The sequence below is a fragment of the Amblyomma americanum genome, chromosome 1 (genome assembly GCF_052857255.1).
Source record: "Amblyomma americanum isolate KBUSLIRL-KWMA chromosome 1, ASM5285725v1, whole genome shotgun sequence".
In the NCBI taxonomy this organism is placed as follows: domain Eukaryota; kingdom Metazoa; phylum Arthropoda; class Arachnida; order Ixodida; family Ixodidae; genus Amblyomma; species Amblyomma americanum.
Window position 1 is genome coordinate 221,173,266 of NC_135497.1, and position 213,376 is coordinate 221,386,641.

The 213,376-nt window shown below is 46.6% G+C and overlaps 4 protein-coding genes across 5 annotated transcripts in view; 3 read left to right on the forward strand and 1 right to left on the reverse strand.

Moving 5' to 3' along the window:
* The first annotated feature begins 18,043 nt into the window (after window positions 1–18,043).
* Window positions 18,044–65,344, forward strand: tyn (trynity). 2 transcript variants are annotated; one of them, XM_077648534.1, is made up of 14 exons: window positions 18,044–18,267; window positions 21,696–21,798; window positions 32,404–32,673; window positions 33,379–33,645; window positions 35,478–35,590; window positions 40,149–40,383; window positions 41,973–42,107; window positions 56,615–56,790; window positions 57,800–57,933; window positions 58,022–58,176; window positions 58,957–59,038; window positions 59,118–59,262; window positions 59,951–60,125; window positions 62,223–65,344. In XM_077648534.1, exons 2-14 carry the CDS (start codon window positions 21,738–21,740, stop codon window positions 62,378–62,380), a joined length of 2,106 nt encoding a protein of 701 aa, XP_077504660.1. In that variant the 5' UTR covers window positions 18,044–18,267; window positions 21,696–21,737; the 3' UTR covers window positions 62,381–65,344. The 2 variants fall into 2 exon arrangements, with proteins under 2 accessions (XP_077504660.1, XP_077504661.1); XM_077648535.1 differs by having other exon boundaries at window positions 18,137–18,267; window positions 58,037–58,176; window positions 62,223–62,508.
* A 19,967-nt stretch (window positions 65,345–85,311) lies between these two features.
* Trmt112 (tRNA methyltransferase subunit 11-2) lies at window positions 85,312–87,893 on the forward strand. The gene is made up of 4 exons (XM_077648537.1): window positions 85,312–85,818; window positions 85,897–85,998; window positions 86,347–86,439; window positions 86,972–87,893. Exons 1-4 carry the CDS (start codon window positions 85,741–85,743, stop codon window positions 87,071–87,073), a joined length of 375 nt encoding a protein of 124 aa, XP_077504663.1. The 5' UTR covers window positions 85,312–85,740; the 3' UTR covers window positions 87,074–87,893.
* A 2,899-nt stretch (window positions 87,894–90,792) lies between these two features.
* LOC144114656 (uncharacterized) lies at window positions 90,793–153,434 on the reverse strand. Its single transcript, XM_077648536.1, has 18 exons — window positions 153,277–153,434; window positions 152,553–152,625; window positions 149,509–149,574; window positions 144,406–144,435; window positions 144,251–144,325; window positions 140,023–140,067; window positions 134,070–134,120; window positions 126,128–126,225; window positions 124,429–124,537; window positions 123,863–123,942; window positions 123,101–123,268; window positions 118,364–118,539; window positions 114,190–114,316; window positions 112,050–112,192; window positions 111,135–111,174; window positions 108,712–108,789; window positions 106,591–106,704; window positions 90,793–101,534 (listed from the first exon to the last, which is right to left on the reverse strand). Exons 1-18 carry the CDS (start codon window positions 153,354–153,356, stop codon window positions 101,276–101,278), a joined length of 1,812 nt encoding a protein of 603 aa, XP_077504662.1. The 5' UTR covers window positions 153,357–153,434; the 3' UTR covers window positions 90,793–101,275.
* Window positions 153,435–189,282: 35,848 nt separating this feature from the next.
* The window catches only part of LOC144114660 (lysosomal alpha-mannosidase-like), a 346,286-nt gene continuing 322,192 nt past the window's right edge, over window positions 189,283–213,376 (forward strand). Inside the window, exon 1 of the mRNA XM_077648538.1 lies at window positions 189,283–189,524. Within this exon, the coding sequence (XP_077504664.1) occupies window positions 189,375–189,524 (150 nt within the window). The 5' untranslated portion in view covers window positions 189,283–189,374. The remainder of the gene's footprint in view (window positions 189,525–213,376) is intronic.

Here is a 213,376-nt window from a genome sequence, read left to right on the forward strand (position 1 = left end):
CTGTAAAGATTTGCCTCGTGATTTGAAGCAATATAACAAGGTTCGTTGTAGGATTTACGCATCGGCCACTTGAAAAACGAGTAGAAACCCGTATATTCTGAGGCCGAAGTGCTTTTGTCGTCGACGCCTGCAGGTTGTCTGCTTTATTGCGGCCGTGCCTGTATATCAGGACGGTTTTCCGGCGTTTTGCGGCACCATCTTGGTTCGTTTGCGTCGTATAGTATTCCTGGCGGACCGAGAACACAATGACGTCAGCTCTCCGGACCACGTGATTTTGCTCCGACCAACGAGGAGAATGGAACGTTGCTTCTTTCACCCCCTGGCATTACCCCAAGTGAGTGCTGGTCCTTGCGGGCATGGCAGGGACGGTCTTTTCGGGTAAATGCGAAGGCGACGGAGAAGGGGGCGAGCACGGTCATTACTGTCACTTTCTCGCTTACCCTATCGGAGGTCGACCACGAGTTTCTACGCATACGCCAATTTCGCCGCTTATCACGACGTTCACTCTTGGCAAGTTGTATACCGGCTTCACATTAGCCAGAAATAACGCGGCAATTCAACCGCGCGTTTCACGCGGGGAGCGGGCTTCTGTTTTCTGAGCATTAAAGCGACTCTCCGCTTCCGCCGTGCTTCTGCGCAAGGCTTTATCCGAAAAAGCCCCGTGTCATTTCCCCTCGTATGTGGAACGCGCCAAGACGGGGTCGCGTCGTATAGTTTCGGGACCTGAGCGGGTCGTCCTAATATTTCACTTTGTGCTCGCCGGAGAATGAAACGACGTCCACCATGACAATCCTGGTTGCGTCACAGGTCGCTCGGGGCACGCCTTTGTTCTCCATTAGTGCCAGAGCAAAGAGGCGAGGAGAGAGAAAGAAGCAGGCACAGACACAGCAGCGGCTACGGGAGCGTTGTCACCGGAGAGCAAACGGGGGATGGCGGCGCGGAGAATGCAGAGCAAGGATGCCGGGCGCACCGAGCACGTACCACGTCTCGTCCCGCGGGCGCCCAGCGTATACCGCCAGAGAGACAATGCGGGGCAGAAAAAGGGGAGGGACAAAAGAAACAGCGGCCCCTCGGAACGCGGCGGGCACCTTGCGGATCGGGCCATGTGCAGTCGCCGGGTATAAAGTCATCACCGTATAGCGGCCAGCTGGCGATGGCACACTGGAGCGGCCAGCTGGGCCACTGTGTCTTATGCGACGAGGAAGCCGAGACGATTTGCCTAAGAACGTCCTGCCCCCCCCCTCCCCCCCCCCCCCCCCCCTCTCTCTGCCGCGTTGCTGCCCACACCAAGAGACTGGCTGCGGCTCCGTGCAATGCGTGGGCGCTCGGCAGAATTTGGTAGTTTCTAAGCCAAAGCGAGATTACGGCGACCTATAAGTTAGCAATAATATAAGCAGAGTGTGCAAGTCCTCCAGTCTGATCCAGCAGGTGTTGATGAGCGACGTGCAGACAGAGAACGCGAGAGGCCGCACTTTGGACAGGGTGCTGTGTTCCGCAAAGAGCGCTTGCATACACCTTAAACGCTCTCTCTCTCGTTGTTCACACTGCTGTTCTTCGCTCTGCGCGTTTTCGTGCCACCGACGGAAACATTCGAGCTCGAAAGTGTGCCTCATATCGTGCACTACTCTGATGCCCTGCATTCCTTGTGCATCCCCTCCATCCCATGTGCGATGTCGAAAAACTGGCAGCTCAAAAACTAGAGCATTTTTTTTTTGTCTGGATTCACGCGAATTAACGCTAGTGATCGCTTCAGAACAATAGCGGCAAATTATTTGTTTTATTTTCTCCCCTTGTAATTTATTGCCCCTATATACTTAGCAGATGAAGTCATCGACAGCCATGTGCGCCATACTGTGCTAGATAACATATGCATACTTGCGCGTGCCAAGCACTCGCGCCTCACTTTTATTTATTTTTACATTTTTGTACTTTTTTGTCACTGCTTTCAGCACACATCCCGCGGAAAACGAACGCGAGCTGCAGGGGTCGAGGCCCTTCGAGCTGCGACTCAACCTCCCTCTTGCATACTGTTGCACCGGGAGTCCAGCGGCGCAGCTCTGAATGAGAAGCACCCCTCCCCCTCGCCACTCCCCCGGAGCACGGCGGCGAAGCGCAACCGCCATGGGGGTGTGCGAGCGAGGAGGAAGGCGAAGACGAGGAGGCCCGTCTCGCGCGCAAGGGGGAAGCGGCGAGCTGACCCGTGCGATTTAAAGAGAAGCGGCGGCCGGAGAAGGGCTCCATTTGCTCTCCCGAGGAGGAGCGGTCCGCCGTAGCAGACAGTACCACCACCGTACGCCGGCGTCGTCCCGAGTGCACCCATCAGCTGGCCGCCCCGAGCCATCAGCGCCGCGCGGGCGTGCGTGCTCGGCCTGCTCCGCGGCCCACAGATCTTCCCGTCGAGTGCCGAACCTCGGTCGACCGCTGCGCTCCTTCCTCGGACTGTTCTGCTGCGGCCGCGCGTCCGAGCGCGGATCCTTCCCACGTCGGTGCGGACCGAACTGTGCCCACGAACCGACCGACTGCCAAGGTGAGTGATTTCAGCCTGGGACATTTTAGACCCTGATGAGAGGCCGACCTATGACTGCTGGCTCGTGGTTCGTGGATAAGCTCTGTGAAAGCCACAGCGGAGGATCTGTTTTGTGTCTCACCGTGCGCAGGCGATTACAAATGCCGAGAGAGCCTTGCACTTGCATGTGCTCGAAGCGCGGCTGCGGTGCAGTGGCGGAAGCTGCATCTTTTGGAAAATAAAGCGTCCACGAGACGCAGCTTCTGCGATGTGAGAGACTGGCTGTTTGACTCTGCAGGGTGCTCTGTTGCGAAGGGGCTTCTTGCTAACAGCCATAAGGATTTACAACTTTTTGCAATAACTGCGATGCGTTGGGCTCCGAACGGAAGCGTGAAATTTTGGCGACTAGCCTTTTGGGAAGTTTTTGACCACAGGTTCCTTTCAAGCATTGTGTCCCACCCCTTGCGGAAGTCTCCTATACCAGCAGACGCACGTATATAGCGCTGAAGGCGACAGATGACCCCCCCCCCCCCCCCCCCATTTTTTTTCTTTTTCGGTGCCGTAAGTGTGGAGCCGCGAGGAAACGAGCCGCGCCAACGTCATTTTTCTTCACTGGACAAAAATTATTGTGGGACGATAAAAAGAATGAAAAAGAAAGTGTCCCTTGTCCGTGCCACTGAGTATAACGGCTTTCTATCAGTGTACAACAAACTTGCCGCGGAACGCTCCTAACTTTAAAAGATTGCACGCTCGTGCCGCCTCAGAGTGAACTCACGGCATCCGTTTTGCGGTCACACTTCTTCCGACGCAACTGGGTCTTGTAAAATATTGCCTTCAGTCTTCCAGTACGCAGGAATGTCCGCACCGACGACTTGCATTAAAAAAAAAATCTATTGGCAGTTTTCCGTTAAATAGAGGATATTTCTGCGTTGCTTTATATTTATGGCATATATCCACCAGAGATTTCTTGTCGTGCCTTACTGCCGACTTCAGTACATTTATGTTTGCACCGGAGCAACATCTCTTGCCATAAGCAGTTTAATGCATGCCGGATTAATATATTGTCCTCAGTGCAGGCTTTATTTCGTCTGAAGGTCGCAAAATGGGTTAGGGTCGCGCTCAGAGGCGTAGTTCACTTTCCGCAAGATTCGGTGCTATATCAATCATGCTACTTTAAAAAAATGAACACCCGCGATTGTGAAGCCAACATAGGATATGAAATCTGGGTGTCAGTTATACCCTGAAAACATGCGCAATTCTTTTTTACATTCATCATTGAATCTATAGTTAGTTTCGAGGTAAACGCAACCCACAGGCGTCTTTAATTTGTGACGGAGTGGCGTTTTGTTTCACACAGCCGGATAACTACTCTTTTCTTGTTATGAAAACTTTTCACCATGTTGCATTTTTCCTTGGTCCGGGTTGGTGCAGAGGTACCGGTCGGTGTTATTTTTAGCATGGTGTAATTCTCCGATTTCTTTGGTATTTGCGGCCATTTATTAGCTGGTTCTTAGTTGTTTTTTCTTTTCATTCTCGGTTCGCTCAGATATGAAAGTTCTGTTGTATACACACGCTTACCTGCATGACAGCCGAGTTTACGCAAGCGCGTTTTGAACCGCTACATCTTTGTGCCATCGTTGAGAAAACATAGCACATGGGAACTGTGAATTGTTGAAGAAAAAACGCACCAATCACCAGGTCTTGTCTGCGCGAAGCCCTCCTTAACTCGTCTCGACACGTGGCTGTCGACTCTCTCTGTTTTGCTTAATCCACCGATCTTAATCACTTCACAGTGATCAAGAAAGTGAACAAAATTTAGTTCGGGAGGGGGGAGAGTTGTCTTGCATTCAGTGCGATTCCGCGAGCGCGCTTCATTACGGACGATGGCGCAAGTGAGAGGAACCAGTACGGTCTGTTTATTTCCCAAAGCCGTTGTTGTCCCTGCTTCATATATCTGTCGCTACACTTTTGTGTCTTTGAGCCGGACGTGTGCCTGCATGTGTTCAAGGATTCTCCAGTCTTCTTTCTTTTTTCTTCTTTGTACAACTATATAGCTCCGCTCAGCCTTTTGCATGGGGGCCCTGTGCACAGCGGAGCTTTGCTGCTCAACGGCCGTTAAAGCGCACGCGTATTCTTCTCTGTCTTCTTTTTCGCCAGTTTTTTTTTTTTATGACACGCGAACTTTCCCCCCTGTCAAAACGCACACTGAACCGGTGCGCGGGCGCTTGCAATTTCAGGCTTTTCCTTTTGTCGAGCCGCATCATTTTGACCACTCCGACTTGGTTCTCTGTCAAGATAATTGGCACATTTTTATCACTTCTGCATTGTTATAGTCCGTCGCCGTCGTTTCGTGTCATACAGAGCAATTACTGTCAGAAATGTCACCGTACGCATGCAGCAGCGGGCAGTGTAGGAGAATTCGCCATCTGGATCCTACATGAGTCCGCGTTTATACGTGCATTTCAGCCAACTGGAAGGAAAAGAAAAACTAAGGACCCCTGGCAGCTGTACAGTTATCACGCCATGGAAATAACGTGCCTAGAGCAAGCCGCCGCACTCTGCAAGGCGTCCCATGCCTGTCACCTTTGACCTTGAACAACGTGCGCCCTTCACAGGAATGTCCGCGAGGCCGGGACTCGTCACCGGGCACCGTTCGCAGGCCCAAGAGGGCACATCGCGGCCATGGAGACTCTACAGCACGCTGAAACCGCGACGATTTTGTCACGGGCCTATAGCTGTACTGTTGTTACTGGTAGCGACTGGCGGCTCTGCTGCGGCTTCTCACGCGTACGTGTCAGACTTGCGTACCTTGTCTGATTTAACGGGTGCGGGGCGATAATTTCGCAGCACCGTAAGTGGCGAGTTTCTTGAGGAAAGGTCGCTCCCCCGCCTCTTCCCGCTCGCTGTCAGCGCCTTTCTTCCGGTCTTCTAGTCGTGCTGCACGCCAACGGCACGCTCACCCAATCGCCCGCGGCATGTGCCGTACGCATCGCGATCAAATGAGTGCGCTCGCGTCACCCGCGTGGCGTATAGAAGTCCCAATGACATATCGACCCAATTCTTCCAGCCTGTCAGCAAATTAGTACCCTCGAGAAGCTGCTCTTACGAAGCACCCTTTTTGTTGACCGCTCGCCGTTGCTATTGTGCGTCGCTCGCTCTCGCCATTCGCCCGTATTCCCCGGCACGTAATCATGGGCTGCCCCCCCTTACGGTTCGCGCGCTATAGCTCGCGCTGCGCAAACACAGCGCGGAGGGTTGCCGTGCCTCCAAGCCCGGGAGCTGGCACCGCTGATGGACAGGCGCCGACGCCCCCACGGGCGCCTCCGATGATGCCGAGAACGGCCAGCAGCGCACCGGCAGCGCTACGCCTGACTGCGAAACGCCCGCGGCGGGCGCGTGTGTGTGTAAGCGCGGCTGACAAGCGTCCGTATACTTGGGAGCCGGGGAACCCCTATATCGAGCTTCTCAGGGAACTGCCACCCCTCCGCACGCACGCTGGGCTGACCTTGACCAGATGCCGCCGTTCCTTTCGCGCACAGCGGTGTCGGCCTCTGTGGCGTGATTTATCTGCTGACTCCGCTTCTGGAGGGGGGGGGGGGGGGGGGATATTAAATGGCTACCGGCTCTCTCTCTCTTCTTCTTCGCTCTGACTCTCGCGGGTTCTTACACATTTATCGCTTTTTCGACGGTCTGTTCCAGGAGACCCCGCCCCTCCGCTTCTGCCGTTGATTACTGGGTGTCACTTCGTCTCTGGTCAACCGTTTTACGATCGACGAGCATGTTCGTTGCGGGACGGCTACCTCTTCTACGTACGCATCCGAATGTCGGGGCACCCAGCGCATCGCGTGAGGGGCCTGCCACCGTATCTCGAGCGGTCTATGTGCCATGTCCCATGCAGTGCACCGTGAAGAGGCATTAAAGTTTTCATGGCCGGTCTATTTCCCTGCCCGACAATGTAGGTGTAGTGTGTGTAGCTAACCTCGCGTGCGACGAAGCGTGTTGCTACCGGTCCGAAGCGGCTGTTTGCAATGAAAAAGCAGGATTTGAAAAGACGGTTTCGAGATGGATAATTCTTTTTATTTTACTACTCCGCAGTGCGCAACACATTTTCTTCGAACGTCGCTGCTTCTCACTATCGACCCCCCCCCCCCCCCCCTCTTCTTCTCTCTCCCTGTCCTCTCCCTGCCCTTTTATTCCCGCTAGTCGCAGCTCAGGTGCCTCAGGTTCCGATGGCAGATGCCGCGGCTAGCAACATCTTTTCCTTCAATTGTTATTTTATTAACAAATAGCCACTAAAAACAGCTGCTTCGTGGCACATTTGGAAGATGTCACTTCGCCAGGCGTCCATACGCTTAAGTTAGCGCAGGTTATTTAATAGCAGTGTGTCGCATCCCTCCTTTGGCACTTTGACAACTTGTCCTCTTCAACAAGACTTCCGGTTAAAATACTAGCCTAATGCTACGTAGCATCGGGCTATAAGGGGGGGGGGGGGGTGAGAGGATATTCGCATGTACCGAAAAAGGAAGTGGGGACGGGGGTTACTATGGCAGGACACAGCGGCGGAATTTCTGGGTTTTTCGTCCACGGGAATGGCGAAGAATGAGAACGTCTGCGCAGCCTTGGCACACATCGGGACGGTGGCTCAGTTTTCTTCAAAGGAAGAATCGCCGCAGTTTAGACGTCCGGTAAGCAACGCGCGGTAAAAACAAACACTCCTCCCGATTCGTTGTTCCACTTCGGACGAGAACAAAACGCACTGCACGCCGGAAAGAACAAGACGCAGAGCCTCTCATCGCACTATTTCTCGAATAAAGCGTTGCCTTATTAGAACAGCGCGTGCCAGGCGCTAGCGCAATTACGCGCGGCGGCACACTGCCCGTTATAGTAGCTTCCGAAGGCGCGCGCTTCGAAGACTGCTCTGCGGCGCATGCAGCCGCGGGATGCCCGAGAGCGGATGCACTTTTACGTGGCCGGGCGCATTGTGCCATTAAAAGGGGGTCCGCCATTACCGCTTCCTCGAGTCACGGCCGCGTAATTTATAGCGCTCACGAAGCCTCGCGCCGCTTGCGTAAGAAGGGGAGGAGGCGTTTCTCGCCGGCCTGGCCCGAAAGGGCGGTAAAGGGTGCGAGGCCCGTTCACTAAGGCAGCGCCGAGGCGCGCCTGCAGCACCGGTCCTGTCCTTGACTGAGTTCCGCGGCCGCCGTAGGGCATGGCCCGCATGCGGCACGAACGCGGGCACAATTAGCCCGCGTAATGCACCCGCCGGCGCAGCCACTGTGTACGCAGTCCCTCCTTTCCTGTGCTTCCGCACTCCCGGAGGTCTTTATACGCTCTGCACGCTGATCGCACAGCACGTTCGGTGCGCCTCCGTACACGATGTGCACTACTGTTTCACGCTGGAGGCTGCCACTGTGTGTAACGTTCCGGCTGCGACAACCGGACTCGGCTGAGCGCGGCGATGTCGATCCGACGGTACGACGAGCTGGCCGTAAAGATTTAATGGCGCTGATACTCGCTTTTATGGCGCAGCCGCCCCAGTTCCTTCCGGATTTCCCAGACTGCTTGTTGGAAGTGTGTGGGGGATCGAGTAACAGTGCACAGCTCCGATCGCGAACGGGAAGGGTGGGGGAAGCGGGGGTGGGGGGGGGGGGGGGCAGTGGCCGGGCGAAGCCTCATGCGTGCAAATTCGAATGCGCGACGTCAACAGGTCAAGGCGTTCAGTAATTGTTGCCGCACGCATTACAGCGAGAGGCTTAATCTCACCTTCCCCTGTGCGCTTGTAACGCCTAGGCAAGCCCAGCTCAATTTCTAATAATTGTAAACTTGCGGTTGAGGTGGACGCGTTTTTGATGCTCTGTTCTGAAGCGCATATATGTCGAAAGGCTTTCAAACTCCCCTTTCAGCGATACCTTTCAGCGATACCTTGTACATATTACTTCTCCCCCTATCCTCTCTTCCTGTTCCCCTCACCTCATTCATTTCATTCTCCATTCTGCCTGATATCCTTTATTTCCGATGCCCCATCTCAGTTGCTTCAGTGCCGATGGCAGATGCCGGGGCTAGCAAAAATCTTTTCCGTCCTTCTTACTATTATTTTAATAAACAACCACTACCACCACCACCTGTCGGCACCTTCGATGCAGTATCGAACGCCACATCACTGGTGCTGATCCTCTGTTATCACATTCACTGATGCCCCAACGGTTCGTCGCAGTCCGTAACGGGCAAAGAGAGGAAGAGGACATGCGACTCACGGGCGCGCGTCACGCGCCCGCGGGCGCAATTTCTTGACGTTGGCAAGAGGCCCGCTTCTTGACAGGTGCGAGCGACAGTGTTGAAGGAGGGCCGATTCGGCGGATCTACCGCCTCGCTGCTCACGTGTCAATTGCACAACGCCGGGCCGCGACGCGCGCACGCAGCGTGCACCGCTAACGGGTGTAGCGCGAGTTGGCTCGCATGCGAAGAAGATCCGCCAGCAGCAGTTTCCGGCGTGCGTTCTGGAGCGAAGACGTTACCCAACGCGACCCCGTCGTCTCGCCAGGGGGGATTCCGAAAACACGCTCCACGATGGGGTGCGCCCGCCCTCAGCGACGCCTCCGTGCGTCGCGCGCATACGGGGCCGCTCGTTGTGAACCGCGCGCGGGTCGCAACCATGTTCGGCGACGCGTTCTAGACCGAATAGCGGCCGCTGCATACGTGCTCCGTGCTTCAGCGCGATGCACTGCGCCTGTAACGCAGACGCCGCCGTGTGCCTCCTTGTTCATTCATTCATTCATTCACCCCCCCCCCCCCCCCCCAACCCCTGTTTCCGTCCTTGTTCTCCGGCTTCCTTTTCTTCTTCTTTCGCTCTCTTGCACTCCTTCGGTAGGGTTTTTTTTTTTATGTTTGCTTGCTCACATGCGCCAACACCATTTCTCTGGTATCGCAACTGGAGAGCGCGGTCAGGAATCTGGGTCTGGCGGGGATAACAAGGTCAGTAATTTTGCGACTATCATGAAAGGCTATTTACGGGGTATAGCGAGAATAAGAAGCGAGAACGTTGGCAAGCGTCATCTTGCTGTCTATATTCGCGCGTTCGCTTTGCGCATGTGCATTGCACTAGACCATTTGTCAGACGGACGCGTAACCTTTATATTGTCGAGGTCTGGACTTGAAATGTTCATTGTGCAAGTCTGAGCTCATTTATTGCTGTTTCAGTTTTGTGCGCGAGAAAATCGCATTATCAGAGTCCCGCTTGCGTAAATGGAATTGGAGAATGCGACTGGACGTACAACTTCATAATTGAGGTCTGTCTTGGCTACCAAATCACAGGCGTGAAAAGGGAACTACATATCATGCGGTGAAATAAAATATAGAAAACGGGCGCAATCGCTGCGAAAGAACAAGCTCTATAAGCGAAATAATTAAATAAGAACCACACCGAAGGTTTTATAGTGCTCTTCCGGACACTTTCTTCGCGCGCGCAGCCAAGGTCATCTCGCCCAGAAATCTAACAGGCGAAAATAGAGAAAATTAAGGTCAGCTTTGAAAAAAAAAAAGTTCGCTAAACATGGATGCATCAAAAACTAAAAAAATTACCCTTGCAGTGGAGACGTGCTGTGTATACGCATGTATACGTAAAAAAAAAAAATAGAAAGAAACTAGGAATTACTCGTTTCTTCACTTTCGGGCGTTTGCCTAATATCCCGATATAAACGCAATTACAGCGGAACTTCCTGACTGCTAAGTATACACCTTCCATAGCTGGTTTATTGATCGCACGCTTTTACACAAGCCACATGTCTGATTTTTTTTTTTCCATCATTAGACGCAGCACCGCAACTGATGATCTGCTTTGCACGCCCCGGCAGCGGCGGCAATGGATGGCTGCTGGAAACGCGCCGGCCGCAATCCTCATTAGACGCGCGCACGTAGGTCCATTTGTTTGGCGGCAGGACCTATTTATCTATGGTAGGATCTATTTAGCGGGCTTCTTTGCTCTTCTTTATTCTTTGTTTTCGAAGCTTGGGCGAGAGAGCGAACTGTTTCTTAAGAAACGGGTGTGAAGAGCCTTTTCTAACGCGCCCATTGGCAGTGGGGACAAAGGAGCCTATTATCCGCGGGATGAACTTTAGCCGTTGCGAATGTGATCGACGGCGCGTCTTGGCTTTCCGCGTTCCGGTGACTCTTGTGAGCCGCAATTAACTGCCTGGTCTTTCTACATTTTGCATTGCGATGTTTCAAGAAACAGTTATCGGGGGAATCATTTTTGACGTCCTTCCTTGAGGAATTAAAAAAAGTTAATGCGAAGGGAAAAGGCTAGCGATCCGCGACAGCGCACAATCTCTGAGGTCTTAGCCTTGCATTAAAGGGGCTCTGAATCACCTTCCGAGGAAAGCACATCAAATCGCTTAATCACTGCATTGTGTTGCCATGAAAACCGGAGCCAAATAATACTCTTCTACACGCAGCAGAGGACCCACAATCACGCGCGAAAGTTGGCGAGCCCTTCCCGGAGACTTTTTCATGCTCGCACCCTCCTCCATCGCTCGCATCTACGTATACATGTTGAGAGGTAGCGACTGGTTAGATTCTTTCAGACGTCAGGCAGCTACCAAGGCCGCGGCCAATAAGCCGCGTAGCTCCGGCGGGTCGGGAAGCTCTCCCCCGGAGGTGGGGCCGGTGGAGGAGCGCCGACCTTCCAGCGTGCAAGAAGTGACGAGAGGAGAGGGAAAAGCGCGAAGACGCGGAAATTCGAATTTTGACTGCAGATAACTCAGCTTCTACGAAGCGCATTAGAAAATTTCTTGCTGGTCAGTATTCGTGAAGAGGCGTGCTTTCACATGCAAGGCATACTGGAGCTTTATTAGAGTCCCTTTCAGAGCCTCTTAAAGCTTTAACTGCTGATTTTTAACTGGATACGGCATCTATGTAATTTAGTATATCGTAGCCTAGCTGTATCCACGTACTGCAACATGTTATGAGAGCGTTACGGGCGGCGTCAATGAAAGCACTTGTTTTCTGCGTAAAGTGACGCCTGTATTCACATGGTAATTACAAAGACACATTGACGTCCCCCTAAAGTCTCATTCCACTTTGTCTGCCAAACAGTCCAAACTCACTGAAACCAAGCAAAGCATAGGGGGATGCAACTACGCTTATCTTGGTCTCAGTGACTGTTGCATTCTTTCTCACATACATCCTAATGAACTTTTCATCTCCCGGTCCTTGTTCACTCCACCTGTTGGTTCTCACTAAATTGATCGTAAGTCGGCATGTGTTTCTCCGCGGGAAGGCAGTGAGCATGCTACTATGCAACCAGTGCATGCGATCTACAGTCGGGAAGTGGGCGCAGCTCTTTAATTTTCTTCCTGGCTCAGTTCGCGTAGTCAGTGGCACAAGGTCACCGCGTTTGTGGCTCAGTAAGTGATTACCCGACGCGCCTGCTCGGCACAGCTGCGCAGCGCGTGCTTATACGATGCGCCTTGGCCGTGGCCCCGCTTCTATTTTAATCCCCGCCGGGGTTCGACCCCTCCCGCTACGCCACGGACGCGAGAAATATGCCACGCCGAGCGACACGCGTGCATGCGCACACCACACGCGTCTTAGAGAACGGGAGGGGGGGGGGGGGGGGTAGACCGCGGACGTGCTGCATGCCTTGTGCGCTTTGCTTTGTGCGACTGCTTGCTTGGCGCGGTCGACCCCGAGACCGGAAGACCGACCTGGAGGCCCTCGGCGGCCGAGCTGCTGCCACCGCCGGACGCATGCGCGTCAGCAGGGAAGGGAGGGGGGCTTCATTCTTTGTCCCCTCAACGGGGGCCGCCTGCAGAAGAGAAACAAATGAGCCGACTCATCCCGGGAGGCGCTCATGTGTGCGCACGGCAGCCGTTTCCAATCACACGCACGCAAGCACCTCGGACGCCGCTCCCCCGGGAAAACGCTTTGCATCGGGAATAAGCAGAAGGCCCATCTATCAACGCAACGGACACGCGCGCGTTCAACTGGGAAAACGGCCCGTTGTGTTCCCTCCGCCGCAAGACGCGAGGCAAATGCGGCACGGCACGCAAAAACAACTGCGCGCCGACGGCGGCCACCGCTGGCCCTGGCCGCGCAGTGTGTGTGTGCGCGCGCGCATTTTCCTTTGCGGTGGGGGATTCCGATCGTGGGACGGGCGCCTTCGTCTTCGCCGAGTCCGTTCCTCTGTTCTTTTCCTTCTTCCTTCGGATTTGGCCCGTGCGATTTGGATCGGCGTTCGCTGGCTCCTGCGCGATTTACGAGGGCTGACGGACGGGCGGCCTCACGCATCCGCTCGAGAGCCGGGCTGGAGACACGCCGGGATTTATGCGCAGCGTTCCTGCTGCAGTGTTCGCACGGTGCGATCGTTAGCTCGAAAGTCCGAGTGGTTCCCGCAAACGCGATCATGTGCGAGCTGTTACGCCACGGGCGTCGCTGCTGGCGCACTCGCCGTGCGTGGACGCCGTACAGCTCGCGCGGCCACTCGGCGGCAAAAACCGGGAAGGCGCTTCCGCGTTCACGCGCCCGCTGAGATGCAGAAACGCGTGGGCCCATGTGAGCGATGTGGACAGCAGGACCAGCACTGCCCGTGGACAGCGCGCCGAAGTAAGCGTGAATGTTATTTCAGCGAGACGGGGTTGCTCGCCCATAGCAATGGGACGACGCCAAGTTGTCAGGACTGCTCAACGCTGTCATCAGCGCGTCCTTCTGAATACACGTGCTTTGCTTCCCCTGTGTGTGTTAGCTCTTGCTCGGAAATCGGTCATTTCTATCTCGAGCGACGAGGCCAGGACGTTGTGATGCCAGCACCACGCTTACTGCATTCCCTTTCTTGACGTCCGCAGTTTCGGCTTTAATTCCTGCGGCTGCAGGCAGTGCACTTGTTAAGCAAATGCTATACTGCTAGCATCAAAGTCAAGGCGGCGAGGGTTGCTGCTGTCCAACTAGAACAGAAGCAAACGGAGCGGTGCGTTCTGAACGGCCGTGCTTGCACGGAAAAACTAGACTAGCCAAGACGCAGGAACGCGAATATCATGCAGTTGAACATGGGAGATCTCGACGCCAGTCAGTGTTATTGTGATTAATTTTATATTTTAAGGAATTCAAACATAAAAACGAAGTCAGTGCTCTTTCCGAGGCTTGACTCAAACGTAGCAGTTAAACAGATAACATTCGCAGCTAACTGATATTACTTGGATAAAAGGTTAAGGGCAGCAGACATTAAAGAGCAGAGGCTGCACTGCACAGCTATGTACATGTACTCTGGCGAAGAAAGCATAAAAAAATCCAGAACGCAATCGTGGAAGTTAATTTTTGTTTTCTATTCTGAACATCTTCACACGTGGGATATGCAGCGTGCGTGCTGTTTCTGCATGTGTTGCCTCAATTCTCCGACTCAGTCGATAACTCGTAACAGAGGATGCTACTCGGTAAAAACTTCAAGAAAATAATTTCAGCTCCCAGTGCATCGTCACCCGCAAATACCGCCAAAAGCGACAACGTCGAGCGTGTTTATGATCACCCCGTGTTACCATGCACGTTTCCTTAAACAGCAGCCCCAAAGTTCGTCTCTTTATTTTTGTTGTGTTTTTAGCACAGCAGTGTACGCCAATTCAACAGGTCCAATGGATGCAAACTTGTTGGAGCGTTCCGTGCAAGTGTCAACGAATAACAAAAATTCTTTACACTTCTTCGGCAGCTGCGATCTTCGGACAAACGCTGTCGTCGTACCCAGCGATATCCCCCGCCATCCGAGTTTAACGCCGACTCACCATCGTGAGATCGGTACTCATGGATGGACACTCTGGTTTAATCCCTGCCATCATGCGTCCGCATCTCTGGACACTAGGCATATGGGGTTTTGACGTGCTCAGTCGCCTGTCAGCCTGCCTGCTGAAGATAGTGCCCTGTGTACATTGTAGAACGCGTGGCCGCTTATTACGTGTCACCTCCGTGCTCTCACTCTGACGGATGCACCGCTTGCGGTGTCCTCTATAGGCACCCTGCATCCGCCAGGCGCCACCACCTTCGGTTGTCGTGAAGCGCCACCGCGTAGCCGCTTTTGCGTTCGCCGGGGGATAGCTGCAGCAGACGACGCGCCTCACGCGGTGCAGCGGTATGGCGGTAAACGGCGTGCCCCTTGTTTTATCGACGGGTTTCCTTGAACTTCAAGACGTTGACGCTTTTTTTCGTGGTGCAAACCTAAAAAAGGGTCAACTACTACTGCAAGCGGGCCACGTCTATGACGTCAGTGAAGCTGTGCTTGCTGCTGGCTCCGAAATCGTGGGAAAATGCATACCGCAGACAAGAATAAACGCAGCGACAAAACGCGTGACGCTTGAGGTAAGTTTAGTTTCTTCGAAAGCACTGTACAAGTGCTCTAAGCAAATGTGAGATTCCAGATGCCGACTTACAAGCGCAGTGGCGTGGAAACACGCACATAGTTCACGATGCTAGCGTCGTTGTGAGAGCGCCGCGGTTTCGTGTAAACGATGCTAGGAGAGACGTGAATATCGCACTCTATATTTACGTTAGAGCTCGTTCACGACACGACGATAGCAACCTGAGCTTCTTTCTTTATGCAGTTGTTTCAAAACGATATATAAAAACACCTCTGAGCGCCGATTTCTTGAGTATATTGTCAGTGAGATTAATAAGAACCGGAATCTTACTTCTGACGACGAACTAGCTGTATCCAACGCTGGCGCCGTTCTCTCTCCCAGGGTCTCGATGGGAAGGAGAAAAACTTGACGCCTGGTGAGTTGCTGTACTTGCTGTTACACCCTACAACACAGCAATTTTTGTTGTTGGGACGCGGACCCATGTAATCGCTAGCGCAAAAAGCAAGGCTTCCCGACGAAACAGCGGCGGCGATGCTACTCGGTCGGCGCGCTTGCTCGCTGCGGCCCCCAAGGGACGCTCGGGCCGCCGCTAGAGGCGCCCGCGTCGGCGCCGGAGTTACATCTGCAGGGTGCCTATACGGTAGCAGTGCGTGGCCACAGATCCAGACGGCATTCCAAACGATCTTCTGCTCAGCCTACCTGTCTTGTGTGTGTTGTGGCAAAGCGGCTGGACGCACAAGGATTTGCACCATTGAGGAAGTTGCAGCAACTGCCGTTAATGCAGCACAGCGCAGCGATAACGCTGCAATCTGGACAGCTTGGTTCACCATAGGACTTGCACGTTCAATCACGGCACCGTTGCGTCGGGAGCGGACTTGCGAGGCAGCGTTGGAGTATGTTGCCACGTTCATCGGTCTTGAATCTTTCTTTTTTGTCACTGGGCTTGAACGCGCAGTTGCCGGGCTGCCGCTTTCCTCTCATATTTTACGTTGCAACGTAATACTTGCATGCAAGACAGCATAATAATACAGAAATAGGTTGTAAGGCATCTTTAGGTACACGTTAGGCTTTGCCTCTGCTTGCATCTGGCCACTAGCCATTTACTTGCAATGCGCATCCACATGAAGCAGCCACTTTCGTTGCATCGGCTCATTGTTGCCTGTTGGCTTGTCGAATGGCTGCGGATACTCTTAATTTTTTTCTCTCCGCGTTACGGCAGTATGCATTTCGTCCTTTAGAGTGTATACAAGCTACGAAACGTCTCGTGCGCACCCGTTGCACTTTTGCAACGTTGATCACGCACTCTGTGCCCCATGGAAAGGCCTGGCCTGGTGTGTGGCAGTTAAGAGCTCCCGACTCGTCGGTGCTCTCCGGCCAAGGGAATAAGCCGTAGCATGCAGCCGATGCTCAGCTTGGCTCGCGCCTCTGCTGGAGTCACGTACCAGTTGATCCGGGTCATCCCCATCTCCCGGCAAAAAATAAGAAGGCCAAAAGAGTTCTCGGCAGCTCCAGAATAAATGGACTCCGTCAGTCTGCCAGACAGGTGACTGGCCAAGCCTCCAACCGTCTGTATTCCTCAGAGTCTACAAAGGCGCCCTCAGTCCGTGGGGGCTCGCGCTGTGTTGCGACAGTTCGCGTCATTTGTCTGCATAGACGAGGAAAGTGAAAAACCGCGAGTCACGACTCTTCGCTGTCTGCATTGAGAAAGAACGCTCCTTCGCCCATCTTACGCCGCAAGATTCAGGGTCTGGGCCTATCCTTGGCCACTGCTGACCCAAAGTGTGAACACTGATCACCGTGGTTCGTTAACGACCCACAACTTGAACACTGACCCCTGTATGCATGCTCTGATGACTCGCGAACTTTCGCTGCATATGCTGAGATAATTAGCGGCGAGAATGCCGTGAGACTACGGCTGGCGCAACGTGCCGCGAAAGCGTCACTTTTCTTCCCGCCTTCACGAAGCTAAAATTTTAAAAAAACGCTAAGGCGCCCGTGTGCTGTGCGATGTCAGTGCACGTTAAAGATCCCCAGGTGGTTGAAATTATTCCGGAGCCCTCCACTACGGTACCTAATTCTTCCTTTCTTCTTTCACTCCCTCCTTTATCCCTTCCCTTACGGCGCGGTTCAGGTGTCCAACGATATATGAGACAGATACTGCGCCATTTCCTTTCCCCAAAAAACCAATTATTACCCACAGCTCTGACAGAATAACGGAATAACGTGATGCTGTGACACCCAGGCTGGTCGTCGGCAGTCCAGCGAAGTCGGCTCGGTCCACTAACTGTAATACTAACAAGTTGCAATAAGGAAAGGAGAGGCGCAGTAATTGTCTCACTCCCAGTGGACACCTCAACCACGCCGGGAGAGAAGGGGTGAAGCATGGAGTCAAAGAAGGAAGAGAGAAAGGTGCGCCGTATGGAGGTCTCCGGATTATTTTCTACCAGCAGTGGTTCTTTATAACGTGCGCTGACATCGCACAACAAACGGGCGTGTTCCGCATTTCTCCTCCATCGGAACGCGGCCGCCGCAAGTTTTGATCCTATGCGATCGCGGGCTGTGGAGCCGAACGCACTAATTACTGAGTCAAGGCGGCGGGTGCAGTCCGGTTTGGATTCGGAGCTGGAACAGTCGGCGGATGTGTAGACCGCGGAGCATGGTTAACTCGGTCTTTCTTGTGGAGCAGCGGCAGCAGCGTGCAGGAAGCCGGCCATGGTAGACGAGGCGAGGAGGCACACCGTGTCGAAAAGGATCGACATGATGTCGGTCCCGCGCAGCGCGCTGCTGGGCCTCCGGGGCGGAAGGCGGAGGAACGGCCGCGCAGGTCAGCAAGCGGGGCGCACCGCGGCGTCTCCCGAGTCATTCACCGAAATCTCCCAGAGCACGCCGCAAGACACGCCGAGTGGACACGGGCTCCCATCGGCGGCGCCCGCGTGCGCTCGCGTTTCCGCCGGCCGCCGTGATTCGCGGTTTTCGGGCGCCGCGCGGAAGCCGACGGAAGCCCCCATTGCGGAGGTCGTTTTCTCTCGTTGTGTTTCGTGTCGTTTCCGCCCCTTTGTACTTTTACCTGTCTTTAACGGCCTTCTCGGGCATTCCAGGCGCGGCAAGTAAAACGCGACGCTCAGGCAGAAGTAGGAAAGAAACCCCGCCGGTGCCAAGGGAACGTGCAGCTTCGGCTGCTGTTTCGTGGCCGCGGTCCCGCAGTCACCGCGAAGCCAGGCGTCAGGCCAACGGAGAGTGATGACTCAAGGAAGACAGAAACGGCCGTGTGCTTCCTTCGTTGTTGGGACCCAACTCAAAACGTCCGTTGCCCGCGACGCAGTTGTCCCGATGCCGCGTGTCAACAGAAAGGATGGGGAGCTGTTCACACGAAGCATTATTTCGATCATCTTCGAAGGTGCCGGAGGATGACGAAAGTAACCTCAAGTACGTAGCTTCCGCGTCGTCTTTGGTGATGCAATAGCTACTGTACTTTTATGAATAGCACTCAACTACAGCAATGCGTGCAATTATTAGGAGGTGCGTTTGCCAACATGTCTTCACTCTTATCGTATAATTCGTCATGTGAGGCGAGGCTGCGCATTAAAATCTGTTGGCTGAAAATAGTAATTGCAGGACTTTTACTGGAGGAGCACCGCTTCCGTTTTCTCTTTTTTTTTGTTCACTAAAACACTGTTAAATGATGTCAGAAACCGTTGTCTATTTCAGCGGTGTGCGCAAAACATGCTGCACGGAGCGCGAAGCTGTGAAACGTTTCCGAGCTTGTGTCGCTTTTGTTAGGCATTTCTTGAGCGCAGTACTTGCTCATATCACAGCGCCAGTTGTTATAGGAAGTCCCGTCAGAATCGCACAGTCGGCGTCGGCATCCGAGCGTGGAAGACGAGGGGAGTGGTGGGTAGGGAGCACAGGTGCGGCATGGAGAGGAGCGCGCGAGGGAGAGAGCACAAGCTCGTGCCTTGCGCCTCGTGCTAGCTTCGTCGTTGACGGGTGGTACGCTCGGTCGCAGCCAGGCGTCTCCCAATTGACTCGAAGCGCCTGTGAGGAAATCACCCCGAAATTCATCAGGTCCTCCCTCGCCAGTTTCGACCGCGTTTCGCCAGTCGTCCTCGCTACTTCATCGTCGATGGCATGCAGCACAAGCAATGCGTCGTCGACGTGGCATCAGAGGACTTCACTCCCGAAACCAATTTAGCGCAGTCGTCAGCATCGCAAAACGCGTTCATCGATCTTATTTTCAGTAGGCAGTGCATTGTGAAAGCGATTGCACGCACCGATACGCATTTCCCTTACCGCAAAATAGGCATAATCAGGATGCAAGAGGCGGAAAAGGAACAGAGCCAATAAACGCAATGGCTAAACACAATAATACGTGTTCTCGTCATTTAATAATTAACCACGAAGCCACCATAAAAAAAAAAAAGAAAACAGCATTGGGAATTTTCCTGTTCCATATAAACCGCGTTGCTCTAGACGAAGTTTCCTGTCACAGAACTCCGAGTGTGCAATATTTCACCCTCCTTTTGACAGACCGCTAATAAGCAAGCAAGTGGCTCGGAACCGAGGCGCTGGCCAAGCTTGCTGTACCGTGGCCCAAGGTGACCGGCATGCAACCCCCCCCCCCCCCCACCCCCCCCTCCCACTGCTTTCTTTAGTTTCGCTTCGTTTTCGCCTTTAAACGATTTGCCGGTGGTGAGTGGCCGAACTCGAGTTCCGCTACGACAAGCCACGTACGCGACTGGTCGCCACAGTGGAAAAGGCAAGCGGCGTCGCGGGTCTCGCAGCGGTGCGCGCTTCGTCTGCCGGTGGAAATAGTTTTTTTGAGCCGGAAATGCGAGCGATGCTCGGCCGTCACGGCTCAGGGGTCTGCCAGCCGAACCAGAAAAATGACGCCCAGCGTTGCTGTCCGCGCCTCACGGCAATGGACACAAACGAGACCCTCTCTTTCTCTTGTCCCCCTCTCCGCAGTCGTAAAACGCTGCGTGAAGCGGGGCAGCGGCTGCACGGCTGGAGAGCGAGCTTTCCGCATATATGTGCACACACGGTGCGTCTGTCTGTTTTTTTTTTCCTCCGCGAACATTCCGTTTCTGTGTGCATAAGATATTAGAGGAGCAAGGTGCATCCATCGCCGCACGGAGCGAGCCCGCTGTATCTATTATGTAATTCCCCGCAGCGTTCTGAAAGAAAAATAGGAGCATGAAGCGGGGGGGGGGGGGGGGGGGTATAGCGGAGAAGTGTCTGACAATGGCGTCCTTCTTCGTAATACCGTAGCATACACTAGGTTCTTCGCGCGCACCACGTGTGTTTACTGGCGAATCGAGGGCCGAGAGGAATTATACCCGCAACAGTTGAATTCTCAGCTCCTCGGTTGGCTCGGCCAGCTGAGCGCTAATCACACACGGTGGCCCGAGGCCCAAATTGCAAGTCACGCTACTACGCGCAGAAGCGCCGTAGCAGCGTGAGGCCGAGGCTCCTCCGCGCGTCCCCCGCATTTAGAGCTGCGCCGCTTTTATAGCCTGCGCGGAGGAGGGACTCGCTAACACAGATTCTAGCGCGCGTCAGGCAGCTGGCAAAGAAAACAAAGCAGAAGGCGGAGGCGCCAGAGGCGGTCAAGTTTGCGTTTTGTATTTCGACTTCTCGAGTTCCGCGCGAAGCTTTCACTGTGCGCCTCTTGTTTCGCTTACTTCTGAAAGTTTATGCGTATACATGCGTGTTTGCCCACTTTGTATCTCGGTGGTAGCGCAAACGAGCGATAAAAGCAAGCACAATGGATACTTTAGTAGCCCCGGAGCGATTACGAAAAGTCATGCGCCGTTATTTTTTGTTATGGAGGCAAAACGCTAAGGCGCCCATGTGCTGTGCGATGTCAGTGCACGTTAACGATCCCCAGGTGGTTGAAATTATTCCGGAGCCCTCCAATACGGCACCTCTTTCTTCCTTTCTTCTTTCACTCCCTCATTTATCCCTTCCCTTATGGCGCGGCTACGTCTCCAACGATATGTGAGACAGATATTGCGCCATTTCCTTTCCCCAAAAACCAATTATTATTTTTTGTTTGTCCGTTATAGGTAAGGGATCGAAGTAAATGGCTGCTGTTTTAATCAATTAATATGCCCTGAAGGCGCCAGAAGCTAAGAAACGAACGATACCGCCTGCATTCTGTACAGCAGGGCAGCCCATAGTTTCTCATGAGTCGCTGTTACTAGAACGCGGGCTGGCGCAAGACGTTGTCAATGGGAGCTGCGGATCAGAAGGCAGAAGCCGTAAGATGTGGTGTTATTTTTTTTGTTACCATTGTATTGTACCCCTCATCATGCTATCGATTCTGGTGACTGTTGCGCTAAAAAAAGCAACAAAAAAACTTGTCACACTCACGGGAGGGTCAAGCTTCCTGCAGATGCATTTACAGACGCTGATGCTTTCTCGCATGAAGATTTCATAAAGCGCATGCATTCGCACGCTGTTTCCGGCTTGCCGAGCTTTGACCAGTCCGGGCATTAGCCAAATGCTCTGCGGGAATGCACCTCAGCGCAGTGAAATAAGAGAATGGCGGCCCGGAGGTCCCTGGGCGTTCCACGGTGAAGCTTTGTGCACCAGTTTGAGTTACATGTTCCAGCTCAGAGAGAGAAAAAAAAAGAGATAAGAAGGCAAGATAAAATAAAAGGATGCGCCTCACGAGCCTGTCCATTTGGGAGCGAGCGACCGCTCAGCGAGCGCGCTGAGGCAGGCGAGCGCATTTTCTCGCCTGCAGCGGCGGCTTCCGGTTGCGTAGTCAAGCCCCGAAGCACGCGCGCGGGCCTCGCACGCGAAAAGAGTACAAACCGCCGTGTTGAGACGAAGCATGTGTTCTCACGCAGGAATTCCGGACTCCGGGAGAGCGAGCGCAGATCGCCATCAGCATGGGGAGGCGGCACTGTGTCACGTTACTCGTACTGGCCCACGTCACGACGCTCGTATCGGGTGAGTGCCGGCCACGGCGCCGCTTTTTTCAGATCGGCCGGTGGGCAGCCCCGTCCCGTGTTGTTCCTCCTCTGAACCGGGTGACAAGAAGCGCCGAAAGCGCACGCACAGGCGAGGACAGGTGTAGCGCTGCACGGAGCACGTATACCTTTGTTCTAAACGCATTCACATTCATCAGAAATAAAGAAATGTGTGCCCGTGCGGAGCTGCACCAGCGCTACTACTCGCGGGCGCATTCCACAGCCCTTATCTTTCAACCGGCAGCCTCTAAGCAGGATTAACAGGAGGGTGCTTCGAATTACTTCCGTCCGCGCCTGTGCTGCTTTGTAGTATTCTTGTTTCACCCACTTCTAAACGCGACGCGAGGCCGCATTGCACGTTGGACGTCCCGTGTGCCCGCTGCTGCAATTCGCAGCTTCTTGTCTCGCATTCCCCGGAGGAGCTGCGCCAGTCATCGGGCTTGTTGCTACGTGCCGCCACTGTAGCGGTCAAAGATGTGCATGGTTCGCAACGTAGTTTATTACTCTTACGCTCGCAAAATTTTAATTATGTTGAGGATTTTGTCTGTGTTGTGCACGTCTAAGGCACGATAACAGTACATCACATTCTTAATATAAGCAAAAGGAAGAGTGACAAAAGAAACGATTCTAAAGAGGAGCAAGTTTCGCGTAGCGACTAAGAGCGAAGTTGTCGAATAAAATGAGCGAAAAAGCTTCGTCTGTATTTCAGACCAACAAGTAACTTGTCCAGGGTACGCAAGGTGAAATAGAACTTTCTGAATAGCGATGTAGTTAAGACATTGGTCGACTAATTATCGCCAATCAATGCAAGTCGAAAGCTGTGTTCCGAAACGCCTTGTGTTGCTGCAGTGTGCATGCGGACAGGTAGCAGCTTGGCGAAAAAAAAAAAAACATCATATTGCACAACTTTGCAATCGGTTAAAATTCAGTGCGGTGAATAACTGAGAGGATCGGAGCAGGGGCGGATTTATCGGTCACTGCTGGAGGGGGCAGTTGGGGGGGGGGGGGGGGGGGGGGAGGCAGTCCCAGCGGTCACTTGCGCTTAGTGAAGCATACTTCTGTAACCCTGACTTAAGAGCTCAGCTCAAGTAAGCAGCGGGTGATAACATAAAAAGAGCTAACAGCCGCGCCTGTCTTTCACCATGTATTTCTTCTATTTTTGGGGGCGAAAATGGGAGTTTAGATCGCTTTCCTAAGTAGAATTTCTCGCTTGGGGGGGGGGGGGGGGGAGGGTTGCAACCGCCCCCACCGCATCCACCCCCTCACCTCCCCACCCTCTAAATCTGCCCCTGGGTCGGAGGGCATTGATTGCAAGTTTGTGTAAGACCTCACGGGTTTCGTACTCAGCGTTACTGGTGACGCTGTAGGACCTGTATGGCTATCTCTATCTATATGGACTCTATATAGCAATCCACTCGCTTACTCGCGCCCAGGAACTGAGATGTGGAGTGCCATACGCCAATATGTTTGTGCACGTGTGGACCCTGCAGAGAACGGCCGGTCAGGGAGAGTCGTCCACTCAGTGCACATGACTTCACTTTAGGCGGTCGCTACGGCCAAGGCGTTCTCCTTTCCATCACGAGATCACAGGCTGGGGTACGTGGGCGGTACGGCTCTGGGGGAATGTTTAAAGCAATAACAGAGCTTGCTGCCACGCGGCGTCCCATGTAGGCCCAGGGGACACATCGGCGCCATAAACTGCAAAAAAAAAAAAAAACGCGTTTCTGACTAATTTGAGTAATAGCCGAGAGCCTAACAAATTATAGTGATAGCAGAAAATAATGGCGACGATAATAAATAATCGCTTCACTCCGTGGAGTGGAGGCCTCATTTTCTTCATTGTTCGTCAAGGTCAACTCGAAAATAGTTCTGCCTTGTTCGAGACAAACGCTAGTCACGCTGACTACGAATTGCAGCGGCCACTGGGCAAGCGGCATTAATTAGTCATCGAAATTAATTAATGGCACTGCTCAGGAAGGTTTCACCCCAAAGAGAAGGAAAAACACTGCGCAGGTACAGCGTAGCGCGTGATGCAATATAGGTATAGTACAACAATCCCTCCAGCGGTCACTTGCGCTTAGTGAAGCATACTTCTGTAACCCTGACTTAAGAGCTCAGCTCAAGTAAGCAGCGGGTGATAACATAAAAAGAGCTAACAGCCGAGCCTGTCCTTCACCATCAAGGGTAGGCTGAAGGCTCGCGACGGCCTTTCCGGACGTACGCACGCCGACATGTTTCAGGAAATGCGGCTTACGGGCAGAAAGATAGCGACCTCGATCTTTCTCCGGGTAAGCCGTGTTTAGAACTTGTGTTTCATGAAGTTTTAGGCGGTCCATATTATTCGCAAATTTTCTCTTACGTAATAGTGCTGTGTGAGTGACCAGCGCGCAAGTGTTGTATCGACGACTGTCAACGAGACGCTACAGATGCGGGGCAATCAGATACGCTTAAGAGAGAGAGAGAGAGGTTCTGTGAACGTTGTCACTGGAACATTAATTTTGCGTTCAAGAAGGAATTTGCTTTGCTTCCTCAAACTATTCAGCGGATCGCATCTCAATCATCGGCGCCTTTTTTTTTTCTTTTGTGCGTGTGTGCCATTGGAGCGGGAACGGTGTTTTTTGCGCCGAAATGGGCATCGTTACTAAAGCCGAAACCAAGACCTCATAAATTGGTAACGGTGATCATGAAGACTTCGGCGAACGAAAGTAAGATGGCAAACACGGAGAGATTTGTAGCTCCGAAAGACAAAGACAGGACCAATAGAGGCGCACCAGTGGGCACCTGAGACTAACATACATCGACATCGGGTTCTTTAAAGTCTATTTTAAAGCAAAGTCGAGACTCCTTGCGATTAGTTCTCGCTTCAGAAGAAAAAAATAACAATCTCCTTGGTCTTTGGCCTCACCGAAGACAAAAAAGGTGACCCTTGCGCACGCCCGAACGATCCCACTTCGACTGCAAGCCCCATACACGACCACATACGAGCATTGCTCAGGAAATGAACACAGCGACGCCCCATTCTTATTGGTGGAAAGGTAATCACGTGGTTCCAGGGTGACGACGATATTAGACCGTAAACCACGGACAACAATACCCCTGACACAGCCGTAGGTGATAATATGGCGCGCCCTACCGCATGCATGCAGGCTGGGACTGTCCCACCAAGGCCAGCCTTCGGAGTAGCTGCGATTCGCCACCAGCAGTACCGCAGCTCGCATCGCGCGATAACAGGGAAGTGCGAAGACGCTTAGGGGCGCCAATTTACGCCCGCGTCGTTGTTTGTCGAGGGCTATCCGTGCATGCATTGTTTGCCGCGGGAGGGAAGGGACGCGTGGCGAGAGGCCGATCGAGGAGAGACACCCGCGAGCACGGGCAGCCTCGGAAGAAAATGATTCGCGTGCCTAGGCGCCGTCGCTTGCGAGAACGGTCGCGGGTCATTGCGTCCCCTCCGGAGCCAGTCAAGCGGGCCTCCGTTCCGAGCCAGTACGGACCAAAGACGCCCCCCACGCGGAAATGAATGTCTCCGATTCCGGAACTGCCCGCTGCTACGCTTATCTCGCCGAGGGGCGCATAAGTGCCAAATAATGAGGGGCTAACTGCGCGTCTCGGGCCAGATGAGCGGCCCGCGTCCCCAAACTGCCGGGTCGACACCGCGTTGACAGTCACGCTCGTCCTCACGGGGCGGGCAAACCGCTGTCGAAGCGTTTAGGAGCGCGGTCTGCCGGGGCAGCTGGAACACGGCTAGAAGGGAAAGGGCGGCTTTTTTTACACGCGGCGACAGCGTCGCTGGACGACTGTCGGCGCACTTAGAACTGCGGCAGCTCTCTCCGTGGTCCATGCGCTCACAAGGTTCGTAGACAAGTGAAATTAAGAGACCTCACCCCTGAGCTTAGTGGCGCGGCTCACCTTTCCGAGTCCTGAGATAATTGCCTGTTTATCCTGCGGCGAGTGTGACCTCCTCTCTCGGTCCCTAGGCCAAGGGTGCGCGAATTTAAAGCTCTATTATTATTATTATTATTATTTTTTGTACGAGCCTGCGAATAGTATTTTCTCGAAAACGAATCGAATATGAACAGGCAGACTTTTCTACCGAATCGAGTACGAATCGAGTAGTAAAAGAACCGAATCGGATACGAATCGAATATTTGTGTGATTATTCGCTACGTGTCCGAATAATCGTACAAAACGAATATTCGATCGAAACAGCAAAGCGCTCGGAATGGCGCTATAAGTGGTAGGGCTAAAGCTGTAAGTGTCCAATGACGCAGCACCCATCTGCACTTGTGGAGGTGCAACATGAAGTCAAAATAATAACTGTATAACCGTTATGTCATACGCATAGGAAAAAATACCTTTTGTTACGCATGACAGCGAACGTCTGGCTACTGAGGGCAGCGAATAAATTACCGGTTCATGAGAGGCACGAGAGATCGAGCCATTGCCTCCGATATCGAGCATAAAGGCAGGGTTTGCTAGGACTGCCTGAACCCTGCCGCATCGCCCAGCCTTGGAAGCGATATGTTTGAACGTTTGAACATCATGAACGCCCCTGCACAAATGGACTGCGTGGGGGCGCCGTACCCTCCAACGCGCACAGACCGATTGTGGCAGCATGTTGTGCGGCGTCGGAGTGGGCCCCGTTTTTGAAACGGTCGTCAGAAAAAATAAAAAAAACATGACGTGCCCTAAACGAACCTCATGCCAGTTATTCCAAAACTATTCGAGATCTCGAGAACGGATTCGATTCGTTTCGAGTAATTTTGAGCGTGCACAATTTTATTCGTCCAGCGAATCACATTTGGCTCGCTATAAAAAATGTTAAGTATTCGCGCGCCTGTAATTTTTTACCTTCCCATGTCGTTAACCCCAAATTCGTCTATTTATTAAAATAGGCCTAGTCTAAAAATAAGGCTCGCCACTATGCAAGAAAAGCCAGTACAATCGATTTGCGAGGTCGTAGCGTTTGTTTTGCACCTGGTTCCATTTCTCCTCGAAAAATAAAATCGCGCACCAACATGTTTATAGCGTGTGCTTGTGTGTTTGTGCGAGCTATTGTTACCGGAAATCCACATTGACACGAGGAAAGTTTAAAAATGCATCGTAGAAATAAAATCGCCTATCTCCCCAACCACTACCTTCAAGGAATGCCTGTAAATCCGCTCTCTTTTCGCCCGATTGGTCCTATTTCTGTAGCGAAAATTTGTTTTTTCACCTGTAAAAACTCGTTCCCAACAGTAGCCACCAGTTGTAAGAAATATTAGAAGGGGTTAACAGTAGTAGATGTTTGAACGGTGGGTTCTGCTTGTCCATAATTGTCGTCGGCTGTGCTTGTCATTCTTCGTCCCTTATCACTCGTTAACTATTACGGCCTAGTTGCCGACCATTTCATTAGACGCGCAACAAGCATTGTATGTGCACAGTTAGACAGCAGTCCGTATGTGGTCAACATACCCTAGACAGAGGAGGGGATATCGGCTTTAACTGACAATGTAGCGAGCGCATAGTGTGCTACGTAGTGAGCTTGTGCGCAAAACGTGGCGGGGGTGGAAACTACTAACGCGCAAAATGTTGCAGACAGAGGTAAGTCATGGCAAGAGTATGAGAGCGAACGCCTAAGTATTTTACCAGCAAGTAAGCGATATCCCTGCATCGGTGAATTCATCACTGCAATCCAGCGTGGCGCCAACAAATATGCTGTTTCGGTGTTCGCCCTTTTCTTGCAGACTGAGCTCCCATTTGTGATAGGGCAAAATCCACCATTGCAGTTTTCGACCGAATTTTGCTGCATGGCCCTTAATTATGTCGGCCAAGGTGTCGGGTAAATTCCTGACAGTACGCGGCGCAAGTTTTTTTTTTCTGTTAAATTCAGTCGCTCACGAGGAAAATGACATCACCTTCAGGGTGAGGTACGGGAGCGTCGGACTGTAGCAGTGTGTCGATTTGTGGGTGCTCATGCACCCCTGCACAAAATACCCGCAGGTGACATTGTAGTTACACTGTAGAGGAAAGGGCCTCAGCTGTGATTATCCGAAGACGCCTGCATTGTGCAGCGCCAGACGTCCAGAGTTGCTGGGTATATGCTTCACATTGCCTCTCGCCGCAAGAAGATAGACGCAATTTGAATATTGTCACTTACCTAACATTCTCACAGTTTGATGAAAACTACGCGTGGAAGTTTTGGAAAGGACAGGCGTTTTGGTGCCGCCATTCCCATTCTTTGGTGACGGCATAAAATTGACCTTGAATTTTCTCTTGACTTTAAAAGGAGGTTGAGTGACACAAAACATACCCTGCTTGTTATGCATACTGTGCGCATGTAAAGGTGAGCGAAAAGTTTCCAAGAAAAAAAAACAAAAACCGACAAGCCATGCACTTAACTGCGCTTCTGTATAGTTCAAAGGTATACCGGCCAGCACCGTACTTGATCGGAATGTACTCGAGGCCTTGCGGCGCAGCTTCTGTGTATTCTCGTACCTTTTGACGGACCGTAATCGCGTTATAGTATCACAACTTCCCGGATCGCGATAAGCAGGCAACGGCAAGAAATGTGTGTTTGTGTTAACCGTGGGCTAATTAATCGTCCCCTAATTCGTCGCTAGCCAAGTGTGACAGTCATGTCGGACAGCCTTGTCATTGTAGGCGATATGGAACAGCACTCGAGCCGGCGAGATGCTGTCCATTAATTTGCCGTGATGGTTAATATCGTGCAACCAGCCGGTTCACGGGCCCGAATTGTTTTTTGATCCAGCGGTCGTGCAAGCGGCGAACAGCATTAACGAACCGCGGAACGTAATGCGCACGCGAAGCTTCCAAGACTCTAATTAACGTTGCTGATGACAAAGGGCGTGGCGAATAACTAGCTTACTGCGCTAAGACACGAGTAAAGACAGAGAAGGCACTCAACTACATACGCATACGAGCTATGTGTCTTCGTCACTTTGCGCAGTCAATTATTCATCATGTAAGACCAACTCGCTCAGCTACAAGTATCCCGACAAATGAAGGCAGTCTTGCTCCTTCGCGGTAATGTGGCGCCTACGCCGCCAACAACGAACGACATATCGTGACCTCACGCCTTCGAATAGCGCGTTGACCGGTGGCACATTCAGCGGCCCTACGCAACACCACTGCGAACACCGCGTTGTGCTCGCTCTCGTAGGCACGGCTAGAAAGGTGAGAGCTTCGCGTGACGCTAAACGCCGTGGCACACGAGAGAAAAAAGCTCACGAAACCAAGTCATTGTTTTCTGTAGCTGCGTTTTAGCGTCTCGAGCAGTGCGCACGAAAAGTAAAAGTACAAATGCCGCATTAATGGTTCCGCAGTGAAAATGCGGATAGGCTCCAAGCAAAAAGGTGAAAATGTAAGCAGTCGGCAGTAGCTATTTTACTGTGACATTAACAAGCAAGGACGCTGGCGTGTGAACTCAATGTCGAAGATATGCATAAAAGGAGATTCGCGTTATTTTTGCCTTTGCAGAGTGCATCGGAAAGTTAGTAGGTAAATGAGCCCCTTTACATGTCGTCTATCGCGTGGCACAGTGAGGTAATCGGAGCCGCATAATAAGCGTCAGCGGAAAGGGTCCCCTTCATTGGGATTTCAGCCGCGGCTCAACGGCCGCAATTCGTTTCCCTTCTACCGGTGGCCTCTTACGCAACACCCCGGAAATATGTGCCTAAATCTACGCCCAGTCAAATCCGTCGCTGCGGTCCGGCATTCCATTGAGACTTGCCGTTATTGCTCCCTTTCGTCTGGGACGCAAATGCAAACGGCGCGAATTCGTAAAACCACGACGGCAGTATCCTTGTCTGCTGACAGCCGCGAAAAGTAATTCGGACAGCTGCACGGACCAGTGTTTTCCGAAGGAAAGCGATCAAGAAGGAACGTTCTGCGCTCAGGAGACCACACGAAACAAAATCGACCCACCGCGCTGTCTGCGGCAGCTGCCCAGAGTAATCGATCACGGTAAGTGGCCGTCAGGGGCCGCGGGCGTGAGCGCGGTCGCCGCCGAGGCGAGCTAGTGGGCGGCGCCGGACTGACCCTGACTCGGCGAGAAGCAGTGGCCGTCGCCTGCTGACCCGGCGGCCCTCCCCCGCCGACCTTGCCTCGTCACCCACGACCGGCCGCCGAGACGTAGCAGCGCCCATTGTTTCCGGCTGGCTCCGTTTCACTCCTCGTTCCATTCACACGACCACGGGGGGAGTCCTCTCCCAGCACTGGGTGTGTGGGCCACCCGGAACTTTCTCAGGCTTGTCGGCGTCATTTGCACTCGCGGAGAACACGGGCGTTGAAATGCTCATTACGAGCAGCGGCGCGGCCCGCGCGTGGTGCCGAGATGCACCAACCTGCTGATGTGAGTGCGCGCTGTCACTGCACGGTGATGTACGCGCGCGGGGCCCTCCTCCGGCCGGGGGTCGGCCAGTTAGGGGCGCCGCGTGGGGCAGCGTAATGACGACGCAGCGCCGGAAACACTGGCCGCGGCCGCCACCACAGAGAAAGACTTCGCGTGCCGTGCCCGGCGGTTAAAATAAGCCATGAAAGCCATGGCGTGCGTGAAACTCGCCGGTGGTGCGCGAATCGCTGTCGTCCATCATTCTCGAGAGAGAGAGAGGCTGCGCTGGGCTCCGAATATAGAGAATGTGGAGAATGGGCCTAATTTTGCAGCCCCGACGGCAACTCTTGACGGACAGCGCTTGATCACCGAGATAGGTGTTCATCGCATTGCAGGCTTCACTGTTGCTTTTAACACGCAGCGCTCCTGGACATTTATCGGGTCATATATGCGGTGCGTTTTTGGTCACTCGTCCTGAACATGAGATGACCCGGAACGTCGTGTCGGGCGCCCGCTGCGCTCAACATTCACAACTGTGAGAATAAGTGCTCCAGCTGAGAACACATTTCTGAAGGTTTGCTTCGCCGGTTACGAATTTACCTCCGCTGTTTAATTAGTTTCTGACCTCTCTCGCTCTTGTTTGTTATGCCAAACATCCGAAAGTAACGTCCTTCTTTTTTTTTGTTTCTCAAGGACAACTATACATCCCCGTGCTTTTGATATTGCAAAGTACACAAAACAGTCTGGAAGCTCAAATCCGGAAATACACGGTTTGAATGAAACCCCAAGCTGCGACATTATGCTTTATGCGATTTAGCAATATCGTGTACTCGCCATTGTTGTATTTGTCGCGGTCTCCTCTTTTATCGCTATCTTTCAGAGGCGATGTAACATTGCTGATCACGTTGAGAATGGCCATAAGGCTGAATATATCTACTAACAGAAAGCAGCCTCCATTGTTTAGAGGCATGTTTTTCGTCCACAGCATTAAAAATAAACGTAGAATGAAAACGAGCAACCAGCTCGCTTTCATGCATACATTGTGCAGTACAGCCAACTCCGCCTCAAATGCAGTTCGGTCAGCCCGCGCTCCCAGAAGAGAAAAAAGTGCGCCGTGCGTACACTGCCTCAAGGCACTCCTGCCATGCGTAAAGCACCAGCCAGACTCTGTCTCTGTGTTCCAGTGATTTGACAGATCCGTTCGCTTCGTACAAGTCTCTATTCGCAAGGCGGACCTTTAGAAGTGTCGCACGCACAAATCAATGACCAAAGCAAAAAGCAAAGGCGGTGACCAGAGGTTGGTCTCCTAGAGACATATAGCAACATGATTCAGGTGGGGGATTCTGAAGTATTGTGTCCTCCGTTCTTCGTAATGTCGAAGTTTGATGTACTGCTTTTTTAAAAATATTCTTCGTATTCTTTCCCTCGCACAGCATTGCAAATAGGCCATTGGGGCGTCATGTTTGCGTGCTCCTTGCAGCGACAGATTTGCTAATATCCGACGTTGCCTTGTGGAATGTCCCTCTGTTCTGTGGGATGGAATCGACTGAAAACATTGATGATAGCGTGTCACTTCACATGTTAATTAAGGAAATAAATAGAGGGTGTGTGGCACGTATAATCTTATCCACACAAGCGCAGAAATGAGTTGATACTGCCCTAGGTTACCGTACGTGTCAACAATAAATGCCTACTAAGAGTTCTGGTGGCCAGACGCAAGCTGAAACGCATCTTCTCAGGGTTCGGAAAGTGTTAGTTCGATTCATAGCAAATCAAAGCGCTTTGATATAACACACTAAATAGGAGAGAAAACTGAGGAGAATTCGCTCCTTTCAATTTTCAGCTTGACTGATCACTTGTAAGCACCAGTGAGCCTGCACTGGCTCTTTAGGTGAACTCTGATCACAACTCGTGTGCTGTATGCTGTATTTAACGCGACCCCACTTTCCCAAAATAAAGGGCGGCCCATCTACTTGCACACTCACACGCGACAGTGAAGAGTTATTTCGCGTGTTGTGAGCGTACCTTACGCAGAACTTCACGCTCAGCCGCGAAGAACCGGCATATGGGCATTGGACGCGGTGTCGACATTTCTCAGGAATACACCTGAAAACGCCATACTCTGTTCGTTCATGGTCGTAAGGGCTGTTGGGCTTAATTATAACGCTATAGTTGTCATTCATTCATTCATTCATTCATTCATGGTGTGGGCGTGGCCATTGCGCACAGCTGACCGCGGACTCCCAACTGGCGCAGGCAAGGTGAGCTTCGAGAAGCTGACCAACCTGGACTTCGCGGGCACAGCGTACTACACGATCCGCAACCTGTCGCTGTACGAGTGCCAGGGCTGGTGCCGCGACGAGAAGGAGTGCGCGGCCGCCGCCTTCAGCTTCGTGCTCAACCCGCTGGCGCCCCAGCAGGAGACCACCTGCCTGCTCCAGAACAGCACGCAGGCACGCAAGCCCACCGCCAGGCCCCAGCGGGCCGTCAACCTGTACTACCTCGTCAAGAACCACATACGCTCCGGTGAGTTTTTTTCCGGCAGCACCAGGGGACGCTGCGGCTTGCCGAGCGCTTTACACTGCTATCAGTTCAAGACCAGTTTAACACTCGATGCCGCTAACCTGACGAAGTTGTCCTGCGTCGAAGGAGTTCTGGGCAAAAATGTCGACACGCATAATACTGTGCACCGTTCTCTAATTACCCGGACTGACTTTTTGGCGACCAACCTTTATTGCATCCGATTTGTCCCTCGCAGGAAGCCGCCGCGGTGGCTGAGTGGTTATGGCGCTCGGCTGCCGGCCCGAAAGACGCGGGTTGATCCCGGCCGCGGCGGTCGAATTTCGATGGAGGCGAAATTGGAGGCCCGTGTGCTGTGCGATGTCAGTGCACGTTAAAGAACCCCAGGTGGTCCAAATTTCCGGAGCCCTTCACTACGGCGTGTCTCATAGCCTGAGTCGCTTTGGGACGTTAAACCCCCATAAACCAACCGACCGATTTGTCCCTCGCCTTTAATTTGCGGCACATTTTTAACGTTTCTTCCCTGGAGCCATGTGCACCTACTTAACCTGCACGCGATTGCAGCCGAATGAGTAACCGTAGCGATGCGTACAAAGCAGCAGGAGGCAAATCGCTACAGCGGAATTGACGTGGACGGCGCAGGGCGGACAGTCGACCTACTTCCCCCGATCCATAACTGTCTGAGTGTACGCGCTCGATTTACGCACGCAGAGAAAATCTGCGACCGGCTATGGTCGTTCGAGCGCTTCCCGAACAAGATGGTGCGTGGCCACGACACGGCCGTGCTGTTCACGGCCAGCAAGGACTCGTGCCTGGCGGCCTGCCTCAACGAGGACCGCTTCGTGTGCCGCTCGGCAGAGTTCAACTACGTCACTCTGCAGTGCCATCTGAGCGACGTGGACCGGCGCTACGCGGGAGTCCAGGAGAAGTACGGGGACGCCATCGGCGTCGACTACTTCGAGAACGCCTGCCTCGAAGGTATTCGCATCAGCTCAGCAACAACTGCGACCCCGGCATTGCCGCCCTTGTACCGGCGCTAGAGTAGAATCGCTGAATCTACGCTAGATATCGCTGTCGCGACCTCTCTTGAGCATGCATTGAATGCTGACGCTCGCTAGAAATTTTCGCTTACACTATGGACTTTCCTTTCTCGTAGTCGTTGTGTCCCCATGTGAACACGGTTTGGTAAGCGGTAATCAGATACTTGCCTACAAATGTGGACATTTTCATTAAGGACACCCTAGTGTGTGCAAGTTTTCTCATTAGCGTCTAAATGTACAGCGGGCAGCTTTCTAAATATTTGTTTATTTTTTTCTCAGTCATACAGCTTGTTACTAAGTAGCCATAATTTAAGGGCTGAACCTAAACAAAAATGGTCTTCTAAGCTCGGCAATAATGGAGGCATTTTTTGCCTGGTAAGAGCTATACCTACCGCAATATCACACCTGTGTAATCGAATGCAGCGCGGCGGGGTAGAAAAACAGACAGCGCTGTCAGATTACCACACGCAAGAGTGCCTGCACTATACTACCAGGTTAGCACGCATAGGAGTGCCCTTAATGCTTCACTAACTCAGTATTGCGTAGTACTAACGGTGCCCCATTAGTTTCGTTCCTCTGCATTAGACTGTCCTAACAGAGGGTATAACGGCCAGCGACGATAGTTAAACTAAGCAGTCCAAGCGTCAGGTTCTAAATGGAATGTTTCTTCACGTTTAGGATTTGAAGAACTCCGGAGCCCTCCACTACGGCACCTCTTTCTTCCTTCAATCCCTCCTTTATCCCTTCCCTTAAAGCGCGGTTCGGGTGTCCGCCGATATATGAGACAAATACTGCGCCATTTTTTTTCCAAAAAACCAATTATAATAATTATAATATAATAAGAACACCACCTGGCCAGGGTGAAGCACCCTGACGAATGGCAGTAGCGGTGGCTGAAGAAAGTCAGTGAAAACGTTTTATACCGTAAACAATGATTTCACATGGAACCCGAATATTAACTGTTTTCTTACCGTTATCGCCATTTTTTATTCACCCTGACGATGTTGTGTTCCGTCGTATGTTGACTGTATTCGACTATGTACCTAAACCAACTAGCCCGGATTTCCGTTCTACTGTCCAGACTTGTGTAAGCTCGATGGTGTACCATTTGTCTAGATGGCTTGTTTACTAGCCATGAAGCACGGATTCATCTTGTGAGATCATTTTCTAAATACTGCATCTTTCCTTTTGATTCACATATTAGAGAACATATTATTCGTGGCGCGCTGCGAAAGCCCTGACTACTGCGTGAATATTCTTTTTTTTTTATGCGAGGTACGTCCTGTATGACTATCAGCACACCTTTTGTGGTACTCATGATTGTTGCTTTAGACACACCAAAACCATTTTTTACAAAATAAGGCATCTTCCCTTTTGCTTTATTTTTTAATTTTTGCTGTGGATCCATGCTTTCGGACGTTCTAAATGATCACTTACGCCCTTCGTTCCGTCCGATGCCCCTCAAATTTTCTTTTCCTTAACTGCCTGGATGAGAATGTGTTCACATTTGAAAGGTCACCAGGAAGAACCAGCTGCTCTCGATGACCTATCATTGTCGTACTACCGTCAGATTATTAAGACTAACAATCTTCACTGCTTCGAACCGCTGGGCAATCATGTTAGCTCTCTGATGGCTGATCGTAGCTTCTCTTCTCAAGAGGCTGGCTGAAACGCGAGCGCAATCTAAGCAGTCGGCGCCACGTCCAGGCAGCTTCGCGCGTCAAGCCCCTAATGTGTTCATACGTAATTCCTCCCCTTTTGCCTGAACAGCGAGCGCTGTCTGCTCGGGGATGAGGACTTACGACTTCGCCCAAGTAGGAGTATCGCAAGACGTGGTGACGCATTATGTGGACCTCAACTTCTACCCGGATAAGGAGTTACTGGTGAGTCACCCTGCGATATTACACACTTCGAATTTAAAAGCATCGTTCACTTTTGCAGAAGCAGACTAAAGCAGCGTATAACAGAAATACAGTAACTGGGATTCTGCATCAGTAACATTACAAGCTGCATCTGAACTAACTAACTAACGCACTAATTTTTCGAAAGGCACTTGGCGAGAATTTTTAAAAATTACTTGCGATGTACAGTCTTTGTCAAAAGTAAATAGTCCACGGGGTTTGCTTGTGAGCCTTGCCAGGTGGCTCGCTGCGTGGTGCCAGCGTTTGAAATCCCTGGAAGGTGAGAGGAACTCTCGTCCCCACCACTCCGAAACTTCCACAAGGGTCCTATTGCACGGCTTAGAAGCTAACCTCTTGGGCTGTTTGTTTTTAGCAAAGACTGAAGATAGCAGGCCTATTAAGAGCGCTTCACTTGCGTGGTTATGAGGAGAAAGTATAGTTATCAACATTCAGAAAGAATAGAGGCACAAATCAACAAAGGAGCTGATCCTTGCAGCCCTCTGAGTGTCCTTTACATTGCATGCATGCATGAAATATCAAGCTGTCAGCCGTGGGAACATTTTTTGAGAGCGTTTTATGTCAAAGTGTGGTTTCCCTACAAGAAACGTTGTTGACAAACCGAGCACACCCGGCCACATCTCTAACAGTGTCGAACTGTACGTACAGCGGCCTATGACGAAGCAGCGAAGCAGCCGAGAAAAGTGTTTGCCGTTTTCAACCTGTTTTGCCGCTCCGTTTTGTCACAGAGCGTTGCACGGCCGCTTGTTCGGGCGACACTGCTCAAGAACTGACCGGGTGTACCTATAGTAAAGGCGCTGTCGAACAGGCCACGACTTACACTCTTGGTCAGAAATCCCCAGGCTACGGCGTGTTCTGGTGAGGCACTTCCAGCATGCCTGACACTGCTGATCTGTGAAAGGGGAAGACTTTCGTCCGGGCTCTCCAGAAGCTTTTGGCGGGTGTCAGCGGTGCGGCAAGTGCCCCAATGCACGGCTCAACAGCCAGCCCTGTGAGCTGAGGAACTTTCGAAAGAGTATGTGCCCGCGTATTCTCCTGTAATGCGTTGTAGCGAAACGTAGACAAAAGGCGACACGCGTAAGCATGTGCACTGTGGAGATGATGGTGCCAGCTTTGCCTAAGTTAGGCGCTTCAAAGGCAGGCTGTGCAGCGACACTGCGCCATAACATATAGGGTACCCGTGGAGGCGCACGGCACTGCCCTCTGCGCGCTGCACTTTGTCTCACAATTTGGTGGCACTCAAGTGGAAGTCGCAACTGGCACCACCAGAGAATCTGGCGCCGAGCTCGCAAAAGCAGCTCGTTACATCGTCGGCCATTGCAGCAGCTCGGTGAATGATAAGCCAGGCACTGTTCGATCACAGACCTTTCCTAATGTGCGAAACAGTTTGGAGCTTGTATAGACTCCGATTTGGCGGATGGCGGATGTAGCTTCTACCTCTGCGCCGACGAATTTTGAGATATAGTATAGAAATACAAGCACTTTTTGACGGCTTTGTCCTTCGGAAGAAGATTCGCATATTCCAGAAAGCACGCTTTTCACCTGCATGCGTGAAGAGCAGCTAGCTACCGCGCAGATTTGAGTTAAGCATGTTGCACTTGGGGGAGGAACAAAAACAAAAACTGATTAGTATAGCGGCTGACGGAAGCAGACGTTTTTGTTAGGACAGCAACATTTTATTTGAAGATGCTGAGCATTACGATCTGATTAAGGGTTCAAGCGGCAAGTTTTCAAGACAGCAACTGGGCAGAAAAATTGCGCAAGAACTACTGATATAGCTGAAAACGTTTTTTCCTTGAAAAGCTCGCAATTGTGACGTAATTTTGACACAACTACCGATCATTTCACGATGACTTATGAGCAATAAAGTTTCAGATTTAAACTCTATTATAGGCGCTTCGACAACTGTTCCTCCTTAATCTCAGCACATTTTCCCGCTCTCGTTGCTGTCGGGAGCCACAATGTCTTAAATTTGTAACTTTTTAAATTTGTCGAGCATCTGCGATTATCAGTGTTCTTTTTTTTTAAAAATAAGCCCTACATAAAACTTCTGCTCTCAACAAAACCCATATTTTAGACCTTTTAATTAAGTTCAGTAAATTCGTACAGCTGTTACTGAATGTTGCAGTTTTGCGCGTTGGCCTTGTATTTACGTAGAAGGGGCAGATGTTGACGTATTAATGCAACAGTATTAGAGGCCCCGTCTACGAGAAAAGACGGCGTCCGCCCATCCGTGCCACGAAAAAGCAGGCGGAGCACTTGCCACCTGCCCATCGTGGCAGGTGCAGCGTCAAACAGCGCCGTCAACCAGCAGAGCCATCGGGATAAGAATTTCGCGTCGTATTTTGCCGTCGCTTATTGGACTGCCCTAAATATAGCCCTTCAGCCATGTCTGAGTGATCACTGTACAAGTCACGTAGCGGCGAGATAAGCTAAAATCTTCGTCGTCCTGAAGATGAACGCCGCTCGCCAGACCAGGTACATGCTGGAGATACACGAGGGACGCCGGCATGCAGTGTTCCTTTCATCTCGTCAGGTTCGAGCGCGTACTACCTGCGGCACAAAGCAAGTTGGCTGAAGCGAACCAAGGCGCCATCAGAAAGCTGCAGACTCGCCTCGGTGTCCGGCGAGTGTAGGCACGTGTGTTTCCGGATCGGACACCGGCGGGACAACGGACGATCTTGACCGTCAGGGGCGGCTGGACAAGACCGCTTCTTGCCCCTCGCGCCGCCTCAGTTCACCGCACACCTCTTTCAGGGACCGCGCACAAAGAGCGGCGTCTGGGCACGCCGCGTCCGACCGAACCGATCAACGCCGCGACCGGCGTTTAGGTCCAGCGAGAGCGTGAAATAACGGTGCGAACCGTCCAGCCGGGCGCGTCGAGCGCGCGTGGCCCCACGGAAAGAAGAGGCGTCGCATCGGCGCCAGTTGGCCGTGTCAAGCCGCTTTCTTCCTCCCCCCACTCCCGTGCAGCGACGCTGCCACGCGTTGTAATTGCTGCATCTTCCCCCCTCCGCCCCAACGTTTTGATACAACAGCTGCTACACAACAATCCCTTCCCATCACTTTGCACTCGCGAGCGGCACTTTCTTCTGGCGCGTTAGAACGTGCAGCGCTGGCGCTCGCCAGTAGTAGTACACAGGCCGTCGTCTCGTCTACAGCTCGGAACTGTCGGCGACCGCGAAACAGGTGACGCCGCCAGCGGCCCATTGTAATGCGTAACGGTGCACCGATAGCACAAAGTTCGAGCCGTGCATCTCTCCCCTTGCTTAAGAATGTGGGAACGGTCGTCGCTGCGGATAACGTACGTGCTGGAAGGGCCCAGACGTGGGTACTGGGATACGTGTTTCGTTCTACCAGTTTATCCGAATAGACGCGGCACGCAGCACGACACCAGGCGTTCGGTTCGTGGACGCCTCTAACCGGTACTGATTACGATTTTCGCCGACGGCTTCTTCTTTGGTCTTCGAACAGAGCGGTGCCTCTGACTGTACTCGGGATGGACAGAGAGAGAGATCCGTTTGACCCAAAAAGCGGGCAAAAGGAGAAGTGCAGTGATTCTGGCGGAACATCTCAATGCTTTGTTTCGCTATCGTGCCATACATCTAGGGCGACATTGAATTGGGTAATACGCAATTCGACATTTTCGGGCGACAAAAGTACCATGTGGCTAACTTCTACTTATTATGCAAGAACATGCCCTGAACAGCGAGGAAGTTCATCACGCAAGCCATTTTTTTTTCTTTTCTAACTGTCACCACAAGCAGTGTCGTTGTCTCTCTTCACAGAGTTGTTCCAACACTATAGTGTGCCTCTTTTGCCTGCAAAATAACTTTGTTGCACTGCTTTTTCTGCGTAAGAAAAGGCATTCGTATGGCGAATGCTGATTTGCGCCGCCCTAAGTGAAGCGAGCATAGTGCGAAGGCTGTCATAACTAAGGTAGACGCTTACTTATGGGGATTCGGTGGACCATATATTTCGGTCAGATTTTAAATGTCGAACCGGTACCGCTTTAAGACGCGTTAATAACAAGACGCGTCTTCATTTTAAAGTATTCAGAGACGCGATGCTTCAGAACATGCGCTTAGATTAAATTCAGCCCTAGTAGTCATCTGAGGTTGTACGTTGAATCATGGCTCACGTGTTCACTTTGTATGCCGGAATATGCTAGCTCGAATCGTTACGATGCTGGTGATCGCAAAGAAGAGGATGCAAAACAGGAGGCCGACAAAACACAGCGCTCTGTCCCGTCGATTGCCCTTCTTGCGTCTTTCTCGTACACACCTTAACAATGCGAGGTATTCAACCGTCCCGCTCACGAATTACACTCGTGTCATGGAATACTATCTGAAATCTGCAGGTGTACGCGTTAAGTGGTACACTTGTTTTCCACACTCCACCTCTTTCACTTCCCTTCTTTCCGTTGACTCCGCGTTGGTGAACCTGTGACTTCCCTCCCCATGGAGAAGCAGAGGCGCTTTCTTTTTTGCTCTCTCTCTCACTGCCGCATCGTCGACCGCAGGTGAACAGCAAGTCGGAGTGCCTGCGCGCCTGCACGGTGGACAACGACTTCGTGTGTCGCTCGGTGCTGTACAAGCCGAGCCAGGACGGCACGCTGCAGGGCTCGTGCTCCGTCTTCCACGTCGACCACCTCATGCTGCCTGACGGGCCGGCCACCTTCGCGGGCTCCACCCCGCCCCTGCCGCTGCTCGACTCCGGAGAGACCAAGGGCATCTACCTGGAATCCCGATGCACCAGTGAGCGCCGCGGCTGCAGCGAACAGCTTGGCGGCCTGAGTGGCCTCGCGACCGAAGGGCCCGTGATGTGCAGGCCCGATGTGCAGTAATTCGCAAGCGCAGTCCGTTGCCGGAACACATGACCACGAGCGATTGGCTAGCAGAGTATACAGTCGATAACTACAACACGAAGAGAACCGAAAAGTCGCTGGAATTAAGGAGAGCAGGATGTTGACGGGACCAATTCGTCAGTTGGCCGCCGCGGTGGCTGAGTGGCTATGGCGCTCGGCTGCCGGCCCGAAAGATGCGGGTTCGATCCCGGCCGCGGCGGTCGAATTTCGATGGAGGCGAAATTAGAGAGGCCCGTGTACTGTGCGATGTCAGTGCACGTTAAAGAACCCCAGGTGGTCGAAATTTCCGGAGCCCTTCACTACGGCGTCCCTCATAGCCTGAGTCGTTTTGGGACGTTAAGATCCCCATAAATCATAAACCAATTCGTCAGTTGGAATAAACCGAAAATTCGAATTTAGCGAGTTCGAATAAACGACATTTCACTGTATTTGCCATAGGTGCGGCAGATCACATTGCGAAGTGAGAAAAAAAAAAGGTTATGAGAAAATTTGATGAAGCTGGTCTGCCTGAAAATAACGAACCTGCTGCAAAGTTCGCGCCTTGGGCTGAGCTATTTGTGAGCTTGCACAAGCAATGAGTGGTAGGCCGAACGCTGGAAGAGCAGCATAAACGAGGCAGCTGGAAGCGTACTCGGCTCGACTTAACTTCGGCAATTGCTTGACAAGATACACTTCATAGAAAAACTGCTAGCGTAGACGAGTGGAAGACAAGTGTTTTTACCTTGGCCACTTACTTGAAGTACCAATGCCTGCATTCGGTGCCGAGGCTGAATCAGTGTGTGAAAATGCAATCACGAGATACTCTACTGCCATGGTAATTTCATCACTATTTAATGCCAAATATATTTTTTTGCACATTTTGTGAAAAGAAGAAACTAGCTTTTATAATATTAATAATATTATTAGTTATCTCATACATTTGTGCACGTACTGAGGGGTTCGCAGCACACAAATGGTGCAACGTGCTGCTTCCGACGTAATGTACTGATTGTCATACTGGCTCTCACAGCACCGAGGGAAGCTTGCACAGCGCGAGTGAAAGAAAGAAAACATGAAACGGCTACCGTCGGACGCGGACGAAATGCAAATTCCTCCGCCTGGGATGAGTTTTTGGTTCCCGCATTTAGGAACCTCGAAACCGGTCTAAATTAAGCCACACAGCTCAGCACTATGACCGTTGCCTTGTAACGTTGCCTTGTAACTTGTAACGTTTTGTCACAGCTCTCGCTGCAAAACTAAACTAACCACCGCGGCTTTCCGGGCCGTTGTTAAACGCAGACGAGAGGGCGGGGGGATAAAGAAAAAATAAAGAAGAATAAAGCACCTGGCACGAGTTTATGGCGCAGTTCAAGTGCGCATGGGAGGGGGACAATCGCCGCGGGTGTAACGTCGCTGCTGACCCCGTGCGAGTCGAGAAGTGGCTGCTTTATGTGCGCCTCGGCTGACGCGATGCATGTCCCCCTTGCGTGTTGCCCGCAGACAGCACGAGGCAGTACACGGCCAAGCCCGGCACGCTCAAGAGCCCGCCAAGCGAAACGAGGACGTCAACCAAGTCGCCCGTCTTCGCCGACTCGCCTGACCCCTCGTGCGACGCGTACGGCGTCTGCTACGACGGTGAGCGGCTGCTTTTCTTCTGCCATCGCGCCGGCAATTAGTGGCGCTCCTCCGCCGACGAGCTTGTTTAGCGCGTCCAAAAGGAGCGTGTCAAGCACGCACGTGCAAACAGGGGGCGCCCCCTTTGGTCGCGTCCAGAAGTGGCCGGTGGAAGCAGACGCCGCCACGCACCTTGTTGAGGCGGGATTAGACGGAAGCGACAGCTTCTCCCTCTCTCTGTTTTGTTGAGCATTTTTGGGCGCATGCATTTGTTCACGTGTATTGCCTAAATTATTACTCTGCTGACGTTAGTCAGATATTAGAAGATGCACAGAACTATCGAGGGTTAAGACTGTGATGTGTGATCTGATGTATTCACCACGAAGCCAACTGTCCTTGTGAATAGTGGCTAAATTTTCGAGCCGCCTGTCCTCTCCCGGCAGGGTGCCAGCAACGCTAGGGGGCAATTTGAACCTTCTGTAGCAGACGGTTGCGTGTAGCAATCAGTCAGTCAATCTCTAATAATAATAATAATAATAATAATAATAATAATAATAATAATAATAATAATAATAATAATAATAATAATAATAATAATAATAATAATAATAATAATAATAATGATAATAATAATTTATTTTCTCACCATCAGTAGCAAATACAGGAGAGACAGGCCGGTCTAAGCCTTTAGATGGCTTGTAGGACCGTGCCTAAAAAAACAGTGACAGAAAAGCATGACTCATGCGTATATAGACGAAGAAAGCAAAATAACAATAAACATGAAAAAAGCACACTAAAAATTAGTAACTCCATTCAAACAACAACAACAATAATAATAATTTATTTTGTCACCGTCAGTAGCAATACAGGAGAGACAGGCCGGTCTACGCCTTTAGATGGCTAGTAGGACCGTGCCTAAAAAAAATACATAATGACTGAAAAGCATGACTCATGCGTATATAGACGAAGGAAACAAAATAAGAATATACATGAAAAAGAGCACACTAAAAATTTGTAAGTCCATTCAAAACAAAACTGAAAGAGCATACAGGCGCAAAATCTAACAAGGCGAAACAGATTGCACTAATCCTAAAACTAACTTTTCCATTCATTCTTCAATAATTCTTACAGCTTGCCTCTAGAGCTAGCCGTAAAGATATCACCCGGCAGTTTGTTGAGAGTAGCCGGAACGTAAGCGCAACGCCTGGCCGCACCATACCTCGTGTTTGACCGAGGAACAATGTAACGGTTATGTTTTCTAAGTTGTCTCGCCGGGGTAGTTTCCTGTTTAAATTCACTGTACCAATTGTGCTTAAGGACAACTGTATCAATGAATAAGGATTTGAAGTTTGGGAGCCCTAGTTCACGGAAGATATTTTCAGCTGACAAAATGGGTGTGTTATAAGCAACGTTTTCAAGAATATTCTTTAAAATGCTATCGATCCTGCATACCCAACGATCCGAGCAAAAGGCAAAGATGGTAATACCGTATCTTAACACTGTACGCCAAAGCAAGTACAATCGTTTTTTTACAGATAAAGGCACAAAACTTTTGATATTAAACCACAACCATGCCACTGACCCCAATTTGCAACAAACATTAGATAAATGGTAATGCCAGGTTAAGCTACTGTCGAAAGACACTCCTAGATACTTAACACATTCCACATATTCAATAGGTGAACATTTACAAGAAACACACTTTGAAATATGCAAGTAAATAGGAATGTTAATAACAGTTGTCTTTAGTGGAGAACGAAAACAGGCGAGCTGTGTTTTTTGGGCGTTGACAGAAATTCCATTATTACCAGTGCATTGCATTGTAAATGTCATTTTGCAACAAATCAGGGGCAAATTTCGCGTACATGGAGTCCAGGCTTTAAGCGGCAATTTACGACTGAAAACGCCCTCATCACCAGTAGCGACCACTTGATAACGATTGCTGAGGTAGTCTTCGAGAATGTGGTAAAAAGAGCCACGGAATCCTGAAAAATACAGCTTGCCTAAGAAGACGATGGTTCAGGGAGTCGAATGCTTCCGCTACATGTAAGAAGAGAGCACACGTGAAAAGATTCTGATCAAACGCTGAAAACAGTTCATCCGGAAATTCCTCAAGAAAGGCAACGGTACCGCGCCCAGAAACAAAGCCAAACTGGCGATCATTCAGGACAGAAAATTTGTTAAGAAAAGAAGACATAGTGCCAAAAAGAAATTTTTCCAAGACCTGGGTTGCCCCAGCTCAGGTGCCGCCGACACAGTGATGGCAGATGCCGGGGTCAGCAAAAATCTTTTAACTTCCTTTTTGATTATTTTTTATCAATAAACACTTACTACTTACTACTACTACTACCTGGGCAATTACAGGTAGGATAGAAATTGGCCGCTAGTTTTCAGTCTTATCTTTATGTCTTGACTTGTCCTGACTCGAATAATAATAATAATAATAATAATAATAATAATAATAATAATAATAATAATAATAATAATAATAATAATAATAATAATAATAATAATAATAATAATAATAATAATAATAATAATAATAATAATAATAATAATAAATGTTTATTTATAGCGCCCAGGAGCAATGAGAGCCGTGTGCTGGCGTACATACTCGGCCCATGTACAGTGCGATGCCAGTGCACGTTAAAGAACCCGAGGTGGTCGAAATTGTCCGGAGCCCTCCACTAAGGCGTCCCTCATAGCCTTAGTCGTTTTGGGGTATCCTATAAAAGAAAAGAAAGAAGAAATATGATACATACAGGTACACATTAGATTACGAAAAATGAACCGGAGAAATACAACATGGAAGTTAGCAGACAAGGGAATGGAAAGAGGGGAGTTAGCTCAGACAAATAGTACAATTTCGTCTCCGCGACGCCGTCCAGTATTCTGTGAATAAAGTGCACTTTATTCATTACAGATACAAATACATGTTTCAAGGGCTCATTTTTGGCAGCACGTCTTAATTTTTGGTGCCACGCAGTGATGTGCTCACATCATGTCGGACAAGTGCAGATAAAAATCATCCTGCTTTCTGTTTCGCACACGCTTGCTACTGGTGTTTTATTTTGATTCGTCAGTATTGATGCACGCAACAGCCAATAACATTTCACTTCGTTCCTTTAGAACACGAAAAACGAGCCCCAAGAAACAAACTCGACATTTAATCCTATTTCCTGGTGACGATGCTGACACTTGCGGTCAGCACGGAACTCACGAGCGCATGGTGTGAGCTCGTCAGAAGAGTTACGTGCATAGGAGCCGAATTTTCAGTCTTCCGAGGAGGGGGGTGGGGGGATTAGTACCCTCTTTCTTTTTAATTCGTTTCTCTTGAAAGGTACGCTCATAGTCGATGTTCCGGGTCAAGACATAATTTGGGTGTCCGGGGAGGGTTCGAAGTCTTAGAAAAGAGTGTGCACCAACGAAAAACCTGCACTTATCAAGTCACCATTCATTTGATTCCTCATAGATACTTGCACAGGAGACGTTCGGAAATTAAGCTCCCGTTGCCTGTCGGATCCCTTAATGTGTGAACTTGATCTGAGACTTAGTGTTGTCATCTTCTGACCCTATCGCTTAATCCCCCCTGGAGATTAAGCGATAGGGTCAGGGATAGGGTCCTTTGCAGTCGGCACCATTGATTACGTGTTTTATTTAACCTAATTATTATCGAGGGCGGCTCTGCATACTGAGCGTACTACTGCCGCCTGGTGTACGACTGTGCTGAAGCGACGAGCCAGATGCCTTGCTTCGGTGCTGCTGACGCAAGCATGGATAAATTAGAAACGGGCGCTCGCGCTGACGGAGCAGCGTTGGAGTCGCTGCAGCTCTGCGCGCGTCTAGAAGAGCCGGCGGCAGCCTCATCGCCGGTGGCCGCCTCGCGTAGCATGTCTCGCCACCGCAACTCCGGTGCTCCGTCTTGATTATGCGTAATCACGTCGGTCGGCGAGGGAAGCACGCCGTCGTTGTGCGCGGGTTTCGCGTGTTGCGTCGCGAGCCGCGGCCACCGGAGACGACGCCGCGATCAGCAAAGCGCGCCGACCGGAACAGGCCGGCCCCCGAGCGAAAGAAAGAGTACCGTTCGATTGCTTTGTCGCTGTCCAGAGGCCGGCGCCGTGGACAATGCGCGCAGTCCGAGTGTGTGTGCGCCAGCGTAGCAGGGCAGGCTGCAGCGAGCGTAGCAAACCGCTGCGAGTTGCCCGACCATCCATCATGACGCTCTGAACGAGAGCGGCTGCATACGGAAGCAGTCCACAAAGGCCGGCCGTTTACGCGCTTGACCGACATCACATTGGAGGGCAGTGGCGCGGCGCGGCCGCTTCCAGAGAAGGTCCAGGAAACCGCCGCGCATCCGAGACGCTCCTGGCCATTCTCGAGCCGGCTCTATGGCGCCCCCGCCGGAGAAAGGTGAAACCCGCCGACCCTAACGTCGCCCATTGTTCGCCGCTGGGTGCTACTCTTCCGCCTCGGGCGCACCAGCCTCCGCTTTCCGCCGGGGGATCCCCCTTTCCACGTCTTTCTCTCTCCCTCTCTTTTTTTGTTCTTTTCAATTTGGCCGGCCATAAGCTGAAGCTGCGAAGCGCTTAAGTTACGATCCTGGCGCAGTAAAGCCTCATGGCCCGCTGTTGTCGATGTTCTGCTTGGCTCTATTTTTCTTTTCTTTTTTTTTATTGGGCCGCGGTGGTCCTGCCAGTGTAGTGTGCGCTGCTGCAGGTCACGTCAATACTGCGAAATGTATCCCTTTCCCGCCTTCGACCTGGGGTGGAAGCAACACGATTCTGACTAGTACAGAAAACGCTCGCTTCTCCCATGGTTCAACCCATACGTATACAACGCACGAGAACCGATTGATATACGCTCACGCAGGTAGGCTATGAGTCGCCTACAAGTCGCTCGCTCCGTCCGGTACGCCCGCCAGTACGAACTACCTTCTCGTTCGATACATTTCACGACGATAAAATTGCGATTCGTCAACTTTATTTTAGTGGAGCGCCATGACGATGAGAACTTCTGATGAAGTTCTTTTGTTGGGGGAACCCCAACGCTGTTCGTCTACCTCTTCGCACTGAGGTCGTTCGTAGTCGTCCGGCGCAATATCGACTAGTAGTCTGCGATGAGCAGTCAGCAGCACACCAGGCAGCCACGACACTTGCCTTGGCTATCGTCAGGTTGGTAATCGTGACAGGCTATCACGGCCTTCAGCAGCGCTGTGTTAGTCATTTTCTCCGCAGAAAACATTCGGCGCCTCATTCGCGATCGCAACGCGTATACTTGCCAAACATTTACCTTCTAAGGCATTCGTTGTATCAGACAGCAGCGACAAACTTTTTTTTTTATTCGAGAAATGTGCCATGAGGCATAAGTTGAAAAAGGAAAGGGGGTGAAGGAATGCACGGGATTGAAAGTTAAAAGAAGGAGTGAAGAACCGTTGCGCTGAGGTATTCGCAGAGGTTGTTAATGAAACGGTTGTCCATAGTCCACTTACCCATAAGGCTACGTGCTAGGAAAAGGGATGTCACTTTAAATCCAGTTTCTGCGTTTATTCAGTCAGGATACACTTCTCAATGAAAACAGAGGAAACAAGCACGTTTCAGAAACCCAGTATGCTTAGCTCCTTAATGACGCTTTGCTTTCCATATTCACGAGTAAAAACATCTCCTCAGATCCTCGCATAAATAATCTTTTGAACATATCCGTGTCGGAAATAATTATTAGTCAAAGGGGTATTTTATCCTTACTAAATAGCCTTAAGATTTCTACGAGTTCGGATTCGCATGGTTTTAATAACAAGTTACTCAAAAGCACATCACACTCCATTAGTGCAATCACAACCACCCTGTTTTCTCAATCATTATCAACTGGTCGTATACCTCATGACTGGCGTGTTGCCAAAGGGGTACCCATCTTCAAACCCGGTGATCGGTCTTCTCCGCTTAATTATCGCTCCATCTTGCTAACAAACACTTTCCGCAAACTTCTTGAGCACGTCATTTATAATCAAGTCTTTAACTACCTAGAAACCAGCAATGTTGTTTTCAAAGTAGTAAGTGTCTATTGAAAAATAATAATAAAAAAATGGAAGTTAAAAGATTTTTGCTAACCCCGGCATCTGCCATCACTGTGGCGGCGGCACCTGAGCTGGGGCAGCGGAAATAAAGGATAGCAGGCTGTATGAAGTGAAATGAAAGAGGTGAGGGGACAGTAAGAAAGGACATAGGGAGTGGTCATATATACACTGCTTACAAAGGGTAACAATAAAGCTGTCCAGGTTGTGCGCGTGTACAGTCAAGAAGGAAAAATAAAAATAAAAACACACGCGCACAACACTTTGCACACAGCAGCTGGGGTGGGGCGCCCAGCTGTTAATCGTCCTAGGTAGTGCACGCGGAACGTTCGGTCACTGTGCGTCACTATCTGGCGCAAAACAGACGGGACGTCAAGCCGGTCTGCTCGAGAAATGCGCAGAGGCTCACCGTGGTTCGCTCACTGGTGCGCGCACTGCCCTGCGGCCACAATAGCGTCTTGAGCGAGTCTGGGAGTATGCCCAGCGCCCTGCAGGCCGCGAGCATATCACGACTAGCGTCAGCGAACGCGGCACAGCGAAGGAGCAGGTTGTTTGTTTTCAAATACCAGCACGGTTTTCGCAAGGGATTTTCTTGTGGCACTCAGCTCGCCGAATTCCTTTATGATTCACACTCATCCATCGATCCCAGTATCAAGTTGACGCCATTTTTTTTTTCAATTTTTCCAGAGCACTTGATCGTGTCCCTCATCACAGGCTTACATTCAAACTAACTCAGTGGAACAGTCACCTTGCTATTAGTACTTGGACTAACGACTTCTTCTCCGCTAGAGTCCAGTTTACCTCACGACTGTAACTCTTGTTATCCGAAAGTCATCTCTGGAGTACCACAAGGAAGCGTTCTTGGCCGCCTCCTTTTTTTTAATATATATATATATATATATATATATATATATATATATATATATATATATATATATATATATATATATATATATATATATATATATATATATATATATATATATATATATATATATATATATATATATATATATATATATATTATTTATCCAAGTCTGTGTCGTCTCGAGTTATGCCATTTGCTGATGACTGCGTAATATGCCGTAGCATCAATTCTATCACGGACAAGTAATGTTTTTAATCCGACCTGGATACCGTAAATAAATGGCGTTCATCTTGGCTTATGCCGCTTAATGCTTCTAAAACAACGCTTATGTCTCTCACTCGCCGTTCTTCTCGCATGCCCACAAGTTACTTCCTAAATAACGATTATGTCTAACTTACCACTACTTATAAATACCTCGGGATTCACCTCCAATCAGACTTGGCGTGGCATCGTCACATTAATTTGACTTTCGCATCCGCTAATCGCAAACTTCGCCTTCTAAAGCATAACCTCAAACATGCTTCACCGCATCTGAAGAAACTTGACTACATAACACTCATTCGCCCGAAAATCGAATATGCGTCAGCCCTTTGGGAGCCTGACCAAGCCTATCACATAGCTAATATTGAGTCCTCGCAAAATCGTGCTGCGCGTTTTATTTTTTTCTGAATACTCGCCTAAGTGACACTGCCTTAAAAAATCGTGCAGAATTAGAACCCTTGTCTTACCGCCGGAAACTTCCATGACTAGCGCTCTTTCATTAACCTTATCATCATCCATTGCTTCACCACGATTTCTTTCACTCATCGTCAGCCTTCTTTCCGCGTCTCGACCATCCATTCAAAGTTAAACGCATCGCATGCCGTTCATTTGCATTTGCAAAGTCTTTCATACCGCGCACTATAATCGAGTGGAACAACCTGCCAGCACACATAGCCATCGAACCTAATGTATCTAACTTTCATGACCTAATACGCAGTGGCAAAACAAAATTTAAGAACAAAATTTTCAGTTTTTTGTTAGCCTTGTACCGTTCCAATTGTTTCTTGCACTTTTTGTGTTCATTGGTTTCTCACTGGTTGTCGTGCCCTAATAATGTATCGCCTACCTAAGATTTTTATTATACTGCTAATAATGTTTTTCTGCCTCGTTTTGTTTGTATTCCTGTTCTTAGGTATTTGAATGTTACTACCATGTTATCACTAGCCTGTCAGTTGCACTTTCTTCATGTTCTTGGCGTTTGTTGTATTGCAGTGTACATTAAACCTCCACTCCCTATGTAATACCCTCAGTGAGGGCCTTTAGGGGTATCTTGAAATAAATAAATAAATGAAATAAAATGTATAGCACGACTTCATGTCTCCTACATGCCTTGTGCTACTCAGACTAGGGTCAGCTCAGCACGACCAACGTAAATACTCTGAAACTGGTTCATGTGTCCTCTAGGTCGGCACCCTAACTTTCAGACTTGAAAAAAAAATAGAAATCAAGTTGAGGTTTTAATGTCGTACATAGGTTGCCAAAAAAAAAAAAGCTTGAGCCCACAACGTTCGATTAACGTGACCCACAGAGCTATCGCAATGCTATGCCGCAGCGCAATGAGAAGCGCGTCAATCGCTGTCTCCTTATTTACTGAGAGGCATGCAGGTCACAGTAACTAATATCCATATCAGTTTTTAGAATTTCGAAAACTCAATTACCCTCGGCGCTGTGGCCCAACAGATTCTGCGAACATAGCCCCAAAATACACGCGCTTTCGAAAAGCTCGCAGGCGAAATAACCCCGCCATTGCACGTAACTCGTCGAAATGGCCAAAGTTTCTTGGGCCACAGCTCCAAAGGTAGCTACGTTTTCGAAATTCTAAAAAAATGATATGGATATTACTTATGTTGGGCTACACGCCTTTACATAAATAGGCAACTAACAGTAATAGCTAAAAAATTCAACTACTCAATGTTACTTAACCATCCTACTGGTTAGCACGTCTTAGCTGTATTCTGATGCGCTACACTGCTGACACAGTTGTGCTGAAAAAAGCGCTCTTCTAACCCAAATAACTTAGTTTTGAAAATTGAAGAACGTCTTAGGTGAAACACCCGGTATAGGAGGGCGCGAGAGAAGACGCGAGATGGAGCCGCCTTTTTTTACTGCTCTTTTTGTTCTTTTAATTTTCGGCAGACCACCGAAAAGAACTCAGTTTCAACGATGTTTCACATTAATGGCAGCAATTTAGCCAAGGACTTAGCATTGATAGTGCGAACGCGGCAGTAAAAAAAAATAAGCACCTAGGATTATAATTACTCCGTCACCTGATAGAGCATAATTCTCTAAACTTATCGCAGTATTTGAAGTGTAAATAGGGGTTTAATTTCTATTCTTCAGTTTTTGATTGTCAAAAATACAGAAATTGATAGTCGTGCCAATAGGGTTGAGTGACCAGCTACAGAAAACTGTGTAGCTGTATGTGGTGCCTACAAAATGAACCAGGATAAAAGTAACGTGATAAATACTAAGGACGCAACTTTAAAAAAACAGACTAAACAAAAGTAAAAAAGAAGCAGAGACTAGACTGATTACACCTGCTCTGGACCCGCAGTCGAAAAAAGCGCGCTTCCTGCCAGCGCAGAGACTGGAGTGTTAAGTCAAACCTATCGCATTTATTTTATCTGTCTTTATTCACGGCCTATAATTGCATGTGATGAATGACAGCACATAATTTAAGTGCAAATTATTAATTGAGGAAAGTTATCGTTGTTTCCGTAGCACGAAGTTGTGCAAAATCCTCATTTCAGAAGAACAGAAATAAAGACTTTAACCCATGTCAACTATATAAAAATCAATAAATACATGTCCAAAATGAACCAGGATCATATCTGAGGCCCCCTTGAGACACAGCATACTCTCCCTTAGCCCTTGTAGCTCCTCGTTTTTTTTTTCTTTCTGACTGCGATTGACGCAGTCCTCTCTTTACGTTGGTGGTCTTCGGCAATGGAAGACCTTCAGCTGTAGCAGGCTGGTTTTATACCATCCTACCTCAGGTCATTCAGGGTACTTCTACTTAAATTATCTCTTTGCGGCACGGCGCGTATACGATTGTGCACGCGACTTTTCAAACTTTTTTTTCAAAACGTCTAGAGCAGTTTTCACGAAGCCAATGGTGCCTGCTACATAACAAATCCCTGCTCAACGGAATGGTAGAGCCATTTTGTGCCTTAAGAAAGGATCGATTTAAAAAAAAATAATTAAGATGGACATCGCGGTGTTCTACGGTGCGCCCAGGAAATGCTGTCTGGTGGTGCGACTTTTTCCTTCTCTCGCGCGGTCGAATGTTTTACTACAAGGACACTGTAGTTAAGTTTTGGTTGCGAAAACAGCTTCAGATAATAAACTAATCAAATGGTCATAAATGTGTCTTTTTGGAGAATAGGGCAGCAGTCCCGTGAGCGTGGAAGTGTGCGCCGGGGGTGAATTATTAAAGTTTTTTAATCTTTCGAGTTAGTTTTGTGAATCAGGTTGTTCCAAATACAGTCTAGCCCACGTATAACGGCCGCAGTTTAAAACGAACACTGGCTTATTACTAACGAGAATGGAGCTACCGGCAATATATATATATATATATATATATATATATATATATATATATATATATATATATATATATATATATATATATATATATATATATATATATATATATATATATATATATATATATATATATATATAAAGTTTGTCAAACGGGCCCCTCATTTTCTTTACCTTGTCTGCTATATATATATATGCCACGTGCAGGCAGCGCGCAGACAGCGGACAGTCTGCGTCATTCTGGTGCATAGTGGTCGAGCTGTGCGCTCCAATAAATGCAAACTGAAATGAGACTGTTGGCTTTCGGGCAAAGTACAAGTTTCGACCGTGTTTATAGGCTTACGTGAATTTACTTCTGCGCAGAGATTGTTTCAAGTACCTAGTAGCAGAGACGAGCTGTCGCTTTATTTGGAGCCCAGAGGATCTCGAGAGCTTTACAAAAGAGTGACGCATACTGTATGTTCGGCGCGCATGAGTGCTGCCGTAGCTTCGTCGCTGCGAGCTTACAATTTTGCCGACGACCGAAGGCGAGGATGCCATCTTACCACCAGTTGCAGTTAACGCCTTAATCCCTATTGGTGTAATCCCGTCTCTAAAGTGGCTCGTCTGCAGTCCGGGTTTCGGACAGGAACACGGGACCGCACTGAAGAGCTTAGAAAGTGGCTGGATACAGTCTGATTTGAAGGTACAGACGTGCACAAATTACTCTTTAAAGACATAAACGCCACGTTTATCGTTCTTTGTGTTTTATTTTTGCTTTAATAGGGCCAGTTTACATACTACGAACTTCGGATACAGTGAACGCAATCCGCGTGGCCGTCAGGCTCGTTATAATTGGCCTCGACTGTAGTACGCACACGAATTTTCATATTTTTCGCGATCGTAGAACTAATGCGCGTCTGAAAGGGCTATTAAAGTGAGCCGAAGCATCATACATGGCAAGCAGTGTTGTAAGCAAGCATGTATATCTCTTGGGAAACCCACTGCTATATGGGTCTTTTGAAATACTAATTTGCATTTTTGTGCTTTACGACTGAGACACTTCGACTGCAGTTCTTCTGAGCACAGAACGCAGTACTCAGCTTTCACTTTATTCAGCACGTTATTTGTAAGACCTCCTTGGTGAACATTGCTCCCTTGGCCCAGTGGTTGCACTCTTTTGTATCCACGCCAGCTGATCGGTGTGAGCGGACACGTGTCGTGCTTTGGATGCTCGGACTACTGTGGAATAGACTGGCAAGTGTGACTTGTTTAATTCCCAAAAGATACGCCATGTTAACTCTCATAGAGATGTCATAGTAGTTCAACTTTCCTTCACCTCTAAGCGTCGCACTTATGGCCATTCCTGGATAGTTTATGTACCTAATCAAGCATAAGGATAGCAGATAACATCAAATAATGCAAAACTAGGAAAACACTCACCGTATTTAACTAAAATGAGCAACATCAGAAACAAAAGCTACTTCGCTTCGGATTCAAAATATAAATATAGGGGTTTTATAACTTCGAAATTATGCAAGGTAGGAACGCATTTCCTTTTGCATCTTATTTAATAATCTGTGAGAATGTTAATATTGTAAAAAGTATCAAATGGAATTTTTATTTTTTAAAAGTTAAGATTTTTGTGTAGCAGTGATAGAAACTGTCGTACTTTGAGAAGGCGCGAAGGATGCCGTAAGGAAAGGCTTTCCGCACTGCCATCGCTTCCGCCATCTCTCCCTTTTTTGGGGGGCTTGTAGCCTATGTATAATAATAATAATAATAATAATAATAATAATAATAATAATAATAATAATAATAATAATAATAATAATAATAATAATAATAATAATAATAATAATAATAATGATAATAATAATAATGATAATAATAATAATAATAATAATAATAATAATAATAATAATAATAATAATAATAATAATAATAATAATAATAATAATAATCAATCAATCTATTTTTTCGGTGCCCAGGAACAACCCAAAGGTCTTGGTGCTGGTACACCATTCACACGCACAAAATGTACATTTATTTCACTACACTAATAATAATAACAATAACATATTATTATTATTACTATTATTATTATTATTATTATTATTATTATTATTATTATTATTATTATTATTATTATTATTATTATTATTTATCTTTAGTCGAAAAAACTGTGACCTAGAAAATCCTGCTCATTTTCCTCATTCTGAAAATTCCCTGGAATCTTCTCAACATTCTCCTTTCTCTCTAGAGCCAATTTTAGGCCGCAAATTCTCTGAAGATGGAAAAACTTCTCCGAAGGAAACATGGCTGATACAAATGCACACATGGAACTTTGCACACGCACTCACTATCACACATTTTCAAAAACCGCGGTCACGTACTGGCCTTAACTGCAAGAGTGCTCAGCAGTGCTGAGCAAGAATGCTCAGTTCAGCAGCACTGCCGCTCAAAAGTCTGCGGATCATTAAATGCAGCGAGAGGGATGCTAGCGTGGACTGTTTAGCAAATTAACCGACCGGAGAAGGCCGACCTTTGCGTCGCGTGCCTGCCCTCTGCCGGAATCACACAAACGCTCGTTGCACGCACGTTCGCGCTCACGCAAGGACGGTATAGACAGACAGTGCAATGGTGTCAACGAAAGGTGTCATCGTTACGTACCCTCAGCACGCGGCATTCCTCCTTGTGCCGAACTGCTGCGCTGGCTTCACCGCAGTACTAAAAGTGATGCCGTGAAATCAGCTTTAGCGAAAACTATAAGCGACATGGGGGAACAGGAAAACATGCATATGCGGAAAACAAACAGAGTAAAACGAGAGACTGCGTTAAGGAATCTTCTGTTTTGCGAGCCTCTTTATCTGTATGGCCCAAGTTAATGCCCCTGTAACATAAGTTTTGTTTAAAAGTACAATGGAAATGAAATTGTGTTCATACTGTAGGCTCCTTCCACAGCACGAAGCAAGCTTTTTGTGCGGAGAATTTCGTTTTATGTGCATTAGAGCAAATTACATCTTTGTTGCTCTGGCGTACTTTTGCATTTAATTGATGACTGGGGTAATGTTAATTTCTGAGCATCTCACTGATAAATCTAGTTCAGAAATTTCGATTAAAACAGCCAAAAAAGCCAGAACAACAGAATTAACCCCATTCGCACTTTCTAGAAACGTTTCGTTATTGTGGAAGTCTCTGGAAGTATTGTGGAAGTATTCTGGAAGACGCTTGTCACTGGCAATATTAATGGCACGCGTGCCCTGCTGGGCCGCGTTCATGGTGCGCCAAAGTACAGTCAGCTGCAAAAGTTTACGGGATGTGACTATGAAAATAAAAGTAGAAGAAAAATCTACGAATTCAAGCAAGTATTTCGTTTAAAACAGGTCAGCGCTAAAAAAGACAAACACGGCGAGAGAACGACGACACAAGGGATGTTTGTCTTTTTTAGCGCTGACCTGTTTCAAACGAAATGCTTAACCAACTAGCCCAGCACCAAGTTTTGCCAAGCAAGTAAATCGCTCGAAATGTCTGCAGGTATGTGAGCACAGGCATGTTCTATTCCATGGTATCAATACTGGGCAAATGGGTAGCGGGACAACGCTGCCATAAATTATGTTCCCGAGGACATGCATCCCGTAAACTTTTGCTGCCGGCTGAACTTGCGTCTGACAGTTTAAAACTGTACCGGAAGCCTGGGCGATTTTTAATGCGCACAGTGTCTCAACGCGCACGACGCCCCATACGACCCTATGTGCATGGGGACCCGCCTCGCAAAATAGTGGACCAGGTTCCCTGTGCTGAAACGGTATGAGGAAAATGCTTATTCTGCCATTGCTCTTGGTTTATAAATTAGCTTACCCCGTTTCTTCACATCTGTGTACCACAGAGCAGCACATTTTTTGTCGAAAAATTTGGTCATTGAGAAGCTGCTCATCGAGAACAGCGGTGAATGGGGTATTGTTCTTGGCCGTCCGTTTATGCCGAAACGTAAGGTGTTCCTTGCTCACCAAGGTCTGTCGTTTGCAGTGTCCATTCAGTGCACGGACGCCAAGATTGTGGTGTACGTGAAGACAAGTCGGCCGTTCCACGGTCGCATTTACGCCATGGGACGCAGCGAGACGTGCAACACTAGCGTTCGCAACAGCCAGGCTTTCCGGCTAGACCTGTCGCTCACTGGACAAGACTGCAACACACAGTCGATGGTGCGTATGCATTCTTAATAACTGCATGCTATGGCACACTGTTACGAACCTCATTCTGTACGTGATTCGCGCTTTGTAACTGTCGCTAAAGCTCCGCAAGCTTAAGCTGCTCGCAAAGGCATTGCGGGCAAATGGTCATGTCCAACCCCTCGGCCCCGGCCGGCATTGTTCCCAAACCCAGCTACATCATCATTGTGCACCCTGCGTGAAAAACTAAAGCGATAACACTGCTCTATAGGCACCTGGGTGCATATGAATACTAACCATTGCCCACTTCTCAATCTTCTCAGTTCATAATTTAAGGCGCGTACCTTGTCCTTTGTTTACGCGCAGCTTGTACGGTGCCAGGAGGCGTATTTGAAGCACGCCTTTGAAATGCCTTTGAAAATTTTCGGCGACCCTTACGCAAAGACTGATGCTTTCCAGAGCCTTGAGTGGTAGCTTGTGCGGCCTGTGATGGATAACTTGGTCTTGTCAGTGACGACAGCTCTTGCGTGCATCAAGTGATGCACAGTCTTCGCTTAGTGCGTAAGGTAACTGGTGGAAGAGGGCAGTGTCGGGGCCTGGCGTACACAAGTAGAGTGCTCTCAGCACAACCACTGCTATTTTGTACTTGTAAATGTCGGCGGTGTCTTATACTATCGCAAAGGAGCTAAAGGAACGCAATAAGCGCTGACTTGCAGCTGACGCGATCTTTATTTCTGAACCAATAAGTAAGATAGCTATTAAGAAGGCACGGACGTCAAGCTTTTGTCGAGGACTAATGAAAAATTCTAGATGGCTATGATGGAAAAAAGAAATAACTAAAGCCTAAAACGCGTCAAGGTTCAGACCAAAAATAGACAAAGAAATAAAGATGTGCAAAAAGAAGAAAAAACATTTTCCCATCGCACTGCTTTACCTTTTCCAACGATAGCTGCTCTTTATCGCGTAGCTCCATCCAATCGCGCTGATGGACCCTAAGTCCATGCGATTTATTTGATTGTTTCCCTCCCCCTTTTTTTACTAGGGCGGCGTGTACACGAACACGGTTGTGCTGCAGCACCATAACGTGGTGCTCACCAAGGCTGACAAGGTGTACAACGTGCGCTGCACCTACGAGACGTCGTCCAAGAACATCTCGTTCGGCATGATGCCCGTGAGGTAGGCGACCCAGCGCGCGCTGCTTTCTGCAGCCCTGCCCCTTTCTTTCGGCGTCCCCTTAGCAGGCCTCTGGCGGTAACTGGAGCAGTGATCTCGATTTCAGAGACCCCGACACCACCCAGATAACGGCCTCGCCGGAGGCGCCGCTCCCCAAGATCGTCATCTTCGGCGTCGACGGACGGGAAGCGTCCACCGTCAGGATCGGCGACCGGCTCACCTTCAGGATCGAAATACCCGAGACCAGTGAGTGTGCGAAGCATCATTTCTTCCTAGGCCTTAGGGGCCACGGAAAGCATCGACCCTTCTGGAATGGCACGAGGAAAAAAAAACTTTTCGTGCTATTCACCACCGTCAGACTGCATTCACTCTTCTTTGAAATTGAGGGCGACGTTGCAAACTTTTCGTGATATATTTTTGCGGCGACTCTGCAGTCAGAGTCGTGGTCCTCGAAGTTCAAAGGAAATTAAGCGCGTTGGAAGGAACGAGGAAGGCAGCTGCCGATCCCTGCTCACAGCAGATGACCTGCCATTCCTGCAAAGACGGTAGGCTGCGTGGAAGAATTTCCAGTGCCCTGGGCAGTTCCTTTAGTTCACAAAACCATGTTCGTTTAAGCCTTGACGCAGCTGGTACCACTTTAAAATCTGGTGATTCAAAACGCAAAAGCTATGACAGAGAGAGAAAAAGATAAATAATCAGAAATTATATAGAACTGCCCTGCACAGCGAAATTCTTTTTGTGCGGCCACATAAAACAAGGACTCGACTGGGGAGTAAATTCGGACGTACTAGACTTGGCTCAATAAAGAGAAACTTGACGCAAGGCACAGAAAATATGAAAAAAAACGGCGTTGACAATAGTACAAAGTAAATATAAATCATGAAAATAACTGTCCGTAGGGCCTGCTGTCGGATGTATAGGCGCCCTTCCCTATCGTCAAAAGGCAACTAACACAAGGAATTTAAAAAGAATGGAGAAAACGCAATGCGATAACCGCCCGTTTTCTTTTTCATTTTTACTCTGCAGCTCCCTACGGCATCTTCGCGCGGAGTTGCATCGCCATGGCGAAGGATGCGAGGAGCACGTTTGAAATCATTGACGAAAGAGGGTACGAACGCTTTCTCTCGCTCGCTTTGCTGCAGTTCGCTTAGAACACTGTGTCAATTCGCGTCGCATCCTCCTTGCAGCTGTCCCGTGGACCCTACAATCTTCCCCGGTTTCATCCAGATTGAAAGCAGCCTTCAAAGTTCCTACGAAGCATTCAGGTTCACCGAATCCTACGGCGTTATTTTCCAGTGCAACGTGAAGTACTGCGTCGGCAGGTGTGAACCGGTAAGTTGTGGTTGTTTTTTGCTCTCCACAATGTCCACAATTTCGGGGCAAGGAAAGATACGCGAATACAAGTTTGGTCATGATCCTTGCAGAGACCTCTTTTGTTTTTCGTAGAATGACTGTGCCCTTGCTCTCCGACTTCTTTCCTACGGTAGCGGGCGCCCCTTCATTTCCTCTGTGAACATTGCTGGTTATCGCTGTTCGAGGGAAGAGCTCCAACAATAATATCACCATGAAAATTAAGTGCAGATAGCGACACTATAATGATGCGTCCACGCCTCTATCACTTTTTGCGCCCCACTGATTCCAACAACTCCTGTCTTCACAGCCTACTATAGGCTTTACATCTTGCGCCTTCTCGGATCAACCCGCCAGTCAACTCACGCTGCATTGGAAAGTGGCGTGTATGTAGCTCGACATTGCTGGCACTGCAGCGGCGTAAACAATAAAGGGGACTTGTCGCGAAAAGTCTGACTGTGCCGTTGCTGCCCGCGCTTGTACCGGAGCAGACTGTTGAAATTCCTGATTAGTCAGTTTCTTCATTGTATGAATTAAAAATTACATGCGCGCTTTCTTTTATCCGCTCGCAACATGGAGGCGTTACGACGCGTTGACATTTCAGCCGTTGAGGGCAAACAACAGGGAAGTGCACGTGCAGAGGCGGTAGATGCATGTCGTCGTCTTCCAGGTTGTCTGCACGCACGGCCGGGAGAACATCGAGTCGTGGGGACGTCGAAAGCGGTCTGCCCGCAGCGGGAAGAGGACCTCCGAGGAGATGACGCTGAGCCAAGAGATCCTCGTCTTAGACATCGGCGACGAGCCGATCGCCAGGTCCATGACCGAGAGGCCGCCAACAGTCAATGGTAAGCAGAAAGCGCCTTACTGAACCACCGTTTTGACCTTCCGGGTGGCCTGGACACTTCTCTCCTCAGAAGCACAACGTATCCGTGGTAGGAGTTCCGCGGTGCCACTCTTGCTACTGTCACGGCCAAGGACCCTCGGACGAGAGCCGCCGACTCTTCGGCGCGTTAGCTTTCCGCGAACTCTTCGACACGAGCGCTCTTGTGGCGCAGTCATAACCCTCCGCAGCATGTTGCGCCTGACAAAAGCTATGCCAAATATTGAATGCAGCATAGTCGGGGCAGTTGGAGCTTACCAATCACCGCTATACGCCAACCACTCCTGCTGCCGGTATAATACACGTAGCGTCACACCTAATGAGGCAACAGTCGAAGCAATCTTGGTGCAAAGTGTACCTCGATTCGTTTACAAGAATGGAGAGAGCTCGTGAAGTTTCACCAGGAAAGTAACAGGTTATTGGTATCTGAAAGCAGGACAAGCGACTCAATTAGCTCTGCTTGATTTTCTGTACTTGCTTTACTAGTTTGTATGCTACTTTCACCGTCGCGGTGGCTCAGTGCTCGGCTGCTGGCTCGAAAGACGTGAGTTCGATCCCGGCCACGGCGGTCGCATCTCGAAGTAGGCGAACTGCTGGAGGACCTTCTACTGTGCGACGTCAGTGCAGGTTAAACACCAGGTGGTCGAAGTTATCTGGAGCCCTCCACTACGGCGTGCCTCATAGCCTGAGTCGCTTTGGGACCTTAAACTCCATAAACCAAGCCATAAACCAAACTGCATTACTTTCACAATAACTGTTGGAGCTTGTGATTTTTGGAAGTGTTCACTTACTCGTGCATACGCGTCGCACATTTCGTCGTCCGGAGCAACTTCGCAAGACTAGCTGCTAGACGCTGGAGGTAAGCTGGCATAACTGATGGAGCTCAACAAAGTCACGAGTACTTCCATAATACAGGGTCTAGTTGCAGTGAAAACTATTTGAAAAGGTTAATATCTGTCAAATCCTAGCCTCAGTGCCGTCTATAAAGTTGGAAAGAATTCGCAAACAAATTCAGAGCAACATGTGAAAAAGGGTTGCCTGAAGTGTAGTCTTTCACAAATTCGGTAGAATCTAGCAGAAAAGGCTCAGTGAACTCAGCAACATGCAGTTGAAAAGAATACAAATAGCGTTTCTAGCGGTAACGACCAACAAAATGAGCGGATGCAGACGCATGTGTCTTTCATAAAAGATGCTTGTTTGCATTCCATGTCTACATCCAACGTGAGTTACTTCACATTCTCGTAGGTATCGTGATGCAACCACTTCAACTATACCGCAAAAAAAAAAAAAAACATTGCTGCGGCCATTTCGGCGCTGCTGGAAATGGACACCTGCAAGAAACATTCCAGACAAGTTGTATTGTTCCCTGTGGACCCTTTAGTGTATCTGCCAGCGGCCTTCATGAAGTCAATGCACTTTGTGTCCTTCACATCCTGCTCTATTGTATCTTTTTTATTTACACAGAAATTAAAGAAGAAGAGAGCAGCACTTTATGAGGTATATTTTTAAAGAAGCAATGCGAAATTGCGCTCCTAAGTTATTTTTCTGAGAAAAACACCATTGACGAGAAAGCAGCATGGTTAGTCCCACATCGCCGTCACGGATGGGAATTACGATGCGCCGGCAGTTACAATAACGGTGAATTATCAAAGGCACGCGTGTACAGCATGCAGTCCATGCCTCGAACTTTCTGTGCCAGGCTACCTGCTTTACTCATGCTCGACCGCGAACACTCACCGAATCAGCCTGAGTGCTCGCAGTACTCGTCGCCACTGCATTAATCACGTCTCAAGCAGTACAGGAGCAAGAAAAGGCCCGGGACACAAAGGGAGGCAGCGCTTGTCTATTTATGCGATGGGAATCACAAATTACGGAGGGCAGAGACTAAAAGTTGACCAGCTTCTTTTCTAGAATAAACCACTGGACTTATATGCTATTGGATGAATGGCTAAAACACGCGTCATAATTCCGCCCAACACGGTGTGTTTGCGCGCACTTTGTTTTCGCGGTCAGGCAAGTCGGTTCTTGTGCCTAACCGTCGTGCTTTTCTCTGACCTTGCAGAGTCCCTCAGCTACCAGGAAACGGTCGAGCTCATGGACAAGTGCGCCTCGAAGAATTCTGTCATGGCACTCAGCATAACGGCGTCGACACTGCTCGTGATATACATCTGCACTGTGGCGTACTTCGTCGCACAGAGGAAAGTCAAGTCCATAACATGAACAGGATTGCTTCGTTGGCTTTGGACTCTCATGGAACACAACAGCGACTGTGTATAATCCCACCTTCTGTATACCCGCTTAAATTAGGCGGGTGCCTTCATTCGCGTTTTCATGTATTTGCAACCGTTGAAACGCATCTTCCGCGTGAAAACACTACACCAATGTCCAGCTGGTAGAGTGTAGCTTTCGGTCCTGGACTTCAGGATCAGCGAACAAGGTTCACATGGGAAATGCACTGTTTCCGCGGAGCACTCCGCCAAAGCAAGCAGGCGAAGAATACGGAGTAATGGTTAACCACCTGTGCCTTAGCCAGTGGCTATGATATTGTAAGCGTAATAAGCAACAAAGCTCCGGGGGTATGCAGCTGAGCCCATCCATCTAATGTTCTTGACTGCTACGCTAAAGGTGGTGCCCATCGTTAGCACTGTGTCCTCTGACGGAACTTGAGCAAGATCGAACGCGTGCGCCTGACATGCCATTTAGAGCGGACGCGTTCGTGTCGAGCTTCCCGCGGAAGAGTGGCACACAAATGCTCCAGCGACCCCGAAGAAGCAGAATCGTTAGGGTGGTGTTGTCATTGTGGAAACAGGGGACGCAACTTGGAGATATGAAACAATAAATACATTTGCGCATACAGGGAGTTGAGAAACTGCTCCAAAGAATGTGCACGAGAAACGCCGCGGCATGTTTGGACGCGTCTTTTTTTGTTGTTGTTGTTCAAATGTCTCTACCCGATTCGTGCACAGGTGTCCGCAATGGTAGCGCCTCTCCTAGGCTCGTCCTCTTGTGCGCACATGCGCCTTTGCGCAGTGTAGGCTGTTAGGCAGTATCGAACCTCATTTCGCTTTTAGTAATGCTGAGCGTTTTTGGTAGCAGCTGGAATTGCGATCACACTCATCGTAAACTTTTCGCAATGGCTTGAAAGCTTCTCAGGGTATAAAAACATGCTTCTGTCTGCGAAAAAAAACCATAAAAAAGGTGGAAAGAGGCACAATTCCTTTTGCTTTGAACGTATGTTTGGTTGGAAAGCGTATCCCTACGGCACTGCCATCTCGTCAACTGCTCTGCGTCATGTGGGGGTGAGCCAATCACGGTGCGGTGTGCGCGATTTACAAACGTCCACCTCCGTCCGTGGCGAGGGTTGGGAATGAGCTCCCACCTCGAGGTATACTGTGGTGCCGACAACAGTGTCGCACTTGAAGGTCGCCTGCGTTCCGTATTATTCGTCAATAGCTGCAGAGTCGCTGTAGCGCGTTTCACGAGCGATGAATTCCGTTTCGACATACTTCAGACCAGGATTGTTTGACCTAACTGGAGTGACTTTCTACGTGCAGGGAAGCGCGAATTAAAGCGTTGAAAAAAATGCTAGGCGTTGTCGCTTGACGTTAGCTCGGTATTGCGACGGCCCCGCTGTATCCATTGGTCACAAACGAAATAGTTCAGCTGCTACTGGCGCGCTGAACCGGCTCACCGAACACTGCATGTTTATCTGGTTACTTGCGAGCGTACAAAGCCAAAGAACTTTCTTGTACCGAAGTAAGGGTGCTGGCAAAACTATTGTAGCTCTGAGACCCCTGTGAGGGGCTCGCCTACGGTGAGTGGGAGCCGAGAAACGCTGTGAAACCCACACGCCGTTAAATTTTATAGGCTTGCAAATGGCGGAATTTAAAGGCGCATTTGGTGTATGCAGCTGTATTTTTCGCGCCCGTGAGCGTATCTTTTTCTTTTTTTTTTGTATCCCGGTGACGCGTGCCTGTCGCCCTGAAGCTTGGTGAAACTAAACTTCGAGGCTGTCATGAGACGCGCCGTTCTGGCGCTCTCATCAGAGGCGCTGCAGTCTCGGTCGCCGGTGTCATGACGACTTCACGAGGGGCCAGGGAGTTCCAGCGTCTGCGTCGACTATGCCGCAAAGCGCCTTTAGCACTTCCGCGTTGCGTGCGGAGGGAACCTCAGAAAAGGCCGCATTTTCGCTTCACACTTGAGTAAGAGTGTATGTCAATCATCGCGATAAAAACCATAGAGAAACGAAGTCTCGTAGGCTGGTTCTAAGCGCACCACTGCGGGTGAGAAAATGGCAATGTGTATGCGCGGTTACCGTGTGCAATGTTTCATTTTGGCCTTCGTGTACCGCGATAGGTAGTGTGCCTTTTCCTTATTTTTTTCTTCGCTCTCTTTTGTCACGTGAGCTTGGTTCTAGCAGCTCACTCACACGTCAGCATGCGTAGTGCAAACGTGCTGCATAGTGTTCAAATGTGTGACGGTGTGCTCTGTCGTGTTGTGAAGCGGTTCTTCCGGCACCAAATATCTATGTCCACTAGGCACTAGACATGTTGAGTCGGCAAAGTGTGGACATATTTCAACCAAAAATGAAAAATGCAATGGGTTGCTCCCACTGATGACGTCACACCTGCTTTATTGTGTAAATAGCTTTAAGTATGAATTTACTGTGTGTGCATGTGAACATCGCTTTTATTTTTTTTTTGATCATGTGAAGGTTTTGTTATAAAAGGCTGCACGAAATTGGAGTCAACATTTCAAGCAGCCAAGCGTTTCCTTTTGGGGTCCTAGAGCTTTCTCGTTGTTCATGGCATTTTTTTTTCTATTTCATGTTCACTTGTGCGCTATTTATTTATTTATATACCCATACAAACCGCTGCGTTCATGAAGTGTCGGGTCATGACTCCTGAAGCAACGCGCTTTCGTATGGCCGCATTCTTTGCTTCAATTCACGCGTGCTGTTTTATTTCTCTGTAAAGCACGAAATGGGGGTACACGTTTCACCTTGCGGTGGTGGGTTGGGTGCGTGACGGGGAACCAACCTTCGACTTTCTCCGGCACTCTCTTCCTGTCCGGTGTTGCGGCTTTAATGTGCGGCAGGTCGCCGGGCCCAGTGGGCAGCGTAACAGCCGCATATGCGCTGGCCCTGTCGGATGTTTTTTTGAATAAAGTCAATGCTGAGAAACCAACAAAGTTGCTTGATATTTGTTGCGCGTCAAACATGACTGCTCACGTGGAGCGAACCTATGCGAAGCCATCAAAGCCATCTGTCCTCTTTAGAACATCTATAGATCCGCTTCGTAGCAAAAAAAAAAAAGGCGCGGATCTCTCAAAGATTATTCGCCTGCCATGACCGCTATATGACGCTGCTGCTTAAAAAGACCTGATGATACTGCCTTCCATTTAAATAGGACATCCTAGGACCGACAGTGTAGGTCAGCAGGTGACCGCCTCATAGGTTGCCCTGATTAAGGGAACCGCAGCGACTGGCTTGGGCGCAGCGAGCTATCGTCAGTCACAGCATCCACAGAAGCGTTCCCGTACAACTGAAAAGGAAAGACACTTTTGTCAAACTTAGTCTAGTAAAAAAACCTTGTTCTGGCTCGCGCGCATAGCCCGGAACCAGCCATTCTAACAAGATAGCAGATCGCGCAGGAAGTCGGAATAAACCAAGCAAAAGCCGGAACAATGTTAGACACGCATGTTTCAGATTTGTGTATTTGTCGCAGATGTCTAATAAGGAAATCCTAACTGCACGAGGACTGCTGGAGTCTGGTGGCCTCAGGTGCGCCTACTGAATCATGTATGCCAAAAAGCGTCTACAGCGCTCTGGTGGATGTTACTAGAAATCATCTCCTTTTCTCCAATAAAGGTAAATATTCTTCCCTGGGGGATTCTCCACTAATGCATACGCAGCCGCCGCGGTGGCTCAGTGGTTATGGCGCTCGGCTGCTGACCCGAAAGACGCGGGTTCGATCCTGGCCGCGGCAGTTGAATTTCGTCATATGAAAGCGAAATTCTAGAGGCCCGTGTACTGTACGATATCAGTGCAAATTAAAGAACCCCAGGTAGTCGAAATTTCCGGAGCCCTTCACTATGGCGTCCCTCATAGCCTGAGTCGGTTTGGGACGTTAAACCCCCATTAACCAAACCATGAACCGCATACGTGTCGAACGCTAGCGACATTGTACAATGCACTCGTCTTGTTTTGGCATGCACCTCAACAAGGTAAACCACACTCGTATTTTAAAGCTTCTGCACAATACTCCTCCGCTCACTGACACTCTCGACAGCTATCGCTAAAGTGGGCGTCTACAAACTACCATTTTACATATCAAACACTAACACCTTGAGCCGTATACAACTGCCCAATTTCGTACAGTGCTGGCAGAGAACGATCTATTTTCTACGGTTCGCTCTCGCGTGGTAGTCGCTTTCCACCCGCGAAACACAAAACTCTCCCGACCAACAGAGCCGTCAAAATTATCGTATAAGAGCTATCTCCTGCTGGCCCACTGGATCCGAGGAGGTTTCTCTTCACGGATGTGAGTCCGGGGGGAGCGACGGCGTGAGTCAAAATGGTAGCCAACCAGCTGATCTCGCTACCAAACCATCCTTTACCTCAATCGCCTGCTTAGAGGAACGTGCCTTTGCACGCGCTATCCTCGTCAACCGCACCTCAGCTCCCCTCCAACCTGCCTACACCCTAACTGATTGTCAGCGCCGGGAACAGCGTCGTTCTCAATCCTCTCGAAGAATTCTAATACCTCGGAAGCAATCATCAGAGGAATCACCTAAGGTAAGCACTGGGCCACAATCAGGTGCCGACCACCTGTTAGCCGTGGCTACCCCGACAGTGGATAAGATATTAGCGCTGATGAAGCAGGTGACATCCCTCATCGTGGAAGCTCTTCGGCCCCGTCATGGATAGCGCATCATCATCAGTGGTGGTGCACTGGAACTGTCGAGGATTCGCTAATAAGGCCTCTGAAGTGAACATCCGCCTTCGCGACGGAAAGCTGAGGGCATGGGCGTTCCTACTGCAAGAGCATAATGCACTCCCACGCCTTTCAGGTTTCTGCGCATACCATTCACCCTCTATCCCTGATCGCCGTTGCACCGCCTCCTCCCTCAGCCCAGGTAAATCTGCAATTTATATTCACAGTTCAGTTCCGCACACACCGCTCGACCTTTCACGGTGGTGCAACACACGTCAAGAGGTTTTCGCCCTTCTCGTAAAACCTGCACGCACACCCCTTGTCCTAGTTTCTTTTTATAGTCGTCCTGGCTCCGCATCTCCCAATCTGGGATGGGTTCGTTTTCTACGTTCTACCAATTCGGGTATCCCTATTCTAGTTGGTGGTGACTTCAACGGCGCACACACTGCGTGGGGTTACCCATCGGATTCCTCAAGGGGTGCACACATCTAAGGGAGCTTTTCGGATCATTCCTTTCAACTTTTAAACCACCCGGATACTTCTACCCTCCCACGAGGTGTCCCGTATTCACCTGATTTGACTTGGTTGTTAGGCCCCGGTAACCCTCGTTGGGCTGTTGATTCTGATACTTGGGGTAGCGACCACAGCCCAATTTTTATCTCCCTCACGCCTATGCGTCTACGGAAAATACGCCGCACTGTACGAATAACATCATGAGACTCTGTACGCGCAGACAATCATTTATATACATTCAACCCCTCTTCAGCACTGTATACCCTCTCTGCTGTTCTCGGTACTCACACTATTACCACTACTGTAAATGAAGACGACCCAAACCCGGACATACATCTCTTGAATCTGTGGGCTCTTCGTCGCCAGGCGGATCTTTACGCTACTCGTCACCCCGATGACCCATCGGCTCTTCCTGCTGTTCACCGCGCTACCGCACGGGCGCGGCGCTATGTAAAGCGGCTAGGCAGGCAACGCTGGGCTGCATGGTGTGCCCGCCTGTCCTCTACGCAGGGCAATCGACATCTTTGGAAAGTGTTTCACGCCATGGAGCGCCCTTCTCAGGTTGCAGATTACACAGAGAGCATTCGCCTCGCGCTAAATGTGGATGAGGACACATTTGCACAACAAGCGGCCCGTCAATTTTTTCCAAACCATGACTGCACCGCTATGTCTCCACCTGACTTATCGGTTACAGAGCCCTCCGATGGGATTACTTCTGGCCTCACCATGGCAGAGCTGCTGGCCTCCATTGAACGTTTAAAAACTACTTCTACTCCCGGGCACGACGGCATACCTAACTCCTTATTCCGTAACTTGTAAGGGACGGCTTTGCAAACCCTACTTGATACTTTTAACGAAATGTGGCTTTCTGGCGTCATGCCGGGAGACTGGAAGCATTCTATTGTGGTTCCAATACCCAAGTCAGGTCAGCCTCCAGTATCTCTCTCGGCCCTTCGTCCAATTTCCCTTACGCCTACCATCTGCAAGCTTTATGAAAACATTCTAGCCGCACGCTTGTCGTGGTGGCTGGAATCCTATGATTGTTACCCAGATTCCCAAATTGGTTTCCGCCCACAAATTGGAACGTAGGACGGCCTTGCTACTTTGGCTGCTGACGTGCTTGACCACTCTCCGCAGAGTCACCTTGTACGAACCGTAATCGCTACAGACATAACAAAGGCATATGATAACATCCTTCACTCTGCCATTCTTTCCTCCCTTCAAACTCTTGGTCTCCCTCACCGGTTCCTCCTCTCCATTCACGCCTTTTTAGCAAATGGAACCTTCAGCGAGCGTGTCCACGGAAAGCCCTTTGGTAACTTCACTTCCAATAGAGGAATGCCGCAGGGCTCCGTTCTCGCCCCCACATTATTTAATGTGGCTTTAATTCCTCTTGTTCGAGCCCTAGAGACCATCCCTTCTATCCGCGTGCTTGCGTATGCCGATGATATAACCTTGTGGTGCTGTCATCCAGATGCGTCTATTCATCAGTCGGTCCTTCAACACGCGCTGGATGTATTGACATCTCGCCTCCCGCCTCTGGGTCTAACACTCTCTCCTACTAAATCATGTTTCATTCGAATTGGAAATAAAGCCGGCTACGGAAAGCTCCCCCTTTAAATTTTACGGTACATAATTATCTGATTCCTCAGGTAGAAACTGTTCGTATTCTTGGTCTTCTCCTCCATACATCTGGGACTGCCGGCACCCCGTGGCTGACAGCCACCCGTAAATTGGCTCACGCTACTCTAGGTCTGATTCGTCGCATAGCTATGCGCTCTGGTGGCGCACGTGCTCATACGGCCCGCCAGCTTGTGCGCTCTATCCTTCAGCCACGGATAGTATATCAGGCACAATTTCAACGTCTTACCTGCAGACAGTGGGACTCCCTTGAAGCTATCAATCGTGAGGCTATGCGCGTCATAACATATATGCCTCGTTTAACACCCATACCTGTGCTACAGGAGTTCGCCCAACTTAATACACTCAGTGAAATCATCGACCAACGGGTGGCAAATAGAGCTCGAAAACAGTCTCTCAAACTTCATCGTTTAAAGACACTTCCACCGTGGTCCTATTGCCAGCTCACTGACAATCGCCCCACTGTTTCCCCGTCGGTATCAGCAGCGTATCTGCCTGAAGGGTGCATATTATACACGGATGCATCACATTCTGCAGTGAGGGGAGTTACTGCTCTGTATAGTCCATCTCATCCGCATCTCAACTCTCGCGCGACGTGTACTGCGGATACGTGCACTCCCCTGGCATTGGAACTTCAAGCCATTTATAATGCAATTGCTTCCCTTCCGCTCGTTCCAACATTCAATACAGTTCATATTTACACCGACTCCCGCGCCGCCCTTAAACAGCTTAAGGCTGTTCGACGAACGTTCCGGATTTCACAATCAATTCATGTGCACTGCGCAAAGTATCCATGTCCTGTGCGCATACACTGGATTCGCGGCCATGCCCAGGATCCACAAAACATTCAAGCGGATGCTATGACTCATCTTCATACATTAGACGATCCGCCACCTTCCCCTCTTCCCCCAGATCCGTTCCTGTCCCATGTTTCCGATTTCGAACTTCTGCGCCAGCGAACACGCGCTCTAATTCCTCCGTGTTCGCACCCTCTCCCCCGTAGTCTTACTCGGCAGAAGGAGGTATCCGTGCGCCGGATTCGGGCAGGGGCGGCTCTGACACCATCTGTCCGTCATCGGTGGCGTGCCAAAGATCTGCCAGCACCTGACAGGTGCCCGCACTGTAGCGCTGCACCGGACATTTGTGATGCGCGGCACTTGTTGTGGACGTGCCCAGCGACGGCTGCTATCAGAAAACGGCTCCTCAGGGAGGTGGGCCTGCGGTGGAACCGCGAAAGTGACTACGTGAAGTGGACTATGGACAACCGTTTCATTAGCAACCTCTGTGGCTACCTCAGCGCAACGGTTCTTCACTCCTTCTTTTAACTTTCAATCCCGTGCATTCCTTCCCCCCCTTCCTTTTTTTCAACTTATGCCTCATGGCACACTTCTCGAATAAAAAAAAAACTGATTCACGAGAAGCCCCTGCAAGCGCACCCTTCAAAAGTTTCTCACCCCATTCCTGCCACCCTGGAGGCACGCTGACGTTCCCGTATATGAGCGCGCTGATGCGCTAGCCCGAAAGGTTGCCGGGAATGGCTCGGCGACACCCCTCCAGTATTTTGCAGAATTTTTACAACCCACCTTACCAAACTACGCATCGCCAGTAATTTCACAACACTTTCCTTCTTTCTTTCTTTCTTTCTTTCTTTCTTTCTTTCTTTCTTTCTTTCTTTCTTTCTTTCTTTCTTTCTTTCTTTCTTCCTTTCTTTCTTTCTTTCTTTCTCTCTCTCTTTCTTTCCTTCTTTCTTTCTTCCTTCCTTTCTTTCTTTATTTCATTCTTCCTTCCTTTCTTTCTTTCTTCCTTTCGTTCTTTCTTTCTTTCTTACTTTCTTCCTTTCCTTCTTTCTTCCTTCCTTTCTTTACTTCTTCCTTTCTTTCTTTCTTTCTTTCTTTCTTTCTTTCTTCCTTTCTTTCTTTCTTTCTTTCTTTCTTTCTTCCTTCCTTCCTTCCTTCCTTCCTTCCTCCTGGCCCACATGGCCAGAGCCGCCCGAGACTCTTCCATGGTCTGGCAATGCAATGTCCGGTTATGCGGCTTTCCTTTCCTCAAAACCAACGGAGGGTTTAGACTGCGAAAGACAACACTGGGAACTAGACTACTTGCTTCGCGCAAGCGGGCGCTATAGAGTCCGTGAAGCATCCGGGAACGCGATCGAACCGAAGAGCGCAAGTGGAAGAAGGTGTGGTGCCTAGCCGGGCGGTCTGCTGTGAAATGTCGAAATGGGCCTTCCACTCCAGACCTCTCGGTCGCTAATGACAATCAGCTCTCGCTGATTAATGCGCTAAGCCGGTAAGCTTAGCTCTAATCATTTTTTTTTCGCTTGACTTCTGTGTTCCAAGGACTTTTTTGCACGCCTGTACACACGCTGCACATGGTGCTTGTCATGCGCGTAGCAGAATATATGCTGGCGCACTCAAGATATGGTCGGCGAACGTCAATTGCCCCATTCCGGACAGTGAGGAAACATTTGTGAACCAAAGATAAAACTACCCCTGCGAATCAAAGATACGATCGTAAATTATAATCGGCAGGAACACAACGAGGACAAAATCGAGAGGACTGTCGAGCTATAAATAAAAATGTATATAGTACATATAACTTAACCCAGAGAGAGAGAGAGAGAGAGAGCAACTTTATTTTAAGAGAGATTAGGGCCATGAAAAGGGGTAGTCCTCCTATCTCCATGGTGGGCCTCTTCGTAGGCCGAACGCCAGGTGGCCGACCGGCGATGCCGTCCGACGACCCCTTCGGCCCATCTCGTGACCCGGAGTTGAACTTCCGGCTTCCGCTCCGAGCTGAGCAGGGCGGCCTCCCGCTGGGATTGGTCGGAGAGTTGCAGGCCCTCCGGCGGTTTATCTCGATTGCACAAGTATAAAATGTGTGGAGTGTTTGCTTTTGGGTACCCGCAAAGAGAACAGACGGGGAGCCATTTTGAACACATATACGGTTTAAAGAATGTAGACGTCAAACGAAAAGCAATAGCAGTTCGAAATTCACAAAACTTTGGCTAAAATGATTGAGACGCATCTCACCGCCCACTATGAAAGGCTGCTTGAGACTGAGACGGGGAGGTTCGTCTTACGCAAAGCAGGGACAGAGTACGAAGGATTGCATACCCCCCCCCCCCTCCTCGACTGATTCCAAGATAAATCCAGAAAACTCTAACAGTCCCTCCTCTGCCCAAGAAAATGCATCCGGAACACCACGAAGACATTTATAGGCCAAGACGCAGTGCACGTGGACATTGTGGAGAGAGAGAGAGAGAGAGAGACTCTTTAATGAAAAAACAGAGAATTTAGCTGGCGTTTCAATATCGCTGGCATGCTACTCTGCGTAGGGAGGGGAATTTGGGAGATAAAGACTGAAGGAGAGCAGCGTGGAAGAGGTGGAAAAAAAAAGCGAAGATAAAATGCAGCCATGAAATGGGTACTAAGGATGCAGTGGCGAGTATTGATGTAACCTATGGAATGATGGAGTGCATAGTCCGACGAATGGGCTGCCGAAGTTCACTGCAAGAAGAATGCATGAAGGTAACCTGCAAGTGAATTTAGAGCTTATCGAGATGTCCAATGTCTTTTAAATATGTAAAAAGAAAGTTCATTGCTAGTCTCTGTTGCCTGAAGCAGGCTAAGGGGCCTAAAACTTTGTCCATTGTTAGGGGCACTGGGCAGAGCTTCTGCATGCAATGTTCATAGTACGCACGCTCGTTAGCATACGCAGGGCACTCAAGCAGGATATGTTCCACAGTTTCTATCGAGGCACAGTTGTCACAATACGGACTGTTCATTTGTCCAAAACGGTATCGCAGGCCGTTTGTATATGCAGCATTCAGATGAAGTCGGTGATAAAGTGTTTCGAGTTGTCGAGGAATTCTGGGTGAGAGTCTTGATCTAAGATGGGGGTCGATTGAGTGAAGAAATTGGTACTGATGTGTCGGCAAACTCCAAAGCCGATACGTTTCTTCGTACGCAAAACTTTTAGCCATTTGGGACGCATCAGATTTCGTGAGAAAACTTCGAATGTATCTCTGATGTTGATGGCCCTTACGGGCTGCTTCATCTGCTTTTTCATTAGCCATTGTGGAACACGCTGACAGGGACACCTTTGCCCTTGCAATAGTCGATTACCGAGCTTCTCCCTTAGTATCCACTGCCAAATACATTATCAATTATCAGCGATTCTAAAACAGCAATTCGAAATTTCGCTAAAGGCACAGTCCACTCTGCTTCCATTAAATTCTAAGTAAATTCCAAAAAGCAGTCGAAATCCCGCCAGATCAGATTAATCTGGGTCGCCACTCATTCGGATCATTCTGGGAACGGGGCGGTGCACCGAGGTTTTGTCGTCAACCGGGCGGTGCTCTACCCTGAACTGAGGTCGGCCAGAGATCGAGTGATATCCTATAAGGAGGTTAAGTCTCAGTATGAGCAGAACAAACAAATCAAATTGCAACAAGCCTGCTGGAGGCAATAAGTGGCCGTGCCCCAAACGTTACGAACTTCGCGCTACTGCGCGACCCTCAAGGTATGATGGATGTGGATGGATGAAGACGAGCCAACGTCATGCTGAGACATTGCCTCCTCCTAGAGGAGCCGATGGCTGAGATAAGGTGGCTAGATTGGAAAGGTGTAAAACTGGCCGGGGAAACATGGCCCCGCAGCGCGCCGATGCCGTGCGGCGGCGCTGACGGCAGAGGCGCGGTAATGCGCGCAGCCAAAATGAGCGCATCGCGTAGGCTAAATTTAACCACTGAAGTGAAAATGAGCCCGTTTTGCTTATCGCGCGTTTTCTGCTGGTGTCAAAGAATGGATCTTTCATCATAAAATAGTGTTTCGTCAACTCGCATCATTATTCCCATCAAATGTGCTGCTTCACAAGCCGAGTTTGCATTGCCTAGCTGGACTGAAGCGCGTTTTGTGCGTGCACATTTCGAGACGCTGCCCAGGATGTGAGGGACGCTGTTAGTGCCGCAACGGAAGGTTTCGGAATAATTTAAATAATAATAATAATTGGTTTTGGGGGAAAGAAATGGCGCGCGGTATCTGTCTCATATATCGGCGGACAACTGAACCGCGCCGTAAGGGAAGGGATTCCTATTCCACCTCAAGAGGCGGTAAAGCAAGACATACGTTCCACTGAATTTCGTTCAGAAATCCCTAGCATAATAAACACTATAGCTGCTGAACAACTCGGAGCGATGCACCAACAGCTCATACAAGCCCAGGCACAGCTGATACAGTCCATGACGGACAGGATAAAAGCTACGATCAACACACGCTTGGAAAAACACAAAGCCGGCATCAATAAGCTTTTCGAACTTGTACCTCATGAGGAACTGCCTCGCAAGCAGCGCGCAGTTCAACACGATGCCGGTCCTGATCCAGTATCTCCAGACCAGCAACATGGCACACAAAAATAGCACGCAAAAAAGTTGGCGGCGACGCCAGTCCACTACACCAAAAGAAACAATTATATGGCAATGGAACTGTTGTAGCATACGCCGAAAACAAGCGCAACTAGCAGCATATATCGCAAACTCCCCTAATCCACCCCCCCCCCCCCCCATGTCATCGCTCTGCAAGAGACAGAAACAAATCGCATTCATATCCGCGGTTATCGCACGGCAGTCCTTACGCCACGTACGGCAGGCAATCTTGACACTCGCATCCATGCCGGTGCTAGACCGCACACCGACAAACACGCCAGCAAGCACGGACACTCAGTATACCGCGATAGAGCTCAGCTCACCGGGGCACACATATGGCCTCGCTGTTCTTAACATATACAGCAATCCCAAAGATAAAGGCAGAGTTATTCCGGGCATCCTGGGCTCCTTTTGTTCCTCAAAGCTCCTTGTGGTGGGTGATTTTAATGCACGTCACACGCACTGGGGATACACCTCGGATACCCCCAAAAGTAACGTCATTTCTACCGCAATGGCTGATTACAACCTTGGCCTGATCGCAAACCCCACCGTACCCACTCGCATTGGCACGAGTGTCACCCGCGACACCACACCCGATCTCACTGGGACCACACCGAACATAATTGTTAAATCTCACACGGTCCTCCAAGACAGTCTTGGGAGTGACCACTTTCCAATCTCCACTACTATTGCTTACGATTCCAAGATTTTCAACCCTCGTTCACGGCTGCTCACTGACTGGGATAAATTGCGCTCATACTTGGAAGCTGATTCTACCAAACCCTGTACTGTCACCGACTGGACATACCGTCTGGTGGAGGCTATCCAGGCGAACAGCAAACGCATTAAAAACACCCCTGCGGCACCGCAGGTTGATCCGCATCTGGCTCATCTATGGGAGGCCCGACAGGGACTTCTCAAGCACTGGCGTCACCAGCGACACAATCGTAAATTGAGGCTCCGCATAGACGCTCTCACTCGTGAGGCAGAAGAATACGCGAAAACCCTAGCCCGCGCAAACTGGGCAACCTTTTGTAACGACCTCAAGGGTACATTAAGCACTAAACGCACGTGGTCCCTCCTACTCGCTCTCTTAGATCCAAAAACCACTAAATCTGAGACACAAGTAAGCACACAACGTCTAATACAACTAGAGCTTCAAAAGGGCACAGACGTAATTGCCCAACTACGGGACACTTATATACCCCCATTCCTTCAGTCAGCAGATCCACCCAATCTACCTCCACCTAACCCGGAACTTGATGCCGACGTTACCTTAACCGAAGTCCGCCGAGCACTCTTTGGTATTCACCACTCTACGGCGCCGGTGCCGGATGGAATAACGTAAACGCACTACTCAATCTGGACGAAGTCTCGCTTCAGGAACTCATGGAGCTCTTTAATAACCACTGGCACGCTGGGACGCTTCCGTCAGTCTGGACTCATGCCAGCATGCGATTTATACCGAAACCGGGCAAACCCCTCACCCTTCAAAATTTGCGCTGCATCTCCTTAACGAACTGTGTCGGCAAGCTCTTCGAGCATGTCATTCTCAATCGCCTGCAACCGTTCATAGAAACAACAGGCTTTCTCTCCAACGTTCAATTTGGCTTCCGTCCAAACATCTCTGTGCAAGACGTACTTCTCGCCCTTAAAGAGTCTCTCTTTTACACTAAGCGCCATACAGCCGCTGCGCGAGCCATACTGGCCCTGGATATTCATAAGGCCTTCGACACACTAAGCCATGACCATATCCTGACGACATTAGCCACCACCGGCTGTGGCACCCGCATATGCCAATATGTTCGGGCCTTCCATCAGGGACGCACGGCAAAACTCTATCTTGGGGATGTCGCCTCCCAGCCTTTCCCTCTGCCTAGCCGGGGAACCCCACAAGGGGCGGTCCTATCACCTTTACTGTTTAACATTGCCCTAGCGCCACTGGCAAAGGCCTTTAATTTGCTGCTATCCCAGGGCTCCACACAGCCATATACGCAGATGGTATAACCCTCTGGACAACGGGAGAATCTATTGGAACAGCCCAGGATATCCTGCAATCTGCCATAGACATCACCACCACCCAATTAGCAAACACAGGCCTCCGTTGCTCTCCAAATAAATCGGAACTCTTGCAACTGAAACCCCTGCCCAGTGACCCCCCATTGAACTGCACATGTAAGGGAATCCAGTGCCCATTGTGTCTCAGTTGAAGATTCTCGGCCTTCTCATTAACAACACACTCGATGCTGCCGCGACCCTTCAGCTCTTGCAAAGACAGACCAAACAGGTGGCTGCACTAATCAAGCGGGTGGCAGCACGCAATCATGGGCTGTCTCAACGCGAGACCCTCAATATGACAAATGAATTAATCATCAGCCGCATTACATACCACCTCCCATACCACACACTCACTCAGCGCCAAACACAACAGGCAGACATCCTAATACGCACGGCTCTCACCTCCGCCCTACGTCTTCCACGGACGGTTAGCACGAAACGCCTCCTGGCCACTGGTACCCACAATACCGTGATCGAATTAATAGAGGCTCAACGCACCAACCAATTAGTACGCCTGAGCCGCACGGAAACAGGACAATGCCTACTGCGACAGCTCCGTCTCAATCCACTCATTCCCACCCCAACAAGTCCTACACCTTACATGATTTCTCTGCGCACGCAGGATCACATATATCAGAAGGTTCTACCGCGCAATATGAACGCTAGCCTCCATCAGGGTAAGCGGCAGGCTCGAGCTAGCTATTACACCAAAACATACAGCAACCGCTTCGATATCCTTTATGTCGACGTGGCAGAAAATTCTAAAGTAGGATTCTTCACGGCAGTCGCAGCCTATGAAGACCGCACGGGGGGGGGGGGGGGGGGGGGGCGCCCCCACTATCCGAACTAATTCACCTGCAGAGGCGGAAGGAGCGGAGCCGCCATCGCACTTGCGCTGGCCCACTCCACCATTGACAAAAACACAGCCGAAATTTCCACAGATTCCCAGGCCGCATACCGCCACTACCTAAAGGGCGCGGCGACGCCGGCCACACACCGTATTCTTGCCACAGCCTCCTCTCTCGACCGAACGGTTACTCTGTCGTGGATCTTTGGGCATGCCGCGATCCCCTGTAATGAGCGCGTTCATGCGCTGGCCTGAGAACTCTCCTCCCGGACCCCGGACGATCAGACACCCAACCCTGAGCAAGAGGCCTCATCGGTCCTTTATACATATCATCAAATCACCGCATTCTACAAACTCCGCCGCATGACATTACCACCACCCCACGGTACCTTGGATGGATGGATGGATGGATGGATACGGCTGAACCCTTTACATCGGGCGGTGGCTCAAGCCACCTAGCCATGTCTTGTGAAATTTTACTCCTGTCTTGCTTTTAGCCACCAATCAGATAACCTTCGTTTGGTTACTTCTAACCTCTTAAAATCCACTTTCCCTTCACTATCCCTAAACCCCAATGCCTTGGGTAAGTCAGCCCCGCTGCCTTCCACTGTAGGGTGAAGCCCTTTACAGAAAAGTATCAAGTGTTCAGCTGTTTCCTCCTCCTTTCCGCACGCAATGCACAAAGTGTCTATCTCCTGGTACCTGACTCTATACGTCTTAGTCCGCAAAACTCCAGTCCTGGCCTCAAACAACAAAGAACTTCCCCTACAATTATCATAGATATTTTCTTTGACAATTTCCTGTTTAAAGGTCCGGTATGTTTCTAGTGCCAATTTCGTCAGCATCCCTGTTTTCCACAAAGCTCTCTCTGTTCCTTTAACCTTTTTCTTAACCGATAATTGCTGATTTGCCCCCTTACTGCTGTCCAGATATTTGCTTGTCAATTTTCTAGTTCGCTTTCTCCATTTCGTGTCAACATTCTTTATATACAGGTATCTGAAAACTTTCCTAGCCCACCGCTTTTCCTCCATCCTTCTCAATCGTTCCTCAAATGCTATCTTACTGCTAGCCTCTCTGCTCTCGAAAGACGCCCATCCCATATCACCCTGTACCCCCTGATTTGGTGTATTGCCATGTGCTCCCAAAGCTAACCTCCCTACTCCCCGTTGCCTAATTTCCAGCCTTGCTTGAACATCTGGCCTCATACACAGGACAGCATTCCCGAAGGTCAGGCTAGGGACCATCACCCCTTTCCAGATCCTTCTTACCACCTCATACCTATTGTAATTCCACAGTGCCCTATTTTTCATGACAGCTGCATTCCTACTAGCTTTATTCATTACATATTTTTCATGCTCTGTCAGATACTCAACACTGTTATTTATCCACACCCCAAGATACTTGTACTCATTCACTACTTTTAGCACGAACTCCTGTATTCTATGCTCGCCGCCCTCTTCATTAAATGTCATGACTGCAGATTTTTCCTTACTATACTTGAAGCCTAATCTATCTCCCTCTGTACTGCATATGTCTAACAACTTCTGCAGGTCTTCCTTGTTGTCAGCCATTATCACTATATCGTCCGCATATATCAGTCCCGGTAATGTCTGTTTAATCAATTCCCCTTGCTTGAAAAAATATAGGTTGAAACCTAGTCCGCTCCCCTCTAGCTTGGCCTCCAAACCTTGCAGGTACAACATGAACAACAAAGGGGACAGAGGACATCCTTGTCTAAGCCCCCGCTGTATCTCTACAGGCCCTGATACATTTTTTTCCCATTTTATGAGCACTCTGTTACCTCTATATATATCTTTTAAAAGATTAATTACTCCATTTTCCACATCCAATGTGCCCAATATGTCCCCACAAATGCTCCTGAGTAACGTTGTCATAGGCTCCCCTAATATCCAGAAATGCTAGTAATAAGGACCTATGTTCCTTTTCCGCAATTTCTATACACTGTGTCAATGAAAATAGATTGTCCTCCAACCTCCTTTGTTTCCGGAACCCATTCTGTAGTTCCCCTAACACCCCCTCGTTCTCCACCCAAGCCTGCAGTCTATCCTTTATAATTTGCATCACCACCCTGTAAACCACAGATGTCACTGTTATGGGGCGATAGTTACTTACGTCTGCTTTGTCCCCCTTTCCCTTATATATCATGTTCATTCTACTTAATCGCCATTCATCGGGGACTTTCTCATCCACTATCATTTTGTTCACTACCTGTATTAATGTTTGCTTGGATTTTGGTCCTAACTTCTTTATCAACATAATCGGGATACCATCTGGTCCTGTTGATGTGCCACTAGGAACCTTCTTCTCTGCCCTTTCCCACTCTCCTTGCTCAAGTGAAGCTATTGCTGTAACCGGTCTATCCTCCTTCGATAAATTATGTACCACGTGCTTTGCTGAAAATTTTTCCGTCATCCTTGTTCCTATGTGTTTTATTGCTTCATCCCCTTCTAGTCGAATACCCTCATCTGTAACAATAAACCTTTGTTCTAGCCTAGTTTTATTACTCATTGCATTTAGAGGTTTCCAGAATTTTTGGGCTGCTTTTCTATCCTTTTTATTTACTTTTGACATCCATTGGGCACCCTTTCTTCTAATTTTCTCATTAATCAAATAGGATGCGTCCCTTCTACACTTTATGAAGGTATCCCATTTTCTGTCTACTTCGGGTTTTGGTTCCCCCCTCTTCTTGGAATATCTGTGTTCCCTGGATGCTTCCTTGCGCTTTTCTATTGCCCTCTTGACCTCCTCATCCCACCAACTCTTGGGTTTGCATCTTTTCCCTTTTAGCTTTACTCGCACCTTAGCTAGCTCTAGCTCCAGTAATCGAGTTAATTTGGTATAAGTCCATTCTGTTTCACTATCCTCAAAAATTACTTTCTCGATTTGTTTGGCTGCTACTTCCAATTGCTTTTCTGAGTAAAAATTTCCCCCTGATTGTTTATCTTGATTCAGTCCTACATTGCTTTTTCTTCTGAAGCTCAACTTGATACGCTTGTGGTCACTACCTAGACTTCTGGAACCATCTTCATCTATGCTCATTACCCCTAATCTGTTAAGCATCCTCTGTGACATTAGTGCATAATCTATCGTCGAGTGCAGACTCCCCGCCTCCCATGTTATGAGCCCTTCACACTTCTCGGTGCTGTTGCATACAACTAAATCATGCCTGTCACACATGTCCTGCAGCATGCTTCCTGTCGAATCCGTGTACCTATCCAGGTCTTCTATGTGTGCATTCATGTCGCCTAATATAATTATCTCGCCCTGTCCTCCTAGCTCATCAATGTCGCTTGCAATACATTCTAACATTTTCCTGTTTTCCTCTTTGGCATTAACCCCTGTCCACAGGTATACAAAGCCAAGGAGTGTTTGCTTGCCTGCCACTGTTCCTTTTAGCCATAAATGTTCCCTGCATCCCAGTCTAACCCTTTGAAAATTCATACTTTTATGAATGAATGCCCCAATTCCACCTCCCTTTCTGCTGCCCTCTGTTCTATTGCAATATTCCCATGCGTAGTCTGGGTTACAGGGTGGTTGCTCCATGTCTCTAAGATGTGTTTCCGCTAAACCATATACCATTAATTCCTCCTGTCCTAACTGTTCTTCTATTTCCTCCCATTTCAGTCTATTTCTGCCACCTTGCATGTTAATGAAACCTATATCTGAATTAACTTGGCCCTGGCGCTTGCGTCTCTTTCTTCCCCTATGGTTCCATTGTCCGTTTGATCTTAATTCTTCCTTCTCTACACTGGTTCCTTCAGAGCTCCGGGTCCCCCCAAAAAAGCTGTTGCCTGGCGACCTATCCTACTACCCACCTTCTTGCCAGTGGCACCACCGTAGTGGATGCCATCCTGTGCAAAATGGTGGGGCCTAACCTCGTACACTTCCCTGTTGACCTCCATCACCTCGTATCTTAGTCGTCGACTCAATAGCCTAATTACCCGATTAGCCTCAACGACCCTCCTTTCCGTTTCGCGAGTCTGCCTCTGGACCTCTGGGATTGTGCATATGATCACATGCACACTCTCAGAGGCCTCTCTAAGCCTACGCATCCCCACCTCCAACTGCTTCTCAAGATTCTGGCTCCTCCCCTGCAGTACATCATTGAGACCAGCATGGATGACGACAAGGTGTTCGCCATCCATGCTGCCCACCACCACCTCCCGGGCTCTGGCCATTGCATCCACCATGCACTTCCCCGACTGAGCCTCCACCTGCACCCGCCTGTCTGCCTTCACTGCCTTCAGAACGCCTCCCTCAACCCTCGCTACATTCGAATCCCTGACCACCAGAACCCTCCTGCGCCCCAACCGTTCGCTTCCTAATTCCATCTGTTGGCCTCCGGATCGCTCTAGCTGACTCTCCTGCCGCTGTACGCTATTGTCGCGAGTTTCCATGCCCGCTTTAACCTTTTTCATTTCGTTCTCATTTTTCTCACTCAATGCTCGCTGCACTACAGCACTGTACGATCGACGAGCCTCGTCCCCCACCTGACACTTCTCCGAACTGGGGTGCCCAGCCGGCCGCGACCTGAGCGCTTCAACCTGTTTTTCTAGCTGGGTCCGCTTTTCCCGCTCTTCTTTAATCTCGCCCACCATTCGCTTCAACAGGGCGGAATTATTCTCCTCCTTTTTAATCAAATCGGCGACCTGAGCTTCCAGCTTAATCCGTGCCTCTCGTTCGACCTGCCGGTCCGCATTAAGTGCATTAAACCCAGCTTCCCATTCCCCTTTTAACGCATGAACGGCGTCCCCAAACCGCTTGCACATCTTACACACGAATCTAGCCTCATCCGCCTCGGCTAAGCTCCCGAACCCTGTCTCATCTAAGTAACGCCAACGGTCGCACTCCTGGCACTGTACTAACTCCCCGTCCTTGTCCTCCTTAACTTTCCTAGCTTGCCGACCCATCGTCCGGCCGACTACGCCTTGTGAAAGCCCGCCAAAATTCCTATGCGTAAAAACCCGCCAAGAATATTACACAAAACTTCGGCACTACACAACGTAAAAGCCCGCCAAAATTCCTAGAGAAGAAACCTTCGGCACTAGTCAACGTAAGAGCCCGCTAAAACTCCTGCACAAAAACCTTCGGCACTGCGCAACGTAAAAGCCCGCCAAAATTCCTACACAAAAAACCTTCGGCACTACGCAACGTAAACGCCCGCCAAAAATCCTACACCAAAAACTTTCAGCAATACGCAAGGTAAAAGCCTTCCAAAATTTCTACGCAAAAACCTTCGGCACACACACTTCCGCTAGCCTTTCTACCCTTAACTCGGTTTAAAACTACTGCCCGAAAGCATGTACAAGCGCAAACACCAAAAGGCACTTAGCTTCAGACGTAGTCGCTGGAGCTCCGAAAAAAAGCGTCCGCCTCCGACGGTGTCACGAGCGGTGTCCCTTGTCGCCCTTATCCAGCGCCACATGGCGACAATTACAGACGGGCTGCTTTGTTTCACCCTACCGTCTCTCATGCTTTCACCCCACCTTTCCTCCTCATTATAACACCTGCTGTGTGCCCAGATCCACACTTTTCCACTACCTTTGGGAATGTCCTTCCCCACAGGCAGTACCCCCACCCCAAATCCCACTCATTCTTCCTGGGAGGCTGCTTTACGGACCGCTCAGCCCACCGGCCAGAAATGGCTGATGGATCGGGCATTATGTGAGGCACATACCCGTGGACTCCTGGGCCAGTAGGAGACCACCCTGAAAGATTTTTCTTTCTTTTTTTTGCTTCTAATAAAAGTTGTTTACATCCATCCGTTATAGTTTATTACTTAAACCATTTGGACGTAATGGCAACTCGAGAAAAGGAGTGTACTGCCTCCTTTATAGTTTATTACTTAAAACATTTGGACGTAATAACAACCACCGTCTACCTTTAACGTCTGCCCATATCCAACTCAGGAACCGCTGATAAATCTGTTATTTGCGCATACGTTACCTTATGCCCTCGCAGTCAGCGCTACAAGATTTGAAGGCTGAGTTGGCAATTTAGTTATTTTATTTTAGTCTGGCTGCAAGAAAATCATTTTTGATGCCATAGGCAGCAGTGCACTTCATGCATTGCATCAAACTGTAAGAATAAATATAAATAAGGTGCATAAATTTAAGGCATAATTGGAAATAAATTCTGCATGCTTGCTGATAACGGCGGCAGCCAATAATAATAATAATTGGTTTTTGGGGAAAGGAGTATCTGTCTCACATATATCGGTGGACACCTGAACCGCGCCGTAAGGGAAGGGATAAGGAGGGACTAAGAGAAGAAAAGAAGAAAAAGGTGCCGTAGTGGAGGGCTCAGGAATGTGTGAGGTCAACAACAACAACAACAATTTAGACCACCTGGGCATCTTTAACTTGCACTGACATCGCACAGCACACGGGTGCCTTAGCGTTTTTCCTCCATAAAAACGCAGCCGCCGCGGTCGGGTTCGAACCCGGGAACTCCGGATCAGTAGCCGAGCGCCCTAACCACTGAGCCACCGCGGCGGGTGGAAATAATTTAAAAGACCTGGGTTTCAACGTGCACTGACACTCTGCGTTGCGCCGCCACCGAAACGCAGCCACTACACGTACGTACGGCGAGAAGAGCAGGTTATAATGCGTGCTGTAGGACCTCAACACTGCAGTCGCATTGGCTGAAGGCGAAAATGGTTTTGGTTTTGGTTTTTTTGGGGGGGAAAGGAAATGGCGCAGTATCTGTCTCATATATCGTTGGACACCTGAACCGCGCCGTAAGGGAAGGGAGTGAAAGAAGAAAGGAAGACAGAGGTGCCGTATGGAGGGCTCCGGAATAATTTCGACCACCTGGGGATCTTTAACGTGCACTGACATCGCACAGCACACGGGCGCTTTAGCGTTTTTCCTCCATAAAAACGTAGCCGCCAAAACTCGTTTTTGGGGAAAGGAAATATCGCCGTATCTGTCTCACATATATCGGTGGACACCTGAACCGCGCCGTAAGGGAAGGGATAAGGAGGGACTAAGAGAAGAAAAGAAGAAAAAGGTGCCGTAGTGGAGGGCTCAGGAATAATTTAGACCACCTGGGCATCTTTAACGTGCACTGACGTCGCACAGCACACGGGTGCCTTAGCGTTTTTCCTCCATAAAAACGCAACCGCCGCGGTTGGGTTCGGACCCGGGAACTCCGGATCAGTAGCCGAGCGCCCTAACCACTGAGCCACCGCGGCGGGTGGAAATAATTTAAAAGACCTGGGTTTCAACGTGAACTGACACACTGCGTTGCGCCGCCACCGAAACGCAGCCACAACACGTACGTACGGCGAGAAGAGCAGGTTGTAATGCGAGCTGTAGGACCTTAAAACTGCAGTCGCATTGGCTGAAGGCGAAAATGAAAACTCGCTTTTAGGGAAAGGAAATATCGCCGTATCTGTCTCACATATATCGGTGGACACCTGAACCGCGCCGTAAGGGAAGGGATAAGGAGGGACTAAGAGAAGAAAATAAGAAAAAGGTGCCGTAGTGGAGGGCTCAGGAATAATTTAGACCACCTGGGCATCTTTAACGTGCTCTGACATCGCACAGCACACGGGTGCCTTAGCGTTTTTCCTCCATAAAAACGCAGCCGCCGTGGTCGGGTTCGAACCCGGGAACTTTGGATCAGTAGCCGAGCGCCCGAGGGGTGCGCAAGGCCGACGCGGCTGAGCTTTCCGCGCCGCTACTAGCAGCGCCACATTCCTCCTGACGGCATCGGTGCGCAGAGGGCCCACGCGCGGCCGACGGAAAGCGTCGCGGTCTTCACACCTCACCTTCCCAATCTAGCCACCTTAGCTGATATACTACCGACGTATTTTTAGTCATGTCTTGAGAAAAAGACGCTGATCAATCCGTCCGACCCCGGAAAAAAAATAAGCTACATGCATTTGCGCTGCCCACTACCATTAGCCCCGGCGGAATCGGCAACCTACTAACGTTGGTATCGGCGGCATCGTCAGCTCCAGTAGTGCACCCGTGTGTATCCATGTGCCTACTCGTTGATCTGTGTGCGCTGTGCTCTCTCATGCTTGCTCTTTCGTGAACAACTTGGTGAACTGTCACCTGTAAACAGTGCTCTGCACAAGTTAATAGTTTAAAGTCGGGCGGTGGAGGCGGAGTATTAGTTATTCAACGGCGACATGAAGCTGCTTACGCACAACATGATGACTTCTAAGTGCATAAAAGGAGTCAACACCGGTTTCCCTCTCGGCATTGTAGTAAGTCCGTTGTACCTCTGACTTATTCCTGTTTTAAAGGAACCGCGCGAAAACTTGTTTTTTTTCTCTCTATTGCAGGCAAGCGAAACAAAGGTGATCTCTGTGGACTTCAATCCAGAGTTCGTGTGCCGCATGATACCAAAGCTGGACTGGGATGCCCTTTACCAAGCAGCCGAGAGCGTAAGCACGTTGGGTCTCATTACTAGTAATGTGTTTTCCGGTATTTCTGTCGGATTCCGTTGACCTGCTGCTTACCGAATAGCCAACTTCTTTTTTTTTCTTCCACGCACACGGCTCATTGAATCCGCGAAATGGTAGATGCGGCTGTGCTTTAATGCCCTTTTGGCTTTGGTGCCCTTCGTACGCTTGACACGTGTTCGGCTAGCGTTATGTGCTTCCTGCGTAACGTCGGGTGTGAAGCATGCGCACTTGCTAAGGTCGTGCACGAGCATGCATGGTGCGCGTGATTTGAGTGCTACTCGTAACTCGCTGCGCTACATTTTCTCTGAGCGTTTGTATTTTCTTCAGATTGGCTGTGGTTCACATTTGCCGAAGACGTTAGTGCCAGACTATGAGCACAACGAAGAATTTCTGAAGCAAGTCCATCATACATTGTTTGAGGTAAGAGGCCATACTACAACTTGCCATAAAAAGCACTTGTGTGAGTGCTTGCATGTTGTACAGCTAGAGTGCGAATAAGATAATTGGAGACAGGATTTTTCAGTAATGAAGCTTGTTACAGAATGATCACTCATCTTTCTCCTGGTTCATCACACTGTATGCTGGCCCACAAACACATTTTCTGTGCAGTATTAAATACTCGGATCTGTTGCTAGCACAGAGTGACATATTTCAGTCACCATGTTTCAGTGATGGAAAACATACCTAAATATATGCTTGAATTGCAGCTGGTTATGTTCATGTTCCATGTTATTTGTATACACTGTAAACACTTACTTCCAGCACAGTGCTGTAAAGCAATATTAAGTTGTTATAAGCACAATGCACTCCTGAAATCAAACCTACAAACTGGCTAAATTAACATTTTGGGGCTGCTTGCATTGATAAGACGGGGCCATGATTGAGCCTGCAAATTTGTATGCACTTGAATGCCTGCCTCTTAGATCTCTATTATTTGTTTTATTTCTTTCAGGTGGAGGTTGTTGCTGGAGAGCTTGTTTGCCCTGAAACAGGAAGGAAATTTCCAATTACCAATGGCATTCCAAACATGCTTTTGAATGAAGATGAAGTCTGAGAAACGCTTCTTGCGATGTGCCCTGCTTTCACTTTTGACAATTGTCATTTCTTCCTTGTTAGGGAAACTGTATATAAAATCTCCTTCACAACTTGAACTTGAATGGCAGGATGGCCAGCCAACAGATTATTAAGGAGCTTGTCTATTCATTATTTAAAGAATTTTGTTAATTGTAACTAGTTAAAAGGAAAAGCCAATAGCAGTGTGCTTTGTTTAGTATCGGGCAGAAAATTGTGAAACATCCAGTCACTCATGGCTTCTCAAAATGAAAGTGAGAAGCTACATCCTTTAGCAAGAACTGTAGTGCCTGCTCATAGGTCGGCATTTTGATGCCCAACACCTCAAGGTTTGAGGAGACTTGTTTCAAATGGATGGCAGTTGTAAACGGATTTCTCCTGGTACATGTTTGTTATTTGCTGTCATCATGGCTTGACAAGCTATTACTATATTCAGCCTTTGTGCTTTGAGGAGGGAAGTGTCAGCAGTTTGGCATACTTGAACTACCCAGTGTTGCCCCAAAACATGATCCACTACTGCTTTGGTACACCATTCATGCTGTGTGATTTCATCTTAAAACACTTCTACAAAAGAGAAACACCACAGGAACAAATTTTACATGAATCCTTCGTGCTATAGGAAAGCTACGAAAATTGGAGTTTTACACACACAGCTAAAAAATGACAGCTTTGTTGGAAGTGCAGTAGTGCAAGAGAGATGGGAGAAAATGTAACTGCCACATTGCATGCCAGTTTTGACTGCCCAGTTTTTGCTACGTGACTATAGGAAAAATAAATGGCATACGCAGCATTTTCTACACCAATTCTCTGAGCCTGCTTATGGCACTGCTGTGTACAAATGAAGGCAGACCTGTAATAGGAGACACTAACAGTCGCTACAGAAGCTTAGTCCCAAGTCATGTTTGGATAAGTAGTAAAAAGGGCCGATGCACGTACTGCACAACTCGAAACTGTGCAGTCAGAGTAAACGTGCCCCGTACAGATTTCATCTGAAGCATAGTAATTTGAAATGTAAACGGCAGGCTACATGGGGTAAGAAAGTAAACAAGCTGCATCTTGTGAAGCCCCCATTGAAAGTCGATCTTGAAAATGGTGTTACTGTGCTAGAAAACACTGACAACAGATGTGGAGTAACCCCATTTTTAAGGTGAAGATCCACCAACTAGACCATATTGCCGCTCTATTGAAAGAATGGAAGACTTGCAAGTTTTAAGAATGTTTTATTGAAGCATTGCTCATGCACATCTTGCACGCAGCTTCATACACTCGAAACAAAAAATATGTGAATTATGCAGAGGTGCGATTACTGAGTTGACAGTAAACCACTTTTTGTTATTGTGCACCCATCAAGTGCTGCTGGGTGCAGCAGCAAAAAATATTTGTATTTACAGCCCAGTGTTTTCAACATTGCTGCACACATCACTTGAAACAAAAATGGCCTATAGCCATTGTTGTCCCATGACTTGCTGTGCCCTCAGCCAAAATTTCAACATTTGAGTTTCTACTCGCACAGATACTTAGCAGATCTGCTCATGAATTCATCCAGTAGCATGTATTATTTCATTTGTAATTTGTAAACTGGTCCAGCCCTATTTCATAAACTCCATGACAGATTTTGCTTTCTGTTTTCCAATCAACTATCTTTAAGTGGTGAAATAATTATGCTATTAATCTCCTTTTGATCAACACCACAAATATAAAAAAAATTGAAACATTACCCTATGCTTTTTGGCTTCGGTAGCAGTTGGCTTCCTTCAGACATAAATTTGCAAGTTATTTTATGGACTTTTGTTGCGGACTTATTAATCAGAAGTTTATTTTTACTTGTAAAAGGGCTACAAAGGAAAGCTGTACAGCTTCCACAGCAACTTCATAGTTAAAGAAAAATGCGTCCTGGTCCAGGGTTCGAACCCGGGACCACCGCTTCACCGGAGCAGTCGCTCTACCAAGTGGGCCAACTGGGGCGGCTAGCATATGGTAGGGGTACTGAGCCCTACCATATTTTGACTTATTGAGCTATGCAGAGTTGTCGCAAATGCCTTCAGTACCATGTGGTAGCATCTACAGCACGTATGCTTCCCAAGGGTTACGCTGGAAAGAATTAGCAGTGTTGTATCACACTTGCCTGCTTTTTTTTGCTCCAGTGCATTTCTGGCTTCAATGTGCACACCAGTGGCCACGTTGAAGAAGTTTTACACAGTTTTACACAGTTGCTTTAAAAATTTATTTCTTTCAGAGGCTGTATGAGGGGCTTTCTGCTGTTTGTATATTGTCAGCATGAGGTGTCGGTGACCAAAAAGTCCTGCATTCACCTACTAACCAATGGGAATGCGATCCATATAGGCCTGAGAGTTGAAAATCTTGCGGGGAGAGGCCTGTGTCATTTGAATTCATATTTCACCTCCACCATTTTCGTTTTGTTGACAAAGTGGTCATGGCAGAATTCTAAGCATGAGTGAATCCAATTATAAATGAAACCACCTGCAGAGCCTTGCAGGAGGCCTGTACATTTTCTTCTGTGAAATTCCTAAATTGTGTTGCATGCCCAATTTGTAGGCCACATACTGCAGGAAACAAAATGAAGTAACACTTCGGCCGACAGTAGAGTATTTCTAGCCAAGTCATACTATTTTGTGTCCTTCAGGGCAATGTTACTCTTCGTCTATGCAGTTTTCGTGGCGTGCCAAGATCACACGCAAAAAAGCACTACCTGTGTTGCACTATACATGCTGCTTCTGCAATGCAAGCTAATATGTAGCCGAACAACAAATAAAAAGTTTGCATGCAGCCCATTTTTTTGCAAGTAGGTGTAAGAATGGAATAGGCAGATGGCTCTACACGCTTTAAATGATACCTTATTTCAAATGTACACATTATATGCAGTTATCTCTATTTGTCGTTGCTACTGTATTTGCATCACATTTGTTATTACTAAATTCAGCTTTTGTTTACACACCTCGCATAGCTGCAGTATCGGCAGACGCTGTTAAGGGCTGATCACTTGAGGCCTCAAATTCTAACTGAAAAGCACCACTGATGCCTGTTTGGTTTGGATTTTTGAACACATTTATTCAAGAAATCACTAGGGTAACGTAGCATTTGCCATTAGCACATCACACAAATGTGGTATGGCATCAGCAATACGAGGTCATTCGGTGCAGTACAAATAAGGTGTGCCACTACTTTTTGCCAATACCGGCAAAGATGCTGCATGGGTTCGTCAAGATGTGCAGCATTAACTGCAAACTTAAACTAAAAACATGTCTGAAGGGTTTGTTCATTCTATTGTTTTTGGAGAGAAATGAAAATATTCTAGATTTTTTTACAATGTTCTCAAGCCTCCGAACAACTGTGCATAGAAAGAATAGTAGTATAAAGACTGGCACAATGCAGTTGGCATCTACAAAAGGAATGGGATCACATGACAGTGAAAGAATTTCTTGTAGATTCTTACCAAAGAGGTTCTATGAGAAATAGTGCGACAAGATCTGTAAGTATGCCATGCTCAATGCAATATATTTTACTAGCCATGGTAGAATTGTCACTTGCTTTTTTCCAGTGTATCCAGGGCACAACTTTCTTAAACATGTTTCAGGATGCAAGAAATATTATTTTTGTGTTGGTAGAAAGTTAAGTATAACAACTGCCATGATAGAATGTGACCCAGAATATACATGGGGCAGCAATAAAGGAACACACACATCGGGCAGGACAGCATTTATTCTAAAAGGAACCACAGCACAGAACAAGTGCCAACACACTTCTTAGGCTACGCATCAGACAATGTCTTGCCTTTCCTTATAGAAGGGTGACAGTGCAGAAAAACGGATTATAGGCTTAAAAATTTGGCAAATTTGTCATTGTACTACCTGGGGATCCTGTTTTGTGGGACACGAAAAGGCATTCATAGGGCGGAGGAAGACGGGTTTTCATCTTTTTGTACTTTTCCATACACATGAAACTCTAGACAAAGCTTAGCCTTGTTTTGGCAACATAAAGGTTTGGACTGCATGAGATAAGGCCTTAATTATGAATGCTGGCCGTGTTCATATCTCTAGTCTGATTGCTACACCTATATTCCTTGTCACTAGGTGTATACAAACTGCCTTTATTTATCTGCAAGAATTCACCAGTGCAGTCACAGACGACACTGTGAAAATGGAACATTTTGCACTGCCAATTAAAAATTAAAAAAAAAGGAAAAGGAAGGCAGAGAATATATATGATTAGTGGAATTAACAGGACTGCAGCCAGATGACCAGGGAAACTAGTGGAATATGTAATATTGAATACTCAAGACACAGCTGGCAGACTAAATGCATATATACCAGTTAAAAAAGTGGTTGTGATCTGCCTAGAATGATAGAGTATGACATTACAAGATTAGTGTCTGCAATACAGTACAACCTCAATACAGTAATACCATTCACCCCTAAAAAATTCTCTGCACCTAATTGGAAACAAATATTTTGTAGCACGAGAGCTTCACAGAAAGTCTGAATTGCAGGCTTATTTCTGCCACCTGAAAAAATTTTGTGCAACTCTGCTTTCAATATCTGTCATTCTGCACAGTTAATTCCTTTGAAAATGATACTTCCAAGGTCGCTTTCCTATTACTGTCCTGCTAACTACGTTTGAAAATAGTCATCTGTTCACTAGCAAGGTTGTCATTTGTGTATTACTCACAAAAAGCTGCACATATTTTGGCCTAATCTTCTCCTTTCACTTATCAATAAACTCATGTAAGCGAACATAAAAGCCTAAATCCTGCATAACAACCTTTTTTTGTATCTGCATTTTACTACAAATGAGCTACTGTAATGAGGTTCTACTGTACTATGCCACAGGAAACACAGCACAATTTTAAGCTTTGCCAGCAGCTTTGAACAACTTTCTCATAATTTAAACAAGCAGCACCTTGACATCTGCCATTCACACTGGACAAGCTCTAAGCTCTGTCATGATTCTAAGCTATAGTGGAGCTGTCAGCACAATGATTTAATGCATTTAGCTGACAAGAAATGGCACTGAAGTCCATTCTACCCTAGCATTTACAAAGTAAGTCCGAGCTTCGCAGGGCATTCTGGCTTCAAAGTCATTAACTGTACAAATCTGATGTTATGCTAGCACTCACAAGCATAGCTAAGCATCTCAGTAGCTCTGCTGTGTTGCCCCCGAGACTCACACAAGCACAATGCGTACATTCTTGACACTGACTAAAGTTTACACACACACATCAGTCAGCCACTTCGAGAAGCAGGACGGAGACCATATTTACGACTGGCCAGCAAAGTGAATCCATCAGCCACTGCTTCTAACAAGCAGCAAGCCCTTGCTGCACACAAGCGGTTACTGTCCCTTTGTGCTCACTGAATGGTAAGGGATAGCAGCAATGATGTGCTTACATTACATTACAGTGCAGCCCTTTGGCCTAGCTAGTAACAGTGCACATTTCTGAAATCATTTAATGCCTAATTCATCACATTTCCCAAAACAACTAAAATTGAGCTTTCTTTCCTATCTGTCAGATTCCATGTGTATTAGCCAAGTCTACTGTTACTGGTGTTAAGTCTGCTAACATTTTGATAAGTACTTTTTCATGCAAATGAAGCCTCAGTGGCCTGTCCTCGGAACTCTCAAATGTGCATGGCAATATATTTTCCTTGTGTGGCTTTCTGCCTTTTCGCAGTGTTGGTGGTGCCATTCTCTGAATAAATGCACATACACAACACTTAGGGAGAGAAAAGAGAAAATAATGCCACGAACTAGGTTACAGAAGTATAGACTGTGAAAAACGCCACTCTGATGAAAATGCTACATGATATTCCTGTGTGTGATCAACTGGGAACAAAAATGAAAGTACAGGCCCGCACTTAGCAGTAAAGCATTATTTGATAAAACACCTATTGGAATGTTTCATGTTGCAGTTATTAGCAGCAGATACAGAGTTTGAAGATAAGAGCCACAACAGAGAACCCCATGATGTCTTGCAGTAGCGGGTCATGCAACAAAATAATGGTTAATGCTGATAATTGAGGAAAGATAGGAGTGCACACGTAGATACCCGTGCATTGTGCTGGTGGGCATCATAAGATATCTTGGCATCAAGCCAGGCAGTGTAGCTCGCATCTTGAAGCTCTGAAATCTGGAGCCCTTTAAATGTTGATTTCTAGAAGACCAGATGTTCAAGAATAAAGCACAAACTAATGTTACAAAATCACAGCCAACAGTTTGCGCTTAATATCTGGTATTCTATTCCATATTGTGTCAAAGTAAGTGTGGGGTGAAAAATATGGTTATGTAAAACTTTCCTCTAATGTATGCACCTGTTAAACATTTTAACGTACCATCCCACAACCTCCCATTATCAGCCACACATGTTACTTTAATATAAATATTGGACATGAGATCAAAATATCCAAACATAGAACATTTCATGAGACCAGCAGCTGTGGACCTATCAATGAGCATTTGTTTCAAAAATGGACGAATGACATTAGCCACCAACCTAAGTTTAGTACACAAAATGGACAAAGCTTCAGTCCCAAACTGGCCTGGCTTAAATATTTTTGCAACCACTTCCATGGGACGTCAAGGAATTTCAACAAAGGTTACCATGGACGAAATGATTGAAACATCAACCCTTTATAACCTTCAACTGTGTAAGGTAACATGTGCGATCCCAGTGTGTGCATACCTCTTACAAAAGTGATTTACAGCCTTTGCCAAAAGTAAAGAGCCCAATGGGTTTGCTTCTAAGCCATGTAGTGAGGCTGTCGTAGCATCCATGAAACTCCCAACTTCTGGAGGGATGAGAAGAAGAGTTCTTTTCACCTTCAAAAGATATGAAACACCAGTGCTGTGAAACAAGCCACCAGAAGCAAACCCCTGCTGCTTAAAAATTTGGCAAAGTTTGTTCATCATTATTCTCACAGCTTGCCTCTGTAAAGCACTGCTATACAAATGAACTGCCACCACTTATACACTAGTGGTAGTGCTAATGCTTTTCCTGTGTGGACACTGAACATTAAGCTCAAAAATAGCAGCACCAACCCATAAAATGCATCATGCACTTTCTATGTTGTTGAGTTGCATGAATGTAGCCATTTTAGGCAATGGCTGCAACCTCCATCAGCGTGCAGAAATAATTCTTAGCTGCTTCCTAATATACAACGGTGCCAAAGGGACTAACCTGCCATGAAAACACTGCTGCCGTGCTAAAGCGTGAACAACTTCCAATGTGGTTTACTTCAGCATGCTGTCAATAGGTACCTGAACAAAGTGTCAGAGGCATCTGTGCTAGATGAATTATGCATTTTGGACTCGCTCGCTAACCATAAAACATATGTCAACGTATTAACTATTTAGTCTTCAAAGAACAAAAGTAGTACACAGCCTTCATTCAGGCTATACACACTAACATGACTGCAAAACTTATCTTGACAATTTGTCTCATTCTTTTCTTTCAGTTCAGCCACATTAGACAGTAAATATTTTATCGAAAAGCATTGACAATTAGAAAAACTTGGCTCACGCCTGTAAAATCAATAGAAACCATAGCCATCAAACGCTCAAACAGTGGCACATGTGGAAGCAAATAACAGACTGTGCTTTGCCAGTTGGCAAGTCATTTCTGGAATAAATGTAAGTAGGCTGTTTTCAGAAGGGTTTAGCCTGCCAATGAAGAGACCTGTAGCCATTGGTGCAACTAAGATTGACCAGCAGTGCATTATATCATGTCTTTATATATATATATGTGTGTCTGTATGTGTGTGGGGCTATAGTTCTTACGCTCTGGAGTGGACTGTGTACAGGCCTATGTTCAGTAAAGGGTATCTGCCAGGCACACAAAACCAACTTCACAGACAACCACACACTACAAAATGGCAGTTACTCTGTGACAGCAATGATTTCTAAAATAGATATCTGCTGCTGCTGCTGCTTGTATGTACAACAGGTTTTTTCACACATGACAATGACGGTTCTCAGGGCAAGTGGAACAAAAAAAAGAGTGAAAGATGTATGAGAGTTGCCACATTCAGAGAGCGCGCTTTTCTTTCACACAAAGGCCAAGGCCCAATTTCGCCCAGTCCCTGATGGCAATGCAGGAAAACAAAGTACATAATGCAATGAGGTGCAAGCAATGCTTGTTCACTCACATCTTATCTTTCTCATCATGTTTTAGGCTGTTTGCTTCACAGATTGTAACACATGATGTGGACGAAACACTGCTTTCAGGCATACACACAATGAAAAAATAGTTATAGTTTCATCTTATGTGCACGTGACAACAGTGCGCACAGAGTGCCCTGTATTGTGGTTTTGGAGATTGTGTCAAACATGCTTGACTCAATCGCTCACCTTCATGCAGCCACTTGGTACACATGTTCACTACCTTGCTTAAGCTGTGGCCATTTCACTTCTATGTCCTGCATTATATATTCTTTTTGCTGCACTTGCTTTGAAATACCAACCAAGCAAAAACTGCAGAGACTAAATCATTAACCAGAAATGCACTTTTACTCCACATACTAATAACTGTTCACACCTTCAAAGCAAAGCCACAAACAGCATGTGACAAATTGTGCTACCTTCATTGTAAAAGCTGCAAAAACACATGAAAACAATGCAACAGCTCTTCGCACATTATAACATGGCCCAGAGCGACCTCAGCCATGGGGGATTTCTCGTTTATTTGTAAGCTGGGATACAGGTATGTCGAGAGTTATACCACACACACTAAATATTGTTAAGGAACCATAGACTAATTATCTTTCTCAAATTTAACCTTTCTCTCTCAGTTCAAGAAGCTAGACATGGATCCAAAACACACAGGATAAGTGGCAAAGTGTGTTATAAACTATATTATCTTCACATAACCATTCAACACCCAGAAGTTCTTTAGAAACTTGTATGGCAGCATCTGTGCTTGCAGTGTTTTTGCCATTCACTTGTCCCTTGCATTTTTTTTTCTGAATGCTAATAAGAAAGCTTCCTTAACTGAGTCTGCCAACTAGTTACAGTTTACGTTTAAATATCCAGTTGTAGTTTGTGCCAGTGACATCTAGTACCAGTGAGCATTTTTCTCTGAATGGATGCCAAGCTTAGTACCTCAACTTCTGTTCCAGGTGCCATATGATACAGGAACACCATTATACACCTAATGTGTGAGACATGAAGTGGAACAACAGATGAGCACAATTAATGAATTTAAATGCATGTGTGACAGTCTCAGAAATGAAACTGTGATGTCAGGTTGTAGCTAGTTTCCTTAGAAAAATTTAAACATAATAAAAAGAAGAAATTGTTTTGTTATGTACATGTTTTCTGGACGGGAAAAGCACATACACACACACTTACTGAACTTGCCCAAGGGTATTTTCCTACTGCTCAAGCTTCACGCCTGTGGTGAACTGTTGTGTTTTGAGCTTCTAGCTAACACCATAGACATAAGCTTGCATTCAGTGGGTAACCGTCAACCGACAGATGCCTTCACAACAAAAAGGAGTCTGCCCCGAGCAGTGTACAGTCATGGACAAAAGCTAAAAGGGATGCGGATTTGCGGAAAGGAATTTATTATTGCGCTGCCTCACCAGCCAGTCAGTTGGCATTTGTTCCAGCGGATGGAGCATGCATTTCCTTTCATGCCTGCATGTTTTTGTTTATGTAGAAAAAAATTTTTTCCTGCAAACCTGCAAATCACATACTTTTGTCGATGACTGTACATAAAAAGATTTCCGATTTTACAACAGGTGACAGAGCACCACTGCTTTTTGGTATCATGCTGCTTAATACAAATGTTTGGAGCAGTTTTTTCTTTTTCAACACAGAAAAAAAGGTTTCAGTACTATATGTCTTCCCATGCCATATAGAAGCAGCCCTAGAGTGCACTTATTTTGGTTCTATGACTTCCAAAACTCAGCTCAAACATACTGTATAATAGTACCCACTTGCTGCCAGACCTCAATGCCATACAACTTTTATAAACTATCTGCTTAAGCACTTGGGCTAAGCACATTACAGATCATGCACGATTTGTGCTGCAGGACAGGGCACTTTTGGTGTCCAATGATGCTATACTATTAATGTGTTAACTGTACTTGACACACTTCTAAAGATAAAGAGTCCCGTGAACTAACAACTTTTCAAAAAAAAATAAAAAATCTGGGAGCTTGTTCAATTAAAATAGTGGTTATTACTCTTACTAAGCCAAATGCAAGCCTAACCTTGGATGAAGGATACAAAGTATACCTGCCATTATACCAGCACCATAGCAAATTACTCAAGTTGTGGGTGAAAAAAAAATGCACTGAATAAGCATGGGACGGAGCCATTTAATAAAAATTATTTCTGCACTCACTCAAAAGGAGCTTGAGCATTGTAGTTTCTTTAGCCCTTTCTTTCACTTACATGGGCAGCCAAAGATTGCATAAGCTGTTATGAGTCGCACAGGAAAACTCGAGCTTAGCATTTGCCACTTTGCTTGCGTGGTATAGGCAAACTTAACTTGCTCCAAATTACTGTGCCAAAAAGAGCTTGAGCAGATTTTTTTCCTTTGGCAAACTATCAGCTCTGAAGTGTAACAATATAGCAAAGTGGAAAGTGTTGGTAATGCATTTTAAAATGAAGGCAACACTTCAAAAGCCAAACAGTGCTCAGCTGGGGTTTACTAGCCTGAAATAGATTACTGGCCCATTCCCACTTGCACACAGTTAGAACTAGTAGAAAAGAACTGCCAGCAGTAGGAAATGGGCTAATAGCGCTGTGCAAGTTTTCAATACTTTCACTTGTTAAGAGCTCTTCGAGCTGTGCTCACATAATGGAACAGTTCACAAGCCTACTGGCCACATGACAGGCTACGTGCGATCTGTATGCAGGCAAAACTCAAATGGCACACCAAAAGAGCGAATGACACAAGAGTGGAGCAGACTGGCTTCTACTTTCTATCTAAGGGTTCTGCCAAACATAAGCACCACCCACCAATTAAATCTTGTTGTTTCAGATGGCATTTGAACAAAAGCAAGTCAGCATGACCTTTTTACAATTCCTCAGAAATGCAATAAGTGTGTAAACGCCCTCCCCATACCCCCAGAAAAAAAAAAAAAAGATCTTGCAGGCAATATCCCTACCACTGTCCCACAGCACTGAGAATCACTGCACCAGTGCAAAGAAATAATCTGAGTAGCTGCACTGTGCTGCTGTAGTAGTCCAGTAACAGGATGACCACAAAAGCTGGGAAAAAACCTTTTTAAGCCTCCACAGTGCAAGCTACTGCCTTCAGTGAAAATGCTCACACAGAGTACCTGCAAAAGTCTTTGGAATACAATAGCCACAATAAAGCTAAACTTCTTAGCTGTCTCGAGGTGCAGCCTGACATTCAGGGGTGCACTGTGTAGATTGTGCAGGTGAGTGCAGAGTACACCCTTCATTAAGTGGTTGCATGCTTAGACTGCCAAGTAATTAAGCTTTTTCCATGGCTTCCATGTTCTTAACGCTTGTGCAGACACCTGAATTTTCAGAAAATGAAAAGGTAACTTGCTTTCAGGCTCAGTATCTTTAGCTCTGGAAAAATGACAGTGGCTCACAAACACAACTGGGTATCGAAAATGTACAAGTAATTTTCTGCTGTGCCGCCTACAGGCTGCCCTTGCAAACCTGTCGTATGATGTTACATAATGCGAGGTCTGTAAGAAACCGTGACTTGGTCTGTCATGTGGCCCTTTATTCTAATGCGTTGGCATTAGAACCCCCATGTCGAAAAAATGTCAGTCTGTCCGTTTGTAGCCTCACTTGGCAGGTGGCAAAGTAGAGGAAGGAAACTCCCCTTTGCTTTGGGAGGACTGGGGGGACAGAGTGGGAGAGGCAACGCGTGGTGGGCACTTGATCACACTACCTGTTTGCACAGTCTGAACTCATCAGCAGCTGCAGTTTCTCTGTCTGGAGGAGACAGTAATGCTAACACATACCCTGCCCCATGAATTGCATTGATCGTCTATACTTTTTTGTTGTATAAACGCTCCTACTCATGCTTGCAGGATAAGATAAGCACACTTTAGATGTAGCAACAAGGTCAGCAATTGGCCTTGTAAGAAACTTTTAAAGCCTGGACTACCACAGAAATGTTTGTCAGGAAAAAGAAAGCAAATATGTACTAATCTGGCTTTGCTTGCTTAGCAAGCAAGGTGCTGTATCATTAGTTTCAGTTTCATGTTCCTATGCCACCCAAATCTAGCTTATTCCATGTTCTTGCCTGCGTGTCTAGTTATATTCTCGCCCTTTCAAATAAACTCTCCCTCACCTCTAGACTATGCTTTGAGTGGCTGCTCCTCTTCTCCCATCGGTGGCCACCTGCTTGGGCTCGGGCCCCATCGCCACCGACTCTATACAAGGCATTATGAGAACTTCTAAAGGAGCCAGAATATTGCCGTGTACTTGGCCTTAGTTAAAAAGCTGGGAAAATTCGATGTGTGGCTGAATTATGCTTCTTCTGACATCACATTTTGCTAGAAAAGGGAAGCCTGCTGCTACTTAGTTACAATATAATGTACTGAATATTCTCTCATGTAACACCCCTAACGGGGGCATTTGAGCTGTGCTATAAATAAATACGTAACCTTGACCACAACTATCTTGGAACCTTTGGGCAATGTTTCATTATAACTGCACATTCTCACCACTTTCCACATTTCCTGCCACCATGGCTAAGTCATTTTACCATTTGCTATGCTGGCAGCCTTGGAATCTCTTGTTGTATAGTATAACATTTTATTGGACAGTTGCCTTCTGGGTGGACAGTATTAATTTGTAATCTGATGTGGCTGTCTGTTTATGATGTGTCTTTTATGACGTGGAGTACACATTTGCAGACATCATGAGGCACTGAAACATGTTTCTGCAATAAGTACACAGTGGCTGAACTATTTCTGGAAGTGCTGAATATTATTTTTTGGCTTATTAATGCAGCTCAAGCTCTGCTATGAGTGCTCTTAAAACTACCAGTCACGTCAACCTTAACATCAGCCTGCACTGCATCTGTTTTCAGATAGCACATACGCAAAGCAGGTGCTGGTGTCCACATTGTGGCAAGCTGGGATGCAGCAATCGCATAAAGTTGCCAAACACAGTATTAGACATCCTAGCTGTGTTAAAACAGGCTGCATAACCCTTAACAACTTTTGCAGCATAAAGGCAATATTACCGTAGCTATCTATGCTGATAACATTGCACTCATGACAAAAGTGGCATAAACTGTGGAGGCAGGAGATAACAGGTACAACTATTTCATTATGCAACACCTCATACAGATGATGTGACTGCACTTGCTGAACTCTGTGATACAGAGCAGCACTTGAGTGGAAATAAAGATGACTGCTTCTGATATCTTTAATGGTTCTTAATTTTTCAATATACTTTGAAATTATGAAAAAACTTAAACAGCATGCTAGTCAAAGGCAGTGAAATGAGCTACACCAGCTGCACTGAACTTATCACAAGCAGGCTAAGAGCCAGGCTTGGATTGCATGAAGATAGTGCCTGCATTAAGTGGCTGAGGACCTGTGCAGCAAGATCCTGTATGTGGTGTGTATACACCTTTGCCTTTTCTTTATCATTTCGCACTCTGAGCTCAAACAAGGTTTCAGTGACCATGTGTACCAAGTAGGCATCTATGCAGGCCCCATACTTAGTGACAACTTTATGTGGTAGCACTAAGATGCCTGCACAAGAATTTTGGTTGTCTATACATAGACAGATACCTTGTTGCAAGAATGAAGAACTATACAAAATGCTTGAACTGAACTCAGACATCACTAGCAAATTCACAGCAAACACTCCCAATTTTTACAAAGTTACTTAAACAAGCAGAACAAAATTGTGCTACATTAAAAGTAACTCTGCATATAGATTTGATTTTAGACTTTCGTTCTCCCATCAGTTGAAGTTGCAGCTATGCTGGCCAGTTTCAGATGTTTACAAAACCTTTTTTTTTTTTTTTCAGACACTAATCTCTTGCGAGACTAGTACAAGACCAGTGAGAGTCATATTCTTGTGAAAATAGATGACAAACATAACAAAGAAACAGTTCAAATCTAGAGTACTGTTTCCACTCACAGAGAGTGATAGGTGTTAGCTACACTTTCAAGTTAGCTACCACTGAAAGTTGGGCCTAAGTATGATTTTGTCCCAATCACTGTTGGGAGGAGGAGGACTTGGAGCCCTGAGGAGAGTCGCTACCACCAGAGGACATAGAGGATCCCCGCAAAAAGGAGCGGAAGGTGATATCCTTGAGAGGCCCCCGGCGAAACAGGCTTGACGCCTGTGGACCCCGGGCTTTGGTGCAGCCCTCTTTGCTGGTAAGATTCTTTGGATCTGGGCCTCGGCGCAAGCTTGGATCTGGGCCTCGTCGGTTGTCAGGGTCCGGACCTTGCCATTGCACGTATTCACGCCTACACAAAAGACAAAAGAACCCAATGTGCCCTTGGATTGGGCCTAAAAAGAGAAACTACTCATTATGACTAGAGGCCCTGGTGTTCCAATGGGATTTGAGCATTTCCTGCAGAATTGTGTGTTAGCAGCCACATTCTATGGTTTATGGTTTATGGGGGTTTAACGTCCCAAAGCGACTCAGGCTATGAGGGACGCCGTAGTGAAGGTCTCCGGAAATTTCGACCACCTGGGGTTCTTTAACAGGCACTGACATCGCACAGTACATGGGTCTCTAGAATTTCGCCTCCATCGAAATTCGACCGCCGCGGTCGGGATCGAACCCGCATCTTTCGGGCCGGCAGCCGAGCGCCATAACCACTCAGCCACCGCGGCGGCGCAGCCACATTCTATATTTTTTATGTTGTTGCAGAAGTCAGTGGGAACAATAGGAATTTAATGAATTCCGTTATTTGAACTCTCCTGAAAGCTAGAATCTGGTAAAGAACAAAGTTCTGCTGATGCCCTGACATGCCTGCGCCCCCATCTGCAAGCTAACGTGTAAAGCGCAGTGGCTCTGGTGACAATGCATTTACACCGTTAGATGGGAAGGGTCAAGATACTGGCGTCTTTCGAAAAGAATGTTAATACAGTCAATCTCAGACACATCGAACTCAAAGGCGATCATGAAAAAGTTCGATATATACAGGGTGTTTCACGTAACTTGAACCAAGGGTTTAAAAAAAGCGATAAACCGCAGCCCGCTGAAATACACTGTTTGGCATCATGTGGCACTCCTCAGAATATTTTTTATATTCCGCTTAATTAGTTAATTAACTAAAATGAATTATGCAAATTTTCAAATATTGATTTCAGTGCCAAGAGCGTTACGTTAGGTTGTAGAGCAGGTTTAGAAACAACCGATCTAGTTTATTGTAATCTCCTACAGGGTCTTTTCTTTCGGCATCTCAAGAAAGCCCACAAAATATGAAAAAATACCACGTGACTATGCTCGTGCGCTACCATATTGCAGCTCTCTCAGCGGCGTTTCGAGCAAAAGGAGCATGCTCGCTGACCGTGGTGAAGAACGGCCGCAGCTCTTAGCAGCAGCTTGACAGTGCATCAGCACTTTCCGCGGCGGCACGTCTTTTCCACGCGCCATCCAGGAATGAAAGCGAACAGCAGACGGGTGCCCGACTTTTGCAGGGCTGTGTCCACTTGCAGGCACAATCACAATAGCAAGTGCAGGACTATGTACTGGGGCATCATCAGAGAGATAATTCTGTCGCTGGGGGGCATTGCATCAAACAAGTGCCAATCTTTAAGTGAAAAGAATATCAGGAACTACCCTGCGCTGAATTGCAACAGCCACATTATATTTTAAGGAAGGTATATTTGGAGTATGCAATGCATATTTCAAACGTAAAGATATATTTATTTTATATGTTATGCTTCCATGAAATATTGCAAATTTTTCGTAATAAATCGGCAGACTTTTAAAATTTTCCATTGTGGAAAATTAGGGGTCTTAATTATAGCTTACTAATTACAGTAACTCACTAAATTCCCGGAGACAAAGTACAACAACTGTGGAATTTTTAAAACACAGCGATACATGTGCGTGGGAGTATCCTCCGGCTGAAGGTACGGGGCGGGAGCGCGATCCATGAAAAAAATCTATTCTAAGCAATACTTTCCCAAATATTTTTTCTCATCTCGCAGAGGAACTATGGAAGCAGCCATTCGTTAACTGTTGGCAAGTGCTTTGAAGAGTGTGAATGCCATGTCATTTCGAAGCTATCACTTCAAACTGCCACGATGAATGTGTGTGTTGTGAATCCAGACATACACATAAAAGGCGCTCTTATCCACTGGGTGTTTCCACGAATCACGTGAGCTTCTCATGTAGGTAGACATGCTGCCGCATGTGCTACATTTCCTTGCAAATACTGCTGTTCAAATTAGACAGCCTTGACAGCATTACACATGGAAAAGCAGTTATCAAACGCCATGGCAAGCTAACGAAAAACAACCATGCACTGTAGCAGATGGCCTGCGCAGACGACTCCCCAGAAGAATCTGGCTCCGGCACCCGCATGCCACCTACGTGTGTAAGCATGGTGTTGGTCATCTGCTACTTTGCGCAGCTCGTTTATCATTCTGTTTGAGGACTAGCTCGAATGTAAACCAATCAAATGTGTCTAATTTGAACAGCAGAACAGTAAAACCTCATTAATTCGAAGTCACTGAAACCTCCAAAAATATTTGAAATAACCGGGTTTTCGAATTAACCGACCGCAGAAAAATAATGGGTCCAGGTAAAAAATTTCATTGTGGGAGCTTGTTACTTTTACTGGGCAAACTTTGCGATCCCCGTATATTGCCATGTAAAAGTCTACCGTCCAGTACGTAGCCCGTGCTGGCCAAAAAGAAAGTTGACTCCAAACACGAGTCAACGCACACCCTTAAGCCACAGCACACTACTAAAGAAACAGCACAGGCTGGCATTGCACACAGCCAACCCATCGCGGGCATGCAGCAAGAATGATCGCATCACGGCACACGCACTGATGCTGTTAGGAGTGGGAGGTGCTTCGCCGCAGTTGCCAAGTGGTCTCACAAAGTCGGACAGCCAAAAAGCCGGATTAGCCCATGACCGCAGTAATGCTCTGAATCACTTCTGACGAAGGACCTTAGTGTTGAACTTGACGCTGGTTAGAGAGTACGAGCCTTGAGTCGAACTCTTCACTTGGGAGTGAAACACGAACCACCTTTGCAGGTTGAGTTGTTCGAAACTGGGTTTGCCCTTCGCACAGCGGGATTTGCGGAGCCTCCTCCAAGCACACCCCTGAAGAAGCCGGGCGCCAGGCCGGGGGTGGCTTGTACCCATTTTTACCGGTGGGTGTCTGACGGTGGGTTTCGAACCAACCACCTTCCGCAGCCGAGGCAGACGCCCAGACCATTAGGCCATGATTGCTACGGTGCAGCGCCTCCGCTAGTGCTGGAGAGGAGTGACGAGCATGCGCACTACTCCCTCCAGTCCGGCCATGCCTCGACGAAGCGCCAAGAGCATGTTGCTTTGAAACAGGCATCCACGCCTGCATCTCAGTGAAGCATGTCTTCTCTGCAGGTGCATTCTCCAGCGGTCCGCAAGCCGTACCGATTGCTTTTTGTGCTGAAAGCACAGGGACTGGGGAGCTTCGCATATCAAGCATCGGGATTAATAATCGGCATTACTCTGCAGCGCCACCTCATAACTCCAAAGGGCCGTTGCTTCATCGGCTTGCGGTGAAATCAAGATTGGACATCCTAACACAGTACCTCTGATCTGTGAATTAACAGGACTGGTGCGAACTGCCGCTTCGAATTGCTCGGTGAAATTTAAATGAGAAATTACGGGACTGCAGAAATTCTTCGAATTAACCGGGACTTCGAACTATCCGAGTTCAAATTATCGAGGTTTCACTGTATTTGTGAAGAAATGTAGCGCACGAGGCAGCATGTTGGACTACACGAGAAGCTTGTGTGATTCGGAGAAACACCCAGCAGCGCCTCTGCGGCAAGTACGGTTTCACAACACGCATTCATTGTGGCATTCTGAAGGGATAGCTTCGAAATGACATGGCATACCTAGTCACACTTTTCTTCAAAGCACTTGTCAACAGTTAACGAATGGCTGCCTCCATGGGTAATCTGCGAGATGAGAAAATTACTTTGGAAAGTTTTGCTACAGGAGTTTCTACGGGTTGCGCTCCCGCCCCATACCCTCAGTCAAAGGGGAATACCATGTGAACGCACGGTGTTTTAAAAATACACTACCTTTGAAATGGCAAATCATATTTTCACAATCTGTTCTAGGATGCATTTGGTTATTCTTCATGGAGGGACAACATCGCAGGTTCACTGTGAAATTAGAAAACTGTTTTGAAAACTTTTGTTTACATGTATGCCTATGGGTGCTAACCCTACTTCACACCCCCAGCCAACTCCAGTCTGTGAGCGCCCCCTATGTTTGCAAACACAGTGTCGGTATCTACAAGGCACAATGTCCACAAATCAACACACTGTAAAAAAGTTCTGAAATGTGCAAAATCTTCTATACAACCCTTTCAGCGCCAGTAAGTACGCATTTTCTTCTATTTTGCAAGCATGAGTGCTTTAAAATGCCTAAAATGTGCTGATTTGTTCGCATAACAACTTTTTATATCAGCAATAAGCTAAAGAAGTATAAATGAGACCTTGAAACCTATGCTGAGTCGTGATGTAGTAATATGCGATATGAGGTCTTCACAGAAAGTGCATAATTAAGCATCTCGGATGTTGGGAATTTTCTGTGCAACGAAACGCTCCTTAAAGAATTATAAAAATTTCGATGTTTTTCATCAACTAAATAATAATTAGCACACGAAATGTTAACGTCATGTCAAACAAGTCTTGAAGCCCATGACCAGTTCTAGGTTGCTATGTTAATAAAGTTGTGCCGCAAGTTCCTGAACAATGACATTTGTCTATATTGCTGCCATCAATAATTTTTAACACCTGTCTATATTCCATATCTATCCACGTATATGACCTGCGATAACTGAAATGAAAATATAGATGGTTTCAACAGAGTTTTTTTGAGCACCTGCTTTGCTAGCACTAAACAATTAGCCTTTGTACGCATCATCAGCATCAACCCAAAATGTGACTAGGAAAACATTACCTTCAAAACAAGAACACAAAAATATTAGCAGCTCAGAAAATAAACTTGCATGTTTCTTTGATGCGCCTTCAATTCCCACAAAATTTAACACATTCTTAATTCTGAATTTGTGGAATTTTACAGATTGTTTATTCTGCATCCGCAGAATTTGAAATTTTTCACCACAGAAAGTTACAAGCCCTAAGCATAGCACTGTGTATGTGAAGCTACCAACAACTAGCTACCAATAGCTAACGTTCTGTATTTGTTTTTCTTTTATGGCTTGAAAGTACATTGCATATAGAGTAGGCAGTGGTAATGCAATGGATTCTAGGTGTCTCATGGTGCACTACAGTGCAATGCAGAACAGTGTAGATCCTGTGCACATCACTCACAAGAGGTTGCCATCATTAGGCCCCTTAAGAAGACTGGCATTAGGCCCCTTCGGACAGATCCGGCTGGAAGGTTGCGTCATCTGGTCCTCATGCGTGCTGGTACCTTTAGAGAACCTGCAAATATCGCAAATGGTTTCTAAGTGACAAACAGTTTCATAGTTACACAGTTGCATGGACAAATTATTTAACAGCCAGCATGGGCTATCAAAGAGGATTCTGAAGATGTCCCAGTCTTACCAATTAAGAACAACAGAAATGCTGATCCACTAAAAAAGGGGGACTGCTACTGCCACGACTAATGAGCCAATTCTTTGCAAACTGAAAGGTTGTCAACATAAAAGTAAGAAAACAAATTGTGGCGATACGAGGGCTCAGTGCTGTTTTTTCCACCAGTCTGCCAGAAATCTCATTCCTCTGCTTGTAACCAGGGGTGTGCGAATATTCGAAATTTCGGATACAAATCGAATATGTTTGATATTCGATTCGTATTCGAATTCGAGAAATTGATATTCGAGAATTTCCGAATATTCGAAAATTCCCAAATACTCGCCAGCGATCGTATACTGCGCACTTTCATAAATTCAACCATGGCAAAACCACGTTATCTGGGAAAATAGCCGATGATCGAGTTGAAAATTCCAGGAAAACAATACAGAGGTCCTATTCCTTTCCTTCTCCGTCGTTCATCACGCGGACCGATCGCACTCCGACACCGCTAGGCTTGACCTCGTGCGAAATTCCGCAAGTGGGCTTTCCCACATATCACACGTGCTGCAAACAAGATGGCCGACGGCCCGCTTCGAACAACCGCAACGCGAAATCGCGCTTTTTTTTTTTGTATCCTTCCGTAATACGTTACATATTTGATGCCCACATCCGAAGAATGCGTCCTGTCACCTTCATAACTCTCCGAGCGTGACCTCCGCCAACCCGTTTTGTAAACTAGCTATGCGGAAAAGCCCACTTGCGGAATTTCGCGGGAGCCTCCTGAAGAGCGCGTCGAGTTGTCACAATAAGGGAAGCGATCCTGTAAAAATACCGCCTATTACATGGTGCATTCTAACCCGCGCACCTCTTTAGTGGGCGTAACGGCAGGCGTGACAACGATCGGAAAGCCCCTGTCGCTAGTTTCGGTTTATGAGCTTCGCTGCTGCCCCACAGCAACTGCAACTGTCGGCCCGCGCATCCGCCAGTAGTCCAATCCCAGCTCCGCCCGGCTTTTCTTTTCGCGGGTTATTTCTTTTTGCTTTTTAGAAACAGTCTCGCCGTTCGGACGCCAGTGTGTGTTCTCTGGCCCCTTGCTTGCATTTGTGTTGTTCTTCCAGAACTCCAAAACGGGCGGCTCGTCACAGGCTTACACGTGTTAGCGCGATGGAGCCGCTTCATAAGGCCTTACTACACCTTCGCATTTACGGCAGGATTTTTAAAAACATTTCTTGGGGGGGAGGGGGGGGGGGATTTTATAAATTGAGGTCTTCGGATGAATCGGGCATTTCTTCTGGTCCCTTGAACTCAGAAATGAATGTGGTTTTACTAGTGATGTTATTTTTTGTTGCCAGCCTTGTCATATCATACACTATTTTGAAAAAATAAGGGCAACAACATTTGTTTGTATATCATTTTCTGAATTTTTTTTTGTACTGAACAGATATTCGATTCGATATTCGAAGCCATTTTTCTTCATATTCGTATTCGATTCGTATTCGAAAATTTCAATATTCACACACCCCTACTTGTAACACATGCCCTGGTAAGCTGCACCTACACTGACTTTCTTTGCAAAGCCTCCTGGCACTGTGAGCTGCACATGGCATTGTGAACAGACGTGGCTGTGCAATGCATTCCAGTCACCTGGGGTTCTTTCAAGGACACCAAAACCTCAGAACACATGCAGTTTGCTTTTCGCCTCCACTAAAACATGGCCTTGACAGCCAGGAATTGAGCCTGTGAACGCATGCTCGTGGCACTGCAGAAATGTGTTGACCCCCAAACTAGAAAACAAATTTCAAATTGCTTCAAAAAATTCAAACAATGCATGTATAGATGCACTCAATGAATAAAGGTCATTTAAAAAGAATATTCAAATAGCACTAGTGGCAAACGATTAAAATCAGAACTCACTTGAACAACTTTCGAAGAAACTTCGGCCTAAATGCTCGTTCGGTTATAGACTTAGGAGGTGGGGACGTGGCCTTGTCACTGAAAAAAGAGTGCATCAAATGAGCTCATACTTTCAGACTTTTAGACACATGTGGTCAACAAGCCCGACATGAGGCCATAAAGATTTTCTTGCCAAACGAAGCAGCCCTGTTCCTAGGCAGTAGGGGTGATATTTTTCAGTTGGTAATGTGCTTCAAAGTGTACAGAAAATAAATCTAGTTAGTGCCAATTCCTTCTTAACAGTGCAATGAAGAAGATTGGAGACTATTTGGATAATCAGAGAGGTGTGAATAACTGTGGTATTCAAACAACAATGGTAACACACCACCTAACATTTAAATAACAACCTTCTTATTTTAAAGAACAGCCAAATTTTTTTAATGCTTCCTAATTAATTTTCAGCAGTGGCTTTGCAAGCATGTACTGTGCCTTCATTGCAGTTTGACTACAACCTGGCTGTTTTTGCCACAAGATTTAACCAAAGGTTCCATTGTGTATTTAAAGAAATGAAAACCCCTTTGGAACATATGCATAAAGTAAGTTATGCTGAGCAGCACCTAGTTGTCGCAAGACAAGCAGACACCAGTCAAGCAAGCTGCAGGAATCATTCGGCCCCATTGCCATCAGCATGTGGTGAGACCTAACTGCCCAATATGAATGAATGAATGAACTTTATTTCCTCGTCATAGCGAGTGGAGACTGGGACTAAAGGCACCAATGACCTGACAAAAGGTCCCAGCCCCCTACAGTAAACAGTTTCGTGATAAGAGAAGGAAATACATATACAAGGCAAAAGTACAGAATTTACACAAGTACAAACATATTACACTTGTAATATGCACTACACAGCCACAATGCACACATAGCACAACTGCACTGTATATATTCATTTTGTGAACGGATGTACATACATACAAACAAACAGAAATGGAACAGAATGACATTGATCAAGAAAAGGAAACAACATCGGTTAGTAGCAATGCAGTTAACTCTTTTTTGAAAGTACCTAATGGAGCGCTAAAGAAATATGGTTCCTGGACAACACCTTGGCATGTGACACTACACACAGGCTCCCATTGTCTCATATCATGAGCCTTCCCTTGCTATTCAGTCCCTACAAATGATGTTAAAGCTGCTGGCCCTAGTGGTCCACTTGTGGCAGTCCTTCTATATAGTGGCACATTGATATACAGCTTTTTGCTCAACATTGTGCTACGCAAGTACTGATAACTTTTCTGTAAATGAATATTTTTAATTGAAATTTTGTGTCCCTATTCTTAACATACAAGGACTTGCAATGAACTAGGATAAAAAAAAATGCATGCAAAAGTTTTGACATTACACCTCATTGTTTGAATAGATGTAATTGAACCAGGTCATTTCTGTTCACTTTGTTCAGTTTTTTGAAGACTGCATCTTTAATATTAATCAAAATACATTTATCCTAGTTCATTGCAGAGGGCATACATACAGCTAAATTCCAAAGCTTTCTTTATTCCGACTTTTCAGATTATTTACCACTAGTGGCATGACTACTGATCTTAACAGAATTTTTCAAAATAAAAACAAAACATAATTTGCACCATTGTTCACATTTTAAACAATGTGATAAGGTAAATAAAACATGTTCTATCAGATACAATAAAATTTATAATCCTAACTGTTTATTTAAAGATTTTATTCTACATGTGGCCTCCCACCTCAAAAATTTTTGTGATGCAGTGATGAGTGATGGAATACTGATCACTCGTGCGCTTTTCCTAACTTCAGTAAATACCTTTAGTGGTCCCTTTAATGATCGACTGACTATATTGTCTGGCAGTTTTCGTATCGTTAAATTAAATTCTGACAATGAGCATGTCCCCATGCCATTGGACTAAGCTCTCCCTTAAGGCAAGAATAGCGATAACTGTGGCATGCTCTGCAGAAGATAAAGATTTTTTTTTGCCTTGACTTTACACAAGTATTGTAACGTTCCTGTAGCCCAGTACAAGTACTACTGAGGGCCCCACTAAAGAAGACTTCAAGCATTGACATTCCTGGGTGACATAAGCACACCTCACACTGTAGCAATCAAGTTAAGGTTTAAAGGATTTGAAATCATCTCCAGGCTCTATACAAGTGCTGTTCTCAAAAAGACTAGCGGTAGCCGCATTCAAACTTATAAGTTTTATGGCATTTGAAAGAGTCGCACTTGTGCAACACAGAAACAGCAGCAAGAACAGGCGCTTCATAACGATTTGCCCCAACCATGATAACACACTTTCTAAAAAAGCAAAAAAAACTGCATTAATCACACTGCATGAAATGTTTTCAAACAGATGTAAACATTTTACTTGTGGTGCTATGAAAACACTAAATTAAAACATAGGAAAGGTAATTACCTAACAGTTATAAATTGGGTTTCTTCTTTAGAGGAACCCTCTGAAAAAAAAAAAGAGAAAAGAAGCATGTTAGTACTTTAAGTCAAAAATTTTTTGGAGATAGAGGGTTCACTGTGCCCAAATAGCTTTACTTAGAGAAAGAAAATTTTTGCGCAAGATGGGCGGGACAAGCGAGAGAACACAGACAAAGTGCAAACTTGTAACTGTGCTGAATGAAAACACTTTCCGCTTCTTGAACAAAAAAAAAAAAAACTGACAGCATTATTTTCTTTTTTTTTTGTTTCTCGGGTGAAAGGTGTTTTCATTCAGCATAGCTGTAAATCTGCATTTCGCCTGAGTTCTCTTTCTCATCCGTCTGTTTTGCACAAAAAAGTTTTTTTAATGATGACTGACTAACTGGCCTCACAGTGTGAACTAGTACTTATTTTATTAATTTATTTGTTCCTTCAGGCAGCATACAGGTATTGCCCACGAGGCAAGACAAAAAGAGGTGCTGAACCTCCTGAATGGGTCTTGGCCTCGCATGGGTACAGCAGCAGCAACGGTATTGTAGTTTACAGATGGGAACTTTACTCATGCTTGCAATACAGACCATACAGTAACAAGGAAGTATCCAAGAAGTCTGACTTTGTTTTCATTTTAATGTTAGAAAATGGCAGCATGTCCATGGTTACATATGGCCAACAACAAATGGTGTACCTTACATTTGTCATGTAAGTACATTACTTTTACATACAGTTGACAGCATTTATACTTCCTTGCTCTTGTACTCTCTAATGTGCCCAGTGTGCTTAAAGTGCTATGGTTAAGCATGCAGCTGTAAAGTTATTCACAAAAAGGGAGGCATAGGGCAGGGAATTCCTGTGAGACAGCCAAGAGATGTGGTGCATGCTGTGATAGCAAAGTGCTGCTGACCCTTAGTGGACGGTGCAGATTTGGTGGCAAGGGTCAGACCATCAGTCTGGGCTGGGGAGGCATGGCGACTTCGGGGCGGGACGGGGGGCGTGCTCTTGACCAGCACTCCCGGCTGTATGCCCTCAGATCCAAGCAGTGGACGGCTGCACAAAAATCAAATACCCTTTTTGTACTAACAAGGGACTAGCAGATAAGCAGCCAAGGGATGTCATATGCTCTGCATGATGCAAGTCAGCCTGCTGCTTCTACTATGCTTTTCCCACTTCTATCTTCAGCACTGATTTGAATGACCAGAATCAAAATAGCATGCTAAGAGGCATGGCTACAACAGTTCTGCTATAAATGCAATGTCCAAACAAAAAACTGCACCATTCACAAGCATATTAGCACTTCCGTTGCCACGGCTTCATGTGCTCTGTAACACTAAGCACATAAACTTTGCAAACAAATGTGTGACACATTGCTTTGTTACAAGTGGCACTTTACAGGATATTAAATAATATTTGTGTCACACAGGCACACTGAACTGGCAACCGAGCCAAGGCCTTTCGAGATTATAAAACTCTGTTGAACTAGAAAGAGTAGTACTGCTGCTACACTAGACAGTAAATGTCCGCTGAGAGGTTCAGTAATCTAGCACCGAGCACTAGTGGCACCACAGATGCCATAAATGATTTTGTACTTCTGAATATGATCAGCCCACAACATTAAACTTAATATCTGAAAAATGTGCAGGTCATTTATTCTATTTATTCGAAGTAAATTTAAATGCCTGCAAAGTTAATTCCACCTTTCAAGTCATGCTGCAGTTACACGTCTTTTCTTGAAAGTAAGTGTCAAGTTTTTTTGCATGACACCAACACTGCGATTCCTGAATGCAGCTTTTTGGAAATATTTATGTATAATTTCCTTTTCTAATTAAACAATTTGTTGGTAACTGTACAGTTGCCGGGTGCATGCAGAATGCACAGCTATCAGCAGAAACATCTTGGAGCACAAGGTGCTACCACCTGAAGGCCTTTCAAATCATGACAAAGTTCTACTCAGCTCCGTTTACTTGATGAACTACTGAACAGACAGCTATTGAAGTCACATGTATAGCAGCCCTCAGTTCCCATTTGAGTGTCACTTCAAATGATCCATGCAGTGCCTGCGAGACACACAGCTAAAGAATTGCTTTTCAGTTGCAGCCACATAAAAGTAAGCATGTCAAGAAAAATGGAGTTCAGTAAGTGTAAACAGTGACAGACACATAACTAAAATAACATGCAGCAAGCTGAGAGCAACATCTTAACTTGGGAAGAGGGATTGTTATTATTAAACTAGATGCCTTTCGTCCAGCTGCACTACTAGTTCCATTAATATCAATGACTCCTCTGGAGATTTGTCAAAAAACTTCTCCAAGCAAGCAGCCACTGAACCCTTAAAACAGCATTTCATTAGGGCAAAATAAGTTACAGTATTCAACAGCAATGCCTTATGTGCAGCCTTCGCCATAAAATCTGTTTATTGATCATGTTAAAACATGATTTGATCAAGCATGTAAAATGATCATTACCTCCAACAACACATTTGCAGCTGTACCTAAAAATATGCAACCCACAACAAGCCAACAAGATGTGATGGAAGTAAGAGCACAGAACAGGGTACTAATTACTGAGGCTGCAATGAGTCCTGTGTAGAGAAGCTGTTCTAGATTATTTCAAGTGACTGTGACACAACCTGGAACATGTGATTCAAAGTACACAAGTAGCTTCAATGGGCAAAGCAGACACTTTTTGGAACTTTTGTCAGCATGTGCAATGAAATAGCAAAGCATGCATCATTTTCTTTTGATAGCACTCCCTTTGGTTTGCTGTCCCCAGTAGGTTCATGTGCCCATTTATTTATTTTTTTCCTGTTTTAGAAGAGGCTCTTTTTCATTACACACTGCAAACATTTTCATTAGCACCAATAACTCTCAAAGTGCACAGTTTAATTTTCTTGGCTTCTTCGCACAACATTGCTGGACGCGCTATTGACACCAATTCACATGCACACTTTCATTAGTGCTGAATAATCAACCAAAATCATTACTCGAAAGTATGACACCAATGCGTATGAATGTGAGCACTGGAAGAAAAATGTGTAAAAAGCGCACCTGTCCTGCGGAGTCATGGCCCTCAGGAACTGCTTGGCCCTTTCCTCATTGAACTGGCTGCTCTCCAGGGCCATGTTGAGCAACGTCTGGGACACCGCAGGGAACTGCTCATGCAGGCGTGACACAACTGCACCACAAAACAACACTTAAGAAAGGAGAAATTCTCTTATTGCCAACATGTTCTTTCTCACTGGTCTCTGTCTGTGTAGTGCTGACAAAGCTACAAGTTGAAAACACATGCCCACCTCTGTGCCAAATACTGCGGTTATACACAGCTGTGCACATGCGTACACCCTGGCACCTTGTGAGTGCTAGATTTCTGCCTTCTCAAACAACTTCAAGGTGACTAAGATGATGATGTCATATGTCTAAATTCTGTGCAGCTCTAAAAAAGCTAAAAAGCCACTAGTGAGTAAGGAAAGAGCTGCAAACATGTCTAACGGAAAGCAACATGAAGTAATGGTCAGCAATGCCCTGCCACATTGCACAGACTTTCTTCACAAGAGGGTCATTCCCTACCAAATGATCCAGCGTTTTCTTGACCATCACAGATTTCGTTGGAAAAAATCTCATGAGTTTGCCACACTAAAGGATCACGCTTACTTGATTACTTTCTTTTTCAAAGTATTTTAACGGCTTGATGGCACTTTTATTTTCCATTATCATGGGAAGAGGATGGACAGAAAAGCATTTTTTCTGGAAATTAATATTAAAGTTTGGTGAATGCTTCTAATCATCTTATGGAAGGCCAGAGGATTGCATCAGCTGCCTGAAAACATTTTATTTAGAAATCGCTCCCAACACGGGAAATATAGTACACAGAAAAATGCAAGAACTTGTGGAATTAGAAATTTTTTGTTGAGAAAGCACCAGAACAGGAAGGCAAATGTTTTACATAGGCTTATAGAGCATACTGCAGCAAACATTAAAAAATATTTCAGGTAAAAAATAATGAACATGGTCACAAGGAAAAAAGCCAAACCCTGTAACTTGATCAAAAATATCAGTTTTGAGCAGCAAAAAACTTCCCTTTGTGGTCAAAGAAAAAATACACAATAAATACCCATACACACCTTGGCCCCTACCTTACAAATACAAGTTTCAAAGGAGTATTATTTCTTAAACATGAGAAATCATTTTTTGAAATTTTGCCACAACACTGCCACACACAGAGCATGCCACAAGCATGCGGGGCTGTGAAGACTGCAGATGAAAGTAGGTGGAGAAGTTTGTCTATGTAATGTTTGAAGTTTGAAATTGCTGACAGTAAGCAAGAAAGGACCTTTGTCTCTTCTGTACTTCGTTAGCTACATGTGTAGCAGCAGGTTCCTTCTGAACAAATATCCTCTGATTAAAGCTGGTTGCTTTAGGCCTACACTAGTTGCTTTAGGGTGCCTTGGAAATGCTAATTAAAAAAAAAAGGCTGAAAGAAAACACAAGATTGACTTGTTGGAGTGCTTTTGTTATCCTGGGGTATCATTTTTATTAGTTACTAAGCGACAGTCAGGCCACTAAAATTTTGGGATGCCGCAGTGGCTCATTGGTTACAGCACTCGGCTGCACACCCAAAAGATGCAAGTTCGATCCCGGCCACAGCAGCCACATTTCGATGGAGGTGAAATGCTAGCGGCCGGTGGACTGTGCGATATCAGTGCACGTTAAAGAACCACAGGAGGTCGAAATTATCCAGAGCCCGCAACTACAGTATCCCTCATAGCCTGGGTCGCTTTGGGACTTAAAAACTGCATACATAAAACCATAAAATTACAACTAAAATGTTGTTTGCATGCTCGACCAGAACAAATTCGAACATCCACAAATAGCGTGCAACTACAAAAGGCGCTCTGATGAGCTGGATCTTCAAGAAATAATTTTTTGCATTTAAAAGTGCTGTGTAATTTTGCATGGAACACCAGGGAGAGTTTTTGCTCCTCAAAAGCTATGTTTTTGCTAAAACTACGAGGTTTCCCATTTTTTCCTCATGACAAAGCTCATTTCATTTCATCTCATTTATTGATACTGTCAGCCTTCGCAGGCTATTACAGTAGTGGAAATCGAATAAATGCATATTCAAAAGAAGGTACATTTCACAACTGCGACATCCCGACACAAAAGGCTAGAAAGTGCACAAGACATAAAGAAACAAAATCAAACAGTAAATCAGAAAGCGCACATGCAGACACATAACTATTATATTGGTGTATTACGGTCCAGGTATGATTTCAGGCATTCTAGAAAGGCATCGAGGGAATCATTTTTTACAATGAAATCAGGCAGCATGTTCCATTCTTTAATAGCACAGCAAACGCCGAGCGCTGCAGCACGAAGCGCATATTGCAGACACCGCGACTGCCAGTTGTGCAGTATACACCATGAGCACTGAGCACTGGCACATGCCTGCAAGTAAATCCCATCAGCTACAAAAGGATTTCCATTAACTGTATTTCTGGTACTTAAGCATTTGAATTTTGCTCATTTTTGACGATACTACTAATTTTCGGTGATATGAATATTTAGTATCATCAACATTCTACTGTACTACACAGCCTGAACAAAGACTCTCAATGGCTTTCATCAAGTTCATCCTCATACTATTGCTACAACTGCCTGAAATCAATGGTTGACTGTGCACACATGTTGTGCACACATGCGATCGTTGTGACGCATGTTTTTGTAGCGATAGCTACACTGGGCTACCAGTCGAGCATTTCGCGGTGGCGGAGAGAGGCCAGTTGTGCACATGCGCCGTTATCATGGCAACTGGAGAGGAGCAGCAGGTGTAGTGTGCGCTTTGCCGTTGCCCCGGCAGCGCGCCCGCTCCACTGTCGGAGCCGTGTGTGACGTCACGCGGATGAGCAGTTGCGCGCATGCGCCGATACCATGGTAACCAGAGAGACCCCACAGGTGCGCTGCGTGCTTCATCGCCGCCTCGCCGCACGCCGCTCTAACACCCGAACCACGCGTCGCATGCGCAGCATTGCGTATAAAAGGCGGAGATATAATGGGTGGCTGTATCACAACGTTTGACATGGATGCAGAGAAGGAGAGTCTAGCCGCTGCTAAACGGCGGTATAGACAAGAGAAGATTAACTCTTCCGATCCTGAGCTTGTCGCCTGGCACTTGGCTACTCAACAAAGACAGAATTAGCGTAAGAAAGCAAAGAGAGCAGCGGAGATGCCCGAACACAGAGAGGAACTTCTTGCCAAACGGAGATGCCAGACTGCCGAGTGTAATATAGACGGTGCATAGCCGCCAAGATGGAGCCCAATGTCTCTCATTGCTAAACATACAGTGACCACAACAAGCTCAGCCAGGGAAACATACCTCTCGCTAGTATATCCTGGCATAGCAGAGCTAAGCGACTACAAATTTTTTTATAAGGCACATGTCCGTGGCTGACCGGACTTTTTAAAGCTTCTAGCATGCATCATCTACCAGAAGAAATGGCAAAAGTTCTTCAACACAACAAGTTTAAGCATATTTTCCCAAACAGACACAAATTCATACTCCCATGAGTTTGTGACAAACCAGAAATTAATGAGGTAATCACCAAAACATTTCTTTCAAGCACCTGTTGACACAAGACACAATCTTAATAGGTGCACTGAGTGGCAACAAGTTCTTGTACTGAGAATTTCACTCTTTGGCAACAATCTCTACAATATGAGGATGTGCTTGTGAACTCTGGCTGACAACTGTACTTCCACATTCCTTTTTTTTTTTGCTTCACACAGTAATTTAAAACTGTACCACGCATTTGTGTTCGAAAATGCCTCCTCCTTTGAACAGCTGGTATGAAAACTCGTACTTAAGGTCCACGTGTAAACATGAATGTGGTATGAAAATTCAAAACATCGAGCATGAAGAATGGCAGGGGCTTCAACCTGACTCAAGAATCAGCAGGAAATCTTAGGAGCAAGACTAAATTCTTCGCAGTGTGTGGAAAACCCAGCTGAAATGTTGGGGAGCCTTATGACTTCTTCCTCAGCCAACAGGATGCAGACCTTGCAGAGCCAAACACCCAGAGTATTCCATGATCTACCAATTCACCAGGTTTATTTACAGTGTTAAAAAAGTGTTTTCAAGCCTCCTTAACAGTATAATACATGGCTAGTGCCTGTTGTAGGACACAGAAACGAATACATTATTTCAAATTCTGCTAAGGAAACGCACACTTCTGTCGATCTGCCTTGGTAGGTGGAACCACTTGGGAGGGCCTGCGGACTTCCACAGTGGGTAGTTTGGCAGGCGTCGCTTTGACAGGCGTGCCCCTGGGCAGTGGTGCATCGCGTTTTTTGTAGCCCAAGTCGTTCAACCGTGTCATGGCCTCCTGGGCGTTGTTATCACAGCTGCAAAAACCAGAGGTTCGATAATGATCAACGTGAACTGGAGGTACCGTAGCATGACCTTTAAGCTTAGTGCAAAAAGTTCAGAGTTATTACAATGCAGAAAAGCACTGAATGAACCCTCATCAAGCATCATGCAAAGCAATCATAAGAAGCATATTTGATAATGTGAACAAGCAAAGTGTCTTATGGATAGCTTCTTAGGTGCACTCTCCTACATGTGCCAATTAAAGTTCAAGCAAATCTGTTTTAACTGACTTAGCTCCTCATGACAAGGCATTTGACTGCTTTAACTACAGAAGTTTTGTCACTTTACCCGTTATCTTTATGCCCATAACAATTTGCGGCAACATGAAAACAAGCAACATAGATAACTTATTCTCAACTTCTGCACAACATACACATATATAAGGTCAGCCATCCTACACTAGAACCCCACTGCCCGGTTTTCACGGGAACATGAAAAAAAAAAAAGCTGTAGCTGAATGCAGCGTGCAAAAATATTGTATATTCGTCCACACACCTGTCTAGATAGAGCGCTTGAATGGCACAGTGGGGAGCACACTTGCCATTTATGAGTGGCCTAACGCTCGAAACAAGGCCTTATCGTGCATGCCCATTCTATTTTATTGTTTTTAACTCCTCATGTCTTTAAAAGCTAGATCGGGCCTGCCAGGCAGCACCGATTGTCACAAACACAGAACAGAGCATGCCCTTGCAGTGCTCTAAGCAAGTCGTCGACACATTTGTTTTTTTTATTTCTCATAAGTGCGACACACTTCCCTGGAATTTGTAAGGCTTTGTGGTTCTGACTATCATTTAACATGCGCAGAATGTTCTAAATGCCCTGTGATGGCCCTCTGTCTGCCTGTGGGTGGTGAGAAGGGAGTGCATGCAGAGTGGGCGAAGTTGCGGCACATGTGCACCTCCACGCTGATTTCACAGTGGCCGCTTTAATCCTACACAATCCTCGACTGTTTGAGCCTAGAAATAGTCTTTTAAACTGCAAGCGACATGAGCGAAAGCGGATGACAGAACCAAAAGCCTCGGAGCCTGCCTGCGCAACTGCATCTCATACAGCGCTGCCCGCGTGGCTTCTGCCACGACATATTTTCGCTTTTGTGCCTCTGGTCTTTCGTGCTCGCATCGCAGTGGCGATGGAACTGCACCAACAGCCACAACAAATGTCAGGCTGCCCGTAAGTGTGCGCGGTGCCAGCGTGGGCGCAGCGCGTTGGACGCCGCCGAACATGGTGGCAGTCAAGCGCCGACAGTGTAGAGTCCCGCTTTGGTCGGCATGCCTTTGCCATTCCACGCGTGTTAAACGTAGGCTGTCAAAATGGGTAAACCATTATCAGCAGGCGACATTCGCGACATACCCAGCAGGAACGCTGCCACAGTTGTGATGTAATAGCCGCGTTTGTATTGCACAAGTTCCTATGGGAGCCAGAAGGGAAGAGCTCATGAAAATGCAGCTGCCTGGAACGTAACAGTGCAGTTATACATATTAAGTTGGATGAATATTAGTTCCCAAATGAATCTGATGACTGCTCCAATTGTGTGGCCAGTTGAACCGAAATAAATCTGTGGTACTGCCTGCTACTCAGCCACCTACATAAAGCATTTATTTGGTCAGAAGCAATCAGACATACAATATTTTTAGCACATAGCAGCTGCCTATTACGTTTTAACACTACAGAGCCTCATATGTTACAAGAGCTTGACTACAATATGTGACTTACTTTACAGTGATAGCTGTACGACAACACTTTGTAGGGTTTACAGCATTGTGAGATGAGTACCTCAGTGGTATGATCCTGGGTGATACGAATTCGTAAAATGTCCTGGCCAGAGTGCACTGTGTCCAATGGGCAGAAATCCGGATGTTACAAGTACACCCCCCCCCCCCCGCCAAACTGCGAATAATACGAACGCGCGACCTAGGACCGCACCCTCGAGCAGAAAGTACTTGCTGCCCGTACATCGCCGAAGTGGCGATCGCCAGTCGCGCAGTGCGCACGGCGAGTAGTGAGAGGGGCCGCGCGGCCTGTACATCGCCAATGCCGCGACCAATGAGCGGCAGCGCACGACTAACACAGAGCCGACGTCACGAGTCAGTGGTGGCACGCGGCCGTAAGTAAACCTCGTCAGACGAAAATAGACCTGCGTGATTTCTGTATACGAATTTTGTTCATTCTGCATGATACGAATTTCACATAATACGAATATTTCTCGTGACCCTGTGAGATTCGTATCACTGATGTTCTACTGTAATACCCACTGGAACGTGATACAGAAAAAAAGAAGGCAACTTGTTCTCCAAAGAAAAACGTGACAGTGAAAGCTGTCAAATATGTGAGCAAACTACTCCTACTGTGTCATGCGCATGCAGCATAGGCACAGCCTTAAAAGATGCTGAGGACAGCTCTGTGGTACGCATTGTGCTTATCTAACTTGTTCCTGGCAAGGACAGGCAGCACTCAAACAGTGTTTTCATGTTTCCACAAGGCACATCCTTTGCCTAGAAGTAAAAAACTGGCTGCTAAAATAGAACTCCAAAGGGACGTGGTTGTCATCACAGGTTTGCCAAGTACACAGGATTCAAGACACCTAACAACACAACAGGGACATAGCCAAGCATCCCTGTGTTGTGCACTTAGGCGCAGAGCAGAGCACCAACAGCTCCCGGTATACTTTAGCAAAATGAACCCTACATCCACAAGTGCATGGCCAGCGAAGCTCTCCCAAGGGAAAACCTGGAGGGGACACTTAAGCTGCCCCCTTGAGAGTATGACACAATAGCATCAATGGCTCAATGCCCATATATGCGGAATTGGTCATTCTCTACTTTACGTTCATAGATCCCTGGAAGTCCTCATACCACTCCTGACACAGTGGTGCAGCAGTTAAGCCATGCACCACTGCCCCAGCAGGTGGCTGTTTCAAACACAGCCACTAGTGGGGCTTGTGAGACCCGATTGCTCTTCATTCCTTTAGTGCCATATGCCACAGTGAGCAGATTGCTCACAATCCGGTGGCCAGGTTAACGTGACCTAAGTGGCCCATCTAGGTTGCTTCTCTGGAGAATTTTCACTCGCGCCGACGGCGACGCCGGGTTTTCCACTGAATGGGACCCTTACCGCTATCGTGGTACAAGTGCAAGACCCTACTTAAATGCAACAAAGTCTGCCCTTCCTCTGCATTACTTGAGGTTCTCCAGGCCTCCAGGCCACTCAAGAATCCTTACTAACAGTATGACCATGCACATAAATTCTGAGACAGCCTACATTATTCACACCTGAGACTAGGGATCATGTACGCAGGTCTGCTAGTGCCATTGCATTATTACAACTGAACTCATAGTCCTTATGTGTTGATCAAGCAAGGTTGCTGCAGTCATCGCTCCCTCCAGCCTACTAAGGTGTAAACTACAAAACAATTTCTGTGCCATTACTTGTTTCTTAGTAGAGCATACCCGCCTGCAGTGCAACGGCCGTGGTACCCCACTAGTGCGCGACATCCGCGCAAGCGTCTTGTGCTTAGCGCAGCAAGGATGCGTTGTGCGCTTACAGTGGGTGCCCGGCCACTGCGACATCACCGGCAACGAGGAGGCCGACGAACTCGCGACCACCGCACACCAGCTACCGCCACGAGATCTCCCCCTTGCGCTGGAGGACGTGCGAGCGGTCATTCACGAACATCTCCGACGGCAGCACCCCGACCCACGCATCGCCGGAGGTGAGCGCATCGCCAGCATCAACGGCTGCCGCGCTCTATTGCGGTCGCAACGCGCAACGATCCTCCGTGCGTGCATTGGCTGCGTGTGGCCCGGGGACCAACGGGTGCGTCACGGACTCGCGACGAGTGAAGTGTGTGATGGATGCGGTGCAGTGGAGACACTGGAGCACCTGCTCCCTCGTTGTACCGCGTTCGCTGATGCTCGTCGCGATATGCTCGCAGCCTACAGAGAGCTGGGCTTACTCCCAGACTCGCTCAAGACACTACTGTGGCCGCAGGGCAGTGCGCGCACCCGTGAGCGAACAATGGTGAGCCTCTGTGCATTTCTCGAACAGACGGGCTTGATGTCCCGTCTGTTCTACGCCAGGTAGTGATGCGCTGTGACGGAACGCTCCCCGTGCACTACCTCGGACGCTTAACAGCTGGGTGCTCCACCCCAGCTGTTGTGTGCAAAGTGTTGTGCGCGTGTGTTTTTTATTTTATCATTTTCTGTACACGCGCACGACCTGGACAACTTTATTTTGACTCTTTGTAAATAGTGTATATATGACCTCTCCCTATGTCCTTTCTTGCTGTCCGCTTACTTCTTTCATTTCCCTTCTTCATACTGCCTTCTATCCTTTATTTCCGCTGCCCCAGCTCAGGTGCCGCCGATACAGTGATGGCAGATGGCGGGGGTGAGCAAAAATCTTTTAACTTCCTTTTTATTATATTTTTGATTAAACACTTACTACCAGTAGAGCATAAAGCACGAATTGTGCTAAACAGTGGACTACCCCAATAAATGAAGAGAGTGCTAGAAAAAAAAAAAAATGAAAGAGCATTACTTGTAGAGCATGTTGAACAGCATGGCTTCATCAGCTTCAGGAAACAGCAGCTTGAGGTAGCGCAGTTTCATCTTTGGTGAGCTTGGTGCTGGACTCTGGTGCCGGATGATGTAGTTATTTGGGCCACACACCAGCATCCGGATCACCTCATGCTCTTGGTTGTTGTGCCTGCACAGTGCCACAAACGCTTTCAGAGAAGCAAGTCATGGCATCCCCCACCACAATCCACTTTAAAAAAAAATGTCACAGACATCCTCGTTAGTCTACACTACAGACTCATTTTTACTTTTTTCTGTTACTAACCCTACTTCAAATAAAAACAGACAGACATATGCTGAGTAGCAAAGTTAAAAGCACATACACTTTGGCATTTACAGGCAGACTCTGTATCTGGAACAACAAACACATGCAAATCGAAAACAGGATCTGGAAGTCCGCACCAAAATACGCACCTGATGGGCTTAGCTGGGCAGCAGTCTCCTATAGGCACTGCTGGAATATGATGCTCAAGCACGCACTTGTACAGGTAACATGCAACATGCAAGCATGCTGCCATTGTGAACAAGGGAACTATACGGGCCCCGAAACAGATTGTTTTCCTTTTTTCTAATTTGGCGAGTGCCCGTTTATTAGCTTATCAAGTATAACATTGTGGCTATGCAATGCTGCCCATAAAAGGGCTTTATGTAGCATTAATTTTTCTTCTAATGTGAGCAAATGAGTTTGTGGTCAAGCAGCAATAAAAGAGGAAAAACATCCTACTTGTAAAGAAGACCTCTTATTGTCTCCTGGTCTATCGTTGGGAAGAAGCCATGAAGTTTTGAAACAGAAGCCTCATCAACCTGCAAGTGAAAAATAAAATCCCAAAGGTTATTACCATTCTACTTGGTAGCCTTGTGCCTGCTAACGCCACTGAAGCTCAAGCTGTATATATATCAAACTCATCTATACCACTAATTCTTTTACCCACAAACTTCCCTTCACTCAAGCTTGCTCAAGACTCACCAAAGTGAAGAATTGGCAATGGCACTATGCTTCCACCTGAAATAACGCTGGTTCCATTCGCAGTTATTGCTAAAATTGCAATGGCCATGAGACATAACAATTCTGCTGAAAATTCAGTCCCCTTAAAAATATCTAAAATGCACTGTAAAATCAACTTACTTTAGGCAGCAGTTATGCTCAAACACATGACCACAGTGAGAAATATTTATGAATTATGCTGTGTTAGTCATAGTTCTAGTCACACTGAACATCTTCAGAATAGAGTGCTTGAGCTGCTTGTGAGCAGCATTACAGGACATGCATGAACAAAGTAGAGTAAGAACCTTGAGCAGCTTTGGAGGTAAGTGCTCATGGGCATTGGGGTGTGTCTGGGCACGAGGGTGCCCCTCAGCCAGCAAGGCGCTCACCACAACATTTTCCCTATTGTGGTATCTAGTGAGGAAAGCAAAACACAAGTGAAGCAAGGCACCAAGTATAATGAAAAGATACGAGTTTCAGGAAATTGGGAGCAATCACCAGAACACATTAATGTTTAAAGAGACACTAAAGGGGAATATAAAGTCTAGGTAGCTTGAGTGACTAGTGTGCCGAGATTGCAAATATGTCGTTTTCACTGAGAACAGTGCTTCGATAAACCAGAAAATTATGCAAGACTGTAAAGACTGTAAGGCACGCAGTGATGCCGCTCGTGAACGCTAGTTAACTATACCCCATCAAGTGAGTTATTCACTGGCCATGACTAGATCACTTTCATGAGCAACACCAGTTTGACAATGGGAAACCGTGGCTAGTGCTGTCCAGACATGAAAATCTGAAAATCCAAAGTATGGCTCACTTTGCATGTTGCCCAGCTGGCTTGTGTGACGCTGTCATGTGCAGAAACTTTAGAAGTGCAAACCTAGCACTGTGCTAATTCGCACTCTTTTCAAACAGTAAGGCCACTATGTCTTCAGAGGATGGCTTCACTACTCCACAACATTAAAGGGGATGAATGTTATTCTGACGCCATGTGATGATAAATATTGCAAAAAGGAGCTGTCTAATTAGTAGGTAAAGGGCTTTTGTTTCAATCACTTTCACTGACTTGTTGAGAGCTTAAGTCATCACAAAAATGACATAATACCACACGCATTACATGAGAAGTAAAAGGAGAAAGAAACTGCAGACCTTATTTGCAATTTTTTCAGCAGCACAGTCACCTTTTCATGCAGAGAGAAAACTGGTACCATTCCTGTGGAATCATCTACTAGTATAGCGCAATTTTTCGCCATCCCTCATATTTCCCTCTAGTGCCTCTTTAACGTGCAATGAACAAAACCTAACCCAACCTTATCTTTAAACAAACTATTCAAAGAAGTGGGAGAGAGACCAAGATGATAAAGAAAGACTGGGGCTTTCATGTACTGTGTTCCTTGATTCCCTACCCTCCTAGTTCTCTATTCCTTGAGCTCCATCCACAGAGCTCAAGGACCATAGTTTGCTAATCTTGATACTTTTTCTCAAGATTTTGCACTCATGCAATGACAACAGACCACCTCCTCAGCACTCTTTTTCACAGTCAGAAAGAATTAGATGGTTTTGGCCTTAGGGAATGGTTCTTCAGGATGTTGGTGCAGGAATGTAAAATTGAAGTAAAGCTCACCTGCACATGTGGCATGCAGGACGTGACAAACCCTTTTAGCCCTAGGAGTCCGACAGCTACTACTCACACACCCACACACAGCTTACACCATGAAGCCTAACCATGCATTTCCTTTGTTGGAACAACCAGGTAAAGAATGTTCAGCCCACTATCCATCAAACGAATCACTGCTGCCAATAAATGAATGTCAGCACTTACTTACAAGCAAATAACAAAGAATACCTGCATTATGGTTTAATTTCATTACTGGGTAGCGGTTCTTCACGATCGCACAATGTCTAATGTTTCTTGTGGCTTCTAGTTCAAGGTGTCACATGCTCTAGATTACTTTGAACTTTGATTCACTGACACAGCACTGTACCTTGTAAATAACAACTTACTGCTTTAGCAGAGTGAAGATGTGGCCTTCTTCTACAGTTGGAAATTGAAGGCAAAGTTTCATCAGAAGCTGCTCATCAACTGGAACTGCTGTGTCTGACTGCAAAAGGAATTTACAACACATATGGTGCATTATATATTACAAAATGTTTATACACAACTGCTAGAAAATAAGGTGTTTGCGTACAAACACTTACATCAGTGCTGCAAGAACAAGGAATGAGTGTATAAATGCTTCCATTTTGTAGTAAAATTCAGTTGCAAGTCTAGTGTGTGTCCTGTCATTTCTCTCCTATCTATGTATTTTTGTGCTAGTTACTATGTCTGGATTCAGTAACCAACTAGCCCAATTAAGAGCCTTAGCACTTACACCGCACTGTAAGCAAGTACTATACAGTGGTCATTCTTACAGGATGCTGCAATCCTGAACGCTGAGTTATTAATGCAAAAAAAAAAAATGGTATGAACTGCCACACTCAGAAGTGCTCTCTAAACACACTTATGCAACATTGAAGTCTGTATAGCTCTTCTGCTGCTTACAAACCCCACATGCTGCACAGCAGAATGAGAACACACTGAAATTAACAAGCAAAAATGGTGGTATCTATGACCTTCTGCTTTAAGATTGTCTATACAACTGGTATAATACTATATATGACGAAGAGCTCATCAAAAAAAAGTTCATTTCAGTGCATGCTAAACAATAGTGGCCCTACCTACATACTGAACATCCCTGTGAAATGCATAGCTCTGGAATGTAAAATGTGTACTGAAAACCATGCTTTTCAATAATTAAGAGCACCAAATGTCATAAGCACCAGCACCAACACACTGGAACTGCTGTTAACTGCATAAAAAATAGCACCAAGTGCCAGTGGTCAAAACTTAATTGGCCAACAGCCATGGACTTGCACTTTTATACTATCCTCACATCTCAAGCTATGCTGCCTTTGTTGCACAGTGACATTGTCTGATTAAATTAGGGGTGCTTTCAGCATGCTATAATAACATTAAGTACTAGAGTTCCACAATTACATGAACAACTTTTTTTAACATTTGTCTCTCAGGCTCAAGTTTCGCTAATTTTCAGACTTTGTGCTAACAGTGCAAATGACTGGTCTTAACTGTCCAGGAAGCATTCCTTGGCATTACTTTCCAGAGGCAAACCACAAGAGAACCAGTTCCTTGTTAGCTTTGATGGCCTAAGGCAGAAATCAATCAGAAAAGAGCCTTCTCTTAACATTTGGCTCCTACCAATTTAGCCGAGTAGCCATTTCAACATAGCTGGACCCATGGAGAACAATGATCATGTTGACACAGCCTTCAAACTAGCCTGAGCTGACAGTTATCATGTTGGAAACTTAAAAAATGGTCCCAGAGAGTGCCTCTAACATATGCTTCGAACTTACACTCAATTCTCATTAAAGGGACAGCAAAGGCTCCACACATGTATCACGATTCTATTTACGCTTCCTTTCTGTGGTGTCCAGCAATTTGAAGGGCATCATGCTTTGACAGACATCAGTAAAGCAGCGCTAATGAAGGTGCTCGAAGGCGAAACAAAGAAGGGACAGGAAAGAGGGAGCATCTTCGGGCACCTTCATTTGAGCTGCTTTACTTATGTCAGAATGGACCAACTAGCCCTGCAAAAAGTTTTACTTGAATACTTTGACAGCTTTATAGGCTTTGCATTAAAGCAACTTAGAAGTTAAACATGCAAGAGTTAGTAAGAAGCTGCCCTCAAGGTAGTTTTTTTTTTTTTTAATTTGAGAGCCAATACAAGCCAGCAAGCCATGAAAGCAATTTGAACCGCTAACCCATAGGCAAAAATCAAGACAAAAATTTTGGCAAGTTTGACTCACTGTTTCAGAAAATAATTCCAGAGTTAAAGAGATAGAAATCAATTGCTTCATTTCAAGTACTGAAGAAACACAATATTCTTAACTGACCAAACTTTGATCCTGTAAGAAAGGGAGCACCCAATTGCAAGTGCATGTCGCATCCAGTTCTAAGAAAGAAGTTGAAATTTATGAAGTTACGACAACTGCCTCACATTTTAAGACTACTTTCTTTTTACACTAAGCCACAAAAAACTGCTAGCTGATGCAGCTGTTCATGCCCAAGTGCCAGCATTAGGAAGCAAAATCTCCATTAAAAAAAACTGCTGGAACAAATTAGGTTTCCAAATGGTTTCAACTGGAATTGTTCCAACTGGATAGTCCAAATGGTCTCTCAGCTCGACAAAGCATTAGTCGAATTGATTGGGCACATTCCAAACGAACACCCAGTTGGATCAGCCTGTCAACTTGAGAGCCCAGTTGGTCTCTCAGTTAAATACTGGTTCCAACTAGACGCCAGTTTGCACCATTGTGTCCGGAGGGTCTTCCTTATAGCATTCATTTGGTCTGTCCAACTGCACCCATTGTATCCAGTGAACTATGAGTTGACAAATTTTGAACACAGACGACTGGCTTCCATCACAGAGATACAGCCCTTATTTTATATGTATTGGTGGTCAGTGTAAGCGATGCTTACTGCTCTATGTAGCTGAAAAAAAGTCTCAGTAAGATGCCAACACTCTTTGTATGCAGTATGCTTGTTCAACCTAACACATTAGTATGTACAACAAGCATGGCGGAAGTAATATGGTTCTTAACCATGTTAGCACTTTGCCTCCGTTGAACTGTGGCCACTATGGCTCAGATCCGATCCTGCGACCTTGGGCTCAGCAGCAAAAATGCCATTGCCTTTAAAGGAGTATAGCACCAAATTTCGGTTGCATGTTTTATTTTTGGTATTTGTAATGATGCATAAGACATTACTATATATGAATCACCATGTGGCATTCGCCTGTGACAGCTAAATAATTTATAAATTTCTTCCCTCACCTGTCTTGGTTTCAGTTTGAACAGCTAAACCATGGCTCTGATATCAAAGGTCAGTTAGGTCACACGAGTCATGAAGAAAATTGCAACGTAATCCCTGCTTCTTCACTCGTAATTCTGACTTTTGAGGCAGGCTGGCTTTAGAGTTGTAGTGAATTAAAATGATGACACAGCAATTATATTGCAGTTTTTTTCATGCCTTATATGACCTATACTAACCATTGACATCATAGCCACCCTTCAGCTGTTAAAACCGAAACTGAAACAAGTGAGAGAAGAAATTTTATTATAAATTATTTAGTGGTCGTGGCAAATACCACGTGGTGACTATGCATACTAATGTCTTACACATTATAACAAAAAAGAAACCACGCATTCAAATATTTGGTGTCTATACTCCTTAAAGGGACCCTGACGACAAATAGAACTTGGCTTTTATCAATAGGGTACCATGTCCTAATCAAAATCAGAGACCATTCTCACTGAAAACGGAGCTTTTATCGCCTAGAAAAAAGATAGAAAACCGAAATACAGGTGTCGCCATCAGCAGCCGATTGCACAAGTAAAATACTTGTGTTGACATCAATTTTTGGGTATGGATCCCAGAGGCCACACTTCACTGCCATTCAGTTCAAAATGGTGGCAACCCATCTTTTTCGGCAAGGACATCACAAGTTTGGGTCAACTAGTGGGAATATTTTTAAATGCAATTTTCTTGGCGATAAATGCATCTTTTGCTGCCGGACAAATGTCAACATCATCAAAAAGAGCAATAGAATGAATTTTTACCAAGAACACTAACTATATCGAATTGTCCTCAGCGTCCCTTTAACACCATGGCAGGTCATAGGCAAGTTTGAGCAAAAGCGTGATTTGTGAATGTGCATTGGGCACATCAGTGTTGTATAACGATGTATAGTGCTTCTGTAACTTGTGTGCTTGCTTGAGCATGACTTCCATGGAAGCCTGTAACTCTAAAGATTACAACTCATTCATAAAACCTGTTTTCCTCTTGCATGACCTTAATGTTACAAAAGATGAAAGTAAAGTTGTACAAATGTTTTCCATATGGTGTATATTGCACAATTTGGGTGGTACATTTCATGAATATCTCCTGGATGCAATGTGGCTGTCTCGGGCCTATTCAGTCTAGTTGGTTGACTCTAACTGGAGGACTAAAGCCGAACTGAAAAAATTCAATCGGTACCAAATGAAAATTAACATTTTTTTTAACAGAATGTAAGAAAAACAGCAAAAACAAACAAGATATGGTAGCAGGCTTAAATGTGAATGTCATTTCATTGTGAAACAATACATAGCCACATAACTACATAACTGAAGCCCTACTCTCTGTGTAACTTCTATGCAGTCTATTTTCAGAATAATAATTTGTTACATAGCTGAAAGTTGAAACATAAGATTCCCGATGAATATTCTTTTTGTGGCAATTAACTCTGCATAAAAGCTGCATTTCAGCCTATCTAAACATCAATTAGTATTGGGAACTCAGGTTTTGCAGCATATTTTTGCACAGTTGAGTGATGGGAGGTCCTCTCAATTACTAAATGTAGCAAGAAACACATCAATTATGCTGATTAAACAAAAAAATAATTCCCAACATGCAAGAGGTACAGTGTACTATCAGCAAGAAATGAAACGCGAACAAGACAATTGAGCCCCGACAAGCAAAATAAGAACCTCTTAGCCAGGGGAAGCTCCATACTAGCTCAGATTATTTTAACTTCAAAGGCGGGAAGACTCCTCTTCAGAAGTGTTAATCAACCTCACTTGTATTTTCATAGCTAAAGTGTTGGTGTTTTTTTAATGCTACCTCGATTTTTTTGTTTGCGTTTCATTCGTTGCTGATAGTACACATGACCTTACTTTTCACTTCACAAGAGATTTGCATAAGTCAGTGTCATCTAATCTCCCTACCATTAGAATGATGCTTGAAGATAATCACACAACCATCCACTGCAGGTCTCCCTCTAGCATTAATAGTGTGTTAGTACTGCCAAATAGCCTTTAACCACAACCACCATTGTTTTCCATATTAATTACAACAGTGCACACTACAATGCATGAACAGCGAGTTCTGTCTAATGACACTTATGAATTTTATTTCCACCCCCTTGTTTTTACCAAACTATGCACATTTCCCTCCAGCCAGACAGCTGGCACTTGTCGCCCCAAACAAATGAAGTTAGCACATATCTTCCCAATTTTACCCTGCTATTTTATGTTACTTAACTCGTCACACGAGTAGCTGATCAAAGTCTGGCTTAAAGGGAGACGTGTTCAGTGTCTAAACCTTTCGTCACATGAAATAGGATGACATGGTAATCGAACTCTTCAAATATTAGAGTCACACCTATGGGGTCCACTGTATAAGACGTGGACCACTAACCCAGAAGCTTCCAATCTAATGTTGCAAAAGTTGTTCACTTGGATGGTGGGGCCCTTAAAGTAACAAATGAGCCATAGCTGCATTGCTCAAAAACAAACTCAGGTTTCTAGTCTATTTCTGTGCGCAAGATAAGCTCTCATTAGATATGTGCACACTCAACTCTTGCACCTTCTGGTGAAATGACACTGAGTTACTCTGTCAATCTATAATTTTTAATGACTAGAAGTCCAGTCACATTATTTTAGGTACATTCCCCAGGAGAAGTGGAATTAAAATGACAAAATAATTGTAGTTAACATCCTCCGAAGCATAGCCACACAGCTACAATGGAAAGCAATGCAGCTTTCTGAAATACTCACAGCTAAAGAAAAATTCATCATGGTTCAGAGCTGAAACCGGGGCCCACTGACAAACTTGGACAGTTACTCTGCCAGCTAAGCTAGCCAGGATGGCTAGCAGACAGCCAGATGAAGCACAATGAATCAACAATTAAGCTAGAATAAAGCAGTATGGCTGTGCTCAGGTGGATGTAAACTGTAAAAACTCAAAGTCTAAGGTAGTGAGCATGATAAGAAAATAAAATCAGGAAATCACTAGTGCTAGTAGGTTCAATTCCTTCACATCATAAATTAACTCACAAATTATCCTGCACTTATCCGAATCTAAAATGCTTTTAGAGGCACATATGCAAGGAGAGTGATTTTGCAAATTAACTTTTCCCTAGTGATGGGTTATGTACATATCACAGCTTTTTCCTCTAGGCAAAAGGGAGATAAAGAAGACCTATTGCTCTCAAAAAGACCTATAACATACAAGCATGTGCTAGGGTGTGTTCTCAGGGTTGATAGTGGCGCTATTAAGCTTTGTGCTTAGCATTCATAGGAGGAGAGTGTAACTTTTCTGTGATCACTCCACACTCTTGCTCTGACCCTCCTCATTGCATTCAGGAGCTCAGTAGGGGGAAGCCACTTTTTATGACATCATCTATGAGTGACAACAGCACTGCACAAAGAGGAAGCTGGGAGCTTTAAAGGTGGCGTCAGGCACTGTGAATATCTGCGTCATACACACCCCTGCCTGGCCCGGCGCCTCTGCCAACAACTTCAGATACGGCCCCAAGTTTCCGAGCAGGCACGCCATTTTTGCTCGTCCCACAAAAAGAACATATGTTGCAGGACGGAGGTTGCGGCTTTTGCAGCCTTTTTCCAATTCGGGCTCCCAGCTGCCTTGTTCAGAATGCAAGTGCTATTCGCTCCAGAGAAGTCAAGGCTGTAAAGTGCACTGCTACAACATAAACAGCAACAATGCGTGTTTGTCTGCTTGCTTTGTATTATTTCCTAGTTTGCATTCACAATGACCTTGCACAGGTTTCTGCGCTGGACTGCTCATATGAAGCGTCACCCACAATAAATTCACACAAGAAACTACTTCATTAGGTGCTATCCCAAAGGGGGCGCACCGGGGATATAATTAGAAAGACACAAAGCGAAACAGTGGCTTGCTCTAGGGAAAGAAAAAAGGTAAAAGGCTGAGTGGAAGTCTGGCTCTACTAAAGGGTCCAAGGAGTGAGGAGACAGAGAAAAACTTTATGCTAGCTCATGTCAACTGGGTTGCCACAGACTTGCAAAGTGCAAGCACTGGCATAGCAATGCGCATCTCCCTGAGTTTGTCAGTGGTCATCCTGGCCAACTTATAAATTCTGAATACTCATAAACTGTACAGTGTCATCCACTCCTAGCTTGAACACATGAGTGGTGTGGCTGCACTTTTTGGATGGCCAGTGCGTCCGATACGGCTACGCATCGAAGCAAAGTGGCGCAGGAGCAGAGGGACCTAGAGCAGGTGCTTCTCGTCGTCTGCCACTTCGCTTTGATACATCCATGCAATGGACACACTGTTCAGAGCGCAGCCATGCCACTCGCGTTTTCAAGCTAGAAGTGGATGACCCTGTACATAGTGTTGCACAAATGATGGCTCACATCTTATTGTAATATTTAGGTGCCCAACACCAAACTACCCACTATGGCAGCATTGGTCTACCACCACCAAGGAGAACTGACCGGCGGCCGCCTATGATCAACTCCCCCTTTTTATTTTGCCAACAGTGTGACTTGTGAAACCAAATAGTAAAGCTGCAAGGTTATGCACTTGTTTTTAGAGATGCATGTATCCTAGTCATAGACAGATATACGACAGCTGCAATGACAGCAAGAATGACGGATGGGCTAAGTATTGTGGAAACACTGATGCTCCCTTTCTATGACAGTATAGCACATTAAAATCTAATGTGAAAGCCTACTCTGACACATGCCTGCCCACTACAGGTCATACAGAGTGCAACAGTACATCTATGTTCTGGACGTAGCGTGGTTAACTGTATTTCAAATAAGGTGACAGGCAATAATTAAATACTTCTGCAGATCACACGAAAAAAAGAAAAGGAAAGAACGCACACTGAAAGACATAATAATGTTAACAGACACTTGAAGAGGCTGCACAACACTGTTTGCATAACAGACCACACGCTGGGCTGTGCAATGGCAAATAAAAAAGCACAAGTTACAACAAAAGACAACAACACATGCTTAATGATGAAACAGGCATAAAAGAAGCTACTGAGAGCAAACAAAGAGCTGCAGTGAAGCATGTCACCTTGAAACGATATGGTGTTCGGGGACTTCCAAAGTAAGGTGAATAGGTGCCCTACAAGTAAAGTTGAAAGGGGGGGAAGAAAAAGAAACACGGGAGCAAGTAAATGCTCTTTACATTGCTCACGGCCATTGAAAGCAAGCTTGTGCATTCAAAACTTTTTCAAAGATGACCAAAAAATGCTCGCCTGGAATGTGCTAGCAACAACTTTTTATTCCAGGCGTCGGTTTCTGGTGCTATGCACCATTTTTAAAACATGTCAAAAGAAATTATGAACTGAAATTTGTGGTATGCATCGAACACGTACACTTAATGTGAAAAACTAGTCGTAAATTTCCAGATAGTAAATGCAGATAGCAAAGCACTTTTGGTGAAAAGCCATTCAATAAATAGAACATGCACACCCGGCCAATTGTTTAATATATCAAGTGAGCGTTGAACAAACAGCCGTACAGCCATGGAGAAAGGAAAACTCAGGAGAGGCCCTCACTATCTGAGCTGCACACCAGAAAGTGTGCCAGAATTCATGCGCTTTCGCAAGGACTACTGGGAGTCTTTGGCAGCCGGCGCAGGCAATAGTAACACTGGGTGCAGCAGCGTCATCTGCTGCACTGTCTACTAAGCATGTGCAAGCGAGCTAACACGGCGGCCAAGTAGAGGGGACGGAGGGGGGGGGGGGGGGGGGGCAGCTTCAAAAAATGTCATGTGACCCCCTCTCCTGAGTTCTTTCCTTCCTCCATGCGTACAGTGCTCTGCGCCAAAATTGAGCGGAAAAACAGGCTGAAAATGGAATGCAATTTGCACGCATGTGCATATTCTCGCCTGTTTTGCCACTTCACTTTGTCAAAGGCAGCTATGAAGCTGGTTGTTTGACACTCGGGTGATACTGTTAAAGAATTGGCTGAGTGTACAACATCAACAATAATAGGCCAGCACTCATCAGTTTATACGTTAATTTTTAGCAACAACACTAAGAAAAGCAAGCTGCAGGTGAAATGAGGGAGAAAACATCAGTTAAGCAAGTGAACTTATGCACAGCAACACAGAATGAGAAGTTAAACACATAAACAAGAAACTCGCAGATGGAACAATCCCACAAGGCCGAGCGAAAAAAAAAGAAACTGGTTGGCAGCTCAGTGAGGCAATGGGGGCAGTGAGTAACGTGCCACAAACCATACATTTTGCCAGTGGGTGAAGCAAAAGCAGGCAAGTGCTGCCAAAGCTGTGCCACAGTGCTCAAAAAGACTTTAACAGACACTCTTTTCCTGGACAATTTTGCAGCAAGCAGATATCGGGGGATCCAAGTACACACTGTTCTTGAATGTTTCTCCAAAGCCTTCAATAATTTCTATGCAGTGCAGACCATTTGATATGTCATGATTGCCATAATGACAAATGTCAAGGCCAGACAAATGGAATAGGCTATGCATTAATTGACATTTAGATTCAAATGGAACTGATGCATAGAAATCATGCTTTTATACACAGTATTTTTAAGAAGGAAGAAGACTGAAATCATTTTCCAACACCAACAACACTCCCTGTTATCATGCATAACACTGCAAAACTGCCCATCAAATTCGGACAAGTTCCCAAAACGTCATTACCCCAAATCTAAATGCTCACAAAATATTAGCTAGAGTAAAAGCTCTGCATACTGTGAAGTTTTTCTCTGTTACTCTGGAGCACCATAATTGTGTTTTTTAGTGAGCTGCTCATTCACCAGCTCATTCACCGGAAAGGCTCTGCTTTTAATGCCACTATACGTCTATAGTAAAGGCAAGGTGTAAGAATAAATTTAGGTGTTCTCCACCAGACGGTGCGTCCAGATCTTGTTCGCCACTCCTCATGATTCTTTTCAACACGGACAGATGGCACCACGCGATGTAGGTTTGTCAAGTCACCGAGCTGCGGCAGCTGTACTGCAGGTGTTGTGGGATCGTTGAGTGCCATGGCATATACATGTGCTTGTTTTAGTGCGGCAATGCACAGAAGGATTGAAACTGATGTCGACACCGAGCCATTTTACACTACTTCGTGTTCTACTTGCTGGAACTGCATGAATGGGCAGAACAGCAGCGAGGACGCGGCCCTGTGGTCCTTCGGAGCTCGTTATCGAAATATGTTCATTGCAAGGTTTTTTTCATTCATCCACGTGACTGGCGAGAGCGCAGTTAAATATACCACCTCTTAAAGATTAATGGTCAGCCTTAATATGCACGCTCACACCTTTGGGCCAAAGAGCCTATGTGTACATTCAAATATTGCTTGAGCAGTGTAATCAGCCGATACTGTGACGATATGAGGCTGTCGTGCAGATAAACATGGTTAACTTTGGCAACCTGGGTTTTTTGATGAGCATGGAAATCTCAAGGGCGTTTCCGCATTTTGCCTGCATCACAAATACTGCCTCTGAAGCTGGAAATCGGCCCTGCGCTCTTGTGCTCGCTAGCAGAACTCCTCCGCCCCTATACATACAAGCGCCATAAGCGAAAGGAAACCAAGAGTGCAACGCTTTAGTGATGGCAACATCTGCAATGTTTTAGTGGCTAGTGCAGTGCACATTTAGCTAACCAGCACGAAAACGATTTGCAAAAATGTCCTAGGAGTTCCTCCTGCTGAGCTCATCTTTTACGCTGACACCAACGATACTGAGCTGCTGAGGATCTCAAGGAAAGGCCGGCATGCATGCGAAAAGACAAAATACTTGAGGCTGTAAGCTGGACTTAGTGGATGTCAGTTCCGAAGAATTGCAGTGGACCTGCTAAAGTGACCTGCCACAAAATGCTCCACCAATCATTCGAAAGTAGTGCAAATTATTCACCTGCATTTTGTTATACATGGTGCCGCCGTATTTTCTGTCTTTCATACCACCATGTTTTGTCACGACAAAATGCACAGCGGATGCAAGACTGCTAAAGGCCATGAGACCACCGACCAAATTAATTGCTGCACTATCATACCATCTATCATGTAGTGTGCCTATGTAGGAGGTTCCTTGGAAAGTGAAGAGCGATACACATAGACTAGAGAGAATCCAGACCACCGTTTGCAGCGCGAATTGTTTTGTTTGCTGACATTACAACGTCCATACTTTATGAAACCGGGACACCTCAGTGGTCAGATCACTCGGCTGCTTGTGCCGGAGGACACGGGTTCAATCTCGGCTGCGACAACCAACCGCCTTTCGATGGAGTCAAAACACAAAAGGTGCCCATATGCTGTGCGATATCAGTGCACATAGAAGAATCTCAGATGGTCTGAATTAATCCGGAGCCCGCCACCGCAGCTTCCTTCATATAGCCCATGTGTCGCATTGAGACATTCAACTACACAATTCACATTTATTAATCCACTAAGGCCTGAATAACCATTTTGTGTGACAAACAAATTCAGTACAACAAACACCCTTGCTGAGAGATGCGATTTCGTGTATTCACAAGATTAGGCACAAAACACATTTAGTCACAGCTTGATGGGTAATTTTCGGGTAGCCGGGAGGCCAGACCGTGGCAGCAGTTCTGACAATTTACTGCATCTGTCCTCTTGGATTATAGATAAGTATTCTTCTCCGAAACCTGCATCCACTCAGTTCTGCTCTGATAGCTACACAACAGACATGATCTCTCGGCTGAAATACCCTGTCTCCTCTAGTGATTACCCTGCACCACAGTTCCAGGCTAGCATGCAACAGAGGAGCTTTAAAAAGCGGCATTCGATCCACGCAAGTCTCCTAGCCCAAACAGCAGTTGGGTACAAAGTACGTGATACCCATTATCACAGTGAGTCGGCTTTTGGACCTGTCTGGACTTCCCAAGTGTGCTGCAACAATAACCAACACATCACAGCCACCAGGTGCACAGGCCGTGACGACTGTCCACAGGTTCGGAATGTAGCATCACGGGAACTTTAGCAACGATCACCGTGGGAGGCACAAAACCGCAACACAAAAGCCTAGCTTTAGCAGAACATGATCGTGCACGGTGCCCACCACAACGTAGAAGCAGAAAACCTAACGTAAACGCATTGAGATGCACTCTGGCAGCACAAAAGACAGACAAACACAGCTTGAAATGCCACCGAAAGCGAGGCATGCCACTTAGCTGCGTCCCCCTTTACGCAAATTGCGAAAAGGGTGAAACGCAGCTGTGCCAAGTTGCTGCTCACTAGGTGTGTGCATGACATAAAGCTTGAAATGGAAGTCTTGAGCGCTGCTCCCAACTTCTGCTCCTAGGATGGGATTTGTCACCACTGGAAAGGGGTTTCTGCTATGCAGGAAAGCTGACTTATTGAGTTTTGCAAAGGTCTAAACTCTTTTACATACCCAGATCACACGTGTCCCATTAACTCTGACAAAGCTTTAAGAATAAAAAACTACCATGGCGAGAGGATGTAGGTGGCATAACACATCACTGCTCGTGGCCCTCTCAAGCAAGTACTTTTTACGAGTTATATTTAGCAACAACACAAAATGCTCGGCTTCACTATTAGGAATGTGCAGCTTCTATTAAAATATCGCAGACATGCTGATGGAAGGGAGTGCCTAGAGTAACACTCAGCAGCCATCTTACAGCACATTACAGCTCCATCCAATGGTATACCAAGCAAACTCTCCAGTGCCATCCAACTCTCCTTCGTAGCAGCATATATACTTGTTTTTACAATCGGATCAGCCAAGTAATCAGCATATTCATTTTCTGCTGTGCTGTCGTATAGCTTTGAGAAAAAAAATTGTCCTGAACCTTGTATTAAAGCTCGCAAATCTTATTTATGTACTCTGTGCTAGCAAATAGCCATTGCTCTGCATGAACAACCCATAATGTGAAGTTTAGTGGAACAGTAATCTTCAAAAGAAGCGAGCCAAAACCTTCAGCTATTACAGATTTTCTTTGCAGTCCCCCCCCCCCCCCCCCCCACCCCCCCCCCCCCCTCCACATCCCCATAAATGGACCAGATAGCAAAATATAATAGCTTCATAATATTATGATGACCCAAATATGAGCTCTTTTTGACATGGTAGCTTTCTAATGGTATGCAGCCACCTATTAACAACAAATAGTCAACAGTGACTAAATCAGTATTTAATTTGTTGAATTCCACTAGGTTAACGCACTTTACAACATTCTGCACGATGCACTATTTTCTGCATCAAGCTGCTGCTGGTATCACCCTTGAAGTAGTTGCAAGATATTTTTTATTTTGTCAGATTCCTACAGAAAATGCATTTATTGAAGGAAAAACTTCTTCACTTTCCGTTACTCCTATCATCACTGTTTTCAGCCTCTCAATCACCAAAATAAATTTTGAAATGGTGCAATCAAGACTACGAGAATCACTAGTGACACAACTTCGACAATTTCAATCAGCTTAGACTTACAATTCTCTAAGATATGATGTTTTCAGATATAATAATAAGCTACTGCAGATATTGTAAGAAATTACAGCTAAACAATTGCAAACAACTATCGGCCTAGTCACCAGCAGTAAAGATACCAAATAACTAAAAAACAGCCTGCAATATAATAACACTGACAACTCTTTATTACAATTTGGATGTGGATGCAGCAGCCATTCTACACAGCAGAAGAAGCCACACCCAAGGGAGTAAGTAAGACGACACATAAAACTGGCAGCACAAAAAACACAGAGATAGAGTAACAAGGAAGTGTTTTTCCATCTACTTCCTTGCCACTTTGTCTGTGTTGTTTGCACAGCCAGTTTGCTCCAAAGCACCCCTTGTTCTGTCTACTACCGCACAGAAGTACAATACGATGTAAAACTAGCGTGTTGGACCAGGTTGCTAAAAAGAGTACACATGCAAGCCTGTAGGAAGGTATTTCCCAAGCTGCCAAAACCAGCAAAAAGGTTTCACAACAGTGTTAGGCTTCATAATAAAATAGGACACAAATATGATATAGGACAAAGTGCAAAAGTACTCGCTTTAGTCTATACATACCACTGGTCTTGCTGCTGCAGTGTAGAAGCCTTCTCTAGGTGATGCCTATGGAAGCATTGCAAAAAAGTAGCACATGTAAAAACAACAAGGAAACATAAGATGTGCTAAATGAAATAAGACTAGGTTTTATTCATTTGCACAGGAACATAAAAGTCAAGCATGTATGTTACCTGTTCTTCAAATGCCTAATTGCTTCCAGCGCACTTCAAAGAAACTGTCTGAAACAAAAAATACAGAAACAAAGGCACAATAACAAGCTTCTATATAAACAAGTAAACAAACAATATTAATGGTGAAAGAAAATCTGCAACCACAATTTAGTTAAAACCAAAATACAAAAGGAAAAGCATCAAAAGGAATTAAAAGGCAGGTTATAACTGAATGTCATAAATTCATGCATAGAGCAAACAAACTAAGAACAATAAAGAACAAATGTAGCAAAAACTGAAACAAGCAAGCATGCAACACTAAAATTGAAAACCATAATTTCTGACAATACACAAGGTTTTGTGCTACCTAATACCAGCTGCTCCTTATACATTATCTAAGCAAAAACTTGGTGATTATCTGTGCATCCTATAATTTAAAAAACCCGATGGCCTAGTTTCATCTTGCAGCCCATGTGTAGTAGGGTCAGCAGCATGGCTAGGCAGTGATGGCTGTTTTAGCAATTGTGAGTGTTTGCTACATCCAAGAAATAAGCTGCTAATAATTAGTAACATGCTGTCTGTAAGTGCTGCTAATACTTTTGAGCACAAGCAATGTAGCACGTAGCCTAAGCAGGGTAAAATGCACTGACACAATACTGGCAGCAGCTCAAACACTTAAAACAGAATAAGAAAAAGAGAGGGAGTAAAATTAGTTTACCACCCAAAAGAGCTAACCAACTTTGGCAGGCCACGATGATAATGGAAGTTTGGTGATCATGCTCAGCACAGTAAATATGCACCACAACATGGTACATCACTCAATAAATGCAAGCGCAACATAAAAGACCAAAATTTGCAATGCCAGACATAAAAACCACCATCTGGTCACACAAAAGCTGTTGTTTTTCATCTTCAATTAATTTCACAGTGATGAACAATTGCACAGCTTTTGGCTCAAGAAAAATTTACCTCATTATTTTCTGACAAAATGAACACAATATTAAAGATGCACTTTAAGAAGAATCTGAACTCGTCTTTTACCGCAGGAACTCGATTTACACGTTCCGAGCATTCTTAGAAACCTCGAATTATTGTCCTGTGCGGCCGATTTCCCTAATTTAAATCGAATTAAATGTCCCTGCTCCCGCCTTTTTTTTAAACTCAACTCTGAAGGTGGGAGAAGTCAACCAACACGTGGAGTGCCTTTCAGAAAGTCGCACGACGGCTTGCTGCTCTGTTATCAGCGGAGTGATATGTAAATCAAAGAGTCCACACGTATTCCTATTTTGCATGGGCCTAATTTGCGGCTATGTTGTCTGCAACTGAAACTATTTATTTACAGAAACCTAAAGAACAAAATACTAAAAGCGAAAGCGAAGCCACCACGGGACTAGCTGAAAGGCACTCCACGCATTCCTTGACTCCTCCTACCTTCAGCGTTGAGTTCAAAAAAAGGCTGGAGCAGGGACATTTCATCCGATTTAAATTCGGAAAATCGGCCGCGCAGGACAATAATTTGAAGTTTTTAAGAATTCTCGGAACGTGTAGGTCGAGTTCCCGCGGTAAAAAGACGAGTTCAGATTCCTCTTTAGAGTACCTTTAATACATTAATTTTTTGAGGATCTTTCGCTTTCATTTCTGTAACCAGCTTCTCATGTAAGAAGCTCAGCTACATATATAGTAACACAAGGAGACATGCTCATAAACAGTATTACACAATGTAGCTATGTCAGCAGCATCAGCCCACCTGATAGAAAGACATTAACTCCATCTTGTGAATAAGCCACACCACCAACTGAAGGTTCTACACTGCAAAGGCTTGGCTTAGTCGCATGTGTTGTCACCAGCCATTTACCCGGTAATGCAGTTCATTATCCAGCAATAAATGCAGCTGCAATTCCTTTTCAGAGTACTGCAAACAAGCACAGTAACTTTTTCCTTCTTCAGAAAAAAAGGTAATTTCAAAGTGCTGTGCTTAAAAAAATTTATTGAGCCGTAAATATAAACCTCTTGGTATATATAAATAGGATATTATAATGTAGCCAAAGTTATTCTCTGCTGAAGAATTTAAAGAAAAAAGAACAAGATAGTGATAGCATATCATTAAAAAAAGCTCTTAAATTGGCAAAATTCTGGTGACCGACACCAAAACTTGAAAATAAATGTCAATTTATGAAGCCAAAAATTGGGAGCTAAAAAATTCCACCATATACACATCCTGTAGCTTAATATGTCAGAAAAAGTTATGGGAAGTCGCAAAACTCTTAGTTCAAGACTTCGTTATTTGCAAGAAAAGAGTTAGCCACTGTGAATACTATGACATCCAATGAAGAAGACCCTGAAGGCTATAATAAGCACATTTACATTTCATAGGCATTGCAAAAAACGCTACTTCTATGTTCAACTGTGTGCTTTTCACTTCACAGGTTGCGATTTCGATGCTTCTCCATGACATGAGGCTTGAGGCTTTTCATGAATCAAATGAGGTTGACTGTCTTGAAAATTGATGCCAAGAAGCTGCTGAATGGTTGTAGCCTCCATGCCAAGCACTATCACTTTTATCAAAGAAGTCAGAGATTTATACACTGGAATCGCAAGACAAGTGCCAGTTTTTTAGCACGTTCAGTGAAGAATAAAGATGCTTTGCTCAATATGATTGAACCACTAAGTTTTTACATGAAGAGGTTAAAAAAAAAGCACTCTTGAAGAAGATAAGAAAACTGATTCTGATACTGGAGCATCATTTCCCAGTCATACACAGGATGCCATTGTGCGTCGACATTAGGTCAGAAGCACGTTTAATAGGCTTTTTCTCACAATCAAATTAAATTGTTAGGCTTGAATAGGTGCAATTAGAGTTAACAACAGTGTATCAGTGTAAAAAGGTGCACTGACACATTGTGACAAGAGGCACTTGGAAGTGCTTAGACACAAAATGTACAGAGAAATGCAACAAAGCAAAAGCTTCAAAAGAATGGATATCTTATTACCATATGGCCCAATACACACAAACGTCAGGCCCTGTCTCTACGCTCGATATTACTTCCTCTGGTGATAAGGCATCATTGCATGGTAACATTAGTTTTCGATGAAACATAGCAAACACGCTATAGTAGTTGAATCCAAGGTTATAATTTGTAATTATGATTCCAATTAGCAACATGAACTTGTAGCCTTCACACTAAGGAAAATATAACCTCTGCAGTGTCATCTAACACATACAATGCACATCTGCTAGTGATGAGCACTTAATGTTGCAGGATAATGTTGACCCATGCAAAATGCACAAGGTCACAAAGACAGTTCCGAAGCTCAGTACTATTTTCTTCTTTTCAGACGTTTCCGAATACAACTATGATACCTTTATGAAATTCATAAACTTCAAAGAAGCTCTTTACTATTCCCTCCATGTTTGGGCACGTTGAATATGTGGATTTTTTGTTTTTATTCTGCAGACCTTTCACTTTCTTTGATAGCTCTTTGTAGCATGTTCACTTGCAAAACAATAAAAAGAAAACGCTGCAGCTTAAGCGACAACCAAAGTGAATTTCACTTATTGCTGTATAGTGTAGGGTTAGCTCCATAGGCCACTATTTGACATTTCTCCAGAGGTTAGCTCGCAACCTAATCCAGGCACTGCGTGGACTAGCATCTTGGTCTTGCATGCCACCAGTTGACACCCTGAGGATTTTTTTACTTGCTGCATTTGTCACCAATATGGAGGTATATTGCAATATTTTTTTTTTCCTTCGAAAACAATTTACTATTTTCATGCACACCTTATTTCAAAGAAAAATACTTTGCGGAAACACTTCTCTCAAGCGATTTGTCCTCGGTGCCAAGTGATAGCATGACACCACAAATGAGGTCATTAAATACTCAGGGAAATACAAACACTGAATTTTAAGAAGCTTTCTGAAGAAAAAATGAGCCGAATAAAGCTTGCAACAAATTTGCTGAAAATGATCTAGAGGTACTGAATGAACGCCTATGTTCTTTAAAAAACAAATAAGCATGACGCATAAAATTGCCTTTATTACTCCTTCAAGCGTTGAATTATGCAAAAAAGCATGGCTTACTGTTGCTGAATTGGAAACTGTCGTTGAAGGTGGCGGTGGTGGATAGTAGACCATACCGTAGTACGGGGGGCATGCCTGTGGATTCAAATGATAGAAAGTGATGAACAGAAGGCAAGCACCTGAAGCACTTTTAGAATCCAGGCAGAGAAAATTACCATTGCAAGGTCATCTTGAAAATACTTTTGCTGTGCAAAAAAAGAAAAAGAAAATTAAAGATAGAGTTAATAAATAGGTAACATTTAAGAAAAACAACAAGCATAGGACAAAGAACGGTCAACTACAACAGCATGCACAAACTTGGAGAGGAAAATTTTGCTACAAAGCATAACTACATACAGATTATTCATTATTGGTTTAACATTTTTTAAATATTGGGGATTTAAAAATAGGTGCCACTTGTCGAGTCGTAAATCAAGCAGAAATTGGGCCTTTCTTGAAACTTTCCATAATTTTTTTTTCACTTCTTTTACAATGACAATAATTACTCATGTGGTTACCACCGTTTTATTGTCAGACATAAAAAATACTTCAATTTCACAATAGCTCTAAAAATCCAGGTTACACCAATTATAGACCTGTCAGGCCTCTGCACGGACTATACATGTCAAAAACTTCCTTTCAATTTCACAGCCACCACTTAACATGCAGAGCAGCCTTGGAGCAATGTAGGAGCCCAATGTAGGAGCCAATGAGGGGTAGTACTTGATTCAGTGATATCAGTGATAAAGGGTGTTCTGTCAACCCGCTTTTTTACAAGCACTGTTCACTCTCACTATTCACGTAAGTGAAGGCTTGCCGTGAGTAACTAGTACTACAAGGAAATTAATGGAGGGTGACAAAGATTCAATTGCTTGCAATCAAATTTGGAACATGGGTGGAATGTGTTAAGGTTAGTTACTATAGTTTTCATATCATACTTCATTTTAGCTGCTTGCAGCACCAATGTGCACTTTGGAAAAGGGCACTGGGTTTGACCCAAAAACTGCAGACTTTCTTGGGAGGCACATATAGAAAAAAAATGTTAGGTGTTACTCGAACACGAAAGACTTTATACGCTGTTGATAAACAAAGGGAACAACAATAAAATTTTCAGCACGAAGTCAGTGATTAAATGCATTAGCTGTCTTCATCCTGCTATGCGCACTACTAGTTAAACACTGAAGTTCAGCAAAAAATGCGAACCTGCAGCTTTCTAAATTAGTAACATTTCTTGTTCCAAAAATTAATTACTATTACCTGGCCTCATCACTGAACCTGGAAGCTTAGTTGTATATGCCATGAGTGAGTAATTTAAAAGATAAATAACGTTAAAGGTTGACACTCAACAGATGAATGACATGACAAAAATAAATGCTTTTTCAAGGAAAATAAACTAGATACTATATTTAGTCCTGAGGCAGTAATTGGAATGCTGCAGTTTTGGCTGCAGTAATTGAAGCCAACTCCTCATCTATTTCAACGCCAGTCAGGCGGGGCCACATTGACAAACCGAGGCCTTTCCTATGGTGACGTACCACAGGAAATGGGCAGACAAATTTTTATCTTTTTTTGTAAGGCCATGCATTGTAGAGGAGCATTAGCCAGCCATGCCAGCACACTGTTACATAGCCACCACTACCATTATTTAGCACCACACTGTCAAGTACGCAAACAAAAGTCCAAGGGGGCCCCCTTGTAGAGCGAGTGAACATTACTGCCGTTGAAAATATAGAGGAAGCACTGTTAGAGCTAAAGGGCAGCGAGAATATAATGCCTTTTGCATCCACAGCACAACCGACCAAAAGCGCCCATCAGCATACAATAAAAACAAGTAAGTGATTTCACAAGCTAATTTATGCTCTCAGTGAATTTGCTTCAGGTCTGCAGATCTCACTCTGCCTTAGGACACCTGAAAGGTGATAGGCTCTTTTCGGATGCTCTTGTGTGTTCTAAAACTCTAGGTTATTGTAACTACAGCAGTTCACTCTGCAGCATCAAGCAGAGACTGAGAGATAGTGCTCCCTGTGCCTTTTTTTACTTCCTATAGAGCACTGCACCTTTTTTGTCATACCAACTGAACAACATCACTACATTTGTACACACTTGTGCAGCCGCCATGGTGGCTACAGTTCTCACTGGTATACAGCTACTTTTAAGCGTGAGGCAACTTTGAGACATGTTACTCAATCTAGCCACATTACTGCTTATATAAGGGTTATTCCACGCGAAACGTCCCAGACCGCAAAAGCGAGCACCGCAGATTCTCTTGGAAGGAATTGGGCTAGTTGGTGATTAGGTGAATAAAGTTGCAATTAAGTATATTTCTCTGAAAAATTTTTGCTCACGTGAGCACTCTGAAGTTTTCACGAAGAAGCAAAAGTTGGTTGGAGTTAAAAATTTTTGAACCAAACATGAAACAGGATACAATAACAAATCTTATTTTCTAATATTTCACTTGTGTTGGTCTTTAATCTGACTTTGTTAATGAAGCCATGCATCAATTTTCTGCACTTTTTGGTTCAATAAAAAAAAAGCAAGAAATGTCACGTTTTAAGATATTTTTTAGATAAACATCGTTAACATTTCAGCCTCAATAATTTTTTCCTGCTTTCATCTGCTGCAGTAGCTTATGCAAAAAATAAATTTAAAATTCATAAACCAAGTACCCGTTAAGAAGACCTCTCCCAAAATTCGCAAAAAGTTACTTTTTCCTGATATTCAGACCTAAATTAAGGATCAAGGACGTCCAGATAAAAATATGTGAGATGGCTCACACCAACTTCATTGCTTCCAATCTAGGAATTTTAATTCAAGCAAATTTAGTTTGACGCCAGGAAACAATTTTAGAATTCTGCCACCTGCCTTCTCTGTAGATGCTGCCGAACTGTGTCTTCACTGCAGAACACATACTATCGTGCTCAATATGAAGTACACTACATAAGATATGATAGGAGCTCAGTTCCTGAAGCAGTGCAAGCACAATGGTGCTAGAAATCGTTGGAGTTAGCTGCCGATGCAAACAACAAAGTACACTGAAGGTTTGTGTAAGTCAGGTGCTTTTTGACATCCGGCGTTGATTTACCATAAAGCGGAAACCTCAGTTGGTGACCACTGGACGTGTTGTAAGCTATATTGAGCACAACAGTACGTGCTGCCGCCTATTTTTATGGCACTAATATGCACTGTGGCTTTTGTCAAGCGATAATGCGTTGTCACGTCTTGTGCGTTCGTCTTGTGCGTTGAAGTTCCGTTGATGTGAGCAAACACTTTTTTTTTTTCAAGAAAAACACTTAATTGAAACTCCATTCACATAATTGCTGACTAGCTCAATTTTTTTCAAAAGAATCAGCGGTGGTCGCTTTTGCAGTTTGGGACGTTTCGCATGGAATTAGCCTTAAGAGAGGTTTCACACGCTGGTGTGTCTCCTGACGCACTCTAGAGGCAAGTTAGGAAATTAATACTGTAGGTCTTTCATGTACTAGTTTTTGGCAATGAGATAACAAAAAAAGACACTGGAATTAAATTTCTTGGTAAAAGCTTTTGGTTTCATTACAATATATTGCTACTCCTAAATAGACTGGCTTTGGTCTAGGAACAAATCACGCCATACAAATATGTACTTCTTAGTTGCATACATAAATTGTGTGCCTTTGCTTTCTTTTCCATCCAAGTATAGCTGCCACGCAGCATATGCTAAGTACTGCAGCTACTGGCTGCCAAACAGTTGCAATGGTGTCGTGGAACGTTTGGTGAAATTGGTCTATTAAATGATATCAACAAGACAAAGTTCTGTAACAGCTGTAGACCATGCCTTTAAGCCTTTCATTCGTTCAACATCATTTATTCTCAGGCCAAATGGGACAACCATCTGTGTAAAAGTGTCACAGTGGAAAACGCATATTCACAAAAAAGGGGGTCATCCACTGAACTTCTCCAATGCACGAAGAAATAACTGACCAAAGAAAACTTATGCACAATGCACAATTCAATCAGTGCCATGGTGCGAGATAATCTTTTCATGTGGTGAAGACATTGGTAATGCATGCTTTATATGTGCTTCCAAAAAAGAAACAACAAAAAACAGTGAGAACAATGTAAAGTTGGCCTGCATTGATTGATTCACGTCAAAGTGAATGAGGCTTTCATATGGAAGCCAAAACGTCTTTTCACCTTATTTACAACTACCTTAGGTCAGAGTTCCTGTTTTCTTTTTGACATGAACTTATTACCCAACCAGACGAGATGACGTCAAACCTTAGATTTCGTATAGACAGATTACCGCACTCTAGCAACGAAGAAGCTACGTTCACTGAAAAATGAAAGATTTTATAAGCTAGAAAAGGCCAGATAATGAAACAGGTGTTGCCATCCCCAGCCAATTAAAAGCGGTGTGTCAACACAGCTTTTTGGGGCACTGATTCCCAGAGGCCAGGTTACACAGCCATTCATTTTAAAACAGTGATCACAGAGTCCTTTTGGTGTAATCACAAGTTTGAATGAAGTAGTGGGAAAAAGTTTTAAATGCAGTTTTGCCAGCAATAAATGCGTCTTTTGCTGCCAGACAAGTATTAACATACCCAGAAAAATCCACAAAGTATATTTTTGTCAAGAACAAAAATTGGATGTAGCTGTCTTCAGTGCCCCTTTTTAAAAAGGGATTGTTCACTTTAACAGCATACCACTCGTGAAAATGCAGGAAAGGGACTTGAGTGAAGAAAGCTGGCACAAAGTTTCAGACAAGCATGTCACAGCAGAACAACAAGAGAGCAAGACCAACAGCAGACAGGACGTGGGAGGAGGACGAGACAAGCAGCAAGCAGGGGCGATATATAGAGCTGCATCGATGACGGCAGGGTCACCCCTCCCGTCAGCTTGCAGTAAAATGGAGACAGACAAACAGAAAGAAAAGGCAAAAGCATGAAGGAGAGGGGGAGGCACAGCCCTCCCTCTGCCTCACACAGAAAGGAACTGCATACTCTCCCACCACTAGTGAGAGTCTGTTCCGTCTTTTTCAGTGCGAAGACAGGCGTGAGGTGGGGAGAAAGAGGGGCATGCAGGGGGGAGTTCTGCTAGCGTGCACAATTTTGTGTTTTCTTGTGCGCTGGCAACTAGTACGGCAGCTAAACGCGAGAACTGGACAAGTGCCAGGGGAGGAAATGCCGGCAGAACGTGTGGCCGGCAAACAACCAGCAAGCTGAGAGGAGCGACGTGCGCATGGAGAGATGCAAAAGAGCTGCAACGGCCAGTGGAGGGAGACAACGAAGAGAAGGGAACTGCACCTTGGTTGCAGCCTGCCCTGGTGTGGGCTTGCCACTGCCGTAGAGGTAGTACTTTGCATAGCTGCCCTGGGTGGCGAGGGGACAGGAGAGAAAGAAAGAGGGGAACACGTGGCACATGCCTCAGCTATGCCTCCAAGGTGAGACACTTTGCCGCAGTGTTGGCCTACTCTTTTTTTTACAAAGATTTCAACAGACGATATGTCTAAATCATACAGCCAAACAGCACATACAGCGATATTCCTAAACACAGCTAGCCATACCTGTACGCCAGAGAAGAGAGTGTGCTGTTATAGGAAACTTACTACAGCTGTAATGAATATGAACAAGTGATGGAGTCCACAGTTAATGTGACTGGTCTGGCCTAGTTAATGTGAGTTGACAGTCAGCCCTTTTTCACCATTAAAAAGCTCCCCAACATTGCTGAGCATCTGTATATGGCCAGCCAAAACCGAGTTGAGGCAGACAGCAGCATTAAATCATGTGTGTTATTTAAGGTGGCATTGAAACCAAACGTTTTACTTCTTTCCTATGAAAGCAATAAACATAACTCCACATATGAGTATACAGTGCACAAAAAACTTTGTCCATTTTCTTTCATAGTAGGATACAACTTAAAAAAACAGCAGTTGTTAACACTGGGCCACGGTCCACGGCATACTGTATTACTCCGCTAGCCAGTCACAAAAGTAAACGAAATCATCATTTTAATGTTTGACTTTATTAAACAAGCCAGGTAAGAAAATTCTAGAGCTTATAACAGTTTTTCCGTGATTAGCTTAATGTTTAGGTGACAAGAGAAGTTGTAACAACGGCCTACGTTTTTGTCATGGAGGAATTCTATGCATGGTCCTAAATGTCGGCGGAGCTTTACTGCAGACTTGAGTTGTATCCAACTATAGGCTTTACGCTCATTGCACAGTTTTCAATTAATACAAACTTTTAAAGTTATGTTACCGATATTGAAAGCTTTCTTTGCAAACTCTTGTCACTAAAGATACTGACACTTCTTAAAAACAGGAGTTATATTAAAAGAGTGTAGACACCTCATTTTGGTGGCATGTTTTCTTCTTTGCAATGATGTGCATTACTATGCATGGATTATCATGTGGCATTCGCCTACAATTGCTAAATAATGTAAAATGGAATTTTTCTCTCATGCTGTTTATGTTTCAGTTTCAACAACCTTGTGACATCAAAGGCTCGTGAGGGATGAAAAAACCGTAATATAATCACTGCCTCTTCACTTTATTGTCATTCCAGCTCTTGAAGCAGGCTGTCTTTAGCATTGTAGTGAATTAAAGCAACAAAGCAGCGATTCCACCGCAGTTTTTTCATGGCTCGTGTGACCTATATGGACCTTTGATGTCACAGCCATTGTTCGGCTGTTGAAACCATAACAAAACAGCATGAAAGATATATTTGATATTAAATTATTTAGCGGTCGTTGGTGAATACCACGTGATAAGCCATCTAGACTAATACTACAAATAAGAACACACACTCAAATATTAGGTGCCTATACTCCTCTAAGGAAAGCGTCAAATGTACCTTGTTACATATTCAGTTTCTTACTCCATGCAAAATGGTTCAAGAAAGCCAATGAGAATAAGTGGGTCATACTAACTCAGCAAACTCATTCAGTAATAATTGCAATTAATCCCAAATGTTCTCATTTAAATATTAAAATTAAACTAAAATAAAAACAGTTGATTGAAAACTACTTCAACATTGCAAACACATTATCTCATACAAAGAACTGCACACAAACAGGAAATATGTATGCAAAATATTATAAAACTTTCCATTTTGTTCAAAGAAGACAACAAAGAAGTCTAAAACTGCATGCAGTCAAGAAAGAACTTGTGCATCCAGAGATCACACTTATATCCTTTTAAACATGCATATCAACAATTTTTCAGTAAGTAAATTAATATAATGCACATACACACACACATACTCATCAAAAATGCTCCTAACAATAGCTGTGTTTTAGCTAAAAGCTTTGCTTTCAAGGAAAGAGCAGGGGCTAGTTGGTGCTTCTTAGTGGAGATATCGCACTAAGTAATACAGAAAACACATATACAGAACGGGAACAGATGAAGCGCATTGCTTTATAATTCAAACTTGCTATTGCTATTAAAATATCAAAGTATGAAGAAACCTCTATAAAGGTGGCTGCTACACGAAGTTTGGTAAAGCTTGCTATAATTCACAAAAAAAAAATGAAAATCTAGTGACTGCTGGAAGCAAAATATTGGTTTGTGCTTTCAATGTAGTATTAAAAATCGCCTGAGACTTCCAGATTTCGAAATATGGAAGCAAATCTATAAATAATTTTCCAAACTGTAAAGCCAACATCTTAAATTACACAGTGATGAATTTGTTAAACAGCCACAAGAATTAAAAAAAAAAGTCTAATTTTTAAAAAACAACATAAGAGAGAATTCAACTTGAAATGCCAATTTTCTCATTCTTAAATATTCTTATAGTTCATAAAACCTAATGATCGTTTTTCTTACTCAGTGACACATCTGTGGAAATAAAACTTGATATTATGAACTTTTCTGGTTTTTGGAAATTCTGTAAAAAACATGGCCTCAATGAAAAGTTTGGTTACCAACAGAAAACTTTTTATAATTTGCCTAATTAGAAGTAAGGTCCAAATCAGCGGCTGTGAAATACCTCTCCATTTTCACATATTTGGATAAGAACACCTCCAAAAAAGCTTCCTGCTAATGAAGCACTAAAAACACTGCAACCTATATGAGACAGCAACTTATTTTCCATTCTATGCCCAAGACAATCACTCAATCCATGCAAATTTGTCTCAAGAGCCACTAAGAAACTCAAGCACACAGAATACTCATAATGAATGAAGCATCAGAGAAGGGGGACAGAAATTGGTATTTTCAGTTCCCTTCCTCTAGCAACATTTTGCTCACTGTGCACATGGTACAAGGTGATCGACAAAGCAAGAAGACGCATGCACCTCCCTTCTTAAAGTATGTTCTTGAAGAATTACAAGAGTGGGTGCCCGATTATACCTGCTGCAACTGTGGATACCGCAGCCGTGGATCTTCCCACGTAGTCGTGTGCTCTCTGTGGTTTATGAAGTAGCTAAGACCGAAAAGAAACCAGACGGAAAATCAGTGTCAGTCATGTTACATAGTACAAGTAAGCACAGCTTAGTTCGCAAAAAAATTTTTCTCTCTCTTGATCGCCCTACAAAGGCTTAGCGTAGTTTATTTCAAATCGAATTAAACAAGATGGTCGAGTACTATTATCTCTCTCAACAAATGCATACGTGAAGACTGCATGTGACAATTTTACATTCAGGCAGAATCTGGCGACTAAACAGCCCGACACGGCCGCGCGTAAACGTAACCTCTGATCAAGCCTGCCGAAGCGCACACTAATCGACAGCTGACAACGCACGCTCTGCGCAACCTTTATACCTAGAACTGGCGGGCCGAAAGGACTCAAGCACTGTTTCGTTTCGAAGCCACCGGTGCTAATGGCGACCGTGTGGTTCAAACAGGGCTACGTTGATAAACAAAGGGTCTGAGTGGAAGCGTCGCCAGATCATAGCACTCTGGTTACGCTTGAAAGCAGACCACGGCACGCATCGGATCGATAGCGCCGTAAGACTGCCGACCTATGTAGCGCGCGTCTAGGCCTAAAACAACGCGAATGAACCAGATCGACTAGTGAACCGACTTGGTTGTGGCGACAGACCCGTAACCGACACTTAACGGATTGCCCACTCACTTGCGGCCCGTTCTTGGGTCGAAACGGCATTCCCAGCCGGACGGCAGGGTCTCCGCCGGCTCCGGGTGAACGGCAGCCATTTCCGCGTGGGTTGCTTTCGTTTTGCGCTTGTTGCTGTTTCCGTCCGCAGCTTGCCCCGCGCGCTTTGCGCCCCTGCGTTTCACCCTGGCGCCGTCTGGCGGGACGCTGAGGCATCTTCTGGAGCAGAATCTTGGCGTTCAGTGGAAAAGCACACTTACAGGCAGCTTTGTGAAAGAATAAATTTTAGCAAGCTTCCACCAGTGAATACTGCCGAAAGCCTGTCAAAAATTCATGTTCTGAAGATCGCAGAGAGTGATAGCTTTTACTGGAAGAGAGCGCTGCTTGATAACAATATAGGAAGCAGAAGCGTGCACAGTTTCATATTACGCGCGAAGTTTAACCGGCCACTAATAAATAATAAATAAACAAGTACGAGTGCTCGAGGTATCGTGATAATTCTATTAAACTGTTACGCGCGTAATATACATAAACGTATGAGCACAGAAACGTATTAGCGTCTTGGAAGAGGCAAAGCTGCACACGACAAATAGCTCTGCCCTTATATATAGCATACAGTGGCCCAGCTTGCTCCGTATTCAAATCTCGCAAGATTAGTTTGCAGACACCGCAAGATTAGTTTGCAGACCCCTTTCTGATTAAGAAGTCACAAGAAGTTGCCGATTTTGTGCAGACCAACGATCGGATGGATTTAGCCTTTTCCATTGATATACAAGACTTGTTTTATTCTGTTCCACATGCTGAGCTGTTAGCTTCGGTCAGAGAAAGCATTGAAGGCTCGGGAGCTGTGGCCTTCCAGAACTCAGCTGGAATTTCGGTAGATAATTTATTAAGATTACTAGAATACTACTTGCAGGTAACTTTTATCTCTCATGTCAACCAGTTTTTTCTGCAGCGTAAAGGTATCTGTATAGGCTCGTGTGTAGCTCCGATTTTATGTGACATATTTTTATCTTCAATTGACCGCCTTCTTGCACAGACTTTTCAAGGGGGCCAGTTTTTAAAGTTTTTAGATATGTTGATGACTTCTTAATTATTTTAAGACCAGGGAACTCTACATCCCTTGACCATATTGTTTCATTGGTTTTAAATACTTTTAATCGACTTGGGAACGGTTTAGTTTTTACCCATGAACTACCTGAAAGTCAGGCGTTGCGTTTTTTAGACCTCAAGCTTATGTTCTGCCGAGACCATATTTGCTGGATGTACTCCCCCCGAGCCAACAAAGAGCTCCTCAGCTACGACTCGGCTCATTCCAAGGTGGTTAAACGAGGTATTGCGTCGCTTTGCCTGGAGTCTGCGCTTCAAAAATCTTGCCCTCATAAAATGCAACAGAGTGTCAATGATCAGGTTGAGCGACTTCTATCTGCAGGCTTCCCTGGCCCGGTCATTTCAGCTCTTGCTGAAACCCTCCTGCAGAAGCACAAAGGAGCCCAAAAAAGGTCTGAGCCCCCTTCTTCGACGCCGGTGGTGGTCCCTTACGTACACCAACTCACGCACAACCTAAAAAACGTGGCTGGCAGGCACCGTGTGCCTTTGGTGTTCTCAGCACCCAATAAGCTATCTAAGCTATGCCCCCGCATCATGGGTTGTGCCGGCAGGGGCTGCAACAAAAAACATGGGATCGCCTACACCAAATGTGCAATAGGAGGGGTGTACTGCATTCCCCTCTCATGTGGGGCTTCATACGTTGGCCAAACTGGCCGCTGTATTAATGGCCGGCTACGGGAGCATGCCAAAAACATAGAAAACAAAGACACTAGTGCTAATATCGTGCGTCACATTGCTTCGTGCTCGTGTAGGGCAAGGTTGGAGAAAACCACGGTTCTAGGCAAGAGCGGCAATGATAAGGCTAGGCTGGTTCTAGAGGCTTATTATATCCGAAAGCTGTCCGATCGTTGTGCCAGTGACACGTCTGTACACGTTTATTCATCGGAATGTGCCTTTTTAGATTCTTTTTTTGATTAACTTGTGCGCATGTCTGATGTGCGGTTTGTGTGCCTTTTCCACGCGCATGCTCGACAATTCTGTTCCTATATAACTTCTGTACCTCAGCATGAATAAACAGTTGGTAGTAGTGCTCGTGAACCTGTTTTTTGTGTTCCCTTGCTCTGTCCGTCGTCCGGTTTTTTGCGCTTCCAAGTTTACAACTGAAATCTACGCGGACCGTGTTTTGTTTTTTTCGCAAGCAGACCTGCACCACTTATATACAATTAAACAGCAGTAGACAAACCTATCCCTGTTTCCTACTATGAAAATTAATAGAAAGAGGAGATGCAGAGAGCGGGGACGGCACATTGAAAAAGCGAAGAAAACGGCGAAATTAGCTTGCTTTGCCGTATGATGACACTGTCACTGTGCCTTTCTAAGTGACCATTTGCTTCTGGTTCTTCAGGCTCTCTACATATACATGTCGGCGGATTATTTTGTGCGTTTCTTCAAGCACGTGCGTAAATGGATACGGTGCATGACAATGCGCACAGTCAGTACAGCGGAAAAGCGCTTTGGTCATTATGAAACAGTTCATATTAGTCTATTAAAACATAATTTTTCAATTGAGAACAGTACGTCCCATGGACGTCTATAAAAAAACCAAAGTGATGTAATATATCTGAAGCTACATACCGGACGTGTATAAGAGAGATTTTTAGCCGATAATAAAACCTCTTTTGCTGGCGTCTAGACAACATTTCATTTAGACCTTTTATGTACAGTGCGTCTATGTACTGTGCTACTGTGCCCATATACAAGAACACCTATCACTTTCTAGTTTATTTTTTTGTGTTCAGGCAGGAATCAGGCTTTCAAGCTTCAGAATGTCACATTTAAGCTTGATTGATTCGACTGCACAAAGAATAATAAGTATAGACGCATATATACCTTTGATAAGCTTGTTGATCAGCAGTTCTATCCCTGGAGGACGCCATTTTTGGCGCGGTATATAAGGATGATCGAATTGGTTTCTTCGTAGAATGAATTGGGTGTAGGGTTTTGTATTGCTTGATGCTTCGTGATAAGTATATAACAGGTATCTTACTGGTACTCACCAATGGGGCATAAACGTGGAGGTTAACGAAAAGGGTTAAACTTAAGTTAAGGACAGCGCAGCGAGCTATATATGGAAAGAAAAGTGATAAGTGCAACGTTAAGAGACAGGAAGAGGGCGGAGTGGGTCAGGAATCGAACAGGGTTAATGACATCCTAGTCGAAATAACGGGGAAGAAAGGCAGGCATTAATGCCCGATGGTTGTTACGGATAACGGAATGGATTAATCCAAGAGAAGGCAAGCGAGCAGGGGGAAGCAGAATGTTAGGTGGGCGGACGAGATTAAGAGGTTTGCGGGGATTAGGTGGCCGCGGCTCGCACAAGACGAGGTGAACTGAAAATGGGCTAATTACTGGGCTAAAGAGCGCGGACCACAGAAACAGAAGTCCTGGTCAATTCTGCTCCTGTTGTCCGTTTTTTTTTAAAGCGTAGTTACCCCATTTCCAAGATGAACCACCTAGCTTAACTGGAAAGATATCGGAGAGGCCTTTGTCCTGCAGTGGGCGTAGTCAGGCTGATGATGGTAAGTAATGAGTCGCAGCCGGGGAGTCTACAGCGACATTAGAAAAACGTCACGGGTGTCCCAGCTAAAAGTAACCAAGATTTTTGAAAAGATGGAGTGTCCGATGCGAGTGAACCCATTTGAGTGCTTTTGAGAACTTCATGGCCTAGTCAGCAGCATTTTTTTTTCGTTCTGGAAACTTAATTATATGATAAAGACTAATTATCCAACTTTTTAAATATTGATGTCACGAATAAAGTGTCAGTGCGGAAATTGAAAGTCGCCTTGAAATGTTTGAATGTGCCGTAGGATGGAATGTTTGAAGGTACCTTTACGTAACTTTTCTTACCGGCCCTAAAAAAAAAGTCCACAAAATACAAACGCTACCACGTGGTGCTACTTGAGCGTCCCAAGACGCGTCTATTGGAACAAAATCCGCTTATCTCCGGAGCGCTATCCCCACTGGGACTTTGCGTGTACACTGGCTAAGAGATGTGCTGCAGCAGCTATTTCTCAAGACGATCGATAACTGCTAATATAATACTTAATTCCTGAAGGCAATATTTAAAAAATAGAACTAATTATTCATAATTCATTAATTAACGTTGGAGGAAGAAAAAATGCTGAAGTCTAAGCCACGCGACTCTCAACAGCACTCACTTGGTTTCACTCGGCAAGAATATTCTGTCTATTTTAAAACCTTTGTGACCTTTAGTTGGGACCCCGGTATATACTACCATATGCCAATAACACTTTCTTCTGTACCTTTCACGCGCCAAGGAGGACATACGACGTTCCAAGAAACGTATCGCTGCATCGAGGCACCCTACGCGCCGCGCTTGTCTTTTCAACATCAGCTAGTTTACAGGGCTACAAAGAGGATTTCCCGATTAAAACTGATCATGCAGCTAAACAGAATGCAGCGTCATACGCGAGTGAAACCAAGTGAGTGCTGTTGAGGGTCGTCGTTGTTGTTGTCGTTGCCGTCGTTGTCGTCGTCGTCATTGCTGTTGTTGTTGTTGGGTTTTATGGCACATAGGCAACTAAGGCCATCATGCGCCGAGCTCAAGGTATAAGAAAATTTCCTGCAGCGTTTTATAGAAATGTGAAAAATCATCGGTAAAGCAGTGTCTAAAAAGTTAGTACTACCTAGTGATGACAAAGGAAAAATATTGTAATAAATGGATACTAATAAAAGCTTTCAAGCGGGTCGGTTAACCTCAGTAGCCATCGTTAGCTGGGCAAGGATCTCGAGGCTCCCAACCAAAAATATAAACCTCAGCCTTCTGAGGAGTGAGAAAGTGGCTGAGGTGTATCAAAAATGAAGCGAAGCAGTGGGTAAAAATTTTAGAGGTAGTCAAGAAAATCGGCCTCTCTAGGAAACTAAAAACACAAGACGTGTCAACAGTTGCATCTTCACCCAAGTGCAAAATTGGATGTAAATGAATCTGTTCATTATCAAACTCAGTAAAATACTTTTTCCATAGTTTTTCAAGTTTCGTGCATGAGTATAAAATGTGACTAGCTGTTATTTAATCTCCACATTTTTCACAAACAGGTTTGTCTTCTTTTGCCAATAGAAGGGTGTGTGAGGCGTGTGTGGCCTATACGGAGACGACATAAAATAACTTCAATGAAATGCTCCTGGCGCAAACATGACTTTCATTCACCTAAAACAGGCTTTATAGCAGCGCGCAAGTCTGCTCTCTTGTTGCCTTTAATTACAACATGGCTCGGTACCCAGCAGAGTTTTATGTTTTGTCCTTGAGGTATGGCTGTTGTTATGTTGTATATGACGTCACCAAGCAGCGGATTGATTGCATTTCTAGAATGAGGAGCTGTAAGTATGCTTAGCGAGTCTGTGTAAATAATGCTGTTTGTATAGGTTCTCTTTTAACACTTTTTTTTTCTACGGTCACGCAGGCTGCGCAACATTCGTCAGTGAAGATGTATGCCCACTGTGGAAGCCGCACTAATTTCCTCCCCTACGACTGCTCTTCCAACGTAAACATTTGTTTTCGAACCATCAATATAAAAGTCCGCGAAGCCCCCGTATTTTTCCTCGAGTGCAAGGAATTCCTGTATGACATGTTCTTGTGAAGTTTCTTTTCGCGGAATTGTGTAAGAGTGAGATCGCATATTGCAGGGAAATTGTACCATGAAAGTAGTGGACATCGTCTTTGTGCAACGCCAGGTAATGTGTCCAGTACGTCGATATCCTGGCACATATCTTCAAATCGCAAGAGAAGCGGCCTGGTAGCTTGCGGTTTGTTGTTGAATGTTTTTCTGGAAGGACACTTTTTACAACTGCATAGAAAATGCGTTTTGGTAGAGAACTTATTTTAAGGGTATATGCACAAGTGAGAGCGGTTCTTCAAACTTCAAGAGGAGGTTCATTTGTTTCTACATAGAGGCTGACTATGGGGGATGTTCTGTATGCTCCGCACGAGAGGCGTAGGCCCGAGTTATGCTCTGGATCCAATTTATTTAAGGTATGACAGTCTTTCTGAACCGTACACAGTGCCTCCATAATCTAAAGATGACCGTACCAAAGAGCGATGAATGTGAAGGAGACATGCTCTATCAGACCACCAATGCTTTCTTGAGAGCACTTTGAGTATGTTCAGAGATTGTGAGGCTTTCTTTTTCAGCGTGTTTATGTGTGGTAGGAATGTGAGTTTTAAAGCGAAAGCTTTACTACTCCCTTCCGTTTGTTCTGCGTGTGTTTCGTATCATGTGACTACCATGACGTCACTGCACTCCAGCTGCGCCGTGCTGCCGTCGTCGCCGCATTCGTGTTGCAGCGCTTGAGTCATAGCCTTGCAATCGCTACGGACTCTTCGGTTAGTATATAAAAAAGAAAACATAATAATAAATAATAAAACAGGAAAAGAAAATTGGGGTCCTGGTGGGAATCGAACTCGGGCCGCCTGCGTGCGAGAGATGTCACAAGATGACGCAATGTTGTTGTTGTTGAAAACTTTTATTGTCCAACAGAGAAAGACCACACCGCCTGGGCCGCTCTGTCTCACCCCCCTTTACAGGGGAGAGGACTTAGGAGCGGCCCAGCCGCACGGGATGGTCGCATTCGATGCTGGCCGGGTTGGTTTCGCCGGCGGCCTCTTCTGCCAGTTGGACGGCGGTGATTTGGAGCTCAGGGTCCGAGCTCCGCAACAAGGTTTCCCAGGCTTCCCTACTGCTAATGTTTTGCGCCCTGCCTGGGGAGTAAGCGCACTCCCAAATTATATGGTCGAGGGTTCCTCTCGCCCCACACTTTTTACATTTATCGTCCTCGCAGTCCGATCGGATATGTTTGTTTAGTACTGGGTTTGGGTATACTCCAGTCTGCAGGCGTCTCCACGCCGTCGCCTGACTCCTATTTAACGCCGTGTTTGGTGGGGGAAAACACCTCCGGCATTGCTTGTAGTGTTCTGTAATCTCTTGATACGAGATTAATCGCCCTTCTCTATCATGTTCGGCCTGAGCCGACCCATCCTGTACAGCACGGAGGTAGAGATCTCGAGCTGCACTGTGGGCCGCCTCGTTACCGCTGACAGATTCGTGACGCAAAATTTAGATTGATGGCATCACACCTGAGCTGAGTCACAATCGCTGCCACGTGCAGACAGGAGAAATGATAGACATAGAAGCGCGGCGGCAAAACCGCGTCCGCCGAAGCGAGGGCGCTGGTTTGAGCAACAGATGTGGATCATTCCACGCCAAACGCTCCAGACGGTGCGCTCGACAATCTCCAATTCGTTCAAAAAAATTCACGGAAACTTATCCTAGTGTGGGTAATCAAAGCCTAAAGTATTTTTGCCGAAAAAAAATTATTCTAGAGATGAGCGCAGTTTGAATATTTAGAAAAGGCGAGAAACCGGGCACTGCTCAATAATTAAAAAAAATGAAATTTTTAGAAAACACTTCACAATTTTTTTTCATTGACATTTGCACAGATTCTGGCTTTAAATATAGTTCGGAGCTTGCAGTTTTATACGGCCTAAATATTTTTAAATATCGAAAGAAAATAAGAAAATGTTCCTTTTTCGTCGTTTTTTATTTTAAATATCACGTAACCTGCTTCGGAAATTCGGAAATGGCCTTTTTACTTTTTTAGATGTCTAGTACATATAACCGATGTTATAGGTTCATATATGAAAAAATAACCTATATGAACATAACTATGTACAACCTTTGTCCGTAAAGTTCCGAGACTGAGTCCATTAAGAATATGCGTTTAACATTGAAATCCTTTGTGCAGCACCCCTTCAAAGCAGTCTCCCTTGCAGTCTATACACAGCTTCCAACGCTTCTTGAGGTCTTGGAAACAGTTGGAAAACGCTTGTTTTGGCAGGGCTGTCAGCTCCTTTGTCGTGGCGTCTTGAGTGGCCTCCACGCTCCCCATCCAGCGACCCTTTATTAGGGCTCTCTTCACACGAGGAAAGAGGAAAAAACCGCATGGGGAGAGGTCAGGCGAGTACGGCGGATGAGGAAGTACAGTAATGCTGTGCTTTGCGAGAAATTTTGTCATGCTGAGAGAAGTGTGCGTTATCGTGGAGAAGGCTCCATTGCCCGAATGCACATAAGTCAGGGCGACGGCGTCGCAGTGCATCACGCATGTGTTGGAGCTCGCGGATATAAAACTCCTGATTCACCGTCTGCCCTTGTGGGACGAAATCATGGTGTATGACACTTCTGGCGTCGAAAAAAACAATCAGCATCGTCATTGTTTTGGTCTTCTGTCGCCGCACCTTTCTCGACACCAGAGAGCTTGTGGACCGCGCCATTCGGCGCTCTGCCTCTTTGTTTGAGGATCGTATTCAAAACACCATGGTTCGTCTCCAGCAATGATGCTGTCGACGAATGCGGCATCCTTCTCTGCCTCGGAGTGTAAATCAGCGCTCACTGATTCCCGCGTGTCCTTCTGGTCCTGTGTGAGGGAGTGCGGCACAAGTCAGGCACTCAGCTTTCGTTTCCCCATGTTCTCACGAAGAATTTGGTGGCATGTTGTCTTACTAATGTCGAGAGCATCTGATAGCACACGGACTGTAATGGTGCCGTCTTGCTGTAAGGTTTCTCTGATCCGAGCCACGTTGTTTTCATTCCGTGAAGTTGAAGGACGCCGCTGCCTTGTGTCGTCTTCCACCGACGTTCTCCCCGAAGCGAACCTCTTGTGCCACTCGAAAACTCGCGCCCGCGATAATGTCTCGTTGCCGTAAGCGTCACGAAGGAGCTCAAATGTCTGTGTGGCTGTCTTGCCAAGCTTTACAGAGAATTTTGTTTACACGCTGTTCGAGGTGGACGTCCATCTCTCCACATTCACTCACAGTAGAATGCGCAGACGACTAGTGACAGCGTATTTTCTACATTTAGTGCCATCTAGCGGCTGCTACAGCAGTTAACATAATTGTCTCAGGTTAGCCCGAAAAGATGGCGCCACACATACGCACCAACATTTGTTTTGGGGAACCATTTCTAGAGACGAAAATAAATCAGTCTCGAAACTTTACGGACAAATGTTGTATGAACAAATAACCCAAGAGGCATAATCTTGGGCCTTGGACAGTGTCTTGAGTACCGCCGGGTACGTGCGGCATCCTTGTGGGCACTCTCGGCATGCCCGGTGCCCACAAGGATGCCGCACGTATGCCCGGTGCCCGCAAGGAGCGAATTAGCCCGGTAGGGTAATTTGCGGCGGTGTTAAGGGCGGAAGTATTGCCTGGTAGGAGGCAGAGGTGGGCATTTGACCTCAAATTCCTCAACATCATCTCATCTCAATGAAATTTGGTGACCTCACTCAACCTCAACCACTTCACTTGAGGTTGAGGTCCTTTCAGCTACCTTCACCGCACTTTTTCAGATGCCACTAGCGACCTCACTCAACCTCACCCCAGTTCATATTGTGCTGTTGAGGTCTGGTGCTGAACCTCAAAAAAATAAAAACTGAAATTTGAATAGGTAATTAAAAATCTATCCGCCAAGAATCCTGTGAGTGAAACAAGCTAAAATGATGAGAGTATCTTGGTACTGACCAGTTATGATATTTAAGGGTGTATAATTAATCGATAGGTAGTGTACATAAACTGTCCAATGTGCATGCAAGAGGAAATACTAGAATTCTGGCATGAGATCTCGCAGGGTTTATTTATGACTTCTACGCGGAAGAACAGTCGCCTCCTGCGCTTGCTCGAGGTCTGTGTATGCACTTCGGCTGGTCGTGCAGCTGACCCACTGTTCTAACGGCTTGCGGACCGGGGTGTGGCGTCCGAGGCGGCCACTAGTATGTTGCCGGGTACTTTTCTAATTACGGTCGGTTCCGTGTAAATATTTTGCAAGCTTATAAGTTTTAATACTCGGCAACCTACATCGCTTATACCTGCTCGTATTGAACGCCGCTCTTGTCCACACGCGAACCGACAATCGACTAATCCTGACTTTCTGCCCCATGGACTATAAATTAACCACCGAAGGGGGAGGAGGGGGTGATGCTGCACGATAGGCTGCTTAGATTTCCCTTTCAGCCATCTTCATGCTCCCTCGAGTACTGGTTATTAACCCGCGACAGAGACGAGTTGTATCCTTTTATATGTATCAGTAAGCGGCTTCGTTTTGTGTAATGGACTGTTATTAGTTTTTATGACTCATGAGCACTTTTTTTTAAATTATGCATCTGAAAACAACTAGGCCACAGTCGTGCATAGGCTGCAATGCGCGTCTTTTACATCGGCTCGTCCGTCCAAGTACGCCTGAGCGAAACCTCTCTCCTCTCTAAAGCATCTGGAGCCTCTGCAAATACCTGAAGAAAAATGCACAGTGTGACAGATCCTCTGCAGAGCAGCTCTGCAGTCTAACTCATGCCATACGAGAGGACAGGAAAATAAAGAATGATGACGGACATATGCAAACAAAAATTGCAAACTAAAACGGGTCAACTGTTGGACAAAAACAGGAGAGGACAACTGCACACCTCAGAATTGCACTCCACAACTTCAGCTTGTAATCAATTCCATTCACTAATCTTTAGTGAGAAAAAGAAAAAGAATGAACATATTTGTGCGACATCGACTTCATCAACTTTTCACCCATGATCAGCCGATCTACATGCAAAATGTGAAGCCAGAAAATACATGTGGTTAATTTTGAAAGTATATGAGATACAGCATCTCGAGTATGATATTTTTTTTCAGCGCCTAAATAAGAGTTCCAAAAGCAAATACCATCATAGATCATAACTTCATTATACGTTTGCATTGTTTTCCCACTGGTCTAGTTAAGTAAAACGCTTAAACATCCCATATAGCATGATATTTCGTCGTTGTCGTGGTTCGGGATCTTGTACAGTCGTGCCTCATTAATACATTTTGTTATGGATACACCGAATTATATACTATTTTTGCATGAACCAGAAATTTTTAATCTTTTTGTACGCATCGTTTAGCAGGAAACTCGCTCTTTGGACAATGGAGAGTGCATTAAGCTACCAAAGCTAAGAATCCCGTAGCGGTGTCCATAATGCCTTCAAGCGTTTGAGCAAGCATCTCGACCAATGCAAAGCAGCAACCTCGTCTTCGTGGCAGCACACGAGTAAATTTTTTCTCTCTCTCTCTCGATTCTCCCCTTTCCCCTAGTTAGCCGGAGAATGATGTGATTTATGGCCGATGAACTTCCTCACCGTGGAGGCACCCGTCATGGACGGAGCATGATAGAGGCAGAAGAGTCATGGAGACATGGAACTTAAGTTTGCATACAACCGATATAAAAGGTTCAAAAACAAAAATGATAGCCGTCACGTGGTTGGACCAAACGAGCAATCCCCTCACCCAGTGCTCGTTCGCTGCTGTCTGCCCTGCAGCGGTTCCTCTAAAAGCAAAAAGGAGAGAATGAACTTGTCTGCGGCTAGGCAGAAAACTCAACCAGTGCCTTTGCACTCTATTACGTGCAGCGCTCGCCCAGACAATGCAAAAATTTCCTGAGTATAACCTCAGGATGCCCAAGTAAGGATTGTCCCGGACTGGTCCTCATGCAGTCCAACTTGAATCCATTTGTCCGTCCGTTGCGCATACTAAGAATGTCTTCTGGACGTTTTCAGTACTGCTTCATGATTGTACTAAGAGCTGTTTTTCATAGGAGTGCCGTGTTTAAAGCTAATGAGAGTCGAGTGCGAGATTTAAGGCTGGTTTGATCTCAGTTCAATTCCACAATATTATCCTGCGATAGGACGATGGTAGGACATTTGAGGAATTTTCATCCTCGAGTCGTCCAGCAAAGTACATTTAGCCATCGATCGATGCACTCAAAAGGAACTCGAATGTCCTGTTCGAGATGAGGACGTTTTAACCATTTGAGGACGCCCTTAGGACGTTCGGTATTGTCTGGGCGGGTGCAGCGCTCCGAATATCGCCATCTGTTCGAAAAGCGAGATAGCACGAGCCCCCAAGTCATTATTGTCAACAGCGCAGCAGGACTTCCTCAGAGGCTCGGGGTATACATACTCGCCCGGTCAACGGATCTGGAGCCCGCAAACTACTCCGCTGCTGACCGGCCGCGCCTCTGCAGTTTTCAGCGGCTCTCCAAGGAGGTCTGAGCTCAACTGCCGTTAACTGCTTCTCTTCCTCGCGAGGCAACATCGTTGCGGGTGCCATGCCAGTGTTTTGTTCCCCTATCGCCGCCATAACAAGCGGAGGGCAGGCAAGAACGCTCATTGCGCGGGTATTCAAAGGCAGCAAGCTGTTACGTCAGTTCCTGGCCTACAGTGACGTACAGAGCGTTAGATAGACGGGTCCACGCAGAAAAGCTGATGTACTGGCGCAACCATCCCCAGACGACAGGGTGATGGGCTCCGTCCTTGGACTGACTGAGAATGCCGATGGCACAGTTTTGAAGTCAACAAGGCGGTACAAATGCGCGCGGCGATGCTTTCCCGGCCCCATGCTCGCGGCTACGTAAGCCCAGCGCCTGTTTGTGCCAGGCCACGGTCGCTGCATGCGAGGGGGGGAGGAGGGGGGGACGCCGAAAACGAGCAGGGCTCGACCACTCCAGGGACTGTTGTGCCCGGCCACGATCGCCGCATGCAACCGGGGGGGGGGGGGGGGGGGGGGGGGGGGGGGGGGGGACACTGAAAACGAGCAGGGCTCGAACACTTCAGGGACTGTTTGTGCCCCGCCATGGTCGCCGCATGCCACGGGGGGGCGGACACCGAAAGCGAGCAGGGCTCGAACAATTTCAGGGACTGTTCGAGCCCTGCCACGATCGCCGCATGCAACGGGGGGGGGGGGGGACACTGAAAACGAGCAGGGCTCGAACACTTCAGGGACTGTTTGTGCCCCGCCATGGTCGCCGCATGCCACGGGGGGGGGGGCGGACACCGAAAGCGAGCAGGGCTCGAACAATTTCAGGGACTGTTCGAGCCCTGCCACGCGCCGCATGCAACCGGGGGGGGGGGTGGGGGGGGGGGGGGGGCACTGAAAACGAGCAGGGCTCGAACACTTCAGGGACTGTTTGTGCCCCGCCATGGTCGCCGCATGCCACGGGGGGGCGGACACCGAAAGCGAGCAGGGCTCGAACAATTTCAGGGACTGTTCGAGCCCTGCCACGATCGCCGCATGCAACGGGGGGGACACCGAAAACGAGCAGGGCTCGAACACTTCAGGGACTGTTTGTGCCCGGCCTCGATCGTCGCATGCAGGGGGGGGGGGGGGGGGGCAGCGAAAACGAGCAGGGCTCGAACACTTCAGGGACTGTTTGTGCCCGGCCATGGTCGCCTCATGCAGGGGGGAGGACAGCCACGTTCGCCGTCGCCGCATGCAACGAGGGGGGGAGGGGACACCGAAAACGTGCAGGGCTCTAACACTCCAGGGATTGTTTGTGCCCGTCTACGGTCGCGGCATGCAGGGTGCGAACACTCCAGGGGATGGACATATAACACCACCGATGCTAAAAACAACCTGCAGCATTCCTGAAAGGAATAAGGAAAGCAACCACTTGCCTATACAAAGCTGCATGCATTTGTTTGTTTTTATTTATTTGTTGCAGTATCGTATCATAGCTTACAGCTTACAGTACTGCCGTCCACAGACCTGTCTAGAGCGCTCGAACTCTGTGCCGTCTGGCTCCGCATAGGGTGCCTCGATGCCAGCGCCGCTTTTCAGGGTGGGGACACCCTTTGTAGCACTCCGCGCCGCCTCTGCGCCATGTTGGTTCTTTCCCGCCGGCCGTCGAGCTGAACGGAAGCGCGTCGCGTTCTATTTGCTGTCTTTGTGGTGTTGCGGTGCGAGAGCTCGTGTTTTATGTGGTCTCTTAAGATGTTAACGAAACATGACGGGCTGTTGTGTCCCTCTGTGCACTGGATCGAGCGCAAAAGGGCAGCGGGTATTTCGTTTCCCCCGCGATGCTGAACGAAGAAAGAAATGGGCAGCGCAAGTAAAACGTGACGGCTGGGAACCGACGGATACAACTAAGATATGTGAGGTAAGGCTCATGATTTATTATGAATAATGTCATTTTCTATTGCTTTTCATCATCTCAATACAGCAGCATGCATATGTTGGCGTGCCTTTTGTAGTGATCACGCTGCAGTATGGTGCGATCGCCGTGTTTGACTCGTTGCAACGGCGTAGGTTTATTCCAGACGTGTGAACTGCGCATTTTTTTTTCTATCTAGAAGTATTGGGGCGCTTATAAACTCGGTTCGTTTCCGAGTTCGTGCATTGATCTCGATAGGCATGAGGGGTTTATTTATTCGTCGACTGGGGTGTGTGTGTGAAGAAAGTGCCTTACGATTCTGCTTGCCACCTCATCTTTCAATGACATGTTGTGCTTCTTTTTTCATTCTTACAGCTCCACTTTGGGCGGGATCAATATGAATTAAATCGTCTGGATGGACGACGGCTGCTCAAATGGAACGCCTTGCCTACTCTCTTCGATTTTAGGCGTACGTAAACATGAATTTGTTGTTTTTTATCTTTTGCTATTGTGAAAAATCTAAAGTTTGCAGTCGCGCGAATTTTTCGTGTTTGTTTTCCGCAGACTGCACTCGTTTAAGCTTTGCTCAAGGAGTGTGCATATGTTGCGTTGCATGTATTGCTCATTATGTAGAAGATCGGCGGAACTTACACGCGTGTTTGTAATATGCAAGCGTATATTTGATTACTCTATTGGACTCACTGATTATTGAATCCTTAATTAGGTCGAAAGTATTACAAATTATTAGCAGCAGGGGTCTTGTGCTTCCCATGACATGCACTTATTGTGTTGTCATTGCCAGTTCCTTAATCACGTGGCTCTCATGGGTAACAAGCTCTGTGGGCCGTCTGCTTTCAGGGTGGATTCATTGTTGTTTTTTATGAACTTATTGCTCCCATTGGTTACGACTTTTTTCTCAAAGGTGTTGTCCTCATTTTTTCGCCACTTGTTTGTGTAGTAGATACTGAGGCTGCACTAACTGCACACAAGTTTCGAAGCTTAATCTAGGTGGTTTTAGATATACAGAATTTTCATAATTATTGATATTTGTAATTTTCACTTTTGCAGCTCGGCCCAGGCATAGAAAGCCTCCGTGTCAGAGAACGCTGCCCACGACCCTTGTCGTCGATGCTTCAGAGAGTTCGTCTATTGCACAAGGGGATTGTGACAGTAGTGACTCCGATATTGCTGAGCAGTGCAAGACAGTGACGGAGTCCGCTGATGTCTTTTCTCTGCAACCAAGCGAGCTGATCAAGAAATTGCAGGACTTGCAAAAGAAGAATACTGCACTCAATGAGCAGCTGTTACGTTCCAAGAAGAAACTAAAGAAAGAAGCAAAACGAACAAAGCGTCTTCAAGAAAACATGTCTGCTTTGACTTCAAACATGATGTTTCTAAATGAGGATCAGAAGTCTGCCTTGCATAAGCGGAACAGAAAGGGGTGCGTGTGGAGTGCCGAGACTGTGAAGAAGGCTCTCCAGCTCAGGTTTGCCTGCGGTTCAACAGGCTATGACGTTTTGTTAGAGCAGGGCAATCCTTTGCCTTCTAGAAGAACTCTTTGTAGGCGGCTTCAACATCTTTCATTTAAACCTGGTGTCCTTAAAGAGATATTTGACATCATGGAAACAAAGGTTGCAGCAATGACAGACATTGAGAAGGACTGTGTTTTATTTTTGGACGAAATGGAAATAAGAAGGGGACTCGAACTTGACCGTGGCAGTGATACATTCCTTGGAACGACAACGCTTCCAGAGAGTGACCAACCTGCTAACCATGCACTTGTCTTTATGGTTGGTGGAATGTACACCCGATGGAAGCAGGTGATCGCCTACCACTTCACCGGGGCGTATGTTTCTGGAGACACGCTGAAAGACTTCGTGTTCCACTTGATACGTCTCTGCACACAAATATCGCTGCGTGTGTTATGTGTAACCTGTGATATGGGTTCGTCAAACCGTGCCATGTGGCGGACTTTAAATCTCTCCTGTTCACGCAATTCAGTGACTGCATGCAGTGTACCACACCATTGTGATGAACAAAAGGAACTTCACTTTATGCCGGACCCTGCGCATGTCCTCAAAAACCTAAGAGGGCACCTTGTGCGAAAGGACACTATGCGCCTTAGTGATGACATTGTATCCAAGTATGGATTACCAAGTGCTCATGTTTCGATACAGCATGTTGAACGTGTGATTGAGCTGCAGCGAGATGACCAGCTACAGGTGGCCTCAAACCTTAGTGATGTTCACATATCAAATGGCCACTTCACGAAAATGAAGGTTGGCATTGCTGTACAGTTTTTCAGAGAGGTGCCACCAGTCATTCGGTTCTGGATTGAAAAAAAAATGCTTCCTCCTGAAGCTGAAACAACAGCATGGTTCTTTGAGCTTATCTTTCAATGGTACACGCTCATGACAGCTCGACATCCCGTAGTTGCTTTGAGCCATCTCGATGACGCAAAATACAAGCAAGCCATATCAACTCTGAGTCTTGCTTCAGATGTGATCAGGGGTCTCAACATTGGCGTCAAGGGTGTATGGAAGCCATGCCAGTCTGGCGTCTTGATGTCAACGGAAGTGGTAATGAAACTACATCCTGTTCTTATTAACGAGCGTGGGTACACATTTGTGCTGACTGGAAGGCTCGCTCAAGACTGCCTTGAAAACCTGTTCTCTGTAGTACGAATGATGAGTCCAGTACCGAGTGCTTACGATTTGAAAAACGCACTAAGAATAGTGTCGGTGAGCCAGTTCCTCAAGGTACCGAAAGCGTCTGGATACACAATCGATGACAGCACCTACCTTGTCGATTTGCTCTCACCAGAAATTAAACAGTTTCAAAGTATCACCCAGTCGGAAGAGAGCGATGAGAGAAGAGACTTCGTTCTTGACTTAGAGGAAGTGTCTTCTCTTGAGGAAGATGTGCTCGCCCACTTGGCGGGCTTCTTGTTAAAACCAATTGTCCGCACTGTGGAACACTGCTCTGTATGCATGCGCATGCTAGTGGCAGAAGAACCTGGACCGGAACACCACCTTACTCAACTAAAGTAATATGTTAAAGGTGGCAGGAATTTAATTTATGCAAGCAGACAAGTGCTGGACTTTGTTTTTAAATGTGAGAGCGCTTTCAAGTCCTTTGCTGAAGCTCAAGATCTGAGCCATCTAAGAACACCATTGAAAGCACTGAAGGAAATTATTGCAAACAATGTAACCTTGCCAGAAAACCCATGTTGTCAGCACAAAGATGTGATCGAAAAACTTCTTCAGCGCTTTGTGTCCACAAGGCTTCAGATCTATCTGCGATGGCTTAACACTCCAGAAAAGCCAGCTGAGTGTTACGCTAGCAAGACTGTAGCAGGTACGAGCCTCCAGTAAGGCAATTACATTTCAGCCTTATAACCTCGTTGAGACCTCATAACGTGAAGTATGAGTGATTATTTTACAAATAAAATGTGTTTGATTGTTGAAGACTGTTTTTAGTGCATTTTTTGCTCTTCCGTTAGCACGTGAGCTGCTTTCGGCGAACTTACGCGGCGTCTCCTCATTTTTCTCCTAGTTATATAAATCTGACCGGAAACACACATTAAGAAACAAAATTGTTACGAAAGTACTGCAAACAATAAATTTCATCCAAGTGTGCAATTCCAGTAATGTTTGTATGACGTGTACGAGTGAAATGAGTAAATAAAAAGGGGTAACCTCAGATGCAAATCTTGCCAACATCAGGTTGTGATGCACGCGAAAAGTGTCGCCACAACCACTCTGGAACTGAACAGTTTATGCAAACAAAATGCTCAATAGATGGTAAAGCAGAAAATTTGCATTTAAATAACGGTGGTATCGCCCTCATACGCCCGCGCCCCTTTCTTTCTGCCCGATAGTTAATCTGCACGCCCTGCGCCTCCGAATTGGAAAGAACCAAGATGGCGCCGAAAAGAGTCGGTGTCCCCACCCTGAAAGCGGAAGCGCGGGCATCGAGGCACCCTAGCTCCGCAGCGCGCAGAGCTACGTCTAGCGGAAGCGCCTGGTTCGAGATAGGGCATGTCTGATGCTCAGACTACACTCAAAGATGCGCAATCTCTAACCAGGCGCAGCAGCTAGACGTCGCTCTGCGCGCTGCGGAGCTAACACACACACACACACACACACACACACACACACACACACACACACACACACACACACACACACACACACACACACACACACACACACACACACACACACACACACACACACACACACACACACACACACACACACACACACCAATTTTATTTAAAATTTACCTGAAAGACCTTAAGGACCTGGTAATTCTAGAAAAATATGTTGCATTATTTTCTTTTAAACTGTAAAATTAAACACCTAACAGAACATATTTCGTTCAAATACCATTACTGGATATTGACTGCTAAAAAAAAAGTAACTGTCCCTATTTCGACTTAGAACTGAGTGCATGTTGCATACAGTTAGCAAATTAGCATGATCTCAGAGAACACCTCGTAAACATCGTTTTGCTTGTCAACCCAGTTTTAATCACGTTCAGTGTTCATATAAGCTCCTCTATTTGTCGTACTCTCTCCCAGTCTTGCTAATGCCAGCAAGGACAAATATTCCTTCCTAGCTTGAATCTTCTAATGCTATTTAATTCTTTAGCTATCGTGAGTATTGTTAAGTCGTTATATTTCTTTATTTATTGTATATTAATGAATTTTATTCGACTGCCGATTGTCAGTAGAAATTATTATTTATGCGTTTTAAGACATGCACCTTTTTCCGATGTTTAAGTACCTTTCCGACTTATAAGTACCTTCATGTGAAAGGGATATTTTAACCGGCCGGTTAATTTAGGTTGAGGTACAAGGCGGAGCGGGCTCAATTACTCCATGGACTTTTGGCAGCGCGTATTATAGCTCAATAACGCTCACGTATCTTGCGTATACAGCGTTTTAGGGTTATGTTGGTCCTGCATGCTTATACCAAGATGTCTTAGACGAAGCACAAACTTCTCCAAGTAAAAAGCTTTTTTTCAGGAGCATGACTCTGGTTCCGTAAACTGTGTTACCAAATAAAGGAGAGCCATTCGTGTTACTATCCCCACAAGGAGTGGGCCTTCACCAAGACGGTAAATTAGTACAGAACTTATACCACTGCGAAACAGTGGTGTAGGCCCCCTAAGCATTGCCTAAATTGGATTCAACATATTTGCTGTCGATGCATGCGGTTACCGTGTATTTTCTCAGTCCTCTTCCATCCTATCATAAATGTCAGTAAGCTGTCTATAGCGAAGTTCTTGAATGCTATATCATTTAGCTTTCCTTTGAGTACGCCTATACGAAGCCACTGCCTCTTTCTATGTCCTCATTTCCAATCGACATCAGGGTGTGTAGCGTTTGTTAACTATAGCGTATACCATCGCCGTTGCACGCACTCTTGCTGCGCCCTGTGGCTGGAAACAGCTTTGTTATTTGACATTTCTTGCGTACGTGTTCATGAAAATGATATTTGCTCTTACAATAAACCCGCCGCGGTGGCTCAGTGGTTAGGGTGCTCGACTACTGATCCGGAGTTCCCGGGTTCGAACCCGACCGCGGCGGCTGCGTTTTTATGGAGGAAAAACGCTAAGGCGCCCGTGTGCTGTGCGATGTCAGCGCACGTTAAAGATCCCCAGGTGGTCGAAATTATTCCGGAGCCCTCCACTACGGCACCTAATTCTTCCTTTCCTCTTTCACTCCCTCTCTTATCCCTTCCCTTACGGCGCGGTTCAGGTGTCCAACGATATATGAGGCAGATACTGCGCCATTTCCTTTCCCAAAAAAACCAATTATTATCTTACAATAACTGTAAGTCCTCTCATTGTCAAAACTTGCCTTGGCATATATAGACACGCTGCGTTGATAAACTGCTGCTCCTTGGTTTCAACGGAGCCAACCATGCATGTGCCGGCTCATCAGACAGTTCGTAGGAAATAACGGCGAATCTCCGCGTCCACTTTTTTGAGGTGAAAGCGAATTTGAAAAATGATAACGATTTTTTTTTTCCCAATGGTATGCTTTGACTGCATTTGAAAACCCAACTGTTTAGTACTACAGTCGACCATCGTTATAACGAAACGGGTTATAACGAAATAATGGATATAAGAAGGAATGACGATTCGCCTTGAAAGCTTGGTCAGCACGGGCTATAACGAAGCTACGGCTATAACGAAGTAATTGCCGGACCCCTTCAACTTCATTATAACAAGATTTAACTGTATAGCGGAAGCGAAAATGCAGAACTTATATTCTACTGAAAGCTCTGATTTCCAACTTGCATACTTCTTGCTGGAATAGACCTTGTGTACTTGTGGGAAGTAAATTGGTGGCCTTCCTTACTACCCTTTCAGTCACTGCAATTATTGTTTAAAAAACAGACACAGCACTGCTGAAATGTTTGAGGCACTTTTTGTTGTCTTCCCTCGCCCAGAATAGACGACAGGTATTTACCTTTCCCAGTGGTGCAAACAACTTGTGACATTAAGTACAAGCATCCAGAATGCAAGTACCCTTCACGTTGCAATCCTGAAAATGTTTAGCTAGTCAGTCTAATTATAAAAAAAATGTGCACAACATTTGGATGAAATCATACCGGCCACAAAAGGTACAGTGCTCGGAGGAAGCTTCATAAACGTACTTTGCTTGCGCATTTGTTTTTATGAGCCGTGAAACTTCGAACAAAGGTAATCTTCGATAGTCACCTCTTTTCACTTTTTCACGTGCTCCATGTGAACGAAAGCACACTAGCTCATGATATGACCTCTAATACGATAGCGTAAGCCGTAGCGTGCGTTGTGTTTTGGGGTAAAATATAAGGGAACCCAAGCTCAAGTTTGGGGGCGCGACGCCAGCGGCGAACCGTGGAAAGTCGGGGCGCCGCCGGAGCAGCCGCTCTGCCTGGTTCTGCTAGCTGGCGGCCAAACTGACAAGGTTTTGGCGCGCGCCGTCATCGCTCGTGTCTGGCCGTGGTTAGCTTTGTATGCATGTGCGACGGGCGAGTTGCGCGAGGCGCAATCTTCGCGATGACAGAAGCGGTCCCGCCGAAGCAAAACGGAGATACGAAGTATTGTTGTGTCGTGATGCTGTAATGCTTATGTCGCGCCTGTGGTTCGGCACCACTCACACGGAACACCACTATCGCGCCACACGTCTCACGAGGGTAAAGCTAATATTCTCACAAAAATTAAGTGCAAGTGCTCCTGCACCCAGGATTTCGCGCACGATTGGCATCGTGTTCTCATTTATTGCTATAAAACAAGGCTATCAGTGACCGTTACGGTAGTTTGCTGTAATAGCAACATTGCTCTATGCTGTCGATAGAAAGGGGTGACAGGACGCGGTTTACTTCAGAATGAAAAAAAAACATCATTCCGGAATGCGAACGTGCAGCCTTTGTCGTAAATATACAGTCCAAGGTGTTTGCTTCTAAGTCGTGTATCGGGCTATTGTAACACTTGAGGAAAGTGCTAACTTTCGGGGGGGGGGGGGGGGGGGGGTGTTGAGGACGAGAGTTCCTCTAACTTTCAAGAGATTTTGAACTCTGACGATGAAAAACAGCCCACACTGCATGGCAGCATCCAGGCATAAAAGAGGGCACGAAAGCTTCCATTGGGTGAACTAGGATCATGCGAGAACGTTGGTGCAGTTGCTTTGTAGTCAACGGAGCCGCGCGTACAGACATGGGTACGCTTTTAGCCTGGAATGACAGAGGGACGACGAAAATTTATTGCAGGAAATGAGCCAGCAACGATATAGAGCAGCATCTCCGTTGCTGCCAGCGTCTCTTTTGTAAGGATTGATCTTGTGCTTCTGAATGCATATTTGCGAAACTATTGGCCAGAAGCAATTAAAGCATCATGAAAAAGTTTTAGAGCGCAGCTCTCAAGCGCCCGTTCGTGGGTTGAGCCGCGTAGCGCCGTCGGTGTAACGGAGCAAAACCATAAATAAATATCACCGTGACAGGGATTCGAAACACATCCGCTTCACTGGCCACTGCACGAGAGCACTAGGCTATCGCCGCTGCAGAGCACGCCTCCTTCGAAAATGCAACACACTCTCGCGCTCTGAACCACACATCGTCGTCTTCCTCAACTTGTAGGCCTATGCCTCAGGAGCGGAGGAACAAGACAGCTACGTGAAGTGGACTATGGGCAACCGTTTCATTAGCAACCTGTGCGACTACCTCAGCGCAACGGTTCTTCACTCCTTCTTTTAACTTTCAATCCCGTGCATCCCCCCCCCCCCCCTTCCTTTTTCAACTTATGCCTCATGGCACACTTCTCGAATAATAAAAAAAAAAGACTCGGATCTAGGCCAGAACAGGACTGTCAACCGTGGCTTCACGTGACGCAGCCAGGCGCCGTCTTTATTTTCTTCCTCGCGCGGGCGCGCGTCGGCCCTGCCCTAGGCGCATTCAGAGGAGGCCGCTGCGAACTAATACTGCAATCGAAATAATATACACATTCTCGCGCGCTGTGTATTAATATCGAACTAATGTCGTCGCCAAACGTGCCAACGGCCCAGCAAACCAAAACAATGAGCCTATATAGAGCATGAGACACCTACACAGCTGCTCTCAAATTTCGCATTAGGGAGTATTGTAATCGTCCTCAGAATTTTTTTTGCTGTATTATGAGGCGCTGAACAGGGTGAGGGGGGTGCAACAATTTCATGCGCCTCGGCTTATCTTATCAGTCCACTTTATCATAGCTGCACTTAGCCTCCCGCACTATTTCAATGACAGCAGTTAGCAATACTTTTGACGGAAATTGCGCCGTCCCGTGTTCTCGCTGCTGCAAACCGCACCAAGCAGTGCCCCCACTAGAGGGCGGCAGAAAAAGAGCTCAGCTGTGTAGCTGTCTCAGGCTATGTAGGCTCACTGTTTTGCTTTGTTTGGTCGTCGGCACGTCTGGCGACGATATTAGCTCGATGGCAGTATTAGTTGATGAAGACGATGTGCAGTGCCCAGCGCGAGGGTCTGTTGCATTATAAAACGAGGCGCGATTGGCTGCGGCGATAGCCTATATAGTGCAGTGGCCAGCGAAGCTCATCTTATCGCGGCGCCGCGGGTTCGACTCCCAGTCGCGGAAATGTTTCATTTATTCATTTGTGGTTTGCCTCGGTTACACCGACGGAGGCGACGCGGCTCAACCAACGAATGGGCGCTTAAAAGCTGTGCACTAAAAGAGCCCCCCCCCCCCCCCCCAACATAGTCACCAACAGAGGTGAGCATTCGACCTCAAAAATCTGGACCTCACCTCAACCTCAAAAAGAACTGAACGACCTCACTCAACCTCAACCTCATCAGTTGATTTTGAGATCTCCTTTGACACCCTCACCTCACTTTTCCTGAGGCCACTGCTGACCCCACTCAACCTCACCTCAACCTCGAATTGTGAGGTTGAGGTCGGCTATTCGACCTCAGAACGCAAACGAAAAACAAAACAAAAAGTGATTAAAAAGTTTTTCAGTTCAAAACAATTCTGAGAATCCTGTGAGACAGGAAAGCCAAAATGATGATGGAAGGTGTGTACAGACAGCATTGATGTGCACGCAATAGGAGAAGCTTATAATCTGGGATGAACCCTCAGAGAGTATATGGCCTGCGGGCAGGGGTGCCCCATACGCGGTTGCCACCAGTACCTCGCTGAGTACTTCATATGCGTCAATATTTGACAACCTGCTTCCTGTATACTTGTTCGTATTGAAGCCTCTCGCTCATTCACGCACGAACCGGCAATTGACAAACACAGCCCTTCTACACCATATACCAGAAATTGCGACGAGGAGGAGGGGGGGGATTCACGATACTCTTTTCAGGCTTGAGAAAAGTTACCGAATATAAAGAAACTGGTCGTCGATGTACTTTCCAATGCGACGGTTATGCCGATGCATATCAGTATATTTCGATTTTCTAGCTCTATCCGACATTCCGAGAATGCTCTTTTGAGTCCTCTGTATGTTGCCTTCAAAAACACTTAACAAGCTGCGACTGTAGTACACCAACTGAGGCACGTTGTATTACCGCGACAGCGTTAAGGGCCCCGTGTCGTCGGCGTAGGCGGCGTTGGCCGTGAGCGAAAAATCCCAGAAGCATTAATAAATAAAACCGAGTAGTAAATTGGTCGAGTTAGGGAATCGTACCAGGGCCTCCGGAGTGCGAGATGAGCTGGCTAACTACACCGTCACGCCAGCTCGATAGTTCGGAACAAACAAAGGCGCGTCTAGTGAATATGGTGTTCCCTTATAAGGGTGCTTTTCCTTCACTTATGGCGCGAATTGGGTTCCATCGAGATAGGCGAGACAGAGTGCGTCCATTTACTTTCCCTAAAACCAATTTTCAATTTTTTTTCCTTGCCTTACGGGCCTTACGGCGTGGTTCGGGTGAAAAAAAATTGAAAATTGGTTTTTTGGGGAAAGTAAATGGCGCACTATCTGTCTCGCATATCGGCAGACACCCGAACCGCGCCGTAAAGGCCGATTCACACGACGGACCGTTCGCCCGCGGCCCGCGCATCACGTGTTCGTGCGCCACCAAATTGAGAGGCACGCTGTCGGCCCGTGGACGTCAATCACTTGCTTTCCTTCAAAACTGAAATAATCAATGGTACGACAGCATCCTCGAGGTTTTTTTACCCGCGAGCACCGCGTGAACATTCTGCGAAGCCTTTTAAAGTGAACGATGGGTGTCTGCAAAATAGCTAAAGGAAAGATAACGTGTAGTGCCTGGTCGTCTGCAAGGCAGGCCGCCAACCTAACAGATCCCACACGGGAAAGAAAAAAAAAGAGAGAATGATAAGAAACAAACAAAAATCGCACATTAAAAACAGAAGAGACCAACAGTGTGCTCCATTAAACGTCATATTAGAAGGTTTGAAACAGCGACTCAGCAGCACAGCGCGGGCATGTAATCAGTTCTATTCACACATATTCATTAAAAAAAGGAAAAGGAATCAGCTACCGCCTCACCATACATTCATTAGAGTTTTGCATATTATACCGCTGTAACACCGCTATGCTGGTGCGTTCGCTTCGTGTTGCGGTGTAATAAGCGAATTTCCGAGAAGGAACAAGGAACCGGAGACCAAAAGAGAGGTTATTCGGAAGGATAAAAAGTTAAATAATGTTTGCATCTGCTTCCATTACGTAACGGGAATATACAGAAGTAGTGGGAGATTCGAAAGGGGAGGTCACCGATCAAAAGCTTCGACGGTGTTTACAGGTTTTTCTGGCTTAGGGCTTTTTTAATCAAATCAGCAGATGTCGTTGTTAGGATCAGTATGAATCATATTCTCTCGCCTGTGCTGACTACTCTAGTTTCTGTTAAGTCAGCTTGTATAATAATAATAATAATAATAATAATAATAATAATAATAATAATAATAATAATAATAATAATAATAATAATAATAATAATAATAATAATAATAATAATAATAATAATAATAATAATAATAATAATAATAATCAATCAATCTTTATTTTTTCGGTGCCCAGGAACAACCCAAAGGTCTTGGTGCTGGTACACCATTCACACGCACAAAATGTACATTTATTTCACTACAAAGGAAGACACTCAGGGGAGGTAATGCAGCAGTCAAGGCGATAGAAAAAAAAGACACATAAACTAGGCGCGACAGCAAGCATGAAACAAAAAAGCGAGAACAAGGAAACAGCGAGAACAGCGGTAAATGAAAACAGCTAGAACAGCCAACAGACATATAAATAACTAATGAAACAATAAACAAAGAGAATGAACGACCGATAACAGCGAAGTACAGCATATAGCAAAATACAAACAAGAATAAAGCCAATACTAATATGAACGAATAAGAGATCTCTGAAATACAAGCTAGAAATACAATCATACACAATAAGAAATGTAATTAGTGAACGCGTTACAGACAATCAGGCGTGAGTACACAGTATTAAAGAAATAATATTAATGAAAACAAGTACACGTGATGTACAATTAAGGAGAGAAAAAAACAATATAATACCGGTGCAAACGCACAAGTGTAGTAAAGACAAAATGCATGAAAGGGGAAGTTATGTATGAGAAAAAGAGTGCTCAAAGTGGAACGTCACGGACATTCAATATAAAGGAAGGGAGAGAATTTTCGAATTATCAAGGTGAGGACAAAGAGAATTAAACAACTTTTGCATTCTGTCCAGAGGGGAGAGGGAGTGCAGGAGCGCAGAAACTTGAAATGGTCTGAATTCCCTTATGCTCTTTCGCGGTACACGCAAAAGGATACGCGCTAGGAGCTGAGGGCATAGAATGTGACCATGAAGAAGTTTATACAAGAAAATTATATCTGCCCTCACGCGACGGCAGCTAAGAGAAGGAAGCTGCAGTGAGTTACTCCGTCTGGGATGAGAGCTAGAAGTTTTGCAAGAAAACCGATGTTGAAATATGCGTAAAAACTTTATCTGAACTCTGTCGATTTTTTCACAGTTCGACTGGCAAGTGCCGCTCCAAACAACAGACGCATATTCCAAAAGCGGCAAGCATATGGAGAGGTAGAGCTTTAAGAAAGGGAGTTGGGATCGAAACTCTCTCGAAAGCCTGCAGATGAAGCCGAGTGTACGCATAGCCCGTAGAGCAATGCGTTTTGTATGAGAGGAGAAGCTGAGGCTACGGTCGAAAAGTACGCCGAGGTCATTAATTTCATCAACCCTGGGCAGCGGCCTACCATTCACAGAATAAGAGTAGAGAAGACTGTGCGTTTTACGCGTAAATGAGACAACCTTGGTTTTAGATGAATTGAGAGTGAGCCCATTCTTCAAGCACCAATCAGAGAAGGCGGATATGTCCGATTGCAATGACAAGCAATCATGAAGAGTATGTATTGCCTTGAACATTTTTATATCGTCCGCATAAAGGAGAAACGAGGAGTTTTTGACCACGGAGGAAACGTCATTGATAAAAACAGAGAACAGAAGCGGGCCTAATACCGAGCCCTGAGGAACTCCGCTGGTTGGAGTGTAAACAAATGAGGTCTGTCCATTTACACTGACAAAGCAGGACCGATCAAGAAGATAGTAATAATAATAATAATAATAATAATAATAATAATAATAATAATAATAATAATAATAATAATAATAATAATAATAATAATAATAATAATAATAATAATAATAATAATAATAATAATAATAATAATAATAATAATAATAATAGTTTATTTCCAGGCAATTGTACATGATATGAACCAGCCCGCTTAAGCATTGATGCGTGTGAGTGTGGATGGGCAGTACAGCAGGACTGCATCAGGACAAAGCCTTGCATAAAAACAAAAAAGAAAACATAATATTGAAACCTCATAAATTTTCAAAACAAATAAACACATGTATGTCGCAAAGTAGCGAGGCTCAAAACAAGATATTAGTACTGCATAGTACATGAACAAGATTGTATTTTTCTCAATACACATAAAATAAAAACCAGACAGCGCATTTTTTGCAACTGAATTATCTTTTGAGCACTACATATAAAGAAAGAGCATTGTTCCAAATGAATTGTCTATTAAGGGCAGCATACGAGAAGCACATGGTGTCATTCATTTAACTGCACATATGACCGTATAAATGCCTTAATTTTTCGAACAGAGGTGAAGGTGTGGTCGGTTTCCAATTTGTTGAAACACGAAGGTACGTAAAATGCGCAGGTTCTCTTTCGACAATTAGTGTACACATGTGGAATACTAAATTTATCTATGTGTACAGCAGGATCTCCATTATTCGACTGCAAGGCAAGAGCCATGACGTCAGCGCCTGCAATGAGCATGAACACGAAGCAGTCTTGCTTTGGGCCATCCGCGCTGCGACGAATTTATTGCGTGCTTGTTGGGCTGAACTTCTTTGTTTGCGGTATCAAACAAAGCTACCGCGGGTCAACGTGAGTTACGTGCTTTGCGTGCTCCTGGCAGTTTGAGCCGACCGGCAGGCAGCTACGGGTGCTACGCCAGCGGGGCAGGGAGGGAGGGAGAGTGGCGTGCTGTGACAGCAGCACTCCTTCCGGGAAGACCAGAAGGGTGCGTCCTCCTGTCGGCTCGGGCTGAACGGACATTACGGCGCAGCACCGAAAGCTAAGAGCGGACTGCGGCATCCGGTTGTCTAGACAGGGGAAACCGAACACCAAGCGTCATTGCATGAGCACTGCAGTGATGCGCTGCAACTCCGCTTCGGAAGCGGCACTCGTCGGAGTAAGACGTGGCAACTGCAAAAAGTGTCGACCTCAAAATTTCGACCTCAGTGAATGACGACCTCACTCAACCTCAAACTCACGCGTGAAGTTGAGGTCTGATTTTCTGGCCTCACTCACACAGTTTCGAGCCGTCGCCGACCTCACCTCAACCTCACCTCACGACGTGAGGTTGAGGTCATTTTGAGGTTGAGGTCGAAACCTCATGAGGTTGCCCCCTCTGGTCACCAAGAAAAACGCGGAGTTGCACGCGGCGGCCATCACTAGGGTGCTGGTGTCGTGCAGGTGTAAGCCACATGATAGCTGCATGATAGGTGGGTAGATAGGATGACGCGAAGCCCACGTCATTTCTCTTGCATTATTTTCGACATGGAAGGCGGTAATGACGCTGCTGCTCTGCGTCGCGGCTGCGACCGAGAGCGCAGAAGATTAGTCCATGCGGACCCGGGAGGGCGAACCGCAATGATGGCGAGGGATGCCCGACAAGCCGAAGCGGAAGTGTAGCGACACCGCGTGTGACGACCACTACGTCTCGCGAAACACGTACTGCACACGCGCTACATGTCTAGCTTATAGTTTTGCACATTACGCAGCAAGTGTCATCACCATCATCTCCAGCCTGACTATACGTCCGCTGCAGGGCGAAAACCTCTCTCATATCTCTTGAATTAACCCTGTTCTGCGCCAGCAGTGACCACGCTATCCCCGAAAACTTCTTCATTTTATCTGCCCACCTAACTTTCTGCCGCTCCATGGTTTGCCTTTTAACGCGATAGGGGTAACGGCCCCGTTACGCAGAAAATCCGCCGTCGGCGTTGTGAGAGAAAATCACGGGCATAGCTCGGGCAGGTGGACCCCAGAAAGCAACCTGGGAGGCAGATGGGCTACCTAGGACACGTGACCTCGTGGCGTCATCACAACCTGCCCACCGGATAGTGGGTAAAATGCCCACCGCGGCAGCAGGCAGTTATATTAATGATTCTTCGCTCAGTAAGAACAACCTGGGTCATACAAGGCTTATCGCTTGGAGCACCTGCCATCGCAGGGCAGTGGCGCATCGCTTAACCGCTGCAGCAATGTACCACGAGTGGTATGAGGGCTCCCAGGGATCTATGAATGTAGAGTAGAGAATGACGTTCTGCATATATGGGAATTAACCGATTACACTATCGAATCATACCCTTAAGGCGGAGCTTAAGTGTCTCCTCCATTTTTTTTATATCCAGTCCGTTGCCCTTAACGAACATCGGTTATGTTGCCTTCGCAAGATAATGACTACAAGCGATTCTCGGGTTCTCACTCAGCCTTTATATGTTAGCTCCCCCACTACTGTGCTTCAGAAGTTAGAGGAGGTGGGGCTGAAGTTCTATAGGCACCACACCATGTCATCTCCCAATGGCTACCCTTCTGTACCCAAACTAGAAAGCTATTCCTTTACTGCGGTTGTCTACGGGAGGGGAGCTCGCCTAAAAAGCCTACACAGCCTGCCGGGCAACCAGGTACGACAGGAGGGTGGAAGGTTGTTCCTGGAAATTGTCCGACCCATGTACGTGATTACCGGAAAGATAAGATGGACTCTCAAAGTGCTCTCTCAAAGATCCCCTCTCGAAGTGCCATCTGCCTGTTTTGATCCTGTTGCCAGGGAAAGTTGAAACAATAATTTCATGATTGTAGCAGTCCGTGCATGCTTCGAGCACGATCGGCGTTCTACAGAAGCGTCGTCAGGAGCTCTCAGGTTCCGAGCTCGGTTCGTCAGCACGAAAGACGCATGGCAGGATATGAGGGGGTAAAGGGCCGAGAGGAGTTGACTGTCTGCCCCTCAGCGATTAGTTTTCCACAGAAAAGCCACATCGTCCCACATTTCTTTCGACCAAGAAAGTTCAAGAAATGTGTTTTCCGAAAACTCCCCCCCCCCCTCCCCCAATCCCCCAAAGTCCTCTTTTCCGACTGCAGCCATCAACAGCCAGCCATAAATCCGCCCCTGGAAGGACGTTTCATTCTGTGATATTTCACCGTTCGCTCCTTGCCTTCTTTAATGCTCCTCCCTCGGGCAGTTGTGTAGTGCAGGTAAGCGAACCTGCAAGTCGGGAGGGTACGTGGGGGCATCCCACTGAACGCGCAGTAAAAACAATCTTTCTGTCCGCTTCGATTCTATTCGACTCAGTTGTCCGTTCGATTGGAACTTAGTCAACCATCTTACTAATCAACACGTCTTGCTTCTTTCCCCACGTCGGCCACTGCTGACACCACTTTCGCGACGATACCGCTCTGGTACTCCGTAAACTGCCTTACAGCGACAGCTCTTCAAGGAACGTTATTTTGTTGCACGGAATCGTCCCTGTCGGCGTCGTAACATGAAGGTGTTCGAGAAGAAAGATCAGAGGGCGAGATGCAGTAGGAGTAGCGCATCGAGCTGATTGACTCTCCCCTTCACCCGTTTCCCTCATTGCGTCTGTCACGCCAGAAACCAGCCTTATATGCATGGATGAGTGACCGGCGCGGTAGACACGCCTACCCTATACTTCTAAATTACGCGCCTACCCTCAATCACTAAGCACTCCGACTGGCATCAGCATTTCGCGCTACTCCAGCTGTCACTGAAATTCACATTACCACAAGAGTAAACGACGGATGATTTTTTTTCTTTTCAAATACAGTAGGCTGCCCTTGAGACAGATTGGAAGGGCCCATGAGAATTAGTTCGTCTTATCAGAAGCGCCCCAAAAAGGCTACGCGAGTGGGTAAGGTGCGTTCAAATATAAGTTGCATGAGAGCAATGAACGAAATTACCATGCAGTGATGAAATATTCGCTGAGAATGACTTTATTGCATTATGTATGGAGCGGGCGTAGCCAGCGCACGGCGCGCAGGAGGTCCAAGTGGTGAAAATATTTTAATGAAATTGTTTAGGAGGCTATAGCGGCGGTAGGATCTCTCAGTCCAGAACCCCATTGGCGTAGGCTGCTGTCCAGGCTCTTTCAATGAGTTCTTTTTAACTCGTTTCGTCCGAGCTGGTCAGAACTGCCTCCCACCCCTCCTGCATTGGCTTGTTATTAACGGTGACCGCCTGATTTCGTTGGCAGGCACATGCCATATAATACAGGTCCGCCTTCTCCCCGCAGAATTTGCGTTGTGAGTCAAATTACTCCGGGTCTATTGCGCGTAGTCTTCGTGGGTTGTTGTAAGTGTCGGCCTGTAGCTTCCGGAGGTGTAGTTCCTCCCCTTTGTCTTAGCCGGCGTAGGGCAGACCCGACGGGATAATCTTAAGTGCTGAAGTATGTCGGTGTAAGTTAGTAGTGGGGTAAGAGGTTCCACTGCATCCGTACTGGGTGCCCGGGGGAGAAATGCTCGGACTGAGGCATGTGCGCTCTCGTTCCCTGGGATGTCATAGTGACATGGTAGGCTGGCGCCCGTATTAAGTGCTTGTGTGTCGGTTGGTAGCCACGGGTGTAGCTATCTTGCAGGATTTTAGCTGCTAGCGGTGCGATCCTGCCCCTGAGGTAATTGATGTGTGTGAATATGTAAGAATGTATTCCGAGGAAGTGTGGGTTTCAGCTAGAGCAATCGCCAATTCTTCCGCAGCCAGTATGTCCTGGCTAGCCAGTACTAGTCCGTTCATTGTTTTATTTTGGTGCACTACCGCGACGGCCATCATTCCCTGCTCGGGACCCGCAGCATCGACATAGAACACGCCTTCGCGCCCGCCGTAGTGCCTTTTCATAGCTTCGGCTCGTGCTTGCCGTCTTGGCTGGTGAAAATTGGGGTGCATATTCCTGGGTAGTGGAGCTGCCTTGAATTGTCCGCTCCATGAGGCTGGAATGTCGTTTTGGTGTCTAGCTGTCGGGTGTTGGGATTCAGGTAGCGTGACTGGGCCGGAGAAGAGACGAGGACGATCGGAGGAAGAAAACTTGGAAAACTTTATACAATGACTATTTACATAACGTACAAGTAAGGGCAACTGAGAGTGCCTCTCAGTAAAGGGATCTTCTTAGCGGTCGGGAGTCTCTCCCAGCAAAGGGTGTCTCTCAAGAGGGGGCTCTCCCTCGGTACCAAACCAGCAGCTCGTTAAATACTCTTCGTATTCCCCAGATCCCTAGCTGGGGAATACAGTTCGAAGAATGATGTCCAGTCACACGATGGCACTGATGGTACCACCCACGGCAGGGCGGTCCTGATGTTCTCTCGCAGCTCGGTCGAGGGAAAGGGAACAGGACCCGGTCACGTTGTCGTCCACGCGGCCTCCAGGTGGGCGCGCACGTGGGTCCGGACTGCGCCCATGTGGAACAGGAAGGCGCCTGCGTGACACAGGAATGCGGGCTGTTTCCCAGCAGGGGTTGAAAGATCTTGTACTGATGACCGGAACGCGGAACCTCTGTCGAAGGCGCAGCTCTGGGGAAATTGTTCAACCCCACCGTGACTGAAGAGGACAACACTCCGTTCGTCGACCCCATGGCATGTTCGAACACGCGGGGACGCTATTATCGTCGCTGCTTCCGACATTCCTGCAGCCACGTTTCTTCCAGAGGGCTCATTCACCTTCGCGGTGGTTTTCAGGGAATCCTCCCCATGTTCAAATTCGCCGAACTCAACAACAGGAAGGGAGCGCGAGCACAACACGGGGGCAATTGATTTTTAAAACGCTGAGGACTTGTAATAAGGGAGTAATTACTCATTGGCATCCACCCAAGCACAGTCATACGCGTTCGAACCCCGGACCAGGACAAATTTTTCTTTAACTACGAAGTTTCTGAGAAAGCTGTATAGTTTTTCTTTGTAGCCGTATGGCTGCGCTTGGGTGGATGCCAATGAGTAATTACTCCCTTATTACAAATCTATTCCATCTTGGGGGATTCCCCTAAACATCTGACCTTCACTGATGACTTGTCGGCAAGTCCGAGTAGTGGAGAGCCGTACCACCTGCGCCGTGAGGTGTGCCTCTATCAGCTCGTCTATAGTGTTGTGCACGCCCAGTCCTAAGAGCCGGCCCATCGATGTCGGTAGAGGGAGGCCCAGGGCCTTCTTGTAGGCTGTTCTGATTATGACGTCGAGGTTCTTGATGTCATGCTTCTTGAGGCGAAGGTACGGTGCTGCGTAGATGACTCGGCTTACGACGAAAGCCTGCATCAGTCGCAGAGTATCTTCTTCTCGCCTCCCTGATTTCCGCGTCTTTATCCTGGCGATCATCCTGGCGACTTGCTCGCTCATCAAGGAAGTTCAGACCCTCAACATACTGTGCCTGTACATAAATAACAGCAGCAACAACCTGCTCACCCTCAATGAGGTCCAAGAGGCACACGCGCAGTCCTGGTGGCACATGCTGAGCGAGGCGACAACGCCGCGCTGCGGCCATTACGTAATGCGCGCGCTGACAACACTGGACCCGTGGCGCCATCTCCCAGCACGGCCAGTAACTACCTGTGGTCGCGCGGGTCACCCTCAAGGTCATACTTCACACAATTTTCTTGGCTGGGCTTGGACGCCGTTAAAGAGTGCTATTCACACTAAAATAAAATCACCACGGCACTGACGTTTACACACTATGTTCTCACAGTGCCACCAACCCCCTGAAGAACGCTTGATGTTTTCACCTTTGAGCAACCGTGCACACAAAGAAGCCGACACGTTGGTGCAAGGAGCAAGGGGCTAGTTACTCGTAAGTTGCAACATTAAAGTAGCTCTCTTTCTCGCCAGCTGCAATGTTTTCTGACCTTCGGGGGGAGGGCCGGGGGGAAGGAGGCTGTAGAGGATTATTGAGCTGTATTGTTGTGTGCACTGACTGCAAAGACCATCTGTTGCTGCATATTAGTCTGTCAATTTGTTGCAGCGATGAGACGCCTTCTCATCGTTCCTTCGTCCCCGCTCTTAGCGCCGCTTGTTTCAAAAAGCTAGTCGCCGGCAAAGATCTATAATCAGTAATACGTTGCTGTTGTTTGCAGAAGATACGAAAAACTGCGGGGAGGCCATTTAATCGCAATTCTAGGAATAAATTTCATAAACCAAAGATCGCAACACACACACGCACCGTTCCTGCACAAGGCTGGACTAAGAAATACGAATTGTTTTAATAAATCGGAAAATGCTTGCATTGGTGCATTCAATTTTGCTGTAACGTACAATTTCTGCATAACTAAACGTCAATAAACCTTACGTAGAGAAGCAAGAATATGCTCATATTCTGTGAAAGATACACCTTTTTATATCAGTGCAAATATAACCGGGAGAACAAAGAAAACGTTCAAACAACAGGATGGCAACAATAGGCCCGAACAGGACAGCGACTCGTGTGTCCTTCAATTCAACTAAGATAATACGTGCCTCCTGCTCTAGTTTCTAGACGTCTGGTGGCACAATGAAAATAGGAACGTTTCCTCTTTACTCAACGCCGTTCCTCAGGAGCTTGACATGGTAGAACCCCTCTAGCACAGTCTTGGAAGAAATTCCTAGCTGCGTCAATGACTTGGCCAACTGTTTGCCTAAAACGAAAGCAGGGTATTTCTGTCAGTGAACGGAAACCAAACGAAGGTTACCTATTATCACTTGACCTCGTGTTCATTTCATTGCTCTGTATCGGCAACGCTATTTTAAATGCTCAGGCGCACGTAAAGCTTGGAATATGACTTCGGTACTGACACAGTTCGCCGTGTAGGAACGAATGTACCTCCGCTGCAGCATGACATGAAACAATGTTCTCATGGTGTGCATAGCTTTGACAGTATCTTCCAATGATTTTTTCTTCGTGGAGTCAAATAAAAAGGAACAATCTGACGGTGATGTATCCTTAGAGCCAAAAGGCACAAGAACGGAGGTACGACCACAGTAATAGCTTAATTTTTCCGCCATCCTCGCGTTTATTTCTTTTTTATTAGCGTTCTGATCATAAGGCAAGAACAAAAGAGTAGCGAGGACGCGTATTGTTGGCGCCCTTCCGTTTGTCCTTATTATTGTCAGTGCTGCATCCACACTGCTGTCATTCCTCGGTGCCCATCGCGGTGGGCGTACTTTCATTCGTGTACTGATGTGCAGGTGCAAGCGATATGAATATGAAAACAAGCGAATGCATGCCGATGCGGGCCGGCCGCACGGCCGTGGCTTTCTAAATATATAGATTTAGCATAGTGGAGACGAAATAGCGGATTACCGGAAGCCGGCTGCGCACGCACAGTGACCCAATCTGGTGCCGCACCTGGCACTGCGAGTGCACAGAGGCGTCTTTTAATCCAGTATACGCCTGAACTCGTACTTTTAGGCTATGCTAAAACACTCCATTGACATGACCCGTCGCAAAAAAGAGGTGGCACGCCCCCAATTTTAAAGAGCAGTTGCAATATCGAGAGTAATGTCTCTCTGCTGTCTGTCTTTGCAAAGCAAATAGCACTGAAACGCGACGGTATGTTCCCATTGAGTCTAGAACAAACTCAGAAGCGCCATTGGCCAGCAGCGCGTGTTTGCTTTCATATTGCTTGCAAGCTGTAAGCGAGTTTTTCTGGCCTGGCAAGGCTTGTGACGTAAAGCGACCTATTGCAGCAGTTTTCAAGACAATAAAAGAAATATTAGGCTGAAAGACTCTCTATCACCCTGCGTCACATCTACCTTGTTACGTCATGCTGTAGTTGATTGAGGAAACGGAGCACATGTTTCGAAATTGGCGCCTCCACTTACGTCGCCTCGCTTTGTTCTCCGCAGTGGCGCCATCTCGGTGGAGGCGGTGGCGGCGGGCGGTGCGCGGAGCGGGCGTCCGGCGTCGCTGAGGGAGGAGGACGAGCATGAGCGGGTCTCGCTCCCGCTGCTGGTGTCAGTCGCCCTGGATATGCGCAGGGACCCGGTCGTGCAGGGCCTGGCCACTATGCTCCTGCTCTCGGGCATGCTCTCGCTCGTGCTCTGCTCGGCGCTGGCCGGCCTCCAGCATCGGCAGGCGGCGCAGCGTGAACGCCGCCACGAGACCGCCTGCATCTACAAGGTGAGCGCACTCACGGCGTCGTCTGCTCCGCGCGCGTCACTCGTTTGTCGTCTGCTCTCGGCCGAAAACGATGAAAGTGTTGACACCGCTGTCACCAGGGAGGGGGCTGAAAAGAAAAAAAAATAAGAGGACGGCAGGGCGTCGTGGTGTAGCTGGGTAAGTTATCACCACTGAACTGTCATGAGCATTGGCAGTTATTTCCATTTTAGATCCGAAGCACGTCAAATGGACCTCTCTTTTGGCGCTGTGAAACACTCGCGAAAATTAAATGTCAGTCTTTCTTTCCTTGTGCAGTACTTAAGCGCAGCTCAAAGACTCTAGAAAAGAAAGTAAATGAAACAATGGAAAGACATGCTTTTATGGTCTCGCACTGGCGTTTTTCTGTTGCTCAAAAGAACTGACAGAGAACTGTGATCGGCAACGTAATTGCTTCTCGAAAGAGATATACTGCGACTGAAACAAGAACTAATAGCGCCAGCTGTGCGATCATGTTGTCTAAACAGGGTTTAGAGCAACCGTACCACGCCTGAGAAGATTTATTTGCGCTTGCTTCTCTTGTATTAATTTATTTTCGATCACTTCATTCTGTCGAGCGCTTTCTGCAATTGCTTTTGTTTTGTTTTCCAAAACTACAAGCGCCAGATGCTTGGCGTACAGGGACGCACACCACACGGACCTCGTCTAGTGTGCGTCCCTTTCACGTTCACGGGCGCGAAAGTTTTTGTTTATTTGCACATTCAGAACGTTTGCTTATATACCACGTAAGCCCTTAACTTACCTAAACAAACTGACTCACCAAACGACGTTGACGCGGGAGCAGGTAAGTGCGTTCTTTAGCGACGTTTTTTTTTTTTTGTGCTATCTCGTCACTTCTGATCAAGGCCGCGAGGCGCTGGACGCCTTGGCTACGTGGAAAACAATAAGTTCATTCGTGACGACCTTCAAGTTCGTCGTTTCATTTATCTTGAGATCGCGAAACGAGCCTAATGTTTATTGATACCAGGAAGTTTAAACTGCCTTATGGCAAGATTTGTGCATCGTATATGGACACATACAGGGGGATAATGACACGCAGCGTAAGCGCACTTTGTTCTAAACACTGAGAAGCTGCAGCGCCCACGGAATAGCCGCATAAACAACTCCAGACCCGTCCGCTTTTCCTCCTTTCTTGATTCTATTTTCTCTCTTTTTTTTTCGCTAGCGGATTGAAATAGGAGCCTTGATTTTTGTCAAATCAGCCGCGCAGAATTCGCGCCTCATCTGGCAGCGGCCTCGTCGCCTTTGTTCGACACGTCCAAAGGGAAGGAGAAGAAAGGAGCACTCGTGATTCACGCTTGAGGCCCTCCGCATTGAAAGAAAGAATTTACTGCCGCCCGTCCGACTCAAAGCGCTTGTTATTCCGAAAACCGAATTAGAGGAACGGCGATGGAGATGGGCACATGTATAGCGAGAGAACAATGGCACCTCAAAGTGATTTCATTGCCTTCATCTTCCCTGCCCAAAGGCGGTGCAGGTGCTGCAGGGCGGCGCCTCAAGAAATTCGCAGACGACGTTCGTTGCTTTCGAATGAGCCGTCAGCGCGAGTTTTGTCCGGCGTCGAAGAATATAATTATGCCTTTCTCAGCGTGTCGCCTACACGGTATTACGGACGGAGTGCTGCTCGATTCGTTGCGTTGGTACCGAAAAGGCGGAAAGTAAATGACGTATATTTTCTGATCCCATAAGGAATAGCCAAGAAAGTAACGTCTTGACTCGCTGCCGGCGCGGTCGTTTTGGAAGGATAAGCCCTGAAGGCCTCTTAGTTTAATGAACGTACAAAGGATATACGCAGAAAGCATAGCAATATATACAATCCAAAAGTGACCCCGAAGGTGCAGACATACGTGCCAAATAAATCATTCGCGAAGGTGTAAGTACGTATTCTGATTGTTTTCGGAGGACTGGGGAAAGTAAGGAGTGCGCACTAGGAACTCGAAGCACGTGCGATTGGGGCAAGAATCCGAGCCAAATTTATAGGCGACGAAATATCTCCGTGAGGGCTTTCTTTCACCTCTGCGCGAGAAAAACGAACTGCCCATGGAGGAAGTTAACTTGCATTCATTCTCTTGACAAGCCTTTCTTAGTGAAAAAAAAAAAAAGAGGGATAAGATTCACGCATTTGCTAGGAGTAGAGGACGAAACACTAGTATGCTGCCGTTTGCTAGACAAGGAGAAGAGGCAATGTACTAATAAACTAGAATATAGTAGGCAAAAGCAGTCGCATCAAGTACGCCTTCGAAGGCCTCGCATACTCTTATTATAATGGTAGATAACATCTGTCAGCGTGAATCGCACCATACCTTTTATTCGCATATAAGGCGCATACACGCTTTTTGCGCCAACAAGCGATTGACGCGCAGGAAGTCAACCAAAATTATCCAGTTGCCTTGTTTCTACGTGGCTTGGGCGATGGTACGACGCACCTGACGATTAAAGCACGCCTCGCCATCGCATGTGGCAACAGTAACCTTGTGTGCTCCAGCATAGCAGCAGTAGTAGTTGTCGTTTGGGAGCCGTGGCTGGGTGGTTACGGCGCTCGGCTGCTGGCCCGAAAGACGCGGGCTTGATCCCGGCCGCGGCGGTCGAATTTCGATGGAGGCGAAATTCTAGAGGCCCGTGTTCTGTGCGATGTCAGTGCACGTTAAAGAACCCCAGGTGGCCGAAATTTCCGGAGCCCTTCACTACGGCGTCCCTCATAGCCTGAGTCGCTTTGGGACGTTAAACCCCTATAAACCAAACCAGTTGTCGTTTGGTGGCTCAGCGGTAACGCAGCCCATAATGCGCCAAACACAAAGGTATGATATGGGTGGCAAATTGCAACGGAGTCCCGGCATAACATGCTGTTATGCCCGCCGGTGATGCGGAAAGATGCGGCCGAGCATCGTATCGACAGGGGTGACACACAGTTTGGGCGAAGTCCGCGTCGCACATCTGTACCGTCTGTGTGCCTTTCAACACCTGCTAAGAAGTACATCCAGGCGGGGGGAGTAAAGATTGATGGATGGATGCAAGATAGGAGCGTCCCCTTTGAAACGGGGTGGTGGCAGTTGCCCCCACCATGGCCGGCTGTTTTATTTATATTTCTTTAACGGCTTAGTAAATCGGTTGATAAATTTGCCATTTTCTTTATATACAACTTTTAATCCCACACTTCTAACATATCACCTCTCTGCTTTTGAGCCACCAATCTTCCAATCGCTTTTTGCTAATTCTACCACAGATTCATTCACATGACCTTTGTTATCTCTAAACCCTAGGGCCGCAGTGAGTATGACTATGCCTGCATCGACATCCGGATGGGTACCATGCACTATATTCGAGTATAAGGCGTTCAATTGTTTCTTCGGATTTACCACACTCTGCACACGTGCCATCTTCTTGGTTAAATTTCTTTTTGTAGCTTCGCGTTCAAAGACACACTGAACTAGCTTCAAAGAGGAGGGCACTGCCTCCTGAGTTATCATAAAACGCTTCCTTCCTGATCTGCCTGTTCCAATTTCGATATGGTTCTACACTCTGTTTTTTTTTTCCATTGAATTAGTCCAGTTTTTACAGTCTGCGTTTTTTAACCTGTCTCTTAACACTGTTTATTTCTCCCTCCATTTTTCCTGCATACCTACTGGTTAGTTTCCTAGTTTTTTTCTCGCCACTCTGAGTCAACGCTCTTTCTAGATAAGTGTTTAAATACCTTAGCTGCCCACCTTTTATCGTCCAGTTCCATCAGGCGTTGAGAAGCACACCTGAAATCTGGGCAAAAAAAAACAATAAAAGAAACATAAAACGAAACTAGCTGGATCCAGAATTAACTACGCAGTTGAATCTCGTCTCCACGTATGCAGCCGACTTCGTTCACGCTTAAGGCGTTCAGTGTCCCCAAGCACCGACGAGCAGGCTAGACGCGCCCGCCGCGGTGGCTCAGTGGCTGGGGCACTCGGCTACTGATCCGGAGTACCCGGATTTTCAGGCCAGACGCACGGCAGCGGAATTGGGGAGGCCGAGCATTCGGCGCTTAAAAAATCGCATAGACGTGCGCCTGCGATACCAGCGGCTACTACAGCTGTATACAAGGCAGCCGCGAGTCAAACTGCAGCGATGACTGTCCTCTGCCCTCCGATGTCCTCGCCACCGCTCACTTCTGGACCACTGCGTTAATCGCCGTGCGTTTCAAGACAGCAGCGCGCGCTCCCCGCTCTGGAGGGCTTCTGCCTTCGTTGCTGAACTCAAGGGCTCTGCAGTGAAAGGAACCGCACTCGAACGCATGTGCTGCATAAGCCGCTGTTTGAGTGTCTGCCCGAGCATTCTCCCTCGCAGCTAGGTTTTAACAAGTCCTTTCTTCATTTTTTTTCCTTTCCATTCTCACGCGTCTGGTGTTTCACAGCGCGCTTCGTTATTTGTTCACTCACCCACTGAGCTCCGTGCTAGTTCTGCGCGGCTATTCTGTTTGCCGCGTTGGAGCTTTGAACAGTCCTCGCGCGATCTGGTTGTCACAAACCCTGGGGGGTTGTTTCTTGTTTCAGCGTTGTTCTGTGCCCACTGGGAGCTGCATCTTGCGGCATCGCTGCAGCTATAAGATGCTTGATACAACGGCCCAGTTTAAAAGCTCGAAGATCAACGAGCAGATGTGACAGCAATAGTAGCAGCAGCAGCGGCAACAGCGGCTGGCGCTTGTGCGAGAAGGGACATAGGACGTTCATTTTGAACGTGCGCAACTGTGGCCATTCTGAGTGAACGAGTCAGTTCATTAAGAAACCAACTGTTTCATCTGTCACCCTCTACAGAGAAGCAGTTGATGTCAAAACGGGTTGACCGAATGCCCGACACTGACGGGACCAAATGGCGGGTACGAACTACACTGACGGGACCCACGGAACAAACAAGCATAGACTGCAGTTTCAATGCCGACATGGTACTTCGGTCCCTCTTTACACGTGGTCGCACTGTCGCATTTTCGGGGCAGATGGGTAAAATCATTGATTGATTGTGGGCAAATTTCGCCAACGCTGCGTGCGGCGGGCGTCTTCATAACGTAGCAAGTACCCCACAGCGAAGGTTGCGGTCACCGTCGCCAAGACAAAAGACATTGTCAAAAACAGAAAACAAGTGACGAAACTGGCGCACTAAGTTCAGACTAGCCTTTGGAGGCAGTGGCGTAGAGTGTCATTTTCTAGCGGCTGTGGAAGTATGGACCGACAAGTGCTGTGCAAAAAGAACGATTTTAGGTCATTCATGTATACGATCTTCTGAGGGCAAAGGCTTACTTCTTTTCAGCATAATCCCCACATTCGAATGTACACAGGAGACTCCCAAAATTCAATTGCTGAGAAAAGGGCGTTATAATATATTTCCAGTATAGAACCGCTCGCAAACATTTCTGCAAACAAACGTTTGAACAGAGAGAGAGCGGAATATTCTGTCGTTTGGAGCCGCGGCGGCTCAGTGGTTAAGGCGCTCGGCTACTGATCCGGAGTTCCCGGGTTCGAACCCAAACGCGGCGGCTGCGTTTTTATGGAGGTAAAACGCTAAGGCGCACGTGTGCTGTGCGATGTCAGTGCAACTTAAAGATCCCCAGGTGGTCGGAAATATTCCGGAGCCCTCCACTACGGCACCTCTTCCTTCCTTTCTTCTTTCACTCCCTCCTTTATTCCTTCCCTTACGGCGCGGTTCATGTGTCCGCCGATATATGAGACAGACACTGCGCCATTTTCCTTTCCACTAAAACCAATTATTATTATTATTATTATTATTATTATTATTATTATTATTATTATTATTATTATTATTATTATTATTATTATTATTATTATTATTATTATTATTATGCGAGCGCAGCTGCGCGAATGGATAGCTTTCGCTGAGCTTGTGGCGGCTGCGGAGGTGCAGTAAAACTTCTGGGCGCTTTTCTCAGCCGCTTCAGGTCAGTCCCTTTGGAAGTCACTCGCAAGAGGCAACCTTTTCCGCAGTGCACTTTATTCCCGCTGAACTAGATTTACTGCCGCAATCGTAGCGAGCATTGCATAGCAGCATGAGGCATTCGACTTACAATGCATGTTATCCTGCACCACGTATTGCGCGCATTATGTTGACTCATCCTCGATATTTGCGCCGGAGTGCTCAGCACATATTCCGTCCCTCCCTCTCCCCTTCCCCCGGACTGTTTTTCTTCACTGCGCGGTGTCAAAAGATGGCAAGGCGAAGGTCATGGCAATGCTTTGTCAGTTGGAAGGCAATCCGCAGGAGTCGGTGGCAAAGCCTGACAAAGAGAGAAAGAAAAAAGAAACAAATCATTCTGGCGGGAAGTATGCGCACTTACGAAGAACTATAAGCACCAACACACGATCACGACATTATTGCTGCGCAAATTGAATTGAAACTTGTTGATAGAGTTGGTTGCTCATAACTGTCAAACAGGACGAGACAAAGACGGCTCAAGAAAGAGCACTCAGAGTCATCGACACCGGCATTGCCTTCCAACAGTTCGTCTTGTTTATGCCCGGTATCGATGAACACGCGAAGCGCCAGCAAGAAAGGAAAGTGGGCACACGGGACGACTGACACGCAGTAATGCAGCTAAATTCTTTGTTGATCAACATCCATCTAAAAACATAAGCTCTTTTTCTCGATAGCGCGAGCGATGCCACGCGTATAAGGGCCTGTTTCCTGCACGTGCAACTTTCACCGCCTCGATGGTCTCCCTAGCCCAGTGATCTCTGTGACGGGCGACACGTCACTTCGTTCGCACACAGGCACGCATCGCGTAGAACAAGTCCGTCGCCTTTAGACTGAGCCCCGTATGTTGATGGCAGTCCAAAATAACCAATTTGGAGACATTTTCGATTCATCGATTTATTTTTGTTGTGATTCTCGAGCCTTCATCTTTCTCTTCACATAATATTAGGGCGAAATACCACATAGAAATTAAAAAAATGACGTTTTTTTATGTGCGGCAGTAGAAAATTGTGAGCGGCACCGGGCCACCGACAGGTGTGGACGTCTCCGGGTCCGAAAGTCTGAGCGAAATGCCCTACGCAATAATTTTGTGTTTCTCTTGAGCATAGAAAGTTTGGTCTATGGCTGACGGGGGTATAACGTCCCGCTGTGAGGGACGCCGTTGTGGAGGGCTCCGGAAATTTCGACCTCCTGGGGTTCTTTAACGTGCACTCACATCGCACAGTACAGGGACCTCTAGAATTTCGCCTCCATCGAAATTCGACCGCAGCGGCCGGGATCGAACCAACGTCTTTCGGGTCAGCAGCCGAGCGCCATAACCACTGAGCCACCGCTGCGGCCCGAGCGTAGAAAGTGCCGTGGTAGAAGCAGTTTGCAGGCTTAATGCCGGCTGCGAAAGAGATAGCTTTGCAAAGAAACTGACATTTACATTAGAATCACGTTCGCTGGAGCAAGCAGCGGGAACTAACTCTTTCGCAGCGCCTGAAAAAGGCCTACAAGATCCATGGTGTCCGGGAAAACATGCCCTTGGACGCCACGAACTATTGCCGAGGATGGTTTTTAGCACTTTTTTAGAACTATTCTGTCAATTTTGTACCTCGTCAACGAAAGGCAACGTGTAATCTGAAAAATATAAAGAAATTACGATTTCAACCTTTAAAGCGGTCGCTGTTTGTTAGGAAGAACGAAAGAAGTATTGGTGATTTCACCACCTCGTTCTAAAGATGTTCAAATTGCCATCTAAAGATACGATGGCTGCTTCCTTTAGAATGACAAGAAGTGCAATGAGTAGGGTAGAGAGCTGGGCCAGTTGGTACATAGTTCTAAAGAAAAAAAAAAACAGCGGAAGGACGCAGACACAGAGAGGGACACAGGACGGCGCTGGCTTGCAAATGATTTTGTTCGCAGGAAACACACAGATACACACTCTTCAACACAGTACCACCACATGCGCACACCATACATTACACAGATGAAAAAAAATAAAAATGCAGTCACTACATGCTGAGTTATCTACCGGTTCTCTAAAGCGCCTAAGAAACGATACTCTTTTTTATACAATATCACAGACGTGTCACTAGCACAATTATCTTCGTTTCTGGTGATGTGATATGCCTCCAAAATTTCGCGTTGGCTTTATGTTTTGCCCCTACCCAGGATGGTGGTGTTCTTTAGCAAAGGATGACAATGATGCTTCCGGTAGTGTTTAGGCAAATTACTCCCATCTTCAGAAGGCACAGACCTTTCATGTTCTCGTAGCCGAGCGTCGTCCTGTGTCCCTCTCTGCGCCTGCGTCCTTCCGCTGGTTTTTCCTTCAGAGCCTACAATCAGAGCCAATGAAGAGTGGACAGGGAAGAGGAAGGGAGGACATGGCACGAATTCTTCCGTGTGAACGCACAACGGTAAAGGGAAACACGCGGGGATCATCTTGCACAGCAACTGTGTGAATTGATGTAAACACGAATGCAGACTCGCAGGTATCAGTCACTCTGTTCGCTAAGCCGCTTTTTTTTTTTCACTCGGCAATTTTGGGGAGCGCCATCCACGAACAGCGGATCGAATTGGCTTGTTTGTCCAAGTGGTGGTTCCGGCTTTGCCCGCACTGAACGCTCTCATCGCAATTTTTTTCCTGTTTTCACTTGGCAATGGCACGAAGCTTCAACTTCAGCGGCCGCAATTTTGGCACTTTCACTGTGCCTTACAACTGCGGTGAAAAGAAGTCAGGAAATGATTCCCTGCTCTATATCACTCGTTGGTTCCGTATTAAGCCGATTAAAAAAGATTTTCATCAAAATCGACGAAGCAACTACAGAAGAGCAATAATTTGTGAGTTTTGGATGTACTTAGAAAGCTAGACGTGAGGCTTTACTCCGACACCTTGTCCGTGCTGTGTATAAATTAGGGTCAACTCGAAGACCAACGTCTAAAAAATTCTGACATGAGGTATATGTTTCAAAATTCACAGTGTCGAGCCACAAAATTAGTATCAGAGAGTAATCACTCATTGACGTCCACCCAAGCCCAGCCATGCGGCTATGAAGGAAAGCTATACAGCTTCCACAGAAAACTCGCAGTTAAAGAAAGAATCGCCCTGGCTCTTGGTTTGAACCATGGACCTCCGCTTCACCGAAACAATCGCTCTACCAACTGAGCTAATCGGAACTTTTTTTTTTATTGCATAGAAATAGTGTCGAAAAGAAGAGTCTAAGCACGCTTACGCCACAAAACACCAAGCCACCTTACCCCTGCATGACCCCTCCTTCCAAAACGTCATAAGTCTGGGAGGCACACACATGCATCCAGATAGGGCAGCCAGCTAGGCGGCTCCTCCGGGGCAGCATATACTCCCCGCACCAAAGCGCACTGTTCACGAAGCAAAGATTCCGACGACCGTGGTGATTCGGCGTGGCGGTCCATCATGCGGCTCTTCCAGAGACTAAATAGTCCCAGCAACATAAATAGATCATATGGCACGACACAGTTTCTATCCACAGGCCAAAAACGGACACTGTAGGGTGTGATGTCACTGTACTTCTTAATTGTTCGTTGTAAAATGTGCCAGAAGAATTTAGCATCAGTGCACAGAAAAAAACAACGGTCAATTGCCTGTGGTCTATTGCACAGGCGGCAATTCACCGTCCATGGCGCAAGCGTCTCCTTAGCATGAAACCATGCCTTCACAGGCAGCGTGGACGTGTGCAGTTTAAAGAAGAATGTTTTTGCAGCAGACGAAACGCACATTCGCCTAACACGTCTTAAAGCACTTGTATCAAGGAACTCCAGAAAAGGTTACCGATACAACGATATTGGGAACAAATACTCTGTAAGTGCCTGAGTCATCTGCCTTCTGGAGAGGCTGTACAGGTAGTCTAAAGAAAAGCCCACAGTGCGGAAATTGAAGGTGTCAGCAACTTCCTTAAGAAATCCCCATAAAAACCCCTCACGAGTGTGTCCCGTCGGTGCGAATAGGAAAGCGCCAAATGAGCACTGAGACGCCTAATAAGCAGAGCTACTAAAAAAGGGTGGTTTGACGGTTTGAAAAAGAAAAATCGGAACGGCTAATCGGAACGGCTAGCATATAGCGGGGCGACAGCGAACTTATCAATAACTTGAAGTGGGAACAGTGTTGGTCAGATGTTTTAGGGGAATACCTCAAGGTGGAGCAGATTTGTACTAAGGGAGCAATTACTCATGGCCAAGCGCAGCCGTACAGCTACAAAGGAAAGCTATTACAAATCTGCTCCACCTTGGGGATTCCCCTAAACGTTTTAACGCCACAAAATTAGAATTTAAAAATTCCTGAGTGAAGCCCTTCTGTCCTATGCATAAGACGCAGTAACCTCTTCCGTCTAAGCGAGCGGATAACGCGGGTTAATCTCGCTTGAATACGCGAAAAGGCAACTTTCCGCATCGGCCTGTCAGGCAAACTTTAGACTTCCAAGGCAGCGAGTGATTTTGTCTGCGCTTTGAACTTACATTCCAAATTCATTGCTGTCGGGAGACATATTGTGTCGCACACGCAATGGAAAAAAGCATCGCAGTTCATTCCACCCTCTAGACAGTTGTCTTGAGCCAGTACGGCTGTCCAATGTTGTCATCTTTTTTTCTTTTACGAAATTCAAAGGGAAAGCTAGGCTTTGAGAAATTTAGCAGCTCGTATCAGATCCTCGCGCAATGGAGACGGATTTTGCTGCATGGCTTTCACGCGCCAGGCACATTCGTGGTTCGATAGAATGCATGCGTTTCGCACAGGCAACTCGTATATTCCCACGTCGCCTCACTGTCGGGTTTACGACTGATCGATACTGCGCGGTTATCTTCAGCCTGCTGTGATTATTTTTTTATTTATTTATTTCTGGCTGTCATTCTATTCTTGTCTCATTTTGGCGCCAGCGTGATGAAACCGTTCTGACCTGTATTCCAGCCACGCAACGCCACACAAACTGCTTTTGTTTTCGAAGATACTTTTTTTTTAAATCTTTAACAACCTTTCTGATTCCATTTCGCGCGCTTTTTTTTTTTTCGTGCAGCCAGTGCATATTAGAGATGTAGCCTAACTAACAGCTATTCTTATCCGCTTTCGGAATTACAGTTTCAAGAAATGGATGTCAGATTTCCATCGACTTTTTTTTTCAGTCAGTACGTTTTTCGCCATTTATTTATATATTTATTTATTTATTTAATCAGCCACGGAGACCAGGTTACTATCCGTTCCTATTCACTTCACCGCCTAGCCTGTCGTTCACCTTCTTTACTAAATGAAGGGATGATGACCGCCGAATGCTGTCAACAGAAACAGCACAAACATCTGCACGCTCCAGCTGCGCCGCTACAACACAGCGGATTTACCGCTGGCTTCTGTTTATAGCTGCGTCACATTTGCACTCATATGTCTTGCGCAAATGTGAGTTCGGCTCGTGCTCCTCCTCTGTTCGCTCCTTGCTTTTCCTCGGCTGTTTACGGGGGAAGCTCGTTGCTCCATTTCAGCGCCCTCTGGTGCACAGGTGCAGTGATTTATAGACACCCGTCGACACCTGTTCGCGACGCCCTACAGAGAGGAAACTTGAAGCATATAAAAGAAACAGTCCTCGCCCCCATGAGCCCACTTTATGCGTCGTTGACTAACGGCGGGTCAGAAACTTTCCCAACCGACTTTTGTAACCTTCGCAGCTGTTGTTGCGAAGGTTACATAACTTTCACAAACCGAGGAGGAAACAGAACAGAAATTAAACATTCGAAATTCAGGAAAGAGGAACCCAGGTGATTTCATGCCGGACAATAAGAAGGCGTTGCGCTGGCGGCGGCACCGTGTGCAGCGCGCTGACGAAAGTCGCCGCCGCTCGATAGGAAAAGTTTGTTCGGAAGGTACGGGGGAGGAGGGGGGGGGGGGGTCGCTTTCCAAGGTCAGAGCGCGCGTTTCTCTCGGCGTCCAGGGGGAGGGAGGGAGGGACGCACAAAAGTGTGTCGCTACGCCCGGGCGCGCGCGCAGCGCGGAGCAGCGTCTTCCATCATCGGCGCCGCCGCGTGCACTGCCTCGCCCACGTCGGGATGGCCCGTCCAGCTGGCGCGTGCGCCCTCCCTAGGTGCGCGCTGTGCGGAAGGAGGGGGCCGCGCGGGGGGGGGGGGGGGGGGGGGGGCAGGCTTTTCCCGCCCCGGGGCGCCGGCTGTTATCGCTTGCCGGTCGGCGCCGCGTCGGCTGCGCTGGCCGACGGTCAAGGTCAGAGGACCTGGTCGGGGCTCCACCTACACCCAGTCTCGTCGTATACTGAAAGGGAGGGGAGGAGATTCCGCCCATCCTTATGATCCCATGGCTCGCTTATGGGTGGAGAAAGTAATGACGACCGCGTGACGTGGGGAACAACCAGGTCGGTTTGCCTCGTCAGGGTGCGGCTGCCGCAGTAGAGGTCGCAGCCTTTGCATTCGGTGCCTGCGCGCGCACGCTCTTCCGCGGCACCCCACTGTCAAATGGCAGCGGCTTCGATGAGTTGGCTTAGATAGTAGTGGTTAACTCTATTCAACTGCTTCGTGCATTCGATCTCAGGTTACTCTGCGTGATGGGCTTCAGTGTAAAATGAAAACGGATATTCCGACCTCTGCGGGTGAACGGGAAAGGACAAGAGCGCCCGTGTGCTATCAAAACTGGGGCCAATGACAGGGCAGGAAAGTGTCCGACAGAAGCACGGGTCCCACGTAGCTGTGCCGCCGTCTCTCGCGCTTATCCTTACGGCCCGAGGTGCATGAGTCGGACTAGGCCGCCGACTGAGTGCGCAATGGGCTCGAGAGTGCAGCCGGAGCTCTGCGCTCTAGGTGTGTTGGCCCGGTGCTGCGCCGTATCCGCTCATGAGCTAGAGAGAACGAGGAGAACCGTTAAGCCGGACGTGGATTCCGGTTGGTTGTCCTGCACTGCAGGGAGCGAAAAAAAGGCCGGAAAATGAAGGAAAGACGGAGGTACAACGCGAAATATGGACGCGGAGAGCGCACGGCGCCTCCACAAGCTGTAGGGGAAGAGCGATGCTCCCAGGAAGCGAAGTAGTTAGTGGCACCACTGTCATCGCACAGCACACGGGTCTTGAAATGCGGCCGCCGTGGCCGGGATCGAACCCGCGTCTTTCGGGTCAGCAGCCGAGCACCATAACCACTGAGCCACCGCGGTGGCTTCACAAGCAAAGTGAGAAGGCGAACATAACAAAAAGATGGCATCGGAAATTATTTCCGTTGTCATACTGCAGCGCCCTCTAAATTATCGCATTACTTGCGCTTTTCTTATTATTCGTTTGAAGGTATAGCATCCTCGCTTTGAAGCAGACGCTTTGGCGTGCTGGCAAGCATCCTACAGACATAAATGCTCCTGTATCGTCTCACTGAACTTGCTTGCCAGGCTTGAGGACTAGCATAACCCGTGCGCTTTGCCACTGTGGTAAAACGCGGCCAACATGCCAAGAGCGACACCGGCAAGGGTAGCAAAGCGCGTAACGGCAAATACAGGGCAGTTTATAGCGCTCGTCTTTGTGTTCTTCCTACGTCCCCGTCTTTTATTGCGCTGTCTACACTCATGGATTACCAACTCGCCCGAGCGTCTGTTTCAAAGCGAGGATGCTATTATAAGTTGAATCGGAAGGCTCATGGAGAAGATGGTCCGTTTACGTTTGAAACTGAACTTGAACAAGAATGCTCACCCTTTACCGACGTCAATCTTTCGGGAGCATCTCAGCAACTTAAAAAAATTCCATTGCCCTTGCAAGAAGCGTCAAAAACTGCAAAACAGAGCAGTCCATAACCATTGCCGCTTTCCTATAAAAAGAGAATTTTACAAAATATAGCACACGAGGCCATTCGTTCAGCCTTGAAGTCAAGTTTATTTCAGGTTTTGTCTTACAAAAACTGTGGGTGACGAAAAAAAAACGCTTCGCAATGACCGCTTGACAAGCTTCGTCACCCGTAGAAGTTGGCAGCATTAGTAGACACGGTTACACATGAGAGCCATTATACATTGTTAGACATTGTTAGAGAAAGAAGAAAAAAAAGAGAAATGACAGGTAAAAACATTCAACAGAGTAACAAAATACAACCTATTCAATGAACAGTTCCCTAAGTGCAGAAGTCATTTTTGTTAAATTGCTATAGAGAGGGGTGTTCAAACATTATTCCATTGGTATTAGTGGTCGCATGCTCAATTGACTGTGCAACTACCTTAACGATAGAATGATAGGTCGGCCTACATTCCAGCGAACGACGGCGACACAACACGTACCATAAAACGTATTTGTGGAATTCCTCAGGAATCAGTTTTAAGTCCTTTTCAGTATCTGTCTGAGTGGTTTGGACAAATGCATGCCACCCACCGCTGAGATTTCTCCATACGGTGGTGACATCTGTGAGTGGCTCTCAGCACGGAACAAGCGCATTGTTCGTGCGCGGCTACGGCGTGTATTGTGCTCAGCTGAGCTATTCTTCAAATGAGGCCGCGGGATGTCATCGGAAAAGCGTGTACCGATTCCATCCAAGTGCGAACTTTCACGCTCTATACGTGCTGAAAGTTGCCGGCACCTCTGCGACCACAAATTTTTGACTTTTGACATGTTCCTATACTGTGGCTACCACATCTTCGAAATTCGGAGACCGCAATTTGCTCATTTACCTCCATCTTCCGTGTGCGGCTGAGAGAGGCTCAGGCAGACACCGTGGCTACAATTCTGGCGTTAAGAACATAGCCAACACCCCCGGTCTAGCCATGGCATATTTTGCTGTTCAGCGTTTACGTTGTGCACCGCCACATTTATACCAGTGGCTCTGTTACGCCCACATCTTCTGAAGTAGGCGCTTACGTACACCACAGCTTCGGCGACAGTCAGCTACAGGACATCTGCTGCTGTTATGGAACTGGCTGCTCTACCTGCCTTGCGTGTATTACATGAGGCAGTCGTCTACGACATTGGTAATCTTCACTAATTCATGAGCTGCACCGCAATCTGCGAAGCATCCATGCGAAGCCTACTGGCGACATAAACACCCCTCACACTGAGCGTCTGGATTACGCGCCTACGTTGTGCTGCAGCCGTTGCCTGCTCAATGCGGCGTTGTGGGCAGTTGCGAGTAGCACGCTGACAACGCAGCAAGAGCGGCGGGGTAGTTCCCATTTCTTTCTTTCGGAGTTGTGGAGCATGACCCACGGGCACTCACAGTGCACCCTGAGTTGCGCCCCGGACGATCACAGTCTCGTGTGGCCGCGTCGATTCTACCTGTGACTTTCACAGGACGCGTAACCTGGACAGGCGTGACCGTACAATGCCTCCATAGTAATCGCCTCAATGTAGCACACAATATTCCCTTTTTAAAACTGGACGATCCAGCAGCCCAGTGTGCCCAGCATGTGGCGTGCGAGAAAATCTTGAACATTCAGTCATTAGGTGGAGTCGTTTTATGTCATCGCGCATAACATTGAAAAAGGGATTAGGGGCCGTATTTTGTAACGGCCTATTTTTCCATTCCTTTGGTCCTCTCCCATTGGTCGATGCCCTCAGTGAGGTTGCCTGTGGGAGAAGACGTCAGACTGGCCCCTGGCAGAAACACGCCCATGATGCCACTTACTTGCATAAACACGTCCCGCTCCCATGTCGTCCGACGAATGTTGGAGCACGATGAGTGACGACGACGCTTTTGACACGCTGACAAGCCTTGTCGGCGCCAATTTCATCTCGGCAAGGAAATTGAGCGTCGAAAAACTGGCTCAGATGGTCCATGTGGCTCAGCCGGACTGGATACGGCCGCAGGAGGATGGGTTTTGTGGGAAAATGGTGCAGTTAATCTTTTTTCAACCAGTACTGGAGTATCATCTTACGAGTTGTATTGGACTCAGGCCAACATATTCAGCGAGCATTGATGAGTGCTTTCTCCCCCTCCTTTTCATCAAATAAATTTCGCAGGTCCTGGCTGAGAACAGACGAGAAGCCCAACCGTTCACCTCGCTTAAAATGCAGGCGAAAAAAAAAAAAAAGAACGTGTGACACTTAGAACCGGAGTTTTCGGAGCTGCATGGCACCTTCGGAGCCCGTCAAACGCTATTCTTAATGACATGGCCGGCTGTAGTGATATCAGACAGCAACAGGAGGGCGCTGATCTCTCTCATATTTTTTTCCTTCCAATCCTCAGGCGAAAATGTATGTTTGAATTGGTGCCTGTGTCAAGCTTAACCTTCTCAAGGAAAGCGTAAGCAACAACCGACGAACTAAATCTACAACAGACTTTTAAAGGACGATGGCGCTACATGTTAGGCTGTCTTACTGTTCGGACGTTAATTCTAATGGCAGCATTTCAGGCGAAATTTATCTGAGGCAATTGATTTATAACGACTCGAATCAATTAATACTCACGGAGTGACAGTACAGCCGTCCGGACGAGAGATTTTCGCGTTCGCACGCAAGAGTTGCCCTGAACTCCTCCTCAACGAGAGACGTTCTAGAGTGACCCCATGCAACGCCTTTCCTTCGCGGTGCCGCCAACGCACCGTTTACATTCACTCTGCGTCGGAACTGCTGTTGACTCAGTGTTAGGTCAACCGCTTTCCTTTCAGCAGCCTGGGCAGACCTAAGAGTCTACGAATACTTGCGTAGGCTTGTTATGAGCTCTAGATATCGGAACGCGCATAAGCAAGGCGTATGAGAAGGGCAATTGCCGTAGTGCGCATGTTTTCTTGCGGGTCGATGCAATACTTTTAGCCAGAACTGTTGCAGCTATAGATTCCAGGTGATTATCAGTGGTAGCATTTGCGAAGTTACCTAGTTTTTCTGTAAATTGTGTTCTTCATTATCTGGGCGAAACGTCATTTCTAAGAAAACTTCTCGTTTATTTACCTTGTCTTTCCTGTTATGCTGACGCGGCTGCTCTGCAAAAAAAAGCTACTGATCGTGATGCTTCGCAGAGATGACCAAAGGAGCATTGAAAGCGCATTCAGGACTGCGAGTTCAATATCTTGGCGGTTTTTTCTGGCAGCCTGATCCATGCGCATTCGTTTTCTGCCGGCACGCTGCCCGCTGCTCAGATTGTGCTAGCACTCGTGCTGCATCGATGCTGTCCACGCGGCGAGTTCGGCGCGCCGCTCGAAAGTGACTGATGAAAGTGACTGATGCTGTCGCGTTAAAGATCCCCAGGTGGTCGAAATTATTCCGGACCCCTCCACTACGGCACCTCATTCTTCCTTTCTTCTTTCACTCCCTCCTTATCCCTTCCCTTACGGCGCGGTTCAGGTGTCCAACGATATATGAGACAGATACTGCGCCATTTCCTTTCGCCAAAAACCAATTATTATTATTATGTCGCGTAGTGACGACGGATTGCGCTCGCTTTGCGACCTGTAAAGTTGCGAGAAATGGCCGTGCTATTCGCGAGCGCTCGCAGCAAGGAGATGAAGAAACACGGCAAGCAGCTTCTGACGCCGTCCCTCAATCCGTCTTCGAGACGAGCGTCCTTGCGCGCCCGTTTGAGGCGTGACTGCGCACCCTCGTTGCTGCGCGGGAGTGCGTCTCGCAGGCTCATTCGCCACGCGCCAGTCGTCCGGGCATCCCCGCATCGTGCGCGCGTCCACTGACTTCGCGTCGCTGAAAGGCCCCCGTGGAATCGCGTGTCGCAGAGCGCTTCGCCGCAGTGCTCCGCGCTCGAGCTCCCGTCAGCAAAAATAAGGGGGGGTTCCTTGCGCGCGCTGGCAGCTTTCGTGACGACCGCGTAAAATGGACGGCGCTGCCAACCTACGCACGCGACCAGCATCGCGTCAACAAAAGCACGGCCGCAGCGCTTCCTCCCCGAAGGTCGCTCACAAACGCGTAGACAGACATAGAGGGAAGGGGGGGGGGGAGAATAAAGCTCGAAGCTACATGCACAGGCGATGGCAGCTGTCTTTTTTTTTCTCTCTCTCATGCAGTGAATTGAGACAATAGGGAGTAGGAAAAGTTAAACTCGCGCGCGAGAGTAAATCACAAAATATGTATGGAACCGTTAGAAAACCAGTTAGCTCGGCCTCGCAGAAGGGCGGGAGGAGTCGGCCGCACACACAGTAAATTCTCGTGTCTCGGATCGGGAAGAAGGGGCGCGACGGAAGGGGGAAAGCACCGCGACTAGCTCCGTGCGAGCCGGTGCGCTGCGGAGCCGAGCGTGTCGCGTGATGCGCTCGGGAGCTCGAACCTGCGCGAGGCGGGACTCCCGCCGTTCCTCCGATAATGGCCAACTAAGAAGTCTCGACAGTGGCCGCAGGGCGTTCGTAATACGGAGCCAGGAATAAAGCGCCAATCGCACAAACAATGGCGCATTAGAGATGGCCATCAAAACACGTGGCTGCACGAGTTGATTGCGGGAACGGGGGAGCCCGGTAAGGAGGCAAGAAAAAAGATTTCACGGTGCCGATTCAGCTGTGGCAGTTCCGGTTTTATGGTCAGTTGCACACGAAGACGCCGAGCGCCGGCATGGAGTTGATCGTCTAATGGATCACGTGGAGCCGGTGTGTTTGACTTTGTTCCCGAGGAATCTCCATAAAGGACAACCTCCTTTTACGATAGTAACTTGTTATCCACAGGCGGTGTTGCGCCTTTCTTTTCTTATTTACTGACCCCGCACGCAAGGCTAGGTGCTGCGATATCCAGCAGCACTGGCGGAGAAAGGGAGCGCTTTGCAAGGCGCCGTAAAGACGTCCGTGTCATGGCAGAAACACGCAATGCGGAGCAGCAGCCCGGACGGTGTACGAGCGAGGCAGCGTGCCGTGTCCACTTGTCCACGCCCGAATGCGTCCCGATCGGGTGCTTCCTCGGAGAGAGAACCGGTTTCGGACACGGACATCAACGCCAACCAGCGGGGTCGCCGTGGAAAGAGCCACTCACTCTGAAAGATGACCACGCGATCGGCGACCAGTGTGAACCGGGCTAGATTCTCGGATACGGCGCCGGGCGAGACGCGACGGACGGATGATAGCGCCTCGGCCGTTTGTCCGTGACGGTGGTTCGCGGCAGACACTCAATGAGCGCGTGGCGGAGGAGAGCTCTCGCGCTCAAATGCAGCAGGAAAAAAGCTGGCCCGAGGTGTCGATGGCCTCGGAATAAATTTTCGCCGACGAGCAGTTGCTTAGAAAGGGAACGAGATCTTCACTGGAAGCAGGCCCTAAGAAGTGTTCCCGTGACCTATGCTCTTCTTCACACGGGAAACGGCAGAGAACAAGTGATGGAATCTGTGCACATCTCCTTATAGCTGCGGCGGCCAACACTGCTTATGCCTGGGTGGCGAGGTCTGCACGTGGCATAAATATTTGTACAATACATAAACAAAGCGTTATTTGTCTACGTGACAATGCAAAATGCAGACAGGTTCCGCGGCATTGTGGCGACATAACTGAGTATTAGGCCAGCGTCGCACACCTCCAAGATCTATTATTACAAAGGCGGCAGCTTGTTTAAAAGAAAAGGGATTACGCCGGGCACCTTGGTGTTGAGCCGCATAAACCGGACACGTAAAGAATACGTTGCGCGGCCCTATTGGCGCGCATTTCGCGTGACCAATAGCGGAAATACACTTCCCAGATCCTATTGTCGCGACCTGTCAGACGGGTCCTGTCTCTTTGGCGTTTATTCAGAAATACAGATATATATATATATATATATATATATATATATATATATATATATATATATATATATATATATATATATATATATATATATATATATATATATATATATATATATATATATATATATATATATATATATATATATATAGCAGACAAGGCAAAGTAAATGAGGGGCCCGTTGACAAACTTATAAAGGGAGCCAACAGTCACCGAAACCAAGGTGGATAGGGGAACGTTATTATATATATTTTTTATTTCTTTAATATGTTGTGCTTATCAGTGGGATAATATTACTTAGATTAATAAATTGCTTAAAGAAAATTACTTATAAAGCAGCAGAAAAAACAACCATGCTGCCGGTGGGATCCGAACCCACGGTCTCCGAATATCGCGTCCGGTGCTCTTACCAACTCAGCTACGGCGACGGCTGTCCAATCTGCTGCTCTCGTGGGTATTTATGTTTATTATTTGGTGTACGCGAATCTTGAGAGAGACTGATAAGCACAACACACACACACACACACACACACACACACACACACACACACACACACACACACCACACACACACACACACACACACACACACACACACACACACACACACACACACACACACACACACACACACACACACACACGCGCACACACACACACACACACACATATATACATACATACCACAACCCCGCAATCAACAAACAGATTCAACTTGCTGCGCGAAAAGATGGCGAAGAAAAAAGGCACGTGCTCAGCTCATGAGAAAAGAACCTTAACTAGAGATGAACGGGAAAAAAGATGAACAGGTGAAAAGAAACCAGAAAAAATAACAATAACAAGGGTAAAAATTTTTAAACTGCTACAGGCGCGCGTCAAGGAGGAAATGTAAGCATGTGGCGAGGTGAACGACACGTGTTCATTTCGAAAGGAGGAAAAGGGGGCGATAAAACGACATCAAGAAAGGGATGATTTGGTGTAGACAAACAAGAACAACACCAAGGGCAAAGGCACATCGGGAGGCGGCTGGCGGGTACCAGGACTGATGCCCAAGAAAAGCGATTTCTTTTGAAAGTAATGTGATAGATGGCGCACTGACACAACTGTGGTCTTTCTTATTAATGATAAAAGCTTCCCAGATTTCTCGAGCATGCTGGCTGAAATATTTCTTGATGATGCGGGTTTTGTCAAGCAGGGGAGAGCATTTGCGTTTCGTGTGGTGAATGACTAGGTTAGACCCCGTAGTGGCATTTTGAGAAGTAGCGTGCTCGCGCAACCTGTCGCAAATACATCTTCCAGTTTGCCCTACATGGGACCTGCCACATGAAAGCAGAATTTCCTACACAACGTTTTTCTTACACTGCACAAATGGATTCTGGTGTTTTTTTCTTACATGCAATCCGTTCAGTCTCTTCCCTGTTCACACGTTTGCACAGAGCACCAAGTTTGTTCGCGGAAGAAAAAATTACACGAGCTCCACCTTTTGCGCCTGTCTTCTTCAGCTTGTGGGACACAACAACGACTGTCCGCGAAAGTTCGATGTCCGTATGTTTCTTCTTAAAATTTCCGCGAATTTCCTGAATAAGTTTTTCCCGCTAGGTTGCGCAGCAGGTCGTCCGGGAAACCAGCGGACATCGAACGATCGCGGACAGTCGTTGTTGTGTCCCACAAGCTGAAGAAGACAGGCGCAAAAGGTGGAGCTCGTGTAATTTTTTCTGCCGCGAACAAACTTGGTGCTCTGTGCAAACGTGTGAACAGGGAAGAGACTGAACGGATTGCATGTAAGAAAAAAACACCAGAATCCATTTGTGCAGTGTAAGAAAAACGTTGTGTAGGAAATTCTGCTTTCCTGTGGTAGGTCCTATGTAGGGCAAACTGGAAGATGTATTAGCGACAGGTTGCGCGAGCACGCTACTTCTCAAAATGCCACTACGGTGTCTAACCTAGTCATTCACCACACGAAACGCAAATGCTCTCCCCTGCTTGACAAAACCCGCATCATCAAGAAATATTTCAGCCAGCATGCTCGAGAAATCTGGGAAGTTTTTATCATTAATAAGAAAGACCGCAGTTGTGTCAGTGCGCCATCTATCACATTACTTTCAAAAGAAATCGCTTTTCTTGGGCATCAGTCCTGGTACTCGCCAGCCGCCTCCCCGATGTGCCTTTGCCCTTGTTGGTGTTGTTCTTGTTTGTCTACACCAGATCATCCCTTTCTTGATGTCGTTTTATCGCCCCCTTTTCCTGCTTTCGAAATGAACAGGTGTCGTTCACCTCGCCACATGCTTACATTTCCTCCTTGACGCGCGCCTATAGCAGTTTAAATTTTTTTACCCTTTTTATTGTTTTTTCTTGTTTGTTTTCACCCGGTCACCCTGTTGTTACCCCCGTTCACCTTTTTTTTCCCGTTCATCTTTAGTTAAGGTTCTTTTGTCATGAGCTGAGCACGGCCTTTTTTCTTCGCCATCTTTTCGCGCAGCAAGTTGAATCTGTTTTTGTTGATTGCGGTATATATATATATATATATATATATATATATATATATATATATATATATATATATATATATATATATATATATATATATATATATATATATATATATATATATATATATATATATATATATATATATATATATATATATATATATATATATATATATATATATATATATATATATATATATATATATATATATATATAAACGCCAGTTGCTAGTCAGCGCCTGTGTTGTGTTCTCGCTCCGTCCTGTGTTAGCGCTGTTCCAAAGATGATCGCAAACCAACAAGCCCAACTCTCCACTCTTCTGAGAAACATCAGAGTTGCTGGGACACTTTTGAGTGCCAAACATTTAAGGCGCAGAGAAAAACAAGCAAACAAACATTATTCTGTCTGGCTCTATGTTGGCGTTCCTAATCGAATGTCGTCTAATTACTATGTGCGGAGAACTTACGCGCTCTCCACGGCGTTTCTTTTAAAAAAAAGATTCGAGGACCTGAGGAAAAAAAAGGCATACAGAGGCAAATCACCGTCAGCGGGAGGGAGGGAGCGAGAGAGAGAGAGAGAGAGATTTGTTTCGGAAAGGATGAACAATAACCGTATAAAGGCTGGATGGAGTGGTTAGCAATGGTGGAGCAGACGCTGGCTGCTCCATCACACAGCCGGAGACAGGCCGGACGTCGTAGGGAGAGGAAAAAGCTCTGGGCGAAGGAAATGGAGATCAGCTCGGAGCAAGCAAGGTCTAAGAAACCTTACAGTGTTGCATCCGCCTTATTCAATTAAAACAGCGGCATGGCGCCCATGGCGGTGCCACGAAATCCTGATCGCTGCAGGACACGCAAACGCATGCAGCAGAATGTTCCCGCAAGTATACAGCGGGCGAAGATGGACCGGGCAGCTCGGACCAGCTGGTGTACGAAAGAAGTCGCTCGCGCGTTACTGCAACACGCGTTGAAACTCTGATGGCTTCGTGAGCGATGCGGTATACATTACATTAGAGTGGTTTCAAGGTAACAATGGATATTGTTGTTGTTTTCGAATGAAGTTCTGTTGCGGGGATAAGACAACACTCAAAGCCCTGGCTCCATAAACGATAATGAACATTGTTAACTTTGGCCGTAACAAATGGTAAAACCCTAAGTATTACTGTCGCTCACTAGATTTTTGCCTTCCTCGTACGTATACAAAGTGCATCTTGCTTAATTCGCTTATAACTGCTGATGAAGAGCGTTAATTAGGACAGTTCCACGCATTGCGGTCAGATATGCAGAGTGTATGCGCTACATTTTAGATTGTAACATGCATATTTCACTGCTTCTTTTGGATTCTTTCGTGAAATGGCGTTCTTGAAGTAACCGCAGACGCGCTTTGTTTGCGATATTTTCCTTCTGTTCCTTTGTTTGTTATTATCGCTGTTTCATCCCCTTTCTTGATTGCATATGTTGCTCTTCATGTTGCATGCTGCCCTGTGTATAGGGGCCGAGGGGATCGTCAAGCCACATCTTACTGGGTTTTTTCCCTCGACCCTCTCCATGTGTACATGGAAAATAAAGGACTGAATTCAACTGAACTGAAGTGAAAGGCGAAGCTAATGCTTCCGCCCAATCGCCCGCATGTTTGGCCCTGTCGCTGAGATATTCGCTATAGTAGCCGTCTCGAGCACGTGCTCAGTCATGCCTCGTTAATGTGAGCACTTCGGTTGGCCGAGCAAAGCTGTTCATAAGCAAGTCGTCCGTTATAACGAATCTTGAAGAAAAAGAAA

What these genes read in the sequence shown, in the direction of transcription:
- LOC144114656 (XM_077648536.1), bottom strand. Translation starts at nt 153,356, where the DNA reads ATGGCTGCCGTTCACCCGGAGCCGGCGGAGACCCTGCCGTCCGGCTGG. An exon ending in ATCTTCACTCTGCTAAAGCA is followed by an intron (nt 124,538 to 126,127) that starts GTAAGTTGTTAT and finishes TTTCCTCACTAG; the next exon opens with ATACCACAATAGGGAAAATG. An exon ending in CAAGGCAGATCGACAGAAGT is followed by an intron (nt 114,317 to 118,363) that starts GTGCGTTTCCTT and finishes TTTGTGGTGCAG; the next exon opens with TTGTGTCACGCCTGCATGAG.
- tyn (XM_077648534.1), top strand. Translation starts at nt 21,738, where the DNA reads ATGGGGAGGCGGCACTGTGTCACGTTACTCGTACTGGCCCACGTCACG. An exon ending in CGAGAACGCCTGCCTCGAAG is followed by an intron (nt 33,646 to 35,477) that starts GTATTCGCATCA and finishes TTGCCTGAACAG; the next exon opens with CGAGCGCTGTCTGCTCGGGG. An exon ending in TTCGGCATGATGCCCGTGAG is followed by an intron (nt 57,934 to 58,021) that starts GTAGGCGACCCA and finishes TAACTGGAGCAG; the next exon opens with TGATCTCGATTTCAGAGACC.
- Trmt112 (XM_077648537.1), top strand. Translation starts at nt 85,741, where the DNA reads ATGAAGCTGCTTACGCACAACATGATGACTTCTAAGTGCATAAAAGGA. An exon ending in GTTTCCCTCTCGGCATTGTA is followed by an intron (nt 85,819 to 85,896) that starts GTAAGTCCGTTG and finishes TCTCTATTGCAG; the next exon opens with GCAAGCGAAACAAAGGTGAT. An exon ending in TTTACCAAGCAGCCGAGAGC is followed by an intron (nt 85,999 to 86,346) that starts GTAAGCACGTTG and finishes TATTTTCTTCAG; the next exon opens with ATTGGCTGTGGTTCACATTT.